The following is a 213261-nucleotide window of genomic DNA, read 5'->3' on the forward strand; positions in this document are numbered from 1 at the left end:
CTCTCTTGCCTCCCCACTGAAATGTGCAGTAAAATCGTCGACAATCAATCACAGTCGATATGCAGGTAAACACGACAAGCCCATATCCTGTACTAAGCCATCATGTAATGCCTAGCATATATGACTTTATGCATTGTAACTCGAAAATAAAGGCGTTTCAGGTAAGATGTTATGAACATTTCATGGCTATTGTGATGCATGCATTACCACCAGAAAACGCTGCCTTTTACATTTGAATCATCCAGTAAGTAAAAAGTGTAAATGAGGCTACGTTACTACTAATACAAGACCTAACATGTCCTAACACAATTTCACGGGTAGTAATAGAATGCATCATGATAGGTGTAATTAATGTTAGTGAGTGGGTCATGTGTATTTTTTATTTCGAAGGGTATTCAATAAGTAATGCAATTCACATTTTTGTTGTCAAGGAAGCCTAATTTAATTCAGGATGCCAATCCACCAAATTATTCTTCACACTTGTGGCCAAAAAATTTATTTTCAAACGTAGTAACTGTTCTGCGTGACGGTTTTGCTCTACCTTACTGGAAGGCCCTATATGATCGCATCGCATCTCTCCACTGGACGATGTTGACGACCAACGCGTTGCTGTACATTTCTTTGGAGGAGGGCTGGTCTTACGCCACTCCAGAGGTGGAAGTGTGTTTCACCGCCTGTGACGATGATCGACAACTGTCAATATCAGACACATAACACGCAAGCTATTCCGGAGATATTGGCCTTCTTTTCTCTTTATGGTCTTCAATTAGGTGGCGCGAAACCTAGTGGGCAGACACTTTTGAGTACGCCAACTGGCAGACGTGTGTTTCAGGGCTACCAACAGGAATGTTCACCTGTGAAGCGAGGTACTGGATTGTAATCCGTCGATCACCTAGAACGACAGTGTATGCTAGTTGAAACATTCCAGGAGACAGAGCTGTGTGCCTCTGAGCGGCACGTGGGAAATCGCACAGGCTTGTGCCACCTTGTTGCAGTGATGACAGGCTACTACTCACTACGCATTAGTCCACTCTCAGGTCTCTGTAGACACTATGCTGACTGCTATGAATATACGCGATTCTCTGGTTTTCCGCCAAAAAAAAGTAAGTTTTCGCTTGGAACGCACTTCCCTTAGAGTTGACAATTTGACGGCTAGGTAGAGTGCTACCACATATCAGAACTCAACCAAATTTCAGGTGTTGAATTTGGAATACCCCATGGTACCCGAATTTTTTCAGACCATGTTGGCCAAGGAAAAAAAAATGTGTTGCATTACTAACTGAACGCCCTCGCACTTCTGATCTTGCATCTACCTGTAGTTGTGTTCCAGTAGCATGATTGTACAGGAACATAACATTTTAAAAATGTAAAAGAGCACTATAATAAATACGATACCTCTTTCGGAACTTTTTAGTACTTCGTATTACTTAAAATGCCTTTTTCAGAAATTACTGCAATAGCATTGAAATGCGCCAAAGGCTATATGTAAAATCTGATTAGTGCAGGTCCAGTACAAAGATATATGATAATGCACGAAAATACAACTCCATAACAGTACAAAGCAATTGTGGTACTACCATCGTAACATAATTTCTCTTTGACATAAAAAAACTGGAGCTCAGATATCGGCACTAGTGATAGGTGAGAGGGACTAGAACTTAAAGTCCGACCGAAAGCGGTGTCGTCGGATATGGGGCATAGGCTTGGATTTCAAAAGAGGGGGAACGAAATGGGCATTCGAGGGAAATCACGGAAAACCTAAAGTAGGATGGCCTGAAGTGGATTTGAACTTCCATCACACGAAATTCAGTGTGCTAAGCAATGTGTCACCTCGATCTGTAGCATTTTGTTTACGTTGCCCTCATCAGTGACCTAAGTTCGATTACTGCACCAGAATTTCAAATAATTAGAGACTGTAATATTCATTAAAGTCAATAAATATTTGTTCTTCAGCATTAAAAATTTCACCCATTAACTAAAGACTTAAATGTTAAAGTACACTTGTAAAGGTAAATAATTCTACAGTTTTGTAACGTACATAAAGAAACTAAAAAGTTATCTATGTACTACTAAAGAAATTGGAAGTGCTGATACTTATTTAGCAAACACATTAATGTGCACATGTAAAACACAATGTTTAGATATTTGTGCCGTGCTTTAGGTAACACCGAACGAGGTGGCGCAGTGGTTAGCACACTGGATTCGCATTCGGGAGGACGAAATTCAATCCCGTCTCCGGCCATACTGATTTAGGTTTTCCATGATTTCCCTAAATCGTTTCAGGCAAACGCCGCGATGGTTCCTTTGAAAGGGCACGGCCGATTTCCTTCCCAATCCTTCCCTAACCCGAGCTTGCGCTCCGTCTCTAATGACCTCGTTGTCGACGGGACGTTAAACACTAACCACCACCACCACTTTAGGTAACAACTAGCTCCAACAAAACTGTAGCAAAGAACCCCCACCAATTACCAGGTAAAAATAGGCATCTGTGAAACTATAACACTGCCCAATACGTCACCACCTTATGTTCAAATATCCTTTTCTGCGTATTCAAACACAAATTTTGTAAACTCTGTTGCAGTAATGCCACAGAAACTTTTCGATAACATAAAAATTGTAACATTCAGGTAAAGATGGTGATTTGAATTGATGACTGTCATTACCCCGATTATTATGACTAGCATCACATGGAATGCAAGGTGAATAGTATTGAAATAATGATGGTAAACTGACAACGCCACTACCATTACCTCTATCATGGAGAATATCATTACAGCAAATACATGGTGGGTGACACGGGGGATACCATTATCCAAAATGCCCATCAGATATTATTGTGGTAAGGAGGGTGAGTTAACATGGTGTCTGCTATTACCACAGTCATTGTAACTACTAATACACTAAATGCACGATGGAGATCACGAGGGTAGTCAGTGTCTGTTAACGAGGTGACAACCATTATCCATCAAGATTTTACCAGTAAATGTGGGTGCATGGTAGATTGTTCTGGATAATGACGTTTATTTGACATGGTGGTTGCCTTTACTCTGACTGTGATGACTAACGTTACTCCAAATGTGTTACCCCAAGTGCATTGTTCGGTTATAGAGAAGAGATAAAACTGAAAGAAACTGCTCCACATCATATTCTGTTACAAATAAATATCAAACAAAGTGTAACCAGCCTCCCTGCAATTCATCAAAATTATGTAAATAAAGGACTAGAATGTCCTATACTTTGCTGCTGTTACAAAAAACGAATTGCTCATAAAGCAAATTTTTTGCATCTGAAATTACATGAAAATGTAAATACAAGGCTAAATTACAAAAAAATTAAGAAATAATTTTTACAACGTAATTGTTGCAACTAATATTGCAAAAGATCGTCCGCATGTGCCGCAATATGAGCTAACGTATCTGCATGCCAAGATGTGTATGTGTACTTAATCAGTGGCGTACTGGGTCTAATTAGCTATAATTTTGTTTGTAAAATTGGTGAAGTATGGTACAAACTGTTACTGTTTTGTTTGCCACATGTCAATGAACGGAGAAGTTTTTTACAGTTACACCTGTATGGAGCATTGTGTTACAATTTCAGAGACAGTGCCACTTCTACAACATCTGAACTACTGTTATTCCTCTTATGTATCCACTTATTTTCTGTATGGGACTTAGGTAAAAACTTCCATAGCTCTCTGAGGTGTTAGTAATTTGGTTTTAAATAATTCGTTTAAGATTCAAGGTTCATATCAATATCTAAGTACAGAAAGAACACGCTGTTTGAAAACAACAGTCTTTATAATTGTGTGGAAATGTTATATTCAAAACAGTTACGTTCCTTTATAAGCCCTCCAGTGTGGCTTGATTCGTTGAAAAATTTCTAGTTCTAAGTTTTATTTGATATGAAATGACTATCCCATATAGACACTTTGCTTAACATTTTCAGACAATTGTTGACACATTCAACTTCAGACTCACATTTCGCAAATACATTTGCTGTATCCTTTATTGAATATTACGATTCATTTACATAGTTGGCGAGGAATACTATATTGTCTGCAAATCTGAAGTTAGGGATTCTTTTCAGGTTTATTCTTTCCCGTTTCATACCAATTAATTTAAAGCACAACAATCTCATAAAACACTGTAAATAGTTTCTGGGATATAGTGTCTTTTGTTTTACTTACCTTTTAGTGGAAAATCCTCCTATCTGTTCTCCTATCCTGATAGGAGCCATCGAGGTATTGCTTATGTCACATAATACGTTTACGCCCTTTGTATCCACATAATATTTGGTCAGTGCATACATGATAGCAATATGACTGACACCATAAATAGGCTTTTCAGAGTATCTAAAGCCGTTTCAGTGGTATTTCATAGTCTATTGGCTTGAGTATTTACTTAAGGTAGGGTCTGTATCAGGCCAATTTTGCTATAATAACTTCTTTTGTAGGTTGTGCGTTTTCCCCAATATCACTGATATCACTCGTCCAAACCTTAGCGAAAATTTTGTAGATAACAAGGAGGTGATGGTCATTCTTCGAATCAGGAATAGTTCGTTTTGCACTCTGCCTTTTTGTAAACAGGTAGTAAACGTTTCAACCACCTGTTTTCTGTTTGTTCACCGTTAGGGTTATGTATTCCAGTTTTCGCACTGTCAAGATTTCTTGTTTTCCCTATTTGCATTTCAGACGCTTTCCTTTTCCTTTTCGTAGGATTTGGGGGACATCAAGTACATTTATATATGATTATCTTATTAGTATATGCATCTTTTTCGTGTAGTTTGCTGTAGGAATTCCTAAGTGTTTGAAACATTACGCCGACGTGACCGATATAATTTTATATAAACTGAACGTCGCAGAAACCACGGAAACCACAAAAACGTGCACTAATTGGTTTATTGACTGTCATCATCATCATCATCATCAGCCAATTCAATCATTAAATGATGTGGCCTCTTCGAGTCGTGGATTCAGGTAGGCTTGCAGTAGTCTTTTCTATGTGGGACGGTCTTAGGCAGTTCTCTGCCAGGTGTTACCAGCGATCTTCTTGATGTCTTTGTCCCATCTGTCTGACGGTCTTCCTCTAGGCCTCCGGTGCTCTCTCGGACTCCACCCCAATACTAGCTTCGTCCATCTGTTGTCTTTTCTTCTTGCGACGTGGCCAGCCCTTGCCATTTCAACGAACCTACTGTCCCTAAGATATCATAATCCTTTGTCACAGACCGGATGTCATCTGCCCTTTTCCTATCCTTTCTTGTGTAGCCCAGCATTGATTCTCCATGTCACTCTGTGCTGTCCTACGTTTTCCTTTTGTAAATGAGTTCAGTGTCCATAACTCACGTCATCACAGGAAGAATGCACTGATCAAATACTGCTTTCTTCAGATTTACTGCCAGTTTTTATATGAATACTGTTGAATTCTTTCCAAATGCTTGCTAGCCAAGCTTGATGCGTCGATAGATTTCTGTCCTTATGTCTCCCTTCATATTTATAATCTGGCCAAGGTAGACATTATTCACTGATCTCTTCTAATAGACTGTCCTTGAAATTCACATCTCCAGCTGGGACCCATTTGTTGGACATTACTTTTGTTTTGGAAAGGTTCATGTTCAAGCCAACCAGCTGCCATTCCGATGCAAGATCTGTAAGAAAGTGTTGGAGCTCAGTGAAGTCTTTGGCCAGTAAGGCAATACCATCAGCAAATCTCAAGTTGGTAAGCCTTCTTCCATTAATTCTAATTCCCTTGCCTTCCCAGCTCAGCTTTGACATAGCCATTTCCAATACAGCAGACAACAGTTTTGGTGAGATGGGATCGCCTTGTTTCACACTTCTCATCATGTGGAATTCTTGAGTTGGTTCGCCGATGTTGACATAAGCTGAAGGATTCTCGTATATTTTCCTGAGCACTTCAATGTATGCTGCCCCCACTCCTTGCTCACTCAAAGCTTGGAGGACAGCTACATGGCTAACGGAGTCAAATGCCTTTTCAAAGTCAACAAAGGCAATGCAGAGAGGCAGTTGCTATTCATTCACTCTGCTTATCACTTCACTAACGGTCATAATGTGGTGAATAATGCTGAAATTGCTTCGGAATCCTGCTTGTTCTATAGGTTGGTCTGAGTCTAGGGTGGAACTAATTCTGTTTAACTAGATCTTTGTGAAAATTTTGTACGAAATTGAGAGCAAGCTGATAGGACGGTAGTTTATAATATTGTGACTACTTCCTTACTTGTGTATCAAAATAATCTGATCCTTGTTCCACGATAGTGGGACTGAAGCATAGTGCAGGCAGGAAGTAAGTACTTTTGCCAAGTGATTTATTGTTACCTCTCCTGCCAGTTTGAGCTTGTCAGCACTGAGATCATCACCCGGCACTGTTCCCTTTTTCATGCTATCTAGAGCACACTTGAATTCCGATGGAAGTATACCTGGAACACTAGGTACATCATTTATTTTAGCTAGACTCCAATTTTCCCTTGGATTGCTATACAAATTGCTATAAAAGTCTCCGATGAACATCAAAACCTCCTCCTTTTCAGTGATTCGACTGTCATTTCCATCGAGTGCGATAATCTGCTTTTTGCCGATTTTGAGTTTGCGTTTGGCTGACTGTAAGTTACATTAATCTAAATAACTAACATGAATTAATTTTGCGAAATGTAATTACTATTTCATAAATTATGAATCAAAGATACAGCGGCTGTAACTGAATGCAATCCATTCTATTACTTTTTCTTTTGTGATGAGCTTTTCCGGTCGGATTTGTCTCTCTTGCCTATTTGCTTATACCGTGATGGAACGACTTTAGCTGCATTCCTGATGTATCAGTAATATTTATTTTGTGAAGATAAATTTGATGTAAGTGTCGTGTATTAGCTCTAGAGCCATTTGCAATTAAGTTAATGTAAATTACTTAAGTCTTATGAGTCATTTTAACAGTCCGCCTGATAGAGTTAAGGCACATGAAATGTTTAATGTGTCATTGTTGCAGCCAGTGATCTGTACGAGCATTAAGAATCGTGACTTGGAGACACCATGGCGAAATATAAATAGTATTCTGCCATTTATTCATTTACAACTTCCTACAGCATCACTGAGATTAACTGCCGATCATCACGAAGCGTTTTGCAAACTTGAATACAAGCGAGGAACCTTCCACGATCTGGCCGCAGTCGCCAAGTTATGATTCGATATCGCCCATAAGTAACAGATATCGTCCCACAGAATTTCGCAGCATATTTCGAGAAGTCATTTTGGTGACTAACAAAATGCTTCGGCATCCGCAATGGAAGTCTGCTCCAATTAATTTTATAGGTCTTCTTTCCAGTGATTAATTTTAGGTTCTTTTAAAAAACTAATTTTAGTAATCTTTCGAGAGCAGGCCCGTCATAGTGTAATGCCACTTCCTTAAATAATACGTTCCTTTTCCCAATGTCCACTGCTATTATGTCTTTTTACCATTGATAAGCTCTTGTTTTACTTACTCCTTTTATTCTCTATTGCTAATTTTACGGTATATTATAGTATGTTTTTATATCCACAATTATTTCCTCCCTTAGACACCTCCATGGTTCTGAGTATTCTAGCATGTCAGTAGTAGTTATATTTTCATCTCTTATCTTTCCGACAACGAGGCTCTGGTTCCAGCTGTTAACCTCCCTGGTTGTTTAGTTCCTTTCATTGATCCCCTGTTTCTTTTGCTCTTTTCATTTCCATTTCATTGATTTTTCTTACGCTAACTATTGTAATCTCATTAGAAAAGTCTTCTGGGGATCTCTTACGTTTTTGCTTACAGTAATTACCCACATTGTTAGTACCTTTCTTGTTTGATATTGATGTCTGCTTTCACTCCTAGCACTCTGTGTTTGCTAACAGTGTCAAACTGGTTTGAAAGCGAAACATATTTGATCATCATGTTTTTCTTCTTCGTGATGAATATATTTCTCTCTTTAGCAAACTAACTAATTCTTTCACCTCTTTCATTGATCTGATCGATTCCATGGCATCATACAGAAACATCTTCTTGTATTTAGATACCAACTTTGGCATGTAAATCCCCAGTTATTACTTCCAAATTCGAGTCCCAATCTTTATCGTGTACATACTCTATCTTCTCAAAAGATGCTTGTAATTCTCCATCAGAACGGCTTAAAGTAGAAGCATATGGTTGCACTGTTAGTAACTTGTATCTCTTTAATATTTTTATAAGAATCTGCGCTATCCTACTTGAGCAACCAAATGCCAAGGCCGCTAAACGCATTTTTCGTCGATTTCGATTTGATAGGACTAGGATTTGGTGTCGTACACCTCAATCGTGACGATGTAACCAGCGCACTCCAATGAATTACCACATACGATGTGGCTTACGGCAGCTGTCTCAAGTCAACAAATCGATCGCTATGGCCATAGGACAAGGGTTGACCCAGCGCGCGTCGGCCCCATACAGCTTAGTGGTACTATCATATGTGTCGGAATACAGTTTCACGCCGACAGACGGTGCACTGCGCCCCTGAACTATCGCCGCTTATTACAACAAATTCGGGTCCAGATCTCCAACCTTCGTCTGCGGACCTTCGACGCTCTTCACAATACAGACTATGTTCATGTTTACCTCTCATCGCGCCTTCCACACATAGCGCGTGTCCTTCCAGTACCATTACAGATAGCTCGAAATCTATTAGCGGCATTCGGAGACTACGTCAGTTCAGGCATGCTTTTCAAAGTGAGTTTTGAGCCGCTGACCCTTCCCCCAGAAAGGGGAGGTCTGCACGTAGTCTTTGTCCACGACGGAGCGATGGCGCTGTTTGTCAGAACGAACATCAGGCTGTGGCACCACCACTGTGAAAGTTTGACAGGTTTGCTGTTTAAGTCCTTAGGTGCGTCCTTCCTTATGCCCCCACTGACGCCGAAAGACACACCCCCATCCTTTTACTATTTCGGGCACTTTTACATTGAACACCATTATGTCCGTATCACAGTACCACCAACGACACAGGTGTCGGCGCGGGATATATATCGCGTCCTATAGCAGAGGTACCCACCAAACATCGTGATGGCAAAAAACCTGCAGGTTAGTTGGAAGGTGGTGTGGCGAACGATCCACTAGGTTACACTTAATACAGACATCCTATGCACATGATGCATCACAGTCAGCGGTCGAGCATCGTCTCTCATCTGGTGCGGCAGAAGACGTATGGCGCTTGGTGCGACCAATTTTGTCGTATTTTCGGCAACTGACTCTGTAACACATCCCCCCTCGGCATCTACTACTTCCGGATGAACAGTATTTCCCGCACTCCAAAACCAACGCAGTCACTTGGGTCCGTGGACATACGGTACAATACTTATTTCACGATGAGCTGAAGATGTATTAGACTTCTGGAACAAATTACAAGAACGTCATAGCAAGATTGTACGGAACCCAAAATAGGGACAGTATTTTTCTAAGTACTTATGGAGTGCCCTACGCGACCCTCCACGCAGCTGGGTTATCAACAGGTGAAAGAAGACACATTCACTGAGCGGATAAGAACATGTCCGATTATCCGTGAAACTACAAACGACATGGTTGGGTACTCCATGGAGTGCTGTGTGCACAACGACCATATATGTTAAAATAGAAGGAAGGTCAGCGTTGGCCGTAATATCGATGTTTTATTGATAGCAGAATCGATTTTCGATCACATAGTGATTATCTTCAGTGTTGTATAAATTAAACTGAGACACTGGTATCAAGTTATCAATAACCAAAACTGAGAAGTGATCACAATAACTCAGTTGTTATTTATTGTGTTCGCTTCTCAGTTTTGGTTATTGATAACTTGATACCAGTGTCTGAGTTCTATTTGTACAACACTGAAGATAATCACTATGTGATCGAAAATCGATTCTGCTATCAATAAAACATCAATATTACGGCCAACGCTGACATTCCTTTTAATTTAACAAACGACATACTTGAAGACGTAACTCGGTGATGAAGCGTAAGGAGAGTAGCGACACACCCTTCTACATAGTGCACGAAGCACATGTTTCATTTCCGCATATATATTATCCCAGGGTAGGAAAGTACCTTGATATTTCTTTTGTTTACTCAAAGCACGATGCCTAGCTAGATACATTTATTTTCAGGGTGGAAATACAATAAATACAAATGACAACTATATTTAAAAATAAATAAAAATAAATAAGAGAAATTCCCTCACCTGATTTCTCTTCACCATTCCTGATACCTTGACGGGATAGGGAGACACAGTGGCCAGGACTCGGTTTACGACACCTTCCCACTTTGCCCTCCCCGCCCTCCTATCCATACCTCGTCTCCGCAAAAAATGTCTCGAATCACGCAATTTTTTTACTAGTTCAGTTAATAAAAGGCGTAGTGTGTTTCATTCATAAGCAAGATCACTTCGGTCCCGGGTTTGGATCCCGCCGCTGCTTAAATTTTGATTAATAATTAGCATTGTCAGTCCGAAGGTTACCGGCATAATAAGTCACCCCTCATTCTGCCAACGGCCTAGTCAAGAAGGACGGAGGAGCGAAGAGCGATTCAGGGCACTCTCTTGTCGTAGTGGTGGGAAACTGCCCCTAAAGATGGGAGAATCAGCAATGATCAACGGCATGAGGATGCAGATGGCAATGGAAACCATTGCATTAAAGACACACAACGTGTACCCACAGGACACGTGGCCTGTAATTGAAGAAGTATCATGATGATCTTTCCGTTGGCAAAAGATTCCGGAATAGTCCCGAATTCTTATCTCCAGAAGGATACTGGCAAAGCGGAGGTTACCATGTGAAAAAGATTTTATAGTCAGAGGAAAGATACCATTCAACGTCTCGAGGTGTGGAATGTCAGTAGCTTGAGCGTATTGTGGACACAAGAAAATCTGTAAAAGGAAATGCAAAGGCTCAGTCTGGGTATAGTAGGGGTCAGTGAATTCAAGTGGAAAGAAGACAAGGATTTCTTGATAGATGTTCAGTCATCAGAATTGACAACAAACCAACACAGACAACTACAGTTGAGGCATAAATGCCGACGTGCCAGGTTAAAGATGAAGATATAGAGAAAATGTATGAAGATACTGAACGGCTAATACAATATGTAAAGGGATATGAAAATCTAAGTTACATGGGAGACTGGTAAGCAATTGTAGGGTAATGGAGTAGAAGACAAGGTTACAGGAGAATAAGGTTTCGGCGCCAGGATTGAGGGAGAAGAGAGAGTAATGGGGTTCTGTAACAACTTTCAGCTAGTAATAGAGAGTGTTCAAGATTCACAAGAGGAGGAAAAATAGTTGGGGAACGCCGGGTGATACGGGAAGATTTCAGTTACTTTACATCATGGTCAGACAGAGATTCCGAAATCAGATACTGAATTGTAAGGCATACCAAGGAGCAGATATAGACTCAGGTAGCAATGCAGTGGTGACGAATGGTAGGCTGAAGTTCAAGACATTAATTACGAAAAATCCATACGCAAAGAAGTGGGATACGGAGGTACTAAGGAATGACGACATGCGGTTGAAGGTCTCTAATGCTGTAGCTAGAGCAACAAGGAATAGCTCAGTAGGCAGTACAGTTGAAGGGCAATGGACATATCTAAAAATGTCCATCACAGAAATTAGGATGGAGAATACGTACAAAGAAGGTAAATGCTCAGAAACTGGGTAACAAAAGAAATACTTCAACTGATCGATGAAAGGAGAAAGTATACAAACGTTCCGAGAAACTCAGGAATACAAAAATGCAAGTCGCTGAGGGATGAAATAAATAGAAAGTGCAGGGAAGCTAAGGCGAAATAGCGGCAGGAAAAAGGTGAAAACATCGAAACAGAAATATCTGTCGGAAAGTCAAAACAACCTTCGGTGACATAAAAAGCAAGGGTGATAACATTAAGTGTTGCCTGAATTCCACTGTTGAATGCAGAGGAGAGTGCGGATCGGCGGAAATGATACATTAAAAGCCTCTACAAAAGGATTATTTGTCTGCTGTGCTATGAGAAGAAACAGGAGTCCACTTAGAAGAGATAGGGAATCCGGTATTTGAATCAGAATTTAAGAGAGTTTCGGAGGATTTAAGATCTAATAAGGCAGAAGGGATAGATAACGTTCCATCAGAATTTCTAAAAATAGGTTGTAGGAAGTGGCAAAAGCGACTATTCGCGTTGGTGTAGAATGTTAGATTCTTGGGACATACTAACATATTTTCGGAAAAGCATCGTCCACACAATTCTGAAGACGGAAAGAGCTGAAAAGTGCGAGAATTACCGCACAATCAGCGAAGCAGCTCATGCATCCAAGTTGCTGTCAGGAATAATATACGGAAGAATGGTGAAGAAAACTGATGATGCGCTATATGACGATCACTTTGGCATTGGGAGAGGTAAAGGCACAAGAGAGGCAATTCCGACGTTGCCGTTAATAATGTAAGCAAGTAAGCAACATTAAAGAAAAATCAAGACACGTTAGTAGGTTCCGTCGACCTGGAAATATCGTTAGACTGTGTAAAATGGCGCAAGATTTTCGAAATTCTGAGAAAAGTTGGGGTGAGAAATAGGGAGTGACAGGTCATACATAACAGGTACAACAGTCAAGAGGGAATAATAAGAGTGAACGACCAAGAACGAAGTGCCCCCGTTAAAAACGGTGTAAGGCAAGAGTGTAGACTTTCACCCCTACTGTTTAATCAGAACATCGAGGAAGCAGTGATGGACATAAAAGAAAGGTTCAGGAATGGAATTAAAATTCAAGGTGAAAGGTACTAATGATACGATTCGCTGATTACATTGCTATCCTGAGTGAACGTGCAGAAGAATTACTTGATCTGCTGAACGGAATGAACAGTCTAATGAGTATAGAGTATGGACTGAGAGTAAATCGAAAGAAGATGAAGGTAAGTAGACGTAGTAGAAATAAGAACAGCTAGAAACTTAACATCAGGATTCATGGTCACGAAGTAGATGAAGTTAAGGAATTCTGCTAGGCAATAAAATAACCGATGGTGGTCGGTGCAAGGAGGACACTAAAAGCAGACTATCAATGGTAAATAGGGCATTCCTAGCCTAGACAAGGATACCACTATCAAACGTCGGACTTAAACTGAGGATGAACGTTTGGAGCACAGCATTGGATGATAGTGAAAAATGGACAGTGAGAAAGCCAGAACAGAAGAGAATTGAAGCATTTGAGGTGTACTGATACAGGTGAGTGTTGAAAATCCGGTGGACTGATAAGGTAAGGAATGTGTGGAACACTGAAAAGGAGAAGAGACACGATGACAGGACATTCGTGAAAACGTTGCGGAATGACTTCCATGGTACTGTAGGGAGCGTAGAGGGTACAGACTACAGAGTGGGACAGAGATTGCCATACATTCAGCAAATAATTGAGAACATATGTTGCCATTGCTAATCTGCGATGAAGAGGTGTGCACAGGAGAGGAATTCGTGTCTCGCCCTATGAAACCATTCAGAAGACATAAAAAAAAATTCTCATTACAGGCTTCCACTTTGAATAGATATTCGTTCATTAAGCGAATAAACACAGTTAATGGTCAACGCTAACACTATTATTATCGTAGATATTCATTTCTCTGATGTACTAAAGTATAGGTTTCCAAAGAAATAACTTCATCACATATCATCCTGTGAGGTGTGTCACGCCGGACCACAGGGTGCAACACCCAAGAAGACCTTTGAAGTAAATGTGAAATTGGATGTCAGCTGGAGGATAAGTGGAAACAGGCAAGCTAAAACCTGCTGCGAGAATATAATTACAGCACCAGGTAATTGAAGCTCTCTGCTCCCTCTGCTCGATGCTCTTTAATTAACTCCAGTTTACTCGATTGATGTTACCTGCATCCACTTGGTGCTGTAATTGACAAAGATACCATCTTGGCGATGCAGATACTTTCCTTTTCTCTTTCCGATAATGGATTTACCTACAGATGAATAAAGAACGTGATACGAAATCGAGAGAGAAATCTATCCAATTATTCAACACCTTATTCAGTATTATTCAGTTGCTTCTGTAGTAATGATCAAAACTGAAACGGGAGTTAAATGTCAAGTGTTCACGGAAAAGATTGTTCGATGGAGAAAAGATGCCACGAAGCGTGATAACCAATAGTTGTTATCGCCTTCGAGACAAGGTAAAGAATATACTTACGTGTTCTCACAGAAGCTAGATATCACATGTAATCATGACATTCTCTATACAATATTTAAGTAATGACAAATGTAATGTCAGAAACTGGACGATATTTGGGTTCCAAATAAAAACACTTGATGGTCGAACATGCATTTTGTACCTTACTTGAATGCTGTTGATAGTCACCTTCCAAAAACATTTACATTAAAAGTTGTTACTATCAGAAAGTTCGTGTAAGCTCCTGAGGTTGTTTGCGTTGGTGGTAAGAAATTGCTAGAAATCATGTTTTTCTCAATTTGAAACCGCCCTGCGCCAGTACCAGGTGGTTTAAGTAATGGTTGAGAAAAATCAAAACTGACTGGATCTTAAGTAATTCGATCCACTAACTGGAACCGAGAAAGAGACGTAGAACTAAACGAAGCAAATCTGAAATATAATATATACATTCACAATTGATACAGTCTTTGAGACATATGCTGTGTTATCACAATACCGAGTAAGGAGTAAGGACACAGAAATAAAAGCGAGAACACAAATCAGTAATATTCTTTATAGCTATGGGGTCTCTTGCACACTTTTCAGGCTTATATACGTAGCATTTCCGTATATGTGTCGTATCAATGACATCATTGACCACACCCTTACTTATATGAACTCTTCATGGGTCCTGTCCTAAGCCGAAGGCCCCTTTCTGGAAATAGACAAAACGTAGAGCTTTTAAGAAACGCGGGCATATTTATAGCTCTCTACCTCATCTTTATACTTAAGTAACCATTCCTGTTTTTCAACTACATCAGAATCTACAGCACTAGGCTTTTCAAATAGCTTCTGAGCCAACACATATATTTACATATCCTAATTAAATCCGGTATTTCATTTTCCTGCTTCATCTTAAGCAATGTCACTTAACCAGTTCAAAGCTTCCACACACATATTTGGTCTCCCCACTGCATCCATTTGTCTCGCCAGAAATTAAAACGGAACACCTGATCTCTATTTTTTCCTGTATAATTCACATTTTACAATGACTAAAGTTTCATATTTGTAGCACACTTGATGCACCACACAAGTAAATATTTCCGTATCTTAGTGGTCTCTATTATTTACCAAATATGTAAATATATTTCTCTATAACACTAAAAAAACACACACAGTTCCTTTAGCAAATGTCAAAATGATATTTCCATGTCTAAATGGTCTGTCAAAGAACACATACAGTTACTGGTGTCACTAATAGTATATCAACTTACGATCTGTTTCTTTCTGTTGCTTTCTGAACCGACACTCACAGACCATCTGTCTTAAGTATCACAGTGTTATTTTTATGTCTAAAATATCTGTCAAAATTTAAGGGGTGTAATATTGTCTCCATTATTGTACTATTATTACAGTAATACGCAATCCCTCTAAGCATGAAATTGTTGTAACTGCCTGATTAAGACACACTTGACACATAAAAAACATAGCATTGGACGCAAATTGAGACTTAGAGTGCTATTTCAGTGTCTCAATTTTTCAATGACTCTATTATCTCTACTACTATTCAGTAACAACACAAAATGCATGTCACCTAAAATAATATTTTAGCTAGTGGAAGAGTGCTGTTAACGTGTGACTTACAAGATATGACACAATGGATGCCTAGAGATAGAATATAAGCTCAGAATAGATGTGGATGGGGAAGGAAATTAGCTGTGGTATTTCAAAGGATCCTACCTACTAATTTAAATGACTTAATCTATATGGTCAGATGACGTTTTGCACCATTGTCCACCTGATTATGAGTCCAGTGCTTGTAGAACTCCACCCCAGATCATAATATGATAATGGACGCTCAAATTAAGTGCCAAAATACTATTTCCACGATGCAGTAATATGGACACTACCAGTTTGGCCTAAATGAGTCTGTTACTGTTACTACAAATTCGAACGTAACCAATATTGGGAAAGAAAATAAAGCATGACAAAAAATGTGACTGACTTTTTGGACTGGGTGATATCAGCCTTCTAGTAGTTCTGATAAAGGATCTACCTGTGTTTACGTTGCTCTAGCACACTTTAATTAATGTTACTGATTGGCTTTATATACCTTTATTACTTTTAATCTGGGACATAGACGTGGTTATGTCCCGCCACTGTGTATATCCAACAACATATCATTTTATGACAATTTAGCACAATATGCGACATTTAAAATGGTACATTTAGGTGAAATTTGTAATTTAATGTAGCTATTAAACTTCATGTTTTCACAATACACGTGTATAACTTGAAAGTGAAGAAAAGATACTTATTATCACAACCCAGTAGTCAAAGACAATGGTTGGCATTGCTGCACAGAAAAGAAACGTCTAAACCCATAAAAATAAAAATGTTTGCTATATTTTTTTTTCGAAGTCGACAAATCCTATGAAAGTGTCTTGATTTTCTTTTAGTCTTCCTTCCATTGTCAACCGCAACGTCAGAATTGCTTCTCTAGTACCTTTGCCTTACCTAAAACACAACTTATCGGCATCTAACACAACCTCAGTTTTCTTTTCCATTGTTCTGCATATTCGTCTTGTCCGGAACTTGGATGCAATAGCTGTTAAGCTGACTGTGTGATAATTCTCGCATCTGTCAGCTCTTGCAGTTGTCGGTATAGTGTGGATGACATTTTTCCAAAAGGCAAACGGTATTTCCCCAGACTCGTACATTCTACATACCCGAGAATAGTATTTTGTAGCCGCTTCTCCAAATGATTTTCGAATTTCTGAAGGGATAATATCTGTCCCTTCTGCATTATTTCACCTCAAGTCCACCAAAGTTCTCTTAAGTTCCGATTCTGGTACAGGGTTGCATGTCTCTTCTAAATCGACTCCAGTTCTTTTTTTATAACATTAGACAAATCTTCGTCCTCATAGAGGCCTTCATTCTACTCTCTCCACCTATCCGTCCTCTCTTCTGTATTTAACGGTGGGACTACCGTTTCGCTCTTAATGTTACCACCCTAGCTTTTAATTTCCCAAAAGGCTATTTTGACATTCCTATACGCTGAGTCAGTCCTCCCGACAAGCATTACTTTTTCAACTTCTTACTTTTTTTTCTTGTAGCCATTTCGTCTTAGCTTCCCTACAGTTCCTATTTATTTGATTCCTCAGATAAAAGAATTTCTCTATTTCCGATTTTCCAATAATATTTTCATACGTTTTTCTTTCATCGATGAACTAAAGGATTTTTTCTCAGCTTCCTTCTTTGTATCTATGACTTTCTTTCCAAATTTTTGGAGTGCCCTATTTAGACATGTCCATTCCTCTTCATGTGTACTGCCTACTGAGCTATTTCTTATTGCTGTATCTATAGTGTTAGAGAACTGCAAGGCTATTTAGTCATTCCTTAGTACTTCTCTATCGACTTCTCTCCTTACTGATTCTTCCTAAATTATCTCTTAAATGTCAGTCTACCCTTAGTGCCAATTACATTGTGATCTGATTTCATATCTCCTCCGAGGTACCAACTTCGGAATGTGGTTTTGGAATTTCTGTCTGGCCATGATGCAATCTAACTGAAATATTTCTGTAACACTATGCCCTTTCCAGGTGTACGTCCTGCTGTTGTGGTTCTTGAACAGAGTATTCGCTCTCACTAGATGAAATTTATTACAGAATTTAATTAGTCTATCCCTTCTCTCATTCCTTGTCCTGAGCCCATAATCTTCTATTACCTTCTCTTCTACTCCTTCCCCTACAACTGCAATCCTATACGCCATGCAATCCAAACCTGCACAGAATTGTTCTCCCTTTACATACTGTATTACCCTTTCAATATCCTGATACACTATCTCACTCTCTATGTCTTCAGTTAGCGACCACACAATGCGTACCTTAACTATCTTTGGCGGTGTTGGTTTCCTGTCGAATCTGATAAGAACAGCCTTATCACCGAACTGTCCACAGTAACACACTCTCTGCCCTACTTTCCTATTCACAACTGTCGACATTACCCTATACTCATCTGAGCATTAATTCTTGTCTTCTTTCCACTGACGTTCATTGGCCCCTGCTATATCTAGCTTAACCATTGCATTTCGTTTTTTTAGATATTATAGCTTCCCTATCCTGTTCAAACTTCTGTCATTCCTCTCCCGAACTCGTACAACGTTATCCTTGTCAGTCCACTCCTAGAGATCTGAATGGGGGAGTATTCCGGAATCTTTTGGCAATTTGGAGATCTTCACGACACTTTTTCAAACGCAGGCCTCATCTCCTTTTGATACATGTTTTGTATCTTTAATTCAGTGGTTTCCATTGATTTCTGCATCCTCATGCCTTATGTCATTGCTGATATTATTCACCTTTAGGGAGAGTTTCCCACCCGAAGGGCTACAGAGTGACTTGAATCTCCATCCGCTCCTCCACCCTCTTTTACAAGGCTCTTAGCAGAATAATGGCGTCTTATGTGGGAAGGCTTCAGCCGCCATGAAGATCATTAATGAAATTTTAAGCGGTGTCTGGTTTTGAACCTGAACCATGGACTTTATGATTACTAATCTTAGACGGTACTCGTAGACCACAGGTGCATCCAATATCAGTTACACAAGCAGATGTGGATTTAAGGGACTGGTAAGAGAGGATGACCGGAGACGAAGTGGTTTACGTTCTGCAAGGAATCGCCTACCAGGGTCAGGTGGATTTCGTTGTCGGTTACTGACTGTCTGTGGATTCGTTTGCCTATATAGAAATTTGCAAGTAGGAGACGCTTTCATACGACACAAATCTAGAACCTCTCTAATTAAATCAAAGGTGAATCAGATATTCCAGTACCCAACGAGTTGTGAAATAACTATGCTTAAGCCAGACACGAGGTTATTCGATGTGACTTCTGAAATTTTATTATTAGAAGGAGGTTATTCGTTTATTGCAAACAATAGCCGTCCACAAGTGATGTATCTACATTGGCATGTACATACTTGCTCCAGAGGAGACCACACTGTGCATGTGATGGAGAGTCTGGCAGCTTGGATAGAGATTTAATTTTTTGCTTTACTTGCAGATAAAGTCAGGAAACATCGTGTGCCTACATGCGTTTGTATGAATCCTCATTTCTCTTATCTTGTCCTCAAGATCGTTAAACGAGATGTACGGAGATCGGATGAAAATGAAGAAATACTGTGAGAAATGCGTGCTTGCACATAAACGCAGATGATACCCAAGCCTTTGGCTGGTGCGGTGGTCTTTGACAACAAACGGCACCTGTGAAATTCTCTCCACTTTGAAATGGTCAGTCGTGGTCAGGAAAATGTGCTGTGTAGTCGTGAGTGCACTATGTTGAAGTTAAGCGAATTCCCAAACGCACAAATTGTCGATACTTCTGTGGTGGGTGCTTGTATAAAGAAGGTAGCCGAAGTTTTGGAATTTCTAGCGACGCCATCTGCTAAGTCGCAACGTAGACAAAACTGTATATTGAATGATTGTAAAAGACGATAATTCGAGGACAGTGATGAAAAATAAAGAGGTGGGCTGCGAAAGTCGCTGTAGAACAGAATGCCTCACTTGCGAAGCCTGGCAACACGAAAACGACGTGAAGAGAATTCCATAAGTTGCGAAATGCTTGGGGAGCTGGCATTCCAGCATCACAAGCCTGTGATGCAAATGCGTGTAATAGGAAAAAGTGGTGCCGAAACCATTAAATCTGGGTAGTGAGAAACGGAACAAAGTCATTTGGTCGGATGAGTCTTGTTTCTCACAGTTTACAACCTCTGCCGGAGTTTATGCCTGGAATAGTCTCTCCAAGTGTACCATACAGACTGGTTGCAGCTAAGAGTGAAACGGGGCCTGGGTACGGTAATGATCTGCGCATCCATATTGTGTTATAGAATGGCATCGTTGTGGTTCTCCAAGGTCTAATTACTGCCATGGATTCTTTTATCGTTTTTTGGTAGCATCAGTCTTCCACACTAATTTCTGTCTTCTTCTAAACTCTCCTCTCAGCGTAAAACTTGAACCCAATGTTCTCGATTATCTGCAGGATGTATTTCAAGCTCGGCCTTCCCCTGCCATTTCTATACTCCAGAGGTCTCTCCCGCACCATGAATGTCATTCCCAGTTGACTGAACGTGTTGTACCTTTTAAAGTCATTTTTCATATGTTCCTTTCTACGTCGGTTCTGAGGAGAACCTCCTTTTCTCTCATACCTCCCGAAGATCCAAATGGAGTACAACTCTAATACCTTCTGCCAAATGAGTGACCATTATGATTTATTGCAAATAAAGGTCACTTGTGCTGTGGATAAAAATTGTGTATATTTAATACTCTTGTTAGGACTGCCTTCTGCATTCTCATGCCGTTCAGTATTGCTGATTCTTCAGAATTTTAGGATTAATTTACCGTCCCAAGGGACAGAGTGCCCGGAATCTCTGTCCACTGCTCCGCCAGAGCGTTGGCAAAACGATGGTGGCTCATTGTGCTGGAAGTCTATGGTAACCACTGGTGATAATTAGTATTCAGAAATTAAGCTGTTTCTGGATACGAGCTGGTGACGCAGTGCGTCTTGCGTAGTATTTAAGGCGTTACTCACAGACCATAGGTGCGATGATAATGTGATCATTGCAGCTCATCAGGTCCATCCGAAGGTACAATATTTAATGCCTAATGGTGATGATGCGTTCGGAGATGATAGGATACCTGTCCACACAGTTCACATCGTCTTGGACTGGGTTTTGTGAGCATCTACGCTGATCGCCACAGTCACCAGATCTCAATATCATTCAGACCTGGCGGTCTGCTTTAGAGATAAATGTGTGTGATCGGTCTCCACTGCCACCTCCATCATCGGCACCTGAAGACGCCGATGAGTTGCACCAACGTTGGAGTGAGGTTTCCATGAGCATGAAACAGTGGACCTACCTGTACGTGTCCATGACGACTGGTGGCTGTTTGCAATGACTTCGTTTTACCTAGAACGTAATAGGCTTGGTAATGTATTATGTTTCTCATGTTTCTATGTATTGGTCCAGCTCCTGTATATTCACGGCAGTGCACTCGTTCTGCAGCAGGAAATTCCAGTTCTCTATACGTCCTCTTTAGTTTTGTAGAAAAAGAACATCTTCTTCCCTCGAGAGATTCCGATTCACGTTTACGGGGTATTTCCACAATACTCCGATCGGAACTACCGATAACGGATTCAGTAGCCCAAACAGAAAGGAAGTACTTAGTAACGGGTGGAACACGTGTTCAACGCGCACGCTGCTTTCTAGGTGACCTACACTTACTTAGGCTTCTCGCAATAAAAGCCTCACAACCGCGCGGGATTAGCCGAGCGGTCATAGGCGTTGCAGTCATGGACTGTGCGGCTGGTCCCGGCGGAGGTTCGAGTCCTCCCTCTGGCATGGGTGTGTGTGTCTTCCCTTAGGGTGATTTAGGTTAAGTAGTATGTAAGGTTAGGTACTGATGACCTTAGCAGTTAAGTCCCATAAGATTTCACACATTTGAACATTTTGAAGCCGAACATTCGCCTTCATGACAAAGGACCTAATGTACTCGTTCTATTTCCTGTCGCTTTGCAACTTAGAACACAGATGTTTAATCTCACTGCGACAAGAAGCACGCCACTAACACCATACTCCAACATTATTCTTTTTTTCTCACTTGTCTGCATTATCCTACATTCTTCCACATTTGGAGCAAGCTAGCACGAGCCACAGCAAACCATATTTCTGTTTAAGTAATCCTATTTTGTTACTAACATTTTATGACCACACATTCATTTGAAATATTGTATCATTACAAAGAAGTAGAAATCTGTTGCTCACCCTGTAGGTCAGATCACTTGTTCTGATAATAAATGTCTTCCCTGAGGCACTCCTGCCCATACCAATATTTTATAACACTCACTGCCCAGGCCGCCACCCTGAATTCGATTACTTAAAATGTCTTCGAGCCACTCAGATATCTGATAATCTCTTCGACATGGTTGGATCTACGCCAGCTGTCTACCAGCACAGTGGAACACTGAGCGAAACGCTTTCCAGAAAACTAGGAATATGGAATGTGCTTGTTGCCCTTTATTCTACGTTCGCCAAATACCTTAGGAGAGAAGAGCAAGCTGAGATTTGAAAGAGTCAGAGTGTCGAAATTTGTGCTGATTTATAAACAGAGGTTTGTTTGTCTCAAGGAAATTTGTATTATACAAACTTATGTGTGTGAGAATTCTGAAGACACCCGAAGTTAGGGGTACTGGTCTGTAATGTTGTACACCCCGTCTTCAGGCCACAAGTGGCCCATCGGGACCATTCGACCGCTCTGTCATCCTCAGCTGGGGATGCAGTTAGGAGGGGCGTGTGACCAGCACGCCGTTCTCCCTGTCGTTATGATAGTTTTCTTTGACCGGGGCCGCTACTGTTTCGTCACTCACTCCTCAATTGCAACCACGAGGCTGAGTGCCCCCGAAAAATGGTAACAGCGCATGGCGGCCGGATTGTCAGCCGTTCAAGTGCCGCCCTCGCCCGACAGCGCTTAACTTCAATGATCTAACGGGAAGCGGTGTGTCCACTGCAGCAAGGCTGTTGCCTCTGTAATATGGCGGGTCTGTCCTTTCACACTTCTTGTGTAACTATGTCACATCAGGTTCTTTTCCCCGGTCACCTGGAACTTGGTGTAGGACGAGTGACTCACAGTAACTGCAAGCTAAGTACAGGCTAATGGCAAAGTTTACTTCCTATACAAAGGAAATGGGGCTCTATACAGACCTGGCGGTTTATTTGTTGGCAGCTGTCAACTTACGGAAAGAATACTCTACCAGCAAATCGTGACTTTCCCAGAAACCCCTCATCGAGCAACTGGGGAAATGGAACGACGACAAAGATCACTAGAAGCAACCAACAACGCTACTCCATCTGTAGGAAGCACCCACCGATGCTGAATTGTTCTGAGATAAGGCTTTCAAGGACTGAGAACTGAGTACTTAGGAATGAGGAGGTTCTGTGCACAATTGGAGAGAAAAGAATATGTGCAAAACACTCACAAGGAGTCGGGACAGGATGATAGGACATCTGTTAAGACATAAGTGAATGAGTTTCACGATACTAGAGGGAACTGCAGAGGGAAACTCTACTACATCCAGCAAATAGCTGCGAACGTATGTTCCAAGTGCTACTTTGAGATGAAGAGGTGGTCACAGAAGAGGAATTCGTGGTCGATCGCATCAAATCAGTCAGAAGACGGATAAAAAAATAAATAATAGGTATGTGCGCAGGACGACACCAAACATACGAGACGCCGAATCCAATATCACACCTAAAGATTGCCGTGGGGTTAGTATTACTATAAATTTGTTATCGCCTTACTTTCTTATCACGATGACACATACCATTCAGTCAATCGAGGACACAGCAAAGAGTAATGCCACTGTGCTGCAGAACCGCGTGTTTGCTCCTACTCCCGCAAATAACCCCGATACTTGGCGGTCTATATCCACTGCCTGAACGAGATTTCTCTGTCGGTCTGTTGTGGTCTCAATATCTACTTAGCTTGTTATAAACTACAGCAGTACGGGGAAATGAAGATCCTAGGCGAATTTTGCATTTGCTTCACGAACATCCAGCACACGACCTGTATGATGTGGATAGCGAGCCCCACGTCCTTGATATTTGTCAGCTCGCACAAAGAAGACTCTTCCAGCAATCTACGACTTTCCCAGAGCCATCTCATCCACCAACTCGGGAAATGTGACAAGGATCACTAGAAGCGGACAACAGCGCAACTGAGTCTATATGCAGTGACCACCGATGTTTAATTACCCTGAGATAAGGCATGTAAGGACTGAGAACTGAGGAATGTGGAAACATTGGAAAGGAGAAGGGACACGATGATAGCTCATCTGTAGACATGAGAGAATGAGTTCCATGCTACAAGAGGGAACTGTAGAGGGCAAAAACTGCAGAGGAAATCAGAGACTGGAATACAAACAGCAAATAATTGTCGACGTATGTTGCAAGTTCTAATTGGAGATGATTTGATGGGCGCAGGAGAGGAATCCGTGGCGGACCGCATCAAACCTGTGAGTCGGAATACTGATGACTCAAATAAAAAAATATAAAAAATAATATGGCATGAACTCATGTACTCAGAACGACACCAAACACAAGAGAAGCCGAATTCAATATGTCACCTGAAAAACGCAGTAACTTAGTATTACGATTAACTTGTTATCGATTTACTGGTTCGACAAGAAGACACATGCTTGTCAGTCGACCAGGGACCCAGAGCAGAGTAATCTATGCCACTGTGCTGCAGAAACAAGTGTGTGCTCCTACTCCGGCAGCTTCAGTGCAGTTGCGACGGACTCATTCCGCCCCATTTCATCCAACCAAACAATAGCCAGTACTAGACGCAAGAACTACCGTTAAGTCAGCATAAGTGCATACCAGATACTAGTATATCGCGTATACATTCCTACAGCTCGGATAGGACGCAATACATTCAAAGTAGTGACATTTATTAGTGCACACGTTACTGACAGTTCATGTCCTCAATAGAAAGGCTGAGACAAGTGTAGTCACAAAGAATTTGTGACTGCACCCTATAATACTACAAAAGAATTTACGTAGCTTGTGCAATCAAATACTATGTTTGGTTTATTGCTTACCATGCTCCAACAGAACAATTAGTCCTGTCATGGAAAAGCCACGTATAACACTACTGTTTGCTACTACTATTCCATAACCTCAAATCTGAAGGCAGTTCGTATAGTAAAATTATTCTTACTCAAGTAATTATAGCATGAAGAAGCAGTGCAGTGTTACCCTCTGAGAGGAATTTTGTTATGTTGACCGTGTTGTACCTAACGGAGGCGGCTTATCGGAAGTGAAAGTCAGAATTACGTAAACATTTAAATTATATTTTACCTAGCTGCACTGTTTAAAGAGTAAAGGAAACAGTCGCCAGCATAATAAGGCAAGAGAACGTCCAACATTTTTGTTTAAGAAATTACGTATGGTTAACTTCAACGGACAAACACAACCTATACTTTGCCACAGGTGAGTACAATGAACTCTGGCACCTGAATGCAGTGTGTTCAGGTTAAGGTTGGAGTTAACAGATCAGAACAACTATTGCCATAAATATAACAGATAACAATATACACTATTACTTTCATGGATTATTCAAACATCACTATTAACATTCACTGTAGAATCATAAATTGGAGAGAGGTTCAGTATTACTTTCATAACATTTTCTTAGCTGACATAAAATTGTAAATGTAGTTCATTGCAAAATTATGAACTTGAAACAGGTTAAGCCTCTCTCATCTAAATACTTTTCTATTTAGAATGAAAGTTAAATGGAATTCACTAACAGGTTACTTCTCACTGTTTTATTGAATAAAGAAACTATTGTTTTCATGAATAGTGGTCTTTCTTTTAATTATTACTTATCATGAGCATAAAGGATAACCTGTGGATCCTATTAAACTATCTACACACTTTCAATACCCAAAAGAAACAAGTGCTTAACAAGCATGAGTATATAACTTTTCACAACTGCAGTTTTCCACTTTTACTACAGTGAGACACAAAATTAATGTATCTGTAAGATACTGACTCACCTCCTGCGATTTACAACAGGCAGCAATGTGATCATTTACTAACCAAAAATTTACAAGCTTGAGTCTTAAGAACTTTTAATTTTAAAGTTGGCAACAACACTTTAATAAGCGGTTTTAATAGGAAAATTATTTTCAGCTAGCATCATTTACTTTAACTCACTCTCTTGCCACATTAACTTTAACTTTCTTTTTACTATGTTCAATTAGCAGAGAACTGGGCTTTGATGTTCTTTCAGTAGGGACGCTCTGTTATCACTTAAGTTCAATTAGAGAGGAACCTGAGAGGTGTTATGATAAGGAAAAAACAAGGTAGGTACATACATTCAGTTATATATTACCTTATATTTGAGCAAACTAACACATCCAATAAGCTGATTCTTCACTGCACATTATTACAGTATTCCGTTACAGTGATTGCGCAATGTGGTGGAGATTGCATGTTGGCAGGTGGATTTGTAGGTAAAACTGCTGGACTCTGTCATTTCTTGGTGGCGATGATAGATACCAATTCCAGTGTAGTTCCAGCAATTTATTCATCCATCCGAGGCATTGGAAAGCGTTAAAAAAAGCCTCGCTCGGGACCAGCACAATATACAACATTTAGATGGGCAGTTCACAGTTTGGTAGCTCGTCCCCAACTGACTCTTCTTCCACTTTTTTCACCTAGACCAACAACAACTTGCGCGCGCTACTCAGTTCCGTTCCCGAGAGAACCACACTACCTTTTACATACAGAATAACTAAGAATCCTAAGTGGAGGTCAGCAGTTTACATAACAGTAAACAATCAAATTAACCAAAACATATCATTTGCACATATAGGTAGTTCTAAACAAAATTATTTAAATAACATTATTTAATTTTAGAGATAATAAAAGACATTACATGAGGAAGAAAAAAGATCATTTGCTCCTATTGTGCATACTTACACTTCATTACAGTATCGAATTAATCGTACACTAATTACAGAAGTTCAACGATGGGATGATGAGAAGAAATAGTAAGCTAAGTGAATCAACAAAAAGTATGCCGTGTCTAAGCTATGATGTTACAACCCCTGGATTGCGAGGGTGATAACCGTACATCTCGTTAATGCCATACAAACTGATGGCCTCTAATTGTGGAAGAGTTAAAATCTAGGATGGATTCTCATTTCACTGGCAAGTGTTTGTTTTCTGTATGCCTGGATTATACGTGCTGTGGTCTTCTGACATGCCATGGATGCTTATGAGTCATACATTACTGCGTATTCTTTAAAAGTAGTTCAGATTGTCACTCTCCTGGTCTAGAACGTATCACAGTGTTACAAATATGGAGGGTAAAGTATCACACTGGAAACTCCAACATTGAGATGCAAATGACTTTCTCTACGCCAAAAGGTGTCTGCCGCTGCTCGGACGGAGAGCTGTAATCACTCTCTGCCTATGCACGTGCATTGAGATCGAGGATTTAGTTGCGGCGGACAATCACTTCGAAACCGGTAATTGCGCTACCGTTAATTCCAGCCGCACCGCGTGCAGTGCTGCTCAGCTGTCCGGCGTAAATCAGATCGCTATCGCAAGGCTGCACGAAGTGTACTTAAAGCGGGAAACGCTGATCGCTGATAAGGGTACTGTAGTGGCGCCACCATATTATACGTTTCCAGCCGCTAACACTTCATGTTTCCGTATTCATGATGCCAATACGGAGAAACGGTAGGGGTGGACTAATCTTTCAGTATGATATAAGGAACACCGAACCGAAAGAGACTTATCCGAAAATCACGATGCAAACTGTGATGTTTCGTTTTGCACCCTGATTTCCATGGTACCTGAGGAAACTTCAGATGGTAAAAATTGTAGAGAAAGATAACTATCAGACGTTTGCGAACGCTGGATACGAGTGCAACTCTGAAACGAAGGGCAGTGCACAGGAGAGTAATATTTGACGTGCCTCATTGAAACCAGTCTGAAGACTGTTGCTCCAAAAAGTAAAAGAATCGATATATGTGAATCGATAGCGAGTTAATGGTGCAGTAGAAATACAGGTTTATACGCCTGTTATACAAAGCAAACACTGTGTATCACTAGTACATTCATTACTGCATTACCAGTTTACGCTAATTCCGTTGCCTGTAACCACAATGTGTCACAAAACTGCTAATAGTATTGACTCGATGACTATTGTACTCATAACCTATTTAGCTACAACGCATTTTTGCTTACTGGTACTATATAAACAACTGGGGCGGTTCATAGCGGAAGTTGCTTTATACAAAAGTTTGTAAATCAGATCGTATTTCAACTGTAAAGCATCAAGAATTCAACAGTGTTCAGCTTAAATATATTGCTACCTTTGTGAAGAACCCTCACTGAACACCGCCGAAATGTTTGCGTAATTCATCTGTCGAAGAACTGCTAATCATATTGTAGAACAAGGTGAAGCAAAATCTTAGTAACAGGTATGTGCCATAATATAGCAGTGCTAGCTGAAACTGGTTGCTGAATGGTTTCCCATAATTGATACGCATATTTAGTTTCGCAATCATTACAACATTTATAAAGTTTTGTATGCGCATATTCATACACTGAATAATGTGGATTTATCTTGCTATCAAATTATTAGGGTAACCACGACATCGATTTGTCATTACCTTCCTTTGGGCCATCCTGTAAGCACGTATTTAGTGACTGTATTGGGAAGAATCTATCATTCGCGCTATTTTAGTGATATGATGATAATGTTTAGGATGATTAGGTGAAGAGTATGCAAACTCATTCCATAATACTGCTCTCAAAAGTAACCCATAAAATAGCTCGACATCAACAAGAGCATGTAGACTCTGTTAAGGACTTTGGAAGAAAGCTCATAATAATTGCGAATCCTCCATCAGTGAGGAGCAGTTTGACGTCGCTTTTTAAAGAGATTACTCGCCAACAGAATTATATATAAGGTAGTTGTTCGTCTCTACTGTTGAAAATCGTTGAATGACTGAGTTTGATGGACTGGGGTAAGACGGTTGACGTTACGTAATAGTTGTAGTAACTTAAAATAAGACTATAGTATGCTAACTATTAACGATATGGTGAAATACTATAATATTCTGTAGACTTTCAGCAAATGCAAGAAAGGTGACGAACATTTCTTATTCTACGAGTCAAGAACAAATATTTTGACGGACTTCCTATCCATCAACATCAGGTAAGGGTCATCTGAAGACAAGGAGTCGGAAATGCCTCAGGAAACATTTCTAAAAGGTTGGTAACTGGAGAAGATTTTATCCTTCGACTCTAGATTGACTTGACTTCCTCATCTTCGACAGCTGAAGCGGAAGTCCTGGCAACACCACAATGCCCTCCGTTGCCTTAGCAACACCAACTGGGGTGCAGATCGCTCCACGGTGCTGCAGCTCTACGTAGCTCTTCTTCAATCCAGCCTTGACTATGGGAGTGTCATCTCTGGTTCGGCGGCGCCCTGGGCGTTGCATTTACTCGACCCAGTTCACCACTGCAGAGTTCGACTACCGACAGGAGATTTTAGGACCAGTCCAGTTACGAGCGTCCTGGTGGGGGCTGCAGTCATTCCATTGAAGATCAGATGTGCAAAACTGCTCGCCAGTTACGTTGCACACATTAATAGCTCTCCTGAACATTCTAATTCCCGTCTTCTTTTCCCAACCACGGCGGTTAAGCTCCAGCGTATGCGGCCCAGATCAGGGCTTACGATTACGATACGCGTCCACTCCTTTCTGTCTCAACTGGGGTCCCTCCCCTTACCATCTCTACTTGAGGTTCTTTCCCGTATACCTCCATGGTTTAAAGCCAGGCCGAAACTTCGCCTGGACCTTTCACATGGCCCTAAGGACGCAGAATAGTCTCAGTATGTACAAAAAATTTGCGTACCAGTAAAGAGACCACGAATGTGCGGAAGTGCTCCATGCAGGCCTCCTTCAGGTGTTCGGTGGATCTCAGCCGGCTTCGCATTGGCGATACGTTTCTAACGCATGGTTACATCCTCTGTCACGAGAACCCTCCTCGTTGACACTGTGGCTCCCCTATGGCGGCTGTTCGCATCTTGCTGGACTTCCTAATCTTAGCCGCTCTGCGGAGGACTTTTAACATTCACTACCTTCAATGTGGGCCGACAATGGCTCTATAGCAGATTTAGCTTTACGCTTTATTCGTGAGAGGGGTTTTATCATACAATCTAAGGGTGGGTGTTTGTCCTCTCTGGGACTTCCACCCTACCTCCATTTCAAATCTGTCCCTCTTTCTTGGCATTTGTTTATCGTGGTGTTCGCCTTTTGCCTGCATGTGTTTATCTCGCCTTGTCTTTTGGGGTGGACATTTTAGTGTGTTTCAGAGTGGCTGGCTCATTCTCTTTCATTCATATGATCAGCCAGCCCGTACCATCTGCTCTATGGTTATAATACATTCTTCTAATTTTGATTGCGGTGTCAGCTTTCCCCGTTTTTTGTTCGTTCCATTCGCGTCCTTTTTAAGTTTGGTTCCGAATTCCTTTTCTAAGTTTTACTTTCCCTAACGAACTTAACGTGTTGTTTTACTTTGAGCCTTGTTTGTGTCAGGGAAAAGGGACTAACGACCCTGTAGTTTGGTCTCTTTGTACCTCAAAACAATCAACCAACCAACCACCGAGGAATCAGGGAAATGCCGGTCATGCAACAGCCTTCCTGTTGCAGGCGAAAAAAAGGCAAGGTCAGGTCCTGTGCTGTGCACATTGTCAATTCAACTAGTCTGCTCTTGCAAACTTACCTGGAGCATGATAAGGCCAGCAGATGGCACTGCAGTCCCACCAAAACGCGCAACGAAGAGAGAACACGAAAAGAAGCCAATACACTGTGACGAGTCACACGGCTCACATACTACACCTAGCATTGGCTCGGTAGGCGTATTTTGTTGATGAACACAGTAATTTCTCCCTCGCTTCGCTCACACATGTGTTTGACGCAAATACTGAACATATCTCCTCCTCCACTCCTGTGTTCAATCTTACCTCCGTCTGTTTGTCCACCTCGTCCTCCCACCTCTATCTATCTGCTCCTTCCCATTCCCCTTATCTCCTCGCCCCCCTCTCATTGTCCTTTCCCTCCACCGACCACATCTTCTTTCCCCCTCTCTCTGACCATATCTTCTTCGTCATGTCTCTTTCCATCTCCTTATCAGCCCGTCTCAAACCATCCTCAGCCATTCTCATTGCCTTACTTAGCTTCTTCTGTTGCACAGTTCAATTAAACAAGCCACCAGTTCTCCCACCTTACGCCTCTCCGACATGGCAGGGTGCTACTCCAACACAACACACCTTCCATGCAGCGCATCTTTTATATTGGGACCAGGACAACAGTTTCTTGTCCCTAACGTCTAGGCAAACCTGGAAAGCAGATTCATTTGGCAGGCGGATACTTTTCCATACAACATACCTCTCATGCAGGACAGCCTTTACACCAGAGGTTGTAAAAACACGTTTCTACCCTATCTCTGCTCCTATTGAAGCTAGCAGGCTATAAACCGAACAGTACTGATACTCATGAGGCCTGCTGTTTCAGTGCCACAATTGTTTGAAATCGTTCTTGGCTTTGGGAGGAATAACCAGACATATATAAATACACACACATTGTATAACAAGATGTATGGAGATAACAGAACACGTGACATTGTCTCCTTCCTTTGATTCATCAGTGGAAACCAATATTTACTAGCAATACTGTTACAAAATTCCGTCAAAAATGCTTTTTAAAACCGTAGATGAAGTCATGGGAAGAGTGGCCCTGTCAGTCAACAAGAGAGGGTATTAGCTCCATCCCTCCCGAAAAATTGGTATGTAGGATACAAAAAGTTGCTCAAGGCCTTTACATACAGGCACGAAGTCCTAGTAGCCCATCACTGAGTACCTTCATCATATGGATTGTTCAGCCACAATTCCAACAATGGGTGTTAGTTGCAGGATTCAACGATAGCTAACGATCTGCAGTCTCTATTGCAAATTGGAGTCCTTGGTCTGGAATGGAATGGAGAGTCTCAACCTGATACTGCGGTGATCCTGTGTCAAACTTGGCACTGGATTTTTTTATCTGCCTGATGAAGTAGAGAGTTGTAAGATTCTCATAGATACATCAAGGTTGCAGTACACAGAGGGAGCTACTAATCAAAGCAGCTACTCGCTTAGCATGGTGCTTGTGGAGTCACCTTGAGCGTTCTTTTGAGCTACACTGTAATTTGTGAAGTATCATTTTTTACAAGATGGCGCTACCAGTGAAGTAGTGGTTGCTTCAGAGAAATTTCTGAAATGCAGGAATTATCAGGCATCATTCCCCTATAGCCTGGCCGTTCAGATCTCCTGATCTTAATCTATGTGACTTCTAGACATGGGGTCATTTGAAAGAAGCTGTGTTCCGTGCTCTAATTACGAACGTAGCTGAGCTGAAGACCTGCAGTGTGCAGCTCATTCGGATAGTAACCCCTGAGACTTTCCGAACTCTTCTAGAAGATGCTGTTTCTCGATTTCAGCCTGTGGCACACGGCGAACAGTATACTTAAAATGCGCTGCGGCAGTCTCACGACATAAAACTACATAATTTTTATGCTGTTCTTGGGACTAGGGCAATTAAAAGCCAATGTCATCTCTTTTTTCCTACGATTTTTGGCTACAGATTAATTAAAAACCGATTTCTCCTAACTGATGTGGTACGTCATTTCTGTAGACTAACTAACTGTACCACATCCGGTGACTGACGAATTTGTGCAGTCACGAAAGTTGAACAGTACGGACGGTGTAAAGTGCAACTCAAACCACAGCATTCGTATTATGATTCATCTGTCATTAATTATCGACGTAACGCGGGGTTAGCCGAGCGGTCTAGCGCTGCAGTCATGGACTGTGTGGCTGATCCCGGCGGAGGTTCGAGTCCTCCCTCGGACATTGGTGTGTGTGTTCGTCGTTAGGATAATTTAGGTTAAGTAGTGTGTAAGCTTAGGGACTGATTAAATTAGCAGTTAAGTCCCATTAGATTTTAGACACATTTGATTTTGTAATCGACCCCATTTACTTTGAGATACTACATCACCATTTACTGGTAACACTTTCATTAGTTTTATTTTATTTTATTCCAACACGTTTCCCCCTGCATCAATAATATTCTGTTCATTCTAAACGGTGGTTCCCTTTCTATAGCTTCCTGAAAATTTGATTTCAGTTATAGACACCAGGTATATCGCGGCCGAAACTGAGTCTCAGTGCCAAGTTATCTGTACAAAAGGAACCGGCGCAGGAGAACAGTCGGACTTTTACCACTTCCCGAGTTCATTGTATACAATTTTAGCTGGAGCCAACTTTGACATAACAAACATAGACTGAGATGTATATGCAGATGATATGGGCAGCCTTTTGAAGAAAGTGTGAACATATTCTAATGAATATTGAGCAGCTAATTCGGTGAGCTACATGCAATGCAGCTAGCTACAAACCGGACTGACCTTATGGTCAGTTTCAGTGTAGAGACAGGGCATACCGAACATGAAGTCATAATAGCGGCCATGTTTACTGACGCTTGTTAATTCACGAAGATATCTAGGAGGTTATTTATGGATTAAAGAGAAGATTAGCAGTTGTTAGCTTTCTACTCATCCTACTTAAATAGTGTTAGGACATCAGAATTTCCAATATGATGATCATAGAATAATAATGAGCAAACTGTAAACTGTTTGTAAATCTAGAACTGAAGAAATGTTTACCGAGTATGCAGATTAAGGACTGAAAAGGCCCACCGTGGTTCAATAAAAAAATTCGAATACTTCTTGGGGAACGGATTGTTCAATTCTCCTTCCAAAAACAAGATTGCAGCAATTCTTGGCTATACGAGTATAACAAGATACGATAGCGAAAGGTATCGCTGACAAAACGAAAAAATTTTAATCGTATGTAATGACTCTGAGTGGGTCGAATGTTTCTGTCCAGTCACTATCCAGTCGCTATCTAGGGTGGCAATGGAGCATTGTAACAGGTAAACTATGGTTTTAAATCCGCTATTAAAAAGTCATTCGTGCGGGAGAATCGAAGACATATACACCATATTTTGAATATCACACAGAATGTCGAATGGAAGATATATATATATATATATATAAAATAAGTGCATCCTTCGCCTTCAGAGGCAACAGAAAATGTTAGAACAAATAAACCGCCAGGCCTGTATAGAGTAAATTTTGCCATTAGCCTTTACTTAGCTTGCAGTTACTGCGAGTCACTCGTCCTGCACCAAGTTCCAGGTGACTGGGGAAAAGGATCTGATGTGACACAGTTACACACGAAGCGTGAATGGACGAACCCGCCACATTACAGAGGCAACAGCCTTGCTGCAGTGGACACACCGGTTCCCGTTAGATCGTTGAAGTTACGCGCTGTCGAGGCGTGGACGCCACTTGGACGGGCCATTGTGCGCTGTTGCCATTTTTCGGGATGCACTCAGTCTCGTGGCTGCAATTGAGGAGCTGTCGACCGAACAGTAACTCCAACTAATGGCTCTATACAGCTTTCAGTACATCCTCTTCCAATGTTTTCATTTGGATGTCGTATTGACATGATCTGGGAGCGCTGTTTAGGATGCTAGTAGCTCCTTAGTTACCATAAAGACGGTGTGTACACTCTGTTCCCGTCCTGTCACTAAGATAAAATCCCTGAATTTACCGAGAGTCGTCTGCCGGTGTGGCCGTGCGGTTCTAGGCACTTCAGTCTGGAACCGCGTGACCGCTACGGTCGCAGGATCGAATACTGCCTCGGGCATGGATGTGTGTGATGTCCTTAGGTTAGTTAGGTTTAAGTAGTTCTAAGTTGTAGGCGAGTGATGACCGCTGATGTGCTCAGAGCCGTTTGAATCAATTTTTGTACCGAGAGTCATAACCAAGTCTTCCGCATAGCAGTTACAAGCTATGGTGGTGGATATTGTAAATGCATTCGTTCTTCATTGTTACAACTAATTAATGGACTTTGGTTCTGTAAATATTAATCTCTGTGGCTAAACAGTCTTGGATCATTAAGATCAACTACCTAAGCCTCAAGTAATTTTCATGTTGCCCTACTTGTAAAACGAATGTTCTCTGCATTTTAACAAGATTCCTATCCACGATGACAAACGCATTTTGATTAGCGTCTTCATAACGATCTTGCGCTAACTTATCGATCCGTGAAGAAACACGCTGCTCTTCTTTGCGTTCTCTGTTACCTCTTTTAAGCTCGCGTTCCAAAACGTCCAAAAATCACCTAAAATACAGAAGAACCTGCCGAAAAACTTTTATGCAAGCCTTTCGTAAATGAGTTACAATGTCTTCAGTATTCTCCCAGTCAATCTCAGACTCGATTAAACTCTCCCCAGAACTAATTTTATGTTGCTGTTACAATATATGTCGGTTCATAGGAATAGTGCTTGTTATATTGCGGCTGTTGTTCTTTTTCTGACATTGACTGCCAACAATTTAACAGTATATGTCACTGCATCTATATAAGCGGACCACATTCTATTTATTTATTTTCAGTGTCAACCACGAAAAAACGCAGGGAGTGGAGTGCCGATTCTCTGTAGGTCGTCGGGCATTTCGCCACAGTTCTCTGGCGTTGAAACTTACCCACATGAGAATGTCTTATACAAGAACATCTTCGTCGGGGTCACGAAATCATCCATCATTTCATTTATATGTACTGTAATGTAAGTATTAAATGCTTTCTAACACTTGTTTGTGTTACTCCCAAAATTATATCGTCTCACGAATTCGTCACGATAAGAATTATTCGCTCAGTTCTGTGTGATTTGCAGGGAGCTTACATTCTGCCGATCTTCTACCTGTGGGTGCCAAAATGCACTCGGTGTGGGCACCTCCGGCTCTATAATTCGAACAATGGAAAGTTCCACTTATTACCGTGTAGTAAAGCTTCGGTTTTATGAGTCCACAACAGTACGAGATTGCAATGGTGGTACCGTTAAAATGTGATTGGTATCTTTTATGTTCAGATTACTGGATATAATAATTCGGAATAACGATCTGCGTATTCGCCATCAGCATTGTAAAACTTTTGAGGGCAACGAACGTTTTAATCGTCCTCTTGCCTAGGGAAATATCAATAAGCATGATTTATATGCATACAACGCCTACCTTAGGCGTGTAATGCGATTAAGTGGAAGCCTAATTTAAAAATGCCGTAACAAAATTGTCGCTTCATCGTGTACGGGTCGCCACGTGGAAACGGGGTCCTTATATGATACCGTGTTGTTTCCTAATGGGCCGCCCCGGGGGAAATACAGAAATGGCCTTCGACTTCCGTTAAAGAGGCACTGTGTAAAACATACTCGACACACTCAAAAGGGGTCGGAGGAATGCATACACAGAGAAAACAGAAAATTAGAGTGTCTGCTAAAAATTTTATCTTTTGCTTTCAAAGTAATGGTGATCGTTCTCCTTTTATTGCTCGATGCGCACGGAAGTGTCGAACAATTTAAACTTCTATCACAGTATTCCACATTTCTCTTTCGTGGTCGACGACAAGAACTTCATAACCCCATTTCACAATGTTTCTTTCTTCTGGTAAGCAATTTTCCTATAAATTCTATAGATTTATTTTGTAATAAACATTTCAATTCATGGTGTAACATTCCCAAAGATAACAATTCCAGGTAAGTGCGTATATTATCGTACAATCACTTTTTAAACTCTTACATCTATGATGCTGACAAGAACAATATGGAACAAGTGGAAGAGCAATTTGGGGACCTGTCAGTTTGCCTGTAGTCGACGAGATGACACCAGAGAGGGCGTTCTGACATTTTGATTGATAATGGGGGAGGCAAGACGTAAGGAAGCTCAAATCACGTTTATACTATTCTTTAACCTTAAAAGACCTTTTGACTACGTAATGTGATCCAAGATGTTCGAATTTCTGAGGAAAATAGGTGTAATATTTCGGGAAAGTAGGATAACGCGCAGCATGTAAAAACCAGAAAGTAACGCTAAGAATAGAAAGTATTGAAGGCAATATTCCTATTAAAAGGGTGTAAGGCTGGGATGCAGCCTTTTGCCACTATTGGTCCGTCAATACATAGGAGAATCAATGTTAGCAATAAACGTAAGTTTCATGAGTCGGAGGAAATTCTAGGGCGAAATGATGTCAGGGATCAGTTTCGCTGATGAAATTGATTTTGACAGAGAAAGGGAAGAAGAATTAGAGGACGAAGTGAATAAAATGAAGTCAATGAACACAGGAAATGAATATAGAGTAAACCAAAGAGATACGAATGCAATGAGTAGTAGCAGAGATGTGGTTATCTACAAACAGGGTGTCAGAAGAGATGACCAAGAAGTAAATGAGGTCATGGAATACTGCTATTTGGATAGGAGCATAACATACGACAGACGAAGAAAAAAGGCCCTGAAAAGTAGACTAGCGTATATGACCAGCACTTTCCTGGTGAAAGAAGTGCCTTAGTATTGAATATACGTTTTAATTTCAGGGAGAAATTTCTGTGAAAGCATGTTTGGAGCACAGAATCTACGGAAAACAATATTGGACGATTGGCATACTGGAAAAGAAGAGAAGCGTTTGGGATGGGGTGCTATAGAACGACGTAGCTTCTATAAGTGTAACAGTTGCGAAAATATACAACACGAAAGGGCATACGTTAAGAGATCAGGAAAGTAGCTCCATTGTGCTTCTAGGAGTTGAAGTTGGTTAAAATGATAGGGGAAGACTGAGATTTGAATTTAATAATCAATAATTGAGGACATAGAATGCAAGTACAGGTCTGAGATGTAGAAGTTAGCACAAGATGGGAGATCGTGGCTGTCCACATCGAACTAGTTATAAGACGGACGATTCAAAAAATCCTTACACAAGTTTATGTTACAGGTGGTTTTCGAATTACCGTAGGAACAGATTTATTTCAGTGACATTCTGACTGAACTGAAATTTGGTATAGCACGTGCACGATTCTCAACGTAATAGCTGTGTTACCTATCCACCATCTACTATAATTATATGTGACTTTAATGAGGCAATGAATTCTGGTGGCTTTGAACATTAAAGGTTTATCATTAGTTCCACTATCGGAAAAAGATCTGTTTGCTAACGTATTGTCTTCTATTGAACGATATTTTGGTTTGCTTAACTTGTTCACTAGATTACGTATCACTTAACTTATTGGAGTGTAGTAATTTTTAAATTCAGTTAATATGTTGTTAGCATTGCGTCAAATATTGGGTAGTTTGTTATATGCAACAGGAATATGTAGCGTTGCTGCCTCTGGATCAAGGGGTCCCGTGTTCGATTTCCGTCAGGGTTGGGGATTTTCTCTGAACAGGGACTGGGTGGTTGTGTTGTCCTAATCATTTCATCATCGTCATCACCATTCGTGACAGTGTCTAGACTGGATTGTGTCAAAACTGAGACTTTCTATGGGTATTGATGACCGCACAGTTGAGCGCCCTACAAACCAATCATCATCATCACATCAACATTAATGTAGCTGCTAATAGTGCATGAAAATTGAAAGTGTATTCATTTCTCTTAGAGGTTGTAAAGCGACTGGCGATTCAAGACGCTTTGGAGTATTATAATTGAAACTACTCAGCCCATAAGCTGTAAATACTATGAACATATTAAATATTTTCTCTATTTATTTCTAGACATGCATGTGTGTATATTATAATGTTTTCATCTGTTCACGATTCTGTGTTCCACTTGGTTATGGTTATTCCTATTCTGCATTTTACAGCACAACAAGGTTATGAAAGATTTTGCAACAAACGTCCGTTATGTCGATTGTTGAAGCGATTGTTGAAGTTGTGACACAATACCCTCAGACGAATAACCGTCATTATTTTTACTCCTTCAAATCTTCCGTTAAAATCGTATTGCTTCCAATGTGGTTCACTCTGTAAGTTTAGCACCTTGAATGGGAAGCACAGCCTTCTACTTTCAACTGTTATTAGCTTTCCTTACGTCTGTATTAAAAAATATGGCAGAATAAAAGCTGTTGTTCGTGTATGTTTTCTTAATACAAAAATTTCCTCTCAGTATTGTTATGGGCGTACACAGGCCCATTCACGTATTCAGTTACCTATACTTCTATAGCTATGATATTTTTTTACTTTGGACCCCTGAATTACTTATTTCCAGATCGTCTGAGTCGTTTGCATTGTTCTCAATGTGGACATCCTTCAACTAGTGATGTCACACTGTGGCTTCTAATTCATTTTTCTGCGGTGGCTTCCACAGAACGGGTTCTTCGTGAAATTGCAGAACTCACAAGAATAACTCGTACAATACCTGACGGATTGAATGGATACAAAATTACTGCATGCCTCGTCGAAATAAGAGAGACATGCAGCTGGGTAAACGTAACTGGTAGTCGGGAAAATGGGCTACGAAATCACTTTATTTTTCTCGTAGACATCATGTTGTAACGAGAGTGGTGCCTGTTTGGAAACAGTTCATACGTAACAGCTATACGCAGTGACAGTAAGAGCTGGGCAATATAGAGAAGGGATGACTTCCACCTTGTTGCCTTGAAGCAACAGCACTGTGAGAAATGTGCACCTGTTTGCGTCGACGTTTGAGTTGTATTTGCAGCGTATGGGACATGTGACAAGCTGTTTTCCATCGTTCGAAATCGAATATACCACAGAATAACAATGTGCAGGTGCAGAGAACTAAAGATGGTCTATTGCGCAACATATAATATTTTGAACTTGAGTTACTGATATGGCTGCACAAATACTGGAATCGGTTTATTGTTCAAAATATAATTCGTTTAACTTGTCTTCCCGATATCGCCACTGTAATGTTAAATCACTACTTCATTTCAATGAGTGACATAGAGAATCCTCAGGATGTGTATTGGGATTTTACTTTACGAAGCAAGCCCATATGCAGCAGGATGATTACCACTACCTCCCTGTCCAGTATGTCCAGCTATGAAGGTATTTTAATATTTTTCTTCAACTTGGTATTTGGTACTTCGTACTTCGGAATCGTGTCCTACTACATCTCTACGACATGGCTGTTTTGTTGTAGTAGTTTCTACAGAATAACATGAAAAACTGAATTTAGAGAATTTACTCTATATCTGATTACATCTTTACTCATTCCTTTCATTTAGTGATACCATTCATGAACGTCACCAAATATCTACCTCTGTTGCTACTAATGCTCGGTTTAGATCCCATTTCATTAGCATCTCGGGATATTTGTATTAACTGTTTTGTCGTACGCACAGTTCTTGTGTGTTTCTGCTTGACAATATCATTCTGTATCGAAATGGTTATTACAGCCAAATTACTGTTCTCCTAACTTACAGTTTTTCTTTCTTACCACTTGTTATTTTCTCCACAAAGTATTTATATTTGTTAGTAAATGCTATTGTTCTCATCGCTTCTCAGTGTTCTAAATCTTAATTTATTGACCCAACAGACAATGAATTTTGTTTTAACGGTTTGCAAATGTTAGGTGGTACTTTTTTCAGTTTTTTACATTCTCCATTCAATTTTATAATCCTATTATATTCTGTATACTCATAGCTGTGTTCAAAAATCACTTTCTCGTCCACAGACTTATTATGAATCGCAATTTGGACATGTCACTCTGTCAATGTTGTAGCCGTTTATTCTGCGTACGTTTTACATATTGCGGGAGGAATCCAATATGCCTGATGTGACACTTTGTAAATTGAAAAACACTTGATAAACATTTTTCCAATTTAGATTAAATCTATGGATTCTTTCCTATAGTTTTAACTCTTGTTATTGTTCCTTGGAAGTGTGTAGAATAATTTTTACGTTTTCCATATAGTGGTTTAAATCACACTATCATATGAAATGGGTGTGGTAAGAACAACAGGCGAAACTGATTCGTTAGAATAACTTTATTCTCATAAATCAATAGGAAATAGTAGAGTATAACAGAATTGTGTAATTGAAACAACAGCCAGTAATCAAATAAGTGTTGTACATAGCAGCAATGGTAAGCATATTTAAATTTTTTTTTCGTATCTTCACTCATGATACCACTTTGGCGCGGCCTATCACGACTTCCTACCCTATGTCAACAATTTCATCAGAGAAAGAGCTTTCGCATTCACAATCGTCATATATTTGTTGGTTATATTCCAATCTCAATTACTGCGGTTTGTAATCTTCGCAGATGCCTTTATTCCCATGGCCATTATCCGCGATGTCTCAACACATGACCTACCATCCAGTCGCATTTTCTTGTCGCTACTTTCAAATACTTCTTTCCTTGCCTATTCAGTGGATTCAGGATTTCTTACCATATACGTCCTAATTTTCAGCATTGTTCTGTGGCACTACATCTGTAATGCTTCGAATCTCTTCTTTTCGTGTTTCACAATTAACAAACACAAAATTTCTTTCGTCTCTTTTGTCCATACACAGAGTGTTCGGATATTCCCGTTACAGACTCCTAGGACACAAAGAAAGGGGAGTGAGTACATAATACTTTTAACATGAAACAGTTTCCGGAAACGGTACTGTTTCTATTCAGACGTTTAACGCGTTCCTCAGAGTTGCTTGACCTGGTACGCAGTAGAAAAGGCAGGATGAAATGCCACTGCATGTCCGTCAGGAACTATAGTTTCTCACGTGTGATTCGCGGACATCTCAGTAGGCGATATGGTGAATGATTGGCAGGCAGAGGTAGTCCTATGGCGTGGACGTTACGATCGCTGGGTTTCACTCCAATGAACTACTTATTGTAGGGTCATAAGCAAAGTTTGATTTACGATGCTCGCAGAGGGACATGGGAAGATCTGCTGACACCTATTTTCGTCCTAACACTAGAAACAACAGGTGGATTGGAGAGTTCTTACCAGAATATCGTTTTTCGGTCAATGTTTCTAACAATGTTGGTGGTTGCCTCATCGAGCTGTTGTCAGCACATCATTAGTGTCATAAACGTACAGTATAATGGGTCCTTTTTTGTTTTGCAACAATGTAAACATGTAAAATTTTAAGAGTCAATAGAAACAAATGTTCTTAAGTGATACACGGTTGTTTCGTTACATTCGTTTCGACTCGTTATCTAATAAAAATACTTTGTCACTCCTACTTCAATATCTGAAGCAGAAGTGTATGAGTTAAACATCTGAGCTGAAACCGTCATAGAACGGAAACTGTACATTTCCGGACATACATTCATGTTTAAAATATAATGTACCCACTCCCCTCTGTGAGTCCTAGTTGTTCGTAACGGGAATTGGCGAAAACCCTGTATTATATTGATCCACGAACTACATCTTGTAGGGTCATATGCAAAGTTTAATTTACGAAACTCCTACAGGGACAAGGGATGATCTCCTGACACTTGTTCTGGCCGCACCACTAGAAACAACAGGTGGATTGGAGAGTTTTTACCAGAATATACACCAAAAGTAGGTAACTATATCAGAATGCAACGTTATGCCGAAATTACAAAGCAATCGGTGGAGAACTTTCGGAGATTTACGGTTTTGAACAAACAGCAATTTACATTTTCATTTACATAGATGTACATGTTCGTGTGATCAGAATCAAAGTTCTACGACGATTACTTTCAAATTAGGATATAAAGTTGCATGATGATTTAAAACTAAATTTTTATTATGTGTACAGTGTACATATTTATATATCATATGGTCCTCAAGTTGTTACGTAAAAATGTGGGAGTATTTGAATGCTACTTTATGGGATACTTTCAAAGCTATCAGTGAAGAATGTTCGGAGATCTACAATTTTTAACAAATGAACACTCACACTTTTATTTCTGCATGTTAGGACTGGCTAGCGGCCATGTTTGTCACTAAAAATTACTTTCTGTAACCCAGGTAAAATTGTCAAATGTGATAAAATATGTAAAACTTTTTATGGTTCTCGACTGAAACAATAACATTCTACCTTATTGATAGTAAATGCTAGCAAACACTGCATATTACTTTTCGTGGCCGAACTTATATTACGCGTCATTGTCGAGCATCTGTCCAATTTGTATTTCCTACCATCCTCTACGAATCACTAAATGTTAGAATAACTCAGTTATAACATCTGTCTGTTTCCAAAGGTGAGTTTGAGAAGACACATTCCCCACATATAACGTTACCATTGTATTGGCATAGACTTCGTTTATGTCAGAGAACACCCTCTCATAACCATATTCATATTGAAGCAAAAGCACATAGGCGGCCTAAAATTGTTAAATTGAACATTCGACGTATGTTTTCTCCAAGACATAATCCGGAAGTGGTTTGGGCTTCCAGCTCCAATACTTCTGGCCTTTATCAAAGACGGCTGCATCCTGTAATGTCTCCGGCAACCTCTGTAATGCAGATTCCGGAAGAAACGATACGGCAAACGCCGTACCCAAGTTAAGAGCAGCGAGAATGGCATAGGGCACCCTTCTCGCTCTGAAATAAAAGAACAATATGCTGTGTCAGCATAGCGAAGTAAAACTGCTAGTCCTACCAAGACACACGTATAAGTTTAATTATGAAAAGGGAACCACACAGCAACTGTTTCAGGCATACAAGGTCAGCCACTCCTCTCCCTTAAGTTCCGTACCGTAGGTGTTCTTTCTCGAATTTCTAATAGAGCTAAACGGCCACCGTTAGTACTCAATGAAGTTGATTCGTACGTATAATGTACATTACTCAATGTCTGCCACCATTCCGTCATTCTGTAGAAGGGTACTCACTGTGGCGAAACATTTTGAGAGGCCAAGGAGGAGAACCGAGCCATGATTCAAACCCGGCCAATTGTTTTCTGAAACTGTCGTATTAGGGTGCCGGAATGTTGCGTTACTTCACCTTACCAGGCAATAAATTTGAATCTGCTCACTGGAAAGGCCACATAAAATTGTTTTGTGTTCATCAAAGACGTTTGCTGAACTGTATAGACGATCACAAATTTTTACTATTTTTTCTAGGAATATTATACAACTTCTCTTATGATTAGCAAATATCCATCTTTTCCACAATTTCATGAGATGTAGTCCGAAATTATGTATTTACACACAGGTCTACCACACATGCAAAGTAGTACGCGACTCGTGAAGTACATGGCGAACATTTTCACGGACATTCATGCTATCAAAGTCACAACTGGGCCGATTTGGAATTAAAACTATCTACACACAATGATTATTTAGGTTTCTATAGTAACAGTTTCTACCCTACACGATATAACATACATACGAGTAACATCATGTAATACGTGTACAATTGACGTAAATGCTATGATTATACTGAGATAGCATACATCTCTGACTTACAATACTTTTCAACCTTCGTCACAGAGGGTAAACCATTCTACGTCTCACATGAAGTAGCTGTAAATGTGAAGCTTAGAAACGCGAAAAATGTCCATCATGCCGTACAATGGTGTAATTGATTATCGAAATGCAAAATAAAATATTGCACTAGTTCTTATTAATTTATATGTTATTTTCTTAATTAGTAGCAAAATATGACTAACGATTACATAATATTCGTGAAACAAAATTTTTGTGTGTGTGAATTAAAGCAACACTGTTCTCTACCCATCTCCCCTTCTCTGTTTGCGTAAGAGTTACACGAAATTTCATTGCTCGTCTTCGTCCCTACAGAGTCAGTTCCAGTAAATATCTAGACGTAATTTATTTCAAGCTGTCACTATTAAACAGTTTCAACACGACATAACTACTTTTAAGAGCGATTTACTAATCTTGATTTGTCATAATGTCAATTTGGATTCAGTCAACAACGCAAATTTTTCGTCCTTCTTGGAAAATAATCAACAAATCATCTTTGCCTCAAAATGAAGGTTACTAAGGTCAATTTTGAACCGCTCATCGATGTCGAAGTCATTTAATTATCAGAATGTTTAGCGACTGAGATTCCTTGCAAATCTGGTATTAGTAATGCTAACTTAAATCCTAGGTTGTACATTTGTTTCCCTTTTCTGTGCTACATGAATCGCACAGAAGTAATCGAAATATATTAGGCCTCTTTGGAGAGAGGCATAAAATATCGGCGCCACATGCCTCTAAGTGCCTAATTCCATATTAAGACAGATCACGTTAGTGTGGTTCAGGATGAGATCCGCTCCGCTCCTGTATTACAGGGTCAGGTGTTAAAATTTTAGTAGTATTCAGATTCTACCAACAGAGAAAATGTCTGCTGGCAATACGTAAACACAACATTATCTTTTTACACATTGCACCGAAAGACAGTCTCTGAAATAAATTACCACTCCTCGTAACAATGGATATCACTTACCATGACTTACGTAACATTTTGCAGGCTACAAAGTATGGTCTGTGGTACTAATTCAGGTAAAAAGTGATGGGTGGAAGACAGAAAGTACTTCATAAATGCAGCCTTTAAAGTAACAAACTAAGAGAAGTTTACTGGGTGTTGTGTGGTGTCCATAGGTTAGTTAGGTTTAAGTAGGTCTAAGTTCTAGGGGACTGATGACCATAGATAATAAGTCCCATAATAAGTTTACCAACGGACTATTAAGAATCACAACAACAATGAACCAGAAATGCATGTCTTGATGTTAAACGCAGCACATTAATGCTCTAAATTGTTTATTCATCTATGATCCACACATCGTATTTGCCTTAAGTTTTTCTGACTCATTAAATGGGTATTTATTCTCATTTTTTTGCGATGTGTTGGGAGATCCAACGATTTTCTCCAACGTTCTTCATTGTATGGAATTCATGTCTAGTCTTTCAGTTGACGGTATTATCTGATGAAATGGCTCTTCCTTATTACAACGAATTCGCGTTACGATGTCTGCACAGTTTTCTTCTTATAACATAAGAAACATAGGCGCTCCTGAACTTTAAATAGAGACTTCAGCGAACTAACTCGGTGAAGGTTTCTCATCTTCAGCCACATTAGAGAGGGCTTTCATTACATGTATTCCAGTCTCTGTCTTCCTTTAATGTTTTGCCTTCTATAGCTCCCTCTGTTGTTGTTGTTGTTGTTGTTGTTGTTGTGGTCTTCAGTCCTGAGACTGGTTTGATGCAGCTCTCCATGTTTCTCTATCCAGTGTAAGCTTCTTCATCTCCCAGAACCCACTGCAACCCACATCCTTCTGAATCTGCTTAGTGTAGTCATCTCTTGGTCTCCCTCTATGATTTTTACCCTCTACGCTGCCCTCCAATACTAAATTGGTGATCCCTTGATGCCTCAGAACATGTCCTAACAAACGATCCCTTCTTCTGGTCAAGTTGTGCCACCAACTTCCCTTCTCCCCAATCCTATTCAATACTTCTTCATTAGTTATGTGATCTACCCATCTAATCTTCAGCATTCTTCTATAGCACCACATTTCGAAAGTTTCTATTCTCTTCCTGTCCAAACTATTTATCGTCCATATTTCTCTTCCATACATGGCTACACTCCATACAAATACTTTCAGAAATGACTTAGTGACACTTAAAACTATACTCGATGTTAACAAATGTCTCTTCTTCAGAAACACTTTCCTTACCATTGCCAGTCTACATTTTATATCCTCTCTACTTCGGCCACCATCAGTTATTTTGCTCCCCAAATAGCAAAACTCCTTTACTACTTTAGGTGTCGCATTTCCTAATGTAATTCCCTCAGCATCACCAGACTTAATTCGACTACATTCTATTATCCTCGTTTTGCTCTTGTTGATGTTCATCTTATATCGTCCTTTCAAGACACTATCCATTCCATTCAACTGCTCTTCCGAGTCCTTTAGTGTCTCTGACAGAATTACGGCGTCATCGGCGAAACTCAAAGTTTTTATTTCTTATCCATGGATTTTAATACCTACTCCAAATTTTTCTTTTGTTTCCTTTACTGCTTGCTCAATATACAGATTCAGTAACATCAGGGAGAGACTACAAACCTGTCTCGCTCCCTTCCCAACCACTGCTTCCCTTTCATGTCCCTCGACTCTTATAACTGCCATTTGGTTTCTGTACAAATTGTAAATAGCCTTTCGCTCCCTATATGTTACCCTGCCATCTTCAGAATATGAAAGAGAGTATTACAGTCAACATTGTCAAAAGCTTTCTCTAAGGCTACAAATGCTATAAACGTAGGTTTGCCCTTCCTTAATCTAGCTTCTAAGAAAAGTCGTGGGGTCAGTATTGCCTCACATGTTCCAACATTTCTACGGAATCCAAACTGATCTTCCCCAGGGCCGGCTTCTGCTAGTTTTTCCATTCGTCTGTAAAGAATTCGCTTAGTATTTTGCAGCTGTGACTTTTTAAATTTATGGTTCGGTAATTTTCACATCTGTTAACACCTGCTTTCTTTGGAATTGGCATTATTATATTCTTCTTGAAGTCTTAGGGATTTTCGCCTGTCTCATACATCTTGCTCACCAGTTGCAGAGTTTTGCCAGGACTGGCTCTCTCAAGGCCGTCAGTAGTTCCAATGGATTGTTGTCTACTCCGGGGTTCTTGTTTCGACTCAGGTCTTTCAGTACTCTGTCAAACTCTACACACAGTATCGTATCTCCCATTTCGTCTTCATCTACATCCTCTTCCATTTCCATAATATTGTCCTCAAGTACATCGCCCTTGTATAGACCCTCTATTACTCCATAAATTCAATATATCTTCTGTTACCCAAGGATTCCTAGTGGCCCTCTTCTTTTTACCCACTTGTTCCTCTGCTGCCTTCACTACTTCATCACTCAAAGCTACCCATTCTTCTTCTACTGTATTTCTTTCCCCCATTCCTGTCAATTGCTCCCTTATGCTCTCCCTGACACTCTGTAAAACTTCTGGTTCTTTTAGTTTATCCATGGCCCGTCTCCTTAACTTCCCACCTTTTTGCAGTTTCTTCAGTTTTAATCTACAGGTCATAAACAATAGATTGTGGTCAGAGTCCACATCTGCCTCTGGAAATGTCTTACAATTTAAAACCTGGTTAATAAATCTCTGTCTTACCATTATATAACCTACCTGATACGTTTTAGTATCTCCAGGCTTCTTCCATGTATACAGCCTTCTTTTATGACTCTTCAACCAAGTGTTACCTATGATTAAGTTGTGCTCTGTGCAAAATTCTACCAGGTGGCTTCCTCTTTTATCTCTTTGCCCCAGTCCATAATCACCTACTACGTTCCCTTCTCTCCCTTTTCCTACTCCCGAATTCCAGTAATTCATTTCTATTAAATTTTCATCTTCCTTCACTATCTGAATAATGTCTTTTATTTGATCATACATTTCTTCAATTTCTTCGTCATCTGCAGAGCTATTTGGCATATAAACTTGTACTACTGTAGTAGGTGTGGGTTTCGTATCTATCTTGGCCTCAATAATGCGTTCACTATGCTGTTTGTAGTAGCTTACCCGCATTCCTATTTTCCTATTCATTATTAAACCTACTCCTGCATTAGCCCTATTTGATTTTGTGTTTATAACCTTGTAGTCTCCTGACCAGAAGTCTTGTTCCTCCTGCCACCGAACTTCAGTAATTCCCACTATATCTAACTTTAACCTATCCATTTCCCTTTTTAAATTTTCTAGCCTACCTGCCCGATTAAGGGATCTGACTTTCCACGCTCCGATCCGTAGAACGCCAGTTTTCTTTCTCCTGATAACGACATCCTCTTCAGTAGTCCCCGCCTGGAGATCTGAATGGGGGACTATTTTACCTCCGGAATATTTTACCCAAGAGGACGCCATCATCATTTAATCATACAGTAAAGCTGCATGCCCTCGGGAAAAATTACGGCCGTAGTTTCCTCTTGCTTTCAGCCGTTCGCAATACCAACACAGCAAGGCTGTTTTGGTTAATGTTACAAGGCCAGATCAGTCAATCACCCAGACTGTTGCCCCTGCAACTACTGAAAAAGCTGCTGCCCCTCTTCAGGAACCACACGTTTGTCTGCCCTCTCAACAGATACCCCTCCATTGTGGTTGCACCTACGGTACGGCTATCTGTACCGCTGAGGCACGCAAGCCTCCCCACCAACGGCAAGGTCCATGGTTACCTCTAGTACCATGAAACTCATTCCTTAACTGATGTCTTATTCTCCTGTCTCTTCTCCACATCAGTGTTTTCCACACGTTCCTTTCCCTTCTGAATCACTGCAGAACCTCCTCGTTCGTTACCTTATCCGTCGACCTAATTTTCAACATTCGTCTATAGCACCACATCTCAAATGCTTCGATTCTCCTCTTCCGGTTTTCCCACAGTCCATATATCACTACAATACTGTACTCCATACGTAAATTCTCGGAAATTTCTTCCTCTTATAAAGACCGATATTTGATATTAGTAGACTTATGTTGGCCAGAAATCCCCTTTTTCCTATTGCTACTATGCTTTTGATGTCCTCCTTGCTCCGTTCGTCGTTGGTTATTTTATTGCAGAATATGTAAACTTCATCTGCTTCTGACGTTAGGGTTCTCACTGTTCTCATTTCTCCTACTTTTCATTTCCATCGTCTTTATACGATTTGTTCTCAATCCAGACTCTGTACTCATTAGACTGTGCATTCCGTTCATAAGATCATGTAATTTTTCTTCACTTCCACTCAAAACAGCAGTGTCATTGGCAAATTATATCATTGATATTCTTTTACTTTGAATTTTAATTCCACTCCTCTACAATCCTTTTACTTCCTTCATACCTTCCTCGATGCACAGATTGAACAGTAAGGGCGAAAGACTGCATCCTTGTCTTACACCATTTATAATACGAGCACTACTCCCTTGTTCGTCCACTCTTATTGTTTCCACTTTGGTGTTGTACAAATTGTATAGGATCCGTCTCTCGGTATAGCTTACCCCTACATTATCAGATTTTCGAACATCTTACATCATTTTATATTGTCGAAAGCTTTTTACAGGTCGACAGTTCCTATGAAGGTGTCTTGATATTTATTTAATCTTGCTTCTATTATTAACTGTAACGTCGTAATTGCCTCTCTCGTTTCTTTGCCTTCCATAAAGCCAAACTGATCGTCAACTAGAGTATCCTCAATTTTATATTCTATTATTCTGTACATTATTCTTCTTAGTAACATGCATACGTGAGCTGTTAAGCTGATTGTGTGAAATTTTTCGCATTTGTCCGCTCTTGCCGTCATCGGAATTGTGGAGTTGATGCTGTAAGAGGTCCATGACTAAGGAATTTATTGCTAGCGCACTGGAGCAAATGTAACTTCAATGGAATGACACGCGCTGCCTGCGATATGTAAGCTACAATAGAATCGCAGACCAGAGAGCGGTGTCGGTAGCAGTAGTAGTAGTAGCTCGCAGTCGGGCAGTTGGGTAGGCCGGTCGTGGAGAACAATGGCGGTGTCTGAGCTATGTAGTTTGAGGTAAATGCAAAAACTATTCTTCCTTATTGCCGAGCGCATATGTTAATTGCTACAACAGATTTTTTCTACTATTGTTATATCAAAGTCACGTGTAAATGTTTTCAAAAGTCTTTCAATAACAATCTTTCTTATTAACATAACTTCTGACAGTCATTCATTTTAATTTAAAGTTTTTACTAATTTTTCATATCCATAGTCATACCGACTATTGTAAAGAAAATCAGTTCATTTCATACATAACAAAATCTAGTTGCCAAAACTGCACTGGGCTGTGACAGGAAATTTTCTTATGGGTGCAGATATATACGCGTTATCCGGCAACATCACAGAAGTAAGAATTTTCAGTGTATTCAGAATGAGTTTTCAGGGCCATGACGCAGCACTGCAGACGTCCAGATTTACCAGTTTAGATTCGCAATCTGTTAATTATTGAAAGATTACATTACGAGATTTCTTTCAAGTTATTGTGATCGCTTCTCAGTTTTAGTTACTCATAATTTGATATTAGTGTCTATGAGTTTAATTTGTACACCACAGCACTGATGATGATCACTATGTGATTGAAAATCTATTTTTCTATCAAGAAAATCATCAATATTGCGGCCAACTCCGACCTTCCTTTCAATTTCTTTCGAAAGGTTATATACCCTCCTGGAAATTGAAATAAGAACACCGTGAATTCATTGTCCCAGGAAGGGGAAACGTTATTGGCACATTCCTGGGGTCAGATACATCACATGATCACACTGACAGAACCACAGGCACATAGACACAGGCAACAGAGCATGCACAATGTCGGCACTAGTACAGTGTATATCCACCTTTCGCACCAATGCAGGCTGCTATTCTCCCATGGAGACGATCGTAGAGATGCTGGATGTAGTCCTGTGGAACGGCTTGCCATGCCATTTCCACCTGGCGCCTCAGTTGGACCAGCGTTCGTGCTGGACGTGCAGATTGCGTGAGACGACGCTTCATCCTGTCCCAAACATGCTCAATGGGGGACAGATCCGGAGATCTTGCTGGCCAGGGTAGTTGACTTACACCTTATACAGCACGTTGGGTGGCATGGGATACATGCGGACGTGCATTGTCCTGTTGGAACAGCAAGTTCCCTTGCCGGTCTAGGAATGGTAGAACGATGGGTTCGATGACGGTTAGGATGTACCGTGCACTATTCAGTGTCCCCTCGACGATCACCAGAGGTGTACGGCCAGTGTAGGAGATCGCTCCCCACACCATGATGCCGGGTGTTGGCCCTGTGCCTCGGTCGTATGCAGTCCTGATTGTGGCGCTCACCTGCACGGCGCCAAACACGCATACGACCATCATTGGCACCAAGGCAGAAGCGACTCTCATCGCTGAAGACGACACGTCTCCTTTCGTCCCTCCATTCACGCCTGTCGCGACACCACTGGAGGCGGGCTGCACGATGTTGGGGCGTGAGCGGAAGACGGCATAACGGTGTGCGGGATCGTAGCCCTGCTTCATGGAGACGGTTGCGTACGGTCCTCTCTGATACCCCAGGAGCAACAGTGTCCCTAATTTCCTGGGAAGTGGTGGTGCGGCCCCCTACGGCACTGCGTATGATCCTACGGTCTTGGCGTGCATCCGTGCGTCGCTGCGGTCCGGTCCCAGGTCGACGGGCACGTGCAACTTCCGCCGACCACTGGCGACAACAACGATGTACTGTGGAAACCTCACGCCTCACGTGTTGAGCAATTCGCCGGTACGTCCACCCGGCCTCCCGCATGCCCACTATACGCCCGCGCTCAAAGTCCGTCAACTGCACATACGGTTCACGTCCACGCTGTCGCGGCATGCTACCAGTGTTGCCACGGCAAACTGGCTGACACTGACGGCGGCGGTGCACAAATGCTGCGCAGCTAGCGCCATTCGACGGCCAACACCGCGGTTCCTGGTGTGTCCGCTGTGCCGTGAGTGTGATCATTGCTTGTACAGCCCTCTCGCAGTGTCCGGAGCAAGTATGGTGGGTCTGACACACCGGTGTCAATGTGTTATTTTTTCCTTTTCCAGGAGTGTATTAGTCACATTTTTATTGGGAAGTTAGTCACTTTTTTATTGGGAGGTTACGGAACATATTTGTTTGTTTGGAGGTTGCAACTGTTGATTTCTGGTCTGGCTAAACACTGAGAGATTTAGGATTAATTAAATTCGTGAAGATCCTCCCTGAATAATTGTACCATTCAAGACGCAATATTTAACATCGGCTTTGTCTCGTCATTTCTCTTGGGTGCCTTGTGCACCCCCGCTGTCGAAAAGTACAGTAATTTTCTTATATACAGCGCTTATTTAGACTGTATATTGTAAATTTTAAAGTTTCTTTCGAGAAACAATTTAGCTCTTTAATTGAACTTTTGTATTTAATCTGTTTGCTATCAATCAATCTCGTACAGGCTGTGATGGTTAACTATTCAGTTTCTTAGTGGTCGGTACCAGTGAAGGTGGATTTCCTGTATATGTTTACTAAATCTAACTTAGTGTGCTCTGTTAACAAACAGAGAAAGTTCACAACACGAATGATGTTCAGTATCCCTTTGGACTTCTCTTTTATACCACAGAGAGCTCAACGAGAGTTATGATTCCCATTGTGTAATCTAATATTTTTGGGTATGAAGACTATGCATGAGGTGTACTTCTCCTGGTCCAAATGTGGTACGCAGCGATATATTACTGCCCCTAATATAAACTAAGTTGCATAAATCATGTAAACTGTTGTTATATTTGCTGACGTACTGCCTACATCTATATCTACATCCATACTCCGCAAGCCACCTGACGGCGTGTGGCGGAGGGTACCTTGAGTACCTCTAACGGTTCTCCCTTCTAATCCAGTCTCGTATTGTTCGTGGAAAGAAGGATTGTCGGTATGTTTCTGTGTTGGCTCTAATCTCTCTGATTTTATCTTCATGGTCTCTTCGCGAGATATACGTAGGAGGGAACAATATACTGCTTGACTCCTCGGTGACGGTATGTTCTCGAAATTTCAACAAAATCCCGTACCAAGCTACAGAGCGTCTGTCCTACAGAGTCTTCCACTGGAGTTTATCTATCATTTCCGTAACGCTTTCGCGATTACTAAATGATCCTGTAACGAAGCGCGTTCCTCTCCGTGGGATCTTCTCTATCTCTTCTATCAACCCTATCTGGTACAGGTCCCACACTGCTGAGCAGTATTCAAGCATTGGGCGAACAAGCGTACTGTAACCTACATCCTTTGTTTTCGGATTGCATTTCTTTAGGATTCTTCAAATGAATCTCATTCTGGCATCTCCTTTACCAACGATCAACTTTATATAATCATTCCATGTTAAATCACTCCTGATGCGTACTCCCAGATAATTTATGGAATTAAATGCTTCCAGTTGCCGGCCTGCTATTTTGTAGCTAAATGATAAGGGATCTATCTTTCTATGTATTCGCAACACATTACACTTGTCTACATTGAGATTCAATTACCATTCCCTGCACCATGCTTCAATTCGATGCAGATCCTCCAGCATTTCAGTACAATTTTTTATTGTTACAACCTCTCGATATACCACAGCATCATCAGCAAAAAGCCTCAGTGAACTTCCGATGCCGTCCACCAGATCATTTATGTATATTGTGAATAGCAACGGTCCTACGACACTCCCCTGCGGCACACGTGAAATCGATCTTACTTCGGAATACTTCGCTCCATTGACAATGTCATGTTGCGTTCTGTTATCTAAGAACTCTTCAATCCAATCACACAAATCGTCTGATAGTCCATATGCTCTTACTTTGTTCTCTAAACGACTGTGGGGAACTGTATCGAACGCTTTGCGGAAGTCAAGAAACACGGCATCTACCTGTGAGCCCGTGTCTATGGCCCTCTGAGTCTCGTGGACGAATAGCGCGAGCTGGGTTTCACACGACCGTCTTTTTCGAAACCCATGCTGATTCCTACAGAGTAGCTTTCTAGTCTCCAGGAAAGTCATTATACTCGAACATAATACGTGTTCCAAAATTCTACAGCTGATCGAAGTTAGACATATAGGTCTACAGTTTTGCATAACTGTTCGACGTCCCTTCTTGAAAACGGGGATGACCGGTGCCCATTGCTTTGGAACGTTAAGCTCTTCTAGAGACCTACGATTCACCGCTTCAAGAAGGGGGCAAGTTCGTTCGTGTACTCGAAAGTTGCGGCTTTGTATAGCTTGTGGCATGGGTTTTGACACAATCTGTGAGCAGCTTGTTACAGAAAGATGTGACTCTTCTCGTGTCTTCTCATAAATTTTCCTCTCGTCGCTTCTTATTTCGCTGCTATAATAATGACGCACACCTACTGGGGGTCGCTCCACGTACCATGAGTGCCACGTATGGTAGAGCAGACATGATGACCCCAGCTGCGGTCCACTCAACGCAGGCGGCAATCTGTCGCAGGCACTTGGGGTGCACCTCCACACTCTGCAGGTTGGCCATACCGTTAGTGCCCGTAATGAAGAACTGAGTTATCACCATCATCACCGTGATGGCTAGTCCGCTGAAGTTAGCTGAAATAAAAATACCGTGCAGTACGTACCAGATACAACTAAATGACGGAAGTAACGCTCTCTCTCACACACACACGCGCGCACTCACACAGACGCACACATACAGAGAGAGAGAGAGAGAGAGAGAGAGAGAGAGAGAGAGAAGGGAGAGCATGCACAAACATTACCCAATTCAACGAAATGAGGAGCAGATCTGACCCTCTTACGTTGTTGATCTTCTGGTTTTCTTTCAGAAAACTGGTTTGAATCACTGTCCATGCTAGCCAATCTTGCGCAAGCCTCTTAGTCTCTGAATAACGGCTACTAACTGCATCCATTTGCACCTGCGTACAGTATTCAACCCTTGGGTTACCTGTACAGTTTTAACCATCTACACTTCCTTCCATTACCAAATCTACAATTCCTTGATTGCTCAGAATGTGCCCTATCTAGTTCATCCCAGTTCTTTCCTATAATCAGTTCGTCCCTTAAATTTATTTCTTCTCTAATTCGACTTAATACGTCCTCATTTATTAATTTCCATCATTCTTCTGTAGCACCACATTTCAAGAGCCTTTATGCTCTAGCGATCTGAAATCTTCTGCGCACTCTTACGTTACTGTTCCTCATATAAACTGAATGACCAAGAGTAACTTTAAGGTTTGTCCCACTTGATGATGTATCGTGCACGACAAATTTTGTGGCAAGATGTGGCTTATGGCACGAGTTTAGACACTTTCTGTGACTATGTTGTCACAGGTGTGTAGTGATTATGGAAGTAAGCTGTCTATCAGTTTGGGATGCTTACTGGTGCTAGACGAATATGACTTGGGATGTAGCACCTTACGTATGAATATAGGACTTAGAGGTCCACTGTGTTTGCACACTCATAAACAACCATATAGGACTACCACACGCGCTGTATGAACGGATAACTGGTCTTCACTGCAGTGTCGTACGGTGCGACCAACGGACTACAGTGCATCACGTCGGTGCCGAATTGAGCGTGCCTGGAACCCGTTGGTGCCAGAACTGTTTGCCACCCAGAGGCTCGCCGCTCTTTGACGGGTCCAGTCTTGGCTATAACTGAGCCCCAGTCTTCGCAGCATGTTTTCCCTTCCGTTCCGCATGTCTATCCGCTTGCTATTCTTTTACCCCTCCCTTGGGGACATTGTTCGTCGCTGACATACGAACAGTCTCGTTACTATTTCTCGCTCGCTTTGCTTTCTTAGCTTCCATTCTCCTATCTTTCCTCCGCTCCACCGTTTGAGGTTCTTCGTCTTCTTCTCCCTCGCTGTGTGCTCCTGAAAGCCAGCCCAGGACAAGTTAACGCTTAATTCCCAACCTTGGGTCGGCAGTTGGTGTTCACAAGTACCCCCTGGTGCAGGCCAGTCGCTGGGAGGGGTGACTGCTTGAGCTGCTACCTTCTCTAATTGCTGATTGGTCCCTTTGTCAGGTGTTCGGGAGGTGTCAACAGTCACCTAATGCGGTTGCGCAACGGTGTGAAGGAGAGCGCCGTCGGAGACACTGACAATCATGGAGGATCTTTTCGCAATGAATCAATCACTTCACAATCAACATCTATGAAATTTAACCGGAATCAGGCTAACAATTCAAAAACCCTGTAGACAATCAGTCATTAGCAATGGTAAATCTGTTTATTATTTAGAAAGGTGTTGATGCAATTGCCGGCCCTGTGAAATTGTACTTTCGTTTATTGATTGGTATTTGGCTTTTAGAGGATAACATTAGATTCTCATGCACAACAATTGATTCCGGCCTCGCTTCTTCGTGGCTATTCTCTTCGTGTTGAGGCTCAAAAAACTTTCAATTTTCAACGTGAAGTTATTTAAACTAGGCTGCTACCTGATGAGGGTGTCATTATTGTCCATCGTTTGATTAAAAAGGATGATTCCTACTTAGGACCCACAAGCACTGTTTTTCTGAGTGGTGCTTACGTCCAAGATCAAAGCAGTCTGTCAAATTATCACAGTCCGACAGTATATTTCGAACCCGATGTGCTGCTACCAGAACGTCTTATCGACAGCCAGCCAAATGTGTAACCATACACATGAGGGCGACAGCCCGCCTCCTTCTCTCCACTGTATCAAGTGCAATGGCGGCCATGCCATCTTGTTAAGATTGTCCCATGAATCTTGATTAGTGGGCCGTCCAGGAGATCCGGGTAAAGGAGAAAGAGCCTCTGCTGGTCGCTCGCAAGTTATTGGCTAGTCGCAAACCTTGCCTTCTACCGTCTGGCACTTATAATTCTGTTCTTGATAGATCTCGCTTCCTGAAGGACAAGGACACGCCCACATACGACCTCAAATTCAGCACTGACGTTGTGAAGCCGCCTAGTGTCATGAGAGCAACGCTGTCCCTCGTCCAGCTATGCAACAAGCTGTCCAACTCTCGCCTCAAGGGGCGAAGCCACCAGCTACAAAACCGGCAGGGTTGGATGGAAAGAAGGAGTACCCGTATGAAAACGTCCTACGTTCCTCCAACAAACCAACACCTGAGAGTTTCTCTGCTAACTGGAAAGGCTTGAAGATAATGATCAAAGGCAAATGGCCTTCTCTTTCTCTGATTCGAAGATCCTCTTTGATGGTGTCGCCAGGTGATGCCCCAGCCCAGTTGGCATCTGTGTCGCCAGTGCGTGCCATCTACCGTTTTTCTGCAATGGATTCTACAGACCGACAACCCAAGAAAGCTGTTAATTCTGTGGACCTCATCGAGCAGGATACTCCTGTAGAATAGAGTCTTCTCACGCTGGAATTTGACAGCCACCGACGTGACACCCCCTCACTTTCTCTTCATCCTGTCTCTCCTCCAATGGGACGTTCACGGCCTTTGCTTCCTCACAGAGAATTTATGGCTGCTTTTAGAATCTCAGCGCTCTTGTACTCTGCATTCAGGAAACAAAATTGCGTCCTCATGAGCGCTTTGAGCTTCCGCAGTCCTCCCTGGTCCGAATTGACTTTCCCCTAACGTCAGCATTCCATCTCATGGGGGAGCCATGAGGCTCATATGGGATGATGCTTATAGTCAACTCATCTGTGTGACTACCCGTCTTCAAGGTGTTGCATTTCGCCATTTCCTTCCTCACTGGACTTTTTCTCTTTGTACCATTCATATCCACCATCTCTGGGCGTCACCAGGGCAGACGTCCCCCAGCTTATTGGGCAGCTTACCTTACTCAGTATTCAAGTTTACTAGTGTCATTTAGACTCGATACATTGTAGGTAGCAGTTTTTATACGTTTTATTAGGAAGAGTAATTTTAGATATGAATCTTAAACTCCTTTGCGTAAGTTTGTCTAGCGCAAACTGCGAGCGTTAACAGTTAAGCTAATGTAAAATACGAAGTAAATTATTGTTGCAGTACAATATCTCAGTAAATCAATATCGTAATATAACTTCTGAGTCCCTCTTACATACAGTTTAGTTAAAAGAAAGTTAAAACTCATCTCGTCGTATGCTTAAATTCCTTAGCTTGTTGTGGCTTTAGTGATCGTGTACTGTAAGCCTATCGGTTCCTATAAAGTAATGTCCATATTTGTGCCTTACTTTTTTGCACTCTTATTGTTAGCTAAAGGTTTTGTTTTGTACCTGCGTCTGTCAGTGTACAAAACTCAGTATTTACTTTTATAGTCTAGATACATAGAAGACATCAGTTGTCATAGTCTTATTAGGTCATTTTCGAGTATACGTAGACGTTTGTTTACATTATAAATACAAGGGTTAATCTGTAGGTGTAGCTTACCGTAGGTTACTGTTTAATAGTGTTCATTAGATACGCCATAGAAATTTGGTGTAGGACACTGTTTTTTCTTTAGTATTCACTAGATAGACCGTAGCAGGAAAGTTGTAAGTAGGATGTTTAGGATTTTTTTATTGGTAACGCCGCCGCCACGTAGCGCTCTGTATGAAAATCACTGGCTGTGCCGTGTGCGGTCTGTGGATAGTTTGCGTTGTTGTCTGCCATTGTAGTGTCGGGCAGCGGCAGCTGGATGCTAACAGCGCATAGCGTTGAGCAGTTGTAGGTGAGCCGCCAGCAGTGGTGGACATGGGGAGAGAGATGGCGGAGTTTTGAAATCTGTAAGAATTGGTGTCATGAACTGATATATATATATATTATGACTATTAAGGTAAATACATTGTTTGTTCTGTGTTAACATCTTTCATTTGCTAACTATGCCTATCAGTAGTTAGTGCCTTCAGTAGTTTGAATCTTTTATTTAGCTGGCAGTAGTGGCGCTCGCTGTATTGCAGTAGCTTGAGTAACGAAGATTTTTGTGAGGTAAGTGATTTGTGAAACGTATAGGTTTATGTTAGTCAGGGCCATTTTTGGAAGTCAGATTGCGTTGCGCCAAAAATATTGTGTTTCAGTTTAAGAACAGTCTTGTATAATTGTTCGAACGGGTAGCTTAGTATTAGAAGAGAAAAATTATATGGAACAGTACACAGAGACAGGAAGAAAACAAATACACAAGGGTACACAAACACACAGTGCGATGACACAAAAGGAAAGGACAGGGTTTGTTTTCAGGGTAACATTTGGTACTGCAGTCAAACCGAAAACTTCATTCTGTAAATTTTTCGTCATATCTCAACATTTGTTTCCACCAAAAAAATCCCATCAAGGCATGCTTTCTGTATTTATATGTTTACATATTTCTTACCTCATCATTTATCTTCCAGTATCTTACCTCATCATTTATTTCCAAGAGAATCCTACCTATACCTGCTTTCTGTACCTTTTTCGTATAACCTCTCAGTGCATTTCTTCCAATTCATTGCAACTCATTCTTTTATATAGGCTAGCCCCTCTTAAGCTAACTTAAATCTACTGAGCTCAGATGCTTAACTAAGGGACGAAGTAATGCAGCAGCAAAAGCAATTTACACAAACAGCAATGATAAAAAAATAGAAATTGGCAAAAGAAGGCAGCAATATTACAACTAATATAAGTCAATGCGCAGCAAACAAGAAAAATAAATCAGTAATAAAATTGGCTTAACCTAGTAATACAAAGTGACATTCAGTAGCACTATGTATGGCAAACAGCAGCAGCAAATGCTATAACTAATACCTAAACATGACAAAGCTCAAGCAGAAAAAATGTTACACTAAAGACAACAATGCAGATAAGGACAATGTCTATTCACATCTTAATGTCTATGTAATTAAAGTGGTGCACCGCTACTTATTCAATGAAATAAATTACCAAGTACTTGAAAAGAAAATTATGTATGCAGTTCCTGTGAAGGGCAACGTCTTTTTGTGCTCCCTCATTTTTTTGGAAGTATATCACGAAGTTATTCTTTACTGGGTCTGTAGGCATAAAATATTTATATTAGTACATGTATAAAGTTTTACTTTAACCAATGCTGCAGGGCAGCTAGAAACTAGATATTAAACAAAATAGGCGAAGCAAGGCGTGAAACGTCGTTCGCTAGCCATAAGTCATTTCATAATGCAGTAAACAATCTTCCAACTAGCAAGACAATAGACATGGAATGTTTCTCATCATTTCATTTCAGTAAATAATCATATGTTTTCAAGTTTGATCGTGTCGTATTTGCGACGCTTTCTACAAAGAAATGTCAATAGCGAGCATTATGCCCCCCCCCCCCCTTTTTTTACCTGTGCCTCTGACTGGCACACACTAATGGCTTTCTTTTGTCAGGTGGTTGTCGCGCAGCTGGGTGCCCACGACGCATTATGTGCAGATGGTCACTTAACTTTCTAACTGAAATATTTACGACCCCAGTTTCCGCTACAGTGGCAGTCTCATATAAAAAAATTCACAGGTCAAGAATTTGCGTTACACATCTGTAGAAACAAAATTCTATTAATATAACAGTGTCCAAAAATATTTCATCGGCATTGTAATACATTCAAGCATTTACATACATTTCATAACTCTTAAAGTACGATTCTTGGTTTTCTACAACCTTTTCCACAAACCAGAGTACCTAACCACTACTCAATATTCCGTACCTTATTATACATATACATATTAGTATACACTTCTTCAATATTTCATCATAATAAATACGTAGCATAATCGAATTCCTCATATAGCATCAGCTTGTTGATCATAAACATATCGCAACAGCGTAATAAGCATCGTCATCATAACATCATAAAACCTGAGCCGAATCTCAAAATTGTCATGGCTTCCTTCAATAATTTCAAAACCTAAAAAAAATTGTTTGCTCATGTCCAAAGTGTCATCTACCTCAAACGTACTTTAAAAATCATGATCTCATGCCAAATACATCATTCAAAGCTCTCATAGTATCACAATTGTTCTGAAAAATATGAAGGGTTCACACAGTACAGACAAAATACAATTTCATAAGGGTGAAGTTATCCAGCTGTGTAATTGCGTAAACATCTGTCACTGATGTAGTAAAAAAAAAATGTTTGTCTCTCTCAGTTAAGTGATCAGATAGCTGTGTAATTTATGTGTTAGAGAAATATGGTACCGATGTGTAAAGTTGTATAAGTAAATACCATATTAGCTAGGGCTCCTTGTGTTTGCCAGACACATGGTACACAAAGTAAGCGTGTACCCCCCTGAGGATTAATGTAATGATACCCTCAGGTGTTACAGATTACAGCAATGGAATGAAATGTATGACGAAAAACTTTCTTTTTAATTCAACAATCTTGATAAATAAATGATTTAAGTGCCAAATTAATCACTCAGATGCGTGCCCTGTAGTGCTAAATGTGCGTTTTGCTGTAAGATAATTCTGTGGAACTGTCGTAGTTATCGCCCTCTGTAAGCAAAGTTCTTCTGATGTCAATGTACTTACCTCATCATAAACGAAGGTGAAATGCTTTCCGTATAGATATCGTAGTTATTACGTACCTTACCGTGATCAAGAAAGTACTATAATGTAACGTATTGTTGTGCTACGATAAAGGATGTCTTATTGTAGCTATACCACAAAAGTTACTACTAAAACATGTTTTACTTTCCAGAATAATACAGAAAAACTTTGCAGATATAAAACAGATACACCGCAAAAGCAACAATGTAAATCGTGTCACATATTAGTAGCGTCGTGATATAATCGTGTAGCTATCAGAGAAACCAAATGCTAAGTCATCTTTAATCTCACCGAATGTACTTCAAATAAAGAATGTATTTTCAAGTAAACCAAAATGTTGCATTAAAATCTCATTCGTAATTTCTGTTTAAAAATGCTCCCTATGTTCTAGACTGGATAGTTAACTTCAAAACATTGTTGCATGTTAACAGTTTCTCAGTGTGACAAAGCATACTAGAAATGTGAAGTGAAATGTTTTATAGCAAAGACAAAGTTAAAAAGCAGATTATCTTTCAATAAACGGTCTTACATGTGAAATATGGTGCAATCCTTTACTCTTCATAGTGCGCAGAATTTCAGTTTCAACGCAATTACCACGATGTATACATCGGTAAGGAATGCTAAATTTTTTCTCAAGGTTAGCGTCTATGTTATTTTTCGCTGAGCCAGGCGGCGCACGTGGCTACCTGCGGTGCGAGTCATTGTCTGCTATCTCTTTGTTGGCGCGCGCCGTTATTGGAATTAGGAGACCTAACATCTACAAATTCACCTTGACGGGAGGGCCCACCTCTGTTTGAATCCTGCCACTTCTGATGAAATTCCGGTCTGTCGTTATGATTATATCGTCTGTCGTAATGAAGGTAGTTCCTGTAGTTTCTTTCTTGTCGGTTAAGTGGTGCAGAGTTTCTCCCTGAATTATCACTGCGCGGTGGACCCTTGCATCTGAAATTGTTCTGTCTCCCGTGATAATAATAGTTCTGGTTGCCATATTGTCTGTTTCTATGATTGTCTGTGTAATATTCCTTACTACGGAAATGCGATCTTTCTCTGTAACTATTATTCTGCCAACGGTTGTCATATGGGTGGTGTCTGTTTTGGTCACTATTTGTGTTGTGAGAATAGCCTTATTATTTCTTTCATCTCGGAATTGCGGTGGATATGACCTGTAATTGTTGTGCTTCTGTTTTCGCGTTCCGCGATTGTCAATGTCAATTTCCAGTTCTTGTAAGGGTCGCTGAAAAGCTTCAGTGTCGTCTTTGCAACCTCCTACCAAAATAATATGTCGTAAATGTTCAGGTAATTTAGTTAAGCAAATGCGGATGAGTTCTGAGGAGATGTATGGGTTTGAAAGATACTGATTCTTATGTAACATGTCTTCAAAATATTTGACAAGGCTGGAAAATTCAGATTGTTCGAAATGTTTCATCATTATGATGCTATGTTTTACTCGGTCTTCTGTAGCTTGAGACCAATATGCTGAGAGGGAGGCATGATAAAATTCTCCTTCACTATGACAATCGTGAATGACCGATCGCATTCTGGTTCATTCTCCAGGTAGCCACACATAAATTCTAATCTGTGCTCTAATGACCAGTTGGGAGGAAAACAATGAGAGAATTGGTGGAACCACGCTTGTGGATGAATGTCGTTGCCAGAATTCTTAAATGTTTTGAATTTACGTGCAGTAATGAAGAGCTTATAGTCAAAATCATCGTGTCGGCGGGTAGCATATCGGTCATTGTTACGTCGTGTCGGCGGTTCCATCTCAAAATTCGGTGCACCTTTCCGATTTCTTTCATAATTTCCGAAATGCCCTGCGTTATTATTTTGTGGCTTTTCCGTATTTCTAAGTCCATCTTCCCGTGTTGGAGCGCGAGTGTCCTCTGAAATACGTAATTCTTGTATTACCTGTGTCAGCTGATCTTGCACTTACCGGATTTCTCTTTGGTGTTGTGTATTAATTTGATTCTGATTTTGTTTGAATTTCCTAATTTGTTCGCACTCTTCTGTATCATTCAAATAATCATCTACCTTTGTAGATAAGTTAGTGAACTGATCTGAAACTTCGGCTACTTTCTTCGATAGTGAACACATTTCCTCAGTGTCTTTTTCTGAACCAAGTTTCAGATTGTCCATTTGTGTTGAAATCGAAACTACTGTGTCCTTTAAGTTTTCCTGAGTTCTTGCAAGTTGCGTAACCGAATCGGTGGATGCAACTGAGTCCATTTTAGCTTGCAAGGTGTCGTGATTTTCACGAACAATAGTTTGCAGTTCTTTTATGGCTGCTTCATGATTCTGTAATGCATTTTCATGCCGGGAAAAAATAGGTTGAAAATGCTCACAAATTTGTGTTTTTACCACATTACAGATTTTTTGGCATTTCGATTCAATGTTATGTAACCCAGTAGTTAAATCTTCACGTGTTTGTTCAAGTGTGGTGTCTAACTTTTGAAGCTTTTGCTGTGTTTGTCTCTGATTTTGTTCCATTGTGTGTAACTGTTGCTGTGTTTGTCTCTGGTGTTGTTCCATTGTGTCTAACTGTTGCTATGTTTGTCTCTGGTGTTGTTCCATTGTGTCCAACTTTTGAAGATTTTGTTCCATTGTGTCTAACTTTTGAAGATTTTGTCCCATTTGTTTCTGATTTTGTTCAAGCGTTGTGTCTAACTTTTGTAGCCTTTGTCCCATTTGTTGCATTAAATGTAGTAACAATGCACTGGTGTCTGAAACATGTTCCTCAGTGCTTCTCGGCAGTGCATTTGAACCGGCAATATTCGCATTTTGAAAAGCAGAAAATTTGTCTTGATTTATTTGAGAAAACGGTGAGGACTCAAATTCTGAATCTACAGTATTTGCAAGATTGTGTCCTGTCATTTCGGAATTCTGAGGCGAGCAGTTGCCGATCGATCGATCGATAATGCTTCCCTGTTCACTAATTGTTTCACTGCCTACACCATTATTTGCAGCCTGCTCCATTTCCCTATGCGCTATTACCAAATTACTACTTTGAACGTTAGTGAATTCTTTACTTGGTGACGCTAACAAACTGCTTTCGTCTTCACTGTCATTTCTCAGTTTACTTTGGAGCCTAGTATTACGTTTTTCACACGCCATTATTGTCACAATATTTCACACGATAACACAGAAAAGAACAATTTTAAGAGCAAAAATAAGAAAACACATTAACATGGCATTGAAAATAATATCTCATTAATTGCAAGCCCAACTGCGAATTACTTGGTGCAACTCTGCATGCATGCCACAACTGTTTTACTGTACAACAATGAAAGAGTTCAACTACAAAGGAAATTCTCTCTACAATTGCGCGCTAGCAATAAACAAAGGCTACACTAACTACACAAACTACAAGAAAAAGTTAGAAGATTCCAGTGAGGTATCCTCAGCTAAGGGTCGACATATGAAACGTCCCCTTCGAACAATTATACAAGACTGTGCTTAAACTGAAACACAATATTTTTGGCGCAACGCAATCTGACTTCCAAAAATCCCTACGAAAGAATGGCCCTGAAGGCACTAACTACTGATAGGCATAGGTAGCAAATGAAAGATGTTAATACAGAACAAACATTGTATTTACCTTACTAGTCATAATATATATATATATCAGTTCATGACACCAGTTCTTACAGATTTCAAAACTCCGCCATCTCTCTCCCCACGTCCACCACTGCTGGCGGCTCACCTACAATTGCGCAATGCTATGCGCTGTTAGCATCCAGCTGCCGCTGCCCGATACTACAATGGCAGACAACAATGCAAACTATCCACAGACTGCACATGGCACAGCCAGTGATTTTCATACAGAGAGATACGTGGCGGCGGCGTTACCAATAAAAAAATCCTAAATATCCTACTTACAAAGTAACCTCCATATCTAGCTTCTACCATACATTTTTATTCTTTCTCATTGTTGAGTGTCCTTTCTACCAATTAGGTTATAACTATTAACTTTATGTGGCAATAGGTTTCCTTAAGTTTCTTACAGTTAATCACATATTAGCTAGATAGATAGTGACTGTGTTTATTTTGTATGGGGATGGAGGAGGAGTTGACCACTGTGCAAACGTAGCTGGAAGCTTTGTTGGCCACAGTGAACAGGCTCCAGAGGGCCACCTAGAGATGCAGTGGGGCAGCCTCTGCTGTAGCTGATTTGAAGGGCGAGGGGGGAGGGGTGTCACAGCTCTCTGTCACTGAGCCGAAAAACCCACTCCTAGTTTGGGTTACGGTCTGTGTCGAGGTCTAGAGCCTCAAGGCGAAGGCTGCATGGGGCATGAACGCTTCTGCCAAATCCCTTGCACTTTGCCAATAGGTGTGCTATCTGATGCTTTGGGGGGGGGGGGGGGGGTGGAGGCTGACCCAGATCAGAATGCACCTTCTGCCAGGATAGTGGCCGCTCCGTCGGCAAGGTCTGGACAGGGACCTGGGGATAGGAGTTTGTTAGTTACTGGGAGCTCCAATGTCAGGGGGGGGGGGGGGGGGGGCATGGAGCTTCTCAGGAACATAGCGGCTAGGGCGGGGAAAAAGTCCAACTTTCACTTGGTGTGCTTCTCAGGGAGCATTGTGCGGGATGTCGAAGGGGCTCTTCCAGCAGCTATCGAGCGTGCGTGGTGCCGCCAGCTGCAGACTGTTGCACATGTCGGCACCCAAGGTGCCAGTCGTCGGAGTTCCGAGGGAATCCTTGGGTCCTTTCGACGGCTGCCTAAACTGGCGAAGGCTGGCGATTTGTAGCATTATACCCAGGGCAGACTAGGGTCCTCTGATTTGTAGTCGAGTGGAGAATCTAAAGAAGAGGCTAAATCGACTCTGTGACGAAAATGGCTGTAGAATCCTTGACCTACACTATGGAATGGAACGTTGTAGGACGCCCCTCGATACATCGGCTGTGCACTACACACAGTAAGCACCTACATGCGTAGCACAGTACTTGCGGCTTGCAAATGGGGTTTCATTTAGATTAGGTTCTACCCCACGGAAAGCTAACCGTTGGCCTAAAAATTACCAGTTCACGACACGAATGTGGGTTGACTAATGAAAAAATTGTTATTTCGTGAAAACAGGTCTTTCCTAATGATTGATATATGCTAAATCTCACGTTAGTAAATTGTCGAAGTGTCTGTACCAAGATACTCGAGCAACTCTCCGAAATAAACTGTAGTAATGCCAATAGTGTGTCGTGTAACGAAAGCGGTTGAAACCAGACATAAATAGCAGTGAAGTTTTGAACTAGGATTGGACAAAGTTAAGGAAGGATAGGTTTGATGGTATGGGAAGTGGCGTGTTTCTTTGCAGCTGTTTAAACGCAGTTGAGATAGATACTGGGTCGGACTGTGAAATAATCTGGATAAAGCTGTCAATCAGACAAGGAGTGACTATTGTATTAGGATGTTTTTCTGGACAACCATCACTGTCCCTTTTACCATATTTCAAAACAGTCCACCATCGTGCCATACGTTTGGCCATTGGCGCCTTTCACACCAGCCCAGTTGAGTCTGTGGACTGAATCTGCTGAACTACCACTGTCCAAACGTCGTGACTTTCTCCTCACTAGGTATGCATTCCGTTTGTCTGCCATGAGTGTTCACCCACTCTGTGCCCCCATCTTCGACGATTCCTTTGATCGCCAGTATGGAGCACGTCCTTCTTCTCTGTTACTTCCTGTAGTTCACTTTCGGCACTTGCTCTGGCGGCTTAAGTTCACACCACCTGCAACTTTCCCAGCGGGTTGAACACATCACCGCCTTAGCTTCGTGCGGCGGCCCGTCTTCACCTTGGCCTCATTGGCTTCCGAAGAACACTACTTCAGCCTTGCTCTATCACCTTCACAATTTCGTATTACCTGTGTACACTGATGGCTCTCGGATGGAAGATGGTGTCAGTTGTGCCTTCGTCGTTGGCGCCGACGTTTTTCGATAACAGCTTCCAGCACACTTCTCATTATTTGCAGCCGAGCTCTTTGCCCTGTATTAGGCGACGGAGTACATCCGGCGACACAGGCTATTCAATTGTATACTCTGATCACTCTGTCAGCGTCCTTCAAAGTCTCTGTGCACTGTACACTGCCCATCCATTACTGCAACGGGTCCAGAAATACTGTCACTTGCTCATACTTGATGGAGCCACAGTGATTCGTCATGTCAGTCATCCAGCATACGTGGCTGCGGATGCTGCTGCGTGGGCTGCAGTCCTCGTACCTCAGACCACTTATTCCCATGTTCCCTCCGATGATCTCTGTGTTTTCGTCTGTCAGGAGGAGGTGTCTGGCACCGCCATTGGTCCTCCCATCATGGAAATAAGCTCGTGATTATCAAGCCTCTCCCACCGGCTTGGACGACCTGCTCTCGGTCCTCCCACTGGGAAGACGTCGTTTTGAGTAGGTTGCATATAGGCACGGCCTTTTTAGCCATCGTCATTTGTTCAGTGCTGCTCCTTCACCATTTATTGCGTATTGCTGCTAAATTTCAACTGCCCATCATTTCCCAAGGAGTGTCAGTTTTCTAACCGTTTCCGTTCCCGCTTGAGTTTGCCGTTTAAGTTATGGGCCATTTTAGAGAACTACGCCCGGGCTGTCGACCGCGTTTCACTTTTTATCAGTCACAGAAATATGGTGAAGGCCATTTAATTTTTTTAATTCTGTATCTCTGTTTCTCTTTGGTGTATTTTAGAGCCCTTTATACCCGTCCCTGTTTCTTGTTGTCTTCTCATACATCGTTTGTGAATGAAGCTACTTAACTCCTCTCTGTCTTTGACTTTGGCGTGTATGACCCGCAGTTGTTTTTGGCTCTAAAACAAAACGAAAGAAACGAAAGAGGACTGAGTGGAGGCAAATTTACAGCAATAATTTCAGCATCAGTGTCGCAGTGCCTTCCGATGACTTTCGGTCATGGAATGTACATGTTATATACGTATAATCGTATAGCTTCAACAGATACATTGATGATCAATGTAGCAAGCAGCTAGGCGAGTCTTGCACAGAGAGATCATGAGACAACATGTTGACGAGATTTTTCTCTGAGGACACACGAGGTACCCTTCTGGAGGGAGTGTTGTCCTGGGAGATCAAGCAGCACTATGGTCTTGTACTGACAGTTCACGAGGTACTCACAAGTGCCAAGTATTTTACTGACAGTTCAAGATGCATTACATTGTCATAAGTCTTGTTCTGAGAGCGCATGACGCACTATAACGGCGAGACTCATGTATTGATAGACCATGAGGCACCATACTGGTGAACGTTTCTTACTGAGAGCTCAGGAGGCACTAGTCTGGCGATACTCTTGCGCTGAGAGCTCACGAGACACCATAGTGGGAAGGGCCTTGCATGGAGAACTCACAGGGCACCATGGAAGTGTCTTGTACTGAGAGTTTTTGAGCCAATAATCTAAAATGAGTCTTATAGATAGAGCTCGTGAGTCACCATGGCGAGGGTCTTGTACTGAGAGCAAACGAGGCAGCATACTGAGAGGTCTCGAGGCAATATGCTCGCGAGAGCCTAGTCTTGAGAAACCACAAGGCCCCATGGTGGTGAGTGTGCAGTACTACGAGGTGACAAGTAACGAAGCAGACTATGCCTGGTAATGAGAGCTCATAACTTATTACAGAGATTTTTGTACTGAGACCTCAGAATTTACCTCGCTGATGGGACATTGGTAGTGAGAGAACATAAGGGCCATGCTGACGAGATACTTGTTGAGATCTCACAAGACACCATGTCCGGCTGGTCCCGGCGGAGGTTCGAGTCCTCCCTCAGGCATGTGTGTGTGTTGGTCCTCAGGATTATTTAGGTTAAGTATTGTATAGGTTTAGGGACTGATGACCTTAGCATTTAATTCCCATTAGATTACACACATTTGAACAGTTTGGACACCATGTCGAAGAAAGCCATGTATTAGCAGCTCACGAGACACCACACTTACTGAGAGTTTAGTACTGAGCAGTCATGAAGCACAATGCTGGTGAAAGTCTATTACTGAGAACTCAAAAGGCATCTGGTGAGAGTTCACTAGGCTAGGCACCGTGCTGACGGGAATCATTTACAGAGAACTCATGAGGCTTCTTGGATGCCAGAATATTGTGCTATGAGCTGATAATGCGTCATGTGACAGTCTTATTGTGACAGTTAAACAGGTACCTTGTAAGCAAGAATCTTGTTCTGAGAGCTTCCCCAGTCCCATGGCGAAGAAGTCATATTGTTTACCTTCCTAAATTAGCAAATTATCTGTAAGATAAACAATGAACAGCCGATGTGCTACCTTCAGTTAACTTTCGAGACGCAGTTTGCTAAATGTTGAGTAACATTTCGTCACCTCTCGTAATTTTCTTTTGTACTAGGTAAATAATCATCAGAAGCTAATTAGTTTCTCACTTTTTGAATTAATGTCTTTGTTCATCTGTGATGTGTGATTATCAGTAACACAGCGTTTTCGAAATTGATTATGTACTCACACGAAAACTGTAGACATACAGTACTGCACAGTGAAACGAGATGTAAATGGCTGCTAGAATGCCACTGCTCACTGTTTCCTTGGCGAAGCGAGTCTTTGAACAGACACATAACACTTGCTGCCCGGTCACTACACGCAGCAGTACTGTGGGCTTTGAGCGCAGGCAAACGTTTGCAACCCGCACAGCACAGATGGACCAATCACAGTGCAATGTGTAAAGCGCTCAGCTCACCGGTCAGCATGCAGTAGACGGTCGCTGAGGCGATCCCAGACAGGAGGGCGCTGCCCACGGCGGACCAGCGGCGGCCGAAGCGTGCAGCAGCGAAGTGGACCACGCAGTAGGCCGGCAGCTGGATGGCACCCTGTGCTGCAACTGACAGGAACGGGTTTACGCCCACGCCCCCAGACATCATCACTATGGACTGCAGCGTAAGCAGGTGCGTGGATCTGTCGTAAGTTATTTGACATGGTACCTTGCTAATTATCACCATCCACAGATCATATGCGCACTAGCTACGACATAAATGGTTGTTTGCAATTTGGTCAATACTTATATAGGCAATATTAACCTCTTTACCATATTATCTTTCACATTTTTATCAGACAACTGCCACTTTTGTATTAATTTTGGTGGTTAGTCTGAACTTTCCTCTCAGTACATCATCCCTTCTAACAATCACATGCACACACATACCACCATCCTCCCTCAAGGCCACAGGCGACACTCAGTTCCACCGAACCTGCAGTGACGAAACAACGTAACTTTTAGCAGCGAGTTAAGTAAACAGTGGACCACGACGTTAAGACGTTTACTCCAGTCACTGTGAAACACACTGCTCAACCGTCCGTGATTTCGAGAGCGTCTTCTGGCCACGACAGCGATTAAATGCTGACCCACAGACCTGCCCTCTACAGATGACAAACCGCACGATAAGTTATTGTGGCCTGAGATCTAATAACGAATGCGGAGCATCGGCATCAAAAGTGCTCGCACGGCACAAAAGGTAATTTGCAGTCATTTTCAATTTCCATCGAAGGTTCGATGCGTGGATGAAGATAGTTAAAATGATCTGAAAATAGATGAGAAGCTTCCATTCCATGTGGCCACACGACAAAAATGCATCCAAATATTTCAAAAAATCCTGCGAGTTTAGGAGAAGGCGTCCTGAGTGCGGTATCTTTTGCCGGCAATACAGGAGAGACGATTTCCCCGTTGCCTCACCGTCAGTTTGTTAAAAAAAAATATTATCATTAAGTATAAAATATGTTAATGTCAATATATGGCGATACAAGAGCGTTGAGAAAATGAATCAAGTTGGATATATGATCTTCACATTTCTCAACATGAGGGCTAAGAACAGAAATAAGGCATTTGTCCACATAATAAGGAGGAGCGCCGAAACTGTTGACGACCGGACGTAGGGGGTTTAATGTTTATGAACTTTGGATAAAGCATTCAACTCGTGTGCCGCCACTAATGAAATTTCCTAATGATATCCTCAGGCAAGGAGATATTGTTAATAATTGAGATTGTCTTCCGTTTCATTGGTCAGTAAGATATCTTCTTACTGCATAATATGCATAACTCTCAAATAAACGGACGCTTTTTTCCAAACAGTTTTGACGAGAGAGATGAACTGTGAAACTCCCTTTATCAGCAGGGAGAACTAAAAGACATCTTCCCTCAAAGACTCAATGGCTTTCTTTTCACTAAAATAAATGTCACTCCATGGTAGTAGAGGTCGACGAAGATGATCAGAAACTAGTTTCTTTTGCCCGATCTACAGAAAAGCGAGCTATGACCTGCCCCACAGCATTAACAAAATCAATAGCAGACAAATGCCTCCTTGTTGGAACGAAATTCTAGCCTTTCCCCAAAGGCTTGTGAGCCGGGTTTGGAAGAGAGTTGTGGCGATAGTAAACAAAAAAAGCACATCAACGCTTGCAGCTTCCTTTGAGTTTCTGGAAGAATTAGTAGAGGTATAAAGGCAGTCAATTGACGACGATACAAATGGTAAGTACACTGTTCATTATTTCAAAAGTAATCACTATGACAATTAAAATATTTATCCCACTATGAGACAAGACGGTCAATGCCTTCATGGAAATAAGTTTGCTATTTCCTACTGAACCATGATTGAGCCCATGCAAGAACGTCTTCGTGCGAAGCAAAGTAACCGCAATTTCGGAACGCCAACATGTAACGAGGGTTGTCTCGAGATCGCTGCTGAAGTTCCTCTGGGAATCCATTAGGCATTCACCACACAGTCCACATTTCTTCCCAAGCAAATTCTGTGTCTTTTGAGCCCTGAAGAGACATTCGTGTCAAGATGGCGTCATATCCGGCTGCAGACCCGAGAACAATATTATCTACACGTAGGCAGATGCGAAATTTACTGCTTCTAATATATAAATATTTAAAAACGGTGCTAGGGACTGGTAAACATTTCAATGGGGATACAATTATGGTAATTAGATAAGACTTTATTTTTTATAAAGTATTCGATCATGTAATCACTAGACTAATACTGACAGGCAAACATGTGCCTCGCGTAGGTCTTCCCTGGTACCACCAAACTATTTATACTAAGTATAATTAAACATTTAATAATTAAAGAGCTTAAATTTTCGATCTATTGTTCAGTTTCATCTGTACCCCTTTTTCCACAATGCCAAATGAAAAAGGAACCCAGAATTTACTGTTTATACTAGTTATTTTTTTTTCGCGACTCCTGCTAGTATTTGCTCAGTAACGCAGCTAGGAAGGTTCTACATAAAATTTTCATTTGTAATCTCCTTAAGGCTTTTATTTTCATAAAAGCAGTTATTAAGAATAAGTTTTAAGTGAAGACATCGGAATTAAGAAGCAGGAATTCATTAGTTAGCTCTCCTCTGTATCCGCATACCTTGCCATAATCAGCAGCACCGTATTCGTGAAGACGTTCCAGCTGTTGAAGAGGCTCAGGAAGCCCTTCCTGTCCCTCTGGGCCTTGCCCACGGTCCGCATCACCTCCCGAGCGTAAGGAGGCAGCTGTCCGCCGTTGGTGGTGGCGATGCGCCGCAGCAGCCTCAGGGCGTCCTCCTCGCGACCTCTGCACGCCAGCCACCGAGGAGACTCCGGGAACCACATAGGCAAATTTAGAGAGAACATGTGAACACTTCGTCTAAAATTCATACATGTCAGAAAAGTGGCTGCATCTGAGTATATTACAAGTCTCGTCGTAAACCACTCTATCGTATTCAACCAAACTTGTTACACACACACAGCACTTAATGTTTTATTATTTTCATCATGGCTGCGACAAAAGCAGCCGTTTGGAAAAAATTGTCTCGAATGAAAAACAGCCCACAGTGTACTATATTATGATTATTTTAACCCTTGACCATGGTTTCTGCTACAATAATACAGCCTTCTTCAGAAGTCATACACACTAATAAATGAAAAGCGTCTTAACCCAGCGGCTGCATCAAGGCAATAAAATAATTTCAATATACCTAACTAGAGGCCCCTAAATTGCCGTAAGAGTGTAAAAACTGATCTGAAACCGCCTCGGCTCCACTTCACGACTGCGATGTGGCACGACCTGCAACTTTAGGTCGTGCATTATCCTGCTGAAATGTAGTGTTTCACAGGGGTCGAATGAAGGGTAGAGCCACGGGTCGTAACACATCTGAAATGTAACGTCCACTGTTCAAAGCGCCATCAATGAGAGCAAGAGGTGATCGAGACGCGTAACAAATGGCACCCCATACCATCACGCAAGGTGATACGCCAGTATGGCGATGACGAAAACACGCTTCCAATGTTCGGTCACTGCGATGTCGCCAAACACGGATCCGACCATCATGATGCTGTAAACAAAACCTGGATTAATCCGAAAAAATGACCTTTAGCCATTCGTGCACCCAGCTTCGTCGTTGAACACATCATCGCAGGCGCTCCTGTCTGACATGCAGCGTCTACGGTAACCGCATCCACGGTATCCGAGCTGATAGTGCATGCTTTTGCAAACGTCGTCGAACTGCTCGTGCAGATGGTTGTTGTCTTGCTAACGTCCCCATCTGTTGACTCAGGGATCGAGACGTGGCTGCACGATCCGTTACACCCATGCGGATAAGATGCCTGTTGTCTCGACTGCTAGTGATACGAGGCCGTTGGGATCCAGTCATGCGTTCAGTATTACCCTCCTCAACCCACCGATTCCATATTCTGCCAACAGTCATTGGATCTCTAGCAACGGGAGAAGCAATCTCGCGATACGACAATCCGACCTTTATCAAGGTCGGAAGCGTGATGATACGCATTTCTCCTCCGTACACGAGGCATTACAACAACGTTTCACCAGGCAACGCCGGTCAACTGTTGTTTGTGTACCAGAAATCGGTTGGAAACTTTCCTCATTTCACCACGCTGTAGGTGTTGCCACCGGCGCCAGCCTTGTGTGAATGCTCTGAAAAGCTAATCATTCGCATATCAGCATCTTCCTCTTGTCGGTTAAATTTCGCGTCTGTGGCACGTCATCTTCGTGGTGTAGCAATTTTAACGGCCAGTGTTTTAGGTAAACGGTGCAACTTAGACTGTTGATTATTAAAATTAATATTAATTGATGAAATTGTTGCTGAAATCTTTCCCTCCTCCGTCCCCCGCCCCTCTCCACCCCCCACCGCACACACACACAAACACACACACACACACACACACACACACACACACACACACACACACACAGAGAGAGAGAGAGAGAGAGAGAGAGGTACAGAAAATGATGAAAGGGAAAAAGCTTATTGCTTGTTACATTTTCTCTGTTCATGCAGTAAAACTGCTGCATCACATATGGCGTTTCACTCTTTTCTTCTTTTTTGCTTCAGACTTATTGCAACAGATATGGCATGAAGTGTTCACATGTACCACTTAATTTAATTACGAAAGTATTTCATTTTATAATACATTGTTCAGGAGATACGATGTCATAAACACTGCTTTTAATAAAAAAGACTGCTGGATCATGCATGACGTTTTAATTTATTACTTCCTTACTGCTGATTCTAACCGCAAAGCGTTTCTCAGACTGTATACAGGTACGCAAATGGATGTACGTGCAATACTATATCACTCTACGACAAGCAGTTCAGGAGATGTGACATCGTAAACAAGGAGCTCCGTGGAAAAGATACTGCAGAACGATATTCGCTAGAGATATAGGTAAATAACTTCCACAAATATAATTGATACACGTTAAATACTTTGGAAGTATATGTGACATAACTGTACGAGGGAAAGAGCAGGATAAATTTCTCCTCCTAAAGTACTGGATCGACTTCAGGCAATCTTGGTACACATACTACTAATCAATTGGAAATAAATAATTTCGGTGTAACAACCACCAAGCTCCTATTGGAATGGGGTGAAAGTGGGTAGAAGGAAGAGTGAAGATAAGATGGACACAAGTAGGAGGAGGAGGTCGTGGACTTGGGAAAGGGGAGAGGGAAATGGGCAGAAAGTAAAGAGAGGGAGCCAGACAGAGGGGAAAAGCGGAGATGGATACAGAAAGGAAAGATAAGATGGACATAGAGAAATGGGAAGAAAAAATGGACAGGAGAATGAGAAGCAGGAGATGGGAAAAAAGCGGGAGGAAGCATAAGAACAGAGAAGTAGAAGAGGAAGCAGATGGACGGAGGAAAGGAAGAGGAGGAGATGGACAAAGAGAGGAGGAGTAGATGGACAGAGAGAGGGAAAGAAGGAGATCGACAGAGAGACGGAGAACAGGAGATGTAGTAATGGGGCAGTGCACTGATACATACCCAGCAATGACGGTTACCCAGTGAATTTAAAGAAAGCGAAAGAAAGTAATGTATAATTAGACTCAGAACAGTTTTCCTCAAGTCTAAAGCCTCTCAACAGTTTCATTTTGCAGTTTTGCAATTGAAAGGGGAGGTGTTTTATAGGTAAATGGTGTGTTGGCGTCATGCTACAGAACGTCATCAGATGTATTAATAATAGCCATTTAAGCAACATTGTAAAACTTTCCGTTTTAGCCACGAAAACTGGGTTGGCACTAGGAGATACGAAGACTGTGATTCTGCACATCAGAAAAAAAATCCCATTCGGTAATGGAAGCTGAGTTCATGGTACTGCTTCCACGTATACACATCAAACCGAGTCTTCATTGTATACCACAAAAATTTAACACTGACAACAGATCATGACAATTTCAGATACAAGAATAACACATATATAGCCAAGTACAAAGTATAGAATTTATACAGGCGAAGTTGACGAATAAGGGAACACAAAGTAGCTGCAGCCGAAACAGGATATGAAGATTTTCTTAAGTATCAATGCACTGCAGCTTACAGATTTATTAAAAGTACAATGAAGAATTATCACATATAACAAATGTTTCGCACTTGAAGAATCGTAAAAGAATGTGATATTAAAATAGAGAGTGGAAACATTATTATTAAGGAAATAATCCTAAACCGACGTAATCCCCCAAATATTCATCATCATACGAATCAGGAATAAGTAAATGGTTTCCTTTACGCTCCACATTACCTGAAAAATAAAAACAGCGCTAAGCAGAACGCTGCAGAACAAGACACAAAGTAATTCCAGTTGCGCAGGGGCCAGGCTAAGAAGGCGGAAGCCATGATGCCAAGCCCCAGGCTACTGCTCGAGAAATAGTTCACCGTCGTCCGATGCCTGATGTCCGTCAGTTCCAGACCTAAAGCAGAAAAGGTACTTAATCAGTTTTTATCTATATCCGATATCAACTGCTTAAGTATCAGCATCACAATGAATCTTAGGTTTCAACAAAATCACATGGACAGAAATATCTGGTAACTACGTAAGGCCACAGATATCAATATTGCGTACGTATTCGTACTTATTAAGCTTAACTCCCAAAGAGCTGTGCACCCCCACAAAAAGGCACTACCGACTAAAACCACCTCTCGTACTGCACTCGCTTCAGTTCGGCTTAGAAACGAGTTAAGTTTCTTCAGACAAGCCATATCTATCTGAAGTCACACACTACTGCCGTAGGTCACCCAAAGTACGAGGACCATGATTATCACGTGTCACCTGCTGTTCCAAGTAGTCCCTGTCATCTCCATGCGCAAACGATTTCAAAATGTGTGTTGCTTCTTTTATCCCACCCGATAGTTCGTCAAACTAGGAGAATATGGGTGCAGCTTTAGACGCACGGAGTGTTACCAATATAATCAAAACGAAAGTGTAAAACGTTAATGTAAAACATGGTCGAACAGAATTAAAACGTTAATGTGAAACATGGTCGCAGAGAATGTAGAAATAAATATCCAGAGTCACGTTCAAGGTAACCTGAATGACTGGGGCCTGTAGCGGAATAGGAATTGTTCACTTATATAGTAACACACGTCCTATCATCCTTCACATAGAAATTAACTGCTGCGTGTTTATCAAAGGCGTCCGGAGAGCACTTTCCTGTAACATATCATCTGCTTCATTCCAATTTTCCTACAAATGAGAAAATTAAATGTCATGTGGCGGGAGTCCCCAGTCGGGTAGACCGGTTGCTAGGAGCAAGTCTCTTTAGCTGACACCACTTCGACGACCTGCGTGTCGATGAGGATGAGATGATGGTGAAAACAAGGAAACACCCAGGCCCAGAGCGGAGAAAACACAACCGAGAATCAAGCCCAGGCCCCACGCATGACACTGTGCCCCACTGACCACTCAGCTATCGAGGCGGACATACAGATGACGATGCACTACCATAAAATTCTGCGTTTGAGATATACATGCTCAGAAATTTTTTTTCACATATTAAAGCCTGTTGTTGATACTGATAGATGCCTTCTGGAGGGGAATTCTCTCCTTCATATAGCTATTCTGATATTTGTGACCACCATCGTTCGTTCGTTATGCTTTATTATGAATGATAGGCAGCAAAATCTCCACAACTACCTGCAACGTGATCCCTGATTTTGAAGCGAAGTTTATCGCTAACAGCGTTTATCCTAGTTCGCACTAATTTCGTGTTTCAGTTATTTACTCTGACTCTTCATTATGGCTCTATAAGCCGGTATGTTCCACTCAAAAGGTCCTCAATTTCACAGAAGCCAGCAGGTTCATCAGCAGGTCTATTAAATCATATTTTCTCGCATTACATTTTATTCTTACTTTCAGCCCCCTCCGTCGGAGATTCGAGTGTGTGTGTTGTCCTTAGCGTCAGTTAGACTGAATAGTGTGTAAGCTAAGGGATCGATGACTTCAGCAGGGTCTCATAATATCTTACCATAAATTTCCAATTCTTTCTTTTACTCGATCTTCTGATTTTCGTCTATTCTCCTATGAGACTGAAGAGTATTGAAGGTGAGAAAGGAGAAAAGAGAACCGTATTGATAGCCGTACTGTCCCTCATGCGTACGAGAGTGGAATAAGAAAGACCTCCCGTAAAATTAGAGCAATATGCTCTCCAACACAAAGAGGAGGGGGCACGAGCAGTATATGTTAGTACACTTGGGAAGAATACGTCAGTTGTCGATTTCGATCCATCGCCGAGGGGAAAGTAGATGTAGTGGTATTTGTTTCAATATCATCCACCAATAGGTAATTGTAATTCTGTCAGAGAGAGGAAAGGACTTTGAAGAGCAATCGAACGGAATGGACAGTGTCTTGAAAGGAGGATATAATATGAACATCAACAAAAGAAAAATGAGGATAATGGAATGTAGTCGAATTACGTCGGGTGTTGCTGAGGGAATTAGATTAAGAGATGAGACACTGAAAGTAGTGAAGGAGTTTTACTATTTGGGCAATGGCAAGGAAAGCGTTTCTGAAGAAGGGAACTTTGTTAGCGTAGAGTATAGATTTAAGTGTCAGGAAGTCGTTTCTGAAAGTGTTTGTATGGAGTGTAGCCATGTATGGAATTGCAACATGGACGGTAAATAGTTTGGACAAGAAGAGAATAGAAGCTTTCGAAATGTGGTGCTACAGAAGAATGCTCAAAATAAGATGGGTAGATCACATAACTAATGAGGAGGTATTGAATAGAATTGGGGAGAAGAGGAGTTTGTGGCGCAATTTGACAAGAAGAAGGGACCGGTTGGTGGGACATGTTCTGGGCCATCAGGGAATCACAAATTTAGCATTAGAGGGCAGCGTGGGGGGTAAAAATCGTAGAGGGAAACCAAGAGATGACTTCACTAAGCAGATTCAGTAGGAATTAGGTTGCAGTAAGTACTGGGAGATGAAGAAGCTGCACAAAATAGTGTAACAAGGAGAGCTGCATCATACCAGTCTCAGGACAGAAGACAATAACAACAACAACAACAACAACAATAGGTAACGTCGTCGTGTAGGTACCTATGTCCATCTTTCAATGGGTGAGAACAAGCCCGGAGATTCACTGTGGAGCAAACGTATGAAGTGAGTAGGCCATTACACGGAGGCGCACTCTTACTTCCTGCAGCCAACTGTGCGAGCTTGAAAGGGATTAAACTGTGGCCTTCCAAGTGATGGGATGGTGAGAATTGTCACACAAGTTGGACGCGCTGCGTCAGTTGCGTAACGATGCTGGTATTAGTGGTCACGTGAACATTCACATACCCATGCAGCACAGATGCTTGCCAGGATCGTCATACAGTAAGGGCAGCAATGGCAGATCGTAGAGCTACCACAGGACAGATTGAGGTCTTCTGGCCCCAGAAGTGTCAACACGAACTGTTGCGAGCCGATTGTTAGCAGTGAGACTATTGCTTGGACACCTCCGCCCCATCTCCCGGCAGGACTGATGGCGTCCAGGGATCACGTGGAAGATGGAATGAAGCTCCGTGATCTTCAGCGATGAAAGCAGATTCTGCGTGCCAACAAACAATGGTCGTTTGCGCGTACGACATAGACCTGGTGAGCACTGTCCCGTACGATGCATTCGTCCAAAACACACTGACTCCAACCCAAGCCCAGTGCAACTTTCTTTCGTACTCGGTGTTTCTGGCGGGTACGCTAACTAGCACTCAATTCATTACGTGCAGAATGTTGGTAGGCTTTTTTTTTGCCGTTACTGCAGCAGGTCTTGAAATTCAACGTGTTCTGCAAGATATGCAGCAACTTCCCTAACGAGCACCATTTCCAGTCGAATTCCTGTGGGATCCGATGGGACGAGAAGTGATTCGTGTGACTTGTCAACCAAAAACTCTTACAGAACTAGGGGCACAGTTCGAGCAAGGGTCAAAAAACGTATAGCAGGACAATATTCACGATCTTCACGATCGACACAGGGGCATTTCAAGAAAGGTTTCACAGCTCAAAGGGGAAACAAACATAGTAAATTGTTCAGTGTTTGTAGGTATTTGATACACGACTAATCAGTTAAGGTTGCTGAAAGGAAAATTTCCCTACCACCGTCAAATGGCTATGTACATCATCATGTTCTAATATTTATTTACATCATCGTGATTACAAAAAAATACTTCCACTCCATTAACAAGAAAGTTTAAAATCCACTGTCAGATCACTTGACACCAGACTCTAAAAATTGTTCGTCTTATCGCAGTTCCTCCACGTACCAATTCTTTAACTCCCCATTTCGAATGACCCAGCCACAATAACCTTCTTTTATCTTATTGTAACCCTACTTTTATCCTTTCCTCGGTTATGGCTTGTAATATCCCGCACCTGGTTACAGTTATTTCAGAAGTAAGGGCTACTGGGCACACCATAGCTACGATCGGAGGACCGTACGGCCGGTGACGGCTGTAAATGGAAGAAGCCAATTAATGGTAACAAACTCTCTCACTTGTTACACTAATAACAAGCACTGAAAATACATAAAATGAAAAATGTCTGTGTTGTTATTGTGGTCTTCAGTCCTGAGACGGGTTTGATGTAGCTCTCTACGCTACTCTATCCTATGCAAGCTTCTTCATCTCCCAGTAGCTACTGCAACCTACACCCCTCTGAATTTGTTTAGTGTATTCATATCTTGATCTCCCTCTACGATTTTTATCCTCCACGCTTCCCTCTAATACTAAATTGGTGATCGCTTGATGCCTCAGAACATGTCCTACTAACCGATCCGTTCTCCTAGTCAAATTGTGCCACAAACGTCTCTTCTCCCCAATCTTATTCAATGCCTCCTCATTAGTTATATGATCTACCCATCTAATCTTCAGTATTTTTCTATAGTACTACATTTCGAAAGCTTCTTTTCGCTTCTTGTCCTAACTAGTTATCGTCAATGTTTCACTTCCATACATGGCTACACTCCATACAAATACTTTCAGAAACGACTTCCTGACACTTAAATCTATACTCGATGTTAACAAATTTCTCTTCTTCAGAAAGGCTTTCCTTGCCATTGCCAGTCTACATTTTATATCCTCTCTACTTCGACCATCATCCGTTATTTTGCTCCTCAAATATCAAAACTCGTTTAATACATTAAGTGTCTCCTTTCCTAATCTAATTCCCTCAGCATCACCCGACTTAATTCGATTACATTCCATTATTCTCGTTTTGCTTTTGTTATCGTTCATTTTATATTCTCCTTTCAAGACACTATCCATTCCGTTCCACTGCTCTTCCAAGTCCTTTGCTGTCTCTGACAGAATTACAAAGTCATCGGCGAACCTCAAAGTTTTTATTTCTTCTCCTTGGATATTAATACCGACTCCGAAATTTTCTTTTGCTTCCTTCACTGAGTGCCATAAATTATTTCACCCTGAAACCTCTGCTGAGACAAAAGCCATGACACTAATGGATCGCCTACTATCTAACACTATTTCTCATAAAATAAGTACGTGTACCAGCATGCCACTTTACACATTTCCATGTGCCCACATATCATGGCTATTACCGGGCGACTGGAAATCTTATGCCCAGTGCATCCACAACTAGGACACCAACGATAACCCACGAAAGACTGTCGGCGAATAAGAATTATTTCTAACGACTACGTGCAATTTAAACAGATTTTGCTACGTTACTGTCGTTACAACACGAGACATGCGGTCACAGGTAATAATGAAGTAAAAATAATCCAAAAATTAGAAAAAGCGCAATACGTGTGGTGGTATACGATCCCCACGGTGCACTCACCAAGAGACAAAGCTGATTCAATCATAGGCCCCGCAGCACCCGATATAAGGGACCTCTCCAGGATGGACAGCGGAAGTACGTGTGGAGTAAGGACCAGCAACGGCCTGCTGATAACGTGGGCCGCCACGCACAGGAACTGCTGGGGCCGTCGGCCGTACCTATAGCGAGAATAAGAATAAAGTCGATGTGTAATGCAGGATTGTCAGGTGGGTGGATTCTGCTGATACTGAGTTCTGCTATAATATTTTACAATAACCATGATTTTCCTGGTTTTCCGCAGGTCACATTTGCACAGTGTAAATTGATAACAGTGCGCTATACATTTTTAAAACTTGAAGGCAGTAAACTTCTGAGCCAATATAACGTAAAACCCTTATTTACGATGATCGGTTTCGGCAACACCGTTACCGCCAACTGATCTCTGTTCGAGTTAATACACTTGCTGAAACTGGGCACATGGAGTAACCTGTACTTTGATTAGTTGTTGGTAACCCTGTTTATCGAAACCGATCACCGTAAATAATGGTCTTACAAATGCGATCTTGGCTGAGAAATTGTCCTCCTTGAAATTAAATATTTACAGATCACCCCTAATCGTTCAATGTGATCAAGTTAATTTTTTAAAATTTTAGTAAATAATGTCATCTATTCATGTCTTTAGGGTCGCACAACGTGAAAATATTCTTACTTCTAGCTAGTGAAAACGTTCTAAAGCCAAGGTCCTATAAATATATCCTAATTTACAACTGGTTTCGATAGACCTTGCTGACATACTGAGGTCTTCAAAAATTTTCTTACGAAGCGTGTTCATTTTGGGTTGGAACACCTCGCTAAATTTTCATGTTAGCGGATAAAATGTAGCGCATTATACAAAAGTTTGTCATAAATAAAACTTTCAAAAACTAAAAGCACCTTGTTCAGTTGGCTATTTCCAAGTATTTAGCATTATCAAACGATGTTTACCTGAGTAAAATCGCAGTACACAATACAATATAGACTATCATATTTACTACGCATATGTTGCAAAAGGAGAAGCGACTGTTAAACGCCTACGGGCTGACTGGCTCTAGCAGTGTGTCGAAGGAATTTCTCTTTACAACAAGTGTCAATAATTTCGTAGCAGAGGATCATTCCGTCACCCTTTAAACTTTGCTTCATCAGTGAAATATCTCGGTGACCGCACACACAAAGGTTGATCGCTAACATCATGACAATTTGTAGGTAAGATATTCGAGTGTGCCTTTTTAGTAACATGTCATATTTCAACTGTTCATGCAAGAATATTACATGAATCACCACTTCTCTCAATTTTTTTAATTTCTAAAAAACATACGAAACCGTCAGAAATAATTACCGTTCTGTGTTCTCACTGTCCCTGAAGAAAAATTCTAAAGTAGTGTATATAATGTACTGCGATCTATGGACGATCAGGCGTATATTAATTAACTTCTCGCATCTGTTGATTGGAAAATTGTTACGTAAGTTCAGCGTCATTTAACTATAAAGCAGTTTAGAAAACACTTCATAACCCACAATTTGGCATGAAGCGCTTATTGTAAAACTATGTTTGTCTCAATCAGTGGTTCAAGTACAACAGTTCTCGTTTCACGAGTAAATTAAGGTCTCCTGGATATTTTTTCCGGTTCCATAGCTGGTTCCTGACATGGTCATTCTTGCATGGATAAAACAGTACTGTACGTACCAGCTGCAAAATGAATACAAACCAATTTTCATGAAAGAACGTTCAGAAGAGTGAGAACCGAAATATTCAATACACTCATTCTAAAGAACTGAAGATCCTTCTCTGGGCATTATGCCACTTACCCTGTGATGAACTTGAGAAGATAGCGCAAATTACGCAAAGCCAATTAATTATACATGGAGCCTTATATGTAGTTATTGATATTTCCAGTTATAATTCAGTTACACGAAGTAAGTATAGTTAAGCGCACATCGTTTACACTACGTTTTGTGTGCTGAGTAGTGTTGTTGATGAGGTTACCCCCACTATTTTTACGTACCTTTGCAGTATCTAAGAATATTAATGTCGACCACAAAACCACATTATAAGGGCCACATCCAGTTGTTTGTAAATCTATATTTCGTGTAACGTTACGTGTAACAATTTGCAGTGCGACAGTTACTTGCAATATAGCATCCATACACTGTTACACAGGGTAAATCACCAAACGCTTGCACCGTAGTTTTGTACATGGCTGCACGTTCAGGGAGCGTGAATAGTTACAACTGAAAGAAAAACAGCACTCGACCACTATTTTTAACAAATTAACCTGGTTTCAACACTGCTAGGAGCGTCTTCTCCAGAATTTAAAACGAAGAATGGTCTATATTCTATAACATGGTCACAGAATAATGACTAAAAACGTATGATAGGGTATATGTACGGAATCATCGTCAACAGTGACCATACTTACATGTCATTTATAAAATAATAAATATGACAAAAGGGCATTCGTCACAAAGATGTTTAAGATAAAGAAAACTGTGATGGCGGGCCACTAAGGCCTGCTCGTTACTTGCGTGGTGCAGGTTGCAAAGTGGACCGTGGTGCTCGCGTTAACAAATGCGCCCAGGTGAAGATGGTACTGCAACAAGCGCACCATCTAGTAGCCGTAGATACAATTATGCTACTTCACATTGAAATATTTGCGATACGAACAGCTTCTTTCACAAGCTTAATTTCGTTATTAATTCTCTGATCTCACGTTGTTTGTGATTTAGTTTACATTAGATTAGGTTGTATGCATTTGGCGTTGATCTTTAAAACGACCTTTGTTTAGTAAGTTATTACATTTTCGATAGTCATTACTGTGTTTTACTTTATCATGTGTGAGCGTTATGTTAATTCTGTCTTTGCGGGATCCCATAATGTTTAGGTTCCTAACCTTGTTTGTTGTAAATATATTCCACATATTTCGTTGGGTTGTAAATAATTGTTTTGTAACAGACGTCGGCTTAGAAAAGTCTGGCGACCTTTTGGTTTCATTGCTTGTCACTTAAAGGTAACTGAGCCCTGGGACTGTTTCTTTAATGGCTGTTAATGTTCATGTATGTGATCTGTTGATATTTATGTCTCAGAGAGGCGGGGCCTGTGTATTGGTGTTGACTGTCTGCAAGTCACACCGAAAGTCTGAGCGGCGTCAGCGCATATTACTAGCCATTGAGTGGCTCAGCGGCAACAAGAGATTACTTTTGTACATATTTTTTTATTCTTGCTATGTTCGACGACCTGTTTTGTCTAGTAACGTTTGCAATGCTTGTTTCCATAAGCAGATGTTAAGAATACTAGCTGCTCATGCAAGAATTAATCTTTAGAATAATCAAAGCATTGGTTAGGTGATTTAATGTGAAAGACACTTCCATTAACCCATATTTGAGATCGTTATTGCACCTTCCATATAATCATTGTGGAGGGAAACCTAGTAAATAAATTGATTTGATTGATATATGTCCAGTAAATGTATTTTACAATTGGTTGGTACCACGAATGAAGTTCAGTAGACTTTTGGCCCAGTTCGTCTGATCTCAGGGCAACCGGGCACGTAAGCCGTGTATCAAAATGATAGCAGAGAGTGGTAGCCCTTGTAGGTGGTGGCTATTCATCTTGAACTGAGCCCTCTTCGTGTTTTGACTGTTGCCAGTAATATCCTCCTAGCAACGTTATAATAGTATTTTGTATTTTGTCAGAATCTATCCTTGCTTTATGTTTTCAGATGTACTTGGCATTAGCACGAAGATTGAGCCGTACTGGAAGTGAGCTGTCTGAGAAAGTTGCAGCTATGCAATAAACGTCATATTCTTGGCAATCTGGGGAGGAAGGTCACTCATCTGTCAGCACGGCTGCGCATAGCAGCGTAGTGTTAAATACAGGTGTCAGTCGCCTGAATTGCTCAAGTGAGTGCTCCTATTGTACACAGCGTTGATTTCCTTTCAGGCTTTCTTGAATACACTTTCATACAGGTCCACCGGTCTGAGGCTCAGATTGCTCTTTAGTTTACTCGTGTTGAGGATTTGAATTTGATAGTCAATTATTCAAAAGAGAATTCGAGTGTGAGTTGCGGTCCTACGCAACGCCGCTGCAGTTTAAGTTAAATGTCTTAAAGTCGCATAAAGCGAGGAGTGAGTAGAGCGGGAAGTACTCTGGCATTAAAAAAAACATTTGTAATTATGTAGGTGCAAGGCGTAGCAGTTCATATAATCTGTTGTACCACTTTTCTAAGCTACCTGATACCCATATGAGGGTTTTAAAGGGAGAAGATTAACTCTCTATTGACACTTTGCTGCTACAAACAAGAATGTTTTGGTTTACTGTGGACTTGCAAAAGTAGGCTACCGTATTTGAGGTCCCTCAGGCAGTCATTTTACCACTTTGAATCCGCTGTGCTACGAAACCTTGGCTGAGATGTTGAGCATCGCTCTGAAGGAGCGAGAATGACTCTGGGACTTGCACGCCAGAATTCCGGGAGAGCGGGTGTCAGTAGGAGACAAAGGTGATATAATAAATCAGTATTTGTTTTGTGTGCAACACCTACAACAGTCATTGATTGATTATGTCCGCGACGTATGTAAGGGAACTATTTTCATTTGATGTGAACTTGCCGGAATCGAAGGTGGTTTTGACCAACTTAAAAGTGGTAAAACCGGTGGACCATTCCTGCACCATTTTTCAGATAAGTGTCATAAATATAGCTAGTTATGTCAGTTGGTAAGCAATGTGGCAGGGGTTAAAACAGGCTGATCAAATGGGAGAGTGCGAGGTGCAGCCGTCGGTTCGATCCGACGAAGGACAAGGTTTCATTATAAACATTATTGGCGTTAAGGAAAGTAATTATCGTTGTGGCGTGCCGAGTCATTTCGCCTAACAGTGCTCCGAACGAAACATTCGAATAGCCGACTCCAGAGCAGACGGGCTGGACGTCGGCCGACCACCTTCCCATGTGATTCTAATGGACCGAGAGTAGGAACAAGTGTGTCACTGCCTTGGGTTTCTGTAAACATTGCACCCGCTTGAACTCGGGTAGCTGCATCTCCTTGTTTAGTCATGAGTGGGATTCGCGGCATCGACATAAATTTAAATTTTCTCACATTAAACTTCTGTTTATGAGCTGTAGAACTTTGAAAGGCCACATTGTTCCCTGGGTGACATTGTTGAGAGTCAATCTAGAATTGATGAATTTTCGTGGCCAATTGATATCTTTGTGGTGAAGCGTCGGAATATTGAACTTTTCCTTCGGTGTAATTTCATTGAAAAGACAGTTAATTTTAGATTATTTTGGAGGGATATTTTGTTTTGGCTTTCGGCCGTCACACATCATAAAAAGTTTTGAATTACCCTTGTTCCCAGAACTCATGAAGACGGAAATTGATTGTGGATACTGTATCATAGACACAGTCCCTTTGACAGTTCAGAGATGTCACTAAACCCGCTAAAAGACAAATAGAAAGATGCATGAGCAGTTCCTATTAGACGGATTGGTTCCTACAGCCGATCAGTTCCAGTTATTCCATGGCTCTTGTTGTCTGTAGTACAACCATGTCTACACGGTTATTACCGAAAGTCGGGAGGACGACGGTTCAATCACGTCTCCAGCCACCCTGATTTAGGTTTTCCTTTATTTCCCTAAATCGTTTCAGGCAAATGCCGGGATGGTTCCTTTAAAAAGGGCACGTCCGATTTCCTTCCCCATCCTTCCCTAACCCGAGCTTGCGCTCCGTCTCTAAAGACCATGTTGTCGACAGGACGTTAAAAAACACTAACCTTACCATTACCGAAATTCATGCCAGGAAGTGCTCTCAGCAACTGTCTAGGCGCCTTGGAGTGAACAAAAGCAATGTTGTTCGGACATGGAGGAGATACAGAGAGACAGGAATTCTCGATGACAAGCATCGCTCAGGACGCCCAAGGCATATTACTGCAGTATAGGACCGCTACCTGCGCATTATGGACCGGAGGAATCCTGATAGCAACGCCACCATGTCGACAGATGCCTTTCGTGCAGCCACAGGACGTCCTGTGACGACCCAATCTGTGCGCAATAGTCTGCATGATGCGCAACTTCACTCCCTACGTCCATGGCGCGGCCCCTCTTTGCATCCATGACGCCATGCAGAGCGGTAAACATGGGCCCAACAATATGCCGAATGGACCGCTCAGTATTGTCATCACGTTCCCTTCACCGACTAGTGTTGCATATGCCTATATTACCTTCAACCACACATTAGTCGGAGACGTGTCTGGAGAAAATTCGGTCAGGTTAAACGCATTAGACACTGTCCAACGATTGTAGCAAGGTGGAGGTTCCCTGATGTTTTGGGTTGGTACTATATGGTGCCGACGTACGCCTCTGGTAGGCATGGAAGGTGCGGTAAGGGTTGTACGATACGTGAATTCCATCCTTCAACCAATGGTGCAAACATATTGGCAGCTTATTGGCGAGACATTCGTCTTCATGGACTGCAGTTAGTGCTCCCATCGGCCGCACTTTGTGAATGACTTCCTTCAAGATAACGACATCGCTCGACTAGAGGTGGCCAGCAATTTTTCTAGACATTAACCCTGTCGAACATGCCTGGGATAGGTTGAGAAGGGTTGTTTATGGACCAAGTGACCCACCAACCACTCTGAGGAATCCACGCCGAATAGCCGTGGAGGAGTGGGACAATCTGGACCGACAGTGCCTTGATGAACTTGTGGGTAGTATGCCAAGACAAATACAGGCATGCATCAATGCAACAGGTAGTGCTTCTGGGTATTAGAGGTACCGGTGTGTACAACAACCTAGACCACCACTTCTGTAGGTGTTGCTGTATGGTGTTACAGCATGCGAAGTGTGGTCTTCCTGAGCAATAAGATGGGCAAAAATTACGTTTATGTTGATCTGTATCTACCTGTTTTGGAACACTCGGAACTGTGCTGATGCAAAACTTTATTTGGTGTGTGTATTAGACAAGCATGCATGGTTGTCAGAGGGGGGGGGGGGGGGGGCAGGTTAGATTTTGGCTCTGGTGAGTTTAAAGTAGGACATCTGTTTCCAAACGACGAAAATGACTTGCTATAGTTTTGCTGCAGTTTCTTGTGATATTAACTAATAAGGTATGGTTCACCAACTGGATATAGTATCGTATCCAACTCTCGCATCAGGTACATGTTAGGCAATCACCCTATACATTTTTTCAACCTAAAATGTAGGTCTTGTCGGCACTGATAGACCGAAGTTACTGGACGGGTTAATCCAGTAGGTGACATCTCCGTTGGCATCCCCGATATTTTGGTTGCTAAGAATAATGAGGGTGATCGTAGGCTGGTTTTACGCATAGATTACCAAACGCTAAATCCAAAGGTAGTTATGGAGTCTGTTTCTCTCGCAGACTTACATAATACGTTTTCCTGGTTTGCGTTGTGTTAGTATTTCACAGTACTGGATCTCAATCAAGAGTACTACCAAATCACATTAGCCAAAAGATCCCGTGCGATTATGGCCTATGCCATATGAATTCAGTTGGGTAGCATTAGGCTTATCCACGGGAGCGGTGGTGCTGTCTACTTTACCTGATTATGTACTCGGGAACATTACTTTCAAATAAGTCTACAGCTTTCTTGATGGCAGATTAATACATAGCAAGTTGTCACGCAAACGTCTGCAACACTTGCGGGAGGTACTCGTGCACCATCTGACAGATCTGACAGATCTGACAGCCAAGCCTTAAATTTGTGAACTAGCACGGTGGTGCCACACCGTCAAATGTTGACTTTCTACAGCAAGACATTTATATTTTGGGCAATCGAGTCTCTGAAGAGGGAGTCCAGGTACACCAGTCTAGGACCTGAGTTACATACAAGTCCAATCTGCTGTACCGTAGTGTGTGAAGATGGTAGGCCAGTGGCAGGCTTGTAAGGTGGCGAAACACAATCCTGATGGGTCCAGGGTGCTGCGGTAGTCTTTCCAGGCTGAGAAACTAACAGAACGTTTGGTCATTGATTCCGTGGGGCCCAGTTAGGCTTATCAATTATTTCAATGCACAGTGTCGTTCCTTCTGAAGAACAGACTCGACGTAAATCCAGCAGCTATGAAACACATGTAGATTGAAGGGGGATTACTGTTTTAGATTGGAGTGTGGATCGCCCGCGAAGCTTACCGAGATAGTCTGTGCAGTTGCGATAGCACTGTGTCCCGGATAGCACAGTGGTTGCCGCACTTGCCTGGTAAGCCTGAGATCCCGTGCTCGAATCCCGGAGCAGTACACATCTTCGTTTTTCGCCGCTGATTCCGCTTAATGTCCTGCTACAGTTGATAGCAATGATCCCCCTTCAATTTACATGTAGTTGTTCATAGCTGCTGGATTTATGTGGTGTCTGTTCTTTCGAATGATCAGACACTGTGCATAATCTTACCGTGTCTGTGATGATGCGTTTCCTACGAAGCTATGTAGGAAGTACCACTCCTCGCCGAGTGGAATACTGAAACTTGGCTGCATGAAAGTACAAATCAACATAAATTATACTGCTGTTGACGGCGTGTCCCAATGCACCATCAACTTTTATCGTCTCTAATACATCAAGGAATAGAAGGCAGCCATTATTTTTACACCTCCACCGTGAAATAAATATTCGAGTGGATAGGATCAAGATATTATAAGGAGCTGCTTAAATCCTCATTTCCGTGAGGTCAAGCGACAAAAGTGTATACTTATACGATGAAGCACACATGACTGAATGCAAATGACTCTATGGCCAGTTTCTCAATATCTTTTGTAGACAGATTTGTTTTTGCTTCATAGAACTGTTAATCAAATAAAATGTGAGGACTACACATATCGAAATAGCTTCGTTAGCTGAAGGATAAATCCAGCTTGATTTAAACGTCAAGAGAGGTGAGCGAGCAGAGTGTAAGAGCACATCAGATTTTCAATATCAGAGTCATTCAAAGGCAATCCCTGTAATCGACATAAAAATTCCGCATGATTCTTCATGTGATGCCACATCGAGCTAGTAATGGGCTCAGCCGAGTAGCAACGCGTGTTGGTACATGTCTCAGCTCCAAAGACATTGACAATAAACCGAAGATGCACCTCTTCCCTGTGAATCTTCGGAAGGACAAACAATGTAGTTGGAATAGAACAAGAACGATTACGGAACTCGATAGAATTTCGCGAAAAGGATGTTTGTCTCCTTTCAGTGAAGTCAGCGCTCGGTTTGCGATTCGTTGGATCGGATAGTAAAACTCCACATTTTGAATGTAAACCTTCTTGTCAATGCACAACATTGTTCTTATCCCCATGGCAGTTCAGGTGGTAGCTTAGAAACGTAAAATTATAACACAGAGAGATATCTTGAGTGTGTGTGGAAAATTTAGCCTTTGCCTCGCAGGAATGAAGCTGCGTCGTCTAACATGCCCGTGAGACTGATCACGAAACATCGGTATGTGATATTGTATTCCGAGGCACGGAAACATTCAGACTTAGTATAATGCCAGAGAGTTATAGCACGGTATTCCCAGTCAGAATGTGACCGAGAAGCAGAATCCAGGCAATCGCAATAAATTGGCAAATATTACGAAGGAATCACAAAATGAACGCGCAATAACTCCTTTGGAAACAAATCTAACTGTGAGAGACTGTAATAAATCCTGTCACGAATGACAGATAATCCAGAGCATTTCTTGATCCGTTTAGCGACAGCAGAATTAATGTGAGGCACAATTTTCGAAAACGATGGAACGACATTGTGGTCCCAACATCGAATCAAAATCGAAAACGTTCATGGCATTTTCTCTCTTATACCACGACGTTTATGTTCCATTACTGTAACTTTTCTCTCGGCTTATAAAATGTGCATATAACGTACAGGACTTCACTTGTTCGTGCACCAATATCTGCGAAATGTCGGATTTTTATTTTTCCAATACACCAAACTTCTATTTACTTTAGTAGCTAAAATTAGAATTATCCAACTAAAATAACCTAGGCGCAGATACCGAAGCATTAACTCACTAATATTGAAACGTCCCCTTAGAACAATTTATACAAGACTGGTCTATATGAAACGTCCCCTGAGAACAATTTATACACGACTGTGCTTAAACTGACACACAATATTTTTAGCGCAACGCAATCTGACTTTCAATAATCCCTACAAAAGAATGGCCCTGACTAACATTAACCTATACCTTTCACAAATCACTTACCTCACAAAAAAATCTTCGTTACTCGAACTACTGCAATACAGCGAGCACCACTACTGCCAGCTAAATAAAAGATTCTAACTACGGAAGGCACTAACTACTGATAGGTATAGTTAGCAAATGAAAGATTTTAATAGAGAACAAACAGTGTATTTACCTTAATAGTCAAAATATATATGATAGTTCATGACATCCAGTCTTAGGAATTACAAAACTCCGCCATCTCTCTCCCCACGTCCACCACTGCTGGCGGCTCACCTCCAACTGCGCAACGCTACGCGCTGTTAGCATCCAGCTGCCGCTGCCCAACACTACAATGGCAGACAACAATGCAAACTAAACACAGACTGCGCATGGTACAGCCAGTGATTTTTATACAGAGCGCTACGTGGTGGCGGCGTTACCAATAAAAAAATCTAAACAGCTTACTTACAATATCTCAGTATCTAGCACGCGATATCTTCTGATATATTTTGGCTTGGTAAGACACTAAGAATAAAGGGAAGAATCTGGTTGCAGTATCACGCTAAGCACAGTCGGTGAGTACTTACATGTCGCCTATGTACCCAAAGAGCAGTCCCAGAGCCACTCCGATATTCTGTGCGTAGAACAAGACGTCATTTGTTACGTGGCTGTGGCCACAAACCCAGTTCATCTGCGAAGGGACCGTCAGCGAGAACCACGTGTCGTCATAATCCCAGCCGTACTGACACTGGACGGGTTTTTTACTGCTCGAGTCAAAGGCATCACTTTGGTTGTACATCAGGCACTTGCTGAAGGAATCTTCTTCCCTGCGTCAGAAGCGAAGCGTTTGTATCAAATGTTATAACATTTTAAATAACAATATTACAAGTATAGGCCGTTTACTTTTTTGCATTATGGTAGCAAAAACAGGTAAAAAGAAATCCTAACCAATGAGCAGATAAACATAAGTACAGAAAACTACATATAATCAATTAAGGCCTGCTCAGACATACTGTGATTGTAATGTTGTTCAGAGTGTTACAAAAATAATGTCCACAGAATTCCATAACACTTGTTTAATGTTGTATTATACATCCCACAGTTACGTCACAGACATTGGGGTAGGCTCTGTTTACTTTCACTACGACCATACATAAAAAAACTCTAAATTCATGAGTATCGCAAATTAATTGAGCTATAAATGTTTTTCACACAGTGAGAAATTTGTTAACAGCTGACCTACTGCGTATATTTGGCTGCATTTACCGCCAGTCTATCTTGTTATGACTTTCCTATTAACGGTGACAACTAACATAATATGTAATAATACCCGTGACGTGGGGAAGTGTGCAAGATATTCGTGTGGTGTGGTACCATTAAACAGAGTATGACAATGTACTATGGCCTGTTACAAACAGTCAGCTCACATGAACACATGGTTTCAGGAAAAAAGAACAAAGTTTCAGAAAACTCGCTTAAAAGCACCATATTTGATAGTAAAAAGATAATTAGGAAAACCTCACCACTTATGGAATAAGGAGAACTACATTAATTCCCATTAATAAACATCAAGATTCAAACCAAGTACGAAAGAAATTGGTTTGCTTTATAGGATACATAAAACAAGGATGTCAAAAAAAAAAAAAAGATTTGTAACCTTGAGCCTGGGGCTTACTGTATCGTGTGGTCATGGATGGCTATAGTAAACATGGATATTCTAGTCCACATCTATGCGCTACTCATACCACTGAACTGACAACTAAGTTCCATATTAAATGCGAACGCCAAGTAAAAGTAGAAGTTCTATGTTGCGTATACACAACACTGAAAAATTATTTTATCCTACATGACTTTTTGCGATTGCATTTTCAATGCTCTCCGTAAATTAATACCGTGTATTGACATCACCAACAGGCATGCATCAACACGATGCGAAATTTTCTGCCGACCACATAACTGAGGGGAACAAAGGCAAGACAGACTTGTGGGGCGACACCGCACTAAGTTCAAAACGAATCCTTGCAGATAGCATTCAATTGGCTGCTGAAAGTCAGATATCCCCGAGTAAGACATGTGACATCATTCGACATGCCAAAGAATTCCGCAAGAGAGCACGTAATCGATACCAAGGTGTCAACGTGATAGCACTTGCGGATATGAAAGGACAGCGCCGTGTTAACGTATCGATGGAACGTCTCGAGGTGAAAAGCAAACGCATTTCAGTATGTGTGTATTGTATTTTCATATGATAGACAATCATGTGTGAAGCTAACGAAACAAGTTAATTGGAAAGGGATATTGACACTATCTATACGGTTCAAAATTTCACCTTCAGCATTTCTACATATAATAGGTCTAAAGGCTGAACATCTCGTCTTAAAGATATTTACTCGGATTACCGAGGAAAGCACTGAGTGTTTGTTGAAAGAGTCGTTCTGCATTCTTGTGCACATTTTCGGAGAAGCAATGGAAAACTTGACTCTGGATGTACAAGATCTCTATTTCTTGACTGCCGGATGTGTGTCTATCAGGTTAACAAGTGTGCCACGTATGAAGAGGTTCGTTCGGATACAACAAAATCTTCGTACAAACAGTGCTGCCAACCTATGATTATTGACTACATTACTCTTACAGACCATTATTCGAGCAATGCTACTGAAATACTGCATCTCGATGTTGTATGGTGGATCCAACCATTGGGCCCACTGTTGTGTGAAGATCGCTAACAACACTCCACGTAATGTACTACCCTTTGGTCAAACGAAAAGTGTAATTTTGAGACACGTAATACGAATTACATACAAAACACATACATTTATCAGTTGCTAAACGTTTATTTATATACATGTCTAACCTAGGGATTGTGAAATTCTTCCACTCCGTCTGCGACAGGTTGGTATTTTCTCTGCCGGAACATGGCACCAGTGATCAGGAGTCTGCATTGCGAGGTAGAAAACGTATACACTTATTAAGTTGATACACTGACCGACGATATTGAAGACGATGTTGAGCTTCCCCTGAAATTTTCCTCTCGAGCCAATGGAATCGAGCACTTCTTCAAACGCTGGCAAGACTTTAGCGTTTCCGCTGTTATGTGAAATCTCGCAGTTTCCCTGTAAGCAAATATCAAGCTTATAGATAGTAACTGCTTTGACCTAGTTTATTGTATCAGAGTAAGAATTATTTACAGAATCTCGTGATTAACATTCAAAACATGAGAAGAAAGAAGTTGAGAAAATTCTGTACTGAGCCCACCTAGAGTCAGAGAGAGGTAAGGTCGCTCTAATCTTTTTATTAGCAACGATTTTTCCAAAATTAATTTCGTAATTTGAAATAAAATTTTCCTTCAACATAACACATGACTGGATAATTTTGAGATAAAAGTGAGTTCCGTCTTCTTCCTGTGCCTTTAGTCACACAGTTCACTCAAGTATTTGGAAATCATTGTTCAAACGTGCATCAGTAAAAGAGGAAAAAAACTGTAGCTTCACCGCGAGGGCCTGGTAAGAAATGTTTATTTATTGCAGCCTGTTTCAGTCCTGGGGTGTCCTGTATTCAAAGGGAGAGGGCATTTGAAGTACATTACATACTTAGTTATCATTCACACGCTGTTTGTTCAACATCTTCACAACAGCTCACATAATAAAATGCCACATAATCACATGATTCATTGAAAACAGCTTATATGGCACTATTGAGCATGTGGCGTCAACTGGCATAAACTACATCATGATACACTGAAAATGTTCTTTCTTGTACTTTCCTTTCAATTAAACGCAGAAGTGTAGTGTGCCTCCAAGGACTCTGCACTATCAAAACACTGTGAATACAGTGCTTAAGGTTTAGTATTTATCATCAGCAACTATGTTTCTATTTGTTGAAAAACTATACAACCAGGTGTACAGAAGAAATGATATTGTTTTACCGGTTTCATGCACCTAGCGCCAGACTTCAGATGGCTGTACAGAAAAATATACCACTAATGAGTAGTTAGTTAAGAATATCGGGATTTAAAAAAAAAAAAACAGTAAGTTTAAAAATTTAAATACAGAAAGTTCCCTATTACAATTTTCGCATAATTTGCTAGCGGAAAAAGTTAGATGTATATGGTCCTAGAAAATACACTTATATTACATAATACAATATGGAAATTCTTTCATATGATTCATAGTGCCAGTACAGAAAGAGTATAAGGAAACCAAATAACAAGAGCAGATATCGTGCCAGAAATGGACGTAATCAGCTAATCACGCGGATATTTTGACACTGGTCTTAGTGTGGGGTCAAAAGTAAGATAATGTAATAAAGCAAAAAATTACGCAATCTTAGTTCCTTGAGACATCAACGGAAATGTGGGTGCCCATAATCAGCGTAATACGTAATACATGAAACTCTTACGATAAATACAATAATAAAATCTACAAATGACGCTAGGGAATGCGAAATAGGGAAACAAATCCCCGAAACAGGTGTAGTGAGTTCTGTAGTGTGAAAGCACGGAACCTCTCGGTGAAAGTAAACTGCGAAACCTTTGTAAACGAATAAAACAAATTGCTAGAACTTCATTAAGGAACAAAATTTCTCTTGTGCTTAGTATTTCAACAAATACTTAAGGTGTAGATTATTTCATATAGACGAAATTACACCAACATAAGTCATTACTTATTTCCAATTCGTTGCTATCAACGAATGTTGTTTAATGCACGTAATATGTTACCGCTTATATTTACTCGTGACTGTCACATATCGTCTTACCTATGGCATACTGCTTTTACAAGAAAGAGTGTATGCTGATGAAGACGTAGCGTTACTTAGGTTCTACTTGCAAATATAAATCAGCTTCGTAGTCGTCAGCATGCAGAAAGCCTCAACACAAAATGTTGGATCCAGGCTGCATATATACCACAATGGCTGACTGTGTTTGTTACACTTGTATATCCGGTAATTTAATTCTTTTATTAACTGATAATAGGTAAAACTGTACAAATACGTATTATTTAAGTATGTCGTTATAGTTATTAATACAGATAGTGCGATAACTTTATATGTAGTATTTGAGTTTACAGTTACGTATAATAGATTTTAAGAAGTTTGGCGCTGCAGTTTTAAGTAACTTGCGTGGGAATGTAACACTTTAATATGTTTTCGTCAGCATATACACCAGAGAGCGTTGTTCATACTGAACCAATGCTTTTGGGTGATGAAAGCGAAAGTATTTCGGGAATACATATGTTGCTTCACATACACTTGCTACATTAAACTTCCTGGCAGATTAAAACTATCTCCCGGACCGAGACTCCAACTAGGGACCTTGGCTTTCGCGAGCAATTGATCTGCTATCTGAGCTAGCCAATCATGATTCACGAGCTGTCCCCACTGCTTTAATTTCGGCAGTACCTCCTCTCCTACCTTCCAATCTTCACAGAAGCTTTTCTGCAGATGGGTAGCTTAGATGCTAGAGCACTTGCCTGCGAAAAGGAATAGGTCTCGAGTTCGAGTCCCTATCCGGCAAACACTTTTAATCTTCCAGGAAGCTTCATATCAGCGCACACTACTCTGTAGAATGAAAATTCGTTCTTTGAACTTTGTATACTTCTTTTATTTCTGGATAATGGGGTAGTAAGACACGTATAAAGAGAATGTATTCTTTCTAACAGTATACATTATGTATTATTTCTATCATTTTACATTTTACGATGCTCATGCAACTAATCAGTATGTGAGCAACTTTTGAATATGTAAATGGGAAGGCATAAAGTAACTTTCCTAGATTAACTACAAAAACCTTGTTGTTTTTTATATGTTGGCAAACTTCCTCTACGCAGTCGCACTTCTGCCATTTGCTTCAGAAAAAAGTTTATTTACCCATTTTACCTGTTGAGGTCCGTGAAGAGAGCTCATCTCCAAATAGTGACAAAAAACAGTAGCAGCAATACCTAGATAAAAACGTGCTTGGCATTAGCTCGCAGTTAACTACAAGCTCGTTTGCGTATTATCTCGTATTCGAAAACATTTCGGTCGTTTCAAACATATACGAATTACTAGGAGCATATATATTATCCTTAACACATACTTTATATAATGGAGCGCTGTCGTCAACGGTGGCAACGTTCAACGTATACGGAACAAGGGCATTGTGATTCTACATGTTCTACAGTTCACGTTCATGAGAAATATGTGCTTTTAGGGTCTGAAATAGCGACCACGTACCTTCATTTGTGGACTGACACACACGCAGTGGTATTAATAACTGTGACATGGTCGCATAGAAGTTTACTTTGTTCTCCACTTAGGGAAGAAAAGTTACGGCAAATAATTTGTGTAGTTCCAAATATTTGTACTGCGGTAATGGCGAGTGTAATGAACAATATGCTATAAAACCGTAATTGGGTGTGAGCGGGGTATGGGATGAGGGTTCGGGCAACTTAAGTCACATTTTTAGATTCTTCTGGACTATTTCGAAAACCACCGTTTCGAAAATCATTAGAGAACACGAATTGCTTCAAGGTTTACGTAAGGTGGGAGCCATTGCTATTCGTTCAACAAGTAACCTACGCGAGTACTAATAGTGTAAAAGCTACCATTTCTTCGAATGCTTCACAGCCTGAACGTAAAAAGCTACTACGAGCTGCCTCGCTGCCAAAGGCAGTCTGGACACCAGACCATGAGCACTGCTGGAATTTGCAGGCTAACGTTCGTATCCCAGCCCCGTGGGAATGCGGGCCGCTGCTCAACGTAATTAATTTGACGAAACCCGGTCGAGAACAGCTGTACGGTTCTATAAGCGTTAAGTGCGGCGCCTCATTCCTGCTGTAACCACGCAAGAAACATTATTTAATTGTGTGATACTGCCTAAAATAAAATCGGTATTCGGAAGATCAAGAAAAACTGCTTTATAATGTGGGGTCTGGCAAAAGTGGCCTCGAAATGCACACTTTATCTCTCTCATTGTATTCAGTATCTGTAAACATTTGAGCAGCGACGTACACGCCACTAATCTGTCCACAAATATCAATGTCCGTTCACAGTACCAATCTCTTGAATTGTAAAACAATACAACACTAAGACACCGGAATATTATACAAAAAACGGTTATCGTCAGCTAAGAAACAAGAACATCGAAAAAGGACTATTTATTTCTAAATTGGACAAAGATAAACGAGGCACACATATTTCTCAGACATCCCGTGGATGGTGAATAATAGCAACGTGACTACTTCGAGATATCGAGTTAAAATACAGAATACTCAATTTTTTTATTGAGGTAAACTTACACCATGGAGCCACATCTGGAGACCATAGTATGAAAGTAATCACCACATAGTTTCTTGATGCTTATTGAAGAACCCTGTACCACATAGTGCACCTTTTCCAGACGTCTTTATATTGAACGTTGCTTTTTCTCGGAAGTTCTCACCCAAATAGGTGACTGTTTATTTAGTGGCATCATGTCTGCTGCAAATTGTTTGTACCTAAGTTCAATCGGATTTTCTTGAAATAATTCACGCTTCATCATATACGGAATGCGAGTTACTGCGGCGATAAACAGCTCAATTTCTTCAGCCTGTTACGAACTATAAGCAGTGATATCATCCCGGTCCAGGAACAGTTGTAGAAATATGTAAGCCTGTTAGTTGGCATCGACGCTGCAGTTTCAACTGCCAACATTGTCCTACTTACCACCTAGCTATGAGACTGCTGATATCTGCAGCTTGGGCTCGTGCTGCTCGGGGCACATTCCATCCTTCGTGCTTCATTCCCCTCTGACAATAGACCTCTCGTGTGGCAACCATAATAATCAAGTAATTATATTTGTTAATTGTTACGTGTGCGGACATTTTTTTAAGAGTATTAACCATGTGTTTTAGTTTAATTGCTACTTTGTTTCACAGATGGAAGTGACGGGACGCTAGGATCTATTTAAACTTTTACACCTGATAATGACCTTTTTGGCACAAGCACTTCATTTCGGTTTCTGACCAGTCATTAATATTTTCACCAGAGAACGGTATTTTGTAACAGACCATCAGGGCATATTTGACGCTCATACGCACGAGACAGTAACGCTAAAGAGCCAGTTATCGTCCACTAAAGAAAAGAAAGAAAACAAGAGAGGCTCAGCGGATATAACTCAGGCACAAAAGAGATAAGCTCTTCCTATGAACTTCCCGAGGAAATAGAAGATAAAACTGAGCTAAGCGTAGGGCGTAAGAGGAACGAGGTGACTTCAGGCCTACTAGTTCGAAGGAGTGACCACAAACAATTACTCTTATCGACAACATTCGGCCATTTCATTCCTGAGCTACGAACATAATCTCAGTTGTATGGAATTTGATCACTCGAAAATCATTACATTATAGCATTCAAGAGTTCAGGAAAAGTCATCATAGACATTGCATGCATGTGAGCAATATCTTCACGAATGCATAATTCCGAATGGAACACTTTTCGACGTAGAGGTGAACATATCATCAGGCCGACTTGCAATTATATATATATATATATATATATATATATATATATATATATATATATATATATATATATATATGTTTTCCTATATTGGGCAAGTCTTGTATTGCTGAAGATAAGTTTCGGCTTTCTGCCTGTTGAAAATTGATTGTTTTGTTTTAAAGCATCGGCCTTCACCTGCTTTAAGTTTTAAGGATCCTACTTATCAAGTATTTCCTTTTCGAAGATAAAGCTGTGGGCTTTCTACCTGCTGAACATTTATTGTAGATGTAATGTTCTTAAAATGATGGACTCTTTCATATCAAGTCTTACATCATTTGTGCTTAATTACTATTTCAGGTTAAAAGCTTTGGGTCCTCTGCCCTGGAAAAAATGGTTGCAGTTTTTTTTTTTTTTTTTTTTTTTTAACAAACGGCTTCAGCCGTTTTGAATGAAGGTTTCTTATTGGTCATAAAGCTTATGCCTACTGCCTATTGAAATGTTATTGCAGTTAAGTTGCAGTTAAATTTATCAGCCTTCAGCCTCTTTAAAAAGTTAATCTATCTCACTAGTCAAGTATTACATCGCTTGACCTTAAATACTGTCTAAAAATAAAAATAAAAATATTTATCGCAGTTGTATGTAATTCATGGGCATTCAGTCGTTTTAGAATTAAAGACGTTTTCTATCGATAGTCAAGCTTAGAAGTTGCGTTGTAATGTGCGAACAACTAATAAAGTGATTTGTTTGGAGTGTAACTGACAGCCAGTCACTCTGGCCACCCATGCATAATTTCTACTACTTGTCCAGTCCTGTGGGTTTAGCTGGACGTCTCAATGGTAGCAGAGCATGGTTGTGCTTGTGCTTGCCATTCTAGTTGCTGTAAGTTTCACTCTTTTTTCTGTTTGTATTTGGTGGTACCGTATTGTTCTCGGTGTGACTTGTTTCAGGTTTGTGTCAAAACTACAGTCAGACTGTGTCCGTGGATCGGCCTGCTCACGAAGGACCACCTTGTCTATGAGTTGTCAATAAGGCGCCAACCGATTGAGAGAAGTATTCCGGAATTGGTGGCCCGTTTGCGGGTTGCAGTGCTGCAGACGGGGGACGTCACGTCGGTGGTGGTCGGTGAGACAGGAGCGGCGATGAAATTTCTGTTTGAGGGTATTAAGGGCCTTGGGGATACTATTTGTCTCCTAAAGTGAACCCAACCTAGTGACAGTCAGTTGGATCGGATGCGGGCACAGTTGATGCACTTAACTAATCGGGTAGCCGATTTAAGTACGTTAGATTTGGGGGATCATCACAAAAAACTGACCGCAGAGTTTAGGAGTCTGGCAAGCGCATTACAGTTTAAGCTTACGTGTTTGGAGTTCGATGAGAGGAAGTTTGGAGATAGCGATGTGTGCTATCAGCGACAGCAAGAGAGCCAGCCCGGCGGTGGCACTGTTCCATTTTCTGTTACTATCGATGCTATGTTTGCTAGGTTGCCTAATCCGACCTATTTCTTTCGGGATATTACTGTATTGGTCGTAGCGCGAATTGATCAGGTCGAGGCATTGTGGTTGCTGGTTCGTATAGAGCAACACGAAGCCTCTTTCGCGTTCCGCACCAAGTAATTTTGTCATTGTTGTACCCGCTAGTTAGAGGCGAGTTGCAGAACCTCCTCTCAAGTGCCGTGGCGGAAGAGCTTTCCTTGCAGCAATTAAGGGAGACCGTAATTAGCCAAAGGTTAACCACTGGGATTCATAAAAAATTCCATTGTCGTTAAATTTGGGAAGTGCAGCGGGGTGAGGAGCAGTTACATTAATATGTTGATAGAGTCTTTGGCCTTATTCATTGACTTACCTGAACAAGACGTAGTCTCTATCCTTCTTAAGGGAATGAGCGCGGTGTATTTTGTTTTCCGTAAGCAGTCTGAAGCCTGGGGAGAGCGGCATCCGAATTATCTCTTGAGAGCCACGTACGTCAGGAGAGTAAGGAGCGCGACGTAGGCGACGATTCCGGATTATCTGCATCCGTTCAAGTTATCAAAAGGTAACCCCGGCGTTGTTTCAGATGCAGCAGTACAGCTCATTTGGTACGCTCTTGTGTTCGGCCTAGTGCTCCTAGAGCCCATAGATGACGCCGAGTTCGCCCGCAAGCACGGTTTCGTAACTTCAGGCCTTGGCGTACCCGGGTAGTCACTCCCTCATCACCCCTTTTGCCATATGTTTGTTCTTGGGAACATGGCTAACCCGTTTCTGCTCTCATGGATTTTGGCAGTTCCTTTCCATTATTGAGTTTTGAGTGGATTTTGAAATTTGGGCATCTTACCAGACATTGTTCGGTCCCTACGCCGGTGCAGAGATGTCGGGTGGCCAATAGACAAGGGGTATCTCTGCAGGGTTGGGTCCCGCGGAGTATATTGGTTAGCTATTATTCCTGGCCTTGGTTATGCAAATTCCTGTTCATCTAATATTGGGATGTGATTTCATCCATAAAACCAAGTTGACCTAGGATTATTCCGATTACAACTTTTCCTTTTCTCCTAGGGAGAAGTTTGCCTTTGCACGTGCGCTGAACCTAGTGTACGGGAGAATGCCGGGACCTTCGCTGTGAAGGTTGCAGGTAATGAAGATGGCTTGGCTCATGTCTTGCCCCATCAGCCTCTCAGCTGCGCGAGCTGTTGCATGGATTTCCCCAACTCCTTAGTGATAACAATGGTGTCACTAGCGTTCTCGAATATCATATCCGTCTCTCCGATGATATTGCTGTTACGCAATCTCCATATCCCCTCTCAACCCCAAAGGTGAAGATACTCTGGGCTAAGATCTCTCAGATGCTCCAACTAGGAGTGATTAGGCCCTCTACTTCGGCTTATGCCTCTACAATGATTTTGGTACCTAAAGATCAGGGGCGCGATTACAGACGTGTGGTTGACTACAACCGTTTGGACGCTAAGGTTGTACTTGAATCACTACCCCTACTGGATCTGCATAATTCTTTTTCTTGGCTTGCCTGCCCTAACTGGTTTACGGCCCATGATTTGAATCAGGCCTATTATAAAATGCCTTTTGCTAAGGACTGCAAACATGTTACTGCCTTTTGTACTGACTGGAACTTGTTCGAGTTCCTTTTCGACTAGCTACCGGAACGGCGGTGCTTATTTGTTTCTTGGTGACTTGGTGACTTGAAATAAGTCGGTGTCTATAATTATTTGGAGTGACTTTGTTATATGCAGTCGTTCGTCTGACGATCATTTGGAGGACATCCGGCAAGTTCTCTTGAGGTTAACGGGAGCTTGTCTAACTGTTAAGTATAGTAAGTCTACGCTAGCTAAGCGGGAGGTGTCTTTCTTAGGCCATATAGCGTCCGGTCTGAGTATTTGCATTGACCAAGAGCAAATGGAAGCCCTGCGGGCATTACCTCCTCCTACTGATAAGCGGGAAATTGCTAAATTTAGAGGGATGGCAAATTACTTTAGGCGCTTTGTTCCTAATTTTGCTCAGTTGGCAGCACCCTTACATCAGTTACGCGTTTTGAATGGGGACCCGCCCAGGACGCTGCCCTTGAGCGCATTAAGACAACGATAGCTAACCCACCGTTTCTTGGGGTACCCGATTTTAATAAAAAGTTAAATGTGCAGTCTGACGCTTCTAATGCAGGGCTTTCAGTTTTTGTGCTCCAGAAGTTTGGGGGGGGGGGGGGGGGGAGACACAGCCATTATCTTACGCTTCACGACGGTTAACTGATGCCAAGCTTAAGTACTCTGTCTACGACTGCGAGGCCTTGGCCGTTTTAATTGCCTTAGAGTAATGCAGCTTCTACATTGAACATTGGGTTTTCCAATTGGAAACCGACTATCAAGCACTGAGCTGGGTAATGGCTATGCTGATTAAAACTGGCCGTATTGACAGGTAGACAGTGTGTATTTCGGCATTTCAGTTTGAAGTCAAACATGTGGAGGGCTTGGAAAATGTCCTTGCAGATGTTCTGAGATGGATGTTTACCAAAGCTAACAGTGAGAGAAGGGAGCAGGTGGAGCACGATAATCTTAACTGCATGGTGTTGTGTGAAATTACTCTTTTGTTCGAAGACATTGCTCAACATCGGGGTCAGGACCCTTTTTGGGCCGTATTAAGCAACGTGTGTTGGCAGGAGAGCTGTCGGACGAGTATGAGGTCAAGAGAGGTATTCTTCGCAGGACGGTCGACAATGCTAAGCAGCCTAAGATCTGTTTACCTGTAGTCTTGGTATGTCCGGTCTTTCGTTATTTTCATGATTCCATGGTGGGTGGCCTTTTAGGGACTTATAAGACTCCCCTGAATATCAAGCAGCATTTAACTTGGCCCTCCACGGACCAGGATATGAGACAAATGGTATCTCAATGCCACTTATGTAATGTAGTCAAACCTAGCAATACTCCTCAACGAGGTTTGTTGAATTCTGAAACAGAGTCCTCTCCTATGCATAAGGATCTGTATTGATTATTTGGGGAATTGGCCTCGTACTAAAAGAGGGCATCGATATGTACTAGTTGTAATCGAAGCGTTCTCTAAATTTATTTTACTCCTTGCGAGCTGTAACGTTACCGCTACCACCACCATTAATCTTTTAACTAGTATATTTAGTGTTTTTGGGCTACCCAAGCAGATAGTTAGCGATAACACTGCTGCCCTTCTTTCGGGCCCTTTTACTGCCTTCTGTTTTCAGACCGGTGGCAAGCATGTTACCACCACCCCGTATTATCCCCAGGAGTCCTTTGCGGAGAGAGTTAATCGGAGTCTTAACTCTGCTCGGATTATTTATCATCAGTAAACCCCCAGTAAATGCGACTCCAGTCTTCTCTGACTTAGTTTTGCCTTTAATACTCCCAGTCATAAAGCCTTCCGAGCTACACCTGCATCCTTGATCTTTTTCTACCCAGTTAACTCCCCTCTTTGGAAATTGTCGGGAATTCCAGATCACATTCCAACCGACGTTAATCTGCGTGTTATCAAGGAAAACTGGAACAGGGCAAGGCGTAATATACTTAGAGCTCATAATACGCAAGTGGAAAGCTTTAATCGTAATCAGGGATCCTTTAAGGGTAGACAAGGGGACCATGTTTATGTCCGTAATTTTCAAGGGAGGCAGGTGCGTGGTGGGAATTTTTGTAAATTTACTCCTCATTTGTGGGTCCGTGCATTATCATGCGTACATTAGGCCCGGTAAATCTGTTGGTCAAGGAGGACAGCTCAGGTAAGCAATATCGGGTTCACTTTAGTTGGGTTAAGTAGCTGAGGGTTTGGATTACCCCCTCACTGGGTAAAGTTTGAGGGGGGGGGGGGGGAGGTTGAGCCCTTCTGATCCTGACTTATGTTGCTTTAAAACTTGGCTGTTACTCTGCATTTGGTTTCCCACCGTTGTTGCAGTTATGACATGGTTCTTCCTCTTTCTACATGTGGCAGCAGTGGCGTGTATCGATATTTTGCACCATATACCACCTTTGGTCTGGTGTTTATAGTTCTGGCTTGACGGTGTGCAACTAGTTGGTCAGTTGGAGTGGATCAGCAAGCAAGTCTCCACGCGGCGTAGTCGACTGGATCCGCTGGCGGTCTCTATGCAGTGTCGGAGAGTGGGGGACGCTCCGAGTGATACGAGGTTCGTGGATCACCGACCCAGGAAATGAAAGTTGAGTGGTGATTTAATAATAGAAGCCACATCTGTTAACGTTGTCACCTTGGTTGATGGTTTGTTGTTGGTAGTATTCCTGGAAGCAAGAGCGAGTGTTCGAGTTGGTGAAGATTTAGCCTCCGTGTGGTGGAATTAACTAAATTTATCGGTTTTAAATTCAAGCGCACCAGCGGAATTTTATGCCTTGTGGCAGTTAGTGTTCCAGTTACCTGCCCTGGTTGCTGACGTGAATTCAGGCAGTGTCCTTTCTTCACCTCTTATCACTGTCCAACATGGTGAGTAGTTTTGGACAGCTTAATGTATTTTTGGTACTGGGGGGCTATGTCTGTAACGTTTTGGCTTTTAAATTAATCTATACTGGTCGGTGATTCGCAAGTCGTCTTGTCCGTGGGTCGCTGATTGTCCCTTGGTTGTGTTGCTGGTGGATCGAGTATAGTTGGGCCAACTTCTTGTCTCACCTAAGCTAATGTTAAGATTTCAAAGGCACACCGAGCCCTCTGGAAACTTACGAGCGTCGTTGCCTATGCTGTCTTTCTTGTTGGCGTTTAATTGTGTTTCTTAATGGCTCATAGCCGATGGTTGGATTGTATACGCTTGTAATGGAGTTTTTAAAATCAAAGGCCTTCAGACGTTTTAAGACTAAGTTTTTCTAAATTGGGCAAGTCTTCCATTGTCTGAAGGTAAAGGTTGGGCATTCTGCATGTTGAAAATACATTGTATTGTTTTAAAGCATCGGCCTTCTGCCGCCTTGGGTTTTAAGGATTTTACTTATCAAGCATTACCTTTTGGAAGATAAAGTAGTGGACTTTCTACCTATAGAAAATTAATTGTGGTTGTATTGATTTCTAAACGCATCGGCCTTCAATTTCTTTAACTTATGAAGTTCGTACTTATGAAGTATTAAAGACTTTTAACATAAAGCTGTCAGCCTTCTGCCTGTTGGAAATTTATCGTAGTTCTATTGTTCTTAAAATGATGTACCCTTAGCGGGTTTAAAAATTTTCGATTATTACTTATCAAGTCTTACATCACCTGAGCTTAAGTACTATTTAAGTTTAAAAGCTTTTGCCTTCTGCCTTGGATATTTCTTTGCAGTTTTTTTTAACCAATTCCTTCAGCCGTTTTGTAGCAAGGTTTCTTATTGGTCGTAAAGTTTGGGCCTTCTTCCTATCGAAAAGTTATTTTAGTTTGTTGTTTTAAATTTATCGGTCTTCATCCTCTTTGAAAAAACCTAATCCGTCCGACTAGTCAAGTCTTACATCTCTTGGCCATAAATACTTTTTGACGTTAAATCTTGGAGCCTTCTCTCTAAGAAAAATATTTATAGCATTTGTACTTAATTCATGGGCCTTCAGTCGTTTAAGAATTAAAGACGTTTTCTGTCGGTAGTCAAGCTTAGATGTCGAGCTGTAATGTTTGGACAACTAAATGAAGTGTTATGTTTGGAGTGTAACTTACATCCTCTCATTCTGGCCACCCTTCCACAATTCCTACTTCTTGTCCTGTCCTGTTAGTTTGGAAGAGCGTCTCATTGTCTAAATTGGTTGTCATCGATATTTCACTTCAATACGTGGATACACAGAAATAACTTCAGAAAATGCTTCCTAACGCTTATGTTTGTATTCCATGTTCACCAATTCCTGTTCTTGAGGAACGATATTCTTTCCATTGTAAATCTACACTTCAGTCATCATCAAACATAAAACTCATAAACTGCTTTAAGTTTCTCGTCTGCATATCTGATTTCCTCAGCATCATCTGATTTAAATCGACTACACTCCATTAGCCTTTTTTGCCTTTCGTTCATGTTCATCTTAGATCATTCTTCAAAGACGCTTTCCATTTCGTCAAATTTCTCTGTCAAGTCCTTTTCCTTCTCTGACAGAATTTCAATCTTAATGTTCTTACTTCTCCCTCAACTCAAGTCCAGCTGCAAATTTTTCTTTGGTTTCCTGTACTGATTGTTTGGTGTACAAAATGAATGACGTCGAGGATAGGCTACGACCCTGTCTCACTACCTTCTCAGCCAATAGCTTCTCCGTGATGCCAGTCGACTCTTATAACTGCCGTTGGGTTTCCGTACTAATTGTAAATAGCCTCTCGCTTTGTGTATTTTACCCCTGCTACCACCAGCATTTCAAAGAGTTTCAAACAGAGGATTATTTGATAATTAATTGAACCCTTTTTTGTAGCTTAAACCTAATTCGTGGTTAAAAAGAAAGGGTTCCAATTTTAAATCACAAAGCTGGTCCCTCTGTAATTGACAAGAGCGCCTTACACTAGGAGCTGCCTTCTCGAAGGCAACCGACTCAGATACAGCTGAAGATACGTAGGTCTGAAGATCAACGTGTAGTTTGAGAAACACAACGTAGATACAGACAATTAAAATAGAATGTATATTAACTACCCATAATGTCTAAAGCAATCGTTTCCATACAGGACGAAAAATGTTATCTCTCGAAAGGCGGTGCTACACAGTGTTTACTCTCAAGATCTGCAGTAACTCGTAAGCAATATATGCTTGCCACGGTTGCTTAAAAAAAAAAGTAAATAAAATAATAACCCTGCAATATACAGGAATTCTGTTGCGCTGCAAAAAAAAAAAAAAAAAAAAAAAAAAAAAAAAAAAAAAAAAAAAAAACGTAGCAATTTTATCACTGACACAATGGTTAATCACATACCTTCAGCTGCTGGTGTTCGTCACAGTTAGAACCGCTTGTCGTTTTCGCAGAGGAAGACGTAACAGACACAGACGTCATCAGCCTGTCTCGAACGGATGTCCAACGGCCTAGTGAACATGCTTTATGGGACGTTGTTTGTGTGGCCAAATATAGCGTCCAGGGCCACGAAATATCAGTTGTCACTGAAAGTAATGGGCCTCCGTTGTATATGTTCTCTAAAGTGGAAAGAGATAATTTTTTCTTTGGTCACGTTTCTAACTGTCTACTCGATAGCTCGGGAACGCAACAATTTTTGGAGGGTATTTCAGTGTGTGGTACTCGATCAAACAGAGTGTCGTCTGAAGTATGTGACAGACTAAACATATTCTCAACGTCATGGACGTGATGATAAAACATGGTATTAACAAAGGTAACGTCAGTTGCGACATTGTTTGCGTCATATTGTCGTTGGTAATCGCAAAATCCGGTGTGGTTGTCGAAAAAACAACTCCATTGAACAATATTTTGAGCACGCACACACACAGAGATATGATATTTCGCTTATGATTACCCTGACAATTTGATAACCATCTCCTTAACAGAAATGAGTTTAGTGCTTTCAGTACAACATAGTTCTCTAATAAAACATATCTGACATTTCTTTCATTAGATCTACAACACTCACAAGCATTATGTCTCTCTCTGCCTGCCGCGATGGGCGAGCACTTCTATGCACTTCAGTCTAGAACTGCGCGACTGCTATGGTCGCATGTTCGAATCCTGCCTCGGGCATGGGTGTATATGATGTCCTTAGGTTAGTTAGGTTTAAGTTGTTCTAAGTTCTAGGGTACTGATGACAACAGATGTTGAGACCCATAGTGCTCAGAGCTATTTGAACCTTCTTGAACCATTTGGCCTCTCTATCTCTCTCTCTCTCTCTCTCTCTCTCTCTCTCTCTCTCTCTCTCCCTCTCACACACACACACGCACACACACACACACAGACACACACACACACACACATACACACACACACACACAAACACATATGATCCATTGATAGTGGTAAATAAATAAAACATTAAATCTTAAATAAATAAAATACTTCTAATGACATTTTCTATAAATACGATGGAGAAACATGACAAAGAAAACTGAGCTACTTAAAAGCTTAGAAAATTATTGCAAAGGAAAGTATAGAATGTGTTTTTAAGAGTTAACAAATTATTGGAAACAAAATGATTACTCAGATGCCACTAGAGAAGATCTATTAGAATATTTTCTATTATTTCAATGGTAAAGAGTTGAATAAAGAACTAATGGAGATGAATTAAAACTTGAAACTCTAAAAAAACCATCGATTAATTCCTAAAATGTGTAAATGAAAAATAGTTATATACTTATAAAAAGTCAGTTAATAGATATTATGGAAATCTATACTAACAATAATATTATAACCAATTTATTAAAAAGTCTGTAAGAGTAATTCATCAAATCAATGAAAAGAAAAATATGGAACTTTATTCTAAATGTAGAAAAAATTACTTAATTGATCTTATTGAAACACAGGATCAATAATGACTTGAGCAAAAAATCTTTAAAATGACTTAATCAAAGCTGTAAAACAAGAAATTCAAAAATTATCCTAAACTTAAGAAACAACAATTGATCTTTTCAACAGGTCTCAGGAAAAGTTATTGAAATCAATAATGAGAACTATTTTCAAAGGCATCTCATAGATAAATGTCAAGAAATTAATCAAAACCTTTATCAGAGAAATTTACCAGATTTCAATTATCTACTGGATTTTGGAAGAAGTAGATCAGAAGGTTGCAGAAGAACAGTTCAGATTCTGAAAGGGAAGGAGTAATCGATACATCATGAGCAACCTAAGAGATTACAGAGAACATCCCCAAGGAAAATTCCATGCAGTCTTCATTGAAACTACATTGATCCATAACATGCTTATGACCAAGTTCATTCAGACCACGGATGATGTAACCACAACACAAGCGAACAATGTATTGCAAGAAGACCCACTAAGTCCTTTACTTTTCAATAGTGCCATATGCGATTTGTACAGATAATATGTCAAGATATCGAGGATGTGTAAATCTATACTTATGCCAACGACATAGTCATCAGATTAAACTCTAGGCTCAAGCTGCGAAGAGCAACCAACCGACTTGAGAAGTGGGCCCAGGAGAACAAAATTGAAATTAACACTGGGAAAACGGTAAAGATAACATTTTGCAGTGGAGATCGTGTAGCTGCTTAGGACCGAATATACCTTGGGACACAACCTCTTATGACAGTCAATAGCTTGAAATATCTAGGACTAAATCTGCAAACCACAGCCAGATTATTCAGAATACATGTAAAATCTCGAGCAGCACCTGCCACAAAAGCCATCAGCACAATATCCACCCTGTCATTGATAACAGTCATGAGCTTGTTCGCCACAAAAAAAGTCCGCATTGCTGCATATGGGATCCGTTTCATTTGAGGAAAGTTCAGTTTAAAAGACCTAAGGACTGTGGAAGGAGTTAAATCACGCTTCTTGAAAGCCACCCTAGGTGTTTCAAAACACTCGAAGTCGAGGCTAGTATACGAAATCGTTAGGGAACTCTTTCCCTTAGAGGAACTGTGGATGAGGCTCCCATCCACTCACAACTCCAATAAACTTCTACAGAAAGGCAGATGAAGAGAAGGGAAATTTTGCTGAACTTTTATACAACAGAAGTCGTGGCAAACAGATCCAGGACGAACACAAATCAAGAACTTGTGAACCTAATAGCATAGCTTGGATAAAACCATAAAATAAGCAAGAGATAGGCTTTCAACGATGCCAACAGCAACAGTGTGTGTGACTTGTGCCACCAACTCTGTGACCATTACCTTGTGATCAGCTGGTAGAACTTGGTAAACAAGAAACAGTGTGAATAATGAAATAGGATAAACAAGATGAGTTATCACAAAGCTGTGTAATTTATGTAACTTATACACAACTTGTGTGCATTAATTCTAATAATAAAAATTTTACTGCAAGATGAAACTTTTTGCATACCACCTAAACTCATTTATAGAAAAGCTTCTGCTTTTGCACCAAGAATGATAACTTATGGAATTGACAATATTGATAATATTGTTCAACCACAAGAATCTAGGGAATCAAAATTAAGGAGATATTATCATCTAATTAAGGCCCCTTTTTAATCAAAGAAGAGGAATTGATGTTGAAATTAAAATTTATTGAAATTTTAAAACACAAGGTGAAATACAATAATTTAATTTTTAAACATCTAATAAGGTTATATTAAGAGCAAGTGATGGAGGAGATTATTATCAAAAATAAATGAATAAACTATTAACTGAAATGGAATAAATGTTCACTGAAAAGTTTGGTTGGTCTTTCTTTATCTAGATATAGAATGACTTAAATGTGCATAGACACAATCGAATTATTGGTTATTCTTATAACAATTTACACAATGTAATTAAAGTAAAAAAGTAGAAATCAACATAGAAATGTAGATCTAAATCGTTTTCCTTATTTAGTAGAATCAGCATTATATCCTGTAGAATGTGATGCCAGAAGCGATACAATATATAAAAATATTAGTATAGAATTGGGTAAATTTCTGAAAAAGAAAAAAGTTAATTGTCGTGTTAATAGAAATTCTAATATTTTAAAAGGAGTCAAACATTTCAGTTAATGTTTATGTACATGAAAATATTGAAAACAAAGAAACCACACACAAAACCAATAAGAAAATCATGTTAATCTTCTTTTAATTCGAATGAAATTAATTGACATTACTATTGAATAAAAAAATCTTCTCAGATTAATTAGTACAGAAACAAGCAAACACAATGAAAAAATTTACCTTCATGATAGATGTTTAAGATAATTTGATTGACTACAAAAAGTAGACATTAATTAAAACGATTGTAAAGGACAAAAAGAAGTATAAATGGACATTTCTTTGAATGGTCAAACAATTGCATTCAGATGTAATAATACATTATAAGTTCTTTTTGTAAGTTATCCAGATTTCAAATGTTGATTAAAAGACATTTAGACTTGTCAACCAAATCCTGAAAAATATTATCTTAACAAATATCAAAAAAATCTACCAATTTTATTCACTTATTTTGTTAGTAATTGTAATGGTAATTATAGAAATCGTGTTATCTATACAGGTAAAGATGAAGCACAAAATTTCATAGCAATGTTAAAAGAAGAATCAACTGAATTTGTTACAATTCATAGCCAAAATGTTCCAATGAAATTAACTAAAGGATATATAATCAATTATAAAGATAAAGAATGTTAACATATTTGTGAAGTAGAATTTGAATTTGGAGAAGAGAAAGTAAGAGGTCATTGTCATTTAACAGGAAACTAATGTGGAGTTGCACTTCATGGTTGCAATTTTAACTTTAAAAATTCTAAATTGATTCTGTTTTATATGCATAGTTTGAGAAATAAAAATGGTTATTTGTTTATCAAGGAATTTGTAACTGATCACAAAGATATTGATGCAATTACAAATAATGAACAGATATATATTTCTTTCAGTAAATAAGTTAAAGATGGATTAACTTTAAAATTTTTACATACACTTAGATTTATGGATTCAAGTATTGATAAACTATCTTCAAATCTTAGCAATGGGCAATGTAAAGAAACACCAAAATATTTTAATGGGGTGTAATAAGATATAATAATTTAAAAAGACGTTTACTCATACTATAATATACTGTCGATTTCTAAGAAAAATTACAAGTAACTCAAATACCAAAATAGAATACTTTTATTCAAGATCCTTATAGATATAATACATCTGATAAAATTACCCTTATGCTTGGACGTGACGTATTTCTCTACACATGTTGCATTATGTGATGTGCAGTCTTGTCTCTTATGCTGAGTGAAACATCTAGGGCATGCCTTCACTAAGTGCACAGGTCTGTTTACGTGTGTACGTGGCTATCTGCGCGGTTCATTACACCCTTGTTGTTGTGACTGATTGGGACAGTCGTGAGAGAATGGTGACTCAACCCAACTAATTGGGGCCAGGTCAGACTTATTGGCCACTATGGCACCCATATAATATTGCTCTAATACTTGCAACACTTGAGGAAGTGATGGATCAAAGTACCTTAGGATCTGTTCCCATATTCTGCTAATGGGGACATGAAATACCATACCATCCCTGGTCACTAAGTCACTCTAAAAGTGGTTAAAGCTACACTTTCATTTACACTTCCCAATTATGCCAGTTAATACTATATACCACTGATGGTACACCTGTTCCGGCTTTTTCTGCAAACGGAAAGCTGATATCTGGCTGCAGCTTCATGAACTTGCTGGTCGCAGGACTTGGTTAATGCAGCGATTACTTCATCATAATTGATTTAGTGGGAGACAGGAGCTGGGAGTAGTTTTTTGTATTATCCTGAAAGCAGGGACCCTGCAATCGAAAGAAGATATTGTAGCTTCACAGTACCTCGAAAGCTCAATGAGCTTGGAACTGTGTCAGGTATGTGAGCCATTCCTCTTAAGTGTCGCTGTATTGCCAGAACATAGGTATGCTCGTCGGCGATACATGGGTTTGTAGGTCCGCTCGTTGGGCGACCCACGCCACTTGTGCAGCCAGTAGTTATTGTACCGTCGTCAGCAAGGCAACAAACGGTTGGTTCTGAAATTGAAATGCATTTGTTAGATCACATTGGCCATCTGTGGCTGAGGCACGGGGGTAGGGAATGGAGAGGGCGTTACAGCAAGATAATTAAGCAAAGCCTCTGAAAAGAGAAATTTTATTAGTTCTGAAGCTCCCCCCGCTTCCGGAATACATAAATAGCACAACAACAAAGTATCAGATTTGAAGAAGAGCACCCTTACAACCAGAAACACAAGAGAGGCCAACAAATTCTTCTTCACTGTGGGAATCTCGTCGCCACTATTGAATCCTCGTTAGCTGCTTTTAAATCCTCATCGTAAGCTTTTATGTTGTCTTGTTGTATCCTCAGAGCTGTAAAGTGGGACCAAGGAGAGGATGTTGTTTGGAAGCTGGTATACTCTTTCTATAACACAAATTGCACCCAATTTTTAACTGAGTTCTTTATTCATAAACAAAAGGCTACTTAAATGAAGCTCCCATGTGCAGTGGTGAAAGCTCCCTTGTGTACTTTACCTTACCATCATTGCCAGTGAAGTCTGGTATGTTCACCATAAGGTGTCCATGTGCTGCATGTCTCTGTGTTAGAGGCTAAGACTGCGACTCCAACTTTGTGTCACGCTGGAACTTACTATTTCGAAGCCCTTCAGTCTGCAGCAGCTGTCTAACTGCACGTGGCCAAGTGGTTTCCAGTGAGTCTGTAGTTGGCCTTGTTTGTTCTTCTCTTGACCTGTGTGCAACATGGTGTGCTGGCGTCAGGTCACGCCAGAACAGTTAATGTCGGTAAAGCGACATGTAAAAATAAGTGTGGTGGATGACCTGTCATGGGGGAGAGTACTGTTGGTGAAAAGGAAATCTTAAGTTTGTCTGCTTAGGCCAAGAGAGAACAGCTGTATTTTGATAGGAGGTGGTCTGTGAGTGTAAACAGTTGAGTCCGCGCGTGACCTCGAATGCAAGATCGTGGCATTGTATGTTCATCTGTGAAGTACCGATGGCAGCAGTAGCTCAGACTGCAGACTGCAAGGTCAGTAGCGACTTTCAAGTTTGTATTATAATTCGTTGAGCGATCACCCCGTTGATCTCCTCGTGAGTAAACTTTCTGGTGAATTGCAGAACTGTGGGTTAGTCTGTCTCTAATGCTTCAGTATCCTCCTTACCTTGTGTCTTAACTGTAGCTTTTCAAGATTTATCAAACACTTTTGCTTACTGAATATGCTCATATTTGTAGCTGGCGGTTATATTGTTTGCATATTTGTGTGACGACTATACCGTTTGGTAGAGTCAATTTCCAATATTACTGAGTCCTCTTTTCGTGTGTGTAATTAGAGTCGCAATTTTCTGGTGGCCACAGCATTACGTTTCTGAACAATTAAAACATTATTTGTCAGAATCTTTAGATGAATTACTGTCTTTAACATTGATATGGGGATCCTAAATGAGTAGTCTTGCAGTTTGTGCGTTTTTGGTTATTTATTTGTTGAGACTGCCACAACCTCAAAAGGTGTATTTTTTTATCACTTACTAATGTTTAATTTGTAAATTTAGGGTAGTCCCTAGGTGGGAATTAAAGTAAATTACCAGCTGACATGTGTGACTAAACAGTGCGACCCCCAGCGACCGTGTTTTCATATGTAAGTGCCATACCAGAATCTGTGTTTTCTTTAGATGTCATTATTTGTTTGCTTTGAGGCACATTTCCCTTACCTGACTTGTTCAAACATTGTTGTAACTCTTACATTTCAAAGGTTGTCGACTGTAAATAAAGTCTCAAATTTCTTGATCTCGTTTTGGTTGGGAATCTTAGATTCAGTGGCATTACTTTATGACTAGCCAGTCCTGTTGTTACATACGATATTGTGTCACTCACATTTCTCAAACTTAAAACACCCAGAAGACTGTTACACTGAATAACTGGGTACTTAACTTAAAATTGCCTCTAATATCTTTCTGCCTGAATTAACCAGTGCTGTGCTCATCCTTTAGTTGTTACTCCTTAAAATGAAAATTCTATACGGTTCCCCTAAACAGCATAAGTAAGTATTTGTTACCCATTAATATTTTCCTTCCTCATATATAAAGGCCCCTTAGCCATTATTGCAAGTGACTGTAATGCAGCACTATCTGTCTACTGGACTGACTGCTTGAGGTGACCTACAGCACGTTAACGATCAGTCCTGTTTAAGTTTACTTTAAGTGTGTTAATTTAAGATCTGTCTTAACGATGGGTACTTATCCTGAAGGATCTTTCTTCATGTTGTAAAAATTAGTCTCTGGACGTAATAGGACAAATAGTTACTTGTGAATGTTGTTTAGAACTTGAGAACTACTTAACTGAATGATTACATTTTTTCTTATTTTATTACTTTCATACCTCTGATGCGGGCCGTAGAACCATGGAAGCATCGGTGAATCTGCGTTATGCCAATTTGTTTTCGTGCTCTCTTGTAACTTGTAACCTCCCCACAACAAAAAATTATATAAATAATATTCACATTTAGCGTAACCTCCCAACAGAAAAATTCCTAAACCTCTTAACATTAAAAAATATAATAATGTCGTTCACATTCAGTATAACCTACCAACAGAAAAATTGCGCAACCTATCAGTAATAAAATGTAACTAATCGCTCAATAAAAAATATGTTACTCATTTTGTAAGTAGGCTGTTTAGGTTTTTTTTATTGGTAACGCCAACGCCACGTAGCGCTCTCTAAGGAAATCACTGGCTGTGCTGTGTGCAGTCTGTGGCTGGTTTGCATTGTTGTCTGCCATTGTAGTGTTGGGCAGCGGCAGCTGGATGCTAACAGCGCTTAGCGTTGTGCAGTTGGAGGTGAGCCGCCAGCATTGGTGGATGTGGGGATAGAGATGGCGGAGTTTTGAAATTTGTAAGAATTGGTGCCATGAACTGATATATATATTATGACTACTAAGGTAAATACATTGTTTGTACTCTATTAAAATCTTTCATTCGCTAACTATGCCTATCAGTAGTTAGTGCCTTCAGTAGTTTGAATATTTTATTTAGCTGGCAGTAGTGGTGCTCGGTGTATTGCAGTAGTTCGAGTAACGAAGATATTTTGTGAGGTAAGTGATTTGTGAAACGTATAGATTAGTGTTAGTCAGAGCCACTCTTTCGTAGGGATTTTTGGAAGTCAGATTGCGTTGCGCTGAAAATATTGTGTGTCAGTTTAAGCACAGTCTTGTATAATTTTTCAAAGGGGACGTTTCATATGTCGACCCTTAGGCAAGAATACCTCACTGGAATCTTCTGATTTTTTCTTGTAGTTTGTGTAATTAATGTAGATTTTGTTTATTGCTAGCGCGTAATTGTAGAGAGAATCTCCTTTCTAGTTGTAGTGTTTCATTGTTGTACAGTACAACAGTTGTAGCATGCATGTAGAGTTGCACCAAGTATTTCGCAGCTGCGCTTGCAATTAACTAGATATTATTTTCTATGTTAATGTATTCTCTTATTTTTGTCCTTCAAATTGTTTTTTTCTGTGTTGTCGTGTGAAATATTGTCACAATAATGGCGTGTGAAAAACGTAATACTAGGCTCCAAAGTAAACTGAGAAATGACAGTGAAGACGAAAGCAGTGTCTTAGCGCCACCGAGTAATGTATTAACTAATGTTCAAAGTAGTAATTTGGTAATTGTACATAGGGAAATGGAGCGGGCTGCAAACAATGGTGTAGACAGTGAAATAAGTAGTGAACAGAGAACAATTATCGATCGATCAGTCGGCAACAGCTCGCCACAGGATTCCGAAATGACAGGACACATTCTTGCAAATACTGTAGATTCAGGTTTTGCGTCCTCACCGCTTTCTCAGATAAGTCAATACACATTTTCTGTTTTTCAAACTGGGAATATTGTCGGTTCAAATGCATTGCCGAATAGCACTAAGGAACATGTTTCAGACACCAGTGCATTGTTATTACAATTAATGCAACAAATGGGACAAAAGCTTCAAAAGTTAGACACAATGGAACTAAATTAGAGACAAACACAGCAAAAGCTTCAAAAGTTAGACACAATGGAACAAAATCAGAGACAAACACAGCAAATGTTACACACAATGGAGTAAAAGCTTCAAAAGTTAGACTCAGTGGAACATACACTTGAACAAACACGTGAAGATTTAACTACAGAGTTACATAACATTGAATCCAAATGTCAAAAAGTCTGTAATGAGGTAAAAACACAAATTTGTGAGCATTTCCAACCTATTTTTTCGCGGCATGAAAATGCATTACAGAATCACGAAGCAGTCATAAAAGAACTGCAAACTATTGTTCATGAAAATCATTAGACCTTGCAAGCTAAAATTGACTCAGTTGCATCTACCGATTCGGTTACGCAACTTGCCAAAACTCAAGAAAACTTAAAGGACACAGTAGATACTCTGAAAATTGGTTCAGAAGGACCCATGGAGGACAATAGTTCATTATCAGAGAAAGTAGTTGAACTTTCGGATCAGCTAAATAATTTATCTACGAAGGTAGGTGATAATCTGAATGACACAAAACCGGTAGTCTTTAATGACACAGAAGAGTTCGAACAAAGTAGGAAATTCAAACAAAATCAGAATCAAATTAATACGCAACACCAAAGAGAAATCCGGGAAGTACAAGATCAGCTGACACACGTAATACAAGAATAACGTATTTCAGGGGACACTCGCACTCCAATACGGGAAGAGGGAGATAAAAATACGGAACTGCCACAAAATAACAACACAGGGCACTTTGGAGATTATGAAAGAAATTGGCAAAGTACACCGAATTTTGAGATGGAACCGCCGAAACGACGAACAATGACCGATATGCGACCCGCCGACACGAACATTTTGACTATAAGCTGTTCATTACTACACGTAAATTCAAAATATTTAAGAATTCTGGCAACGACATTCATCCACAAGCTTGGCTCCATCAATTCTCTCATTGTTTTCCTTCCAACTGGTCACTAGGGCACAGATTAGAATTTATGTGTGGCTACTTAGAGAATGAACCAGCTGTAAGAATGCGATCGGTCATTCAGGATTGCCACAGTCAAGGAGAATTTTACCATGCCTTCCTCTCAGCATATTGGTCCCAAGCCACACAAGACCGAGTAAAACATGGCATCATGATGATGAAACATTTCGAACAATCTGAATTTTCCAGTCTTGTGAAATATTTTGAAGACATGTTGCACAAGAATCAGTACCTGTCAAACCCATACAGCCCGTCAGAACTCATCCGCATTTGCTTAATCAAATTGCCTGAACATTTACGACACATTATTTTGGTAGGACGTTGCAAAGACGACACTGAAGCTTTTCAGCCACTCTTACAAGAACTGGAAATTGACACTGACAATCGCGGAACGCAAAAACAGAAGCACAACAATTACAGGTCATATCCGTCGCAATTCCGCGATGAAAGAAATAACAACTGGACACGACAAGGCTATTCTCACAACACAAATCGTGACCAAAAGAGACACCACCCGTATGACAACCACTGGCACAGTAATAGTTACAGAGAAAGACCGCATTTCCGTAGTAATGACTATCACAGAGACAACCATAGAAGCAGACAATATCGTAACCAGAACTATTATTATCAAGGGAGACAGAATAATTTCAGACGCAACAGTTCAGCGCGCAGTTACGATTCCGGGAGAAATTCCCCACCACATGACCGACAAACAAGAAACTATGTAAACTATCGACAAAACGACAGAGCTGAATTCCATCAGAGCTGGCGAGCTTCAAACAGGTCAGGGCCTTCTCGTCAAGGTGAATTTGTAGAAGTTAGGTCTCCTAATCCCAATAACGGCGCGCGCCAACAAAGAGACAGACAATGACCCGCACCGCAGGCAGCCGCCTGCGCCGGCTGGCTTAGCGAAAAATTACATACACGCTAACCTTGAGAAAAGTTCCAGTATTCTTTACCGACGTACACCACATGATAATTGCGTTCAAGTTGAAACTTTGAGTACTACAAAGAGTAATGGTTTACACCATATTTCACATATAAAACCGTTTATTGAAAGATAATCTGCTTTTTAACTCTGTCTTTGCCTTAAAACATTTCACTTCACATTTCCAGTATGCTTTGTCACACTGACAAACTGTTAACATGCAAGAATGTTTTGAAGTTAACTATCCAGTCTAGAACCTAGGGAATATTTTTAAACAGAAATTACGAATGCATGGTTATAGTGGACAGACGACACGTTGTTGTTATTTGTACATTCTTGCTTGTTAGTTTCACGATTGCGTAACGACTATAAGGCCTACATACTTAGAACATATACTGTTAATGAGGTTTTAATGCAAGATTTTGGTTTAGTTGAAAAGACATTTTTTATTTGAAGTACTTTCTGTGAGATTAAATATGACTTAGCATTTGGTTTCTGTGACTGCTACACGATTTTATCACGACGCTACTAATGAGTGACAATTTACAATGGTGATTTGCACTTTATCTGTTTTATATCTGCACAGTTTTTCTGTATTATTCTGGAAAGTAAAACATGTTCTAGTAGTAACTTTGTGGTATAGCTACAATGGGACAGCCTTTTCTGTAGCACAACAATACGTTACAGCATAGTACTGTCTTCATCACGGCAATAAGCGTAATAACTAAGATATTTATACGCAAAGCAATTCACACGAGGTAAGTACATTGACTTCAGCAGAACTTTGCTTACAGAGGACGATAACTACGACAATTCCACATAATTATCTTACAACAAGACGCAAAGTTTATCGCTACAGTACACGTATTTGAGTGATTAATTTTGTACTTAAAACATTTATTTTTAAAGATAATTGAAGTACAATGATACAAAGGTTTTCCCTGATACATTTCATTCCATTGCTGTAACCTGTAACATCTGAGGATATAATTACATTAATCCTCAGGGGGTACACGCTTACTTTGTGTACCATGTGTTTGGCAAGCACAAGGAGCCCTAGCTAATATGGTATTTGCTTATACAACTTTACACATCGGTACCATATTTCTGTAACACATAAATTACACAGCGATCTGATTATTTAACAGAGAAACAAACCATTTTTTATTACATCAGTGACAGATGTTTACGTCATTACACCATTGGATAAATTCACACTTACGCAATTGTATTTTGTCTGTACTTTGGGAACAGTTCTTTTTTTTTTTGGAACCATTGTGATATTATGAGAGCTTTGAATGAAGTATTTGTTATGGGATCATGATTTTTAAAGTACATTTGAGGTAGATGACACTTTTGACATGAGCAGAGTATTTTTCTCAGGTTTTGAAATTATTTGAGGAAGCTATGACGATTTTGAGATGTGGCTGAGGTTTTATGATGTTATGACGACGATGTGTATTACGCTGTTGCGGTATGTTTATGATCAATAAGCCGATGCTATATGAGGAATTTGATTATGCTACTTATTTATTATGATGAAATATTGAAGAAGTGTCTACAAATATGTATATATGTAATAAAGCAAGGATTAATGAGTAGTGGTTAGGGACTCTGGTTTGTGAAAAAAGATGTTGGAAACCGAGAATCGTACTTTAAGTGTTATGAAATATGTGTATATGCGTGAATGTATCACTATGCTGGTGAAAATTTTTTGGACACTATTGTATTTAAAGGATTTTGTTTCTACAGATTTGTAACGCAAATTCTCAACCTGTGAAAATATTTTTATATGAGATTGTCACTGTAGCGGAAACTGCTGTCGTAAATACTTCGGTAAGAAAGGTAGGTGACCGTGACGTAATGCGTAGCGAGCGGCCAGGTGTGCCAGCCGCCTTGAGAAAAAGTCATTAGTGTGTGCCTTTCAGAGGCACATGTGGAGAAAAAAGGAGGCCATTAACCTGGCTGTTGACATTCCTTTGTAGAAAGCATCGGAAATACGACACGCCCAAACTTGAAAATATATGATTACACTGTGAAGCTCTTAATTTATGAAATTTACTGAAATGAAATGATGAGAAACATTTTATATCTATTGTCTTTCTAGCTGAGATATTGCTCATTTTCTTTAATATCCAGTTTCTATCTGCACTGCAGCATTGGTTAAAATAAAATTTAATAGATGTACTAATATCACTATTTTCTGTCTACAGACCCAGTAAAGAATCATTTTACGATGTACTTTCTTAGAAAAGAGAGCACAAATAGACACTTCCCTTCAGAGGAACTGCAAAATAATTTTTTTACAATTTGGTAACTTATCTGCTAGCGTATGTTGTGATGCATCACTCTAGTGTTAAGGTGTGACATAGGTATTACACATTTTTACTGTAATATTTGTTCTGCTTCAGCTTTGTCATGTTTAGGTATAAGTTATTACATTTATTGCTGCTTGCTTTGCTTACTTGCATTTTTTTGACATTGCTGTTTGTATTTATTGTTTTGTGCTGCAGCATTGCCTCGTCCCTTAGTTTAGCATCTGAGCTTAGTAGGTTTAAGTTAGCTTAAGAGGGGGTAGACTATATAAGAAACTGACTATGATGAATTGGAAGAAAAGCATTGAGAAGCTGTAAGAAAATGGTTTGGCCAAAAAAGTAGTGTACAGTGGAGGAAAACTATTTTTGAAAGGGGATGAGAACAGATTGCAGAAAGCATGCTTGGATAGGATTTTTTTTGGCTAGAGCAAATGTTGAAATAATAGGGGCGATCTATTGAATGACGTTTTCGGTAGGACTCCAGTACCAAATGTTACCCTGAAAACAAACCCTGTCCTTTCCTTTTGTGTTATCCCACTATGTGTTTGTGTACCCTTGTGTATTTATTTTCTTCCTGTCTCTGTGTACTGCTTCATAGAATTTTTTCTCTTCTAATACTAAGCTACATTCACTATGATGAGGAATACTGTTATCCCCAAATATAATTTGCATCAGTAATATGTTATTTACTTTGTAAAGATGTTTAGACATTATTTATTCTATTTTGTTCTAATGCTCATGTGTGAAGTTGATGTTTCAAAAGTTATTCTGATCTTTTATGTATGTACTTATGTCGTGATTTTTGTAACACTGGTGTATTTGCTATTTCGATTCTTTTGTAAAGCCTGTACTACTGCAAATGTTATCTATAGTGTTATGTTCTTTAAAGATGTATTTTGTACCTTTGTTATTGCATTCTTATGTTATAAAATTGTAATTGACACCAGTTCATCAAATTAAGTAACTTGTAAATTACATTTCACTGCATACGTTTCTGTTGGTCATAGTAAATGGACAATATGTGAGAAGTAGAGACTGATAGTGTTTGCACGTGTGTTAATTATTCAGTAAGGGACTGGATAACAGCATTGCTGGTTGTAAGGACATTTCAAAATCAATTTTTGTGACTGCACAAGTGGTGGTTATGGACTTGCTATATTATCCGCAAGACTCTTCAATGGTGATTGTGCGCCAGCACAGTCAAACAGATGGCTGCTGGCCATCTCTACAAGGACTACAGTGGGTCTACACCTTTGATGACCCACCAATACCAATATTTGTACAAGGACTGCAGTGGGTCTGCACCTCTGGTGGCCCAAAAATAGTAATCTCTACCAGGACTACAGGGGGTCTGCTCTGTGATGACCTACCTACGGATAGTCTTCAACGTCGACTGACACTGCTGTGGCCTATTACCTGTCTGCATGTCAAGAGTCAGCACTATCTTTCGTTGGAAGGACAACACTACTTCTTCAAGACTGCATAGAAATCCACTACTTCCAAGTGCAATTTCTTTTATTTCTCAGAGTTTGAAAAAAACACTGCAATTTTATTTTTGATGAATGATCAGGACTGTCTTTATGGACTGTGAGAAAATTTTAGCTTTTGACCAACATTGTATCGATAAGTGTGTGCTTTTCATTTCGTTGTTATTGTAATTAGGAAAACATTTTTCAAATCTGTATTGACCACTGACCAAAACAATTTGTAAATTTTTATGTGGGGAGCATGGGGGCTATGTAAGTAGGCTGTTTAGGTTTTTTTATTGGTAACACCAACGCCACGTAGCGCTCTCTAAGGAAATCACTGTCTGTGCTGTGTGCAGTCTGTGGCTGCTTTGCATTGTTGTCTGCCATTTTAGTGTTGGGCAGCGGCAGCTGGATGATAACAGCGCGTAACGTTGCGCAGTTGGAGGTGAGCCGCCAGCAGTGGTGGACGTGGGGAGAGAGATGGCGGAGTTTTGAAATTTGTAAGAATTGGTGCCATGAAATGATATATATATTTTATGACTACTAAGGTAAATACATTGTTTGTACTCTATTAAAATGTTTCATTCGCTAACTATGCCTATCAGTAGTTAGTGCCTTCAGTAGTTTGAATCTTTTATTTAGCTGGCAGTAGTGGTGCTCGGTGTATTGCAGTAGTTCGAGTAACAAAGATTTTTTGTGAGGTAAGTGATTTGTGAAACGTATAGGTTAGTGTTAGTCAGGGCCATTCTTTCGTAGAGATTTTTGGAAGTCAGATTGCGTCACGCTTGAAGTATTGTGTGTCAGTTTAAGCACAGTCGTGTATAAATTTAACCTGGTAAATTTTGGACGACAGCAGTGCTGCGTCATGGCCCTGAAAGATCATACTGAATAAATTGAAAATTTTTACCTCAGTGTAGTCGCCGGATAATGCATATATATCTGCTCCTATATGAAACTAAGCTTTTCTGGCACAGCCCAGTGCAATGCTGGCCTATAGATTGGTCATGTATAAAAAGAAACAACAGATTTTTCTTTACAATAATTGGGATGACCATGGATAGGAGAAATTAGTGAATTCTTTAAATTGAGATGAATGTCAAAAGTTACTTTTTATGAAAAAGTTTATTATTACGAGATTTTTTTAAGATTTACATGGGATTCGATATAACAATACTACATATGCGCGAGGCTGCATTTACCTTATACTATAACGCTCAGGCTCCGCCATCGCTCCACCACGACCGGCCCAGCCAACATGATACAACAGACTGCTCGCTAACAACTACTTACTGCTACTGCAACACAGTTCCTAGTGCAGTCAACATTGCTCGTTGGTCTGAGATTCTCTTATAGCTTACATATTGCAGGCAGCTCGTGAGCAATCCATCGAAATTACACTGCTCGAGTGCGCTAGCAACAAATTCTTTAGTCATGGATCTCATACTGAACCCTCCACCTGGGGGGGGGGGGGGGCAAAAATTTGGCAGCGATGGTGAATCAATTGGACTGGCTTTAAGCAACTATTTTTTCTATAATTTATTTGGTTACTAAGTCTACAGTCTCATAGTATATACATTATTGATAAGTGCAGAACATATAACGAAGTGAAATAGAGTGCACACGCACGGCGTACAGAACACATCAGGAAATGACACAAGGTGTGGAAAATATATTAACTGATAGCATAAAGCGCACACGCACAGAAAATTTTATAGTATTTTACATCAGTTAAACATATCAGGGAGTGAAATAAAGTGCACACGTACTGTAAAAGTTTAGCATCTTTACATAAACTAATCACATTAAGAGATGGAATAAAGTGCACATGCACAGTCTTTAGTATATTTACATGAATTGAAAACATTAACAAATGAAATAAAGTGCACACGCACTGTAGAAATCTCTAGCATATTTAATACAACTGATCATATTAATAAATGAAATGAAGTGCTCACACACTGTATATGTCTTTATCATTTGGCAAGAATTTAAACACACTGTATAAGTCTTTACCAATTTATAAGAACTAGCAAAGGAATGGGAAGGATTGCATCATGGTTGTAGCACAGTAGGTTGCACATAGCTTCACTGAAAGTACATATCTTTCTACAGAAGCACAACACGAAGTTACCCACTCTGAAGTTCTTTTCCCTGAAGCATCTATCAGTGTAGCCAAGACACTGAAATGTTGTATTAATATTCAATGTTATCATTTAGGTAGTACATTAGGTATACCAAACAGTAGGACCACAATAACTCCTCCATCGTTGAAGGTGGTGGACAACTTGATATGTACAACCACATTCTTGTAGAATCCCTACTCTCAAATCAAAGGAGAATTAGTGCAAAAACCAAATATAGCACTCCAGGATCATGAGGATGGACAGGACATACCGATATTGTAGTAATTGCTGGTAATTAGGTCAGAAGGTGAAGGATATATTACATCTTACGCTAATCATGATTCTGAATTACACAAGTGTATCAACCAATTTGAATAATTACTGGCATTCATTGGCTATTTACACAGCATTTAAGTAGTAGGTATGGAGTATTACAGAACATTATTCTTATGTCATCTCAGTACAGTAATTATTCGGATTCATTGTCCACTTACAAGGCATTTTTTATATATTATTCAGAAGTCATCATTAAAAATGTGTTAATTATTGGCATATTATTTATGCATACGTCTACTAACTATAGTAATCATAGGCATCATAAGCCATCTCATTTACGTTAACAGTAATCATTGCCATTGCATAAATGCATAAGTCATCTCATTACAGTAATCATTTGCATCATAAGACACTTCATTACAGTAATTATTACAGAACATTATTCATTAAGTCATTTAATTACAGTAATTAATGGCGTAACATATTCATGACTCATCTCATTGCATTAATTATTGGTATTGTGTCATCTCATTACAGTTTACAGTAATCATTGGCATTGCATATATGCATAAGCATGTCGTTACAGTAATGATTGGCATCATAAGACATCTCATTACAGCAAACAGCATCATTCATTGGCCAGTTACTAAACATGTAGCAAGTATTGAGTATTACAAAACGCTATTCATAACTCATCTGACTGCAGTAATTAATTGCAATCATTGGCCACTTACAAAATATTCATATAGTCTTACAAAACATTATTAACTATTAATCACAAGTTATCATTCAAAACAGGAGTTGTTGAGTGTAGCATCAAGGTACTGGCGTTTATATATGATATCATGTAAGCGACTTAAGATATATTTCAAATATAGGACAATGGAACTATTACTCAAAGTCTGCAGTCCATTAATACATAGACATAAGCAAATCAATATTTCAGAAAAATTTGCATTATATTTAGTACTAGAAATATATCTTAAACTGGTAGCTTTATTTAGTTGTATACTGGTAGTAGTTGGGACTGGTGAAAAAAAAAATTGTACTACAATGCATTGCGTAAGGATCGATATTGCTTGAAAATATTTGCTTTTGTCTTACTGCTGGAAATTAGGATTATTAACGTCATTCATCATGAGTCAGCTGTAGCAAGGTTATGAAACAAGTACAGTATATGTGATCACATTCATAAATGACAGACAAAGTGGGTAAAAAATGCAAGTACTAGAACAGGTTTAATAAGTAACAGGTTTAGTAAGTTCCATGAAAAGCTTCTCCTGGAAAAAATACAAAGTGGATTATTGAGCTGAAAGAAGAAATGCATGTTATGCTGAAAAGTAGTGAACTTCGAATTAACAGGTACTTAATGTACTTAATATGCATGTACTCTAGCTGTCTTTCGCAAAACATTCAGTCATTATACTATGCGACATAAGACATACTGTCCAAAGGAACTGCAACTAATACCATCTCTTAACTAATACTAAATATATATACTTCGTCATTATTCCCATCTGCAAAGAAAAACTTCATTATTCATATTATCATAACTTCATCATTATCATCATCTGCATAGAAAAATTTCATTATTCATATTATGATATACTTCATATAACTATTCATCATCATTTATTATCATCTGCAAAAAATAGACACTTCATTATTCATATTCATATTACATTTTACTTCATACAACTATTCATTACAATGCATTACTTGATATAGTATAGAGTTTCTTACTTCTAGCATATTTCATTACTAAAATTAACATGTATAGTTCTGTCTGACAACTTGCAAAGATCGCCTCGTATTCTGAAAGAAAAATAATTAGTTAAGAATGCCATTATACGATGTGTATACTATATTCTTGTTAATGCTTGTTAATTTTGATCCAGTTACTCCTCATGACAAGGTATTGCATTTTATTTCGTTCATTCTAATGGTTAAACTTCCATTTCATAGTAAGCCACTGTGGTTTGTTTAATTTATTTCTTTTACATGTTATTTCGCTCTGAAATTGATCAATATGGATTAATATCTTGCATTTAATTCATATACCCATTAAATAAAATCTCGTTTCTAGTGATATAACTAAGCATACAGCATAGCATGACAGAAAACGTATTAGGTCAAACCCATTGACAATTTTCAAGTGCAAAAAGTGTATACACAGTGTCATAATGAAGTACCTAAAAAAATCTGGAATATTCAAAATATTGAGTTATCATAAGGCAAAAATGTCGAAGTCAACTGGTGTTTGTTACATTTTAAAGATTTCGTAGTCCATACAGACAAAACAGGAAAACAATGATACATACACAAAAAATGAAAAATTTGCAAGGTCCGATGTCTAACGACAAGAAAAACGATCTGCTAACCTTACCTTGCCGGGCACTTGCCAGGAAAAATATGAATATTATCTGTAAGTGTTCATATAAATATCTGCAAATGGCATTACAGTGCGACAAATCATAAAGTATGAAAGGGTTTAATATTGGAGACATGGTGATTGCCCTTGCTTTTTCTGGTTCTCAAAGTTTCGACGTGCACTACATTAGGGTAAGGAATGCTTCGTATTCTATATGGACCTGCGAATAGGAGCTCAAATTTACTGCATGTTCTCTTTCCTCTGTTGGATAAACAGTATGTACGTACTAATATCTTTTGTCCTCTGTCAAAGTCACGCCGTGTACAAACCTGTTTTTGCAGTCTTTTCCGGCGCTCTGCGGAACGTTTGATGTTGCTGAGTGCAATGTCAATTATTTCATCGTGGCGTAGTCGACGAGATGTAGGAAAAGATACTAATCCTTTAATTTTGTTAAGTGGTTCAACATTTTTCAATATAACAGTCGGAGATAGCGTAGTAGATTCATTTGGTATGGAGTTAAATACATCCTGGAATGAGAGTATGTGTGCGTCCCAATCAATATGTTTTTTATGGCAGTATTTTCTGCATAGTTTATCAATTTCTTTCATTAGTCGTTTAGATTGGTTCGAAGAAGCGTGATACCTGGATATATAGATCGGAGAAATGTTTCTAGCTCGTAACATACGAGTCCATATCGCAGATCGAAATTGTGGTGCATTGTCGGAAATTACTTTAAATACGTGCCCTACATAAAATAGAAAATGTTTTCCAAATGCATTCGAAACATATTTAGCAGTAGCTTTGCGTAACGGAGTAAAGGTAACAAATTTCGAAGTGAGTTCAACAGCGACAAATATGTAGCAAACACCTTTATTAGTTCTGGGAATTGGACCAAAAATGTCTACAGCGGCTATGTGTCTCAATTTAACGGGTAGAATGGGATGTGATGGAGGAATATGTGAAGTCGTGTCTCATTTAGCTTTCTGCCAGATCTGACATGACGCTAAAACTCGTCGAATACGTTTCTCCATATTCGCAAAATAACAGTTCGGTCTCAATATAAGGAAACATTTTCTGGCTCCGTAATGTGCGTAACTTAAATGAGTATATCAAATTAATTTGTTACCAAGTTCATCAGGAATGCATAGTCACCAATTGATGCTGTCAGTGTGAGAGCGGCAAAACAGAATGTTATTGCGTACAGTGTACGGTTTCTGATGGTAACATTACTCCTATGTTGCCAAAGGCGTGTAAATTCTTTCCACGCGTTATCTTTGCTCTGCTCTTGTGTTATGTCTCGTAAAGACGATCAAATGAAATTTTCAAATGCGACTTGTTGAATATACGTAACGCTAGAATTTGCTTGGCAGAAGTTGTTTGCGATGTCTTGCTGATGGTTGCTGAGAGAGCGGGATAGCGCGTCTGCTATAATATTTTGTGTACCGGGAATGTGAACAATTGTAAAATTAAATTCCTGTAAATAAAGTTTCCATCTGCGTCACCTGTCGAGTGTAAATTTTGCGGAAAGTAATAACTGTATGGCTCTATGGTCTATGTAAACGGTCGTATGTCTTCCATAAAAAAGATGCCTAAATCTCGTAAATGCCCATACAACACATAATGTTTCAAGTTCTGTGACAGAATAATTGCGTTCAGCAGGTGACAGACTGCGACTTGCAAAGGCGATGTTTTTAATTACTGTTGTACCGTCTTCTTCAATTTCCTGAAAAATTTGTACTCTTAAAGCTGTGTTAGAACTGTCGGTTGCAATGGAAAAATTTCTAGTAGGATCTGGGTGTGATAAAAGTGGTGCGTTCTACAAAGCTTGTTTCAGATTGACAAATTCAGACGGTGCTTGGCTATCCCAGGACTAAATAGCGTTTTTACCCGTCAATTAGCATAATCTAGGTGTGTCTAAATCAGAGTAATGAATAAATTTACGGAGAAAGTTAATTAAACCCAGAAAGCTGCGTAGTTGTTTCTTCGTCGTTGGAACAGTAATGTCACGTAAAGCTTGAAGTTTTTCCGGGCCAGGCGCTAAGCCTTCTGCTGAAATTGCATGTCCAAGAAATCTTATAGAAGTCTTGCCAAAGTGTGATTTGCTAAGATAAGATTAATTGTGAGTCCTTGTGCACGAAAAGCTTGCAACAGTTGTTCAAGTATCATATTGTGTTCAGACCAGTTAGCTTCTGCAATAAGAATGTCGTCTACATACTTGTGAGTCTGTATTTTAATTCTGTCGGAAGTATAGTATTCACACTGCGAATAAACTCAGCTGAAGAAATTGTTAAACCGAACGGTAATTTGCAAAATTGATAATAGTGACCAAAACAGACAAATGCTGTGTACTTTCTGCAATTCGGATGTAGCTGAATTTGCCTAAATGCCGATTTCAAATCTAATGTGGAATAAATAGCAGTATCATGAAATTTCTGTAGAAGTTCTTCTAGTGTCTGAGGGTGATCTGTTTCATTAATAGTAATGTCACTGATGTGATGCGAATCAAGTACGAGGCGAAGTTAGCCATCCCTTTTCTTAACAATATGGAGCGGGGTTATGTACGGACTAACTGCCGGTTCTATAATTCCTTGGTCAAGCATAGCTTGCAATTCTTTCTTAACTTGTTCTCTGTGAATGTATAGAATGGGATAATGTTTGGCTTTAAACGTGTCGTGCTGTTTAACTTGAAATTCATACATGAAACCGGACATAGTACAAGGGACGTTGTCAAAAACTGGAGCTTGCTGTAAAAGAATTTTGCGTAGCTCTGTACGTTCCTCGTCTGTATTTGCACTGCTTTGTTTTACTTTATCAGAAATCATTTACATAACGTCATAGTCGGCTTCGTCTGGTGTATTGCAGTTGTGAACATACGTATCTGTGAACAATGTGGAATGACAGTGTACATTACGTGATGCAGAAATGACCTCTGTCCGATTAATTGTTTGTTCCTCTGCAGATAAAGAGTGCTGATATTCTAATGCCAGTTGCACATTTTCATCCTTTGACATTAAATAGGAATTTTGAAAGTCAATAATAGCGTCGTGTTGTACCAAAAAATTCGTACCTAAAATAACGTCTATTGTCAATAAGGGAACAATCCAAAAATTTGAGTGGAACGTATGACCTGCAATACAAAGCGATAAATGTGTCTGTAATTTTCATCTACTCCGTTACCAGATACTGCTCCTTTTACTTTAGTTTTGCCTAATGGTAACGCAGGATTGGTATTCTCTTTGTTACATTCGTTGAATGTTTCTTCATTTATAACTGACAAAGGAGACCCAGAATCGATTACTGCTGAAAATGCGGATGATCCAATCTTTACTTCAATGACAGGGTGGGAAATGGCTTTTGGACTACCTGGTTTTTCATGCAAAAGCGTGTCTCGGATGTCGTCAAAAGTAATAACATTTTCGTGAACAAGACTCTGTGTATCTGAAGTATTGCTTACGTTGCTGGAAGATGCAACATGTACGGTATCTAGTCAAATTCTATCTGACATGCTGTTATTTACAGGAAGATGCTGTGGCATTTCGACTATTTGTACTGTTCTGTTACTTCGTCCTGACGTATTAGGTTCGGGATGATACCTACTGTCTAGTTCATTCATGATTATCTGTTGTTTTGGTTGATTCTACTGCTGGTAAGACCGACTGTTAGGTTGGAAACTGTGCTCATTACTTTTACGTCTGTCATGATAGTCACCCTTACACGACGCGTTGCGATAGGAGTAAAAATGATGTGTTTTCTGTACATACTGATTTCCTTGTTGCTGTGAGTTGCTATTTGGTGGAGCCGACGCTATATGTCTAGGCGGCGAAATATTAAAGTTTGTTTGACGGCCGGCCGGTGTGACCGAGCGGGTCTAGGCGCTTCAGTCTGGAACCGCGAGACCGCTACGGTTGCAGGTTCGAATCCTGCCTCGGGCATGGATGTGTGTGAGGTCCTTAGGTTAGTTAGGTTCAAGTATTTCTATGACTGATGACCTCAGATGTTGGGTCCCATAGTGCTCAGAGCCATTTTTTTTGTTTGACCTTGCAGACTACATTGTTGGTTAGTTATGCTAGCGGGCTGGTTTTCTTATTGTTGTGGGGAGAAACCTCTATTGTTACCAGAATTTGTTTGCTGTTGCTGTTAATTTTGCCGGTAGTGATAATTAAAATTTTGTCTGTTATTAAAATCCTGGTGGTTCTTATTCCTAGATCGTCTATCACCTTTGCTACTAAAATAGCATGGCTGGTCGTAACTACTGTATGCTTGTTGGCCTTGGCTATGAGGTGAAAAATTTTTGTTTATGAAAGAATACTCTGATTGCTGTCCTTCCATAAGCTGTAGCTGATCTCTAAATGACGAAATATTTTCTTTCTGCTATCCTGTTAAAAGTGATACTCTTAACGATCGTCGTAATTTGGAAATACATAATTGGATAATTGCTGTTTCACTGTATGGCTCACTTAAGTATTGGTTTTGTTGTACCATGTGTTCAAAAATTGCGTGACAGTGGGAAAATTTGAGTTCTCATAATTCGGTAAGCTAATTTATTGATCCTTGATTCCACGCTGTGTCGTTTTCGACCAATACGCTAACAGAAAAGCATTCTGAAATTCCTCTACGGAGTAGCATTGTCTCGCGATCGGTCTCATACGAGTTGGCGGTCCGCCTTCCAAAAAACTGCAAATAAATTCAAGTTTGTGTGTTACGGGCCAAGTTAGTGGAAAATCAAAACTAAATTGTTGTATCCAATCCAAGGGGTGAATTTGTGTTCTGTCATTCTTAAATACCTTAAATTTTCTCACAGATAGAAAATGCTTATAATCAAAATTATCGTCTCTGTATGTCTGAACAGGTTCAGGATTGTTTGATAATCTGTTTTTCTGTGACTGTTCGGAATATAATTCACGTACTCTCTGTAAATTACCTAACTTATACTGGCTGTGTGAGTCTGACAAATGTTCGGAAAGTTGCGTATGCTGTGATGTGTTAGAGGCTGAAATATTTTTCATCTCCGTTAATACGTGCTGTAAAGATGACAACTTTCTACGTAATGTATTATTGGACGAACCTATCTCACTGATCGGCTGATGTAAAATTGGGAATTCGGGTGTTTGATTGAACGAAACTGGTGACGTATCGTCTGATTTGGTGTCATTATTATTTTCGATAACATCAATATGACCGGCCAATTCATCATACTTTTCAGTCAGTGCTTTTATCTGGTCATCGTTTTTAGTGTCATAAGCATTAATTTGTTTTTGTATTTTACGTGTGATTTTGTTCAATTTCTTAACGTCTGCTTGGATGGCATCGGGATCCTGTATTAGTTCCAACTTTTCAAGTGTGTTGGTCATTGTCTGAAATGTGTGTGTGTCTGTATTTGTTTTAAGATCGGAGATTTCATCATGCAGTTCGGTGTTCAACTGTTTGATTTCGTCTGATACTGTAGCAATGTTGTTGTCTACGTATGTTTTTCCTTTCGTAAACAACTTTCGCTTATCTTCTTGTCTCAGTGCAGTATTTGTTTTCATGGCTTGATTCTATACTTTATTCTGTTCCTGTATAAATTTACGGTAACGCGTTTCACTGTTTTGTAGGTGGTGATTAAAACGTTCGTCAATTAGGCTGTTTTGTTGTTGAAATTTCATGTCGACTTTCGCATCCAGCGTGTGTGAAAGTTCTGCTGACATTAATTTAAATTCGTCGCTTAACTGTGTTGCGTTTTCAGATCATTGTTTAGCGATTGCACTAATTTCATCTCTAAGTAATTTCATTGTGGCTGCATGTGTATTGATTGCGTATCTCTTCACTATTACTCCTGGCACAGGCCTTAATATCCTCAGGTAATTGTTTTTTAGTATCACTACATTGCTCCGCAACGGCTGTAATCTGTTCAATAAGCTGTTGAATAGAGGTGTCAAGTTTTTCATTAATTTGTTTGAACGACCTGTCGTGTTTTTCATTCGACTCTTTGAAACTTTCGTTAAGTTGTTTGAAATTGGTTTCGTGTTTTTCATTAAGTTTTTTGAAATTGTTGTCTTGTTTTTCATTTGACTGTTTGAGATTCTCATTAAGTTGTTTGTTTGATTGACGAAGTTGTAGCAAAAATGCCATAACTTGATCCATGCCAAAATTAGCTGCTGTATTCTCTGTGCTGTTTGATGGCGTACCTGCAATTGTCACGTTTTGTCACCATTTGGTCATTCTCTGATTCTTGAAAAGGTTCGCCAATTGGATGTGCACTGTTGGTCACTACACTGGAATCAAATAAATCTGACATATTATTAGTACATTGTTCACCTTCGTTAGAAACAATTATCTGTTCGCTACGTAAATTTTGCTAATCAGGCATGTCAAACTGGACAGTGTTCACTGTAACGGAACGTATCGCATCATCAATTGTCACATTTAATGTGGACATAATTGAATTTGTTTGCTCATCATTAGGATTAAAATCATTACTAGTGGTCAGTACGCACTGATTGTCAGTAATTAGAGGATTATCACTATTACACTGAGTGTCGCTAGTATTATCGGTCAGATTATTGGAGTCGGCTTTTTAACTCATTGCACATCGCGATGTACTGTTAGCAGTTTTTCGCGGCATTTTCACAAATCAAAGTTAAGCACAAAATTAAACAAAGACAAAGCAAAAATGGAACATATACAGTTACAACAAAGAGCAATAAATTGCCGATGATCTGTGGAAGAAAGAGTGACAAATTAGTAAATGCGTTGTGCCAGATGCAAACTTCAATTAATATTAAGTAAATAAGAGCAGATATATAACTGACTACATCTCACAAATTCACAAAAATACGATCCTGGCCGGTTGTTGACAAGTGTAACCTCCCCACAAAAAATTAATACGTATAATAACCTCCCAACAGTATAAAACATAATATGAATAATATTCATGTTTAGTGTAACATCTCAACTGAAAAATTCCTAAACCGCTCAAGAGTAAAAAATATAATTATGTCGTTCACATTCAGTATAACCTACCAACAGAAAAATTGCCTAACCTATCAATAATAAAATGTGACATCTCTCAATAATAAAAAAATGTGCCGTAAATATAACCTTTCAATAATTGACTGTCAATTTAACCTGGTAAATTTTGGACGTCAGCAATGCTGCGTCATGGCCCTGAAACATCATACTGAATAAATTGAAAATTCTTACCTTAGTCTAGTCGCTGGATAACGCATGTATATCTGCTCCTATATGAAACAAAACTTTTCTGGCACAGCCCAGTGCAATGCTGGCCGATAGATTTGTCATGTATAAAAAAAAAACAACAGATTTTTCCTTACAGTAATCGGGATGACCATGGATTGGAGAAATTGGTGAATTCTTTAAATTGAGATGAATTTCAAAAGTTACTTTTTATGAGAATGATTATTATTAAGAGATATTTTTTAAGATTTACATTGGACTTGCTATAACAATACTACATATGCGCGAGGCTGCATTTACCTTATACTATAACGCTCAGGCTCCGCCATCGCTCCACCACGAACGGCCAGCCAACACGATACACCAGACTGCTCGCTAGCAACTACTTACTGCTACTGCAACACAGTTCCTAGTGCTGTCAACATTGCTCGTTGCTCTGAGATTCTCTTATAGCTTACATATCGCAGGCAGCGCGTGAGCAATCTATCGAAATTACACTGCTCGAGTGCGCTAGCAACAAATTCTTTAGTCATGGACCTCTTACAACCTGAAAATCACTATAGTAATGTTATTTTACGTACAACTTGTACGTAGAGATAGAGTGGTATGTGGATGATCTTTGGAGAAAAACTCTTTTCCTGAGTCTGTAACTCAACACTCTAATTAACCTTATGCCGAACGAATTATAAAGTAATTGCTTCCAGAATCAACTTTTCATCTCGATTAACCCTGTAGTTCTTTGGGCCAAGTGTACGTTAGTTAATGTGTTAATAAGCCATGTTAATTTAATTGTTTTGGAATTAATGTACCCAGAATCTCACCACTCATCTCACACTCTTCCACAAGATCAGTTATTTAGTGAAGAAGTAGATAGATATGGCGAGCGTGAAATGCAGTTCTTCGCGACGAAACAGTATTCACACTCTGTCAATGAACTGCAACCATAACAGCAATTCCGAATTTGAGCTACATTTCCTAATGCGATTATGACTATGCAATGAAGAAATGAATATCATGAAAGGTACCAAAAGTTATTAACCTGCAAAATAGTCCCCTTTTGGTCACGTTTAAGTCAATCTCTATTTTAATACCTGCCTTCTGACTTCAGAATACGCTATTGTCTCTGATGACATTTGTCTTAGAAAATCCAATATTCTGTTATAAGCTGACCCACGTATAACGCAACAGTTGTCTCCGGCGTTGTGGATGACCAGCTTACTATTGGCATGTCAAGATCAGTGTATATTACTGTGGTTCGTAGCACGGACAATTTTGCAGGAGGCGTATTGGTTTTTGCCGAGTAAACCACATGAGCTAGGAAGGCTATTTACGGATGTTTCGAAAAATTATACAGTCATAAAGCTTAGGTTTCATTTTTAATGCGTTTACATCCTTCACTTCCATCATCTAAACATTCTTGTACTATAAACTGTAACCCGTGCCTAATGTAAAGAATGACACTGAAAACTAATTGTTTTCTGATAAAAAATGACAGAAACAATGCAAAGAATTCAGAATGTAAACAGCTGGAACATGCATAATGGTAGATAAAAATGTTCTTCGTTTTTTCAAACTTAACAGATTTCTACACACACTACGACAACTGGTTCACGTGCTCATCATGTGGTGTGACCTCGATAGCCACAATACCACCATCACAACGATGGGCATTCTGTGAATGATGTCATCAGTCCCATATTGATGCAATAACGTCCACACTTCTTGCAGAGCTTCTCGCAGGCTTGCAGAGTGGTTGGTGGGTGCTGCGTGATGTAAGCACTCATCCTAGTGCATCCCAGCGGTGCTCTCAGGAATTCACATCGGGAGAGCGCGCAGGTCACGCCATGCGTGCAGTATATTCCGCTTCCAAGAAAACATCAACCACTCGTACTCTATAAGGCCGAACATATTCGTCCATCAATACAAAGTCTGGACCCACATCACCTTGGAAGAAATGACCTCAGCACGATACGTGACAGCAGTTAAACCTTGCCGATCAACCTCTCTACATGAATCTGGGTTCGAGTGGTAAAAAGAGTCCCTGGCCACTCTAGTAGGGAGCCTTCTCCATTTTGTCTCTTTCCATAACACAGTATTTGTGTTATGAAAGCATGTTCCAAGTACCCTCGAGATGCGAATCGGTCGAGGAGCACTCTCCAGACCAAATCGTGACTCATTTCTGAAAACAATATTAGACCACTTTTCGACCTGTCAAATGGCATTTTGATGACTCCATTCTAAATATACTGGAGGTCTCCGACAGTAAAGGCCACTCTAGAGAAGCCTTCTGCACACAATTAGCCTCGATACAACACATCCAGTGCATGCTGCGAGCTCACATGCCTCTTTCGTGCAGAACTAAGGCTGCATTATAGGTCTCAAACAATCAAATGACAGTCTTTTGTTCTGGAGTATCACGAGGTCTCCACTGCCTTGGTCTTCGGGATTCAGCTAAGTACCTGGGTGTTAAAATCACGAACAACTTCAGTTGGAAAGACCATATAAATAATATTGTGGGGAAGACGAGCCGAAGGTTGCGTTTCATTGGCAGGACACATAGAAGATGCAACAAGTCCACTAAAGAGACAGCGTATACTACACTCGTTCGTCCTCTGTTGGAATATTGCTGCGCGGTGTGGGATCCTTACCAGGTGTGATTGACGGAGGACATCGAAAGGGTGTAAAAAGGGGCAGCTCCTTTTGTATTATCACGTAATAGGGGAGAGAGTGTGGCAGATATGATACGCGAGTTGGGATGGAAGTCATTAAAGCAAAGACGTTCTTCGTCGCGACGAGATCTACTTGCGAAATTTCAGTGGCCAACTTTGTCTTCCAAATGCGAAAATATTTTGGTGAGCCCAGCCTAAATAGATAGGAATGATCACGAAAATAAAATAAGAGAAATCAGAACTTGAACAGAAAGGTTTAGGTGTTCGTTTATCCCGCGCGCTGTTCGGGAGTGGAATGGTAGAGTGATAGTATGATTGTGGTTCGATGAACCCTCTGCCAAGCACTTAAAAAAACTGAACGATTCTCACTAAGTATCGGGCCACACCAGATTGTGGCTGTCCTTCTTCCGCTCTTTTTGTGGCCCTCAATCGGAGAGAAGCTGGTAGACGTCTCTTCTGTACCATACTGTACCATCTGTGACTGTGTACACAGCAATTGAGGAGGTGTGGCTACCAGGCAAACCACCACCTCGTTTCATAGGAGCACTTATGACATCGTTGGCATGGTTGTCCGTTGACTGGCTTGTCATATTCTGTGCAGAACAACATCGTACGGACACCTGGTCGACAGTTGGTTTAGTTATAGCTTGAATTATATACATGACAGAGAAATAACGGCTTGTTGCTTAAATTTTATACAACACCGTATTTTCCGAAACCCTGTAGCACTAAGATCAACTACCTCTCCTCAATGTGCAAACAAGAGTGTGGCATCCCATTAGTGCAACACGAATTACTGGACTAATCTCTTCCATCAAACCTCGTTTAGGTATGTGATCTATATGTTACATTTTTTAGAGAATTAGACATATATATATATTTAAAACACGCCGGCAGTCCGTCTATGGTAGTATTACTTGGTGTGTTTAGTTACAGATACTAAGTTACGTCCTGTCACCTGTACCATAAACGACACGTTTCATGGGTGTCTGTAATGTGAGAGAAATAATCTTTCTCAGACGTACAAAATTTGTTATTGAGTGTTTAACGTTTTATAAAAACGAGGATGTTGGGCAGTGTCTACTCGTCAGGAATGTTAACACATCCTCTGGGTTTTCAAGTAGAACCACCTCTTCTTCAGGAATGTTAACACCATCTCTGGGTTTTCATGCAGCAACAACCACCAGATTAAGTTATAAATAGCAGTTACCGTCCATTGCTCCCCAACAGCTGCAACACCAGCTTTGCCAATACAGTATAGTTCGTTAGCTGTTTCATGTCAGTAATAATCTTCACTTCGCCGCAAAAAATTTCGTGAATTTATTATTTTCGTACTTTAATGTGTCTGGTATTATGATGATACTGAATTGCTGTTTTACCGTTAGGGTAGCGTTTTATAAGTTCTACCGCCTTTTAAATTGGTCTACTAACATACGTACCAAAATGTTTTTACGACGATACCCTGTGCTGGATGGAATGTGTATTTGGTTGTGTATGGATTTTGTACTTGGTCAGTTCGATTGGCTGTTGAGATTTATGCTGTGGAGTGTTTCAGGTTTATTTTGTGATCTGAGAGAGCAAAATATTTGTTTGTGAAGCTAAAGATCTGTGCTCTTACATTTAGGTGAAGTCAGTTTACAAAGCATATATCTATGTCGATTCAGTGATAATATAACGTAGAAACATTGAAAATCGAATTAATGTCGACGTAAGTTTAAAAATAATGGCGTTATGTTATAAACTGTGCCAACACCTTCCTTATAACTTTTACCTATAGGTCCTGAAACAATGGTCATCTGACAATCTTTAACAACAGGCTTGTCCCAGATGATTGCACAACTATACGTTTTGCCAGTTATAATAAAATAAATACATTACGCTTATTAACTGATTACATTTCGAAGCCTTAATTTCCCATTTTTTGCCATTTCTATTTTATTTAATAATGCAAGGAATCATATGACTTTAGATATGTTATTACAGTGTTCAAATATCGTCTGACTGCACTTTATTTGCTGCATTGCTTTATTTAAGCATGTACTCATAAGACATGTTAGCTGACACCTATGAAATAAAAAGTGTATGGGGAGGCTACTCACAGTTTTTCAAAACGAGCCCGCAGTACGACGTGAGGAACCACATTCTTCTAGTTGGAATCTAGGATTTTGGATATTATTCAGATGACTTGCAAATGCTAACTTTTGATTTGCCAGAAGCAAATGGGACTCTATATAAATTTTAAAACACTATGGCATATAAAGATGTTATTATAGATTCATATATGCGCGTCCTCAGTTACCTCTGTTCCAATCAGAAGCTACTTCGGAAGTTAGAGTGTTGGACTTCAACTAACAAGGTATGATGAATTTTAAGTTCTTTCTGAGTTAGTTAACAAACATGGCTTTCATGGTATGTGGATATCCAGTACGAACGAAACCGGCCTATCCGCAGAAGTAAACGTGAAACGCACCAATAGTTCATAAAGGATAGAAAAGACCAGATGGAGTTTTTGTTTCAGTGCTTGTGACGCGTATTTTAGTTCAATGCTGGTCTTTAAGAGGAAACGATTTCCTGATGATTTAGAAAGAGGAACTCCATCTGGTACCACCATATTTTCAATTTCAGTCAGTGGTTGCTTGACTAGTGAATCACCTGTTGACTTTATAGAGAGTGCAAGACAGGAGTCCAATGGAAATTTGTTACTGGTATTAGGTGGATATTTGAGAAATTAGGTGGACATTTAAGAAATGTACAAGATATAATTTAAGTTACAGATGACCTTTCAGTCATATGTTGACTGCCTCCACACACCACTCAAAGCAGGCACAGGAAATTGCATTTTTAAAACCAGTTTCAGTTTATGAGCAATTTATTCACACAATAACTGACAGCGATATTAGTAAGACCGTAAGATAATTTATATGTATTGACGGTTGTGATCTAATTTGTTACATAACGTAATAAAAGCTAAACTAAATATTCGTCATACTCACAAAATTTCTTTATTTCCAGCTATAGCTGAGAAACGCTTTAGTAGTGCAATTTACAGTAGCAGGGGTACAATTGAGAAGACCTGATTCGAAAGTGTACCAGTTTGCAGCCCTGCACCTATCTATACCTTTGAAGTAGCAGAAATTTAATTTTAGAAATTTTCGGTAAGTGTATCTAAGAGATTGGGCTACACAGTACCACTGTTATATTTCCACTATTAATGTTAGACTTCGTTAAAGTCATAAAAATGCTGAAAGTAGTACAATGTATGAGAACTTATTCATGACTTTACATGACATAGAAAATATACGAGTACTTTGACTGGGACCATATTCGGTTTAGTATGTGACTTTTCGTGTAGTTAAATTCATATTTTGTAATGTGCTTTACCGGCATAATTGCCAGCATCGCGCTGCAGCCATGGTGAACCATTCCGTGCCGAATGAGCGCTGAGTCCTCTTCTACCAGTGGAGAACTTCGGAAGTTGTGTGGAGGGACACGGGACAGCGCGCAACATAGCCGGCCTCCTCCCAGATTCTCAGACTTTTGAGAAGCTGCTTCTTACACAGGCAGCTTGTTCCATGAATTTGAGTCGACCCCTTCTGTGCCCTTCCTCCAAGGAAAAGTCCCTGGCAGGATCGTGGTTTGAGCCTGGCTCAGACTCGCAGACTGCTCAGTTACCAAGGCGGAATTTAACTTCAGATAACTACATTAAATTCTTTCCCATTTTAATCAATTTCGGGCATACGAATGCAATTATGGAATAGAGATGTTTTGAAAAGTACTGATAGTGTTGCCCAGGAAGTAATAGACCGCAATTTTTTCTTCAATAATTCTCTATAGAACATAATGAGAAATACAACAGTGAAAGAATCTTGTTTTATCTACAATTCCTAATTTTCCACGTGATCTCCATCCCGCTCGAAACAAGGGCGTACATGCCCTGTCGGTATTAATACCTGTCCTGATTAGCGGAGCCAGTGCTTCACTGTGTGAAACACCTCCTCACCGTCCTTAAAATGTGTTACACGAATGGCTCCATTTATTGGCCCAAGTGGAAGTCCGTGTGGGTTAAGCCAGGTGTTCCAGGGGTGACACCCGTAGATTGTCTCTGCGACCGTGTAGCTCAACCGAAAAGCCTTCTGATGACCTCACCCTCTGTGCCCAGCCACTATCTGTACTTCTCTCGACGGCAGATGCTCCACAGACTTTGCAGAAGTTTTTGTGAATATTCATAGCCGTTTCTAACTCTGCAGTGAGATATTCAATGACTGCAGGTAAGCTTGTAACGTACATAACCTACAGACGCCATCTCAAACTGTCGTGCGGCTACGCTATCTGTTGGAAGTGAGACATCAGTTAATACATACGTAACGTTTCGCCACCGTAGCAGTATTTTTGGCTGAGAAAAAAATGCGGTGCCTACTTTCTGGGCAACCTCGTAAACAAAAAATGCGATTTTATTTGCAATTACAATCTCAAATAACCACAAGAGCTACGCCTAATTCCAGCAATAGTCTCTTCCCCTGGTAGCATGCGACCATAATTACTTATTTTACAACATAACAGAAGGAAATCTGCAGATGATGTGACGTTACATATAAGTCTTAACTCCTAACGTATACTTTTTTTTCACTTAAGAATGCAAATGACGCCTACTTGCAAAGTAATGTATTACCAACGTTTAGAACAGTAATATTGATGATAAGCCTCACGTATCAACTACTGTATCATTACGAACAGCCTGAAACAAACGAAGAACCGTAAATATGTATTAAAACCGTATTTCTTGTAGCACGACGCCGAATACTTGAATGTTCCGTATTAAGAATTTCTGTGGCGACTTCATTGTGGCAGATGTAATAAAATACGAAAATATTTTATTAGTTTTTCATGTTTCTGAAACACCTAGTACAATGTAGTATGAAATTACGAAGGAATAATTTATTACATTAAATCGTAAAATGAGACTCATTGTTGTTAAATACGTTCTCTCCATTCCTTGAAATATGTTTCAAAATTTAAAATATACACACTTCGAAAAATGTTCTGCTTCAACTCGATTCCCAGAGTTCCGGAACGTGCACAGAACACTGGAATAGAGATCAACATAAAAATCATTTCCGCCATTTTTTTCTTTGCTCAGGAAAACCACAAATTGCATGTTGTACTACCATATAGCTTGACCTTCAGAGTTGGTGGTCCAGACAGTTGTCCCAGCAGCACGTCCTCTTGCACTGATGCATCCCTTAATTCATCGTGGCATACTATCCAGAATTTTATCAACGCACTGCTGGTCAGAATTGTCCCACCTCTCAACGGCGATTCCGCGTAGATGCCACAGAGTAGTTGGTGGGTCACATCGTCCATAAAACTGCTCTTTTCAATCTAGCCCGGGTATGTTCCGTAGGGTTCATATCTAGAGAATATGCTGGCCATTCCAGTTGAGCGATGTTGTTAGCTTGAAGGAAATCATTCACAAGATGGGGGCGCGAATTTTCACCCATGAAAACGAATGCCTCGCGGATATGCTACCGATGTCGTTGTACCATTGGTCGGAGGATGGCATTCACGTATTGTACTGCCATTACTGTGCCGTCAATGATCACCAGTGGCCTATGTCGGCCCCTCATATTGCCACACCAAAACAGCAGGGAACATCCAACTTGCTACACACGCTGGACATTGTGTCCAACACGTTTTGCCTGACCGAGTTGCCTCCAAACATGTCTCCAACGATTATCTGATGGAATGCATATGCGATTCTCATCAGTGGAGAAAATGTGATGCCAGACTGGAGCGGTCCAGTTGGCATGGAGTTAGGCCCATCAGTACCGCACTGTATGATTTCATAGATGCAAAGACGAACCTCGCCATCGACGTCGGGAGTGAAGTTGCGCCTCATGCAGCCTATTGTGCACAGTTTCAGTCTTAACACGAGGACCTATGTCTGCATGTAAAGCGTCATTCAACATGGTGGCGTTGCTGTCAGGGTTCCTCCGAGCCATAGTCGGTAGGTAGCGGCCCTCCACTGCAATTATAGCCCTTGGGCGGCCTGTGCAAGGCATGTCATCGGCAATTCCTGTGACCCTTTATTTCCTCCATGTCCGAACAACATCGTTTTGTTTCACTCCGAGGCGCCTGGACTCTTCCTTGTTGAGAAACCTTCCTGGCACAAAGTAACAATGTGGCGCATTCGCCTCTAAGCCAGCAGAGGAAGAAGCAGCAGCGGGGCCGGCCTATGGCTCCCGGCGGACAGTGGCCGCTGAGTCGGCTGCGGGAGTAGCCATAGTGACGTAATCGGAACTCTATAGCTGGCAAACAAGGCTGGCACGACACAGCGCAGCGTTGCACAGGTCGCTGGGGCAGCAGCCTCAGCTCTGTGACACAGACCGAAGTGTACGACGCTCTGTAGTGAAAATGAATAAATCATTTGTAAAGTTCTCGCCGACATTTAACACGCCACATTGTAGCACCAGACAACATTTGGTATCAGAATAGTGGACGACGTCTGTCCACTACAACGTTCGAGTCCACCGCCTGGAGTACAGTCACAAGATATTCTTAATGCGGTCAAAATCGTTCTTTTAAGTGTTGGACGTCTTCTTTATTGTTGGTGTTTTGAGTACGGCTTGCCAAAAGTAATATTTTTAGATTTTTGCATCGGCATAGTATATTTGTTTGTAAGAGTTAGTATGTTCAGGGAGTAAAATTGTGTTGTGGCGTTTCATTACTTATGTGTTAATTTGAGTATGATGTTACCTTCAAATGATGATATGGAGTTGTAGTAAGTCATATTGTTCATGTACTTAAATGTTTTTGTCGGGACTAACTTGGACCGAAAGCAACAAAATGGTAGAGTCAAGGACGCAAGGTGTGTTGGAACCTGAAGCGGTACGGATTTTAATGTAAAAGATAGCTCAATTGACAGCGAAGAATACGTAGTTGACAAATTGATTAACATCTAGAAGTGAGCGGGAAACTGTATTTGATCAACTGTTGTTGCCTAGGGAGCTGAAGATTGATCCAGCTGCCGTGAGTTTTATTATTCCGTTCTCTGGCAAGGCATCTGTGGATGTGCGTTCGTTTGTGGAGGACTTGGAGACGTCAGCAGTGATGAATGGTTGGTCTGATGAGCAGTTGTTACATGTAGCCAAGATTAGACTAATGGGTGAAGTGATAACATATGTACGGTGTTCTGAGGCGTTAAGAGAGGCAGGGCAGGTTAGGCAGTTAAAGGAAGGGCTTTTACAAAGGTACAAGAAACAGAATAGCCCTCGGTACTGTAGGGAGAGGTTAAGACAATGACAAAGAGACATGGGAGACGGTGGAGAAATTTGAGGACATGATAAGGGAAATTAATGACTTCACTTACGAGTTGGGTCAGAGGGATGAAGAGAGTAGTTTTCTGTTGCAGGACACCGAGCAAAGGGCACTTGATGTGTTTTTGAAAGGGTTACCGGTGCATATGTTACGGAAAGTGCATGAAGGGACTCCGAAAGATTTGTATTCAGCCATTCAGCTGGCAATTCATTGTGAGGAAATAGACATACCAACAGGAGTACGTGAGAGGCAGACAGTAATTGTATAAAATGTTATAAATGTGGTCGTACGGGGCATGTGCAGAGGCAATGTACCCAGTCACCAAGGAATAGAAGAAGGAGTGGAAATGAGCAGCGTGGAGGATGGATAAGAGGAGAGGTGGACAAGCGTTAAACGACAGAGTGGGCCCAACACCAATAAAAGGAACTCCCGTTTAATTTCAATGCTACGAATACGTATGCAGAGGTGGAATGTTCAGTGGTAGGATCCGTAGGAACTAAAAAGTTTAAAATCATTTTAGACGCGGTCGGAAATGTAAGTGGCTACTAACAATAAAATGGGACGAGGGAAGTTAGACCCAAACGTTATAGGTTGTTTAGAGTGGGGGATACGGAGGTCACGCCTTTGGGGCCAGTGACAGTTGACTTTCGTATAGGGAAATTCCGATTTAATGCATTCATGGAGGTGGTACCATGGGATAGCGTGGGTTACGACATGGTCCTAGGAGTAGATTTCTTGCATCAACATCATGCCAAAATTGACCTTGGACAACGAACTCTGGATCTTCGTGAAATGTTATTTCTGCTAGGGTAAACTGTTGTCCATGCAGAGCTGTCGTGGGGGCATTCAACGTAATGAAAAAACCAATTGAACTGTGCACATTAGCATTAAGGCATAATTCACATGAGTTTGTGTCTAGTGGCACTGGGAAGCCGCTTTGGGTAAATATGGAGTCGAATCTACCTCTGGGTACAGCAACTGTTATTGAACCAATGGAGGATAATGAAGATTTGAGTTCAAATGGTTCAAATGGCTCTGAGCACTACGGGACTTAACATTTGAGGTCATCAGTCCCCTAGAACTTAGAACTACTTAAACCTAACTAACCTAAGGATACCACACACATACATGCCCGAGGCAGGATTCGAACCTGCGACTGTAGCAATCGCGAAGTTCCGGACTGTAGCTTGTAGAACCGCTCGGGCACTCCCGCCGGCGATTTGGGTTCGCAGGGCTGTTTTGTAAAGCGTAGTGTTGTACATGTGCAGGAGGGGAACAAGGGGTGAGTAGATCCCGTGAACGTGGATAATTTTAGCGCTGTAGACGCGAATTTGAGGATAGGAGGTTTAGTAGCAAGTCTGGATGTACCAGATGATGAAGACTGATGTTCGAGAGATAGGCGAAGCGATCAACCACTAACTGCCGATAGAACTGCATTGGATGACAAAATTAAGCATTTGAATGGAGAAGAAAGGGAGCATATGGAATAATTTTTACAGGAATTCAAGGATTTGTTTTTCCACAAGGGCCGTTACCAGCACCTCCATTATTTCAGCGTAGGATACCAACAAGGAATCAAGCAATGGTTTAGCGTGAACCATACAAATACAGGTATTTGCAGTCGACTGTGGAGGATTTCATTGATCAGCAGTTTGCGGACGTTGTTATAGAGCACATTAATAGTTGCTGGGGAGCAGGCATTGTCGCTGTGCCTAAAAAATCAGCGGATGGAACTAAAAAGTACAGTTTCTGTCGTGACTACTGATACCTTAATAGTAAGACAGTAACGGATGTGTACGCTATTCCAAACAAATCGGAAACTTTGGATCACTTAGGACAGTGCCAGAACTTTTATACACTGGATTTGACAAGTGGTTATCATCAATTAGAGGTGGCTCGAGAGGATCGTCCAAAACCTGATTTCTCTACACCTGCAGGCCATTACCAGTACGTGAGAATGCCATTCACTTTGAAAACCGCTCCGGCGACGTTTCAGTGGTTGCTAGACAGTGTATTGAGGGATTTGAAAACACGGCTGTGTCTTGTCTATTTCGATAACATTATAATATTTTCAAGTAGTATGGAGCAACATAGACCGCGGTTAAGGGACGTCTTTATGAGGTTAAAACAGCACGTTTGACGTTGAGCCTGGAGAAGTGTCATTTCGCGTTAGAAGAAGTAAAATATTTGGTTCACATTATCGGTATTGAATAATTCCAATCCCAAAGAAAGCAGGTGCTGACAGATGTGAAAATTACCGAACTATCAGTTTAATAAGCCACGGCTGCAAAATACTAACGCGAATTCTTTACAGACGAATGGAAAAACTGGTAGATGCAGACCTCGGGGAAGATCAGTTTGGATTCCGTCGAAATGGTGGAACACGTGAGGCAATACTGACCTTACGACTTATCTTAGAAGAAAGATTAAGAAAAGGCAAACCTACGTTTCTAGCATTTGTAGACTTAGAGAAAGCTTTTGACAATGTTGACTGGAATACTCTTTTTCAAATTCTAAAGGTGGCAGGGGTAAAATACAGGGAGCGAAAGGCTATTTATAATTTGTACAGAAACCAGATGGCAGTAATAAGAGTCGAGGGGCGTGAAAGGGAAGCAGTGGTTGGGAAAGGAGTGAGACAGGGTTGTAGCCTCTTCCCGATGTTATTCAATCTGTATATTGAGCAAGCAGTAAAGGGAACAAAAGAAAAATTTGGAGTAGGTATTAAAATTCATGGAGAAGAAGTAAAAACTTTGAGGTTCGCCGATGACATTGTAATTCTGTCAGAGACGGCAAAGGACTTGGAAGAGCAGTTGAACGGAATGGACAGTGTCTTGAAAGGAGGATATAAGATGAACATTAACAAAAGCAAAACGAGGATAATGGAATGTAGTCAAATTAAATCGGGTGATGCTGAGGGAATTAGATTAGGAAATGAGACACTTAAAGTAGTAAAGGAGTTTTGCTATTTAGGAAGTAAAATAACTGATGATGGTCGAAGTAGAGAGGATATAAAATGTAGACTGACAATGGCAAGGAAAGCGTTTCTGAAGAAGAGAAATTTGTTAACATCGAATATAGATTTATGTATCAGGAAGTCGTTTCTGAAAGTATTTGTTTGGAGTGTAGCCATGTATGGAAGTGAAACATGGACGATAACTAGTTTGGACAAGAAGAGAATAGAAGCTTTCGAAATGTGGTGCTACAGAAGAATACTGATGATAAGGTGGATAGATCACGTAACTAATGAGGAGGTATTGAATAGGATTGGGGAGAAGAGAAGTTTGTGGTACAACTTGACTAGAAGAAGGGATCGGTTGGTAGGACATGTTTTGAGGCGTCAAGGGATCACAAATTTAGCATTGGAGGGCAGCGTGGAGGGTAAAAATCGTAGAGGGAGACCGAGAGATGAGTACACTAAGCAGATTCTGAAGGATGTAGGTTGCAGTAGGTACTGGGAGATGAAGCAGCTTGCACAGGATAGAGTAGCATGGAGAGCTGCATCAAACCAGTCTCAGGACTGAAGACAACAACAACAACATCGGTATTGACGGGGTGCGAACAGATCCGAGGTTGGTACAGCCTGTAAGAGACATTCGGTAACCGAAAACAGATAAGGAAGTGCAGTCATTCATCGGAATTTGCAATTTCTATCGAAAGTTCGTAAGGGTTTTGCAGATTTAGCACAGCTATTGACACGACTGTTACAGAAGGGTGTGACATTTGAGTGGACAGAAGAGTGTCAGAAAAAGTTTGGCAAACAGAAAGAACTGTTAACATCAATTCCGGTTCTTGTACTTCAAGATTTTTGAAAGGAGTTTATACTAGCATGCGATTCATCGAATCAAGCATTACTGTGTGTTCTTAGTCAGGAAATGGATGGTGAAAGAACATCCTATAGCCTATGCGTCTAGGCAGTTGAATGCAGCAAAGAGGAATTACTCAACAACATAGAGGAAGATGGTTAGCGTAATCTATGGAATCACGTATTTTAAATGTTATTTATATGGGAGAAGATTTCGGGTAGTGACAGATCATGCGGCATTGAAGTGGTTTTGGGGTTGAATGATCCGTCCACTATACTCGCTAGATGGGCTGTGAGGCTAAGTGAATTCGACTACAAGGTGGTGCACAAGCCTGGGAAGAAGCACGGTATTGCGGATGCACTACGTAGGAAGGTGGAACAAGTAGAAGTCATAGGTTATGACCTAGCAGTACGGTAAAAATGACAGGACGCGGATAACGATTGTAGATTGTATCGGACACAGCCACAGTTTAATTTGCAGGGAAACGAAGTTAGTGCCAAGGGTAGTAGTGCCAGGGAAGTTGAGGGATGAGGTTTCAAGGGAAGCACATGATTACGTGTTATCCGGTCATGGGCGTGTAGAGCGACGAATAGGAGAGTGGTGGAGAAGTATTGGTGGAGATGTAGGAAAGGACATGTGGATAAGTATGTCAGGAACTGAAGACCATGTGCGCAGAGAGAAGATATGAGTCGGAAACAGATACAGCTACAACGGTTACCGGAAACAACATGACCATTCTCTTTCCTTGGGACTGATGTCTTAAAGGATATTTGTGGCGAACAACATGGGGGAACAGATTCATTCTGACAATAATAGACCATTTTGTAAGGTATGTGGAGATGGTGGCTATGCCAGATCAACAGGCAGCAACTGTCGCGCAATCGTTTGTAAATACCTTGATTTTGAAGTTTGGTGTACAAGGGGCAATAATTACTGACCAAGGGACCAACTTCATGTCGGATTTAATAAAGGAGCTGTGTAAATTGTTGAACGTCAAGAAGTTGAGGACTGGTTGTTGCTTCCACAGTCCAACGGAAGGACAGAAAGAGTACACAGAACAATCTAGAAGATGCTGAGTTTTCATGTGGATTCTCATCACCATCAGTGGAACGAGTATTTGAAACATATTATATGCGCATGTAATGCAAAAGTCCATAGAAATACCGGTTTGTCTCCATATGAGGTAGTGCATGGGCGAAATATGCCGCCACCGTTTGATTTAGTGAAGCTACCGAAAGGAAGGACTGGTGAAGCTGTTCGTCAATTCGCAAGGAGAATTGGGGATGTTTGGAAACGAGTACAAAAGCGAATACAAAGGCTTTGGAAATGCAGGAAGACGCAGTAAAGCGTAACCGAAATTTACCGCAGTATAGGGTGATTCAAAGGGTAATGCTGTCCAGCCCCTATAAGCAAAAATGGAAAACGAACAAGTTCCTCACGAAGTGTCAAGGGCCATACCAAGTGGTTCAAACCACAACTCCCGTTAATGTTAAGCTTCAGTTTCCAAATAGAACGTCGATAGTACACTGCAACGTAACGCCCAGATATTTAAACGGCGTGTCTGATCTAGGGTGCTAGTAATCCTGTATCCCGAAATTATGGGTTCGTTTTTCCTATTCGTCTACAATATGATATTTTTTATAATCAGTTGCCATTCAGCACTCTGTGACATACTGCATCATCCTACAGCCACCCACCTTCGGTACTTCTCTGAACACGTAAGTAAACAATCGCCTATTATTGCCCAACCTGTCCGCCAGATCATTTATCCTTGGGCCACTTTTCACTATACCCTTGAGTCTAACGACATTTGTCTTACGAACTCCTTTGTGGTAATTCAAGCCAATTCATGCACAACGGCAACGTTGTCTCCGGCGTTCCGTGTACATTAATTCAGTGTTAACATATAAAATTCACTGTAGATATCCCGCAGCTCAGCACTTTTGCAGGTGGGATGTCGAATTAACCTGAATGACCCCGACGATCTCAGACGGCCATTTAAGAAAACGTAGAAAAATTAGACACTCAAGTAGCTTTACTTCTATTTATTTTTCATTCCTCAGTCACAGCATCCTAATATTACTGTGGGCCTGTATTTGTTCAGATGCAATGCTTTTTGTACCATAACCAGCTAAAATCACCCGAGGACTTTCGTCAGGCTGGAGAAGCTGATTTAAATTTGTTGTGTGTGTGTGTGTGTGTGTGTGTGTGTGTGTGTTTGTCTGTCTGTCTGTGTGTGTATCAAGTGGTGCGTCATCATCGTAAATTTAAACTTGTGACCAAGTATTTAGATCCCGAGCCAGATGAAAAGAATGATCCCGGAAACACTTATTTTCTGATGACGCAAGACTGCTTTTGTCAGGGTAACTGCAGTTGCAGCAAAATCACCAGCTATTTTCCGAAAACCTTTAATAGTCGCTTCAACTGTCTCTACCTACGGCGCAAACGCGAGTGTGGCATCTCATTATTGCAACAAGAATTACTATATTAATTTTTTGTTCTTTTACTAGCAACTAACGACGAGGCCTGCACTATTTCTTATTGTGCATAGGTGTGCAACAAGCCGGCAATACGTCTATTAATGTATTACTAGGTGTGTTTTGGTTGCAGGTGTTGAGTTATGTCCTGTCATCTGTACCATAAATTACATGCTACATGGGTCTCTGTAGTGTTAGAGAGGTAATGTCAGCAGACATGCAAATTTTGTAATTGAGACATAGATGTTTTATGAAATCGTAGATATGTGGTCAATCTCTTTCCTCCCAATTTAACACCTTTGTGGTAAATTGTTGTTTCCGTCTACTCGTTCACAATAGTTATAATTTTTTTTCTTTATTGGAATTTCATTCCTCTGCCCCATGGGCAGAGCAGGCTCAAATTGCTCTGACTACTATGGGACTTAACATCTGTGGTCAACAGTCCCCTAGAACTTAGAACTACTTAAACCTAACTAACCCAAGGACATCACACACATTCATGCCCTAGGCAGAATTCGAACCTGCGACTGTAGCGGTCAGACGATTCCAGACTGAAGCTCCTAGAACCGCACGGCCGCACTGGCCGGCCGGCAGAATAGGGCTTGCAGCTCCACAGACCACCGCTCTTCGGCCAAACGATTGTATAACATTGACATGAAAGGGGAACGCTTACAAAGTAGGGGGCGATAAAAGGGAGAGAGAATAAAACACAGCAAATGGAGATGATGGAAGTTATAATATACACTAATACAGGGACATGAACAGGGTGGACAGTTAAAAAGTGGACATAAAGTTAAGAGAATACATCTAGTAATTCGTTGTGCACTTAAAATCACTGGAGTCAATCACAAATTAAAAGTAGGCCACAATATAAAAATCACACAAAGTAAGACACTTTAAAAACAAAACCAGTTGAAATGATGGAACACACACAGAGAATAATAACTGTTGGTAGAGACCTGCTGAAGGACTTTAAGTGAGAGAGGAGGGAAAAAGAGAGGGAGGGGATGGGGGCTGGAGGAAGAAGTCAAGGGGGGATAGGGGGCGCACCACGACCCAGGAGATGAGCAGGGCGGGAGATGAAGAAAGAAGACAAGGCAGGAGGAAATACACACTGAAGGGGAGCACAGGAGAGGGTGGGGGTGGAGGAAGGGGAAAGCCGCTAAGCGGAGGGGAGGGGGTGTAGAGGGAGCAATGAGGAGGAGGCAGGTGGGGTTAGAGTTGGTAGGAAGGGTAGGTGTCAGGGTGAAGTTTATCATCTGGCCGGGGTAAACACTGGAAGTTGCATTGGGAAAGGTGATAGAGGGTGTAGAGGTGGAGAGAGGATGGGACACAACAGGCAGGCTGCTACAACCGGAATGTGGACATCAGGGAGTGGGGGGAACTGTGATGGCGGATAATATACTGGGTGTGGATGTGTTCAAGGAAAAGAAGAAGGTGGGGAAAGGGGATAATGTCATATAAGATGCACGTGGGGGACAGAAGGCAGATATGGAAGGAGAGGAACAGTACATGGCGTTCAATCATTTGGAGGGCTTTATAGAACTTGCAAGGGGTGGAAATCCAAGCAATGCAGACATAATAAAGGAAAGGGAAGGTCAAGGATTTGTAGGTCTAAAGAGGTAGCTCTGTTTTTTCCTTTATTGGATTTCGTTACCCCTGAGGGGGGGGGGGGGGGGGCTGGCAGCAGCTTATAACGCCGCTCTTCAGCCTAAAGAATTTTTTAAAGAGAAGAAGAAACAATAAGAACTGGTGATAAAATGGTGACATAACATGTAAAACCATGGAAAAAAATGAGGAAAGTTAAAACATAAAACAAATGATGGGCTATGATAATAAAATATACAGGAAGCAGACAGGGCAAATAGTAGACAGACAATTTAAAAAAACACAGCGACAGTCTGGATTCTGTTCGCAAGAGATATAAAAAAATCCCACCCTGTGACAGCATGATGTCCATTTGCAACACTTTGGGAAAGATGCACAACACCTAATAATCCTTGAGAACACTGCATCAAGAAAAAGACACACCACAGGCTAGGGCAGATGGGAGGGGGGACCTGGACATATGAAGGGAAGAAAGGAGGAAGGAGAGGAAAAACGAAAGGTGGTGGGGAACCGATGAAGGGAGAAGACTCAGAAGGGGGGAGCAAGGCATACATGAGAGGGAAATGGAGGAAGGCAGAGGAGGGAAACACAAGAAGACTTGAGGCAGAGACGAGAGGAAGAGGGAGGGTAGGCGTGGGAAACACAGGCTGTAGGGGGGGGGGGGGATCAGAGTTGATAGGAGGGATAAATGGAGGAAGAGAGGACATCATCCAGGAGAGGAAGTTAACGGAAGCCAACTTGGGAAAGGAGATGGTGGTGGAGGGCAGGGGGGCGCAACAGTGAAGGTGCAGCAGAGGGTGGGGGTTGGAAAGAAGAGGAGCAATCAGGGGATTAAGGCGATCAAGGTGGCAGGAGGTGTAGAGTACGCAGATATGTTCAAGGAATAGGAGTAGATGGAAGGGAGGAATCAAGTCATAGAGGATCCGCATGGGGAACAGGAGGCAGTCACAGAAGATGAGGTGGAGTGCATGGTGCTCGAGGATGTGGAGGGGCATATAGAATTTGGGCAGGGCGAATATCCAGACGGGACTGGCATAACAGAGGATCGGACAGATTAAGGACTTGTAGGTGTGAAAATTGTTAGAGGGGTTGCACTGTCATGTCCATCCAGAGAGGAGTTTGAAGAGTCGTGGGTTTTGTATTGGATAGAGCAGAAATGAGAGACCCAGGTCAGGTGACATTCAAATCATCGAACGCCTATGTACTCTGGCTCGCCTTCCATACCCTCTTCATGTACCCCACGTGCATCCAATATGACATTATCCCCACTTTCACCGTTTCCATAAACATATCCGCAACCTGTATTTTATGTGTCAACACAATTCCCCCACTCCCTGGTGTCCCCATTCCCATTGCAGCGTCCTTATAGTGGTGTCCCTCCCTCTCTCCTCCTCTACACCACCTACCAAGGGAGTTGAGGCTGGGGGCGAGAGGCTGACAGGATGGGCGCAGATGGTGAGGGAGAAATCAAGGAGCCAGAAGTAGTGCGTGGTATGACCTACAATGGTTGCCTGGGTCTTGGAAGGATTGATTTTCGGGAGCCACTTCTTACACCAAGCTGAAAAAAGGTTAAGATGATTTTGGAGAATGCGTTGGGGCCGTTGGAACGTAGGAGCAAGGGCAAAGAATGCATACTGCAGGAGGTGTATTTGCCAGGGGGTGAGCCCTGGGGAACACCTGCAGAGGGGTAGAAGGTGTGGGAATCGGCATTGTGGAAGGTAACATAGGAGGGGCATTGGGAGAGGAAGGAGACAATCAGATGGACATAGTTAACATGAAGGGCGTAGATCAGGAGTTAAAACAGGATAGTGGGATGCCAGACATGGTCGTAGGCCTGTTTGAGGTTGAGGGAGACAAGAATGGAAGAGCAACGGGAGTTAAGCTGGAGGGAAAGGAAATGAATGAGGCGTAGGAGTTGGTCATCATCAGAGAACGAGGGTCAAAAGCCTTATTGGGTGCTGTGGAGGCGGTGGTTTTGGTGGAGGTGGTGATGGATGCGCTGGGTAATGACCGTTTCCAAGAGCTTGCTGAACACCGAGGTGAGACATATATGAGAGGCATCAGATCGAGGTTTGTTGGGTTTGGACAACATCAGGATGCGGGTGGTTTACCATTGGTCAGGGTAGAAGCCAGCGGCAAGTATGATGTTGTAGAGGGTGGCAAAGACTTCAATGAAGGAGGGAGGACAGTGTTTGAGGTGGCAGTAGTTAACGCGGTCGTGACTGGGAGCAGTGTTTCGTTTAGTGCAGAGTCTGAGGCTGATGTCGTGTGTAGTGATGGGAGTGTTAAGTTCAGATGGTGGTCTGTGGCCCACGTACTGGAAGCTAGGAGCAAGAGGAGGAACAGAGGTATTCTTACAGTTGAAGACGCCAGGGAAGAAGGATGTATGAAATTGGGGATCATCTGGGATGGAAAAACATCAGACAGTTGAGAGTCCAAGTGGTTGGCTTTAGAGAAGTTGTCAGGAAAGGGACGGTCATCAAATGGGAAAGAGTACTTGAGGGTAGGGCGGTTCCCAGTCAGCCAGGGGAAAGCAGACCAATACTTGGAAGAGTTTATCAGGATCGTGTTGTTGAGTTGTGTACATATCTGCCGACATGCTCAACGTTTCTTTGAAATAAGCTGGTTGCAGATTTGTTGTTGTAATTGCCAGTGGCAGGCAAGTGTATCACAGGCCTAAGTGCAGAGAAAAGAGCGGTAGAGGCGACAGGACTCTCAAAGGAGAAGGATGGCCTGTGGGGGCAGGGCTGGGTGGTGAGATACAATGGGTGTGGTGGGGATATGGGTAGCGACAGCGTCAGATAGGGCCTGGTGCAGGAAGGCAGCAGTGTGGGAGATTTAAGGGTAAGGTCATGGCCTTCGACCTCGGTGTAAACGGAGTCCTGGTAGGCATCCCAGTTGGCATTGGGGTAATCATGGACCAGTTTAGGAGGGATGTCAGGGCGAGGAGTGGGGTAGGTACAGTTACTGCCAATGAGGTCAAGGACATCTGCGGTGATGTGCCCAAGGATATTGGGAGAGGTAAGGATAACACAGGGAGTGGTTTTGGATTCAAGTTTGGTGTGCTGGGTAAGGGGCACCAGGCCTCCATGGAGGTTGATGATAAACGTATGCCACCACTGGAAGTTGGCAAGTGCACGGCTGTGGATATTGCGGTTGGCAGCAATCATGTAGGTAGAGAAGATGCCTTCAATGTGGGCCAGTAAAACGTACAGAATGGGGATGTGTTGGATTCAGGTTGGGTGTGCTGGAGAAGGGGCACCAGGTCTCCATGAAGGTTGATGATAAACTTATGCCACCACTGGAGGTTGGTAAGAGCACAGCTGTGGATATTGAGGTAGGCAGCAATCATGAAGGTGGAGAAGGTGTGGTCAATGTGGGCCAGTAAATCGTACAGAATAGGGGTGTGTTGGATTCTGGTCAGGTACCAAGTCTCCCTGCAGGGTGGTGATAAACCGGTGCCACTGATGGAGGTCGGCTGGAGAATGGCTGAGGTTACTGAGGTAAGCAGCAATCACGTTGGTGGAGAAGGTGCGGTCAATGTGGGCCAGTATATCGTATGGGATGGGGTTGCCAGGGCGGAGTTAAATGGTGGCACAGGTGACAGTAAGAGTGGGAAAGAATAGGCTGCAGATGAGATGCTCAGCAGGATTGTTATGGAGAGGTTGGGGCCGAGGGAGTTGCTTGAGTTTGCCTATAGCAGCTCCGCCAGAGCCAGAGGGCACTGGTTATCGGTGCGGTGATGGGTGCAAGGAGCTGTGGAGATGGAGATATGGGGTTGAAGGAAGGTTTCATTCAGGATGAGGACATCCACATAGTGCTGATGGTGTGTGTGGAGGAAGTGGAGTTTGTGGGTGGACAGTGAGTGGATTTTGCTTTACAGGATTATGTAGTGTTGCCGTCCATGGGAGGGGAGAGTTAGATCAGGGTGGTGCGGCGGGTCGAGGTGAAGTGGTCCTGTTTGTTGGAGTACGTGCCATAGGTGGTAAGATGAAATGGGCAGGGAGGGTGATTTGGGAAATGGCGTGGGAGTGCTAGAAGGGGTGAATGTTTTGGTGCATGATGGTAATGAAACGGATGATGTCCTCCAATAGGGGAAGGCAGAGCGAGTTGTTGGGGTGGATGGGGTCATCAACAAATACTGAGACAGTGAGCTCATCGGTGAGTGGAGGAGGTTTTGTATTACACTTCGAAAACTAGGTAGGACGGGGTTCGTTAGAAATGTTGCAGAATGGGGGAGAGATGGGGTTGGGGCACTTTTTTAAGAAGTGGAAAGCTTTGCAGTGGAGTCAGGTAGGGAGGTAGGATGCGATGGGGAGCGGGAAGGGTCCACTCTGTGACAGCGATTGTATATGACGGCTCTGTCGGTGAGGAGCCAGTCAGTGAAGGAGGAGGATTCTGTGAATATCTGTATTAGATAAGTAGGCCCGGCATCATTAATGATGCGACAGGCAGAGCAGATTTTGATGTTGGGCTGGAAGTTGAGTTCCGCCAACACCTCAGCCTACATGGCCTTATTTCTTTAAATGATGAAACGGTTTTCCTAGCGTAACAATGAAAGACCAGCCACTACAAACTGTTTGGGAATGACAATCAACAAATATGCTCACTATACCTGTCACTGAAGGCATGATGAGGTTTTAGGAAAACCTTTGTTTTTAAAGAGCGCACTGTATCATTTCCAAACTCTTCCATCTTTAGATCAGAAAGCTGACAGACATTAAAAGAATAGGTAAGACACCAAATCACTTCACTATTAACATCATTAAGAAAATGTTATCTTAGAATTGTATTTATAATATTCGTATGTGAAACATACTGTCCAAAAATCGTTGTACCAATGTGGATGTGACATAAGGGAAGTCTTCCTGCGTGGACACTGTGTGAATACAAAGAAGACAGCTGCACAGTATGATTCACTCACCAATATTGTAAATACCAATGTAAGCTGACCTTTCCTTAATAATGCTAACAGTGAAATGGCTAAGTGTTTTACTTAGTCTTACTTATTCTCTCATGGAGACACTGCATGATTACAAGCTGATCTGGAGATAATTTGAATGGTTGAAACTGGTGATGACTGTTTTCTGCCTTGATATCTTGGCAAACAAAAGTTTTAATAAAAAACCTACTGCATTCATGTATTTCTTCTTTACCATGAGGCATGGTGTGGTAAATAGGTGTACCAATCAGTAAAGAATAAGACCATTTATACATAGTAATTCCAGTTGTTTACCAATGGTATATATATTTATCAGTGCATTTTTTTTTTACTTTTTTTCATGATGGGCGTTGTATAACAGCAGGTAGCGAAGGTTTCAGTTATTCCAAGTGCCTGGAGACGATAAAGTTCTACTATTTTGTTCTGCACATCTCATTTCCCTTCAACGTTTATAGTGATGACTCCTGCGGTAAATGTTGTATGCTACCCACTTACAGAGGGAGAAATTTTCACCATAATAAATAAGAGTAATAAATATGAGTATCGGGTAATATCAACAGCAGCAGAAAATGGTATAACAGGTGTAGGATACGTTATGAATAGGAAGGTAGGACAGAGGGTGTGTTACTGTGAACAGTTCAGTGACCGGGTTGTTCTAATCAGAATCGACAGCAGACCAACACCGACAACGATAGTTCAGGTATACATGCCGACGTCGAAAGCTGAAGATGAACAGATAGAGAAAGTGTATGAGGCTATTAAAAGGGTATTGCAGTATGCAAAGGGGGACGAAAATCTAATAGTCATGGGCGACTGGAATGCAGTTATAGGGGAAGGAGTAGAAGAAAAGGTTACAGAAGAATATGGGCTTTGGACTAGGAATGCAAGAGGAGAAAGACTAATTGAGTTCTGTAACAAGTTTCAGCTAGTAAAAGCGAATACCCTTTTCAAGAATCACAAGAGGATGAGATATACTTGGGAAAGGCCGGCAGATACGGGAAGATTTCAATTATATTACATCATAGTCAGACAGAGATTCCGAAATCAGATATTGGATTATAAGGCGTACCCAGGAGCAGATATAGACTCAGATGACAATATAGTAGTGATGAAGATTAGGCTGAAGTTCAAGACATTATTCAAGAAGAATTAATACGCTAAGAAGTGGGATACTGAAGTTCAAAGGTATGACGAGATATGTTTGAAGTTCTCTAACTCTATAGATACAGCAATAAAGAATAGCCCAGTAGGCAGTACAGTTCAAGAGGAATGGACATCTCTAGAAAGGGCCGTCACAGAAGTTGGGAAGGAAAACATAGGTACAACGAAAGTAGCTGCGAAGAAACCATGGGTAACAGAAGAAATACTTCAGTTGACTGATGAAAGGACGAAGTACAAATATGTTCCGGGAAAACCACGAATACAGAAATACAAGTCGGTGAGGAATGAAATAAATAGATAGTGCATGGAAGCTAAGACGAATTGGCTGCAGGAAAAATGTGAAGACATCGAAAAAGATATGATTGTCGGAAGGACAGACTCTGCATACAGGAAAGTCAAAACAACCTTTGGTGACATTAAAAGCAACGGTGGTAACATTAAGAGTGCAACGGGAGTTGCACTGTTAAATGCAGAGGAGAGAGCAGATAGGTGGATAGAATACATTGAAAGCCTCCATTAGGATGAAGATTTGTCTGATGTGATAGAAGAAGAAACAGGAGTCGATTTAGAAGAGATAGGGGATCCAGGATTAGAATCGGAATTTAAAAGAGCTTTGGAGGACTTACCGTCAAATAAGGCAGAAGGGATGGATAACATTCCATCAGAATTTCTAAAATCATTAGGAGCAGTGGCAACAAAACGACTATTCACGTTGGTGTATAGAATATATGAGTGTGGCGACATACCATCTGACTTTCGGAAAAGCATCATCCACACAATTCCGAAGACGGCAAAAGCTGACAAGTGCGAGAATTATCGCACATTCAGCCTAACAGCTCATGCATCGAGGCTGCTTACAAGAATAATATACAGAAGCATGGGAAAGAAAATTGAGAATGTGCTAGGTGACGATCAGTTTGGCTTTAGGAAAAGTAAAGGCACGAGAGAGGCAATTCTGACGTTACGGCTAATAATGGAAGCAAGGTTAAAGAAAAATCAAGACACGTTCATAGGATTTGTCGACCTGGAAAAAGCGTTCGACAATATAAAATGGTGCAAGCTGTTCGAGATTCTGAAAAAAGTAGGGGTAAGCTATAGGGAGAGACGGGTCATAGACAATATGTACAACAACTAAGACGGAATAATAAGACTGGACGATCAAGAACGAAGTGCTCGTATTAAGAAAGGTGTACACAAGGCTGTAGCCTTTCGCCCCTACTCTTCAATCTGTACATCGAGGAAGCAATGATGGAAATAAAAGAAAGGTTCAGAAGTGGAATTAAAATACAAGGTGAAAGGATATCAATTATACGAATCGCTGCTGACCTTGCTATCCTGAGTGAAAGTGAAGAAGAATTAAATGATCTGCTGAACGGAATGAGCAGTCTAATGAGTACACAGTATGGTTTGAGAGTAAATCGGAGAAAGACGAAGTTAATGAAATGTAGTAAAAATGAGAACAGCGAGAAACTTAACATCAGGATTGAGGGTCACGAAGTCAATGAAGTTAAGGAATTCTGCTACTTAGGCAGTAAAATAACCAATGACGGACGGGACAAGGAGGGCATCAAAAGCTGACTCGCTATGGCAAAAGAGGCATTTCTGGCCAAGAGAAGTCTACTAATATCTAATACCGGCCCTAATTTGAGGAAGAAATTTCTGAGGATGTACGTCTGGAGTACAGCATTGTATGGTAGTGAACTATGGACTGGGGGAAAACCGGAACAGAAGAGAATCGAAGCATTTGAGATGTGGTGCTATAGACGAATGTTGAAAATTAAGTGGACTGAGAAGGTAAGGAATGAGGAGGTTCTACGGAGAAACGGAGAGGAAAGGAATATGTGGAAAACACTGATAAAGAGAAGGGACAGGATGATAGGACATCTGCTAAGACATGAGGGAATGACTTCCATGGTACTAGAGGGAGCTGTAGAGGGAAAAAACTGTAGAGGAAGACAGAGATTGGAATACGTCAAGCAAATAATTGAGGACGTAGGTTGCAAGTGTTAATCTGAGTTCAAGAGGTTAGCACTGGAAAGGAATTCGTGGCGGGCCGCATCTAACCAGTCAGTAGACTGATGACCCAAAAAAAAAGAGAGAGAGAGAGAGAAATGAAAGCTCTCGCGGAGCCACTGATGTATTACTTCTCCCACGTGCTCTTCAAGACTGAAACGACAGAGAGGTGGATTAAAAGTGGTTTGTTGAACCCTCTGTGTATTTCAGAGTAGTCATGTAGATGTAGATGAGACATCACTTGCAAAATATCCACGTGAGTATCACGCCATGCTCCTACAGAAGCTATTACTAACACTGCTACTCGTAGCAAATACGTATTTAGTCGTGCCAGAAATACCAATACATAATTTAAAAAATATTTTTAGCAGTAAGGAGGTCATCACCACGTGATATCTACTGATGAAAGACTACACTGAGTTTTCTTCAGTGTGTTTCTTTGTATGGGACCACAGTGACGACAAACTGCAGAAAGTATTTCAATGTGTGACTATGTGTACATAAACAGGAAATACGAAAATGTTTACTAAGTATTAGAATCAACAGCTGCGAGCTATTTTGTCAGACATGGACTTTTAATAGGAAGAAGATTCAATACGTTAGTATTGTTATTGGTGTAATGAATGTCAGCATTTACCAAAACAGGAAAAAATAACTTTCTTTACCGAATGGACTGTACGAGGAATATACCGAAGGGCAGCTACTAGTCATTAAGAGATTTATGTTCATTGGTGTAATTCTGTGATGACATAATTTGTGGAAGTGTGGTGAAACGAATAGGAAAGTGTAACGTGAATGAGGATGTGTGGGTGACTATATAGATCAATCTCCAATTATTTGAAGATCCTACCTCAATCATAGACAGTCTTTTCATACAATAGTGACTCTTTGTAAGGAATGGAAGTTACGCTCACTAAACGAGAAAAAAACCCCTGCAGTTTATCGGTCGTGCAGGAAGTCCACGTTAAGCGCTCAACATACCAAAAATTAAACTTAGAAAACTCGTAACTGTTCGGCAACATTAACGGTAAATTTGAATAATTACATCTGGTACAACTAGTCCCTGTGTATGTGTCATAGATAACGTGTTTTGTGTGTGTGTGTGTGTGTGTGTGTGTGTGTGTGTGTGTGTGTGTGCGTGTGTGTGTTATACATAACATCACTCAACACCCACAGACAGAAACGCTATCTCATTCAGAGTAGTCAGACGTTACTGTGACTTGATTCCTATTATCCCTATTAACACCTTGAATATAGGATCTTCGATGAGCATTATAATAACAAAAAAAACTAAATTAGAAACTAAGATATTCTTAGATCAAAAACTGTAGCTATCCGCTTTCTCTGTCTTCCGAAGAGTTGGAAGGAACTTGACAAGCTTCCCTCGTGAATCGTAAGTCGGATGTGAACTTGAGGTGTGTGGGGTATGCCTCGTTGCATCTGTCAGCTTGAGAACATGAGAACAGCGTACTATTTCAACACGAGAACTGAATGTCGCATATTTCTCGAAATATCTTGCTTGCTGCCATGTACTTTATAGGACACCCTGAAAAGTATCTCGTAAAACACTATTACGTATCACAGTCTATGACATGTTTCGAGGAGAACTGCTTATCTGCTTATAATGAGAACAGTCTGGGAACATGAACGGTATCAATTCGTAACGACAGTTTACATGCTTGAACTTGAACTATCACAGTAATGAAGTAAATTATTAGTATTTATATATTTCGACTGCTTTGGACTTTATCCGTTCTTCCATTTACACTCTGCTACCCGACCGTTTCAGCAATCTGCAGCCCCTTGTACGTTTCGATAAGTAATCGATAGTGTGAAATAACCTCTTTGCCCGTAGCTAAGCGATGGCCTGCTTTGTGTCTCGTCAGAGGTCATCTGCGGACTCTGTCACGCTGACATAATGGTAACGCCATCAACTCACTGTGCTTTGTGCACCACCGTCAGCTGGAATGAAGGAGGAAAGGAAGTGTGGGTTTAACTTCCCGTCGACATCGAGGTCAATAGAGATGCAGCATAAGCTCGGACTGTGTCAAGGTTTGGCAAGGAAATCGGCAGTGTCCTTTCAAAGGAAAAATTCTGGCAATTTCCTCTAACGATACAGAGAAATCAAAGAATACCTAATTATTCTGGATGGAGGAGGCAGGTTTCAACCTGATGTAGAAATTTCGTCCAAGAACTGGCAGTCATGTGGGACTTGCACACTATGATCAATTGCTGGAATTCTATATTATTTCCACGTTTAACGCCCGAGAAGTTACTCACAGTGATTTGATGTTTGACAGTTATGGAATGTAAACTATGATCTGTCTGAAGACTGGTTTGATGCAGCTCTCCACGCTACTCTATCTTGAGCAAGCCTCTTTATCTTCCAATGACTACAGCAACTACAACCTTCTGAATCTGTTCACTGTATTCACCTCTTTGCCTCCGACTTTTAACCGGCACTCTTCCCTACATTGCTAAATTAGTGATGGATTGATTTATCAGATTGCGCCCTTCTATTAGTCATGGTGTGCCCAAATTTCTTGTCTCCTCAGTTCTACTCAGCACCTGCTCTTTAGCTACATGATCTATCCATCTAACCTTCAGCATTCATCTGTAGCACCACATTTCAAAACCTTCTATTCTCTTCTTGTCTAAACAGTTTCCCATCCACGTTTCACTTCCATCCGTGACTACACTCCAGACAAATACCCTCAGTGAAGACATCCTGACATTTCAGTCAGTACTTTGTGATAACAAATTTCTCTTCTGTAAAAACAATTTTCTTGCTAGTGCCATTTAATTGGTTAATTCCATTGTACCTTTGGTCAGTTGTTTAGATGGCCAAATAGAAAAACTCATCAACTAGTCTAAATGTCTCATTTTCAGATACATTTTGCTTCGTATCACCCGTTTTATTTCGTTTATATTCCATTACCCTTGATTTGTTTTTAATGATGTCTATCTTATATCTTCCTTTGAAGATGATGTACATTCCTTTCACATGCCGTTCCATGTCCTTAGTTGTCTCTGACGGAGTTACAGTGTCATCAGAAAACATCAAAGTTTTAATACATCTCTCCCTGATATTAGATTGTTACTACGAATATTTCTTTGGTTTCCTATACTGTTTATTTAGGGTGTAGATTGAATAATGTAGGCTATAGGCTATAATCCCGTCTCATATCCTTCTCAACCATTGTTTTCTTTCATGCCCCTCGTTTCTTGTAACTGCTGTCTGGTTTGTGTAAGAGCTGGAGATAGCCTTTCGCTCCCAGCATTTTACACCTGATACTTTCAGAATTTCAGAGAGAGTGTTCCAGACAATATTCTCAAAAGATTTCGCCAAGTCTATAAGTACTATAAAAGTAAGTTTACTATTCCTTAAATTGTTTTCTAAGATAAGTCGTAGGATTAGTATTGCCTCTCGTGTTCCTACATTTCTACGTAATCCAAACCTATCTTTCTCGAGGTTGGATTGTACTAGTTTTTTTGTTCTTCTGTGAGGAACTTCTATTAGTATTTTGCAAACACGACTTATTAAACTGGTAGTTCTTTAACTTTCACAGCACCTGCTTTCTATTTAATGTTAATTATTGGATTATCTTTGAAGTATTTCACTTGTATCATACGTCTAGCAAATCAGATGGTAGAGTTTTGTCATGGATGGCTCTCTTAGATCTGTTAGCAGTTCTGGCGTAACGTCGTTGACTCAGGGGCATTATTTTGACATAGGTCTTCCATTGCTCTGTCAAACCCTTCTCGCTGTACCATATCTCCCATCTCATCTATGTCCTATTTCTGTAATAGTGCCCTGCATAGACCCTCTGTACACTCCTTCCACGTTTAAGGACTGGTTTGTCACTCAGCTGCTGATATTCTTTCAGCTGCTCTTTATTGCTCCGAAGACCTGTTTCATTTTCTGTAGGCGGTATCCATCTTTCCGCTGGTGGAATATGCTTCTAAATCTTTACATTAGTCATCCAGCCATTTATTCTTGGCAATTTTGCGCTTCCTGTAACTCTCAATCTCTTTGTCGTTTGTAATCCCTCCTACCAGATTCATTTGCTGCATTTTCATATTTTCTCTTTTTCACAGTCAGATTCAACATATCCCATGTTATGCAGGAACTTACACTAGTCCCTGCCTTTTACCTATTTGATCCTCTGATAGTAATGATCCCTCTTAAATTCTCAATAACCTTCAGCTCTTTCAACTTATCTGCATTCCATTTCTTTAATTTCCAACATTTTTGTCATTTCTTCAGTTTTAATCTACATGCCACAACAAACAAATTGTGTTTGGTGTCTAGTTTGCTCATGGAAATTTCTCTAAATTTAAAATCTGTTAGGAAATCTCTGTCTTCCAATTGTATAAGCGGCGTGAAAGCTTCCAGTATGATTAGGTCATTCCACATATACAATCTACTCTCACGATACTTAGAGCAACAGTTAATGATGATTTAATTATGTTCTGTGCAGAACTCTATCAGGCACCTTCGTCTTTTATTTCTTTCCTCTCCCCCCCACTCCCCTCCCGGTTCATATTCATCTACAATTTTTCGTTTTCTTCCTTTTACTGCTATCGAATTCCAGTCCCTCATCTCAATAAAATTTTCGCCTACTGTATCTATCTGTTCGCTTTCATATATCTTCATACATTTCTTCAGTCTCTTCAACATCTGCGGAGGTAGCTGGCATAATATTATATCTGTAGAATACACAGAGGACGTGGCACGACTGAATCATGGTCACTGACTCCAATTGCTCTCGCTTGGTGACGACCGTGGCATGTAGATTTTACGAGCATCTGGAACCAACCACTCTACTATAGGATTCGATACGCTAAGTGTTTTAGTCTTGAACTTATTTCGTTCTTTACGAGGAGGTAACCTGAAATACTAAATCTTTCTATCTTTTCATTACACAGTCATTCCCGTTTAGCAGCTCTGAGACCAGTTTCTGATGTACGTATATTTGTTCTTCCTTTTTGTCACATACCTTGGTAATCAAGACTAATGCAATTCCTTGTTGTGTTTGTGGAAGCCTTGCGGTTGTCGTTGTTTATATCTTATTTATACGCTCTTTAATGGTATTAGCCCGAATCAATGGTATATGATCTATACATTTCCAGTAGAATTTTTCCTAGTTAATAAACACCAACATTTTATGGTAGTCCTGATGGGTGGCTGATTCGCTGGGTGATTTGCTTAACTTACAAGCTATGTTGTGTTGACTATTGGCGTATTTTTGTATGGAATATACGTTGACAGACAACTTTCTGTAGGTTATAGTAAGGGTTGAAATTTCGGATTGTGTTGTTGGAATTAAATTCACAGTTGGAATTAAATTCACCGATAGGTGATTCCATTCTACGCTTTCAAACCTTAACTGAAACTTGTTTCACTATTTAATACTGACGATTCGTTGATGATTTTCTTTCACTTACTTGCATTCGTGCAGTTTCATGTCTTATAAGAATTTCATAAGAACTCTGCAAAAGTTGTTATTTCATTATCATGTCAGGATGATGTGTTTCGCTTTTATGCTTCGTCCAATTTCATGTGTTATAAGAATTTCATAAGAACTTTCGCTTTTGTGGCCGGGAATCGTATTACTCCCAGCTCCTCACTGGCTGTATTGTTTCCATTACGTCGTTGTATTAAGTACGGACTGCAGACAGTCATCTATTAACTCTTGAAATAAGTGACCGTCTTACCGCTCACTTCTTTAAAATTTAAATCACGACCTTTACTTCCCGAATACATATAATGGCTACTTGGAGGGTGAGGTGGTAGCATGTACGTCCTTGTGTCAGCTCCATCTCTGATATTACTTGCATTTTCCATCAACAATAATGTATACGACGTCTGACATAATTGTAACACACAATAATTGAGTAACTGTAGTTAAACCTGTACCGGTGAAATAAATTTTACAAACATTCATATAACATTACACTCCACAATATGGTGTATAAATTTAATACAGTTTTTCATCTGTCATTGAAAGAACATAAGGCAAACACAGATATTTGGAAGATACTTTCATACACTAACATCAGACAATAATCGCTTATCATTATCTGCTTCGACTGCAACCGGAAGTCTTCAGTTCTACAACACTAACATCCCATTTAAAACGGCTTATGTCATTTGATTGGAGTCTTAATTCGCGATGCACTCAGATCTTGAGTATGGAATCACATTAAGTTACTACGTTCACTTCAGTCTCTATCACTTAGAGGTAATTATTATATTATTGCTGTTCTGATCGTCAGAAGAATGATACCGTAATTTACAAGAAAATAAATCGATATCTTAGTTGATGGAACAGTTCTAATCAAATAAAACTGTATAATAATAACAAAGATAGACAGCGTAATATGGTGTAAACCAACTTATTTTGAAACTGTCTCACATTAAGTCTCTTGTGTAATCTCTCTTAAAACTTACATTCACAGCTTCTCTTTAGCCAATGATTTTTAAAATACGCTCCAAAAAACATTTGCACGTTATTTAGCTTTTTATATGCAGCCATAATAATATTTTTGTCCCTCCCATGTAAATAGATTCCTCACATTCATTTTTCAAGTCTTAATACTGTACAATACACATAACTTAATGCAAATCAAGTATCAGGCTAACAACGTAAACGAAGTCATTTGCACTTCACCCAGGATGTTTTCTTGATAATTTATTCATTTATATCATCATTTGAATCTTACGCAACTTCCTCCATCTCTCTAATTTTCTTATATTGAAATATAGATACTTCACAAACCTTGTTCAGAATGGAGATGCATTCAATCTGTAATCACGTACATATTAGGTAGCACAACGTGGTATATCTTTTGTGTTACCTCTTTCAGCGTTATAGCGTAAGTTTCTTCTTTAAATATAGCTGAGATCACTTTGGGATAGACAGAGTCAAGTTTACACCAAAAGTGTGCTGGAAACGTAGGTCGACTTTAAAATTTCTATATAACTTGGTTAATGCGACATTCGCCAGTCTACACGTTACTAACATCAGGTGTTTGTTGCCTCTTCATTACCTAAAAATAGCTGCTGATGCTTCTCTACTATCGTCAGTGTGGAGCACACATTCTTTCATTTATAAAAAGCTATTCCTCATTTACGCATCAAGTAATTTGTCCACAATGGACGATATTCGTTCTTAATCGTGTATTATGTTACACATAAACCAATCAAGTTGAATGAAAACGTTTCAATGAATACTTTATTTCAGTTTGGTTTTTCTCAGGCATAAACAAAATTAACTTTCCTAGACAACTTGTGGTTCTACATTCAGAATATAAGGGAACCAGCCTTTCAGTCGTGTTAACCTTTGCCAAATATTGAAATATTCACTCCTAAAACTAGAAAACTGTTCTAGACAGCTGCTCAAACTGATAATTATTTTGCTACGATAATATTTATTACGTGAAATTATCCAGCATCTGTGCAGTCTCAAAAATATTTCCTGAGACCTTTAAGGAGTCATTTAGGCCTGGAGTCAACTGTCATCTCTTTTATTCGAAAATTATCGATGAAGAGTCACATTCTCCTGTTATATTTGTGTACTCTTTAGATATGCTAACAAACAGCGTAAAAATTTCCACCTTTCTTTCAGAAGATGTATATAAACGACTGGATCGTTAAACGAACTCCCTAAATGCTTTTACTTCATAGGATACTCTGGAGGTGGTTTTGGCTTCCAGCTCCAATACTTCTGGTCTCTGCCGAAGACGGCAGCATCCTGTAATGATTCCGGTAGCCTCTGCAAAGCAGATTCCGGAAGGAACGATATTGCGAACGCTGTCCCCAAGTTTAGAGCTGCGAGAATGGCGTAGGGCGTCCGTCTATCACTCTGAAAATGGAAAAGCGCATGAGCGATGCAAATTACAGTTTCGATTCAAAAGAAAACATATAACATGGAAACACAAAGAAAAAAGAAACTGCTTTAGCTGGGCGACGTCAGTCACAGAGACATTCCCCATTTCGTAACATCGCCCTTGCGTACCATCATAAATGTCTACAGTGCTATTGTCTTATTTTTAACAGCCCATACGGATTTACCATATTAAAATGTAACAATACTTAAATGCTGTACGTAATGGTTCTCTCTGCAGCGGAATGTAAACAGTTACGAACCTTTTGACCGACTAAGGATGAGTGCCGGGCCATGAATTGAAACTAGTTACTTGTCTTCCCAAATGTAACTTACCGGGTTATGTTGCTGCACAGCTGTGGTTTTCAAATTCTGTCACGATGTTTCTAAACTTCACTACTCTAAAGGCAAGAAAGATATATTTTATGTACATGAAAATGTTTTACAAATTCTGTGGAGTAATCATCACCTCTCACCATATGAAACAAAACTTGGTCCGAACAGTCCTTGAAGGCCAAATGGTACCGACCGATCGCCATGCCATCCTCATGCACAGGCGTCACTGGTTGCGGGAATGGAGGAACATGTGATTAGCAGAATTTTGTATTTCTGGTTACATGTTATCTACATATAACCCTTAATTACATCCCAACACATATATATTTGTATCCTATACTACACAACGTAGGCTAGAGTAGAATAGCTACTAAGCTCCTGTAAAATTATATGTGGCTTAGTTATCACCGAAAATGTTCTACTATTTTCGTATTCACAGTAAGTGAAACATACAAAGTGAAAACGTGCTCATACGCCGTGCGGTTGTCAAGTACCTAGTAAGAAAGGTACGAAAATCTAAAATGAAATAGTACTCACATTTATTCGGATATTTATAGTAAGTGTAGAAAAGTAGGGAAAACTAACGGACGATATTCCGGAAATGTACTTACGTACTGTACAATTAAACTGTTTTAACGTAATATATACACTTGTTACATTTATACTAGTGATAAAACTGTAAAATTCGTCGTGTCTGTCTGCTTGTCTATTTGATCACTCTAATTCCACAACTGAACAATAAGTTTGTTTCAGAGGTATTGAGTGTACGGTATTGAGTGTACTTCGGGGAAAAGTACAGGTTCCATTTTACCAAAACTGGATCATGGTGAAGAAAAGAATTGAGTTGTACGTAAATAAATTGTGTCTGTTTGTATATGCAAAAAAAAAGAGTAATAATAATTTTACATCGACTTACGTCTAAAATTATCTGCTAAGATTGGTATCTCATATATTTAATATTTAATCAATAAATGGCGGTATTAGTTTCATAGCACACCAAAGAAACAATATGCGGCCCTGGTAACTTTTTTTAACTCAATTTTTTTCAGTGACAGATGTATGTTCGGAAGTTTACCACAGTGACAGAAGTAAGCATCACCTTCGTATCGTTATAAATATGAAGGAACAGCGAATTTACTTGTCCACAATGCACAGAAATACTGATTTTGCCCTGTGTACTAGAAAGATAACGAAATTGCTTTCCTTTTTCGATAGGTTATAGTTACATTAGACTTCTTTCCTACGAAAGATTCTTTACCGCAATGACAGAAGCACTTTCGGAAATATGCATGAGTGACAGAATCTAGTGCTGCAGTTGTATAGTTACAAATACACACTCTCCTTCAATTTACTTGGCTGGGATACATAGGTTTAATGATTTCGCTTTGTATATTGGAAACTAACGACATTGCTTTGCTTGTTACAGTAGGTTTAATTTGTTTTCTTCGCTAGACAAACAAAATTTATGAAGTATTTTTCGTGATTTGGTTGCCCACTCATTACATAATGATTTTGTCTTGTTTATTAGTAAAAATGCCTTGAAAATGGTCATTTTTTTCAGAATACACTGGAACAGCTAAAAAATTTAAGACTACGCTATGTCAAGAATCCAGTTAAGATAGTGGTGCGAGATCTGCTAAACTTCAGGTCTCCAGGTTTTACTCGCTCTCTGGAATCCCCGTCCGAAGGCTTTACTTAACTCTGATAGAGAACGTCATGCATTATCTCGCTCTTCAGAACCCTTCACTCACAGAGTCTTGAAGTTACTTCTCTCCAACATAACATCAAAGAAGCTTTAATTCTGACGGGAAGTGACTGAGGCAAGTTTATTTTTTACTCGTAATCTAACTTATTCCGCCCAACTTGCGTATTACTTTAAACGTGTGCCAATTCCGGTGAGCGTATGTCATACCATGACCATTAACAAAGCACAAGGCTAAATGCTCTTTGCTCTGCCAGCTTTACGCGGTTGTCTAACATACTAGTGAAGCAAACGAGCGCTGCAATCTCTTCCCAGCCACACTAAGTTATATAAGACAACTACAAATCCCACGTTTATGACGTTATGGGTACAGTTCTGAATAAACAACAGCAAACGTCTGGTTTCTCAGCTGGTGTCTCACAAATCTGCTTGGTCCCAACAGAATCAGGCTGATTAAATATCTCGATTCAGTTTCTTTGTAACTGGCATTACTAAAATATTTACTGGTGTTAAAAATAATTTAGAGAGTTAATCACCTCAATCTCTATTGTCAAGTGATCGCTTGTAAAATCTTTAACAACGGATTTACGCCATTTTTCATAGAAACACTCACAAAGGCATCTTCCCACATCGAAAACCAAAAAGATCACATTTAACATATCGTCTAAACCACTAACGAAAAATACCGTTATTCTTACTCAAGGCATTAATGATGCCACATTGTGACCGTTGGAAAAATGTAAGACTACTTTTTGGTTCAGTTGTCCCGTCATCCAACTATTCAGAGCAGATACAGTGCCCAACAGATCTGTGCAGAGCTTCATCGGACTCTCATTGTCGTTTCCATTTTGCGACTTAACGTGGCTTAATTTCCCAATAGACCTCGTACCTGGCATCAGTCCTGGCTTTAAATGGCGCTGAACGCTGCCACGCCTGTCACTCCTGCAGAATGGAGACCGCTGACAGTGGTAGCAACAGTGGGTAACGACAAACGTATACTGAAGAACGACAATGCTTAGTCATACTACCCGACCACGACATTGTTGTACTTGGCCTCCCCTGGCCGTTGTAGCAAATCTTGTGCCGTTACAGTAAACAAGTACAGTAAAACTAAATGTCGTGTGAATAGGGCCTCCCGTCGGGTAGACCGTTCGCCGGGTGCATGTCTTTCGATTTGACGCCACTTCGCCGACTTGCGCGTCGATTGGAATAAAATGATGATGATTAGAACCACACAACACCCAGAAAATCTCCGATCCAGACGGGAATCGAACCATAACCCTTAGGATTGACATTCTGTCGCGCTGACTACTCAGCTACCAAGGGCGGACAACAAGAACAATAGTGCTTAAGGAAAACGCATCGCTTTGTGAACGATTTGAAGAGAGTGTTGCATGGTTCAGCATGTGATAGAAACTCACAATAATCCGACCGTCGCACCCTCATTTCCAGGTGAAATAATATTGTTGTCGACCAATACTTTGTCTAGTGCTGAATCATGTGGACGTTAACGTGGGCCGAGTGACGCGAGTATTACACGTAAGGTGAAGCGACAGGCAATAGGCAAGCTGCGTTACACTCCTATGGGCAAAGACTTCCCAATCTGATGCCTCAGCCGAGCCACTCCATTTCGTGTCCATCCTTTAGCCTGTGGTTAAAACTGGCGACTTCACAGTGTGTCGACATGTCAGAGGTCGGTCGTGAAGCGTACGCACGCTGATTGGCAGAGGATGTACTAGAGAGAGAATCGATGCCCGCTCATCTGCAACCACTCTCGTTAGAGCACACGAAATGCAAAGCCGGCACAGTAGATAAATTTTAGCTACAGCGCGACTAGAGGAATTAATGCCTCTAACTGTTATAAACATTATCTATCTGACATACGGAAAAAAGTGACCCTGAGAACTATGGGACTTAACTTCTGAGGTCATCAGTCCCCTACAACGTAGAACTACTTAAACCTGGCTAACCTAAGGACATCACACACATCCATGCCCGGGGCAGGATTCGACACTGCGACAGTAGCGGTCGCTCGGTTCCAGACTGTAGCGACTAGAACCGCTCGCCCACTCCGGCCGGCAGTGAAATAAAACAAAACAATGATAAATATACATTATTTATATAATATTTTGTGATGTCATTGGACATTTTGATGTGTGTCATACAAAGACAATGATAATTGTACATTCCTTTTATGATCTGCGTTTGTCTGTAGGTTGCGGACGCAAGACGCATAACAAACTGAATTCTGTTAATAAATTGTAATTATTTATTATTACTTGAGAAAAGAGTTCATTATTATTATAAATATTAGTGAATAATTATTTGTAAATTTAATTTCTCACTCAATAAGCATTATCTCTGTTAATTATTTCTATCCCCTGCAAGGATCGCAGCCATTGATGACAGCCATTTGTATCGCATTTTCATCTGTGTTTCTTACGAATGTATCAAACGTTAGTTTGATGAAAGTTAGTCTAAATGGTGTAGAATATAAAAGTTAAGTTTAATAAGCATCAATTCCAATACTTATCCTTTTAAAACGAAATTTGCTGTAACAATATAAAGTCTTGCCTATTGTCTCCCGCCATCTTAACAATTATTTCAGCGGCAAATTCAAATTACACAACTGTGCAGACATGAATGCCGAAGGTAATAAAAACGTGTAAAAATAAATGTGCACCGGTGGTCCCGAAATCATTTTAATGAAAGTAATTCGAATCAGATTGGTTACTCAAAAACCGTGCTCATAGCACGACTCATATAAAAAAACTTTTCTTGCTGATGTATGGAGCCGAAATTAATTACGCACGAGTTGCGAAGAATATAGTTTCTGGTAACATACGTCAGTGTCGTGCGCGGCTGATATTCGATGGTTTTAATGGTCATTTTGCTGAAGATAACTGTTTGAATCATAATCAATAGTTGTATAGAATCTGTTGTATGAACTGTGATTTCGTGACACAACTTCCAGACAACACTTTATCACAACGTTAACTGGGATTTCTTTAGCAACTTGACCAAATCTTTAGCCGGGAGATAAAATTATTTTGTAATTACTCACTGTAATGGAATAACATTATCATTTTCATTTACAAATTAGTTAAATACCAAACCACTGGATAACACAGCGAACGCCACAAGCGGTTAGGACGCCGTTGCATGAGGGAAAACATAGGCGCTGTTGACCAACGATTTGTTCCTTGTGTGAAGTTCCGGCAGTGGCTCCTGCAGAGACGCGCCAGGCAGCCGCATTACAATTGACGCTTTTACAAGTGAGTGTGTGTGTGCTGTACGTCTACAGGTGCCACGTTTATGTTGACGCGAACCCCCACGCCACCCATGTACGAGTTCGTCAAGTAACGTTCACCATAAAGGTGTGGGCTGTTTACTTGATCGATCTCTACACCCCTCCCCCATGAATCACAGGATACAGCTATACAACGTTCATCCAAGAAGTGCTGCCGACGTTTTTGGAGGAGGTAACACTTGTACCCCGTCGACGCATGTTTTTGCAGCACGATGGAGAATCCGAACCCTTCTGCCGAGCTGCCAGAACCCATATAGCCCAGTCATTTGAGGATTGCTCGATTGATCGAGGTGGTCCTGTAAAATGGCTCCCCACGGTCGCGTTTCCTTCAACCCGGTTGAATTCTTCCTGTTGGAACATCTGAAGATTGTGACGTACTAAAACCTCGGCTGAGTCCGCGGAAGATCTACTGCCAAGACTGCTTGAGCGTGGAAGGTTGTCCCCACAACGCCCGGTCTCTTTGAGCGAGTGCGGCAGTCAAACACGAGCAGATGTTAGGCGTGTAGCGGCGCTGGAGGCAGGAATTTTGAGCATCTACCATAACTGTATTTGATTCATAAGTGATGGGAGAATTGTTGTGGGAAGTGTCAGCGAACCTATTAACTAATTTAAATGCGAGAATAAAATCGTCGAGATCTGAATGGACCATTTTGTTTGCAACGTCTGTTTTGCGTATTCTTTATACAGTGAATTTCATTTCCTGCATTAGAAGATGAAATGGTATTGTACATCTCTTAAAGCCGGTTGTCGGAGGCCTCTTACAGTATTTACATTTATAGGTCCTCCCCGTTCCCTTTCATTCGTCCTTCACATTCAATAAAGGTGCCGACTTCTCGGAATGTCTGCAATTCATCATGTAATGCGGCCTATGGCCGGTCACTCCACTGTATGAGACCGGCCGCTGCCGGATATTGTATACATAGTTCAGTGAGACAGTTCACTGCTGATAGAAGCCCGACACCGTCAGCCACAACAGCATCGCATTCATAGGAGAAAAGGTCTGTCTATAAAGTACGTAATTCCATCTGGTCCACTGGGAGTCGTGAGAATCAGTCTCGATAACCGAATATCTAAAACCACGGTGTCGACTTTTTGTGGTCTGTTAGTATTTACCGTCACACCTTCTACCGGAGAAGAGGCCTTGCGGCACGCGCCGGCGCGTGTAACTTCCACGTTCTGTAGATTCGTTGGATGACATTCCCGAACACGAGCTCCTGCCCTCATTTTGTTCCTCAAGACACCTTCTATATTCCCTTGTAGTTTGTCGTTGTAATTCTGAAATAACCTGTCTATCAATTACCAAGTACATATCGTGGCGCAGCTCGTGGTCGTGCGGTAGCGTTCTCCCTTCCCACGTCCGGGTTCCCGGGTTTGATTCCCGGCGGGGTCAGGGATTTTCTCTCCCTCGTGATGACTGGGTGTTGTGTGATGTCCTTACGTTAGTTAGGTTTAAGTAGTTCTAAGTTCTAGGGGACTGATGACCATAGATGTTAAGTCCCATAGTGCTCAGAGCCATTTGAACCATTTTTAGATATCGCTGGAAGCCTGTCGTGAGGCTTTTAGGAGATCATGATGTGTTATACAGAGAAGTTGCGAGGCTAGAAAACTCCAATGAAATGCAGAACGACTTGCAGAGGATCGATGCTTTGTGCAGGGTTGGTTCAAATGGCGCTGAGCACTATGGGACTCAACTGCTGTGGTCATCAGTCCCCTAGAACTTACAACTACTTAAACCTAAGTAACCTAAGGACATCACACACATCCATGCCCGAAGCAGGATTCGAGTCTGCGAACGTAGCAGTCGCACGGTTCCGGACTGCGCGCCTAGAACCGCGAGACCACCGCGGCCGGCCTTTCTGCAGGGACTTGGCAAATGACCCACAAAATAAACAAACTTAAGGTACTGCGATGACATAGGACGAATAACCTTGTATTGCATTTTATGTATGAGTATATAGACAGAAGCGGAGAGGGAAAATATGCACCAAGTTTGGGAATCGAAGTAGGTTCTGCTGCTTACTAGACAAGCGCGCTAGTCACTAAGCAACTTTGGCACAGTGGTTCAGACATGTACACGGACAACCCTAGCATGTCTCCCTCCACGACCAAGATTCTCACTGCCGCAGCAGTCTTCTTTAAATTCCCTCTTACACACGACCAGAATTGTCGAGGGTTCCATGTTGTGGTATAGCGTCACAGCATCGGACGTGCCGTGTGTGATAAGTGTATTTACGCAGTAAATGCTTGTCATTCTTACCTTATAAGGACTCTTTGATGGGAGGCTCGAGCTAAGTTGGTTCTTATGCCGCGTTATCCCTGCATACTTTCTGGCGACGTCTTATGGGGTATCTACTGGTATTTTTAAAGCATTCAGTTAAATTCATCATTTTAGAAGCTTTCAAAGGTGGGTAAAAATTGTTTCCGAGCGTGTCATCCAATTTTGGCTAGTGAAATTAGCTTCCGTGGATGCTGCATATGGCATGTGAGATACTGAGGTATGCAATTTATCCTCATGGTTCCACTTTTCACAAGATAGAAACTAATTATGTATTTACACTGCCTATTTGGAAAGAAAGTTGTATTGAGGCTAATAAAAATTAGTTTGGAACTCATCCTTGTCCCAATGCATCAGGAAACTCTCACGTATCAAAGATTTTTCCCCTCTGAATCGATTGTGTCCTCGTGCAGTCGTACACCACAAAGAAATAGATTTTCACTACCACCACAAGAACGCATAGTCATATTGGTGGGGATGAAAGCAGGATGAAACACAGTTCACTAATTATTCAATGCTGTGCAGTAATCAATTCATTTGAAGATTCGGAAGAGAAGCAACTGAAGATTATATTCATTGACACAGAAACCATATAAGTGGTCAGTTTCAAATTCTGCACCTTCATACATTTTTCAGCATTAAATCTGCATGTGTAATTCATACTAATTTGCCTGCTCAATGCTTTCATAGCATTCTCCTCGTCTATAGTCCATAAATAATGAAGAAGTCCCAATCCATATCACTGACTTTTCATTCAAATGTTTCCAGCGACTTTATTCTGTGTTCTTGCTTGGTATTCGTAAAGCAAACGCGATTCCTGGTCACACCTGGTATCTGATGAGGTTGCCAAAAAGCTTACGAAATGGACTTGAATTCGAAAGTGACAAGACCAACAAGCACTTGAATACCTAAATTTACCATACCAGTTTGCATAGTACTAGTAGTAACTTTATTCATTTATGTCTGAGTATTTACAAGTTTAGCCCAATTTTTTTTAAAAAAAGCTATATTATATATACACATACATTTACTGATTTCTAGTTAGAGACAATCATTAGATTTACTCCATACAATACTTTTTACAAATAACTTACTAATGTCACAGTGATACTCATATCTCACTATCAGCCACTACACACACTATACACATAACATATCATAAAACTTCACTCACTTCACATACCAACACACACAGCCACAATGGTGATCTCTGGGCTATTTTCTGTACCGCAACTTCCCATTTGCTATCCAGAAAAACATAGCTCAGAAAGAAGAAGAGGTGTTAGTACTGTGCTATGTAAAGCTTAGGAGTAAGTATTCCTAGAAAAGGAAAAAAGAAGGAACAAAAACATAGTGTGAAAGTGTTATGAGGAATGTTGGATGTTTTATAATTAATAATGGGTATAGCATTTTTTTTTTTTTTGCCAAATGCCTACTCGGTATAAACTAAGGAATCCTTCAATGTATAAAATGTATTGCACAACACGTACTTTTAGCTGTCTTTTTAAATAAGCTTACTTTTTTAATCTCTTTACTCTCCTTCGGTAATTTATTTCACAGTTAATGCACTTTTGAGTTTTATGTTTATTTTTCCTTGGTAAATGTAAGTTGAGTCCAGCTCTTGTTCCATGGTCATGGACAGAGCTGTTTGTGCAGTAATTACCAATGTTATTTTTGATGTGTACAAGTGACTGGTAAATGTATTCACATGGAGCAGTTATAATACCCAGTGTTTTGAATCGATCTTTACAATGAGCACGACTATTAGTTTTGGTTATTATACTTATGGCTCTTTTCTGGAGTTTGAAACTTGTATTCATTATTTGAGCATCAGTTCCCCAAAAAGAATGCCTCAGCCAAGAATTGAGTGAACATATGAATAGTATATAACCAAAGACACTGCATGTTACACTTGATGATAAGATTCTAAGGGCATAACATGGTGAAGACATCCTGATTACAAGTACCTTTGTATGTTCACACCACTTCAACTGAGAATCAAAATTCATTCATAGAAATTTCGCATTTGTTACACAGTCAATAGAGGTGTCATGTACATTTAATTTAACATTGTAATTTTTCCTCTTCAAACTGAAATTCATGACATTAGTTTTCTTTATGTTCAATGTCACTTTATCATATATTGATCAATCATATACTTCCTTGAGAGTTTCATTTTCTTTCTCTGTAATGAGTTCTCTTGCATTCTCAATGACTCTAATATTGCTGTCATCAGTAAAGAGATTTTTTTCACCATGAGTAACACTACTGGGGAAGTCATTAATGTATATCAGGAATAGTATTGGTCCTAATTTGCTACCTTGCTGAACCCTTGTATGAATGTATTTAGGTTCTGATAAGTGTTTTACTAAATGTTTCAATCTATTTGAAGTATACGTTATCTCTCCTCTTTGTACACTATTTGCTAGATATGACCTAAACCAGTCATTATATACCCCTCTTACTCTTAATCCTTCTAATTTATTTAATAGAATCTTGGGGACAACTGTATCAAAGGCCTTAGAAAGACCCAAAAATAAATCTGTGACACAATCATCTTTATCAAGAACTTCAAGTACATCTTTTGTGAATTCTACTATGGCTGACTCCGTGTTTTTGCTACTTCAGAAAACAAACTGTGATTTGCTTAAAAGATTGTATTTATTCAGGTAATTCGTTAATCGGTTTTTCATAATTGTTTGTATTATTCTTGAGAATGATAACAGCAGGGAAATAGTCAGGTAATTTTCTATGTCTTCTGCATTAAATTTGTTAAGCAAAGGTACAACACTTCCCAGTTTTAATTGCTCTGGAAATGTCCTTGATGTGAAGGATTCATTTGTTAAACGGCCTTCTATAATCCCTGTGCATTGTTTCAGTACACGCAATGGTACCTCATCTATGCCTGCTGACTTTTGTTTGTTCAGTTTTTTAACAGTTTTATTGACTTAATTATCGGTGGCTGGAAGTAACATCATTATATTTAGTGCAACATTATTTACAGGTGCTATATTTGTTTTGGGGAAATTTTTTTTGGTAGCTTCTCTGCCGAACTTGAAAAATGATCATTTACATAGTTTGCTAATTGTTGTGGATCACTTATTACCTTATCCCCTCCCTAAGCAATATGTTTTTCTACGTTTGTTTGCCTCTCCCCGTTCCTTTTTCATGACATCCATATGTAAAAAGAAAGAGAATAGAATTAAAACTTTATCTATTCGTATAAAGTATTCTAATACCATCATAACACAAAGCAGTCTTCCATTCACAGCTGTAACACTATAGCCAGCAGGTCAGCCAATTGTAAATCTAGTCTTGGTCACAAATTCGTAGCTCTGTAACAGATTTTACATTCACACTACATATTCATCTGTTGAACAATTACAGGGGCCAAAATTTATCAGTCGTCATGGTGTTAAATCAACAGATATTGATGCAGTGTTCTGTTTGCGTTATCGGACTTGTCATCTATTCTTTTGAACTCGAAACGATAAATAGAGAATAACTAGAACAGGCACCTAAATATTATATATCAAAGTGATATCTACAATAAGTTAAAAAATCTTAAATGATATGTTGTACTATATTTAGCACATTACCCAACCAATGCAGAAAGGACACAAAGACAGAATTCTACAAAATAAAAGCAACACCTTTGCTCACATACGGAAGTGAGTGCTGGACGAAAACTAAGAAGGAACAAATAAGATTAAGAATAAACTAAAGTGAAATTTTACAAAAAAGTAAATGGATATTCTACAAGAGTTCAAGAAAGGGATTTGGAAATAAGGAAAGAATGAAATGTATGTAGCATATATGAAAGAATAGAATACAAGAAAGCAAAATAGAAGAAGCATACTGGAAGAACTAGGCCGAGCACATATTCAGGTATGCAATACACAACAGACCAATAGGAAAGAGAGACAGAGGAAAATCTAAGCTAAGGTGGCTCTGGTGAAGACGGAAGAGGCTATAAGCCAACTCCTTGAAGTGAAAAAGAAAAGGAGAAGAAGAAGATCGTTTTAGCTCTAAGTAATGATGTAACGAGTAGGATAAGGATACATTAAATATAGAAATATAAGAAATTTGTTGTATTCTCAAATAGAACCTTAGGTACAAGCAAAAGATCTCGCCAGAGAATACGCAGATTGTATGCCATGGTTAATAGTGCTTAGTCTTTATCGTCAATGAATCTGTAGAAATTAGAATACGAATCAACAATGTGAATAGAGATGTAGGCTGCGCATTCAGTGTGGATTCGGATACTTATTAGCAAGTGGTTGTACTCGAATATACCACGAATGACAGCGCCTAAATTTCTTACGTTGTTGAGGAACGTAGTTCAGTATTCTGGTATTTGGATCCTGTACTCTCCGGTGGCTAGTTTCGGAGTGATAATAATACAATGATGTCATCAGTTTGTTACCCTACTCGTATTTGTTTCTGTGAAAATACATCCACGACAGAGAGGAAGCCAGTAAAACACACTCTGTAATACGTACAGCACAAAGCTTAGAGTGAAAAATTTGACCTAATGCGAAAGTACTGTGATGTGACTCCAGAACTGCAGGAAATATAGCGTCACGGTGCTGCTTATCCATTGTGTTGTTTGACGTAATACTTTAAGTGCACACGGGCCAACTCTTAAACATTAACCTATCCATGTTTCTGTGTATAACTGTTAGTGTGCAGTTAATTCTACAGAAGAGCAAACCCGTGCCAGAACTGAACAGTACTGAATTAGAGATTAAAGACGAAATTTAAAATCGACATTTCTGTTTCAAACATCATCTACCATGAATCAATGGAAAAAGTTGGTTTGTAAACAAGACAAGCAGAGCATATTGACAATATGTGCAGTCTTCCGCAGATGTTCCCAGATCAATGTACATAAAGAAATTACGGGAATATCAAATAACATGCAATTATTCAAGACGAAGCCACCATTGTAAAGAAAACATCCCAGTACAGTCCTTGATTGAAACCAAGCCACAGCGATTGACCTCGCTGAGTCCGATATAATCGTTGTTCGTAGTGAACACTAATACGTCGTTAAGGTCTAGTAGTTGAGGTACATCTGTGAGTGTCAGTGGCTTATCTGATGGACGCGGTAGTGGATACCATCGAAATAGCGTATGATTTTTGAAAATTAACGCTAAGAGCATGCCGAGAAACATTTGCTACAGACTAAGAGACAGCTCTATGGCTTCTCTCTACTGCATGTTTGATGCATTGGGTTGGATCCTCTTTGCATGCATTGTATTTTCTATTAATAATTCGTCATTCGTTCCCCACAAAGACTCGATATCAGAAAGAGGTTTCTCTAAAGAACTTTGCGACAAGGTAGGTGGTGTTGTGAGAGGGAGTATCTGTCATCACTTGTACATATGATACTTCAGAGATATTTTACTTTGGATGACTCCGCCATCTGTGGAGGTGAAACGTACTCTTTACATATGGAGGTGATATGGGCCTTTCACTTATTCTTCAGCTTTACCTGTGGCCTCTTATTGGAGGATCGCATCTGCCTTTCAGAACGTAGCACCCGCTTTATTGGCAGTTTAATGATGTGGAGGACACAGATACTTGATAGTCGTAAGAATGTAAGCTCTGGTGGCTGAGATGGTTCCTTGGAATACCTGTAGCGCCTTATGATCCACTGTTTCGTCATTTTTGCTGATACGTTCCTGAGGCAACTGACAACCACTGTAGCAGGAAGGTCGGAACACAACAACACAAAATGTTACATGTATGACACGATATTAGTATAGGAACCTTTTAATGCAAGAGTGATACGCAATAAATATGTACGTCTTGATATCTTTGCCCAGGGGAACCTGATCCAAGAGCTGCGAGAGTTCTACTCGTGATACCTTTACAATCTTGCTACTCTCCTTTCCCTTCCTTTCTTTTCCCCTCCTCTGCGCCTCACCCATCCGCGTTGTCTGTTTCGCTAGGATGTTTATGGCTGACATCTTATGGAGGTCACTCATGTAACAGACCAGAGTATAGACGACAAGTTCGTTTCGCTCCAATTACCATGAGGGCCACGTATGGCACGGCAGACATGACGATGCCAGCTGCGGCCCACTCGACGCAGGCAGCGATCTGTCGGAGGCAGGTGGGGTGCACTTCCACACTCTGCAGGTTGGCCATGGTGATTGTGCCCGTCGTGAAGAACTGCGTTATCACCGCCATCACCGTGATGGCCAGTCCGATGATGCTAGCTGAATCAAAGCGTACATTACAGCAATCACAGTAGCTGCTAGACATCCTTAAATAATCACTGGAGTAGATACACACACACACACACACACACACAGACACACACACACACACACACAAAATAGCGCAACGGAACTACACTACTGGCCATTAAAATTGCTACATCAAGATAAAATGGAGATGATAAACGGGTATTCATTGGACAAATATATTATACTAGAACTGACATGTGATTACATTTACACGCAGTTTGGGTGCATAGATCTTGAGAAATCAGTAGCCAGAACAAACTCCTCTGTCAGTAATAACGGCCTTGATACCCCTGGCCATTCAGTCAAACAGAGCTTGAATGGCGTGTACAGGTACAGTTGCCCATGCAGCTTCAACACGATACCACAGTCCATCAAGAGTAGTGGCTGGCATATTGTGACGAGCAAGTTACTCGGCCACCGTTGACCGGACGTTTTCAATTGATGAGAGATCTGGAGAATGTTGTGGCCAGGGCAGCAGTCGAACATTTTCTGTATCCAGAAAGGGCCGTACAGGACCTGCAACTTGCGGTCGTTCATTATCCTGCGGACATGTAGGGTTTCGCAGGGATCGAATGAAGGGTAGAGCCACGGGTCGTAACACATCTGAAATGTCCACTGTTCAAAGTGCCGTCAAAGGAAACAAGAGGTGATCGAGACATGAAACCAATGACACCCCATGCCATAACTCCGCGTGATACGCCAGTATGGCGATGACAGATACACGCTTCCAATGTGCGTTCACCATGATGACGCCAAACACGGATGCGACCATTATGATGCTGTAAACAGAAGCTAGATTCATCCGAAAGAATGACGTTTTGCCATTCGTGCACCGAGGTTCGTCGTTGAGAGCACCATCGCAGGCGCTCCTGTCTTTGATGCAGCGTCAAGGTTAACCGCAGCCATGATCTCCCAGCTGATAGTCCATGCTGCTGTGAACATCGTCGAACTGTTCGTATAGACGGTTGTTGTCTTGGAAACGTCCCCATCTGTTGACTCAGGGATCGAGACGTGGGTGCACGATCCGTTACAGCCACGCGGATAAGATACCTGTCATCTCGACTGCTAATGAGACGAGCCCTTTGGGATCCAGCAGGGCGTTCCGTATTGCCCTCCTAAACCCACCGACTCCATAATCTGCTAACAGTTATTGGATCTCGACCAACGCGAGCAGGAATGCCGCGATACCATAAACTGCAATCGCGATGGGCTACAATCCGACCTTTATCAAAGTCGGAAAGGCGATGGAAACCATTTATCCTCCTTACACGAGGCATCACAACAACGTTTCACCAGGCGACGCTGGTCTACTGCTCTTATTGTATGAGAAATGATTTGGAAACCTTCCTCACGTGAACACGTTGTAGGGTTAGCCACCAGCGCCAAACGTGTGTGAATGCTCTGAAAAGCTACTCACTTGCATATCACAGCGTCTTCTTCCTGTAGGTTAAATTTCGCGTCTGTAGCACGACATCTTCGTGGTGTAGCAATTTTAATGGTCAGTAGTGTAAATGAAACCGATATTGGGACCTCGTACGTTACTGCTCATTATGTAAACGAAGAGGCCAAAAGTGATGGGTAATTTTGCCCATTTGTATATTTACCGTTTATGACGCACGAGTGTTGCATGCCGTGTGGATAAAGGAACAACGTCTCTTGCAGGCGAGTGTGTAGTGATTGTGGTAGCTAAACCACTTTTCAACATGGGACGACAATCGGTGCGAGATGCGTTGGTAATAGGAATGATAGATTGGACATAAATTCAAGTTTCAAGAGGCCTATATGTTTATCGTGCATCTTCGGTATCGTGCAGACAACGTTTCATACGCGTAAACCGCCACACAGGACCATCACAAGTGTCTGGCGAACGTATATCATGTTGGATAAGAATGCAGAGTCTCACAGGGATAACACTGTTTGAAGTATTCTCCGCCTTCGAACCACACTGGCGCGCCGCGATCTTTCTACCCAAGTACTCATTGACCACTGACAACGGAAATAACTGTTGACTGGGATCTGGTTCTCTCTTACGCACGCCAGCAGCAGGCTTTGACGTCATTGGCGCCCACGGTGTCTGTGTATAATGGCAAACGTTGAGTCCTCGTTCGATGCGCTCGCTTCATCTTGACGATCGATGGATCCCACGCAACGCAGAACTGTAGCTCTCCGGCCCTACTGAGGGCGTCACTCTTCCCCTAATGAGGTCTTTGGTAGTGATTTTCGTTTTTGTCGATTCCCTATTAACACAGTTCCAGTGGCCGTTAGTGTATGCTACAATAGAAGTTTGGCCATGTTTTACCAGTTGACCGTTTACAAAAGCGTGCTCAATTAAATAGAAAATTTGGTCTTCCGTTTGCGGTAAAGACCTGTAATGTGTTGTTCTACAGTGCGCAATGTTTGTACAAGGTGATACTGGCTACACTCAGGTGTTTTTCTGTAACTTAGGCGCTATGGGAACTTTCACATCATTTACGAGTCATGTTTATTGCATAACTTTTGACGAACGTCTGAAAATTGATTTTGTGTCTTCGCAATTGGCCGCTTACTTTACTTGTCTGGGAGCCTCAGAAAGGTAGAAAATCTAACCTACTTTCTTTGCCCACGTCTGTTGTGTTATTACGATTCTCACTTGATATCACTTCAGTTACTTGGTGATTTTTGTAGCTATTATACCTGAAGACCTTGCGTAGGTGACTCATCCAGTCAGCAACATCATCCGCGACGAATACCTAGAGACTCCAGAGAAATTATTCACCTTAATGTGGCAGAAGCCGCTATGCATTCACAAGTGATGGTAACATTCATTCAGAAAAACTGACGTGTTAGCGATTGTTACAGATCATAAGAAATGTTGAAACTCAACATGTGTTTCTACACAAAGAATATCGTAATTTCATCCTTAGGAAGATATGTTGTGCAACAGAGCCAACAAAAAATTTATGGGAATGGAGTAGAGATATCAGTGTCCATAGACTTTTTCTTTTGTTTCATGAAATAATTTGAAAACTAAATGAGAAAGCGAATCGTTGTTAGTTACAAAACGTATAGAAGTAGCTCTGGAAGATTTTTCTCTTACGCTAAAAGCTCAAAATTACCTCACTCGTCGATCGTAGGTCTCAGCGTGATATTCGATTCGCCTTTGTACATATTAGAACTGCAACACCCATGTTTCTGATTACATACTGTTTCCTGTAAGTTCGTAGCAACGTCATCGACTAGTGTTGTGAACAAGCGATCGTTAACGTAACCCCACAAAAGAAGTTTCATGGTACCCATTGCGGAGAGCGCAGGGGCGATCCGATGGCACTATGACGACTCACTCATCCTTCTCACCGGGAATGTACCATCCAGAACATAAGGCGGGGAATTATACGCCCTCCATCATGTTGGAAAATGATGGTCGATTGTTGCTCCTCAAACTGTGGCAGAAGGAACTGTTCAAACATTTCTCCTTCTGCATATCTCTGTGAACAGAACTTACTTGAAGCATCTCATTACGCTTTTCATTCGTGGTGTTCTCTCAATCTGGCATCTATATTTCGGCATTTCGTTGTTACTAATCTAGTTTATGTATACAATATGTCACAAGGCAATTTAATCACATATCGTTCTAGTATAATACATTTGTCCAATTAATACCCGTCGTTTATCATCTACATTTCTTCTTGATGTAGCAATTTTAATGGCCAGTAGTGTAATTTTTATTTTATTGTTATACGATCCAGTGTTCGGCCACAGGCCATTTTCAAGTAAAGTAACTTATTTATATTACAAAAGGTATCAGACTGATGTGAAATACAGCGAAATCTGAACCGTATAACAATAAAAGAAAAATAGGTGCAGTCAAATGGCTGCAAAATCTTTAAACAAAAAAAAATATTTGTTTGTGTTTGTGTAAAGTGACAAACACTGGTAGTGCATGTCAAAATATATTCTATCAAAGAACACATCGGTCAGCAGAATGCTGCCTCTGCAGAAACGCTGCAATGAATGACGCAGCAATGATAGGTTCTGAAGGAGCCGAATGTTGCCGCCGACCGATGGGTGGGGCGGGGAGGTCTGCCCCCCTTCCACTGGCTTGCTTCCCGTCAGTGTCGAATACTGGCAACGTCTCTGCCAGCTGCCAGAGCTCTTCTCTCGGTGTATGGTGTATAGCGTCTAAACGTCCGCGTGGGCTCCCTGATGTCGCAGTGCCTACCAACTTGCTCGTCATTGCCGGCTGACACATACATGACGGTTTGTGGCGATGAGTGGCGGCTACGTGTTTTTTGGCCGACAGGCGGAAGTGAGTACTGCTTGCAGGGTCGTCCTCTTACACATGTTGAAGGACCAGCTGTGCCAGCTTGGGTTGCGTAATCTGGAGGCAACGGTCCCGATCGTCTTGACAGGTCTGATAAACACAGAGGGTGAAATTAGCTGTATGCAGGTAATGGAACCCATTAGGGAGCGGAAGTGCTGTGTCCACTCTGCTTGCTTGCTGTGGGTCACGTATGAGATGTTGGAGAGGCTCTGTCGGCAACAGGTGAACAGAATGGGTGCGTCGAGCTGCAGATCGTGGCTCATGAAGGCACGAAAAAGTTATGAAACCATAGTACAAGAATATCTGTAGAAATTTGTTAATTCAGTGAATCTAACTCAAACAGGAGTAGTAGTACACCATAATGACTGTTACTTTCTGTAATTAGCTTGGTGTAACTTACTAAATGAATCTCTGAAATCTCATCATCAACTGGATCGTCAAGAACGTTTTCGATGTAGCTGTAAATTTCTATTACTTGATATTGGCTCTTAGTTCTACTTTAAGGTAATATGTGCACAATTATAAGAGCTGAATCTGTACCATTCACTTTCTGTTTCCTCTAACTTAAGTCAGCAGTTTAGCTCCTTATACCCTAACATAAAGTTTATGAAAGAAGTATAAGTTAACAAAAGTATACGTTTCTCATATCCCTCCTAGATATTTCGTAATTTGACTACTACAGACCGTACTACCAATAATGATTATTGCAATCCAGCTTGCCACAAGCCAGTCTATGTCTGTTCTGGAATACCAAACATTAAAACCCTGCTGCGGTATGATGATGATATTTAGAAAGAATTAGTGATATTTCTATAAGGAGCTGTCAATAATGGGTTCAGAGCAGAAACGATCATAGATATCAATATTCAGACATTTCAAACACAGGACGGGAATATAACTGATGAGATTACTTTAGAAGGAGAAAGTTTCAAGTACAAAGAGTCGACTGCGGTAGTATATTGCCTTTGTGGAAGATGATTTGGGACACTGGTTTCAGTCCGCAGTTTCTTTTTCTCCTGTGTGGCAAAAAAAACACGGGAGATTTCAGTGAATTTGGTTTAGAGCAAGCGGTACCCATACGTCCCATTATGAGCCTGCCCCGCTGCGTACAAACGTCACATAATGATGGAAAAATCACATTTCTTCAAATTTGACACTTCAGGAGTACAAAGTCTCAGATCATTGTAGATTGATGCATTGAAACATGTAGAGTCACTAATGTCAAAAAGATCCTGCTTAAAACGCGAAAACCATTTTCTTGGCATACTCTGTCCAATGGCATTATCCTCATACACGGCGCAAATGTTTCTGACTGTCTGCATTGCTGTCACCCATCTATTGAACGCTGACAGAAGAATACGTCAGAAATCTACTCAGTTGTCAATTTGGCACTCCATTCAACAACAAAATGACGCTATGTAAACTCAAATAACCACTGCGATCTACAAATAAAAAATGACAACTGACAAATAAACCAATAGGAAACGGAATACCAACATAAAAACTAAAACGCTACGAACCTATGCACTATGGTAATGCAATAATACGTTTATAACAGCCAAACAACCACGTATGTCCAAAGTACTACTATAATAATAAAAGAAAATTGAAATTTTACAGATTGCTGTTTGCACAGCCGCTTATTCAGCGGGTCTTCTTAGGTGCAGAGATCTATACGGTAATGTTCGCATATTACGTTACACTGTTTGGATTTACACGTTGTGCTAGGTTCCTGATGTGCTGTGTTGTAGGAGACGAGCTGATGGAAACCATCGACTGTCACTCGGGTAGTGACGTGCCTCATAGTTAAGTTTTCCTTCGTCATTATCGATCAATCATTGCCCCTGTGACATAATATTCTATTGGAGTGTATTCTCCTTTTTCCTCCAATGTTTTTGAAAGTGTTTCCGAAGTATTGGGTTTCTATAGCATTGCGTTTATCTGCAGGTCTTGAAAGTGCTATAGCCACTAGTCAGCAATCATGAGAACTAGGAGTGCATAGTTTTGGACACTGTGTTAGCTTGTTTTTATAGGTCACCTTTTTCTTGTGATGTTAAGTTATTTGCTCTGAGAGATGGTCCATTGATTTCTTTGCCTTACGTCAGTATGGGCCAGATATCGGCTCTGAATGGTGACATTTCTGTCTCTAGGTAAAGGGATCTGACGTGTTGAATTCCGAGAAACTCCATTATGGCTTCCATTGCTTCTTTGTCATGTTTTCCGATACATTTTGAACTTGTTTGTAAAGAGACACCAAGGTTTTCTTCCTCCCGTAAGAAATTGTCGTTCGATATAAGTGTTTTTTCTCCATTTATGAGCATAATCGGTTCTGTTTTTGGTAAATTTATTTCGAAGTCGCATTTAAGGAATAAATTTGCCCTATCATTTTATTAAATCTTTGTAGCCTTGTGATGTCTCTTGAGCCTAACATCGCCTGAACATGTGTACAAGATTACACCCTACATTTTGGGTAATTGCACAATTAATTCCATTGAAAGGATAAACAATAATTGACTTAACTGGTCTCACTGAAGTACTCTGTTTGATTAGGGTGTTGGTTCTGATAGTGAGAACTAGTCTGAGCTTGTTATTTCATTCCGCCGTTGTACTGTGCTTATGGCTCGAGTTCGCATGTTATTTTTGCATAGGGCTTTCTCTACTTTTCTGTCACCAGCTTTATGTACGTTCAAACACTTTTGTGAAGTCTAGAAACGCTAAACGAAACTTCTCTCTCTCTTTAAAGGATTCCCGTACTAACTTAAGAAGGAGTTCTACTGCAATCACAGAAGATCATCTATTCAAATTTGGTTTCTGGGAAGCCATTCGTTGAGTGTTTGTTTTATTCTTTCCGTTATTCACGTTTTTGTGACTATTTCGAAAGGTAGGTTTCCCACTTCTATGCCTCTGTATAATGGCGAGGTCTTTCCTTTCATTACAGATAACTCCTTTATTATTTTCTCCAGTGTTCGGTAATGGAGGCTATCGCGGCGCTCTTAGTCTAAAGTTCTGTTCACACTGGTGTTAGTGTTAGTGCTGTATCTCCAATATACACACAATACACTTTGTCAGGGCTTAAGGACTTTCTTGGTCTTGGTACTGTTAATGACATACTTTAATTCTTGGGTAGCATATGAGGCCTATTTTGCAGTTTTATGCGGCAAGGGCCTTCTGTTTGCCCTCTTGGTAGTCTTTTAATACCACCTGGTTAAGTTTGTAGTGTACGTGTGTCTCCCAATCTTTCATAGCGATGTAGTGTATTTTGGCGCGTTTCCTGAGTGTGCTGCAATGTTTGGGTCGCTTGGCGTCTTCCAATAATTACTTTCTTTCTATGTTCGAGAATGTTCTATTTCTTTAGGGTTCTCTGGTAGATTTATAGTTTCTTTGCGTAAATTCTGAGTAGTAAGAAGTATCCTAAACACCTCCTTTAGTTGGAGTTGGATTCCGAGTAGGTCTTTTTTTAGTTTTTAGCACACTGTGCCGAACCATTGTTTCGTCCTTCTTTTATTCCTACGACTAGCTGCTTGTCATAGGACACCGTAGCCCTTATGTTACTTTCTAAAGTGGCGCATTGTTTATTTTCATTTCAAATTGTGTGCGATTTTACTTTCACTTTCCCGTGGCCTGTTACACTTCAAACTGTTTATTCCATCTGTTCTTGTGATTTTTGCAATTGCCGTCGGATAACTGTTACCAGATGAATATCTTTGCGAACGGATATGCTGTTTACAATCGAGGAGAGTGGTTATATTGCCCTTAATTTGTAGCCTAATGAGTACGTTGTGTATTGTGCTCATGCCCCTGTAGAAAGTGTATGACATTGTTTATAGAGTAAAACATTTTTCCTCTAGCTATTCTACTGTTATTGTCTCTTCCTACCTTAAAAAGATGTGAGTAAAAAACAATGGCATGAACAAACACAAATCTCCCACAAACGTTGTATCTTATCATGTCAGAAGACAAAAGGGAATATGTTTGTAAGGGTTATTTGTCCAGCTTGACAGTGAGACAGTCGTGTACACAAATTATGAATTTGGAAGTTGACCATCATGTCAACAGATATATTCATCACTTTATGAAAAACATCAGATTTGGTGCTGAATTTCCGTACTTCAAACTTTATTTTGAAGTGCAAATCTAAATAGTTTTGTTTCAATTTCAGAACATGTTAAGTTAATTTGTAATCAAGTTTTATTAATCAAATACATTTTTAAAACATACATTATCGTGATTTGTTTTGGCTAAATGAAAATTAAGAGTTATGTTTTTGGAATTGGGGCGTTCTCAACACAAGAGATTACGATGTGACTAAACTACATGGAAAATTAAACAGCCATTTAGATTATTTGCGTGTAAAACTTGTGCTTTGAGAGCAAGGGTTATGTTTACGTCTTATTATGGAAAAAGGGAAACAACGTCGGTTAAAGACCTCTATTTTAACACATGAGGAATAATTTTTTAGTCATGTGTTATTGCTATGAAGCTATTCGTTACTTCTAGGTATATAATTTGAAGGTTCAAAGACATAGTTTTTCATTCTTAAACATGACGTCAGTGACTTAACGAAATAACGAACAAACCAAATTCATCAGATTAATGTTACAATGAAGCAATTAGAAACATAACTTCTATTTGAGAAACACAATAAGAAACCACATGTGCTTTCTTTCGACTGAACAAGCAATTTTTTAATCAGATAATTTTTGTTTCTTTTTTCCTGGATCCGAAATAGACTTTGACATATCCCTGTCCACCACAAAGACCAATGACTGATGTAATATACTCAAGATTAATACCGCTGTTTCCACTTACCTCCTCTCTCCGGGATGAACAAGATCATCATGGTTCATTTCTTTCACATTATAGAAGCATAAGCTAGGTAGCAAATTTGATTGGTACTTAGAAGTTAAGCACAAGCTCTAAAGTCGAGATACAATTTTAATTCTATATCTATGTTTAAAATTATATTTTTGTGCTTTAAAGTTGGATGATTTTCCTATTCGCCCAACTTTATGGTCTTTCTGTATCTACATTGTACACTTTAAATTTCTGGCAGTGATTAGCAAGTTATCACTTCTACACTCAGTGATTAAATGGCCTACTTCATCTATTATACCAACAGCAGTTTAGTTTTGTTGGCAGTTTAGTTCCGTCCGGATTCTATGTTTATAATTGAAAATTTTGGTTATTGGTGTTAGTTTCTGTTTTTTGAGGCAGTTATTTCTTCACTTTTGCCTTGTTTTGCTAGAAAATGATTGCATTAAATTTCTGTGTGTTGTCAGTTTTCGGTTAAAAACGCTGGTGTTGGTACTGCTCTGTCGTATGCTTGTGGAAACCCTTCTGAAGGCTTATTATTTGCATTTTCAGGGTCTTAAATTATTTTGGGAGATGTTTTTGTGTCTCATTCGAGGGCCACCACTCCATTGTCCGCAGACAAATGAAGAGAGAGGGAAGTATCAGAGAGCCTTGGCCTCTTACCTAAGCTTGTGTTTTTGCATCTACTAGTGTAGCACCAGTCAATGACTCGGGGTTGCCTTGATGGTCTCCTCTCTCTTGTATGATTAACTGTTATTCATTAATTGTCATATACCCGTGGTCTAGGGGTAATAAAAAAACTGAGCGAAAGGATCAACAAACAAACTTAACCGGATGTCATGTGACGTCCGCAACGAACAAACACAACGATCGACAACGAACAAAAGAAAGAGAGAAAAAAAAAGGGGTGTAGCGTCTTTGATTCATAATCAAAACGTCTTCGGTCCCGGGTTAGATCCCCTCCACTGAGTAAAATTTTGATAAATAATCAGCATTGGCGGCCGAAGACCTTCTGCCAACGGCCTTGTCAAAGAGAGGAGCTGATAGAGGTTCAGGCCACTCTCTTGTCCTAGGGGTGGGAAATTGTCCCTAAAGGCGGAAGAATCAGCAATGATCAACGACATGAGGATGCAGAAGGCAATGGAAACCAATTCAATAAAGACACGTAACGTGTATCAACAGGACATGTGGCCTGTAGTTGAAGAAGTACCATGATGATCTCTCCATTGGCAAAAGATTCCGGAATAGTCCACCATTCGGATCTCCGGGAGGGGACTGCCAAGGGGGAGGTTACCAAGAGAAAAAGATTAATCAACGAAAGAATAATGCTCTACGAGTCGGGGCGTGGAATGTCAGAAGCTTGTACTTGGTAGGAAAACTAGAAAATGTGAAAAGGGAAATGCAAAGTTTCAGTCGGGGTATAGTACGGGTCAGTGAAGTGAAGTGGAAGGAAGACAAGGATTTCTGGTCAGATGGGTATCGGGTAATATCAACAGCAGCAGAAAATGGTATAACAGGTGTAGGATTCGTTATGAATAGGGAGGTAGGGCAGAGGGTGTGTTACTGTGAACAGTTCAGTGACCGGGTTGTTCTAATCAGAATCGACAGCGGACCAACACCGACAACGATAGTTCAGGTATACATGCCGACGTCGCAAGCTGAAGATGAACAGATAGAGAATGTGTATGAGGATATTGAAAGGGTAATGCAGTATGTAAGGGGGGACGAAATTCTAATAGTCATGGGCAACGGGAATGCAGTTGTAGGGGAAGGAGTAGAAGAAAAGGTTACAGGAGAATATGGGCTTGGGACAAGGAATGAAATTGGGGAAAGACTAATTGAGTTCTGTTACAAGTTTCAGCTAGTAATAGCGAATACCCTGTTCAAGAATCACAAGAGGAGGAGGTATACGTGGAAAAGGCCGGGAGATACGGGAAGATTGCAATTAAATTACATCATGGTCAGACAGAGTTGCCGAATTCAGATACTGGATTGTAAGGCGTACCCAGGAGCAGATATAGACTCAGATCACTATATAGTAGTGATGAAGAGTAGCCTGAAGTTCAAGACATTAGTAAGGAAGAAACAATACGCTAAGAAGTGGGATACTGAAGTTCTAAGGAATTACGAGATACGTTTGAAGTTCTCTAACTCTATAGATACAGCAATAAGGAATAGCCCAGTAGGCAGTACAGTTGAAGAGGAATGGACATCCCTAAAAAGGGCCATCACAGAAGTTGGGAAGGAAAACATAGGTACAAAGAAGGTAGCTGCGAAGAAACCATGGGTAACAGAGGAAATACTTCAGTTGATTGATGAAAGGAGGAAGTAAAAACGTGTTCCGGGAAAATCAGGAATACAGAAATACAAGTCGCTGAGGAATGAAATAAATAGGAAGTGCAGGGAAGCTAATACGAAATGGCTGCAGGAAAAATGTGAAGACATCGAAAAAGATATGATTGTCGGAAGGACAGACTCAGCATACAGGAAAGTCAAAACAACCTTTGGTGACATTAAAAGCAACTGTGGTAACATTAAGAGCGAAACGGGAATTCCACTGTTAAAAGAAGAGGAGAGAGAGAGAGCAGATAGGTGGAACGAATACACTGAAAGCCTCTATGAGGGAGAAGATTTGTCTGATGTGATTGAAGAAGAAACAGGAGTCGATTTAGAAGAGATAGGGGATCCAGTATTAGAATCGAAATTTAAAGGAGCTTTGGAGGACTTATTGTGAAATAAGACAGAAGGGATAGATAACATTCCATCAGAATTTCTAAAATTATTAGGGGAAGTGGCAACAAAACGACTATTCACGTTGGTGTGTAGAATATATGAGTCTGGCGACATGCCATCTGACTTTCGGAAAAGCATCATCCACACAATTCCGAAGACGGCAAGAGCTGACAAGTGCGAGAATTATCGCACAATCAGCCTAACAGCTCATTCATCGAAGCTGCTTACAAGAATAATATACGAAGAATGGAAAAGAAAATTGATAATGTGCTAGGTGACGATCAGTTTGGCTTTAGGAAAAGTAAAGGCATGAGAGAGGCAATTTTGACGTTACGGCTAATTATGTAAGCAAGGTTAAAGAAAAATCAAGACACGTTCATAGGATTTGTCGATCTGGAAAAAGCGTTCGACAATATAAAATGGTGCAAGCTGTTCAAGATTCTGAAATTGTAGAGGTAAGCTATAGAGAGAGACGGGTCATATACAATATGTACAACAACGAAGAGGGAATGATAATAGTGGACGATCAAGAACGAAGTGCTCATATTAAGAAGGGTGTAAGACAAGGCTGTAGCCTTTCGCCCCTACTCTTCAATCTGTACATCGAAGAAGCAATAATGGAAATAAAAGAAAGATTCAGGAGTGGAATTAAAATACTAGGTGAATGGATAACATTCATACGATTCGCTCATGACATTGCTATCCTGAGTGAAAGTGAAGAAGAATTAAGTAATCTGCTGAACGGAATGAACAGTCTAATGAGTACACAGTATGGTTTGAGAGTAAGTCGGAGAAAGACGAAGGTAATGAGAAGTAGTAGAAATGAGAACAGCGAGAAACTTAACGTCAGGAATGATGGTCACGAAGTCAATGAACTTAAGGAATTCTGCTGCCTAGGCAGTAAAATAACCAATGACGGACGGAGCAAGGAGGACTTCAAAAACAGACTCGCTAAGGGAAAAAAGGCATTTCTGGCCAAGAGACGTCTACTAATATCAAATACCGGCCTTAATTTGAGGAAGAAATTTCTGAGAATGTACGTCTGGAGTACAGCATTGTATGGTAGTGAAACATGGACTGTGGGAAAATCGGAACAGAAGATAATCGAAGCATTTGAGATGTGGTGCTATAGACGAATGTTGAAAATTAGGTGGACTGATAAGGTAAGGAATGAGGAGGTTCTACGCATAATCGGAGGGGGAAGGAATATGTGAAAAACACTGAGAAGGTGAAGGGACAGGATGATAGGACATCTGCTAAGACAGGAGGGAATGACTTGCATGGTACTAGAGGGAGCTGTAGTGGGCAAAAACTGTAGAGGAAGACAGAGATTGGAATAAGTCAAGCAAATAATTGAGGACGTAGGTTGCAAGTGCTACTCTGAGATGAAGAGGTTAGCACAGGAAATGAATTCGTGGCGGGCCGCATCAAACCAGACAGTAGACCGATGACATTAAAAAAAATTACCCGTTTCTTGTTTTTCTGTCATAACTATGGTTGTAGGGGTAAGGCCTTCATTCATGATGTGCCTCAGTAGCACTGGTACAACAACCGTAATAGATCTGAAGAACGGAGAAAACAGTCTTGACTGCAAAACGTAGGTTTATTTAATGTTCACATGTGACGCGTTTCACCTGTTCTAAGCGTCATCAGACACTCGACAAAAATTCTGGCCGTGGTATTATACGTATTGCTTCATTACATCACCGATTAAATTATCTCTCCTTGTAACCGACGCGTCAAACGTGATAAGAGTCCTTAAGAGATGGGAGGTAACAGGCACAGACAGTGCGCATTTGGCTGTTGCCTTCCAGAATTTTGGACTGTTAATTACGTTCGACGTCTCGGTCTTGATTACCTAAAATTTTTATCTTTTGTCTTATGATGCGTAGAACAGGCGAATCGCGTACTTTGTGCAACCAAGACTACCTTTTCTGTTGTATGTTTCAGTATAATACCTTGCCACGTTGCTTACACCCAACATAATGCTTATGTTATGCCTGATTTTTCTGTAATTTTGTTGTTCAATGTCATGTCAAGGCCAGGGAGATGGTTATCATAGGTATCTTTAGGCCTCTAGGTGTTGGCGTGTAATGGTTGTCGTTCGCAGTTTCTTGCATTGCGCTAACGGAAGGTGTCACTGGGCCAACAATGTTGTTATATTCTCCCCCTCTCTGAGAACTGTTAACTTCACTTTCCAAGATCGCTTTTTCTTTACTTCCAGAGCTTCCTGCCTATAAGACGAGTTTTATTACAATGAAATATTCTCTCAAATTATTCAGTGCATCAATGATGTCTTCCTTCATCTCTTTCTTGTGGTTCCGTCCTGTTTCCACTATATTTATCAAGCCCTGAAGAGCACATTCACACGTTTCCCTAGCACGAGCACCAGTACTTTTCTCAGCCTTGTACGATCTCTATCAGGAGCAAAGGAAATTCGACCTTCGAATGCATTTTCGCACCAACTGCTTAGTTCACATCCAAAACAATGTTTAGGAACAGTCGCTTTTTTTGGTACCATTGGTAATAGTTTGGGAAGTTATAGACATTTCACGATTCTGCTACAGTTTAAGGGCGTCAAATAACTTTCTAAGATTCATTTGTGTTAAAAAATACATAATCAGTAATGTGAAACATTATTTCTGTCTTTTTCATGGTGCTGTAAGCATGATAAGTTACTACCATTCTATACATTCACACACTTCTTTATATTTTAGCTTTAGCAATATTGAAAATAATTAATTTCTACAGTCAATGGCCACTGCGATGTATCAACGGCCACTAAGATGTCTTCGGAAAAGTGTTACGTGATGTGGACCCCAGTCGAAAGATATAAGCATTTTGGCTTTGTTGAGCGAAAATAAACATATACAACACACTAAGATGAAATTCAAAATTAACAGCCTCAGTTGCGGAGTTACCTAGATTTACCTACGTTTCAGTTCCTCAGAATTACAATTACTAATGTTTGTCCGCATCGCGGTCGGGAAGTGGGTCTGAGGCAGCTTCAGTTAAGTTTTTTTAAAATATGACGACAGTTTGTGTATTTGTATTTTTAGTTTGACAATGTCCATTATGGACAAACATTAGTAAGTGTAATTCTGAAGAAGGTTGTGTTATCCCAATTGGAACCTAGGTAAATCTAGGTAACTCCGCAACTGAGGCTGTTAATTTTTAATTTAATATTTATACAGTTGCTGACAGGGCCGCGAAATGCTGAAAGTATTGAAGTTCTTACACTAAGATGAGTTTGCAAATATGAATGATGATCAGTCTTAGGGATATAGGGACTAAGCATGTACCAGAAGAGAAAGAACTTTAAAAATTGCCAGTTGCATATGGATCATAAATGGAGAATGCTTTACTTCGAAAACAGAGAGTCTGGGAGCCCACATGTTCATGAACATCCGTCAGGATATTACAACTAAACACAATGTAGAGTCCTACAGAGGCAGCAGCACATTCCGAAGTCATAGAATAGTTTAGTGGTCATATTACGCCCAATAAACAGGTTGAACCTCTGATAGGAGCCCCACAAGAACTCTGTCCAGTTACTGACAGCACAAATTCAGTGGCTTTAGTTAACCTCTAAACGAAATCTACAAAACTAAACAAACATTGCCGTCAGTGTTCTTTTACAGTACATGTTTAAACAGCAAGTATGTGAAAGGCTTAATCGACAAAATACGTCTCACTCAGACAGTTACTCGCTGCGGAACTTGCTAGAAAGAGTAATTTATAAGCTATAAGTACTACAGTTCCCATATAAAGAGATGAAGTTAAAGCTATCCAGTGATTGATAGGGTGTGACCAATGTATAGCCTATTGAATTTGGAGCTTTATTGAAAAAATTATATCACAATGCGGCAACAGTTAAGGGAGGAGTAACAACAATAAAGGAATACAGAAAAGCAGATTCAACATTTAAGAAAGGTGTCACTAACCATAACAGCACTATTCGGACAAGAACTTCATCGACACAGAAATAGGACGTAACATTGTATAGACTTAGAATTAGTGAGGCGCTAAAGCCGACAGCACAGTGACACGGAAAAAAAATCTCGGCTGCAGACGGAGAGAAGAAAGGGGAATGAAAAAGGTGGTAGTGCAGTCAATTTCACGAAGGATGGTCTCAACATACTAGGAAATGTATCACGAAACCTGAGTCTGTGACACATGGCGACAGGCTAAGACATAACTGTAGCGTTGAAGCCTGCCGCTAAAAAGGCATCAGACCCAAACGCGAAGGGTTTGCTATAGCCCGGAACCACCCGTGAGTAAGAACGTGCCTGCCCAATGGGAACCCAGTGGAGTCTACGCTGGCCGTGGAAGGTATGCTCACAGTAGACGCGTCTACTCCCATTTCAGCCGATTAAAAAGACGTAATCACAGCATCAAGTGAGACGAGACATCTGTGACATATGTGGAAATCTGAAGCGTTCTCGCACCTATTAGAAACTTAGTTTCTACCCCCGACGCAAAGAGAGGTGAGCTGTAAGTTTAACTTGTGTGTCTGTGTACTTGTCTGTGGCATCGTAGCTCCCAACGGATTAGTACAGTTTTTTTCTTTTTTTTCTGCGAGAGCGCTCTCTTGATCTAAACTGCCTAACACACAAGAGCTAAGTCAAGTTACGTAGTGGAGGATTGCAGAGGTCCAGAAAGATCATCATCACAAAACTTGAGAACATCCGTTTATCTTTTGTCGCTTGGCCAACAATAATGATTTTGGTCTTTTGAAGTCACCAGTTTCAGCACCCACAATGCGTAAGAATGTAGATTGTTACTCAGATGTGAAAGATAAACATATGGGCTTGCAGACGTTTCTCTGTATTTCGTTTGACGTCATCAATTCACAACTACATCTACATGGTTACTCTGCAATTCACAATTAAGTGCCTGGCAGAGGGTTCATCGAACCATTTTAATACTACTTCTCGACCATTCCACTCTCGAGTGGTGAGTGAGGAAAAGGAACACGTGTACCCGAGGTCTAGGGGTAGCGTCTACGATCCATAATCAAAACGTCTTCGTGCTCGAGTTTGATCCCCGCCACTGCTTAAATTTTGACAAATAATCAGCATTGGCGGTCGAAGACTTTCGGCATAAGAAGTCAGCCTCATTCTGCCAACGGCCTTGTCAAAGAGGGCGGAGGAGCGGATAGAGGTTCAGTGCACTCTCTTGTCCTAGGGGTGGGAAATTACCCCTAAAGGCGGAAGAATCAGCAATGATCAACGACATGAGGATGCAGAAGGCAATGGAAACCACTGCATTAAAGACACGTAACGTGTATCCACAGGACATGTGGCCTTAGTTGAAGAAGTGTTATGATGATCTCTCCATTGGCAAAAGTTTCCGGAATAGTCCCCCATTTGGATCTCCGGAAAGGGACTGCCAAGGGGGAGGTTACCATGAGAAAAACATTGCATAATCAACGAAAGGATATCGTTCTACGAGTCGGAGCATGGAACGTCACAAGCTTGAACGTGGTAGAGAAACTAGAAAATGTGAAAAGGGAAATGCAAAGGCTCAATCTAGATATGGTAGGGGTCAGTGAAATGAAGTGGAAGGAAGATAAGGATTACTGGTCAGATGAGTATCGGGTAATATCAACAGCTGCAGAAAATGGTATAACAGTCATGGGTGACTTGAATGCAGTTGTAGTGGAAGGAGTAGAAGAAAAGGTTACAGGAGAATATGGGATTTGGACAAGGAATGAAAGAGGAGAAAGACTAATTGAGTTCTGTGACAAGTTTCAGCTAGTTATAGCGAATACCCTGTTCAAGAATCACAAAAGGAGGAGGTATACTTGGAAAAGGCCGGGAGATACATGAAGATTTCAATTAGATTACATCATGGTCAGACAGAGATTCCGAAATCAGATAATGGATTAAAGGGCGTACCCAGGAGCAGATGTAGACTCAGATCACAATATAGTAGTGATGAAGAGTAGGCTGAATTTCAAGACATTAGTCAGGAAGAATCAATACGCTAAGAAGTGGGATACTGAAGTTCTAAGGAATGACGAGATACGTTTGAAGTTCTCTAACGCTGTAGATACAGCAATAAGGAAGAGCGCAGTACGCAACACAGTTGAAGAGGAATGGACGTCTCTAAAAAGGGCCATCACATAATTTGGGAAGGAAAACATTGGTACAAAGAATTTAGCTGCGTAGAAACCATGGGTAACAGAAGAAATACTTCAGTTGATTGATGAAAAGAGGGCAAGAGCTGACAAGTGCGAGAATTATCGCACAATCAGCTTAACCGCTCATGCATCGAAGTTGCTTACAAGAATAATATACAGAAGAGTGGAAAAGAAAATTGAGAATGCGCTAGGTGACGATCACTTTGGCTTTAGGAAAAGTAAAGGCACGAGAGAGGCAATTCTGACATTAATAATGTAAGGAAGGCTAAAGAAAAATCAAGACACGTTCATAGGATTTGTCTACCTCGAAAAAGCGTTCGACAATATAAAATGGTGCAAGCTGTTCGAGATACTGAAAAAAGTTGGGGTAAGCTATAGGGAGAGACGGGTCATATACAATATGTACAACAGCCAAGATGGAGTAATAAGAGTGGACGATCAAGAACGAAGTGCTCATATTAAGAAGGGTGTAAGACAAGGCTGTAGCCTTTCGCCCCTACTCTTCAATCTGTACATCGAGGAAGCAATAATGGAAATAAAAGAAAGGTTCAGGAGTGGAATTAAAGTACTAGGTGAAAGGATAACATTCATACGATTCGCTCATGACATTGCTATCCTGAGTGAAAGTGAAGAAGAATTAAATGATCTGCTGAACGGAATGAACAGTCTAATGAGTACACAGTATGGTTTGAGAGTAAGTCGGAGAAAGACGAAGGTAATGAGAAGTAGTAGAAATGAGAACAGCGGGAAACTTAACATCAGGAATGATGGTCACAAAGTCAATGAAGTTAATGAACTCTGCTACCTAGGCAGGAAAATAACCAATGACGGACGGAGCAAGGAGGACATCAAAAGCAGACTCGCTATGGCAAAAAAGGTATTTCCGGCCAAAAGAAGTCTACTAATATCAAATACCGGCCTTAATTTGAGGAAGAAATTTCTGAGGATGTACTTCTGGAGTACAGCATTGTATGGTAGTGAAACATTGACTGTGGGAAAGTCGGAACAGAAGAGAATCGAAGCATTTGAGATGTGGTGCTATAGACGAATGTTGAAAATTAGGTGGACTGATAAGGTAAGGAATGAGGAGGTTCTACGCTGAATCGGAGAGGAAAGGAGTATGTGGAAAACACTGATAAGGATAAGTGTCAGGATGATAGGACATCTGCTAAGACATGAGGGAATGACGTCCATGGTACTAGAGGGAACTGTAGAGGGCAAAAACTGTAGAGGAAAATAGAAGTTCGAATACGCCAAGCAAATAATTGAGGACGTAGGTTGCAAGTGCCACTCTGAGATGAAGAGGTTAGCGCAGGAGAGAATTTGCGGCGGGCCGCATCAAACCAGCCAGTAGACTGACGCCCAAAAAAAAAAAAAAAAAAAAAAAAAAAAAAATTCGACCTCTGATTTCTCTTATTTCATTATGATGATCATATCTCCCTACGTAGATGGGTGTCAACAAAATATTTTCGCATTCGGAAGAGATAGTTTGTAATTGAAATTTCATAAATAAGACTCGCCGCAAAGGAAACCGCCTTTGTTTCAGTGACTGCCACCCCAACTCGGATATCCTGTCAGTGACACTCTTACCCCTACTGTGCGATAACGCGAAACTAGCTGCCCTTCTATCCACTTTTTCGATGCCCTCCGTGAATCCATACCGCGCAGCAATATTCCGGTGGAGGACAGACAAGTGTAACGTAGGCTGTCTCTCCAGTCGGCTTGTCGCATTTTCCAAGTGTTCTTCCAACAAAGCGCAGTCTTTGTTTCGCCATCCCCATAATATTATCTATGTGGTCTTTCCAATTTAAGTTGCTCGTAATTGTAATTCCATGGTATTTAGTCTGACAGCCCTTAGAATTGTGCGATTCATCGTATACACATTTTTTATCGGATTTCTTTTAGTATCCATGTGGATGATCTCGCCCTTTTCTTTGTCTGGTGCTAACTGCCACTTTTCGCACCATACAGAAATTCTCTCTAGTTCATTTTGTAATATGGAATTAATCGTCTCATGATTTTACTAGGCGGTAAATTACAGCGTCATCTGCAAACATTTTAAGGGGGCTGATCAGATTATCACCTAGAGGATTAATATAAATGAGGAACAGCGGATGGCCTATGACACTGCCTTTCGGAACGCCAGTTATCACTTCTGTTCTACTCGATGATTTACCGTCTATCACTACGAACTGTGATCTGTCTGAGGGGAAACTACGAATCCAGTCACACAACTGAGACGACACTGCATATGCACACAATTTGATTAATAGTTGCTTGTGAGGATCGGTATCAAAAGCCCTCTGGAAATCTAGGAATATGGAATCGATCTGAGATTCTTTGTCGACAGCATTCATTACTTCATGGGAATAAAGAGCTATATTTGTTGCACATGAATGATATTTTCCGAGTCCATGTTGGTTATGTATCAGTAAGTTCTTTTAGTCAAGGTGATTCTTAATGTTCGAGTTCAGTATATGCTCCAAAATCCGACTGCGAGGTCAGTGATATGGGTCTGTAATTCAGTGGGGTACTCCTATTTCCTATCTTGAATATTGGTGTGACCTGCGCTACTTTCAAGTCTTTAGGAACAGACCTTTCGTCAAGTAAGCGGTTGTATATGATTGCTAAGAAAGGCGCTATTGTATCTACATACTCTGAAAGGAACCCGATTGGTATACTTTTTGGACCGGAAGACGTGCCTTTCTTATGTGACTTGAGTTGTTTCGCAAAACCTAAGTTATCTACTTTTATGTTCAAAAAAGGTTGAAATGGCTCTGAGCACTATGGGACTTAACTTCTGAGGTCATCAGTCGCCTAGAACTTAGAACTACTTAAACCTAACTAACGAAAGGACATGACACACAACCATGTCCGAGGCAGGATTCGAACCTGCGCGCGAATATCTCACCCAGTTCCACGCCCACTGTCAAGTCCGTCGAAATCAAGGTACTGTGAAATCTCATTATTGCTGATCCCTCGAGAGAACGACACAGGGAACGTTTTTCGAACTTGCTACACAAAACGTTCCCTGCGTCGTCTCCCGCTGTACTCTCCTATGTTGAAGCAGTAGTTGCATTAAGTAAGTATTGCTGAGCCGGATCGCTGATGGCTATCAGCTATCGTCTAATTCATCTTCCCCATTTACGGGAAGTGATCTATGTGACCGAGGTTAGTGAGCACAGGACGAGAGTATTTGGAATGGTCTGCAGTAGAGAGTCGCGCCTTGGCTAACAGTGCGAACGGTGATTCAGTGAGTTCTTGATCCTCTTGGCACGTGATAGCCGTTGGGTTGCACGGTGTATGCTTTTAACGTGATTTAGTGGCCTGAATGAGGAAGTAAACACGCCCGGCCTAGCTGGAGAGTAATGAACACGCCTTACGCCGCTGCTTGTGGACGTGTCAGTACGGGCCGTTGGCACGGTGCAAAGTGCTAGTTGCAAACCGTAAGAAATTAAGGAATGACGGCCTCAGTGTTTGTGCGAGACGAACGGGTGGGATTAGTTAGAGGCTATCCATTCCGGTTTTGCTAGAACAGCATTGAAATCAGCAACTTGCTGCTATGGTGAGCGTAATTTTTATTTGCTTCTGGAGATTACTACGAAAATGTGTGCCACCTTCTCAAGATTTTTCCGCTGCCACCAGCCATTGTAGTTAGTCATTACCGAATTTGAATTGCCTGACAGTACTTATTGTTTGCCACTTACAAATCTCACTCTAGGACGGTGAAATCTACGGTGTTTCCATCAAGAGACAGTGAACATACACTCCTGGAAATTGAAATAAGAACACCGTGAATTCATTGTCCCAGGAAAGGGAAACTTCATTGACACATTCCTGGGGTCAGATACATCACATGATCACACTGACAGAACCACAGGCACATAGACACAGGCAACAGAGCATGCACAATGTCGGCACTAGTACAGTGTATATCCACCTTTCGCAGCAATGCAGGCTGCTGTGCTCCCATGGAGACGATCGTAGAGATGCTGGATGTACTCCTGTGGAACGGCTTGCCATGCCATTTCCACCTGGCGCCTTAGTTGGACCAGCGTTCGTGCAGGACGTGCAGACCGCATGAGACGACGCTTCATCCAGTCCCAAACATGCTCAATGGGGGACAGATCCGGAGATCTTGCTGGCCAGGGTAGTTGACTTACACCTTCTAGAGCACGTTGGGTGGCACGGGATACATGCGGACGTGCATTGTCCTGTTGGAACAGCAAGTTCCCTTGACGGTCTAGGAATGGTAGAACGATGGATTCGATGACGGTTTGGATGTACCGTGCACTATTCAGTGTCCCCAAGTGTAGGAGATCGCTCCCCACACCATGATGCCGGGTGTTGGCCCTGTGTGCCTCGGTCGTATGCAGTCCTGATTGTGGCGCTCACCTGCACGGCGCCAAACACGCATACGACCATCATTGGCACCAAGGCAGAAGCGACTCTCATCGCTGAAGACGACACGTCTCCATTCGTCCCTCCATTCACGCCTGTCGCGACACCACTGGAGGCGGGCTGCACGATGTTGGGGCGTGAACGGAAGACGGTCTAACGTTGTGCGGGACCGCAGCCCAGCTTCATGGATGCGGTTGCGTGTGGTCCTCGCCGATACCCCAGAAGCAACAGTGTCCCTAATTTGCTGGGAAGTGGCGGTGCGGTCCCCTACGGCACCGCGTAGGATCCTACGGTCTTGGCGTGCATCCGTGCGTCGTTGCGGTCCGGTCCCAGGTCGACGGGCACGTGCACCTTCCGCCGACCACTGGCGACAACATCGATGTACTGTGGAGACCTCACGCCCCACGTGTTGAGCCATTTGGCGGTACGTCCACCCGGCCTCCCGCATGCCCACTATACGCCCTCGCTCAAAGTCCGTCAACTGCACATACGGTTCACGTCCACGCTGTCGTGGCATGCTACCAGTGTTAAAGACTGCGATGGAGCTCCGTATGCCACGGCAAACTGGCTGACACTGACGGCGGCGGTGCACAAATGCTGCGCAGCTAGCGCCATTCGACGGCCAACACCGCGGTTCCTGGTGTGTCCGCTGTGCTCTGCGTGTGATCATTGCTCGTAGAGCCCTCTCACAGTGTCCGGAGCAAGTATGGTGGGTCTGACACACCGGTGTCAATGTGTTCTTTTTTCCATTTCCTGGATTGTATTTTTGTCTTAGATTCGTCTTACTTCTTTAGCCTTAGCACTCAAGACAATGAACTTTCAGAGACTGCTTTTAATTCAGAAGACAGTGTAGCTATGTTACGTAAAGAGTTTCCTGAAATCCCTCCTGATGGACATGGAAAATCTAATAATTTCGTAGCCCACTTTACCCTGAAAGGCAATACGCAGCCTAAGTTTTTGCAGGCTCAGCACGTTTCCATTGCTTTTCGAGACGAAATAGCTAGCAAACTAAAAGAATTCCAAGACAATGGTCCTATTGCTCCAGTGCAAGCTAGTTTGTGGGCAAGTCCATTGGTTTTAATGCCAAACCTTTCTGGTCGCATTCGTATTGGCTTCAAGACTACAGTCAATCCACAAGCAACAATTGACAAGTATCCATTGCTTCGCACTGAGGAACTTAAGGGCAGGTTTTGTGTAGGCCTTTATGTTTCTAAGACACATTTGCGTGATGCGTACCTGCTAATTCCATTGGCTGAAGAATCACAGAAAGTGTCTGTCGTAAATACACACTTACACCTGTTCAAGTACTTGCGTTTGCCGTTCGGCAGTGCCTCCACTCCGCCATTTTTCTACGTTACTCGGAACAGCTGACTGCTCAAGTGTCGTTCTGTTCGAACTACCTTGACGATATTGTAGTCTCAGGTCGTACACCACAGACACACACTGCCAATTTGCGTACTGCTTTTTCGAGTGTCGTCAGATGCAGGACTCAAGTGTCGTCACGAAAAATGTGACTTTTTTCAGACAGAACAATAGTACTTCCGTCATGTGGAAAACAATCACGGTTTGCTCCTACTCCGGTCTCACTCGCTTGCAATCCATGACCTGCCTGTCTCTCGCAATGTATCTGAACTGCAGTCAGTGCTGGGCAAGTTGACATACTACATTCGATTCATTCCGAACGCTTCATAGATCGTGGCTCCATTTCATAGCTTTTGTCGGAAGAATGTGCCTTTCGTGTGGACCAGAGAGTGCCACGACGTATTTCATAAACCGAAAAATGCCTTGTTTAGTGACAAATGTTGAGTTCAGTTTGATCCTGCCAAACGTGTGATTTTGCAAGTAGACGCTTCCGTTTTCGATATCGGAGCTGTGCTTCCGTACAGAATTGGTACATTGTTTCATAACACAGACCTACTGCTTTGCCTCAAAGTTATTAACTCACACTGAGATCAATTACGCACGAATTGAAAAAGAATTTGTCGCTATTGTGTACGGTGTGACAAAATTCTGTCACTACCTTTTTGGTCGCAAGTTCTGTTTAGTGACAGATGATAAGATAAGAGAGATTAGGGCTCGTACAGAGGCATATAGGCAGTCATTTTTCCCTCGTTCTGTTTGGGAGTGGAACAGGGAGAGAAGATGCTAGTTGTGGTACGAGGTACCCTCCGCCACGCGGAGTATGTATGTAGATGTAGATGTAGATAAGGCTTTGCAGTCCTTGTTCCATCCATCAGAGTCAGTCCTGCGTGTACTGCTCCCAAATTTCAACGTTGAACTTTGATTCTACCCCAGTACGTGTACGAATTTGTGTACAGACCTACGGCAAATCATGGCATTGCTGAAGCCCTTTCTCGCCTTCCGATCGGCCCCGACTCTGATTTTGATTCCGCTGACGCATCTTGTAGCCAGATCGATTCGCAGAACTCTGAATTGCTTCAATCTCTTCCGTTCAATTACAGAAAAATTATGCAGACCACGGAAGCGGACCCTGATCTGAAAGATTTTGATGCATTACAATGGCAAGTCTTGACCACGGTCACTAAACAGTACTCAGCAGTAGTGGGCCGACATTTTGCTCTTCGGCATTACCTTTCAGTACAACAAAGTGTGATGTTAGTACAATCTGACTGGACAATCGCATGTGCTCGTTCCCACACTGCTGCAAAAGAATGTGTTGCAGTTGCTTCACCAAGGACATTGGGGAATTTTTTCTTACTAAACAGTTAGCGCGCCGGCACTGTACTTGGCACGGCATGGACGCCCACAGTACCGCGCAGGCGCAGACAACCAATCAGCTACGCCACAGACATTCACAACTTATACTAAGACTCAATTGCCATGGCAACGAGAGCACATTGACTTTGCAGGACCATTCTGGAACACTCTTGGGTAATTGTGGTAGACTCTTTCAGCAAGTTTCCATATGCTGTGGCCATGTACTCCGTCACGTCACCGAGCACCATTCAAATGCTGTCTTCAACATTTTGTATTGAAGGATTGCCTAAAGTCATTGTTACGGACAACGGACCTCAATTCACATCGCATGACTTTAAAAAATTTTGTGAACAAAATGGCATTCGTCATCTGAAATGTGCTCTGTTTCATCTGCCGTCCTAAGGAGAAGCAGATCGCTTCATACGCACTTTTCTAAACACGTGGCCAAGCTCCGCGCCTCCCACACACTGGGACAGGCGCTGCAACTCTTTCCCGCTTCCTATCGCTCCGACCCACGCGACGGAAGATCAGTGGCGTAACTTCTGCATGGCCGCCGCCATCGTAAGCTGCTTCTCTTGCTCCACCCACCGCAACATCCGGCGCCTCCGATGGTCCACAAGCACTGCTTTGCACCATGTGATCTTGTTTTTTACAGGGTTTGTTCCAACGTCTGTGCTGAAATGAGGCAAGATCTAGAAATCTATTGGCGTATATATGTATCTAATTGCAGTTCCCGATGGTGTGCAGCACCGTCACCAGTATCAAATTCGCATTTGTCTTTAGCACTGTGATTCTGCTGCTTTTCTCCTCCCAGATTCACGACCTCACGCCACCTCGTGACCTTTTCAGCCGTCCGCTGGTGCTGCCAAGGCGCTTGGACGAGGCAACCGACATCGTGCGCTCCCCTCCCCCGTCGCCGGTTACAGAACCGATGGATCTGGACCCGCCATAGCCGCCGTCGTCGCCGTCACCATACCAGGAGATACCCACAGGAATGGACGTATATCCTGAGCAGTGTCTTCGGGAAGACGTTCCTCTGCTCTCGCAGAGCGAGATGGCGAGTTACAGCAAGGAGAACGCCGTCCTCTACAGCTACAGTTCCTAGTTCATTCTCTACGTCTAGCTTCCCGCCTTCCTGGAAGTCGTCGTTTGCATCTCCAGTACACGACAACGGAGCAGCGTTTCGTGGAAAGGAGGGAGGATGTGCGCAAGCCCTCGCCAGCACATCGGTCTGCACTAGGGAACACTGAATAGCAGGCGCTGGACTGGGCACGCCTATAACGAGAGAAAAGCGAGACACGCCCCCGGTCTAAGCGCAGATAACGCAGCGTGCATATAGGCCGCCGCCGACCGTGCTGTCTCATTCTCTCGTTCAGTACGTGGTGTCACACTGTACTCTAGTCTTCCACAGTGATAATCATCGCTTTGCACCTAAGCTAGCTGCGACGGAACGTTAGCCATTGAATATAGTTGTGATATGGACTGGACAAGATTGAAAATTAGTATATGTTATGTGATTGCTGTTAACCACAGATCTTCAAACTGGACATTACAGAAGCTAAGTTCTCAATTGGTTCATGTAATAAAGTGTATTTAATCTACTCGTGCATTTTCCGTTGCAGTGAGAGGAAACTGGCCACCCACCCATTATATTATCCTCTCTCTCCTCATCGAGCTAGGAACCACAAAACAGTACACAACCACAACAATTAATAACACATTTGAAAATATGTTTAAGTTTATGCTACATTCATACCAAGTAATGTGCAAAATTTGATCTGTTAGTTTAAGTAGATAACATACGAAGAGAAAAAATGAAAAGAAAATATAGCCCAGAGGCAGCTGAGACTTGTTAAAACATGAGGCGTTAACTCCTGTTCTGGTGAAATGGATTTTGCTTGGCGTGTTGGCACCAGAGAAGGCGGTTCAGACGTAACAAAGAAGAAGCGGAAATGTTGCATGAAATATTTGTCAGTGATGGTAAAGAAGAGTTGTGTTTTAGTTGTGCTTGGAAAAAACATCGACGTGCAGACGACTACGTGTGGTTCTGTTTCAGCGTTCATGTGTCAGTGTTGTAATTGAAATGGAACTACTGCAAACATAATTAGTGCTATCAAAAGTAAGTTTCAGTAGAAAAATCCTGACAAATTTCACGGCCCAGACCATGCTTTACTTAACTTTGGTTAACTGATTTACTTTCGAATAAATAAATTGCAGCAGAGTTAGAATTAATGCTCCAAATTATTTCGTCTTTTGGTCAGCATTTGAATAGGCTATCTCCTGTATTCTAACTGTCTCCCGTTGAGTAGCGGAATCTGTATTAGTTTTGGCTTTGGCAACTTTGGATATGACGTCTTACGCAGATATTCTATTTTTGTTGTCATTATTTTCAACTTGTATACGTTTTACAAGGGGGTTTACTTATTGCTCTGTGTATTACTGTAAAACTACGTTTGTCGGAGGGCAAGACTTTTACTTGGTTTGAGTGTAATGTTATGCGTTAATTTAATGTGTATTTTTTTGTCAAAGGAAAGCACTGTGTGTTGTAAGCTGTACGATTCGAACAATGGAAAATGTTTCCTTCCAAGTAAGATATCGAGGCTGTGGAACTGCGTACACACATGATTGTCGTAATGTGTATTTCTCGAATTGGGCATTGGTCACTTTCCTTGCTTATTAATTTTGCTCATCTTCTCTGATGTTTTGAATTTTGTTATTAATAAATGCATTAAAACCTATTAAGTAACTGTACCAAACAATCCCTATTCACTTTCAAAACTACCATTTCCTACACGACACTTACAAGACTAAGCACCACTAAAAGTAACATTGTTTTTACATAGGATGTGCAACTTTCTAACTTTCAGTGTCACCAAAACCAATGAAATTTCAACACATTTTGAACGGAATATTTAAGTTTCATATTTGTCATCAAATAAAATATTACTTAAGAAATGCTAAGCTTCTAATTGCTTACTGTTCTCTCTTATGTTGAGATCAATAAGTGAATGTTAAAATATCTTAGCATATTCATTTTGTCTCTTTCTACAAAGATGTCTTTTACAGTCTGTGAAATTTGATTATAAGTTCGATTTCATCTGATTTCACGCGCCAGGCGTGCATGTTAACATTTAGTGAACAATGTATTTACATTACTTACCGATATTCGAGATTTTAGTACTGGTCTGATTGTGGTACAATCCATCAACTTCACCACTATCACTCATTAATCACTGCAAGAAATCCGTGCTTGATTCATGTCCGAACGCAGGATCTGGTACGACGCATCAAGGGCCGCACTGGAGTGAATTCTTTTCCTTGTATTTCCCTTGCTGAAGAATCTGTTGCATTGTTACATGTTGAAGCACACCTTGTACTCTTCTTAGACAGTAACGTCATCTACGACGCCGGAACCAGGAGTAACAGAAGGGTCGTTCTGAACGTACCGTATTGAATGAATTAAAACAATGCAAAAATTCAGTGCACTATGGCGAAGTATTGGAGATAGGCCCTGTAATGCCCAAAAAATTTAAAAGTTGCGTGAGTGGTATACGTATGTGGCATTACGTACGTAAGTCGCTTCAACTTATTTCGATATAAAAAAGGGTTGTTAATTTTATTTGTATTTGGTTCTGAAAATGTTGGCAAAATTATGTTGTAGAAAGAGCATATGTAGCGGAGCCTGTCGCGGCCAGAGGTGTCCCACAACCGCGACGAAGATATATCGACTGATGAGCAGATGGCCGCAATTGAAGAGGAACGAAAGCATCTAATAATGAAAGTTGTGAAAAAGAGACAATTAACGTGACATGTTTGTTTGTTCAAAAATTCTGGTTCTTAGTTTTGTATCTTGTTTCAAGAGGAGTTACCGTTGAGACCTCGTGTAGGGAGTTACATTTCATACATCGGGGAGTTAGTCATCATTGAGGCCACGGGGTAACGTCAGTCAGTTCGTGACACTCGGGAAGTGTAAGCCTGTTTGGAGTTCGAGGTTGAGTGGTCTAATGTCGGATTTGGGCTTCTAAAGTTATTAGTTAAACCCGAGATGGGGTTATGGCCTATATGGGAAGTTATATGTAATTATTGCGCGAGGTGTATTGTTCGCAATCGGTAGTGGGATGTGCGATGATATTTTGAGTTTGCTTTAAAAGAGTAACTCGTTGTGAGACACG

General features: G+C 40.8%; 1 protein-coding gene across 1 annotated transcript; it reads right to left on the reverse strand.

Annotated features, from left to right (window-relative positions):
- Positions 1 to 24285: 24285 nt before the first annotated feature.
- Positions 24286 to 183921, reverse strand: LOC126355317 (solute carrier family 22 member 7-like). The gene is given in 10 exon segments (XM_050005610.1): positions 24286 to 24297; positions 54419 to 54606; positions 70121 to 70335; positions 72795 to 73052; positions 76445 to 76613; positions 81971 to 82128; positions 92724 to 92963; positions 94991 to 95045; positions 95048 to 95249; positions 183763 to 183921. Coding segments are annotated over 10 exon segments (1656 nt in total).
- Positions 183922 to 213261: the final 29340 nt, after the last annotated feature.

The sequence above is a fragment of the Schistocerca gregaria genome, chromosome 3 (genome assembly GCF_023897955.1).
Source record: "Schistocerca gregaria isolate iqSchGreg1 chromosome 3, iqSchGreg1.2, whole genome shotgun sequence".
In the NCBI taxonomy this organism is placed as follows: Eukaryota; Metazoa; Arthropoda; class Insecta; order Orthoptera; family Acrididae; genus Schistocerca; species Schistocerca gregaria.